At 45.3% G+C, this 283,375-nt stretch overlaps 7 protein-coding genes across 22 annotated transcripts; 5 read left to right on the top strand and 2 right to left on the bottom strand.

Moving 5' to 3' along the window:
• Positions 1 to 84,506: 84,506 nt before the first annotated feature.
• On the bottom strand, positions 84,507 to 106,561 carry TRIM29 (tripartite motif containing 29). Its single transcript, XM_062014199.1, has 9 exons — positions 106,185 to 106,561; positions 105,704 to 106,109; positions 98,256 to 98,351; positions 96,796 to 97,029; positions 96,279 to 96,477; positions 92,942 to 93,025; positions 89,489 to 89,579; positions 87,150 to 87,225; positions 84,507 to 84,569 (listed from the first exon to the last, which is right to left on the bottom strand). The coding sequence occupies exons 1-9, from the start codon at positions 106,559 to 106,561 to the stop codon at positions 84,507 to 84,509; spliced, it is 1,626 nt and encodes a 541-aa protein (XP_061870183.1).
• Positions 106,562 to 134,648: 28,087 nt separating this feature from the next.
• Positions 134,649 to 144,604, top strand: OAF (out at first homolog). Its single transcript, XM_062014153.1, has 4 exons — positions 134,649 to 134,885; positions 141,732 to 141,866; positions 142,512 to 142,692; positions 143,150 to 144,604. The coding sequence occupies exons 1-4, from the start codon at positions 134,649 to 134,651 to the stop codon at positions 143,422 to 143,424; spliced, it is 828 nt and encodes a 275-aa protein (XP_061870137.1). The 3' UTR covers positions 143,425 to 144,604.
• A 4,056-nt stretch (positions 144,605 to 148,660) lies between these two features.
• On the top strand, positions 148,661 to 187,952 carry POU2F3 (POU class 2 homeobox 3). The gene is given in 15 exon segments (XM_062014167.1): positions 148,661 to 148,731; positions 148,733 to 148,944; positions 153,259 to 153,312; positions 154,029 to 154,097; positions 164,569 to 164,603; positions 177,909 to 178,013; positions 179,063 to 179,165; positions 181,613 to 181,695; positions 181,827 to 182,009; positions 182,380 to 182,521; positions 183,366 to 183,502; positions 184,732 to 184,893; positions 186,326 to 186,392; positions 186,923 to 187,055; positions 187,913 to 187,952. Coding segments are annotated over 15 exon segments (1,596 nt in total).
• A 4,531-nt stretch (positions 187,953 to 192,483) lies between these two features.
• On the top strand, positions 192,484 to 195,892 carry LOC104551829 (TLC domain-containing protein 5). Of its 4 annotated transcripts, none has more exons than XM_062013941.1 (3): positions 192,484 to 192,636; positions 193,057 to 193,253; positions 193,756 to 195,892. In XM_062013941.1, exons 2-3 carry the CDS (start codon positions 193,058 to 193,060, stop codon positions 194,289 to 194,291), a joined length of 732 nt encoding a protein of 243 aa, XP_061869925.1. In that variant the 5' UTR covers positions 192,484 to 192,636; position 193,057; the 3' UTR covers positions 194,292 to 195,892. The 4 variants fall into 4 exon arrangements, with proteins under 4 accessions (XP_061869925.1, XP_061869922.1, XP_061869924.1 ...); XM_062013938.1 differs by having other exon boundaries at positions 193,054 to 193,253; XM_062013940.1 differs by lacking the exon at positions 192,484 to 192,636 and adding an exon at positions 192,648 to 192,891.
• On the top strand, positions 194,784 to 202,995 carry TLCD5 (TLC domain containing 5). Of its 3 annotated transcripts, none has more exons than XM_062013937.1 (3): positions 194,784 to 194,872; positions 199,416 to 199,615; positions 200,026 to 202,995. In XM_062013937.1, exons 2-3 carry the CDS (start codon positions 199,417 to 199,419, stop codon positions 200,562 to 200,564), a joined length of 738 nt encoding a protein of 245 aa, XP_061869921.1. In that variant the 5' UTR covers positions 194,784 to 194,872; position 199,416; the 3' UTR covers positions 200,565 to 202,995. The 3 variants fall into 3 exon arrangements, with proteins under 3 accessions (XP_061869921.1, XP_061869919.1, XP_061869918.1); XM_062013935.1 differs by lacking the exon at positions 194,784 to 194,872 and adding an exon at positions 196,822 to 197,316; XM_062013934.1 differs by lacking the exon at positions 194,784 to 194,872 and adding an exon at positions 198,698 to 198,772.
• Positions 202,996 to 204,500: 1,505 nt separating this feature from the next.
• Positions 204,501 to 209,792, bottom strand: LOC133627611 (nascent polypeptide-associated complex subunit alpha, muscle-specific form-like). Of its 7 annotated transcripts, XR_009820313.1 has the most exons (4): positions 208,732 to 209,110; positions 207,952 to 208,097; positions 206,261 to 206,484; positions 204,501 to 206,158 (listed from the first exon to the last, which is right to left on the bottom strand). XR_009820313.1 is itself a non-coding variant. In XM_062013928.1 (3 exons), exons 1-2 carry the CDS (start codon positions 209,477 to 209,479, stop codon positions 208,063 to 208,065), a joined length of 783 nt encoding a protein of 260 aa, XP_061869912.1. In that variant the 5' UTR covers positions 209,480 to 209,792; the 3' UTR covers positions 204,501 to 206,484; positions 207,952 to 208,062. The 7 variants fall into 7 exon arrangements, 6 of the variants coding, with proteins under 6 accessions (XP_061869912.1, XP_061869913.1, XP_061869915.1 ...); XM_062013928.1 differs by having other exon boundaries at positions 204,501 to 206,484; positions 208,732 to 209,792; XM_062013929.1 differs by lacking the exon at positions 206,261 to 206,484 and having other exon boundaries at positions 208,732 to 209,792.
• Positions 209,075 to 281,238, top strand: ARHGEF12 (Rho guanine nucleotide exchange factor 12). Of its 5 annotated transcripts, XM_062013922.1 has the most exons (42): positions 209,075 to 209,138; positions 210,039 to 210,268; positions 238,905 to 238,928; positions 239,627 to 239,715; positions 241,276 to 241,332; positions 248,235 to 248,333; positions 248,784 to 248,833; positions 249,575 to 249,632; positions 250,355 to 250,533; positions 251,125 to 251,202; positions 251,694 to 251,813; positions 252,383 to 252,517; positions 253,701 to 253,772; positions 254,567 to 254,659; positions 255,264 to 255,374; positions 255,730 to 255,828; positions 256,423 to 256,465; positions 256,867 to 256,972; positions 257,791 to 257,928; positions 258,426 to 258,458; positions 259,141 to 259,258; positions 260,357 to 260,462; positions 260,649 to 260,861; positions 261,248 to 261,377; positions 261,675 to 261,710; positions 262,332 to 262,486; positions 262,620 to 262,766; positions 263,233 to 263,318; positions 264,058 to 264,183; positions 264,995 to 265,109; positions 267,584 to 267,684; positions 267,932 to 268,009; positions 269,171 to 269,246; positions 269,641 to 269,808; positions 270,258 to 270,345; positions 271,307 to 271,396; positions 271,558 to 271,634; positions 272,015 to 272,242; positions 273,341 to 273,826; positions 275,464 to 275,777; positions 276,507 to 276,579; positions 277,183 to 281,238. In XM_062013922.1, exons 2-42 carry the CDS (start codon positions 210,237 to 210,239, stop codon positions 277,191 to 277,193), a joined length of 4,638 nt encoding a protein of 1,545 aa, XP_061869906.1. In that variant the 5' UTR covers positions 209,075 to 209,138; positions 210,039 to 210,236; the 3' UTR covers positions 277,194 to 281,238. The 5 variants fall into 5 exon arrangements, with proteins under 5 accessions (XP_061869906.1, XP_061869907.1, XP_061869905.1 ...); XM_062013923.1 differs by lacking the exon at positions 209,075 to 209,138 and having other exon boundaries at positions 209,183 to 210,268; positions 259,141 to 259,255; XM_062013921.1 differs by lacking the exon at positions 209,075 to 209,138 and having other exon boundaries at positions 209,183 to 210,268.
• Positions 281,239 to 283,375: the final 2,137 nt, after the last annotated feature.

Here is a 283,375-nt window from a genome sequence, read left to right as displayed (position 1 = left end):
GAGAATTAGCCACAAGCTGCAATGTGGCTTTTGTATGCAGTGGGAAATGAGGATTGCCTTTCTTCAAACCAAGGTTCTTATCTGCCCTCCATCTCCTAGACTATTCTGAAAGTATCTGCTTCTCCTTCCATCACCTGTCTCTCTTCCTTGCTCCTTTTGGTTTTCTGAGCATGGTCACCCAATTGCTCACTCCTGTGAGCAGCTGGGGCTTCTGGAAACAAATTGAAGTGTCTTCATTTTTAAGAGAAGTGATGCATTGCACCAGCCAGCTGCCCTTCCTCAGCTGCTCCCTTGTATTACATGCACATGCTCACACACACCCCCTGTGTGCACACACCTTGACAGATGGTGATGCTCTGAGGAACTGCTTCAATTTTTAGTCTTTTCTATAATCCATGCCTGGAGTGCCAAATACTTTAAAGCTGCTGCTGCTCTATAGATCACCCCAAAGTGTTAAAGTCCAGTGCAGTTAATAACACTGTGGAAATGCTATCAATCAGCAGAGAAACATCTAACAGCAAACTCCTTAGTGTCCAATGTACCTGCTCATGTCAGAGACAGATGGGGCTGCAGTGCTTTGTGGGGCATTTTTTTTCCTATTCCATTCTCCCTAAACCCTTTATCAGAGCTTTTCTTATCAAGGCAGCAAACTTGGTGTTTCCAGGCTTGGTAGCTGGCTTTTCAGTCCTTACCTGGGAGATGAGACCAACCTCCACCTCACTACACCCTCCTTTCAGGTAGTTGTAGAGAGCAAGAAGGTCTCTCCTCATCCTCCTCTTCTCCAGACTAAACACCTCCAGTTCCCTCAACTCCTCTCCATCAGACTTGTGCTCCAGACCCTTCTTCAGCTCTGGTGCCTTTCTCTGGACACACTCCAACCCCTCAATGTCTTTCCTGTAGCAAAGGGCCCAAAACTGACCACAGCACTTGAGGTTCAGCCTCAGTCCTACAGGGATATAATCACTGCCCTGGTCCTGCTGGCCCAATATGTATACATGCATACACATACATACAACATACTAGCACAGAAGGGATTTTAGATCTGTAGAAACTTCTAGGCAGTCTTATTCACAAGGGCTGTTGCCTCGCTCCTGTTTGCAGCTCTTTCCTGTACTGACATAATTTCTCAGCTGGGGAGCTGTATATTCTTTCATCTCTAACAGCCCTGTTTCAAGTATTGAATGCCATAATATACAATTGTCACAAACTGGAGAAATGATACAACACCTGGAAGGTAATATTGCCTCTCCCTGTGCAACCTTTCTTCAATGCATCACCTGTGTGAAAAGGCTCCTGCTGTGGTAGCCATTGTGGGGAATGGCATAGCTGATGGGGAAACTGTAGCCCTGCCAGGATGCCACTCTGCCAGGCACTGCACTCAGGCACTGTGATGGGATAGAAACTTGAGGACAATACCAAGCCAAAACAGAAAGGAATCTTATTCAGGCCAAAATGAGAAGAAAAGCTGCCTAGTCTTGGTTTTCCTTAGTGAGGATGGTACCTAGAGTTTCATTCCTTACCAGTTCCCTGCTGTACTGGGCTTTGTACAAACATGGATGCAAAGATCACCTGTTTGTGTTGCAGGGTGCAAATAATACCCTGCTCTTAGGTGTTGTAAATCTGTCAGAGTTGGCAGAGCAGCTGTTTCCTTGGGGAACACTGGGATAGTTACTTCATGAATACCACAATGGATTAAGGTTATTCCAGACTCAGACCAAAACCTTGTAACTGTGCTGGAGGATTGATACCAGGAGCTATCTATCTGCTAATAAACACATCAGATTTGGGTTTGGTGGTTTTCTTGCCTTTGTGAAGAGACCCCTATACCAATGCACACTTCTGTGCTATTTCTTTCCCTGTCTTACACCTTCCCCTGTATCTACCCTTCCAGTCAAAGATCACTGTGCCCTTTGCCTTCTCACATGCTGCTAGAAGATGTTTCTTTCCTCTCCCCAAACCTCTCCTGTCTGAAGCTATGTCAGGCCAGATGGAATGTGTGCAAGAAAACAAACAGCTTGGCTCTTACTGTGCTTGAGTAAACAAGTGTCAAGCAGATTGCAGTGGGAAGTGATATATTAACCAGGTGACCCACACAGTAGCAACCTGTCGTGCTCATCTCTGTGTACAATGCCTGCTACAGAAACCTGCACTTTCTGCTGAGGTAGGTGCAGAGGCCAGAAAGGTGCAGGACTGCTACAAGTTCTTTCACTGGAGAATGTAAAAACTACCCAAGGGAAAAAGCAAGCAGGTGGTAACATAAACCCTGACTTGCCATGTGAATGGGATCTTGCCCCATTGTCAGATCCTGATGCTCCTGTCCTTTTTTTCTCCACGCATATTGTTTTGCTTCCAACTCCCTTTGCAGCTACAGTACCCCACTTTGCTTGTTCTGTGACAGGTTATGGCATATTAACACTCTGCCTCACAGCAGATTATTTGGGATAGCTCTGTGTCCATTCTGAATTACTACAAACAGATTTTAATAGCCAAATCACTTCTCTCCTCTTGGCTGATGTAATGTTTGTAGTATGTATTGTTCATTCACCTTAAACAGCTGGGCATAAAAGACTTCCAGTCTTTTTAAGTACTTGCTATTGGAAGTCAACAGTACCCTGGTGATAAGAGCTGGATCCAGAGATCATGGTGTGCAGTATAAATAACTACACAGTTAAGCCACTTAATTAAGAACCGCCTGTGCCTGGTAGCAAGAAAGCTTTGTGCTGCATCGAAGTGTGTGCAGGGTGATCAAGAAATCTATATCAAACACCAAAAAAATCCCTCCATTTATTCAAGGGGATATAGTCTCTACACCAAATGCCATGGCTTTGACTTTTTGGAGGTCAGGGAGGAATATTACCTTGTCTTTCCCTGCCCCTCCCCTCCTATCTTTATCTTTTGCTCTACACCTATTTTCCCAAGTCAGGCACACCAAAAGCCACTGTTGGTTGACTAGTGAGTTCAGCTTTTAGCAAACAGACATACATTTGATTGCTCCTTTGTCTTTACAAAGGCAGCGGCAGGGAAGTGGCTGAGCAACTAATGTACTTGTCTGTGTCATTATGGAGTAACCATAAATAAAGCAGATAATAAAAGCAGTCTTTTTACTGTCTTTTCAAATAGTGACAGGACCTTCCTAGAAAATTACCTTTTTACCTTTTCCTCTATTTTTTTAGAGTACAAGTTAAAAGGGTTTGGTATTTCTCGACATCTAATAAACAACCACTTTCCCCTCATCTTCCATCCACCCAAGTAGAGGTAATGAATGCATTTTATCACTGTCTCTCAAGACAAAGAATCAAGGATCTAAAGCTTTAGCTTGTCACAGATGGAAGTAGCATTGGAATAGTGGCAGGCATGTTCTCCTCTTCCCACAGGCTCGGTGCTGTAGGGAAGATACACATGGTAATCCTAATCATCCATCCATGGAAGGAAGTTTGACTGAAATGGGTCCACACTATATTTTTCTTCATCATAAATGGGATGCAGTGAAAAGGGCTTTTGAGATTACCCTGCAACATAAAGGATGCTAAATACATGCATACTTGAAGGTAAAAAAGTGCTGTCTTGATAACCAATTAGACTACCAGAAATGTGCCTTAGAGAGGAAAAGTGGGCATAGCTTTTACACAATTGCCCTGATTTCCCCATACAGGAATTTGTTAATCCCTTTGTGCTGCTGCTTCCTATGTGCAAAACAGAAATACAGCCTCACCTGTGGTGTTCATAAAGACTACATCTCCATATGTATTCCTAACATCAACCATCTCTCAAAGTCAATAGGACTATATGTTGTTGAGGTTCTTTTATTGACACTGAATGAAGTGGCAAACCAGGCCTTAATTTGGTGAGGGGGAGGAATCTGCAGTGTACACTAAACCCCTTTTCCCTGCCTCCACCTCCCTTGGGAAATTCTTATCTGTGGAAACAGAAGAATAGGAGCTCTCCCAGCTAAGAAGGGTGAAGCAATTCTGCAGCAAAGGTTACTTTCTTTTGGTAAATGGAAATGTGTTTTTGAGCTGAAGAAAAATGATTTCTGGCAGCTCAGTTCGAGAAAAAAAATAAAGATGGAGATAAAGGAGTTGGGTGAAAAGTGAGCATTTGGTGTTACTGAAAGTCTAGAGAAACCACAATCAATGAATACAAAGTTCAACCTCATTTTTTCCTGAGGGCTCGTTGAATGAGGCTATCAGGGACTTCTCCTGTAGCTTACAGATACAGAGGTTCTGCCCTGCAATCAAGAAGTAGCAAATGTCTGTCTCCCCAACCACATAGACACATGCTGTGAGCTTTAGTGCTTTGCTAAGGTTTCCTGGCTGATACTCAGTATAGTATCAAAAGGACACAGAGCTCTAAATCACAGTGTCACTTTGCTGCCAGGTCCCACCCAGAAATGGTTGTGTTCTGTGGTGGAAGAGGTGATTCTTCAATCAGCAGCTTAAAGATATTTAAGGTTCTGTAATGCACTGCCTCCCAGGCCCATTTCTGCTACAGAGGTGGTGTTTCTAATTTGACTTCTCTACCCACCCACCCCTCAGCCTACTGGGATGGTAAGAAAGGTCATCAAATATGGAAAGGAGTGGGGTTTTTTAATAACAATTACTTTTTAACTTGGGAATAGGTTGGGGAGGAGAGACAGTAAGGGCCAGAGTTAGTAAGGACCAACATACAAAGTGCTGTGCTCACAATTTCACAAGGGAAATAGAGTCCCCTAGAAAGCCACACTGTCTCTGAAGTCACTGTTGGAGGAGAGAAGTGCTTTTATACTGAGTGATAGATAAAACTCCTGCTTAGACTGTTAGTGCTGTGGAGTAAGGTCTACCTTTCTTCTTAGTGCTTTGTACAAAGTATATCTGTGCATATATATTGTACAACAGCACAGAGTGTGGATGTAATGCTGCTGTCAGGTTGACAGCTATAGCTGCTTCACATTCTCGTATTCTCTGGATCTAGGTGGTTAAAACTAGCAAATTAGTGACAGGAAGCATTAGATGTGATTTATTGTTTCCATAAGAAGTTAGATAACCAAGCTGAGGCCTACAACATAGTTGCTGTACTGTAGGAGGAAAGAATCTTTTGTAGTGGTGGTATTCTCCCTCCTCAAACCACCTTGAATCTAATCTGTGCAGAAGGGTGCTGGGATCTTCCCCCTTTTTCACACCCTTCTTGTGCCCAAGCAATAGGAGGCGAGTTGACACTTCTACACACGACTGTCACGTTCAGAGGATGGAGTGACAGATTATAAATGTATCTTTAGGAAACTGGGTTGATCTTTCAAGGCAAGAGTATGTTTTCCACCTTGGAGCAAAATTGTTTCTATGTACAAGGGTATCATAAGAGACAGGCACAGCAAGGAGAGGAATGACCCCCTGCCCTGCAAGCTGGGGAGTTATCAGGACCTGTTTAGCTTTGTGTATCCTTCCAAGCACCAGTGTGAGAATAGAAAAGTGGTGTCAAAAGAAGCAGCTAGGCTCCTACACAGTGTTAGGTTCTCAAAGGCTGTGCAGAGATCTGCCACCTATCTCTGCTCCTTTCTCCAAGGGTATTCAGGACTACTGTGGTTTCATGTGTTCCACCTGTGCTGCAGGCTCCTTTGGACACCAGCCCCTCACTGTGCTACCACTGCCACCAGACATGCCCAAACCCCTCCTGACCCAGAGCAGCATAGCCAATAACAATGCTAATTCTTTTTTCCTCACAAAAGTAGCACATGGGCCTGGGATCTTGCAAGAGTTCGTGGTACAGCTGGAAACTAAGCCTACACCTCCTGCTTTCCCTTTGACATCTCCAGCTCTCGCTCTTTCTGGGAGTCAAGTGCACAGACTGACCTGGTGAGACATCAGTCACGGAGCATCGTGTCGTGCAGCTGGATTGGTGCAGGCACAGAACTAAGCCCATCAAGTCCCTCCTTGTGTTTGAAAGCAAATTTGACCTTGTTTCACGTGTCAGCTGTATTGCTGAAGGGGATGGTAGGAAAAGGATCAGTTTTCAAGTCCAGATTCTTCCACTGACACCACAGCTTTTCTTTAAATGGGATAGTTAAATGTGTCTTCCTAAGGGAACTCTCTGGGCCCCGGGGAGGGACAGAGCTGTGAGAGTTTAGTCCCCTGCCTGGCTTAGCAGCATTCTAGCTGCGTTGCAATGACATTTGTCAGGCCAGGGTTGCCCAGGGCATAGCTGAGACTCCAACACTCCTTTTCTGGTTAGTCTCCCAACACTGCCTAGGGCTGCAGCTCCTCCAAGACATTGGCCTGTGGCCTGGTAGGACAAAATTGCCTTGTCAAGCCAAATAAGTTCAGAGGCCCTCATGCTTGAATAACTCTCTAGAACGACCTTGGAAGCCACCATAGGAAAGGTGAGGAGGGGCAGAAAGTCATTCCTGCTTGACAAGGCAAGGTTTTTAGACTGCAAACACTTATTTCCCCTCTAAAATGTTCCTCAGCAAGTTCAACATATAGTGAAGAATGTACATGTTTGCTATTATCTGACTTCACATTGTCTTCTGTGCCTCTCCTTTGCAATTTTCTTTGCAGTGATGTGTTTGTATATTTTACTATTGCCTTGGTAGATTTAATTACACCAGTTTTCCTCTTCTTTCTGGTAGTGTCATAACTTGATAAAGCAGCATCTCTGTTGAAAGTGCTAAATGGAGAAGGAATAGACAGGATCTCCTTCAAGTACCTAAGTACCTTTTCTTTCAACTATAGTCTTTGTCATTGGATTATTCTTGTTAATACATCCTGCTGTGGGAATTGTGTGGAAGGGAGGGAATTCAGAGCTCGTTCCTCTGATGGTTGGTTGTGATTAGGAGGCAACAACAGGAGTGTGGGAAATTGCATGTAGCCTGGAAATTATAGCTTGTCGTTGCACTGCAGGGCAGGTCTCTGCTTCCACCATCAACTTTTGTGACCAGCCAAGGAGACTTCTAGTGCTGAGCAGTAATTTAACTGCACGTCTCTGAAATCTTCAGAGGGGACCAGCAAAAGAAATTTTGAAGCTGTATAATCTTGAGTATGCTCCATCTGTCATATCTGGCCTCTCACTGTTTTAATACCACTCCTGATTCCAGGCAAATGCTGATGAATTTATCTGTTGTCTAATTAGCCAATAACTCCAAATCTATCTTATTCTAAAAAGCAATAAACAAATTCCACCCACTTAGCCATTGCTAAGTTAGCATCTGTCAGGACACGGGATGCTAAGATCAGAAGGTAAGAGATTGAGCAAAGCCATGTTGCTGTCCAAAGGCTTTCTGATTCATAGAAATTAAGAAACTTTAACTAAAACTTGGAGAAATAGCAGAGAGCACCATCTAAGGAGAAAAGGAAAAAGAAAGGGAGAGGCACTTTCAAGCTGTCCTAAACAGGTAGAGCCTCAGGGTCTTTATGGTTTCCTCCCACTACTAAACAGAACTGTTTTGTGGGTTCATTTTTGCCTTCTGCTTGCAGTGCTTTGTGCTCCTGTTCCCCAGAGCATTTGTCAGATTCTCATTACCTGGAGTCTAAGATTGTGATGAGCACATCACATTACCTGTGTTATGCCTTGTCCTCTCGATTGAATTTTCTCTGATGCTCTCCTTTATTGGCAATAGACAATGAAGTTATGGTATGCTGTCAAACTGAGGTTGTTTACTTGCCTGATTAACCAGTGCTGTCCTCCACTCTCCAGCCTTCACTCCACCCTATATTGCACCAACAGCTTTCGCAATCACCAGTTGTAAAGGCAGACAAATTGGTGGCTAATCTTTTCAGGAATGTGTGTGATGTTAAGCCTAATTGACTGTATTTGCTGCCAGCTGAGAGCATGCCTGACTGACACACAGTAACACATTAAGCTATAGTGATGTAACTAAAACTTTCAGCTCCTTTTGGCCTACAAGGCACAACTTCTGATCTCCTGCATGCCCTTGCAAAAGGGCACTCAGACTTCTGGTTAAAGCAGAGGAAAGAAAGTTTCAATAGCTGTGCTCTGCTGTACAGTTTTTGGTCAGGTCATCTCTTGTTGCTTCATCTTCCAAGGCAAACTGCTGTTGGGGAGCTAGAAAGGTGCCTTCAGGTGCACAGCTAAGTGAGGCTGCAAAATGTCAACACAAGATTGTTATTGACTGTCACACTTTAGGAGTGTGTGGGAAGGAAAGTAGAGGTGTGTATTTTAGCTGCTCCTGCTTTGCTGTGGTTAGCTGAGCTGGAGGTGCTTCCTGATTGTACCTATACCCATAAACAAATATGGCATTTAACATAGAGCATATATCTCATCTAATAAACATCAGTAATTACTGCAGTTGAAAGCTGTGGAGTTAAACTCCCTTGGCTTATGGCTCTGGAGGTGTTGCATCGTCATGCTAAAGAACAGAGCTCAGGTTTTGGTAGCAGCCCAAGGATGTGGTTCTGGTTACACGACCATGAATTAAGTCTGGCTTCCTGAAGCAGAACCAGCGTGAGAGCACTGAGTATTCACCTCCTTTCTGGAAGTAAAATAGCACAGTGTCCACAGATTAAGTAGCTGCCTGAAGAACAGCTTTAGCTGTGAATAGGAAGTAAATGTATTTTCCTGGTTTCTCTGCTGAATATTAATGTGTCATCCCTGGAGCAGTGGGCTTTAGCACAGGTCTTTCTGCAGGAGTCCTATTTGAGTACACTGTAATACAGCTGACAGCCCAAGCACGGGTGAAGAAGCTTGTCAGAGGTTTTACATACAGTTTTGATGGAAACAGAGGCATGAAATGTTTTGGAAAACTTTTAGAATAGCTGCTTCCCAGCAGGTAAACCACTAAAGACTAAAGATGGTTGGGCACTAAAGGAAGGACAGGTCAGTGTTTTGAGGAAGTGAAAGGACAATTTGTTACTTATCCTTCCACATCTGCAAAATAGCCTGACTTTGTCCACAGAGCAGAAGCCATGCCCTTTGATCAAAGCAGGGGTATAATTTCCCTGCTGTCTGCGTTCAGCTCCTTTTGTTTAGCATGATCTGGAGGAATCACTGCAGTGCAACAGCCCAAGTTGCCCAAGCACATCGTCTCAGTGCCTCAAGACAGCACAGTCCTGAGGAAATGCTGTGCTCACTGTCTCTGTGCTGCAGATCTGCAGTCTCGTGGACATGATGGGGCACCCTCTGTGGGTGCTGATGCCTTTGGTTTATAAAGGCAATATATGGAAATGTAGCACAAAACTCCAGCCCTCAGTACTTCTTTAATCCTCTTCAGTAACACAGGAGTCATTCTTTATGCATCACATGATCAGATTTTACTGAGTTTATCTGTCACTTGCAGACCTTCATCACCCTTACCTAGGAGCAGGGGGAGATATCCCAGTGACTTGTATCACATACCATGTCCTGTTGTTCCCATTTGTTTGCTGAGCATGAGGGTGGAGAGGCATAAATATTAAAATATACCTATTATAGAGCCAGGCCTCCATTGATAAATGATGTATAAAATCAATTTACAACCTAGGAATAAAAAGCATCCATGAAGCAGCTGCTAGCTCCAGGTACCAGGAAATTATTCCTCCATAACTTGTTCTGACTGGAACTCATTACACACTCTGTCCATAGAATGATTTTGTTGTTAAAAACTCTGTCACTCAGAGCTTATTTATTTCCTCTCCTTGCAAAGACTTTTGGATTGCCTGCTGCCTGTAAAGCAAAGAGGTGCATCGCTGGGCTGTTCTGGGCTAGTGCAGCACTGCCAGTCTTGCATGCCTCGGTGCCTCAGCAGCATTTAGGCTGCAGGAGACATTGTTCTGGGATGAAGAAAATGGAGAACCGTTGACATCTTGAATCCTGAAGTGCTGGCAGCTGCATATTTAACTTGAGAGAGGTGGATAGTCCTGCTTTCTTCTGAAGGATTAGGCTGAAATTTAACCTCTTGCTCACCTGCTCTCATAAAAGGGAAGCTACCCACATGGCTCTGCTCTGCTCACAGAGGTGCAAAACAGAGGCACTGAAACCTGTTCAGGAACCAAGGAGTGAGTTGAAATTCTTCCCCCTTACGGGAACATGTGCATGGATGGATACAGATAGATGTGAGCTCATTCTGCCCTTGTTCTGGTCTGGTTGGATGCAAGCCAGCTCTGGTGTCTAGAAGCCATATAGCTACATTAGCTAATAAGACCTTTTGGAAGATGAGGTATGTACATTTGAGCATGGCACGTGTCTGCGTGGTTATACAGCTTGTAGCCTAGCTGGAGCTGAAAACCCTTTGCAGTCCATGCTCTGCAACATTCTGCCAAATCCTTCTGAGGTCTGAAAGATTTAAATAAAGGTAAAAAGAGGCAAGCCTCAGAAGGTGAGAGAAGCAGCTGTCTGAGGTCAAACCTGTGTCACAGAGAGGAATGGCTGATCTGGCATTTCAGCAAGAAGAAATCAGAAGATAAAAATAAAATGAATGTGAGTCAGCATAGTGTCCTCTGAGGGAGGTCTCCTCACACAGTCATGTTGTCTTTTTTGACAGATGTACAGATCTGGCTGATACAGGCAAGAGTGTTGGTAGCATCTCCTTACTTTCCTCTAAGGCATGTGATGTTTCGATTATGAAAAGCTTTCATGAGGTGGAATTAATAGGGTGCATGCTAGATGGATGAGAGCATGGCTCAGCAATGGAGCTCAAACTGCAGTTGATCAAGGAACAATATCAACAAAGAAGGTTGTTTCAAGCAGGTTCCCCAGGGAATTATTGTGTTCCACGGCTATTCAATACTTTTATTAATGACTTAGCTGATGATCCATGTCCTCTGCTGGGCTAGATTGCAGATGAAGCAAAGATTTGTGATGTTGCCAATAATGTAGTTATTGTTATAGTGTGAGGGAAACTGCCTGGTTAAATGGTCACAGTCCAACAAATTGCACTGTAGCAGCTAAAAGCATCCAGTGCAGCTAGGGTTTTGAGCTTGGTAGTTTGCCAGAGGCAGACCTTGCTGCCCTGATGGACAGTGTTTTAGCTACTCTGCAGCACTGCTTCTACCAAATAAAAGTTGCACAAAACTGGTGTCAAAGCCTCTCTACGTAACAAAGAATGTCATTACGCCTCTGGTTTGAAAGCATCTTGCTTGTAGCAAAATTAATCCCAATCTAAACCAGTGTAAGCAAGGAGAGAATCCAGCCCTCTGAGTAGACATCTTCAAAACACAGCCTCTGGAAGAAATAACACAGTCTGTGGCATTTTTTGGGGACATCATTGTGAACAGAATGTGCCTGGCTTAGCAGGACTTAATCTGGTGGTTTAATCTTTGGGCTAAATCTGTCCTGTTTCTCTGCTTTCTGGGGACTTCAGAGGGTTAGTAACACCAAGTGACATACAGTAAAATCCAGCCTCACTTGGGGGTGCAAAAAGTCCTTACAGCTGCTCTGTCACTGATTGCTTTCAAGAGGCACAAATACCTAGAAGACCCTCTATACTCCTTTTTTCTTTTTCTACTGGGACAGGGGTTCATAGTATTCACCTTGTTAAAAAGCCATTATGCTGTAAAACAATCTCTCTCTTAATAACTATATTAATTTTAAATGCCAGAGATATAGTCATAAAATTTCCTTGTAGGTTGTTAAAACCATAGAGCCCTTTATCTGGCATGCTGGCAGGCTTGGGTCTTCTCCCCAGCCCCTACCTCCACTGGTACTGGTGATAACTAGCATCATATTTTACAGCAAGCACCATGTTTGAAAAGGTCAACGGCTGACGTTATTCACAGAAGGGGGAAAGAGGAGGAGGGAGAGAGATCTCTCAGCCTCTTGTTGTGGAGTGTCCCTTCGATTCTGTTGAGGGGCTTGGGCACATCCTGGAAGGAAATGGGAGTGGGATTTTGATGTGATGCCAGCCACTCTGGAAAGGGTGATTTCAAAGTCAGCCTAGCCTCTTCCATTCAGAACGTCCTCTAGATTTCCAGCAGCTTCTCGTATATTTAGATTCACAAGGATCTCCAGGCTGAGTGGTGCTGACATGGTGGGCTGTGATGCCCAGGGAGATGCCCTCACCACCTGCAGTGTGTTGAGAACAGGCTTGGAGTGTAAAAGGTTTTTATTGGATGAGACCTGCAGCTGTCTCTTCTTGTGCCAAGGGAATAAATCATCAGAATGCTGCAGGCACCACATCCAGATGGGCAGCCCACGTGCATTCCAGTGTGTTGAATTGGGAGGCAGGGGAGGAGTCAGACCTGAAATCAGCCCAGGATACGGTATGATTACATCTAGGAACATCATGAGTGTTAATAACCACTGAGACATCCCTGGGCTGGACGTGTTATGGGACTAACAGCTAATGATATTTGTTTGATAGCTTGAATTTGCTAGGTTTGATTTTTTTCCAGACTGGTCTTATGCCAAAACAATGAGTGATCCAAAGATCAGTTCAATTTTCTGCTGATTTTTAAAAGCAAAAAGGACATTAGGGTCAAGTACTTTGGCCTTCTACATAGCCATGGCAGTAAACTGATATTGATAAACTCCATCTAGTCCATAATTTTCCCTTGAGTTAGAGACTTTGGGGCTTGTCTTGATTCTTTCTTTGTGCTTGAGATGGAGATGGGTAGTTTCAACTGAAGACACTGAGGGACACAATCCACTCCATCCCCTAGGCCAGCTGCTTCAATGGCTAATTACATTTTCTGCTGGAAAAAACCAGAACACTCTCCTTCCAGCATGGATTTCTTTAGCTTCAGCTTTAAACCACTAGTTTTTGCTGTGCCTGTGCTAGATTAAAGAGACCTTTACTGTCTCAAAGGTGGGTTAGAAAAAACAACAAACCCGTTTGCTCTGTCAACAGGCAAATAAAACCCAGCTTTGGTTTGAAGTTCAACATCTTTAAGTCTGATAGTGCTGTGCAGATGTCTGTGATGTGGACTTTCCCCCTGCTTCCTGGTGTTTATAAACTCCCTGTACCTTTTGTTTTTTTCTGGTGGGGGTGGGATGGGGAGTGGAATGATGGTGGTGGGTGCTAGTGATGTCATTCAGCAGCCAATATTTACACAGCTAACAAAAAGTGGATCAACATGGGAAAATGGGCCTTTTTCACCATCCTCTCTCCCTGAAATAGAAGAATCTGTGAGAAGTGATGCCTGAGTTGGAATTCCTGGGGTTTGTGAGCATCCTGTCAGTTGCTTATCCCCAGAAATTTAATTAGAGGGCTTCAAAGTAGAGTGACAACTGGAGTATAATAGATAGCACCTTTTTTTTTTGACCTGGCACAGCCTACAGGTATTCACAGCTTTGCTATGAATTGCTCACTCAAGTGCCTTTTGCTGATATCTTCTACATTTCACCTTCTATCTTCAATTCCTAACTGCCAATTATGTGCTTGCTGAAAGATCAAAAGAGGAGGGCAGAAGCCACCTAATCAAGGATATAAGGTTGTTGAGATTCCTTGAAAATTAACAGCTGCCTTTGTTTAGGTCAGCTTGTTTTATTAATAGAGGTGGTTTGGAAGATAGAGTGAGATGTGAATGAAAGTTTTGGACGACTGCTGTTCAGGAAAATTCAGACTTCAACCACTGAGTGTGCCTTCACATGGCATAGGGACATTCAGCTGAGAGTCAGCAGTGAGATGCTCTGACATCTATTGTTGATGTATGATCATCAGAGGCAGGAAAAAACACAGGCTGAAACAGAGTGTTGAGTCACAGAGTGCTTTGTGGTCAGCATTGTGTTCTGTTACAAGTGGTTGTTGTATCAACCCCAAAAACAGTGCCTATGCCTTAAGTGTTAGACACGATCTAGCAGCTCTCTGCCATATTTGCTCTGCTGCTTGTCTTCTGCTTGCTCCCTCAAAACTTAGCCTGGACTTTCAACTCACAAAGACAAAAACAACTGCAGACACTTTTATCAAGGAGAGCTTTCCCAGATTTTATCTGACTTTGTTCATATGTTCAGGCTCATGGCAGCTTCTAGTTGATGCTTACATGCCATATCCACTGTAAGTCTACAACAGCATTGTGTGTGTTAGTGGTAGGGAGTTAAGTTACAGATAGGTGTAGCTCCTGGGTTTTGTCCTCAAAAGACAGATCAAATAAAAAGAGAAGAATACTTGGAAAAGACCAGAAGTGTAGTCATCTACCAGATATCAGTTTACTGTTTAATATATGGACTTTTATTAAAGAAGTCAATCAAATTGTCAGACTCCATAGGTTTTCCAGAGGGTTTACTGCTTGACTGAGTGCCTGTGTTTGCATGGCAATTAAATTATTTCCCTCTCTCCATTTCTTCTCTCCTTCCCCACCTCATTTCAATAACTTTATACATGTACCTGAAAATTCAGATAGTGCCTATTAAAACTGATGAGTGGCCAGTTCTTCCTTGTCATGCCAGAACAGAGACGGCCTTGCAGTGGTGGGTCAGGCAAATGGGAAGAAGGGCTGTGTCACCGTGTGTGCTCTGCATGCCCTCCTGTGTCATCAGTGCCAGGCAGGCATTTCCCAGGGGTGTCTGGCCAGCCAGGCTGATGTGATGCAAAAGGTGGGTCTGAGTGGCAGGTTTAATCAACCTTGTGCCAACAGCATGTCCTCTGAGAGAGTCACAAGCCACCTAGACCTTCCAGGCAGCAGTTGGTGTCTGCCTGCCTCTCTTGTGTTACAAAATGGAGATCATAACTGCTTTTGTCTTATGCTCTGTGCTTCTTTGTGTGACAAAATACTGCACCAATGGCTGACTTCATTCTCCCACCTGCAGCACTGCTGGGCCTTGTCCTCTGCTACAGGGAATGGCAAACTGAGGAATGAGCTTTTCAGCATCAGTTCTTCTGTGTCTCCTCAACGGCTCTGGCATTCTAGATAGGGCAAGGAAGCTTTTCCACTACTGTTTTAGAGCTACAGACCCAGCTGTTTACTCTTCTCTTGGAGGCAGATAGAAGAATTAAAGGACAGGACGGGTAGACAGGAGTTTTTGTTGGTTTGCTCCTTTCTTTTTATACCAGTGCTGTCAATTTTATTGCTAGTCCACGACGTTGCCATCTCATGACTATTCATGAGCTAGGCATGCTATTGGTGTGCTTTGTCCCGGCCATACAACCAGCTCTGCACTTAGGAGAAGCCTTATGGAATGGATGAAGGTGTTTTGTCCTGGCACCACACCTGCCAGTCCTTGACATATCCCCTAGCATCATCTGTGGTAGAGATGGGCTTCCCAGATGAGTGTGCTTGCCCACTGTGCTTGCCCAACTAAACAAAATCATGAAGCAAATGGTATCAAGCATCCATTGCACAGAAGAACTTCTGGGCTGCATTCAGTTAGTAGCCTTAATGCCAGAGTCTATAAATTAGCCTGCATTTGAACCATCTAGCTCTCCTCTCCACGGATTGTATAGTCTCAATGGTTGTATCCTTCTGCCAGCCTCTTAAAATCTACAGGCTGGAACTTCACTGCAACAGAATTGGAATCATAACCATGGAAAAAAACTTACAAAGATTTTTCCCAAATGTTTCTCACCATTGTATACCTCAATCCAGCACAGGACTAAAGCAAAAGAACTCTGAATCTCCTTTCTGTTACCTTTCTCTACCTATACACCGATAATAAACAGCCATTTCAGTCACATATCGCTTATTCCAGCTGCCCTTCCTTACAGCCTTCTAAACACACTGTTCCCTTGTGATGCCCTTTCCTTGCAGTGCCTTGCCTCCCAGCAAATGGCTCCCTGGAAAAAGAAGCCTGGGTGAGCTGAGGCCTTTAAACGGGCTCATGGGGATGGGAGGGCATTGTCCAGCTCTTCTCTCTAGTGACTTTTGCAGGAGCAGTCTCTTTCTCCCAGCTAAGGGCAGTAGGGTTATTTCTGTGTGAATGGTCTCTTGTGAGGAGGCAAAAAAAATACCATGCTAAACTAAAAGTCAGATACAATATTTTTCAAACTGAGAGTTATTTAGACTTTGTGTGTCCTTTGCAAGACACACAAATCCTCAGTCTAAGGTTTAATGGCTCAAGGGCTGAGAGAAGAAGAGGTAAATAATTCTTAGGTTTGATAGAGATGGCTTTCTCCTTGTTTGTCAGATATGATAGATGTCACCCACTGGTTGCCTATTGTTATTCTGTTGTTGCTTGTCACAGTCACACCTTCCTTTGAATCCTATTCTTCTCTTTTTTCCTCTTCTTTCTCTCCTGGCACCCGGCTTGCGAGTAATTTATGTATGACAATATGAGACTAATTCTCTTATTATGTCAAAGGGAAATTGAATCTGGGGCTTTAGAGCTGCATCTGGGAGAAATCTTAAAATGAATCTGGAGTGCAGGAAAAGTCCATGTTCGATTCATTCGCTTGTCACACTGCCTGCCAGATTAAGTCATTACGAAGGGCAGAGAGGGAGAAATGAGAAAAAAACCCCACAGGAGTTAGGCTGAGAAATTAAAGGGAGAGGAGGAGGGGACAGAAGAATGAAGATCAAAACCAAAAGGAACAAACTGATGGCAAAAACAGTGAACTAACATGTTGGCAAGCCATTCGACTCAATATTCAACCGTGTGCTTAACATTAATTGAAGCAAAAATGTAGCTGAGTGAAAGGTTTAGACTGTTCCAAAATGCCCAACCAGTGTAGAGAACTTGTACTGTCCAACTCTGACAGTTATGGGGAGAGGTATAGCCCTGCAGAGCCATCCTTCTATCTGACAGAGCTGTCTATGGTTGATGCCTTGCCAAAGCAGCAAGCATGTCCAGACCACAGACGGGCTCAGTCACCCATGGAGGCTTCTGTTCCTTTTCATTGGCAATAGGTGACTCAGTTCTAGCCACTGAACCTGCTAGCTGAAGTGAGAAGGCACATGGCCCAAATCTTCATCTTTCACTGCTCTGATTTCTCATTGTTTGCTTCATGGATCATCGAGCTGGAGGCAAAGAAGGTGAACCAGCCTTAACTGGGCTCTTGAATGGTGCTGTGCCAGTTGGGTTTTGGTGTATGGGTGCAAATGGGAGCAGAAACACGGGGGTTGACAGGACTAAGCACAGAGCAGATTTAGGGGATCCTTGACATCCTTTACCAGGTCAGTTGCTTTGCATTCAGAAAACACATTTAAAGAGAAAACCCCATCAGTGCTGTTGTATTCCCAGCCCTCAGTCAGCTGGACTTTGATGTGCTTGAACTCTTGCTACAAAAATAGATCTTCACTTTGTATGTTAGACAATGTTAGACTTAATGCAGTTGTACTCTCTCCTTTGTGTTACTCTGGCATCATTTGCACAGAAGTGTGTGCATGCTTAATTACTATGAGTTTGTTTATGGCATTTTTTTGCACAACTTTGCCCCCAGCTACTGTGGAGAGTTCTGCTAATGCTGTGTGTACAAGGGCTGGCAGCTTCACCGCCCTCCCACACCTCTCCCATTCAGTGGCACCTATCACTTCAGTTCCCAATGCCAGCTTACTATTAATTGGCTTGTGTAATCTCTGAGATTGTTATTTATTAATAGATCGTTCTGAGTGTAGCAAAGTTCATTATTTAAAGCAGGAGAACACGAGAGATCCAGAGGAACAGATGGATGCATGGAACTATCAGAAGAAGGACTAGTTAAAATTCTAGGCATGTGCCAAGCCTTGACAAAAGATGGAAAACAGAATCAATCATCATTATCTGCAAGAAAAGCCATCGGTCTGTGTTAAAAATAAGCACTTCTGTGTATTAAGCCCACAATGAAGAGTTTTGACTGGTAGCTGCAGACCCTGAGGCTTGACAGATAACTGGGGAACACTGCTGGGTGCACAAAACAGCAGAGGAAAAGAGAAGGTGGTATATAAGCTTGGAAATATGAGAGTTGTTTTTGATGTCCACCCAGTTCTGCCTCACTGCAGACGACAGTATTCATTTATGGCTGATTAAAGTTGCCCCTTTAGTAGTGCTGTAGTGTCTTTTAAGACTAGTGGAAGGCTTTCAGTTACTGACTGCTTCATGACTTAGCTATAGAAAGAAGACTTTGTAAAGACCCTTATTTATCCTAATAAAGGAACTTCTTCCTTGGAATGATGTGATTTCCCACCAGAGTGCTCAGCTGACTTGGCAGGTGCATTCTCAGTGGAAACTGATAATTGCCTTTAAGTGCTGTGAAGGTGTCAACACCAAATACGGGGGAAGTGTCAAATAGAAGGGTATATTCAGGAGCTACAAGGGATTGTTGAGTCAGCCAGGCCTTAAAGATGGGTAAAATGAGTCATAGCAAGTCAAAATTACTGTCACATTGAGCTGATGAGAAAGATGAGACTAGGATTCAGTTATTTGAAATTCTAGACCATTCTCCAGACCTTAGTTCACATTCTGTTTTTCTCTGCTTAGGTTTGTTCTGGTACCTGCAAACACAAAAGCATGCTTCCAGAACAAATAAAATAATATTGCACATAATATCTCTGTTGAACCCCTGCATGTGAAAGCAAAGGTCAGATCCATTCTGAACTATTGCTAAAATGACTCTAATTGCGTCCAATTTCCTGTACATTAATTTATCTCCCATTAGCAGGCCCTGAAATATTGAACTGTAATAGCCAAGCCAGCAAGCACTGCTGCTCTGAGCTACCTCTCAGTAATTGGTTAATAGTAGAGCTGTTTGGTAATAGATAAACAGATCTTTTTATATTTTTTCCCCCTAACCTGAAGCTTTCATCATGGCTGTTTCTCCAGACAGAGTTATTTCTCTCTGCGTTCTGGCTGCACTTTTATCTTGAGCCTATGATGTGTTCCTAGGCTGATGCAACAAAAGGCACAGTATCTGCTTTCTCTCCTCCTTGCTTGGTGGTTGCCTTAACACCAAAGGCTGTGTTTGGGACTCTTACTGTGCCTTGTTGGCATGGGAGAGTCTATTGTGTGTTAGTTAAATAACCCACATATAGAGAAACCAGAACACAGACCCAACTGGTGGAGTTTCCAAAAAGAAAAGCTGAGATTTCCTGGCATGTGACCTGTCAGGCAGAAACAATTCTCCCTCCCCCAGTGAACACTTCTCCTTGGAGCCATTTGCAGGTTTTTAAACTGTCCCCATCTCCTAATGATCTTCTTTGCACTGAAGGGGCAACAGATCATCTAATCATGTACCACTGGCTTCTTTTCCATCTCTTACTGAGCACAGACAGATTGCTGTTAACCTACATGTCCCCTTCATACCTGGCTTCCTTTTCTATACCTGAAATGTCAGAGGGGAAATGAGTAATACTTTGTGTTCTTAACATCTGCATCTTTTAGAAGAAGGGAATGGGGAAGAAGCTTTGTGAGAATTTCTGTAAAGCTCCTTCCAGAGTTTCTGTAAGAATTAAGATGATGGATTCAAGACTGTCAGATCCATCAATGCTTTTGTGGGATGTTTTGCAGAGCGCAGCAAAAGAAAATGATAGCTGGACATGTGGGACACGGATCCTGAAACAACACGTTTGATGGTTTCCTTCTTAGTCCTTGCTTGGGGCAAAACTACCAGTGAGGTTTTTTCATGAGGTTTGCCTAGTACTGACTAGGCTTGTTCTTGCTTCGGATGGGGCAATAGGGAACTAACTACTGGATGTGCAGATATTCATACCACCCTAAATTTGCACTAGCTTCACCATCATTTAGATTATATTGCTGCCTGTACCGTGAGTCTTCCTCTGCCCACCCAGCCTTCCCCAGCCAGGCTGACACTGGCCATAAATAGCACTTGCTGACAAAGATAATAGATGAGAAAGCAGATATGTAGGTGTAGATGGGGTTTTGCACTTGCATTTGTTTCACAAGCTGTCTTCTTCTTCCCTATGTACCCCTACTCAGATGTACCTGCTCCTTGGGAAGTGACTGAGTATCGGCTGAGCAGGGAAGAGGAACAGAGGGTGCTACAGTTTCTTAAAACCCTAACGTTGGGGCTGTGGCTAAGCAAGAAAGAAAGCTCAGCTCTGTACCCTGGGAGAAGGCAGTTTTTCAGAGTTAGTTTCCATGGAGGTGGAATAAAGTGTTAGTGGAGTGAGCAGTGCATGAGCTGGAGATGAATTCTCCCTCATGATCAGTTTGTTTCACCTAAGTGGAATTGGGAGCACACCTTCCTTAAGGCTTTTATTGCCCTTCAGAAGAGCCATCTTAGTAAGGAGAAAGTAATACCTACAAATGCTGCCAATCCATCATAAAAGTAGTGGATCAACCCAAATTTTCATATGTTCTTGGCTCTCATAAACCATTTGTACCTTGGCCCTGAGAGACAGGACAGTTGCTTCTTTTTAGCCTCATCTCAAGGGGAATTTGAGCAGGAGTGGTGGGGTGATGGATGGTAAGTTTAGAAAACTAAGTCTGAGAGATCAATAGAAGAATATACAACCAATGCATCATGCAAGCTCTTCTTGTCTGTAAAGCACTAAATCAAAAATAATGAATGACAGGCTTTTCAACCTTGGCACCTTCACTCTTCCCTAGTGGAACAACATCCAGCAGCTGCCACGGGTTGTGCTGCTTTTGGGCTTATTTCCGTTGCTCTCCTAATAATTTTGGCATTGAAACATGACGCTCTGTTTTTAATATCCTTTCCTTCCTCTAGTGCTACCTACCTCCTTCCCCATGTAATTTTCATCTTGCAGACACTTTGCCCATCTTGCATTCCCTTTGCTCACAGTGTATGCAGGCAATCTATTGCAGGCTGGATTCCTCTGAACATTACACTGCTTTGTTTATTTTTTAATTTCTGAATGAGTTACCTCTCCTGGGAGCTGTGTTCCAGCCACATGAACAGTCAGGTATGTCAGGAGCTTTGAAATCCTCTCCAGTTGTGAGCTGACTACCCTGCCTGTCGGACCCAGGGCCTCTCTTGTGGAATGGGAATACAGCAGCAGGTGTGGAGAGGATGCTTAGGCAGCAGCAGCTCCAGTAGCCCAGGCTCTGCAGAGCTGCTGCCCTAAGGTCAGCAGATGACATCTGCTCTTTTCTCAGTAGTTAACATTTTTGAATCAGAGTAGGAATTCACAGGCAAGGTGCAGAGACTAACTGCTCTTTGCCATTATCCCCTCATGCCTTTGCAAGGTCATTTACTCCATGAAAAGTGCCTCATTTTATTTTGCTATATATTGGTAATAGATGTTCTCAATAGCAGCAAAAGTGACACACTGGAATTTTCCTGGATCAGATCTCTCTGATTGCTCCAGTGGGAATATTTACATCCTCTCTGTACAGCTCACTTGGCCCAGCTGCAAATGGTGAGTGTCTGCTTTTGTTCTTGTGCTCTTGACGTAAATCAGCTGTAAGTTCTGCCCAGTCTGTAGGCTTAAGCCACTGCAACAAGGCAACACAAGGATACAGTCTGAACATTAGCTAGCCAAGCAGCTCCTGAAGTTACTCTGAAAGGTGTTATAGATGAACCTGTTTTACCTGATGTAGAAAGGTGATCAGTTATATTGGGGCTGAAGTGACCAGGGGTGGAGAGCTGAGGGGCTTAAAGAGCTACAACTGCTTGGTAAACATCAGGTTATGTATCATGGAGAGCTGATCCAGGTTTATGTATAACAGCACTGAGAACCTTATGGGAAATTTCTATTGCATATCTGCAATTACATCATGACTGCCCTGGAAGCCACAAGGGAATTCTCATAGGCTGCTGAAGGACAGAATTGAATGGTATATTAGGACACATGTGCTCTGGAAAATATATTACAGGGTGGGGACAATGAGAAAGGAAAAACGTAATTCAAAGTAATGACAACAGCATACCCCTTGAGAGAATGCTGAAAACACACATCCAAAAATAAATGCCAGTGAGTGAGAATAATAGAGAGAATTGTGCCTTGATCTGGCTCTGAATGAGAGCTTCTAGAATGAAATAGGAGAAGCAGAAGATCTGTGTTATCTATCAAGTCAATTGATTGTTGTATCCAGAGCTTGGCTCAGTAATAAATGAGAATGCCACTCATCTAGTTTTCTGGTCTATTCAGAATATTTTTAGAACTCCTTTTGAAAAATATTCTGATTAATGTCTTGAATTTTCCTTTGCTCGCTGAGACTTAAAGCAACATTGGATTTAATTATACTGTACTGGTAGAGATGTAATGAAGGCAGATACAAATCCTTGTGACAGCTTAGAGTGGCACTGAGAGTATACATCCGTCTAGGAACTGAAATGACAAGTGCTGTATTAGTGCCTGAGCCTTTTACAAGCAAAAATGGGATTTAGCTGCCAGCATGGGCAAAGCAGAGGAGCTGAAATGGTGTGAGAGCCCTGGAAAGATGTGATTGCAGAAGTATCTCAGGCCTGATGGAGCTTGCCAGGAGTCACACGTAAAGCTAATGGTACCCAGACCTCAGATCCCCAAATCCTGTCTTAGGGCTTCAAACCCTCCTCCTCATGTTCTTCAGGCAGTCTAAGAGTGAGCTTCTCAGAGTGATAAAGTAAGCTTGTCAGTGCTCCCTGTGGATGTCTCTACAGGTACCTGGTGCCTTACGGTCTCCAGCGCGTGTTCTGGAGTGCCTCGCTGCCAGAAGATGATGGATGTTTGTAAAGCAGCCCCTGCTTGCTTGAATAATTTCCCACAAAAGAGGCCACGTGCCAGTCATTCATTACCAAGCCGTTGCTGGTGTAAACAAGGCTGTGGGAATTGGGCATGGATTTCCCTGGTTCTTACTGCTTATCAGCCGTGGGTTCTATTAAAAGTTACCAGTACGTCTCCTCTCTCACTTTCTCACATCTAAGCTCTGCAGCACAGTCTTGTCATGTGGTGGACATTTGTATCTGTTTTCCTGGCTTGTTTTTATGCTTGTAGTCTGAAGAGAAAAAACTAAGCAGAGCTTCCTCGTTTGGAGGAGAGCAAATAGGCAGACTGTAGTCTGATCACAATTACCTAGCAGAAGGCACAGAGCTATTGCTCAGCATTTCTCCCTGAGCTCTGTAATGTCAGTTCCTCCCTCCCAGTGGCACTTGCTGAGTCGTGCCGAAGGAAAAGGTCAGACCCTTTGGTGCCAGGAGATAGCTTCATCAACTCATCAACTTGCATGGTTGTAGCCAGGCCACTGGATAAAAGATTCTCCTCTGTAACTTCCACGTCTTCTCCTTTTGGTCTGTTACTATTAGAAACCTTTGAAACTTGCCACGTCCTTTTTTTTCCCCTGTGACTGCTGACCATTTAGAGAAAAAACAGTCTTGCTTGAGAGTTAGAATTTGGCAAGTTTGTGCTAACAAGACAAACTAGAAGCTCCTACTACTGATTCTGAGGTTCTCTCGCCACAAACTGTGAATAATAGATAGGGAGAAAAGCATTTTATGTTTCATGCTTGAATTTCTCTCACATCAATTAGTTTCCATCAGGCTTTTCTGCAGAAGAATTGAGTTTTGAAATGCTTTGGCTTAAAATTAACTGAAGTTCTGAGGAACTGAGGGCAGGAAGTTAAAAGGAAAACCGCTGATGCCTTCTACAGTGTAGTTAGTCGTGTAATTAATTTCTTGCATCTTTAGAAGTCCTTATTTTTTTTCTCTTTTGGTCAAAGTTAATCTCTAGTAATGACTCTCTGCAGCTTGATCTGAAAATCCATTGGCTTGTAAATTTTGTGGAAAGAACATAGAAGAGAAAAATTGTGATTATTGACCCCTCAGTTCTGTTGTCGCCTCTGGCTGCAGTCTTCCAAAGCTGCAGTGGGTATGTCCTTGACCGACTATTATCCTTGAGATATATAGAGATTATCTCACTTCTTTTGCAAAGGGTTTATTGGCACATCCCCTGCAGACATTAGCTGGGACTAAGCAGAGTCTAAGCCATGACTTGGCGCTCAGTTCTAGCTCTAGCCTCCATTTGTACTGAAATCTCAGGAATTAGTGGGTTTACAAAAGCAGGGGTGAGCCATCCTGTGACAAGAGCCTCTAGCATCTGCCAAGAAGCCCCTGCCACACCATACACCAGCAAGGATGTCAGGAGAATCAGCAGGAAAACACCTCTCTTTGGTTTCTTTGTTTCTTTTTGGTTTTGGTTTCTAACTTAAACCTTTAGCAAGGATACGAGATGGGCTGAGGAGTTTCCATACCAAAATGTTGTTCCATACTTTGCTACGTGCCTCTGTAGGCCTTCAATTCTCCAGGAGCTACTCATTGTGCAGAATCCAGAAGATCAGATGTTATGCTTGCGCCTTCTAAACTCACCAGGAGACACAGAGTCTTTTTCCAGACTTGCTGAGGCATTGTCAAGCAGTATGGGAAGAGGAGCACCTTGGACATTGCTCACTGAGCTCTTAGGCCATAAGGGATTAGTTTGTCAGGATGGCAAGTGTGGTGTTTGGGATGAACGTGGGAAGTTGGGTTCCCACAGCTGACTGACCACCATCAATTCATGAGACTCTCAGTTTCCCTCTCTCTAGAATGGCGACATAAATCTTTGGCAGCGTTTAAAAATCCCAGGATGAAATAGGGAAGCACAAATCAATGGTTGTGATGAAGGAGATGGAGCAATATAATTGATATTCTCATCTCTCAGGCAAAACGATTTACTGTTTTGTTTTTTGAAGAGCACTGAGATTTATAAACTTGTGAGGCCAAACTCTCTTCTGGTGTAATACATTGCTGTTTCAGTTTACATCAGCTGTGATTCTGGGCCATGGCTGGATTTCTGTAGCTTATTAATAGGCTTCTGTTGACTGTTACCGTTTGCATTAAGCAAGAATTTCCATCTACTAGTCTCCATATCTTGAAAGCCATTCTTCACCTGAGGCTGTGTTGATAAAACTGATTAGCAAAAGAAAGGCAGGCAGGAAGAAATGTGTTTGTGGTGAAAAGGGCAGTACATCAAGCTGAAATTCAGGAGAAATGCTGAGCTCACAGAACATATCAGGAGTTATTAACCTTTGCATGAAAACTGTACTGCACAATAGGAGGAAATTTGCCTAAGTTGAAGTTCAGCTTCTCTCTGATGGTGTTTAGCACATGCAGGAAATACTGCAGCAGCAGCACTGATAGTGTGATTTTTACTCTTGATGGTTTCATCCAACTATTTTGAAGCACCTTTGCCTTCAAGAATGTATCTGTGCAACAACACTTGGCTCTGGTCAAATCTTTACCAGGTGATGTGTTACAGGTGAATTTCTCTATACAGCAGAGACTGCAGCAGACATTTCCAGCACATAAATGGACACTGTGTGTTCCCTGTCATCTGTATGGAATATCTGGAGGCACTAAAAGAGCGTATCCTCTCTGCCTTCTCATCAGCATCAGTGCAGCAGGTGATCCTGCATCTCCTGGCACAATTCTGGAACTGCATATGCTAACTTGGTCAGATTAGGGTGTGTCTGCACCCACAAGGGATATAACCAGCTTTGATAACCTCATAACAAATCATTTCAGTGCTGCAGTTACTCATGCTCTTCCATCCATCAGTTCTGTCATGGAAATGCAATTGTGAAACCAGGACTAATCTGCTACTTTGAGATACACACAGTGGAAAGTTTGGATCCTTTTGAAATGAAATGTTTTGGCTTTGGGTGTGTTTAAATGATATGTTTTGCCTTTCCGAAAAGAAGGTTGGTTCCCTGCCTCTCTCTTCCCCTGAAGCTGCCTCATTTAGTTAAAACAAAAAATATGATTTGGGGAAGGAGCTTCCTGAATCCCCTGAAAATTAAATACAGCTTAAGAGGAAAAGGTTGACTGATGTATTGTTTGACATCTGGCTTGTAGGCAGCTACCTATATGTGGCACGTCTGGCTAAATAATTTTCTGACACTTTTCAGAATATACTGTCACCAAAGGTTACATGCTCAGTAAACTAAAGCATAATTACTCAGCATCACCATCTAGAGAGTATAATTAGAACTCAGCCTCTATGTTCTCACCAGTAAATGGTGTAACGTCGTAATTTTGATGGGTATCCTTTCTGGTTTTAGTGCTATTTGCTTTCTAAAACAGCCCCTATTTATAATGTATGCTCTACTGCCACATCTGCTTTGTCCATATGGAAAAGAACTTTGAATTTTTCCTCCCCTTCCATATGGAGCCAGAGGGTTGTTTTGAGTGGGTTGTTTATGTGGATGTGGGCAGGTTAGAACAGGGGTAAATAATACGAAACTCTTTTGCTAACAACTGCCCTAGAAATGAAATACTGTGGCCTGTTCCAGACCTGGCCTTCTCCCAGAGGGAGCTGTGATCTGTATCTGGGAAGCATTTGAATATTACCAATGACAATGCATGCTGTCAGCTTGTCCATTGTAATGCATATCACCCTGCTCAGTTTTATATGTTGCTACAAGAATTAATGATGTAATGATGAATGTTCCTTCACTCCAGTGAAATGCCTCTGTATTTGGCTGGAGTACAGTATAGGATTACTTTTTGTTACTGAGGTGAAGTCCTACAGACCAAGATTTCTCTTCAGACACCCCACTCCTGCCACTGTTGCAAGCTGCCTGGGATCTTTCTCTGAATAATGGAACGTTTTCATGTTTTAATCAGATGCATTTTGCAACTGGTTTTTATGATTTAGCAAGTCCATTAAAAATGACATTTATTCTGCTCTGACACTCGTAAGGAGTTCCACAGAGCATAAACGCTGGAAATTACTTGTAGGGGAAGAAGATATTAAAATTCACCAGCCCTTGCGTGCTTGTCTGAGAAATTCTGTTACCTTGTGTAGTGCCAGCTTGGAGCTGAGCCACTTAATATGTCTCTCTGTTTTCCTCTGTGCACTGGCTTGGGGCAGCTTCAGGCTGCTGCAGAGGCAAAACATATATATATATTTATCATGGTGTTGCCTCTCATATGCTTTACAGATCTGTGTCTTAAGGCTAAAGAGATGGGGGAGTTAACTGACTGGGGCACTTGACCATTCAGAGCAAAAGGGTTAGTCCATGCAATCAATCTTATTCGAGGAAGGTTGAGCAAAATGGTGTTTGTACCAACTAGTTCTTCTCATTATCTCCTGAATTTATTAGCTGATTTCATTACAGTTCTCTGTTAAACTCTTCCAAGACTTGCACAGTGTTTAAAACAAATCCCATTCATATTTCTGTCAAATCTAGAGCAGTTTCAGAATGCAAATGGAGATCAGTCCCTCTCCCCTTGTTCTCTGTCTACCACCATTTCCCAGAGAAATTACTGGGTTGCTGGAGTTCAGCTCCTTTCTGTTCCTCCAGGGATTCTCTAGAGGAAGGCTACCTGTCCTGCCATGTTTGGATATCAGCCTGGCACTAAAAATAACTATTACAGGAGCCCTGTCTCTGTGATACGAAGCTAACATCAGCATTCAGCTGTAATACACAGCCTGCAAATCAACAGCCTTTAGAAAGCAGGGTTTTTTCAGTCTTGCTGCAGCTCTTCTCCCTTGTTCTAGTCAGACAGTGCTATGAAGTTCTTCTTAGTGGGGGAGAACTTTCCACCACTGTCTGGAAATGTATAAAATGATCTGCCTTTTTCCCACAGCTGTCTCTTTGTTTTGTTTTGTGTTGCACTAGTTTGTTTTGTGCATTTAAAAAAGTGGTTTAGCATATAAATTGGGGATTATTTCAAGCTTTACCTCTCTGGGCATGGAAAACTACTCAGGAGTTACAGCTGTCACAGTGGGCTTTGCCAGAAAGGGGATAGAGTGGGTTTTAGATAGTTAAGCTTTCAATGATTCCTCTGAAGTCCATTCCATTGCATTTCAGCCCGAATGGACTTCCCTTTTTTCCCTGCAACCACCAGCCACATGCTGGGTCCTTGATGCTATTTCAGACTTTTTCATATAAGTTGAAACAGTAGCTGCTTTCACTTTGCTAAACTGAAAAACCTCCAATCAAGAAATACCCCATATGAGCAGGAGATACCTTGGGGGAAACCTGTGCAGAGCAAATTAGTTACCACTCAAACTACTACACTGGCTCTGATTACCTAGTAATTAGCCAGAGCAACCTGTTCTTACCCACCTGCAGGATATGGCACCTGCTGATCCCAGCTTTGAATGGATGTTCCATTTCCATTCAGTCCTGAATCAAGCATCAATTTCTTGCCCCACAATTGGCTAAGCATGCTAACTGCAGGAACTTTTTGCAGAAATGCTCTGTTCAGTCCAAACTTTCCAAAGCCTATCTTTAGCTCCCTGTCTTCCCTTTTCACTTGTACAGCTCTGGGATTAAAGTTTTTCATTGTAACATCTGAGATTAAGTATCAGGTCTCTCTGAATGTAAAAATCACTGGAAACCAAATTTCCCATGTTAGTTTCTCAGCTGCAGGACTAGAGAGTTGTTCTTGTCTTCTCCACTTGAATATTTAACTATATCCACCATTTAAAGGATCCTAACTGCTGATTGTATAAAGGTTTTGTGGGCTGTAAGAGTATTACTGGAAATGGCCAAGAAAGATTCTTGTGCAGAGGGAAGTGCTGGTCATACTTAGAGATCATACTGGAGTGATGGAAGTCTGGGAAAGGCTGGCATTAAGACATGAGCATGATTTCTTTAGCATTCAGTGTCCTTCTGGAACGAATCTCCTGTAGGTGCTAGATCTTTAGTGAGGATCTTGGTAGCACTGAGAAGTGATGGATCAGTGCGTAGACCACTGGCTTAGGGTACCAAGATACAGGCAAATACACAGCTGGGGGGAAACCTGACTGGAAACAGCAATCTTGGGCTTTGTAGAGGAGACAAGTGGTAAAAATTGACTCAAACCTATTGTGAGACGTCGAAAAGAGAACATTTTCCTTGATTAGGGACTATGGAGAGGCTGGAGGTTCAGATTGAAAGGGTGGGGAGAAGTCTAGAGCCTGCGTTTGAGATGCAGAGTCCAATGGCCTCGTACAGCTCTCGATGCTGTGACATGCCAGGAAACCATCTGGAGGAAAAACTGCCCTGAACAGATCAGAAGGCTGGATTTGAACCTACTGCCAAAATAAGTTCTCTAGGACTCCTCCCACTAAACCAAAGTGATTTGCATATTGCAGTTCTCCCCAGAACTATGAGCAGAAGAACTATTACTCATTATGTTATCCCTTGCCAGTGAGGAAACGCACACCATGCACTATCTACCCTGAGGGCAGTGTCACCTGCAACTTCACATTGCTATTACAGCTGCTGATGTGCTGCACTTCATAGCAGCAAACAGCAGGAGCTGCCTGTGATACCTGTAGCCTTCATTTGTAGTCATAGAAGCTTTAGATAAGCATCGAGCTAGATCCTTGGGCTGTGCAAATTGCCTTCATTTTGCCAGTGAAGTCAGTAGAGCTATTCTCTGTTAAAATACTTGAGAGAAATCTCACTTATCTGCTCCCTAGGGCTGTATTAGGTGAGCATCACACAATCTTTAATGTCTTTCTCCTCCCTCCACCACAGTTAAGACAAGAGAGTACTATTACCTCCAATTTTGCTGATAGGAAGCTAGAGGAGTGCCAAGCTAGGTTCGATGTCCGTGCTAAGTCTCATCAGACACTGTCTGCAGCCTGAGGCACACAGATCTCTTTGCAAATCTTGACTGGATGTGGACCAGGCCCTGATCCTCAAAGACATTTATGTGCCTAATTTCTACTAAGACATTTAAAATCTTAGTATTTTTTATAGAGGTGGTTGAAAGTCAGTACCAGAAATCTGATTGGGTTGTGTGTCCTGGAGGTCAGGAGCAGCAGGCTAAACACGACCTTCCCTCTCTCCTTTCTGTTACCTGAGATTTTTCTGAATCAACCAGCCTCTCTACAGCCTCAGCTTCCAGACCTGATGGTTATGGTGACTTCAGTTATTTAGAAAAGACCTTTGTTTCTGCTTGTTAGAAACTGAAAGCAAAAGCAGCTCAGACAGGACGGCAGCATTCCCGCTGCAAGGGCTTCTCTCCTGCTCAGCCTTAAAACTGGCGCCACAGCTAAGCTACAGAAACAAGCAGATTGAAAAGCAAAAGCTGTGTGGTGCTTGTTGTCTTGTAATGTGTTAACAAGCCCCAAATTTACACTGTCAGTAAGAAACCCCAAGGAAGTAATTCTAACCAGGGGAGCGTTTCCCATCCTGCCACTCTGGCTTTCACTTCTCATTATGGTAAACAAAGTAAACATGGAAAACACAGTGTTTGTGCAAATTGCTCTTAAGGAAAATATGGACTTATTTTGAGCCTCTTTTGAATTTGTGTTTTAGACTGTGATTGCACAACAAAAGGAAAATATTTTATTGAGATTATGGCTGAAAAGGAACTGCTGTTTGCTCACAAAATAAATGCTGTGGTTATCTTCTCATCTCCCAACAGTTTTGATTTGAATTAATCTCCTTGAGTGTTCAAATCCTTTGGGTTACCAAAGAGATGATATGCTAAGCTTCTAACACAAACTGTCTATGCTCTGCTCCAGAGCTGCCTCTCTTCTGGAGCTGCAGTTGGGGTACCCTGGGGCTGGAGTTGCCCATTGATGGTGACCCAGGATGAGCTGAGAAATGCATCTCATAAAGTAAAATAGTAATTTGTCATCTGCATGAATCTGGGTTTTCTGCCCTGTTTTTCTGTCACCTTTGTTCCTGTAGTAGCCTTTGTTGCTACTGCAGGAATAGTGTGTGTGTAGAGGCACTCTCTGATTTCTGCAGTCCTTTCATAGAAGCAATTGGAAAGGGAGAGAAACAGAAGGAAGTATAGAGGGACCATCTAGTTTGCACTGCCACGAATGAAACATTAGAAGAAATGCCTGCCAACTGAGAGAATTTGTTATCAGGGAGCTGTCAGTCCGTGGCTGAACAGTAAGAGGGAGAGGGAAGAAGAAACAATAAAGAAAAAATAAAACAAAAGAAGAAAATGAAGAGGCCAAGCACAAGTCACCTTATGAAACCTTTATTTTAAGTAATGTTTGCTAAATTACATGCTTTTTCTCTCCAGTTTGAAGAAAAAACATTGGTCCTTTTCCTTACCTTTGATTCACATTTCCAGTTAAGGAAGGAGAGAGATGCACCTGAAAGCATCAGTAGATATTTGGGATCCTAAAGGCATGGTAGTTGTTACTCCCCAGAGTCAAACACACCTGCCCCTGAGCTAATGCACCTGTGGAGTTCAGTGGCTGGAAAGGAAGACAAATATTCAGGTCATATCTTTAATAGAAAAGTCTATGAACAGAGATGACATTTCCTGTGTGTTCTCTGCATGTTCAGCTCTTCCTTGTATTAATGTAAATAGAAAAAGAGCTTGGATGTGGGAGAGACCTGACCTCACCACCTGCTCTTCCCTTTTTCAGCGCTTATTCCAGGCTCTGAGATTGCCTGGTTTGAATGTCAGGAGTACAATAATACCCTTTGGTATCATCACAGGTGCATGGGAAATAAAGGAGGGAAGGTATCAGAGTAAAATAAAAAATGTAAACTAAGTTTGCACACATTTTGGCTTGTCTGAGGTTATTAGGTCTAAACTCCAGTGCTGTCCTGCATATTATCTTCATGCAAATCTTAACCTACTTCCCACTGCTTTCACGCTTGCCTGCCTTAGGTAGGAAACGGCTTGGTGGGTTTGTGTGCTCATGGCTGCACTTTAATTGATTTTCTTTTACTTGTGCACTCCTGCCCTTTATGGGGCTTTGTAATTGCATTTTACAGGATGCCCTCTTGAAACTGTTTACTTAAAATCAGGCAAGAAAACCTGCTTTCTAATGGGTTTTTTCCCCTTTTCTTGCAGAACATTGGGATCCATGTGGGTCAGGTGGCTTTATTCAGATTGCTGGGCATAGAATATATCTTCAATCAAGAGTTTCATCTGTAAGGCACCAGGCACTCTGGGAATGGACAAGAGACACAAACTCCTCCATTGTTGCATTCTGAAACATCAGTGGAAGCAGTGAGGTCAGTTTCTGACTTGTTTCGTTTATCATTTAGACTTTAGGTCCAGAGATTTTTCTGATCAATCTCTGAGAGATGTAATAAAGCAGAAAGCATTCTGGAGAGGAGATGGATAGAAGTGATTCCTATTTCATGTTCTTACTGCAAGACTGGAAAGAATGAATGAAATCTTGAAACAAAATGTTGTGATTGCTTTTTCAAAGCTCTGCAAATCTTCAGTTGTGTGTAGGAGACCACAAGGAGGGTAGATCTGTTCTTTGATTTAATCTGATCAAATTTATTATGGGTCCTGATTTTCTAGCACAGTATGAAAAGTCTTTGATGACTCTGATACAAGTCTGTTACTATCTAATTGCTTTTTCATAAGGCTTTCACCTGATAATTTGGATATTGTTATAGCAACTGGAACCTGATAATTCTTCTATACAGAAATCTGCCTGGTTTTGTTAGTACTTGTGCTATGGGAACTGCTTAAGGCTTAGAGTGAGATCTGGTCCTCTTGAATGACTACTCTTGCGGGCACACCATAAGAGACACTCAGAAAACTTGGGCAAGAGAAGGGAGGTGAGGAAGAAAAACCTCAGGGTCTCTTACAAGGCCACACTAAAGCTGGAGCAGAGTCTGAGAGAGGCTCCTGCTTCCTGCTGGGATCCTAAAAATGGCAACTAGTGTTTCACACTGAGCACTACATGGGAAACTTGTTCAGTTTGGATTTTTTGTTTAAGGTCTCTTTATGTGTGAATCTGTCCTGAGCTTTCCACGACTTGGTAAGGAGAGAATTTCTCCTTGGGTTGCTGTCTAGCTAATGATGGCTCTCTGAAAGATGCATCCAGAGTCTTGCAGCTCATTAAAAGGGTCATTAACAAATTTGGTAATTAAACAGAAGACCAGTTGTTCAGCAAAGCCCTCCCATATCTCTGTACTGCAGCTAAGGTTCCATGAAGGTTTCTCCTGGGATACTTGAAAGTAGTAGTGGGTCCTACCTAAATGTACTTACTGATGGAGCATGTCCCAGCGAAGGTTGAGATGCTCATTACAGTGAGCACTTCTGCAAAAACAATCCTGGGAATGCTTTGTATTTATGTCTCAGGACACAAGGCAGGAAGCATAACGCAGAGCACAGAATGCTGGAGCTAAAAGGTTTGAGCACAGCTAATTATTCAACATACCACCCACCTTATGCTTGCCTAAGGCATAAAGGCTGTCTTGAAATAGTCTAACGTGTTTCATAGCCTTGTGGCCAGCAGTTTTTCTTCTCATTTGGCTTTTCACACAGGATCTTACTTAGACCTCTGGACTATTCTTCAGAATGCTGTAGCTTTGTCTATTGAGCAGCTGTGGGGAATTCCAATTTTCTGAAGACAGCCATGCCTTACATGATTTTCTTTTTTCCTTCTCTTTTGGACAATGCCTTTCTTGTCAAGGATGAAATCTACTTGGGGAACTACACTGGGAACCAATGAAGTAAAATAGCATAGAGCCTCCAGAAAAGGGGAGATGGAAATCTCCATCCAGATCCTAATAAAGACAACAAACTCACTTTCCCTCAGCTTCAGCACAGCAGCTGACAGGCACCGTGGGCGTCTGCAGTGGTGCGAGGAGGAGGAGAGACGGGCACTCAGGGAGCTCCTCTGGTGATACAGTTATTATATGCTCAGTTACCAATCACAGATTTCTCTGAATCCCATGGCTTCTCAGTAATTTCCACTTGCTCTTATAGTCTAACAGCCAGTGTCTCTTTATTCATGTCCTCGTGTCACTTCTCTCTGGGAAGCGGTTAATCACTTAGCAGTTTCTCTGGAAGATGGAGAAGGTTCATTCTCACTGTGGCCTTGTTGCATGCTTTGCTTCCCTGCTGAGCTGCCATCCAGAAAACTACCAGGATAAAATACAAATACACCAGGGAAGCTTTCTTACCCCCATGTAACATGAATCAGCATCTCTGAGGGCCTGGCTTAGGTACCTGTCAAGCAACTTCATCTTAAAAACGACATCATCAGAGGAAGGATGCTGCCAGGAGAGCTGATGTTAGAGGGTCACCTTTGTCAGTCAAGGACACAAGGCCAGGCAGAGACAGAGCAAATCCTTATGCAGGTGTCTACAAAGCCAATGATGAATAAGGATAATTGGTGGCCTCTCACTGCCCTCTGCTTATCTAGGAGGTGAAATTGTTAGAAGGGCATTAGGTGCGTTTTCCTTTGCTATGTCTGCCTCTTCTTGGTCCTGGCAGTGAAGTTCAAAGTATGGGGAAGGGATAGAGAAGCAAAGAGGTGGGTGACTCCCTTCAAGTGGAGGAGGCTGTTGTGTGGGAAAGGAAGGAGATGAAAGCAAGGGAACCCAAACCCAGGCAGGAAGGAAGGAATAGATCCATTGTTCAGCTGGAATCTGTCCATAGCACTGTGTTTAGATAAAACTGATGTGACAAGAACTGGTCTGGCCAGATTTAATAAGAGAAGCAATACATAGTGTGAAGCTAATATAATTTCAGCTATGAAAGAGACACCCAACCTATGTAGGCCTGAAGGATAAATGTGTAAAACTATTACAGCTGTCTACAGAGTCACACGTGCTGCTCGTGCTTTGACAGACACAATTATTTATTGTCTGTCTTACACCAGCAGCTGGAGGCTTCCACCTCGATCCGAGCCCTTGTGCCTGGGAGAAGTATTGTCATGAAAAATTTATTGTCTGCCCACCAAAGGGGGCTGGCAGTGGCTGAAGAGGCTGTTGGGGAGCTGAGACCTGGCTCAGTTCAGCTATCACCTGTAGCCCACAATGCTGCCAGCCACGAAGGAGGTTCAAGCTGCTCACAGCCTGGAATGGAGTGCCTGTCCACAGCATTTGGGCAGAGATGCTCCCTGGGGTTGCCTTCTGGCAGTCCGTGTCTGAATGTGGGGCACTGTTCACAGGGCTAGGTGGAGCACCCTGCACCCAAGTCTGCAGCTCAGCTCCGCTCTGCACACAGAAGAGATTCCCATAGGCTGTTGCCACAGTAAGGGTGGGCTGTGGGGGTGGGAGGATGTGTGCTAGAGAGCAAAAGGCTTCAACCAGCTGTTAGCCTGACATCTCAGGCTTAGGCAGTGAGTCAGACATGGGCGTCGATCAGAGACCTTGAGCTACAGCTGAGTGTCCTGCTCATGAGAAATGGCAACAGAAGACTCTTTCTCTGTGGTGTCAGTGTTTTGTGCAGGCCCTTGCATCTGTCAGAAATCAAATTGAAGCTGCCAAAACTCCTGTTTCTGTGCATGTAACTCTGACAGATTTCCCCAAGTGACTTTTAACTTCTACCCTCCTTCCATAGCGCCCTCCAGAATACTCAGCCTTAAAATGTCGGCTTCCCCTGCTACATAATAAAGATTTAGCAACATAAGGCTGGAGGGGAGGCCTCATGTTACTGAGACTTTAACTAATTATACTACAGAACATTAACTGGTATGCTGTAAAGTATTACCACAATTAATTACAACTAAACTGCAGTTGCCAAATAAATGAACAAAGTACATTTAGTGATGCCTTATCCCTGCTCTTTTATTGTTTGTCCTGCCCAGTGCTCTAATTACTCTCATAGTAACACACTGTGTCAGGAAAAAAAGGTGTGAAATAGTTAGTGCCATTCTTATTTCTAGGACACTAAACACTCCCAGCTGAACAAAGTCTCTCTCTGACCTCAGACACCCGTGCAGCTTCTCACCTCTAGAGGTAAGCCAGGAGTTAGTGACTGATGCCTTGGTCCTTTTGGGAAAGGAGTAAGGAGACTTGGCTGGTTCTTTGTTGCTTGATGTCACTAGGTGGGCACTGTAATTTTCTGCAAGGCAGATGCTCCTGTCAGTTGTGTTGTTTCCTTGCCAAGATGCATGTTACCTCTGGGAGCCCTTAGGGGTCCATTTACCATAGATAATTAATTAAATTAACGACCTTTTGTAGGTGTGGTGGAGCTTGATGTAACCAATGTGCTTTAAAACAAGACATTGGATTTCAACAGCCAGTGGTAAACAACATGCAGGTTAAAACTCTTGGCCAGATCTTTCACTGGTATTAATCAGAAAACGCTCAAATTGTGCCAATTTACCTTCTTCTTCCATGTTTGTCCTCTCTCTGCTAGTTGTAGTAAATCTGGTTTTTCATGCAAGCCAAAGACTAAAATCTTTAAGCGCTGCCCGTCAGTGTGATTGCACATTGATTGCTCATCATCTTTCATATAATAGAATTAGGTCTCATTAAAATAATCTTTTCCCCCTGAGCCAATCTTGTTCAGTCTCCTACTGTCTCCCCAATTTGCCTCTTGTTCTAATTAAAGAAATATAGTGTTTGCATCGATTCCCTCCATGGAAGACAGGGAGAAGAAAGATGGTGATGTAGAGCTTTATACTAGCATGTACTAATAAACTTTATACTAACATTGCAATAGTATAAAGCTTATTTTTCAGACAGGACAAAATTCACACACAAGCTGGAAAAGGTCCTGCTCATCTCCTTGCACAATACCCCCGGGGTCCTCCAGCTTCCTAGAAGGCAGAAAGCAGTTCTGGAGGGGCCAAGTGATATCTGAGGATCATCACTGGCCATCACCGGGAGACATCATGCAAATGAAAGGAGAAAGGACCTGATTTACATGTGAAATCGGGACAGGTTGTGTCTTTGTCTAGGGGGATAATGTCATCATATGATTCTGTAACTTTGTAACAAATATAAGTCAAGCAAGTTGCCGAGCTGGGTGCATGTTTGTGGTGGAGCATCCTTTATAACCTTCTTTATAGCTCTTTGAGTTACAGAGTTTGATTCCTCAAGTCAATGGGAAGGATCAGTTGTCCTGAACGTTTCTTGCCACTTTAAATAGGAGACTGGCACCAACTGTTTGAACACCTTCTTGTTTTAGCAATGATGGCCCTGTTGGGCTGTAATTATCCTTGGCCTTCCACACCACTCAACTCAGGTCACAGATCATAGCTTTGGAGCCAGACAACCTATTCAGCAGAAAGGTCAATCAGCTAGGAGAAGCTGTTTCCTTTTCTGTTGAGCTGAAGGTAAAAGGAAGTGTGTGAGCTGGTCTGCATCTCAATGAAGCACATGCTGAGAGCTGTTTCAGCAATTGCTGCTGTGCTACAGAAAACTGCCTTGTTCATTCTCAGAGTTGTGAGGTGCAGATGGGCAAATCCAGATAGAATAAAATAAGAACTTTGGGAAAGCTTCTAGTGACACAGTGGAAAACTTCGGGCAAACATTTTCTTTGGGTTTTTTGGGAGCTACACATGTACTGCATTAGGGAAGATTTTCTTTTACTTCACCTTTCCTCTGAGTGTCCAAAGTGGGGGAGGAAAGGGAAGTAAAGTTGCATTTTGCTTTTCACTGTAATTATCCATGAAGCAATAACACCCATCTCATGGCAGGGACTTGATTCTCTCCTTCTCTCGCCACTTCTATTTTGGTCTGCCCATACTTCAGGCTCGTAGCTTGAAGAACAGGATCATGGTATTATTCAGAGAACAGCAGCAACTGACTGAGACTTGGTAGTTTTTAAGCACTGACCAGCTCCCCTGGGGAGATGTGACTATCTGCATGTCCCAGCTGGCTAAGCTGAAAAGAGTCCTAAGTGGGACCAAGTCAGGTGTGGAGAAGTTTGGGCAATTTTTAGCATGTAATGTGGATGTCTGATGTGAAAAAGGTTCAACTGTGTACTAGGACTGACTCCAAATGATAGAAGAGCCAGGGTTTGAGCTCTGCAGTCTGTTTTCTAGATTGGGTTGTATCAGGGTGCTGCAGACCTTGGGCTTGGTTGGGGTTTTTTTAGTTTATTTTTTTTGGATGTTAACCTAGCAAAAATCATTGCTGGCATTTTAAAATTAATCAGGGAGAAATACACATCTTTCCAGGTCTTTTCCTTGTGTTCTGGTTTCATTTGTTTCCATAATCAGCTTCCTATTTTTCTCTTGTCTAGCATCTTTTCCACAGGGATTTCAAGTTCAGCTACTTGTGTCCCATTCTTGCTGTACTAATGGATTGCAGCAGTCCCAAGAGGTCCCTAAGACAAACAGGACCTGATTGCACAGGGAATTTGTGAGAAGTCCTAATAAAATATGGTCCTCAAGACTTTACTGTCTAAGCAGAAAAAGTTGAGGGCAAGATCTTATCTGTTCTATTGTTGTCACTCTCCAGGTGCATAATGGGATGGCACTTCCATTATTTATGTAAAGTGTGGCAACTGAGGATTGAATCAACTTCAGTATCCTGACTCAGTATATTTAATGTCCAACCATCAGTCAGCAGATTCAGCACTCTTTCTCAGATAGGTGTTCAGGTACACTACATCAATAAGGATGCCAAGACACCAGGAATTTGTCTCTCAGTGTACTACCAGTCTGCATCAAGCCCAGTATTATACTCAGATCTTCTTACAGTGTGCATCCCCTGATAAGCAACAGACAGAACTACTAAGGCTGCTTTTTCATGCCTGAATGTCTGCATGGTGCTTGCTGATTATACTAAAATCCCCATGATCATCTCTGCCCATCCTGCATATCAAAGGTCCAAAAATGCAGGACACACTGCTGACTCAAAATGAGAGCTAATGATGTGGGATCCATTTCTTTGGCATTAGTGACGTTTCTATATCACCTCACAGCTGGGTGACTCTGCCTTTGTGGTATAAATAATCTGCCACAATAAAAATGAAAGAAAGGCAGATTTGCCAGGGAAAGACTTAGGATGCAAACTGCATTGAAGTTTAATGGGCAGGAACAATCAAGGCAATGTAAGAAGGAGCTTTGTGTTTGATGAACAGGATGGAGACCCAGGACTCCTGGATTCTCTTCTCAGCTGTAGCAGGCATCGAGCTCCTGAGGCAATGTTGCGGTCTAAACATTTTGGGTTCTCACCTCCATCCAAACTTTCTGCATGATTTAATAAATAAGTTGATTGTGCTCTCTGTCTAAAGTAGAAACAATTGCAGAACTTCAGCATTGTGATTTATCAAAGCCAGTGAAGTGCCTTTCAAATGAAGCGTTAAAGTCAGAACATCATTTCTAGGCCTCCTCCAGATGCTCTGTCTCGACTCCTTTTAAAGTCCAGATGGCTTCTTGGTTTGAAATAAACACTCTACAACACTTGAAGAGACCATGGATACATAAGAGAGTTTTGTTTTAATAGTAGGGTAAAAGGCCTGAGGCAAAGCCAGTGGCCAGGGCATGTGGAGGTTAACCCTGTGGAGGAGAGCTGTGTCTAGAGAGGAGTAAATGCCCACCTTCAAGGCTCTTCCCTAAAATGAGTCAGTGAGCTGCAAACTCATTGGAGCACAGCTAAAGCAGGTATTTGATACTCCAAGGGCTGGGAGCCACAAGCTTGATGTTATTCGGGATAACTACTGTGTTCTCAGCATCTCTGTGAACTCACCAAGCCCAGATGTGCCACAGCTGAGAACCTGAACTGCCTTTGCCTTTGGACTTTTCCCCAGTAGCCTGAAAGATGTGCAGCAGTCAGACCTTCCTCTGCTAGTGTCTGGTCATATTAGCTAGGGAAAATACAGGACTGGAACTGGTTGAGGATGGGTTTGTTATTCTGTACGACTTCTTTCCTCACTTCTGTTACTCTGCTGCCATAAGGCTTGATGAAAGGACAGAAAATGCAGCTGGGCTCTGCCTGCCACAGGATTAATTTATTTTCATAAAGGAGTCAAATTTTCATCCACAAACCATCAATATTTCAGGGCAGTGGCAAAGCCCAGAGTGGGGGAGGAGAGCTCCCTCAGTCTCAAGGCTCTTTTCATAGTTAAAAGTTCAGTGCAGAAAATCTGATGCTTAATAAATTGGAGCCTTCTCTGCTTTAAATCGTTTTTACAGCAATTGCAGAAGAAAATATAATTATTACAAACTGGCCATTTGTTACTGAGAAATCTCATTAAATTGAGTTCATGCTGCAAAGTTTGGTGGGGGATGGGAGGGTAGAAGAGGCAAAGACCTGACAGAGAGAGGGGTGGGAGAGAAGTCTCTTAATTACAGATTGATTATTTTTTGTGATTGAATGTAGGATAACCAGCTCATCCTTTCTAGTGGGGCAGATGTGAGCTACAGGGACCTTTTTGTCTTCCTTGACCTGCCAGCATGGCGTGCTAATGGCCTGGGGATGCAGGGAATAGCCAGTACCACTGGAGAACTTGCAGATGCACATTTAGATGAAGTCATGGATCAGAGCTGCTTTTCTCCCCTGGCAGTCGGTCTGGACCAGCAATTTAATGCAATGTTGTCTCATCATCATATCTTTATTTCACACTGAGCTAATCTCATAGCTCTTCTACACCACAAGCAGTCTACTTTGCAGCTGAACAGGGGAGGTTGTTGGGTAGCTGTATCTAAGCTTTTAGTCAGCTGGCTCAGGTACTGCAGATACAGTATCCAGGCTTCCCTGAGAAGCTGGGAAAGCAATGGTCTTGTTTGCTTGCTGACACGTAACTTAAATCTCACCCACTCCCTAGCATCAGCCACACTCACAGCGATATGTGTGTATGGATTTGCCTTTGCAGATTAAACAAATACACAAGCTGGCAATACTCTGACATGGGGCTGGTTTAAGGTGGAGTCTCTCCAGCAGGAGAGCAACCACCATGGAAAGGAAGGCTTCACTATCATTTCAGAGAAAGATACCTGCAACCACAACGTGCAAAAATCACAGGGGGAAATGCTTGCTGCTAAGGAAGATGCGATTATTTCTTTTAACATTCTTTCAAAGGAGAAGAATATTGTGTGTTTTGACATCAAAATGGAGCAATTGTTTCTGTAAAATGATTTTTCTCTAGTTTTAGACTTTTTCTGGGATTTCTTATCTTAGATCTTTAAAGAAAAAAAATGCTGAAATATGACAAATTGATAGACCATAATGATCTAATAATATGTGGTGTGTTTCTGAGAAGGAACAAAAAGAGGAAGAATCTATCTTAGGATTTTAAGAAAAGGATTCTTGGACAAATAGTTTGTCTTTGATCAGCATTAAGAACTTAGCACTTACACAGTATCTTTTTCTCCATGAAGAACATAAAACTTTTTGCAATCCCAGCTGAAGAAGATGATTCAAGTAGTGGAATGTTAATGGTTAACCCAAATATTAAGGAAATAAGATTGCTTTTGTCCAAATACCAATACTGCTTAGGATCTTGGGCAACAAAACCCCAGTGAAAAGTTAACAGCAGCTGAAGTGCTCAGCCACCCCCAAGGGAGCCATTATCTTTTATTCATGGGTTAATAATGTATTTTACCTAAAAGAAAAAGAAAGAGAAAAGAAAGGAAAAGAAAAAAAAAAAAGAGATTTAGAAAGAAACACAAGTTATGACTTTTTTAGAGATATTTCTGTCAGCTGAAGCTGTTCCCTTAACTCACCCTAATTTTGCAGTTACTTCCTGCTGGTTTAAAACTGTTCCTCTCTGTGTCTGGTTACATTCCACAAGAAAATCCAAATGTCACCCAGCTTTGGGACTGAACTTTTTGCCCTATTTTACATCTGAAGTAACTGAAACAGAGGAGTGATTTGCCCAACACCACACAAAAAGGAGAATGTGAAATGAGGGAAAAACACCCCAACCAACCAAATCCAGAACTCCTGGATTCTGGTCAAAACCAGAACTAGTTGTGTATTTCAAGGATGTGCATTAGCCTAGGGACACCATTAGCCTAGGGACACTTGCAGTGGTGCTGGGAGTTGGTAGAGAAATGCTTCTGCCTGCTTGAAATGCTCTTGTTAGTCAAGAGGTGACAATGAGCAGTGAGGTTTGGATGGGTTGGTCTTTTGTAGGGTAGGGCTATCTTGTGCTTTTAAAAGCAGAGATTGGGATTTATCACTCTTACTTAGAGGGTGAATTAGGCCCTTCAGGCATAGGAAAGGTATCTTTTTCTGAGTCTTTGCAAACCCAGATTATAAACTTGTCTAACACTGTTACAGCACTTTTCTATGAATGATGGTTTTTTGATTTGTGGTGTGACGTGGGGAGATTCTACTGCTGACAAAAAGGGGTCACTTGTTTCTTCATCAGAGAACCAGGAATGGGACAGTGGTAAATCTGATGCATGGCTGTAGCTCTGTTCTTTCAGCAACATTACAACTCCATTTGTGGAGGCAGGGGAAAGCTGCTTTCCAAAGCAGTCAGGGCTGCAGTGAGCCAGGTCTTTCTCTGCACTGCCAAATCTTGCAAATCTCCTCTTGCCAAAATTAACAGCTTCCAATCTTGGCCTGGCCTCCTGCCAAGTGGGTAGCTTGCAGGATCCTGCCTGATTTCATGCAGGACTCAGCACAGGGCAATCTGCTGAATGAGAGGGGGATATGAATTACCTCTGAGCAACAAAGAGTGGGCTGGGTGGATAGCTCCTAAGTGTTAAAACTATTTCAGAGATCAGTTCAGGCCACGAAATGCCCAGGAGGAATCTTGGAGGCTCTTCATACCAATAAGGAAAAGAGAAGACTACAGTCCTCACTTCACTAAATGACCAAAAAAAAAAGCTTTAGTCTTCTAATTGCAAAATGAACAAACTAAAAATACCCCAAAATTGGAAGAGATGGTTCCAGAGCAGCAGCATTTTCACTATCCAACACACAACTGGACACAAAAGGACATCTGGATGGCAGAGTTCATACAGACTAATAGTGCCATGTACCAAAAAAGGGCATGTAAAAGGTCCCACTTGCTCCCCAATAAAATTGGCATGCACTTCATTTCATGCACCAGCACTGCTGCTGCTGCTGTTGTAGTAGGGGATGTGTGTCAAAGCAGTCATGTCTGTGTGCTCTGATCCACGTACTGCTGTCTGTTGTCTGATGTTCAGGTTTCATCTCAGCTGTGACAATCCTATCTGATCATTAATAATACAATAATGAAACAGTGACTGTAGAGACACTTGGATAATCATCTGAGCAAAGGCTCATTAGTGCTGCAGAACAATCACTGCCATGTAATAACAGATCCCAGGAAATTTCAATTAAAGCTGGAACTCTGTTGCAATTTCATTTTATTTCCAGCCAGACAGTGGATGGTGTAATTGCAATCAGCCAACGCAATGCAAGCTTCTCTACCTCAAACCTTCCCATGGGACAGGAGGTGGGTTCTCTGTTTGGATTAAGGGTTTTCCTACCTGAATTATGGGTTTTCCTACCTTTCGTTTCATTTCTACCTTTACAGAGCAAAGAACAGGAGAGGATGTGTTTCCCTGCTACAATATACGCTCTTTACTGCCATGCTGATCTGACTAAATTGAACTGCTGCACTTAAGGAAAGCTCTGCCAATACTCTGATGCTCTATAGAGATGCTAGATGTCAGAGAGTTGACAGGTATCTGTCATTGTATAGGACTAGAGTCAGGGAGCAGAGGCAAGTGGGAGACTTTTAGAGGGCACCAGGTTCACCTTGTGCTGAAGTCCAGAATTTGGCCCAAAATGTGTTTTAGCATCTTATGTTTCAGGAGAGCATAGGTTTTGTACTCTGTTGCTTGATTCTCTCCACGGTGTTGAACCATAGAGTGCAGAAAACAGTGGTTACTTGTGCTTACTCCATCAGAGAGCTGCTCTTTCTTTTGTCCTTGTATTGTTGTGACAGCACTTGGGTTCCACAGGGACGTCAGCCTGCCTGACTGCCCGTCAGCCCACGCACGCTTTTATACTGTGAGCAAGATAGCAATGTGTCCTCACTGATAAAAAGCAGAGGTCTCAAAACCTTTTGTCCATTCAGACCTATGGTATTTTGCATGGGTATTAGCTGGCAAAACTCCAACATGAGTAATTGCATCTTGCCATCTAATTAAAATGGTGTCTTTGCTTTCAAATGGATGTTGTATCCTCCTTCATTTCCTGCCCTAACCCCTTTTATCTTGTCCTTGTGTGCTGTTTTAACCAGCTGCTACACTTCACCCTGGAATATGTATAGGTGATGTGAGCTAGGCATGTATATATGTTTATATACTGACTGAAGAGTGGGTTTGGTGGTGAGGAACACAGGCAGCAGCTAGATGGGACTGAGACTGTGATTCACAGTTGATGGCACTGGTAGCCAGAGGAGATTCACAGCAAGCTTGGGGAAGAGGGGAAATCTCAGAAGTAATAAATATCTAGTTTTACTTGCAGAGGGTATAATTTTATGCAAACAAAATGTGGTCTCCTACTAGAGGTCTATTTAACAGTCACCTGTAGAGGCAGCTACTGTGAACTTTGGAACAGGAGGTTCTTTTGTTTTAATGGCTTATCAAAAACGTGGTTTTTAACTTGCATTTTCCTATAAGCAGAAAGATTTCCTAGTGGTGCAGAACAACAGGTCAATGTGCATGCAGCAGCCAGCAATATTTAACTTTGATCTTCTACACTTTGGCTTTTATCTGGAGATGCATAAAATTTAGTCTCTTGGCATCGCTGCTCCCCACTCTCCATAATCCATAGCAAAATTGTTTATGTCTTCTGTTGTTTCCTTCAGCATTTGCTAGTGTACTTCATTGAGATGAGCAACAGGCTAGATGGACCCACAGCCTGAGCCAAAACAATCCTTTTCATGTTCTTATGAGGCTGATGTAGAGGTCAGCTAAAGCACACTGAGGAAAAGGCATTTGTTCAGGTTTTCCCTGCACATCCATGTTACAGGTGGAGCTAAATTCCAAATCTCCTGGACCTCAAAAGGCTAAGTCAGCCTCAGGAAGCACTCAGAGCTGCTGTTTGTAGGGACTTGAGGGCTGTTACAGAGGAATGTTTCCATGAAGTTGAGCAGCACAGTCACTGAATTCTTGCCTTGTGCTCAAGAGGAAAATAGGATTTTTTGTTCTCCTTCCCCAACCTCTGTTTTTGCCAAGGTCCCTTGGGGAAAATTCTTTCTCAGCCACAACCCTTTCCATCAGCTGCACCCTCAGAACCCAGAGGGAAATTCCAACTTCAGATTTCTGCATGATTCATTTCTGAGGCTCTGGACTCTTCTCAGCTGTTTTCCCCCACATCTCTTACAACTTGTAGCTTTGCACCTTAAGTCTCGCAAATGTTGGTCCCAACTGGTCACAGAGCTTTCAGTGGATGCAGAACCCACAGATTCCTTGTTTCCATCCCCTCTGCCAAAGTGCCGAGAGACTCTGGCTTGATCCCACCCATTGCAGTCCGAAAAGCTGTAGAGGTGTGAGGCAGTAAGAGGAGACAGGAATGTGTGATAATTGAGAAGGAAACACACTTCAGGGAAGGGAGGGAACAGCCTGTGTTGGGTGGAAGGAAGAGCATTCCAGAAAGTGTGCTGGCAATGAGAAGTTTCTGGGATAACAGATTCATTGAGGCAGTGGGTGGGTGCCAGGGACATGTATTGGCTGAGGAGACCCAGAGTCTGCCCCAGATCACCTTGGCATAGCTGGAGAGGCAGGACTGCTTTCCCCACTCTATATGTTGTATCTCTCCACTCCCCGTGCCAGGTAAAGCGGTCGATGTTCAACCTGGCTGCTGAATTGTATCTCCCTTTGACAGGTTTCTCGTCTTGTATTTTGGCAGTGATTATAGGGCCTGTCATGTCAATAAAGTATTTGAATTTAGATGAGCATTTGTGCAGGTTTATCCATGTGTAAGAGCATCTGCATGTGAGATGCATTTATTTCAAGGGCAATGTGTGTTTATCAATAGCCAGGAGTTATGAACAGGTTGGTACACCTATGTCCTCATGCTAATCTTGTTCTGTTGATCCTCCTATTGTACAGCACCCACCACACTGGTGTGACAGAATGTTTCTTGTTCTGGTTTTTCAAATGTGACAGCAGTTCCTGTTAAGTTGCACAGGTTGCTTAGCAGCTCTGAAAATCAAGCCTTAAGCAAATGCTCCAGTGACCTTAAAAGCAAGACAGTTGCACAACTTCCTTTCAATGAGATTCTCCTGGCAATGTTCCTGTGGGCATATACTGAGGATGCTGCTGGAGCATCTAGGGCCCTGGATGTCCAAAAGTCCCTAAAAGCTTGATGACTGAGCTAGGAAGGCAGGGATGACTAAGCACTGAGATTAAGGGAAGTTGAGCCAGTCTTACTGCTGAGACTCTTGGATCAGTCTCTTTAGATTTGGCAAATGGAAGCCATACAGGATATGGCTTCCATGAAATAACTACAGGATATGGCTTCCAGTATAAAATAACTAAAGGAGAGAAGGCAAATTATCATCGTTTTATCTGGCCTGCCACTTCCTATCAAGGTCTGGAGAATAAGGATGGGAAGGTGTTTCTTGATCTGCCCCTTCATCTCCCTGTATTTCTGTCTGCAGATGACCCAGAATGGGATCTGCTTTGTTCAGAACCCAGCTTGAATGAGTTCAGAGAACTTGAAAGCGTGTATCCCACGTGAAAGTGGGTCCAATCCAGATTTGCTTCTAGAACACATGAACACATTGAGTTAACAGAATTTACACCAGGGATAGATCTATCTCAGCCATATGTCCCAGAGCTGACTTGCTTCACTCTCACCTTTTGAGACTGCTAATGAAGTGATATCCCCTGCAGAGAAAGTAGTGTGTTAAAATAGGATTGTTGCATCCCAAGAGATTGGGTGTTAGCAGCAGAACAGAAGGAGAGAGCAAGATAATGGAAATCCATGTGCGTCAGCACCTGATCGATACTATTAAAATTGAGAGGAGCTTTTCAGGGCCATGAAATTTGAAGTCCAGGACACATTCAATCAAGTTTTCAAAGTATCCAAGTTCAAGACTTGTGTTGCATTTTATAGCTTCTAAATTTTCCCTGACACCTCCAAATTGATTTTGATTAACAACTGCAGAAGCTGAGGTGGCTGGGGAATCTCTCCCCCTTCGGTTCCCAGAGCATCCCAGCTGTCTGAATCCCACGAGCCTGCTGGAGAGAGGAGGTGGGCAGACCTGACTGTAGGCTGGGGAGTAGAGTGAGGGGTAATGAAGGATAAGGAAGTTAAGCTTCTCAAACACTGGCACCATGCTTGTTAACTTCTAGATCATCTCATCCTAATTATTATAATTAGTGATTTGATGAGAATCTGTTGGCATAATGTTCCTCAAGAGAGGATTGCCCAAGCTGTAAAGCTGCTGAGAGATTCCAAAGCCATGTATCTGTAGGGCTGAGTGGTGGTCGTGGCAGTACTATGCAGAACAATGATCTCAAAGGTCTTTTCCAACCTAAACAATTGTGTGATTCTGTGATTACTGTCTGGAAAAATTGCAACATCTCATCATCTTGCCAGCCCAATCTGCATTAAAGTCTTGATGATGATGAGGGTGAAGGAGAGGCTTGTATCCTTAACCAGAGGTATCATTGCTGAACTCACTGCTGATGGGCAAGGCAGTTTCTGTGATTTTAGAGCTTTACTCTGGCTACAGTGAGCACTGTGACTCTTAGCTCCTGATGTAATTCAATCAAAAAGGAACCAACAGGGAGGTGGAGAAAAAAAAGACATAAATCCTTAAATTCCGTATAAAAATAGGTAAAAGCAACTGGCTTAAAGGATTTTAGTGAGCCTTATTTAAGAACTTTTCTTAAAGGAGAAGAGAAGGAATGTAGCACACAAACTCTTTTACCTTTCTCATCAAAGGGTCATAAATTTTAGTTCAGGTCCAGATCAGAGACGGATTCAAAAGGTCACCATCAGGGGGGAAATAATCTGATTAGGAGAGGTGAGAAGGAAGGGCAGCTATACAGTATCCCCAGCATCCTCTAATCACATTTCCCTTTGCTTGCCAGATATCAAACAGAAGGGAACATTTGAAATAATACATCCATTAAGATACCTTTGGTGCCTGTCAGATTTGCTTTAAGAGGATTGTGCCTATTACACAGTGGTAAGGGTTTTATATTCATAAAATTCCTTCTGAGCAAGCAAAATAAAAATAGGTAGGAAGAAAACATGCCTCTTTCATGCCCTGGAATGGGGCTGGGCAAGCAATTAAAATTCTGCCCTGTGCTAGCCTTCAGCAAAAGACACAGGTGCCAACAGGTTGGTGTCTACCTCTTTTAAATATTGTTTCTACCTAGTTTGGGCATATCCAGGGGGCAAGAGGCAGCAACCTGTAATGGATATAAAGAAATGTAAGGAATAGAAGAAAAGAATGGCAGTGTCAGGGATGTGTGTGAATGCAGTGTTGGGGTACTGGAGGCTAGTCATGCCCCTCAGGGTTGGCAGCCATCCAAAGTGGTGGTACCTGTTTGGCCAGGAGAGTAAGGGCTATGGCAGCTAATGTGAGGAAGGAACACTAGACGATGGAGAGACAAGAACTGCTTTCTAGGAGGACAAGTGCAGCACCTGATAGCAATAGCCTCTCTCCTACTTCTCAGCCTGTTCCGATGCACTCTTCTCATCCTCCCCTCACTGATCCCTGCATCTCTGGTGACTACCATGATTCCTGTTTGTAGTTTCAACTGTTCAGTCTTTGCCTTGGCTTCGATGTTGGGCTCTGACTTCAAGGCTTGCCCACTTGCACCCCTGTCCTGTACAACTGCCTCTCTCTGATGGCAGATGAGAAGAGTTGTCCATATCACAGGTTAAGCAGATGTTCTCCCTGACATTCTGAGATCCTTCAAAGAAAGATTCTACAAGTGCCATGTGTTTTTATTGTTACGAGCATAATCGTGCAAATCAAAGCCCTGAGCACGCACTGAAAAGATGAAAAACTCTGAGGATGAAAGCATTAAAAAGGGGGCTAAGCACTTCTACTGCAGATCAATGAAGATGCCTTTTCTGTGTGAATAACTCTTTCCCTGGGAGTCTCTGCCTCAGAGTTGCACCTCTGCTGCTTTGGACAGAGAGATAAACCACCTCTTCCTTTCTCTTGTTTTTATTACTTCAGTCTGAAACTGTCAGCAGATGAGTGTTAACAGCCTACACGGGCAGTTTTATTTAACATAACACCTTTTCCTCACCATTTCATCACCATTTTCCGTTCAATCTTTCAAAGTCATAATTATCTAATATTAATGTTCTCATCATTATAACATTCACTGGAAGACAGTGGGGTTTTTGTCCACAGAGACAAAGATCTCTGAAATTAATATGATACTTGTTCAGGATTAATTTCAGCCTTACAGTTGCCCTCAGCCAGAGGGAACCATCTGCTTCAAAATATTTGATACTAATTACCCAAAAAGCCATTATTCAGCTGTAGGATTGAGTGAAGTTGTCCTTCATATGTCATACACACCTACAGATAATTTCAGGCTTTCTTGTTTTTATGTGTCTTAAAAACATTAGGAGATAGTTTATATCCATTCAAGAAGGGAAGGAAGAAAATGACTGCCTCTGAAAACTGAAATGCACAGAAATGGCATCCATTTTTCTTGCAGTGAGGTATTTGGGGAAAATAGACACCAATCTTGTTCCCACTTTCCTTCAGAGCTGTGAGAGAAGGTGGTGGCCAGATTTGGAGATGGGTGACAATCTATTAAAGAAAAAAGGCTGTGACCTGTGAAGCTTTGTATGTGCAGGATGGCATAATTCATTCATAAGTGAAGAGCCTTATTTGTGGGGTTTTTTAAACTACCCTGTACTTCAAGAGCTATGGAAAAAGCTGGCTGCTGGGTCTGATATAAAGCTGACATAAAGAAAGAAGTATAGGAATTGGGAAGCAGGGTGTGAGGTTTCTCTACCCTTTACTTTCTGCTGATAAAGTCCATCCTCCTGAAAATCCTTCCTAAGAAAAAAAGAAGAAAATGACAAGAAGAGCAAAAGTTGACTCCTGGCTAAATTGAACTCCAAGGAGATGTTTCGTATCTCCCTGAGTCGCCGGCGTTTCCATCTGGTGCTCAGCCCACACACTCTCTGTGCTGACTGGGGGTGACGTATTGCTGGGAGATGTGAAGCACGACCACGACAGGTAGAGGATACAGGTCCATAAAGACCCAGTTCCACTGGTGTGCAGCAGAATGTAAAGCTGCCATTGCTGGGGAATAGCCAGCTTGGCTACACTGGACCTGCATCAATAGGGGTATGTCGCATCCTCTCTTCTTTTTGGGTTTGATTCGTTAGAAGCCAAACGCTTTCTATAAAATGTCACTGGATGCTCCATAAAAATATGGGTAATAAATGTCACCTCTTTTACATGAAATGGTGAATTATTTACTGGAAATGATGACTTGAAAGCTGGGTCTATTTAAAACCTCATGACATACTTAGCTCATCCATCCTAAGCATTTCAGACTTATCATTTGAAAAGACCAAGATTTATGCCAAATACTAGAATAGAGCCTGCTTACAGCTGTGGCCATGGACTGATGCAAACTAAAGCAGTACAGGGACCTTGGCAGCTCCTTGGCAGCTTACAACTTCTGTGCTAGAATTTGCAGGAAAGTGAATTTTGACCTCTGTGTCTAGAAATGGATGTCCAGGGAGTGCTTTGGAATGGGTTTTTTTCCCCTTTCATTGGCTTTCTGCTACTTTTATAAGAAATCTTTTTTGTAAGTGGCTTTGTTGAAATTGTTCTGCAAGTGAGTGTGTACATACCTGAGGTTAGGTGTGCTCACAGCCAGTTTTAGAACATGTTTTATAGAATTTGTTACTGTCAAAAATAATCTCTGCTCTGGAAGTTTTCCTCTACATTGCCAGTGTTTGACTCCCACCAAATGCAAGAAATCATCCTCTCCTTGTTCAACTCTCTTCTTTGTGTTGCTGAAAAAGAATTTTATTCCAGGAAAATATCTTTGATTTAAAAAAAAAAAGTCAGCTTCCATGTTCCTTCTTGCACATAATCTCTCTCCCCTCTCAACATCGAGGTCATGCAGTATCTTGCATTCGCTGAAGTCAGTGGAGTGATGTAGGATCAAAGCAAAGGGCACAGAGGTGAGTGGTTTTGTGTGGAGAGGTGCGTCTGGGAATGTTCAGATGCTCAGTTTTAGGACTCGATTGTGTAAGTGCTTAGAAACAAGCATCACTGGTTGTCCTATGAGCTTTAGTAGCACTGTTCATCATGCTGTCTTGGCTCATTTGCCAGAACAGACAGACCTGTGATTTTTGTAGCTGCTGGAAGGCTCCATACTCAGAATTTATTCTCTCCTGACAACCTTTGCTGTATTCCCTTCCAAATGTTGCTGTCAGGATCCTATGTTGGTCATGTGATTCAGCCAAATATCCATCTTCTTGCCATTCCCCAGCACAGCAGGGTCAATAATTAAAGTTCTTTATTCTTATCCCTGACATAGCCCAATAGTGGGAGTAATTGGAGGCTCCCACAGGCCACATGGAAGTCTGAAATGGCTCCTGATCCCATACATTTTCTTTTGTCATGAAGACAGGTGCAGAATGAGCCCAATTATCTCAAAGGTTCAAAAAAGGGAAGGAAAGAGATGATTTTTTTTCCTACTGAAAGGAATTTGCTACCAGCAGCATCTGTCCAATAAGTTTAGAGGAGAGAGAGGAAGAAAAGAGGTGAGAAATGTTAGACAGTTGGAAATTGCTTGCTAAGGACCAGCAGGAAAGAAGCTGAAACCGGCAATGTCAGAGTCCCTCATGCCTGAAATTCCCATCAGGATGACAAGGCTGCGTTTGATTTGCAGACAATTTTATTGGAGATAGGGTGGGGAAGCAGCAGAGAGGTCCTGCTGCCCCAGTGGGCTGAAGTGAGCCATGGGAGACTGGAGAGGTCACAGCTGCTGTTTTCCTTGGTGTTGGACTGGGTTGCAGGTTCAGTTCACTGGCTTTCTGATGTGAGGCTCACAGTGTTCATGCTACTTTAAAACCCAAAGTAAAATGCTGGGATGTAGCATTTTGTCATGCACAGCTCATCACACCCCAGATCTGCAAAGCATTCTGCAGACCCTATTATTTTGAGAGATCCCCTTTGCTCCCCTCCCATTACAGGGAAGAAGGGAAAGATTACTGACTATTGCAAGTTTCATCAAAAAGATCCCTTTCCAGTACTGGTTTTTGTGGTATTGCATGAGAGGGCTTAGGAGAGAGTGCCACACTGAGAGGAAAATCCAGCAGTGTCTAGACTTTCCCTCTGCTTAGACTACTGACAGATAAAGATTTGTCTTGCTCTTGGGATCTATGTATCTCCAAAGCAGGACTGTAAACGTCCCAGCCTGATATTTAGGGACGTTTTTGTACCTTAGTATATAATCTAAAGTGTAATATGACCATGGGAAATGATGTTCTTTCATCAGAAATGATCTTCTTAAGGGCATTTTTCTATCTCTCTTTTATTCCTCCTTACCTCCTATCTGCACTTCTTATTCATCTTCAGGGCTCCTCCTGAAAGTATAATGTGTCTTGTTCAGACTCCACCTTGAAATCAGCCAGGCTATGCGGGTTGTGTGTGTGTTGCCCTCCCTGCCTCCCTCCTCCTTTCAAAGCTTCATCACTCTGGTGAACAGAAATCTCGTTCTCCACCTAAAAGTATTTGTGGAAATCTCATATCTACTTATTCTCACTTACATATAGCTATGCCTGTTTTAAATTATTCTGCATTTTGATCATAGTTACCAACCGTGCGTGGTTTGTGAGCTTTTAAATGTATATATATACACACACACACTGCTTCAGCTTTGGACCTTTTAGGATGAATGCAACATACTTTTTTGGGATTTCATGGGCAGTGTTCTGAACCTGCATGCAATGAAGTGGGCAGGATTTGGAGCAAGGGAAAACTTATGTTCTCTTCTGTCCTATTGCTGTCCTGCTGCTAGCTACTCTATGGATCAGGCAGCAGCAATGCAGTTTTGTGGGTAAATTCAAAGAGCTGAGATAAGCCCAAGTCCCAAGGAGAAGCAAGAGGAAGACTTTCTTATGAAACTGTGTATAAACACAGGCAGACTAAGAGTGAGCAAGACCTTGCCTTACCTCACCTCTTCCTTTCTCCTCTTCTGGCATGCAAGAAATAGGATGCAGGCCAGGTTAGGACAAGCTAGAGATGAGAGCTTAGAGGCTCTTATAAAAGCTGGCCAGCTCCATCTTAAAAGGACAATAGCTGGATGAGGCTGTTCCAGGGAATAATTGTCTTAACCAAGAATTCCCTGCAGGGCACAGTCTCAGTTTAAAGCCATAGCTGTTTACATTCACTTACAAGCTTAAGGATGCAGACAGACAGTTTTAAGCACATTATTAACTCTCAGTTTTTAAGAAGGACAAAGTGGGCTTAGCCTATATAGTCCCAGAGGAGACACCCTCTCCCTCTGCCATTACAAAGGTGGCAAAACACCAATCTTGCAGCATAGGACGAGATGCTTCTAGGGTGTTGCTTCCCCCATGGCAGCAATGAGAACAAAGTCTCCTGGGTTGCTGGAGAGGGCTCTCATCCTGTAGCAAACCCTTCTTTGTCGAAACCTTTCAAAAAGACATTGGAATGCAAAAAAGAGAGTGCATTTTGATCAGAATAACATCATTAGAGAAAGATAATTTGTTGCAGCTCCATCAGTGTAGCTGTGCTGGAACAGCTCTCCCAGATCTCAGTTCCTGTGGGAGCGGCTGCTCACATCTCTCTGCTAGTTCAGTTCTTGTGTGCGTGTGTTGCAGTAACAGCCCTGAAAGAACAGTAACAGCATCTCTCTGAACAGCCTCATCACCACAGGAGAGAACTATAGGATGCTTTCATATCAGTCCTTAATTAATGAGCCCATGCAGTGAAGTAGCAAGTTAAAGTACCCTCCCTAGAATTTTGTCTGAGTCTGTCAAGTCCCATGGAACTCTTGCAATCCAGTCATTCGATGTGAATTCTTCTCTTTTGTTAGAAAGCTTTTCAAGACATAGTTGATGCAAAGTCATTAGCATAGAGATCTTCCTAGTCCCTGTGCTGTCATCAAAGCAGACTATTATTCTAATCCTAAGAAGCCACCAAACTGTGATTTGACATCCTGATGTGGTACAAGAGAAGTCCCTAAAGCTGCAGCTAGCCTTTGCTGCTGGAGTATGCCACCACGCATCATCCTCAGTCCATCATCATCCAAACTGGTGTTCTGTTAGAACAGTTGCAGCTCTTCTCTGCCCATGCTGCAGTTTATTTGCCATGGAGATGAGATCAGGGGAAATGGAGGGACATACCTCCCTGCCACCCCATGGAGGTGGGTGTTAAATGCTTGGACTGCACACTATAGTCAGAAATGAGAAAACACCCTGGGATTCCTTGTCTAGAGGTGTAGTCAAACCCTGCAGTTACAGTCTGGGACTCTGGGAAGCTGGGAATGGCAATGCAGTCTTTGTCCTGTTTTTATACTCTTCCCTGGACATTTACCAGTGACCATCACTAAGAGACCAGGAGCGGGATACCTGGATATTTGTCTTTTCGAGAAGAGCTGCTCTTATGTTGTTTGTTGATCACATTAGCACAACTAGTCAACTGTAACCTCTGGGCAGATAAAAACCTTGCTCAAGCAGCTGTCTGGGAAAAAAAGCAACCACTGAGGTGTAGCTAAACACTTTTCTTTCCTTCCCCTTAGTTATTTGAAGATTCTTGTCAACTGCAACAGTGAAGAAAGGGGAGAAGTTTAATTTTGCACTAAAATAATGTTCCATATCTGGGTCCCAGCATATCTTACCAGCATGGATGTTCCTCTGTTCTTCTCCTTCTCTTGAATGACTTTCAGAATTAAATTGAGAATTGGGTGATTCACAACATTTAGTGCCTATTTTGTGAGGAAATGAGCAGGACTCTTCTGCGTGGGTTGAATTCACACCTTTGTCTTTGCTGCTGTTTCCTTAGGTAGTGCAGTACACCAGACACTGCTAAATTGTCTCTTTTCTCAGCAGTATGTCTTTGCTGTGCCTGGCTCACCTGGCTTGCAGTCTTTGAGTGGCTGCTGTCAGTCATCCCAGCCCCTCACTGAGTGTAAGAATCCGCACTCACAGCCATGCATGCAGGCATCCCTCCCCCCCCACCCCCTGCTCAATGGACAGTTTGCTTGATGAACCCCAAAGTTGCTTTAGTTTTGCAATATCTACTTCCATTATTTCATGAGTGGCAAAGCTAAAACATGCACACTGGCATTTCACAGATGCTCGTGTTTCTATCAACAGCCCAAATCTGCTGGTCAGTCCCCCTTGGGTTTTGGCATGATTCCAGCACACTAAGGCTGAAGCCACACCTCCACAGAGATCTCCCCTCTCCCAGTAAATCTGTGAGGCTTTTTTTCTCCCTCTGCTAGAAATGACTGTGTACCCTGTATACCACATGGTACCAGACACATCTGCTCTTAATGCACTTAATTTAGATGTTCAGGGTAAGGGTAAGTCCCTTGTGAGTCCAGGGCATGGCTAAGCCACTTGGGAATGGTTGCTGGCAGCGTGGCGCCTTCCAGACAGCCATCATGTGCAAAGATGCCAGATGAACTTTTGGTGGCCACAGATGGGATCAGAGACAAGAAATGTCATCAGGCACAGACCTTTTCCTTCTTCCTCTCTGGATACTAAACTAAAAGTCCCGTTGTTCAAATCAGAGAGGTAACAGGCGGCCAGCCCTGGTCTCTGCTGAGGTAGTCTATTCTGAGCAAAGGAGGGACTGGTTCTGCTGAGATGACTTTTAGCTTTGCCCTTTTCACGTTGCATTTAGCTCAGCAGGGTTTTACATTTTTATCACTCTTAGAGTGGCTTGTCTCAGAGACCTTTGTCAAAACCTCCCTCCACGATCTCTAGGGAACTGTGCATCCACAGATCATGTACAATGGCAGGTAATTGCCAGAAGGAATGGAGAGAGGTGCTCGGAAACAAGGTGGAAAAAAGAAAAAGGAAAGTGGGATAGTGGGATTCTCCAGCCACACAGCTATTTAATGCTAGAGATTAATCTAAATCTGTTTCTTTCCATTATGCTTGAAGGACACAAAAGCACTTTGACTGCACAGACTATCCAGTTGGAGAACAGATCTGATTTTTGTAGTGCACGTCTTGAATGAGTGGGCTCAGGCTCTGGACAGTTAGGAACAGTCCTGCACATTTCAGCATTTCAAAATGGAGTGCAGGAAGGGATTTATGTTTCAGCATCTGAATTTTCCAAGCAAAATCAATTTGAAAAAACCTTCATGGGATGGATCCCCTCCTGTAGCCACCTCTAGTGAGGTACTGTTTGTTCTGCAGATGCCTTTTCGTAGGTCTCAGCCCATGTCTTGTTGTTAAAGCTAAAAAAAGGATCTAACAGATGGGTTCATGAATACATTTAGCTCAGACATGAGAAGGTTTTTATAAGCAGTGATATAACAGGAACAGATTAAAAAAACACCCCTGTTTTTAGGTGGAACTTGGTCACCTTTCAGAAGGGAGATGGTTTGCTTCAGTGTTGATACTTTATTTGAGCAGATGAAAAATTAGAATTTAAATCATCTCTCAAGGAAACATCAGAGACCATTATTCTAAAACTGCCAGACCAAGACATCTCATCATTGTCAATATTCTTCTATATCCCTTGGCCCAAATTAGCACAACTTCACAACATATTTTGCTTTTGAAAGAATGACATTCTGAAATGGAAAACAGCTCCATTCAAGTCCTCATTCATTTCATTATAAATGAATTTCTGGTGACAGTTTCATCCACTTTGCTTTCTGTGAATACTCTATGATTGCAACTTAGAAACATGTTTATTGGCAACACGATATTCAAAAATACTTTGAACTGATAAATCTTGGCCTGAAGCATGTCAGTTATGAGTGTCTGGGAAGTGTATTTGGAGCACCTTCGAGTCGTGTCTGTGGTTACATGACATATTTTAAATCCCTGATTGGATAAGCATCAATCATAGCATCAGATTTCCTGCATCAATGTTCATGATCATAAAACTCAGAATCTGTTTTTCAGTGATACCTCTGCTTAAAACACGGTGTCTAAGACACTTTTTCCCTGGCAATTCATGTACTAGGATTCTTAGAAAAAAAGAAAACCAAACAAGCAAACATGAAAAGCCTCTGGGCACTTGTTATCTTTAGAGCTTTTATCCCTTCTCTTTCATTGTGGGCATTTCTTTGTTACTTATACCTGTTGTGCTTAATCACAAGTGCTTTTTAGCAGCATTTGTTTTAGCATGTTTATAGACGATTCCTAGCATAATAGGAACCTAATCTGGATAACATTTTCTGGTGTTTGAATAACTAATGACAATTCTTAGTGAAATAATATTGCATCATTACTGTAACAGATGGGTCGGTGACTGCTTATCTGATATCCCAAGACAAGAGGCATTAGACTTATTAACTGGGTCTCCTCCTCTTAACTTGAAGAAGTCTTTATTATAATTATTCATTTGTTTCTGATACAAAAAAAATTATAGCAAGCTATCTGTTGACTAGAAGGCTGAGATTTTTAATTCAAGTATGGAATTAGGGATATTTTTCCCTCTGTCACTGTCACCATTCTCAGATTGATGGCTACTTTAGTCTGGGACCTGCAACAGCAAAAGCCAATTTTAAAGACAATTCTAAGAACAATTTTGAAGGACAGAAAGCGTATCATTCCCTCCAAGGCCAGCAATAAAAGTACATGAGGGCATTTCCTTCCATCAACAAGCTGCTACGGACAAGAACGAGTCCCTCTGAAATGAAAGTGAGTCTCGGGGCCAGCTTTTCTGAGCTTTGTACCAAATCTCTTGTGTTTAATATATATCCTAGGGTATGAGTCTATATGCCCTTTAATTATCCTAAAATGCTAAAGATGCCTATTCTTCTGTGAAAGCTCCCTCTTTTGAGGCAATCCTAAACTCTCTGCATCCGTCATAGCTCGTACTCATGAGTTTCACTGCCTAATTGCACTGCATGTGAAGAGAGTGTCTCCTTTTATCAGTTTTAAATGAATAGCCTTTTAATTTAATTGGATTCCTGTATTATGAAAAGTAAAACCAGGAGCCTCCAGCTGACCTGCTCTGTGCCATTTGTTACCTTGCATGCCTTTATCATGTCACCCTTTATTCATCTCCTCCCCAAACTAATCTAGTCTTAACATTTTTAATTTCTTCTAATACAGAAGCCTTTGCAATCTTCACATTATTTTCCATATGGGTCTTAGATCCTCAGACCTGTAGTAGAGCCTCAATGTCCTAAGCAAGCTGTTAACACTGAAAACTCTGGCAACCATCTCATAAAAACTATGTAGTGCCACACTGAGTTATTCCAGCTTTCTGGATCACGATGATGACATAGGTGATCTTCCTGCTAGTCTTACAATCCAGTGCATTAAATCTTATTAATAAGTGTCTCCTCAATTGAAGTCAATGATGTGTGGCATTACCTGACATAAATGGAGATTTGAGAGTGACCTGTGGCCACAGCTCAGCTAACAGTGAGCTATCAGGCTTAGAGGCTTATGCATTGGAAATAAAGGCCTGTGTACAACTTTGCTCCAGTGCTGTCAAAGGATAATATTAGCCAAGTGTGTTTCAATAGCATAGCCTAAAGGTCAAGCTTAATCTATCTCAAAACATTTCTACTTTTTGTGGATGCCTTGCTCTTACTGCCAAAGCAATAAATCTAATTGCCCTTTCTCTTTCCCTTCCACATCCACAAGTCCATAATGATACCAGCAAATGTAGAGATTTATGGCACTAATTTGCAACTGGGTCTTTTGGCAGGAACATTCTTGCCACACTACCTCAAAACATTGTTCAAAGTGCTCCCTGTTCTCTCATGCTGTTCCCAGCGGTGTTGTGCTAGAGGTCCTTCTAGTTGAGACTGAAATATACTGTCCTCGATGTGCATTTCAGGCTGGATGAACTCACTGTATGAAGTTATTCCAAATGTAACCATTGCCATTAAAGTCAATGGAGTTATTCCAGACTTCTAATGACAGAATTGGTATTCAAGCCTGGCTATTTTCCCAGAGAAATAGCCTTACAGGATCTAAGCTACTGGTTTACCAGAGCAATATCTACCTCCTACAGTAAATGGCTCCAGATGATAAAGAGGAAGTCACCAGTGGATAATTAGAAGAACTATTTTCTCATAAGGAAAGCTTTGTGCTGGCATACACCAATTAGAGCCTGGCCTGAGCACTGAAATGTAAGGGTTTGTATCCTTTTTAAAAAGTAGTAACAAAAGCTGATCCTGAGTTCTGCCCTTTGTCTTTAAGTCATCTTTCTTGAGGCTTAGTGCTAATTGCATAACATTGAATTGTCTTGTATTTTTATTTGCAATCCATTTCTTCCACGGATCAATACAGTAATTCAGATAAAAGATTAGGAATCAGATCCTGAGCTACAGAGAATTTATCATGATGCTATTGATTTCTGTGGCAACACTTGGCTTTAGCAAATGAAACTCTTGTCCATATTACGAAAAAATATACTAATACAAAATGAGCTACATGAAAAGGGTAGGGATTGCACAATGGATGTAAGTAACAGCTCATACATTTTGTGGGCCTTTCTGATCCAAGCAGGAACTGTTGCATTGTAGGAGCAATCAGCTTTTGGCATCCTCTGCAAACTCCTAATATAACAACAAAGCAGAGCTTTCAAGACCATTCATGGCTCTTAATCATCTAACTATGGGTATAACTGTAAATATATGTGTGTGAAAATGGTATATGTATGTCTCTATAGATTATATATGCATTGTTATTAGATCCCCAATGAAACACCGGGAGACTGCCCTTACTTCTTTGGTCACTAATTTCATGTAAGTTGATTGCATCAATCTTCTCCCTGTACATCCAGGCGAGGCCAGTTTGTAGCTATTTACGTGGTGAATGAAAGAAGAATAAGAACGTGGTTAACCGAGAAAGCCTGTGATTACTTTGCTTAGCGCTGTGCAGAGCCGTACTGTGCTTCTGTGCCTGTTCCACCCGTGACTCCACAGTTCTGGCATGTGCATGTATTCAGATCCTCTCCAGTTTGCACTCATGCATACCAATCTAGAGTGACTGAAAGACCTTGAATCGATGCTTGCACACGACACGTGCCTAATGTCTGCTCCAGTTTTGCAGGAATGCTCCTGAAATCGCATACAAGGAACCAAAAGGCACTAGAACTGTCACGTGTGTCCTCCCTACTGTCCGTGTGCGAGCATGCTCATGCTCCTGGGCTTTTGTAGACTAAATATGCAAATACAGTGCAGAAGCTTGATTTTATATTCACTCTAAACTTGGGCCCAACATGGAATCAGATCGCTGTACTGACTCAGATTACCAATAAAGCCTTGGGCATGTCAGGGCTTTGTTTCCCAGTGATGACACAATGTCCCATTATCTTAAAATGCGTAAGGAAAAGTCTTTTCCTTATCCATTTGTACTGTGCTTCAGTATAAGCCATAGCTTCAGCTGGAATTTACAGGTATTGAAGATGTGCACCAAGCCTTACATTTGCCTGGTCCTCTGAACGCTGAGGTCTCCAAGCTGCTCTCAGACACACATCCCAGCAGTGGAGCTGAAATCCTGTGAGCTCCCTTTGGCTTCTGATCCCCTGTTGAAACCACTATGAATTATTATGTTGTGATTTGAAAAGGAAATTGAAAATTCCCTCTTTACTGTCTTCTAAATGAACCTTATAATTTCTTCCCTGCCTACTAGTGACACTATTCAATTCTCTCCCTGTCAAAATGTACTGGTGACAAGCAGGAGTGCAGTCAGTGTCAGGAAGGATTTATTGTCTCTTGAGAATGACCAGACACCTGCTTGTCATCTTGTGTCATGCAGGGCTGGGTACAACCCATTTGCCAAACTGAAGAGCAGCCTGGCATGTCTTGCCATTGCCTTCCCACTTGCTCTGCAATATCCCTTGCTTAGGGCTTGCCATGGCTCAACCTGCTACTGATCTGCACAGCCTATTGAAAGAAGTCCTGGCTTCCTTTTTCCTGGAAAGGACTTTATTAAGCTGCAAGTTAGACTTGGAAAACTCAGTTCATTATAGTATTCTCTCTGTTGAATCACAGAATTAGGAAAGCATTTAGTAGTTATCTCTCTTTTTTCTCTGCTGTGGAATGGCTTCCTCTTTCATATCCATTCATACATCTCTGAGACAGTCTGATTAATCTTGTGAACAGAATGAGCATCAGATGAACATACCACCTGGATACCATCAATCTAAATTTGCAGCTTATGCTAATATAACACAGGACCCTGGGTTAGAAGCAATCATCTGACTCATCAGATATAGGCCCCTACAAAAATGCAATCCCATAGTAGATATGTCCACAAGCATCTTGAAAATCTCTTGGAAGCACTTCCCTGGGATTTGTACGTACCTGGAGAATACATTTAAAACAAGGCCAAAAGCTCCCAAGCTAAAGTAACCTTAGGGAAGAAAGGAAAACAGATCAAGGACAGAAAAATTTCCTAAGTCACTGGAAATAGCAGGGAGTTTGTTGGGCAATAAATGATCCTATGAATCTTGCATGAGGGGTTGAACATTGGGGATTTCTTGCCTTTATTGTCAGTCATTTGTAAGAGTGCAGCATGGGACTGGCTGGAAAGCAAGTGAGCTGTGGCATTGAGCTACCTGCAGGTACAGAAGGGAGTCCTGCAGCCCTGGCTGCCTTGTCCTTGACTTTCCTTCTCCTTTTTGTGTTGCTTCTCTGAGCCATGAGCACGGAGGAGAAGGGGTGATGGGAGCTGGGCAGGCTGGGAGCCGCAGCCCTCGCTGCACGGCCTGGCTCTGGCAGCCAGGGCACAGAGGGAAGGTGGCAGCCGCCTCTGTCTCTCCAGTCTCGAGGTTAACAGTGTGATTAAAATATTAAGAAAGCAAGTGTCATAGAAGTGAAATATTGTCCCCCTGCCAGCATAAATCCCTACACAGATCCTAGTGCTATCTGACAGGTTCCTCCGGAGATCACAGTCCCCATCTCTGCAGGGGAAGTCGCTCACCAGGACAGCAAATGGAGATAGTCAGACTCGATGGCTGCTCCCTCTGCCTGGCTGTGCCCTGCTGTGGTTCACTTGGCATCCACTGAGTGAATTCTGAGAGCAGACAGAGGTCCTCATCCATTTCCTTCGCTGGTGTCAAAGGTCTGTGGCTCTGAGTCATACCAGAGCCTGGAGAGGAGGCTCATCTGCCCCGCAGTCTGTCCCTTCTGCCATGAGCTCTCTGCTTCTGTGTGGCTCCAGAGAAAAGAGGTACCTAGAGGCGGCTATACAACATCTCTGTCTGTCTCCCTGTGACGCTGTCTGCCACCCTAAAGCTCTCCCTTTGCCAAAAAGCGTGGGCTGAAGGTGGAAGGGCTTTCTGAATCATGCTGGGTGGCCTCAGGACTCAGCTGTCCTTCTCCACTTGATTCTTACAGATCTGTGTGAAATCGGTCCTTCCGTAGTTATTCATGTGTCCTTTCTCTTTATCATAATCAGTTAAAGTGTTAAAGCAGGCTTGAAACCTGGAGTGGTCCCCAAAGAACATGCCTGGCTTTGATGAGGCAGGGATTTATTTCTTTTTAAAAAGGGAGGAAGATCTGAACACAGAGATTTTGGGCCCATTTATACCTTGGTACCATCAGAGCTGGCAGTGTTGTTCTAAAGGGATTGCTGTCATAAATTAGATAAAAGTCTTACTCGTAGAGAGGTTTTGTTTAAGAGCTTCAGCTCTAGTTCAATCCCTCTGCTGCTGAAAGATGGTAGAAAGTAGAAAGCCCCAGTTTAAACATGCCAGGAGATAATCAGTGAACATGGACTGAAATGAGGCAAGGAGCAAGGGTAGTTTATCTTGACAGGCTACAGGTAGAGCTTCACTGATTTCTTTGCAAGGGCTTTTTGCAGGAGAGCTTTGAAGGGGAACTAGGATTTGGCTTTGTGCATGTTTGCAGGTTGCTTCTCTGGACCATAAGAAAGGCTCCAAAATGCCAAAAAAATGTTATAACATGTATCTTAGGGCTTGGCAGCCCTATGTCTTTGGAAGACACATCAGTAACTCAGCAGCCAAGAAGCAGAGGGAGTACAAGACATGAGTAAACCAAAGCAGCAACTCATGTGAGCCTGGCTGGGGGACTAACTTCACACCAACAGTGAAAACAGGGTTTCTGCAGGATAGGTGGATCCTGCAGTGATCAACTCAGCCTCCTTGGAGTTGGCAGATTCAGTGCTTATCAACCTCTGCCAGTGTTTCACTATAACCAGCAGACAAAAAATTACAGGCAACATCTTTGTTCCAAACCCTCAGGCCAAGGATTTGGCCTCATGGCAGAGCTGAGTGGCGATGTGGCCGTAGGGGTATGGAGCCCAAGCAGGTGCTTGGATGAGCAGGATGGAGGTGGAGGTAACGCCAGGACAGCTAAGCTCATTTTTGTAGGAGGGCTGCTGACCTCTCCTGGTAGAAAATCAGGCTAAGAGATTATTTAAGCACTGTCGAGGTCCCATCCCCATGGTGAAGGTATTTGCTTAAGGGAGTGGGAAATGGGGCTAGGAGGAGGATGGAGGTGGGGGAAGGAGCAGGGATTGTGCTTGTTAAAGACATCACTTTGAGTAGCTGGTCAGAAGGAGAAATGCTGAGCTTAGTCTTGGTTCTATGTGCTGGCCACCAATGCTGCTGTGTTTAGCTGAACTCTCCTGCTGACCTTTCCCTCCTGTTTGGAGTAGTTTTTTTCTCTTCCTCTTTCTTAAAATGTCTGTGTTTCAGTTAATCAAAGCTTATTTTGCAAAGATACACAGAGAGAGGACGCAGCTGTACCTCCAGCCAGATGCTGCCATGCTGGAGAGAGCTCCAGGTAACTGAACTGAAAATGCACTTGGCTAGATAACACTCTGTCTCAAACAAGGTCCAGAAACTGGGGTAACACACCACATCACAGACAACAAAGACAAAAATCAGTGAGAAGGTGTTTCTTTGGTTCTGATGCAGAGTTTCAAGGAGGGAACACAGGATGTCAAATCCTAGGAAAGGGAGAGGGACACCCATAGCAGAGTAGGAGAGGAAAGGCTCAGCTGATGTCACTGCAGTCCCAAGTCACAGTGTAAGTTAAGCTCAAGAGTTTCTGCAGAAACTATAGGAATCGAGCAGCAATCCAAGAGCTGCAGTTCTTACCACTGCAATAGGCAAGTGTTACTCCTGATCCTGAGGTGGGCAAGAGCTGGTGTTTCAATAGGGTCTAATTGTAGCCAAATTCATTTCTGGGGCTTTGCTCCTCTGCCTCCCCCAGCTCCCAGCCACAATCTCAGTTTAACAAACTGTGTCTCAGTATGTAGCTATCTTTCCCTGTCTGAAAATGTCTAATTGGTTGTGAATAATACTGTATTAACTCTCCTGGCTGGATCAAAAGGCCTCTCCCACATCCCATCTCCGTGGAAGGTTTTGTTATCATGTTTATAAGCAGCAAACACAGAGGAGAAATTTGCATATAAATAACCTGCCAGCGCAGAAAGGCAGCAAGAGGCACCTGGTTACTCCAAAAAGAAGCGAGGTACAGGGGAGCTGCTGCTGTGGGCAGCTCTGCTGCACCCCAGATTCACCCCAGCAGCTACCCTGACCTCATAAACATGAGTATTTGTATACAGACCAAGAGTTTGGAGACAGCTGGTTGTGGCTCCCCCATGTCCCTCCCCGATGAAGGGCACGCTCATTCTCCTTCCCTGCCCTCACTATCAGAGCTACAGTAGCACCTCTTATCTGTAAGCTTGGGATGAACAGGAATTTAGTAACCTGTTGGAGAAGGGCTGTGCTGCTGCTGCAGTTGTGCCATCCTGGCAGAGACCTGACCCCATGATTGCAACCTCGGGGGCTGGGACTGGGAGGCTTTAGGAGAGAGAAAGGTATGAGTCAAGTACCTTGCCCACAGTGTGGGCACTCAGGAGGGTGACCTTGGCAGGCCAGGGAAAGGAGGATAAATTCAGAAGCAGGAAAATTCCCTTGGAGAGGGTTGACCAGATAATGGGGCAAGAAGCATCAGGGTTACCAGCTCAAAGCTGGTATTGGTGCTGGAACAGGCTGGTGAAGAATCAAAGGGGAGATAAAACACGATTGCAAGGCTTTCTTCATTTCACACACGCCCCTTCCTTGTAAGTAAGGATAATGAAACAGAAACAATTAATATAATGTCAGCCAGGGGCTGAAGAGCATGTTCTAGCAAGAATAAATAAAACCCAAGCTAATCTGGCTAAACGTTCAAACACGTTCCTGCCCAGATTTAACACGTGCACACACACATAAAAGTCTATGGCAAAAACAAAGGCATTAAAAGAGAATGTGAGGATATGTTGAAGTAGAGAGTGAGTTGCCTACAGATAGGAGAGAGGGCTGAAGCACAGCAGAAGCAGGGAGCATAGCACTGTGCCCCATCCAAAGAAAACTGGGTGAGTCAAGCAGGGAGCTGGCAAACCACACAAGAACTAGCTGTGCTCTAACCCTTCATCCTCTGAGAATAGTTCTGTTCAGGGAGGCCAGGCATGCATGAGATACTGTCATGCCCTGGAAGAGCATCTCAGCCCACGAGGGCCTCACACAGCCCCCAGAGCAGGGGCAGCTCTCACCTGCCTGAAGCCCTGTGCCCACTCTCAGAGCCTTACTGCACGTGGTCTCGAGGCCATTCCTTAATGCCAGGGAGAAGGGGAGAAAGTCACAGAGGACATGAGATCTAGAGGGAGTTAGTGTGTTAACTAACCTTCAAGGTTTGTTCTTGAACATTCCTTGCTGTTATCCAGATGGGACTCGTTCCAAGTAGATGTTTGTGTAACTCCTGAGGGGCTTCAGCAGCTCTACATCAGCATTTTAATCTTCATTCAATTTCTGTTTTCTTGTATGGCCTCTGGGGACCATCTCAGAGCTTTTAGAAGAAACAGTAACAGGAGATTTAAAAACAAAAAAAAAAGTAAAAAATGAAGACACAGACTGCAGGGACTGGTTGTGCAGCCCAGGAGAGGCTGAGCCCCAAAAGGGGAACTTGAACAGAAGTGTTCTCAGCAATGCAGCTGTGAGCAGGGTGGCTGATAGCTACTATCAGAGCAATGATAGTAGAACCTGCCTAGCAACCCAAAGTGCACACAGAGCTCTGTTTGAGACAAGTCCCCCCTGTCAGCTCCTGCAGTACTCAAGAAAGAAAACTCCATGCCTTCAAAAGCCAACCTCAGGTTTTCCCGAATTGGCAGCAAATGACTCATTCCACAGATACAGTCTCAGAATGGGAGTGCAGGACTCGAGTTCTCATCCAGGTATGGCTGTGGAAGCACTAGAAAATCACTTAATTAGAGTTGTGTGGGGAAGTGTTTTCAAGATGTCAGGTACTCTGCTTGTTCTGTGTTTGTTTCAAGCCTTTTCAAGTGTGAAGAAATGCAAGTGCTTGCCAGCTGGAAGCGAGGCCTCTGCTCTGTGCTCATCATTCACAGCCCGTGCAGAAGGGCTGTCCTGGGACAGCAGCGCTGGGATTCTGCTCTGCCCACCCCATCCAGCCAGGCAAGAGATTTGTTTTGCTCTCTCCCCCATCACAGTGATACTGTACAGATAATTAAACAGTCAAACATGACTGACAGGCAGCTTGGACAGCACTTAGCTGGGGTTTGACAGGGAAGCCGTAGCTTCAGGTTTGGTTTTCAAACTGCCTGAACAGCAGGTACTTAAGCCAGGGTCTCTCTCTAGTATTTGGCCTTAGCAGAGCCTGGCTTTCTTTGGTGATGCTCAAGAATTCTACTGTATTTCTATTTTACATAGTACATTAAAAAATGGATATAAAATGACAGAAAAACAAAACAAACCCAAAAATAAGCTCCCATCCTTGTTTTTGTTCTGTTACTGGATCCCCTTGGCTGTGTTGCTGTTACAGGGGCTGGCATTCTCTCGTGTGCATAAGCATATTGGTGACATTAATATTATTCTGTAGGATTAGCTGTGTTGTTCTGATGCTTGGGAAAACAAAAGCAAAACAACCCCTGTACTGGTCCAGGAGTAACTGAATAGAAAGGTTCTGATAAGTAAAAGACATGTCTGTGTTTTGGTTTATCTTGTTCTCTAGGGAGGAGCACGGGGCTGATAGAAGTAAAGAGACATTGCAGATGTCAAGGGCTGTGTAATACAGCGAGTCAACTCAATTCCCTTCCGTTTCTCCACCTTTGCTCCTGTTCCTGTGTGTCTGCCTTCATCTTACTGAATATACCTTTCAGCCTATCCCCAGTCCCCGCCCCAACGCCTCCATTCCACCAGGGAATTTCCTCATCAGCATTGTAAAATGCCTCATTAGGAAGGAAGCAGGCAGAGCAGACTTTGCTGAGACACCTAGGGGTGTGATATCAGCTTTTCTTTTGCCCTTCCTCAAATCAGATGTGCTAGTTTCATCAGTACTGTTTTGCTTGAATTGACCTAGTAAATTCAACTCTCAGATGTGGGGGATTTGTGTTAGTCATACCCTTTCCCTGCACATGGAAGTGAATGACCCTAGAGGCAATCTGCCTTCTTTCTCCAACACAGAAAACCTCACAAGACACCAAACTAATGGTGTGTATGAGTTTCCTCTTCCCTGTTTAATCTCACTCTTTGTAGATCTGTCAGATGCTGGGCTCATATTTTCATACACCCTGTTGCATGTAAAGGACTTGTTCAAATTGCCATCTACAGATGAATGTAAAAAGCTTGATCTGTTTGTCTGGTTGAAGGCAACGTTCCTCTTAGGAGTTTCCAAGCAAAACTTAGTCCACTGTTCTTCTTCTGTCTTTCCTCTTCACCAGACTGAAAGGGTGATTTCATCAGATTTCATTTCCTTGTTGGTTTTCTTTCATTTCTTAAAGCTTCACCTCCATGAATCATGTGTTTATCTTTGAAATCAAGAAGAAAAACTCTCAAGCTCCCCCCTTGCACTTCCATTAACAATTCTAAAAGCTGTGTAGCCTTAGAGAATAGCCTTTCTAAGGACATGAAAAAGAATTGCTGTTTTATTTATTATTTATAGATCTCATTATATTTTAACTCCAGGGGGTGGCAAATATAGGATAGACTCCTTCAAACGACTTGTGGGCCCTCCAGTGGTGCTCACCACATTTCTGCACCAAAGAAGGGAGCAAAAAAGCAGTCCAAGCAGCAATGTGAGGCAAGGACAGGTTGGCAAGGCAGCTTTTGTACAACAGGAGTCTCCATGGTGTGAGACAGTGCTGGTTTGGGCAGGATATCTGGGGATTTGCTGTAATGGGTGTCAGTGAGATGGGAGCACTGGGAGCTGGCACAGGACCACCCCAGCAGTATCCCTCCCCACTGGGTGAAGGATTGCAGGAAGCAAAAGTTTTCTGAAACCAAGCAGCTTTTTCCCTCTCACCTTGCTGCTGTGCATGCTGTCTCAGCTCCATTGAGCTCTCTTGGGAAGCAGTGTGCAAATGGGTCTCAGTTGGCAAATGGATGCTGGAGAGCCAGGGCTTGCCAGCGTGTAAGAGGCCAAAAAACAGCCTCCCAAAGCATAAGGACAGAGGAATCATCTGGTAATGCATTTGGATTTCCATTGCTCTGCTCATCCCGTGGGCTGTAGGCACTGATGTTTGCTGGTGAATGTCCCCAAGGGTCAGACTGGGAAAGAGGATGGACAAAAGGGAATGGGCAGAGAGAAACCCAGATAGACCTTAAGCCCGAGACCGCTGAATTAGTGAGACTCACACGCCTGTGAGTGCAATGTCTTCAGAGTAGCAGGTAGCAGAGGTGTATCCCTTAAAGCAGTTTCAGCCCTGCACAATTTACACCTCTCTCATGGCTCCTTGCAGTGTTTTTGCAATTCCCTTGCCCCACCTCATGGCCTAATTCTAATGCTCCCCACATGTGACATGAAGGGTCGTTTCCAAAGCTGACAGTTAAGTCCTGCACCTCAAATGAGTACTGATGAAGCTTAGTGTTGGCCTGTTCAATACACAGATGAGGAGCTGGTATAACTCCAGAATCTGAGTTACTAGCTCCAGAATCTCCACTGGCAGCAAAACAAGCTGTGACTTTAAAGCAACTGGAGGGGAAAGATGTTTCAAAGCCTCTGCAGCTTCCTCTCCCCACCTCTGCCCCCCAGCTACATGTGGCTGTGTGTCAAACCTGGGGAGGGGCATGACATGCTTCAGTGTGTTGTTCACATCTCTCTTCTTCAGCTGTCCTGCTGAGCAAGTAAGGACAGAGGGAGTCATTAAAAAAGCCATGGATTTAGGTTAGGACTGAAATCTTATTTGAAAGGATTTGTTCTCTATTTTGTTTGGGGGGTTTTTTTGTTCAATGTATTTTTATTAACAAGTCTGTTCAATCAGAACTGCAACTTGTTGCCTCCTGTGCCTGGAAGGGTCTTTTCTTCTCAATGTCATTTGTTAGCTGGATTCCTTCCTGATTGTGCTCCTGCTTTTTCTCAGCACACTCTGAATCCTCAGTGTTTCATCAGAAGCAGACACTTCCTATTGCTGGGGCACAGGGACACTTCAATAACCATTTTTGTCACAGACGCAGAACACTCCCTCCTCTTTCTTTTTTCCTTGCTTTCTTCTGGGCTCAACTTTTGAGTTTGCTGTGACTCCCTGACAATGTGAGACATGAAATTACAGTCCCGTCATCTGCTTCACAGCGATTGTTTGTGATCTTGTCTACGTGGGCAATTCTCAACACTGTCAGCAGGAGGATGCACTGGTAGTTTTTATTGCCCAGCCAGCAAGAACTGGGGGAGTACAGGCCTTCATCTCCAAGTACTGAGTCCAAAAATATCCCATTTGTGCCCTTTGAAATGTAGAGGGGAGGAGACTACTCTGGCATTGTTGGATACTCATCTTCATTTTAAAACTTCCTAAGAGAGAATGGGAGCTGACCTGGAAAATGGAGATCTTAGCAGGAGAGATGGACTGAAACTGAGCTGGTATTTGGAGATACAGGCTAAGAGGAGAAAGCCCAAACAAGATTACTACTGCTGCTCTTTACTGTGCAACAGGAAGGTTGTGAGGAGGAGAGCAGTATAAAATAATGTCTAGCACAGATGCCCATATTCTTCTTATCCTGTACCTAAATCCTTGCTAATTTGCTTTCCAACACCCAACCCATGAAGCTTGTACTCTTCCCTGCTTGCACGAGCTTTGTGATGAGCGTAGACAGGGGAGCTTTAAGAACTGGCAGTTTTCTGCTGGTTGTGATTCAGTGTCAAAACTTTGATTCAACTTTTTCCAAATCCTACTCATTAGCATAATTTGGGTGTATTTATTCTGTGTCTCAGCAATATATCTGATTATTTATGGGAGCTAAAGGCCGATTACAATTAACTTTGATGAATGTAAAGCTTTCTGGAAGAAGGAGAAAAATATCTGCTCCCTTTGCTATAATTTATAACGCAGGTTAGTTTAGTTTGTGGGTATAAATAAATAGAACTAGATCATAAAACATCCTGACTCAAGGCAATGAGAGAACCTTTGCATTATGCCATCAGGTGGTGTAAGCCAGAGAGCTTCAACAGAATTGGAAGACTTGCAGAGCTTTGATGCGATCCAGCGTTATTTAGCTTTGTTATGTTCTTTTCTGCTGATTAGAGCTTGACTAGATTTGAGATGGGGGTGCTAATTTATGTAAATTTATGTGCACTGATAATATTTATGTAGGTGCTGGTCTTAGACACCAAGAGGATGGGGAAAAAAATCTTATCATGGTCAGAGATGTCCATAGTGAGTAGAGGCTGAGGTCTCCAGAGTGGCTTTGCCTTGGGAAGCAGAGCTCCATCTGAGCTAAATAGGAAATCCAAAGTGAGAAATACTGTGCCTGAATGCAGTGCAGCCTTGAAATGCAGTCATACCCAGAAATTTGCTGTTACAAATCTGTAGCAAAGGGAAAAGGCAGCTCCTGAAAGCTCAATAAAGCACAACATCCAGCCCTGAGCACCACTCCCTCTCCTCCAACGGGACATGGTTGTGCTTGTCCGACCAGCAACAAGCCTGCACAGGCTTTCATGTTCAGCTGCCTTGTTCAACCCTGCCCCACCTACATCTGCCTTCTGAGCAGAGGGTTCCTTTATCTGTAGAGAGAATCTGGTCAGTTCTGCTGGTGCAGCATTGCTTCAAGAGTGGCCAGTTTGCAGCTGCACTAGCAAGCACTGAGGCCCAGGTAGTGGCATGGCTCATGATGGAAACTCATGCTGTATCCTGAGCAGCCCCCTGGTCTTTCTGCCTCGTGAGAAACAAGATAATCACATATTGTTTGGAGTGAAGGGGACTGTATGCTATTGTCTGGTTTCTGATACAGACCTCAGGATAAAAATCTTGCATGGAACATTTTATCAGCTGTAGTAAATGTTCTTTCTTTGTTAATTCTATTTGGAATCAATAATTAATGCTGCTACCTCCTTTACAATTCCCCTCTGTGGGAGAGGAGTGTGGAGGCAGGCCAGTATTTCATAGCTTTACTGTCAGAAGGGCTTTGTGTTCCTTGAAGACCCCCACAGCACCAAAGTATATAAGGGTTCTTATGCTATGAAACTCCTTTTCTTGTTTAGAGTCAGCAAGATCCCAATTTAAGTAGACTGGCAAAGTATATAATTCCTATCACAGAGAAAAGGCAACATTGAGCAAAGGTCATCCCATCCCATCCCATCCCATCCCATCCCATCCCATCCCATCCCATCCTTCTCTTGGGCAGAAAGTCAGCTTTAAGTTGGTAGCACAAGCTGCCAACAACCACCTCCCCCACTGCTTAGCAATTTCTGACCAAGCCTCCACAGTCTTTCTGCAGAGAGCACCAAATTACAGGTTTGGTACTGCACAGTCTAAGCCACATGCCAGTGGCAATTACAAGGTTCTCAGCCCACTCTGACCTCCTGCTGCTAACAAAGAACCACAGGCTTGCTGCTAACCTAAAGGTGGAAAGGCTTTGTGGTCTCTTGTCTGCTGCTTGAGCCAATGCACATCCCTGGGACATCTCTTACTTAAAAGTCAAAGTGATTTGGATTCTGCATTTTAGAAAACAAATAGGTCAAGAACAGGGAGACAGTATTTCTTTAGCTTCCAGCTAATGTCTTTAGCTGTTAGCTTCCCTCGAGTCAGTCCATGGCACATCAGGGTTCTTGGCTGCTTTTCTGACTAATGCATTAACCAACAGGAGATAAATCCTAAGCTTATAAGTTTATTCCTGTACCAGACGAAATGCTAGGATGGGATCTTTGTGTCAACAGCACAGCCCTATCTCAGCCACAGTAGTGGCTGTTGACCCTGCTGTGGGTAAAAAGAGACTCTCAAACAAGTTGGCAGGACATCAGAAAAAGGCTCAGTTAATGCCACACGTCTCAATATCCCCTTTCATGCAAGAACGGCAAACGGATTTTGCACAGGCTATTGAAGCAAGCTTGCTTCTGTCCCTCAGATGTAGATGTTATCATCCTTTCACATGGCAGGGAAACAGAATCAGTGAGTTAGAATGAAATTTTCCCAATTTGTGTCTTTTCAGACCATTTAATTTTCATGATATTTTCTCAAAGCTTCTTCCCTGGCTTCTCCTCCTCCCCTTTCCCTTTGCCTTCAAACAAAACTAAGTCATCTAACTGAAAAGAATATGGTTTTACTTTTGAATCTGAGAGGTTTAACAGCAATAAGCCTGACCCTAATACTGGCTTCCAGGAATGCAGATCTAGCAGCTCAACTTTATGGAGAGGAGAGCTCAGGTTTATTCTAAGGGCTTGTTCAGGGATTTTTCTCTCCTTTATTCATTATGCCTTTATCATTCTTTGGGGGAATTCTCCCAGTACTCTTTGCTGAGCACTGGTGTCAGTTGATGTGGTACTTGTGTCTCAATTGCTTCTGGGCTGGGAACTCACTGATTAATGATCACATCCCTGCTAACACACTTGAAACTACAACTGGCCAATACCCAGCTCACAAATCCAGCTGAGAAGCTGTCATGCCAAATGCCTCACTTCGGTTACTGAGCTGGATTCTTTCAGTGGCTGCATCTCAAAGACTGCTCCTCCTGAGCATGCCTTGGCTTCTCTGTGAGCCCATCATTTATATGAGCTGTGAAGCAATAGCCACATTTGCTCCAGTTTTGCTTGAAGGTTGCTTGCTTCATGTTACACAAACATAGGAGTCAGGTCATGTATGAACCAATCCTCTTCCCCTTGGCTTTATCTCACGTGTGAAGACAGAAGCTCACTGAAGTTCTCAGCACGTGGATAATCCAGGTCTCTGCACGACCTGCTGGAAACTTCTCCTGCCTTTACTGTCCTTGTTGTTTTGTTGCTGATGTTTCCATTTGCCTCTACAGATCTGACCAATGGTATTTTTTCTTTTGGTGCCCAGTAACTTCTCTCTGGGTTGTGTTGTGGTTGCTCAGTTCCTGACTGATCGTCTTCAAACAGATCCATGAAATCCATGAGGTGGTCAGTCATCACCCCACATCTGAGCCTCAAAAAGAGGCTCCATGGTATCAGTTGCATTAGCATTGCCATGGCCATCCTCAGCCTTTGCAAATAGGCTGCTCCTCACTTGAGTATTCTGTTGTCTTTGGTTTTGCCTCATCCTCCACCAAAGGCGTAAAAAGGGATTATACTGTAAACCTCCAGATAGTCACAGACCCAAAGCATGAAAACAATGGAGCTATCTGCCAGCGTAAGTGAATATGGGATTCAGAGTCTAATTAGATGGGGAGGCTGGGAGCAAATATGTAAATACCAAGATGACTGTTGTAAAAAATATTTTTAGATATTTGTACTGCAGGATTTCTTGATTTGCTGCTGGGACTCTGAGGTTTATCTCTGTGGTCTCTTAGGAAAGGGAAAAAAATTACATGCAAAGCAAACCAGTGGCTGTCTGGTTTTGTTTTTCAAATGTGCTGAACAGGAGGAGGGCAGGGTAAGCATCACTCAATTAAGAGAAATATGAGGGCAGTAGAAAATAAAAAGGTCTCAGAGATGATAATTCTGAACACTATGCACCTGGACATAAACTCAGTGTGGCTAGTTAATGTCTGAATGATGTAGAATACAAATAGATCCAATAAGAGTGATCCGCTCTCACCCCCACACCCTCCCTTCCCCCAGAAACCAGCAATGAGACACACTTGGGGTTTTTTAGTTAGAACTAGAAATGCCTGGCAAGAACAGTTTAATGAGTGCTGCTTAAAAAAATGGAGCAAGGAGTAATATACAAGAGGGGTATGTGTCCATTCTGTGCCCTGAGGACTTTGTCTGGGTCCTAGCACTGTATGTCCAGGTACATCCAGGACATCTTCAGAACACACTCTGCTTCGTAGCCCTGAGCTGAGGCCAAGCAGGTTGTTTGAATTGCTGCAGGAGACTGCTATGAGGTATGGTAACTGCAGCCCAGCTGGGGATTTGGCCATTGCATCAAGTTTACCTGGGACTTGGGGCTTTAAAAGCTACTGAAACAACAGCCCCAGGCAAGAACTTGTGTTTTGTGGCAGGTAACAGAGTTTGTAGCGTGCTGATTGGCAGAAATAAAGAAAACTGGTCTTACTGGTAATGCAATTACCATTTAAGATCACCCAAACAACCTGTGAAAAAGAAGTTGCCTAGAGGAGAGTCTGGCCTTTGAGTAAAAGCTGAAGGAAATTACTGTGGTACCTCAGGGGAGACTCTAAGGATGGGTCAGGATAGTTCTTAGTACAAATTAACCTGTGTAATTTCATGTCTGCCAAATGCCAGCCTATCTTCACTCTTAAATCCCTACATCTCCAAGATCCTTTCCTCCCATGATCTCTTTTCATCCTCCTTTCCTTAACTCTTAACCCATCTGCTTTAAATAGAAAGCATCGTTGCCTTCTGCTATGAAACACAGACTTACAGTTATCCTTAAAGAGGACACAGCCGCTTGCACAAAAGTGAGTTTCTACATGGCTTGAGCTTCAGCTCTGTCTTTTCAGCCCTCTCTGTCTTCTCAGTCTCTCAAAATCTGGTCATTGCTTCTCTCATCTAACCTTATATCACTGCTTTACAACTACTTGCAGCTCTCTGAGGGCTGCTCAGAGGAGGATTTTGTTTGTCATTTCGTCTAGAGGAAACCCATCTTCCACTAGGATCTCTGTAGAGTGCTGCAATAATTTAGGAGTGTTTCTGGAATTCTTTCATTTGAAACCACAAAGGTTCTGGTATTATCACACCAGACATTAACCTTGTGGAAGGATGTTGCCTTTAAGTGCACAGGTATCACTAGGAAACACTGGGAAGTTTGCTCACTCACATTTGGAGTTCAAGCAGAGTTTGGAACCTGTCCTGGACTAGTAACCAGTTTACCACGGTTTTATATGACCTTTCCTTGGTTATCTTGAGGTCTCTGTGCTCTTGGGGACAGGCAATTCGGCCTCTACTTGCTAGGAAAATTCACATGAGGTGAGTCAGGCAATTACTTCCTAGATGACTGGTAGTCTGGTTTCTAGTGAGCTCAATATGAACAGAGCCAGCCCACGCAAAGCCTTGGCTGGTTCTAAGCAAGGTCTGGCTGTGAGGCAGAGCCAACCCAAACCAAATGCAGCATTGACCTCTTAGACACATCCAGCTGGTGTCTGCTGCAATACTTTCTGCAAGTCCTGGCCCACAGCACTGTAAACACCAGGAGACTGATGCTGGGGCATTAGCCTTGACAGATAGATTTTTCTTTAACTCTACACAGAAGTTTGTGAGAACCAAGATGTGCACAGGATGAAACCGAGGCATGGAGTCAGGAAGGCAATCCCTGTGCCCAAGCTTCACTTTCAAACCACAGTCATCATTGCAGCTCTGTCACTTCCTATCTCCCACTCTTTAAGCAGGGACTTGAACAAGAGTGAACCATGACAGAACATCTTTTCCAATCTCCAGATCCCCTGGATTCTTACAGGGGAGTGGAGGAAATTCACAGACCCTCTTGTACTGCCTCAGTGGCTTTTACTTTCAACCATGTCAAAACTGTGGCAGCCTTTTGACCAGGCACTTGTTATTTCCATTTCACCTCTGCACTGTGTGTGCAATGAGTGGCAGTTTCTCTTCTTTGGTGTTACAGATTGCTTCCCGTGCTTTGGCTGAACCACAGGCTCAGCCCTGTGTTGTGTAACTCACTCTCCTCTGCAGCAGAGACAGAAAAAAACCCAGAGTCTTTTGTTATATAAACCACAGAGCCATGCCCTATTCCTCTGTCCTTCTGCTTCAGAATCAAATCTCTTGACCCTCAGCAGCCGTGACCTCAAGTCCATGAAGACCTGGCTCTCTCCTGCCCATTGCTCTTACGAGAACTGAGTGGCTGGGTCTCCCCTCTGAGGTCTGCCCGTCATCTGAACTGGTGCCTGTCAGAGAGCTGGAGGGGCAGGGATGAGGCTTCTCCTCCTCACCACGGCTGCAGCAGTGGTGGGAAAGACACTGGGTGGAGAGGGAGCCTTGAAGACATTTTGCCATTAAGTGGTGTAATTTAGCTTCTACTCAATGTTTTGATTTTGCCCAGCTGTGTCTGTGTGCATTTAGATTAATCCTGTTAGCTGGCAGGAGCAGGGCTGCCTGCTGTTTATCAAGAGTGCTTGTTTGATTTCTACTTGATATGCAGTTGTCTTGGAGAGGAACTTTGCAGCCTCACTCCTTGCTGTAGCTGGGCTCTTTTAGATAGACCAATTCTTGGAAAGAAGGGATGCTGAGGGCAGGCTCCTATCTCTCTTGAGACTGTCTGAAACAAGAGGGAAAAGGGCCATTGCCTTGGTTGCCCAGAGGGCCAAACCAATGCATGGCCATCATGTTTGGTCAGGGTAGAAGCTGGCTGGTTCCTGTGCCTCGATCTGTGCTGCTGGCTGGTGTTGCAAGTTCTCCACGTTGTGGTTTAGTTGCTTGCCATGAGCAGAAAGAGAAATTCTTCCTCACCACAAGTGACAGGAGCATCTCTGGAACTGAAGAGTCTGTACTCTACCCCTCCCTTCACCAGGGAAAGGATGGACTACTTGTTGAAATTAATTGCTCCTTGAACAAATTACCGCTCATTAGCCAAGCCACTGTGACTATGTGCACGCTCTTTGCCTGTCTTATCTGTGAAATGAAAAGAGATTACACTTAAAAAACCTCCTAATGATTAACATAACTGAGTTGACTGGCCATAACTCTATTGGCATATGATAAAAAGTGATGCCTTATATTCCTAACTGCCATACTAATAAAGCAGAGTAATAAAACACACACCTCTGAGCTCTTACATGGCTGGTTCAGTATGAAATGTGTTGGTGAGCTGGAGGAGTTTGATGCTATGATCAGAGAGATGGGTGCCCAGATTTGCAGGCCTAGGTCACAGAGATGAGCTCTGCATTTTGATTTGTACTCAGAGAGATTTGTGACCTTGTTCATATATTTCATTGGTCCAAGTCAGTCTTCCACCTTAGACCTTTTTAAAATTCTTCATCTTTCAGTGAAACTTGCTGCATTAGATGTGATGGAAGTGGAACATCTAGAGAGGTTCAAATGGGGATGAATAATTTCTCTGGATAATGAAAACACAAAGTTATTATGTTAGTTATGAAGGGCAAAAGTCCCTTATGCCTACTGAACATGAGAGTATGCTGGGATGAGATTTTTGTTCTTGGTTATTTCCCTCTGCTTCCTATACAGCTGTGCTTTTAGCAGAAATTAATAGATTTGGGAGTATTCAGCCATTACATCTCCTTGAAATTATTTTTCTTAAAAGTATCTCAAATTACATATGTTTCATGTGGAAAAAAATCCTTTTCTCATACTAATTTTTTTCCTCAGAAAATACATTATTCTGTTGAGATTCCTTCTCTGACAGTGTGTATTATTCCATCTTTTCATCATCTCCTAAGCATTGCACACAAAAGATTAATCTTATTAACCATATTCTGTGTGTCAATGTCTGCTCTGTTTTCCCGTGTTGAGTTTATATATGAATTCAAAAAGCATGTTGCAGATGTCCAGCTGCCCCCCACACCCAATACTGCCTTGCCAACCATCTCATTTTGATCAAGAGTTGACCTTTCAACCTGTATGATTCTTGTCCCAATAAATGTGCTACACTGGAGCAAAAAGGATGGAGGGAATCCCGACATGTATCAAGCCCTCTGCCTTCCTTGGCAAGGCCAAGGTTCCCAGTGATGCTTGCAGTCTCTCCAGCTAGGAGGTGGAGCTGTGCTGTAACCCTGCCTTCCCTGTGCTAATAACACCTTTAATCTGCCAAGTGGTTTTCCAATGTGCTAAGATGTCTGCACAACAGTTGTTCCCAGAGGAACGGTTTTATAAGGCTGGACTGTCAAACTCTTTGCTCACCACATAGTCCTGAGTTAAGGGACAAGTGGATTCCAAATGGGATTAGATATGTCAGAGGAAAATAATCCTCTCTTAGCTAGAGATTAGACCTCAAATTGCTGCCTTGCTACAAACCCCTTTTTTTAACCTGAAGAATGTCTCACCTTCTCTGTGCTGCTGTTCCCTGTGAGTGTAAAATGGAGGTTCACATTTGCCATTAATGTTGGGAAAAGAAGTGCACCAGAGATCCTGATGCTCAGCTGTTACATTAATAGGGAGCCACACCAGATATGTAGGTATTGGGATTTTAAAATATTAAAAGTGTTATTAATTAGAGACATAAGCTAAACACTGACTGGTGGGTTGTGAGGAAATACCTCTCCCTAAACACAGTTTATCTCACATCTGTCTACTGGCATCTGCCATCAAAGCATCTGGTACTGTCAGGTTACTAAACCAGATGGACTTGCTCTGCAATTTACTGTAACATTGTCTTTGTTCTTCCATTTCCTGACTGATTTCCCCCTAAAAGTTTCTATTTTCCATTTGCTGTGTGTTGGTGGGGATTGATTGCTACAGAGCAGAATCTATATCCCATCCATGTGGAAACCTACTACGTACAACAGGCTTGGTTAGCTCTGAGACTGGTTTTTTCTAATAGAATAATCATAAATTAATTATGATCATAAATTAATAATGCTGGCTGGTGTTTAGGCTTTGGTGATTGAGCCAAAATGGAGTATGATGAGAAGGAGGAGGAAGAACTACAGAAAATTAGTTTCTTTATCTTGGAAGCATGTGACAATACAGAAAGGTCAAGGTCACACATGAATATCACTGGTCTATGTCTGCCTGCATCAAATAGGTATCTCAGGTCCCTCTTGCCTGTTCCACTCACAGCCAGGCCACCAGCTCAAGCCCAGCCTTGTGTGTTTGCTAGCCCAGTCAGGTAGCCACTCGTAACGCCAGTTTCCTTGCTGATGATCACTGCTGCTGAGGTTTGGTAATTGGCTGGGACAAGCAGGTGGATGCCCTCAGCAACAATCCCTGGCCTCAGTGGAGACAAAACTTGACTGATCAGTGCCACAGCAAAACAGGAATGGAGAATTCATCATGTGTTGCTCTGGCTATTGTGTGAGGAGGCAAGTCAAAGCAGGGTCAGGCTGGGAGACCTGGGGCTCTGCTGTCCTGCCCACCAGCACCACATAGGTCCTGGTGTGTCTTTGACAGTCACAGCATCAGCATTAGCCACTCCAACATCAGGCAGCTAAGTCTCTTGCCAGGAAGAGCTGACTGGTGTATTTTAATTAGAGCAAATGACATCGGACTATGAGAACCCGACTTTTCCACAACGGCTTGGGGAAAATGGAAAGACTAGCATTTTCAATTTAAAGTTTAGTTAGATAATGCCTGTTGGTGCCAGTAGATTACAGAGTGGATATTAAATCCTCCAGGATTTGCAATGGGAAGGTACTCTCAGAATCTGTAAGTAGGCAGGAGAGCAGAGCAGAGCTGTGGAGCTGTCGTCCCCTGGAGGTACTGAGCGGGAAGGGAGAATGTGAAGTAAATCTTCTCTTTGAGGAGGCTCCACGTAAAGAGCACACATATGCAGGCTGTGGCCTTTAAAGGTTTCCCTGTTAAGAAGTTTTCTTGCTTCTGATAGCAGCCAAATGGCATGTGAAAAGGTAATGGGGTCTGTCAAACTGCTAGAGCAAGGAAAAGCAAGGCTGAGCTCCCGAGTGCTAATGCTCTTGCTGCGGGGTTTGAGACGGGTCTCTCTCAAGGATCCTACAGAAAGTCCTTCTGTCCATGTCGCTGTGAAACTAAGACAGCTGTGCTGAGACACCTGAGTTGCAGTGACCCAAAAGCAGTTCACAAGCAACTCTGATGCTGAGCTATTTAATACAATCAGTGGAAGCTGATGCTGCAGATGCAGAGGTTGATGAGCAGTTTCTGACAGCCACAGCACACTCCCTTCCTGATGGCTCAGGATGTGTTGGCCCATTTAGCCCACTCGAAATTCAGCAGGACCTGGAGGCACCTAAAACTCATCAGGTTCTTCCTAAGCTCGTCAAAGTTGGAATAACCAGATTTAATTACCAGCACAGGAAGATTGTACAGCACGGCAATCCAAGGCTGACTGGCTAACACTGCAGTAAAGCATCTGGTGTCAGAACTTATTAGAGACAACAAACAACTCTCCTTATTAGAGTCAACAAACTCAGAGGTAGAGTTTGACAGAATCTGGTTTAAGTCCCCCCTGACACACATCCAAGAGCACAGTATTCAATATCAGCAGTGCCAAGGTAGCTGCTCCCTTTGATCTGTGCCACTATCTCCTGATGAGGGGAGTGCAGGCCACACTTTCCCACCTTTTCAGGGAGAAAGTGTTGAAAACTCACGTTTACAAAATGCTGAGGATCCTGTCATAGCCAGGGAGAGAGCAGGCAAAACGTTCCTCTGTCATTACTCTAATATGCAGGAAGCTGTGTCTGACAGTGCGTGGCAGCTATTCCAGGACTACAGGTATGATTGATGGAAATGTGTGAGATTACTAGTTTAAGTGCACTAAAACGTGCAAATTTATTACCACAGCTACCCATGCATGCTTTATCTGGCTTAAACATTTGGGTTGTTTTCCCAGGTTAAGCGAAACATTAACCTGTAAGGAGTTGCTTCACGGTTCTTTCTATTTAGAAGAGTTATTTCAACAATTCTTTCCATTGAGCTGAGAGGGTTTTTTTTAAATCAAAGCAGAGGAAATAGCTGAGGTAAAAAGAACATATTGATGAACCAGTTTTGTATTTCTCATTGTTATCTTTGGGGGTAATGTCTGGGTCACTGTGCTGTGAGGCGTGGGCCTCACTTGTTCCAGACAGCAGTGGATTTTTGCCTGTCTGTCTGTGAGCTGTGCTGAGCAGGTCCAAGAGAGTTGAACAAGATGCAAAAGGTTTTTCTTGTCATACATTGAGGTAGCAGAATTACTGGTTGCACCATATCTGCAGATGCTAAGTATCTCCTGTCCATTTCCAGCCCCAGTCTGATGTGTGACAGATCCACTTATTGTACACGTAGTGATATCTCAAAGGCAAGTTCTAAGCTAGTCCCCACAATTATGAAATATTAAAGGCAGAATATGACCTTGACTGAGAGTCTGAAACTGTCCTCACTGTGCCCCATGGCTCCAGCATGCTTTGGAGGAAATGCTCTGTTAGCGCTGCACCATCTCAAGGTCTGTAGCCTGTAGAGCTGAAAGTCTAAAGATCAGCTTCTTGGCAATGAAAATGTGGAAACTATCCTAGTTTTGGACTGAGCATCCCTGTAGTGTTGTTAAGAATGCATCCCTGTATTTCATGCCTGCTAATTAGAAAATCCAAACGCTTTATTTCTGTGTTATCTTTGTGCAGGAGAGTGGCAAATTTATGTCATTAAAATATTGCAAAAATTGAAAGGTTCACAAGCAATTAGATTTTATTATTCTTGTTTATGCCCCTGAAGAATTGTTCATTTTGAAACTTTGTAGTTAATATGTACAAAGATAAAACAGTGGCCTGTCTTGCTCTGGTAACAGAAGTCAAGTGATTGAGTGAGCTGAATGAATGATCAGAGATCGCCTTTTGGAGCTACTTGCTTTGATTCTTAGCTGAATATTGCAACCAATTTACATCCAAGAAAAGGGTCTGTCCCTCTGTTATTTATGCTCCCTTTGGGCTAGCACAGATCATGCATCGTTCTAGTTCAGAAGCCCAGAATTAGGTACATGCTAGCAAAATGCAGCATAAGCTTGCTCCTATTTGCATGACAGTAATTTTCACTCTTTGTTAGTTATCAAAAGGCTGCGTTGTTCCAGTCAGATGGTCACACACCTCGCATCTCCTCGGAGTGGGCCTGTGGGCCAGTGTCAGCCCTTGGCCCACTGGCACCCTCGTGGGCACAATGCTTGCCTGTGTATGTGCCTGCCTGCCTGCACAGCTGATGTCTTGGGCACGCCACAGCCCTGCAGCTGAGAGGTTCATTACTCCATCCCACGCTGCTGCTGTGGCCACTCCTGCTCACTGCCTCTGACTGCTCAGGCGATGAGCTCCACTAATTTTTTCCTCAGTGTCACCGAGTCCAGGAGCACAGAGTGTGCTTGTAACTTGCTCTTCTCATGCTTAAGTGGTGGAACTGAGATGTCTGCCTCAATTTCAGGCCAGGAAGAAGATTTCTGTTTGATTGCTTTTTAATCACAGTAATAACAGTAATAGAGGCAGTGAGTGGAATTGATGGGAAAGAACTGAGCTCCATTCTCTGGTAACTCCCATGTGGGGTAAACAAGGAGGATTTACTGACTTCTCAAGTGAATTGGTAGTATCCTTGCTCTTCACCAAACTCTGGGGAAAAATAACTGGTATCCAGTACCTGGGAGAAAAAATTCTAGGGATTTCTAGAAATGCCCTTGCAGGGAAAGGCTTGTATAGCACTGTTTTTTTGCAGGGTAGACTTGAGGTGCTATACTAGAAGTGCATGAATCACTCTGGCTTTGACCTTCAAGGATGTGGGAATTTTCCCTGAGCTGATGTGGCCCTAACTCAAAATATCTAGAAAGCAGTGAAAACAAAGCCTCTAGAAACTGGGTGAACAGGTTCTCCAAACCCTTTGCTCACATAAAGAATATTATGAAGAGATTTAACCTCAGTGGGACTCTTACAAGCATAAAAACACCAGAGACCGACCTCATTTTGGTCAGACATGGAGCTTTCTCCTTTATTTCTGCAGTATGCGTTGCACACGTGAAGGGCCTCATTTACATCAGCGCAGTCGTGTCCTGTCTGAGGAGGTGGAATTCCTCTTGCTTTGCTGATCAAGACAAACACGATAAAAACAGTTCATGCACAATACACCTCGAAGCTGCACCGCTAGTTCCCCGGGACTGCAAGGGGCAGTGGGGCCGGAGCTGTGCCCCGTCCCGTGCTCCTCCAGGGGGGCAGAGGGCTGTGAGGGGACCAGCGGGCCTGGAAGGGGACGCCCAGTGTCCTCCCAGGCTAATGCAAATGGAGAGCAGTTCCCTTCCCTGGAGTTCTGCCAGAGAGTATCGGAGTGCAAAGTCGTGTATGCAAGGTCTGAGTGAGGCCCTTGAAGTAAGGAGAGGTCGGGGAGCAAACAGGCCATGGGGGGCTGCAGAGGTGGGGAAGGGCAGAGCTAACGGGGAGGAGACAGTGGGAGGAAGGGGATACTCGCTTCCTTGGGCCAGTCATTGATGTGCTAATGACACACCATTCTAATATCCAAATTTTGGAGCAAGAGGAGGGATTGTGCCCCCATTTTGGAGAATAAGAGGTGATGGAAGCTTTTACTGCAACATAAGGGACACAAGTGATTACTGGACGCCTGCTCGGGAGCAAAACAAACAGTGAGATTGGGGGGTGCTCACTTTATCCTTTCACACACATACTCAAACCCCTCAGTGTATTTCCTGTCAACTCTACCCCAGTTTCCCTTTCTTCACATTCATCTTTACCATGCTATCCCCTTCCCCTCTGCTCATTAAGGGAACTGCCATCTCAGGTATTCTGGAGCAACCAACTGTCAGCCTCAGGAGTTTTGTCTGAGGTGTCAGATTAAGAAGCAGTGAGCATCTTTGCACGGAGATTAGCAAGAAAGTAATTTTCAGGGAGCGATAGGTGTGACCTCTCTCAGCAAGGTGTTGCAAGCATTTAAGGGTAGGAAAGGTGGGGGGAAGTCATTCCAAAAACCGCTTGAATAGAGCAAACTATGAAAAGCAGCTGTCAGATCTTGGCTGTCTCTTCTGCAGCTGCTTGTCACTGTTTGAGGGCTCTGATCCTGCAGTGGGCCATGTTCTTCCATTGACTGGCCTGGGAAGATTTTTGCATAGCATGGACCTAATCTCTCAGGTTTTTTCCAAGGAGAAGAAAAATAATCTTCAGTGAGATCACAGAAAGGTTAACCAAGCCTGGCTGGTTTGCAGGCTGGGTGCTGACACGATTCATCAGTCCCAGGGACAAAGAAAAAATACTATCCTGAGCAAAAAGCTATGGTACTAATTTCCCGTTCCCCATTGCAGAAAAACAATACCTGAACCACAAGATATCAATCCATTTTGGTTCAGGGGGAATTAAAAAATCCACAAAACAAAAAAGCACCCAACACCTACGGCATCTAATCAATCTCATGTTAGTAAGATGGATTTTCTTTTTATTTCCTAGTTTGAAACAGTGACTGGAGGGTACTAGAACGGGACTGAAAGCCCCTCTGCCCTCCACCAGTAGCTGGCCTTGGGCTGTAGCGGTTCCGAATAGGTGCCGTTGGATGGCTTTTGGGAAGGCAGCAGGAGCTGAGCTGCTGAAGGGCCCTGGGAATGCATGCTGCCACTGGCATAGGCTGTGGGGAGCCTGCAGGGATCTCAGGGACACGGCAGCACTGGACCAGATTGCAGAGCTGTGTGGCCTCATCCCTGAAGCAGGGGTACAGAGGCATGGAAATAGCTTTAGCCTGTTACTGCTCCCAGTGGCTGAGGCCTCTCCATTGCAGGGGAAGACCTTTGGGCCCTTCCAGCTTGGGACCTTCACCAGGACTGAACAGCTATGGTCATAACCACACTCAGGACAAAGGGGCAACTGTTACAGCAGAGTCAGAGGGGCATGTGCTACCCAAGCATGCATGCTTCCCAGGAGAAGCAGAGTGGCTGGCTCTGCAGAGGTAAAGGGAAGGGCATTGACAGAGAAGGAATAAGGTGACAGCAGAGGATGGGGTTACATTGTTAAGGCCTGCAGAGCTGTCAAAGTGATTAAGTGATTTGGGAAAAAGTCCTCGTTTCTTCTAGTAAAGGCTATTCCCTTCTGCACCTTCCCTCTCCCTGGCAGAGATTAGAGCTGTAAGGTTAATATAGTAGCAGGTACATCCATGAAAATCCGCAGCTGAGTCTTCACTCCAAGTGCTGCCAGCTCTTCCCTAAATCTTCAGGAATCAAGGTGCCTCGTTGGAAGTGGCTCCATTGCCTTTGTTGACGTAAAAGGGGCGGTAATGTGACTGCAATGGAGAATTTGGGGCATGTGAGTTTGACCTACCTTCTTTTTCTGACCACCTATACTTCACCCTCCTAGGCAGCCCAACCATACATATCCTAATGTACTCCTATCCTGACACCTTCAGCTTTCCTTCTTGCAGAGCAACACTGCTTCGCTTCACTACTGGAGTTGCTGGAGTGATCAGATGCAAGTTGTGTTGCTTTTTGATTTACACGTGTGCTTTGCATAGGCTTCATTCCTGAGCCAGACGAGTCTGTGCATTATATAAAATCTCAGACTATGACTCATGGTTTGATGAGAGGTTTCTGGGAGAAGAGGAATGTCACCTTTATTTTTATGCCTCTGTCAGTGTCTTTTAGTTGCTCGCTAACCTGAGAACTCATGGGAGTTTTCACACTGAAACGCCACGCACAGTCAGGCGAGTGATCAACTAACACATGGTTAGTTATTTGTGCTCTCTGGCTCACAAGCCAAAACCCTTGTGCATGGAAATTCTCACCCAATTGTGTATTGTTTATTCACCTTCCATGGGTTGCAGGGCTCAGAACTAAATGCTTGTGTAAGCAGAAGCGTAAGCAGAGAGATGGGGCAGAGCCTAAAGGAGCTGCCATTTTCTTGCTTCTGTTTACTGCACTCCCTAGTTGTATCTCTTCTCATCAGAACCTGCTCCTGTGATTTTGTTCTTATCTTCACCACTGCAAATAAGCAACATGTGTCAAAGCTGTGGCGTGCAGCCTAGTGTTGCCCATTTACTGATTGTGAGAGCTGGTTGCACTGTTCAAGGCAATATCTGTAGCCTAGATGAGAATATTGCTTATACCAATGAAGCAGTGACTAAAGCAACGAGGAACAACTGTGGTTTTGTAATGCCTAAGCTGTCTTAGGTTTGATCCACTGCCCAGATCTCACTTGCAGAAGGTGGGAGAGACCTCACAGGAACACACTGGTAGGCTTTCGTGCAGCGCACGGCAGGAGGCTCGAAGCATGGGCAGAGCAAACCCAACCCATCTTGCCTCTCAGTGCCAACTCCCAATACCTCCTGCTCAGTGTTCCCTTCTGTTGAAATTCTTTTCGTTTTATGGCTTTCATTTTTTATATAATTAAGAGATGGAAGTGGGGAGGGCTTCATTTTACAGAACTCCCTGTCAGTTAAAAAGACATCCCTCCTTAGACAGGATAATCCTCTGCAAAAAATTGTATTTACAGAACTTTTAGAATGTGCATTACTTAAATACATAGTTAAGACTGTTTTAAAAGCTGGATTACTGGCCCAATAGACCATAAAAGCTCCTGCAGAGCTACTGCAGTCCAGTGTGTATTTCTATTTTGGGACTTTTTAATGCTTGTATTTATCAACTCAATTGTTAGGTTCAGGGCTATGTGGTGAATATGGGCTAATAAAAATGAAATAGTCACTACAACTATATGCATGAGAGAGAAAGGGGATTAAAGAAAGCATGGGCTGCGTTCATGGACCACAGAACAATGACTGCTGCACAGCAGGATGCTTACTGCTAAGATGACCCTACTCACATCCACCAGTGCTAACAGAGACTTTTCTTTGCTGGCCAGACATCACCAGGATAGGCTGGGATCTACAGTCACTGGGAAGAGTCCCCATCTGAGCACACACATGATGAAGTGGATGATCTTTTAGAAGGGCAGCGATCAAACCTGAGACAGAAGACAGTGCAAAACTTTCCTGTTCCCAGGAGGTGTGTTTTTGCTGTAGCACATTTGGAGACTCAAGGGTGGATTTCCTGAAAGCCACACAGCTTACACTCCTGGTGAGTGGGGCCTCGAAACTTTGGCAGGGTCATACAGCTGCAATCCTCAGGCAGACACTTTCTAATGGCTGTGTATTTCCTCTATTTTCTTCCTTCAGTGTGAGAATGCTCTCGATTCTTGACCTTCTCCTTCTTACAAGTCTTTTTTCAAGGGAACAGGGAATAGTCTTTCACAAATGGATAATCAGAATTCAAAAAATAGATTTCATCTGTGGAGATGGGGGCAAAAACTTGACAGTTGTGCAAGATCTTAATGCAGCACAGTGTGAATGGATATTAAGAAAAACAGGTGAACTTAGTGTTTCTGTGGTTATGTACTAACTATTTCTTAACTTTCTATGTTTAAGACTGTCAGACCTAAAATATCACTGTCCTCTGGCACTTGTAATGCACTGTTACCTGTTTTGTGCTACCGGTGAATGGGTGACTCTCAGATGTTCTAGTGACTTATGAGTGTGTGATATCCCTACAGGGGGGAAAAGTGCTACAGATAGCAGCCAGTGTGCTGTATTATTTGTATAGCATCTAGAAGCCCGTATCAAAGTTTAGATCAGGGCAGAATCTCTTAAAAATGTCATTTTGAAGTATTATTTCTACAGCTCAGAGCTGTGGAGGGGGGGTTTAATCTGCATCCCCTTGTGGATACAGTTAACCACAGGAAAAAAATGATAGAAGCTGTTGACTTGAAGCCTTTTACCCAAGCCTTAGTCTCTGAAGTCTCAAGTATCCCTAGAACTGGTGGTTCTCTTGCTGAAGCTGCTCACATGCTTTCACACCAAGGGTATATTTCTTACCAAAACAGACTGCTTAGTGGATTTCCATGTCTGTGGCGTCACCTTTGCAGACTGATGTCTCACTATTGAAGGATAAGCTGTGACAACATAAAACAGCCTGTTATAGATCAGTCCCTGCCACCATCCCCGTCTCCCCTGGCGAGCGTCAAGATGAGAAGCAGGACTGGAAGTGCCACATAATTAGTATTGCATTGCTTAACATTGAAATGCAGCCGTTTCTGGGGTGGGACACAACAGCCATCAGACAGATGCCTATTCCACCACCCAGTCAGTTAGGAAAAGGGAGTAAAGAAGATCTGCCTGATCAAAATGTCTGAGGAATGCAGAGAGCTGGAATGCAATCAGACCAATTAAATGTAGGCCAAGTCCTGGACTAAGCATTCTGACTCTTACAGAGAATACCATAGGCTAGTTAATTAGTGTAAAGAGCCATGGTCTGTGTTCCGTGTCATAAATGAATGACACTACCTCTGGCAGCCTGATAAGCCCTAACCCCCTTCTACCACACCTGCTCAGTTCTGATTCCAAAATAATAGCAGCCCTGCTGAATCACAACTCATTTCAGTGCCATGGCCTTTCCCCACCATCCCCCGTTCTCAAATCCGCTTGGCAGGTACTGATGCTCTTGGATTCCACCTCTGGTGCCCCTGAACTAGTGGTAGTGAAAAGAGGATTATGAAACGAGGGATCCTGGTTCAGGTGAAGGAGGACAGGTAGCTGCTGTGTACTGTTTTGTTTAAAGGTTGTGCTCAGTGGCTATTATTCTTTCAAGGTGATGAAGCTGGAGGGGGAGATGGCCACGAAGATAATTTCATAGTATGTCTCTCTTCCTGGTCCCTACGCCTCTCAAATCTTCTCTCATCTCTACCCAGTACAAACAAAACTTAAACCCCTTTCAGCTACTCACTAGATACAGCTTTTTAATACTTTTGAACACCGTTTAATAAACTCCCTTTGCCCTGGAAGTTGCTCATGGAAACGTGCATGGAAATGTATCTAAGAGACTGGCAGTCAGGGCAGGAGATGTGGGCCAGGTGTAGGATTGCTCCAGGCCTCCTCTGGCGAAGCAAGAACAGGATTAAATGTCTTACCACCTAAAAATAAGAAGCAGAAGGAAGGGGAAAAACTAAATGCCTAGTACCGGTCTTAGTGAAGAGGCTCCCGTCAGACTGTTTGCTGAAGTCACCAGGCGGATTCTGTCCCACCGAGGAGAACTGAAAAGGCAGCTTAGTACCATTTCCTACTGGAAAATAGAAGAGGTTGTGTTATTCCATGGTGTTGCATGCTGCAGTGGGGAAGGCTAAGCATTTCAAAACACATCTTGTAAAAATTCCTTCAACCGGCTCGGCAGAAGATGGGAACTAAAAGCTTTGCCCCTTTTCTTCTGGTAAGAAAAGGCAGATGAGAGCTCAGTCGTGGGGTTGTGCTGGACGCAGTGTGCAAGTGTGAATTGATCCCAGTGCTCCAGGCAGGCAGGGAAGAGCCTTTCTCTTGAGAGACCCAGAGTGCAGGTGTGACTAGAGAGCAGCACCTTCCTCACAGGTAAACTGCATCTCCAGAGACTGGAGTGACTGCCGAAGCTCCCTTGCCTCCAAGCAGCTGAAGCTGTATTCAAAGCCCATTGAAATTAAAGCAATGCTTCCCCTCCTGGCCTCCTTGGGGTCAGGCCCTGGCTGCCAGAATTAATCTGAGAGCAGAGACAATGAGAGGGAGAGAGCCCTGCCTGTGGCATGAAAAGCAGGAATGACTTAGGTGTGGCTGTGAGTCACCAGAGCTCCCCCAGGTAGAATGACCAGGGATGCTTGTAGGCTGCCCCTGGACGAAAGGCAGGGCAGGAGGCTCTGGGCATGAACGAAGCAAAGAAAGAAAATACAGGCAAGAAAAAGGAAGGTGGGGATCTGGGAAGAAAAGGCATGACTCGCTGCTGCTGGTTCTTGATACAATAGCTCAAAGCACCCCCCCACCGTTGTGCTGGATGCTGTACAGACAGCGAGCATCAGGAATGGCTCTGTCTGAGAACTTAGGAGCTAAGAAAAGGCATATGTGTGATGGAGAAGAGCAGTGTTGTGCTTCTGAGACTGGCTGAGGGTATTTGGAGTCCGCTCCTGGTTCAGCCTGTGTTTTAGCACCTGTGTTTTACATCTTCTTTCACTGTTTGAACATGGTGGACCAGGGATGCCTTTCCCTCCTATATACATTGCAGTTGGATTTGGATGTATGCAGATGGTGCTGCTAAGAGATGTTTGGGAGACAGTGATTGACAGGTGACAGGACAGCTGAGAGGGGAAGCAGGAAAGATTGGTTAGCCAGCTAGAAAGCTGTGGCACGGGGGGTTAGATCCTTTCAAACTGAAGTCGGAATTACCCGTACCAAGTGTTTCCTCAGTCGCTTGGAAGGAGGAAAATTCCCATGATCGTGGGTTGAAACTGGCTGTAAAACAAGAGCATCCAGTTCAGCAGTCGGCTCCTGATGAGCTGGCTCAAAGGCCTGTGCCTGGCATTGCTCTATGAAGCAGTCCCCACCAATTTGGAAGCAGCCCCAAACCAGAAGTCTGGGTGCGGGGAGTAGAGGAGAGCCTGGCATTTTTTCCCTGGATTCTAGGGAACAGTGAAGAGGCTTCTCATTTAGAGAACAAAGCTCTCTTACTGCCACAGAGCTGTCTGTAGCTGCATTAAATTGCCAACTCAGGTTTGTCTACACAACATGACTATTCTGCAAAGAGGCCTGCAGGCAGAGGCTCAGATTTAGAGCTCAAGAGACACAAGTAGAGGAACACTTCTTGCTCAAGCACACATTGTCTCAGTCACTGTGACGGGCATGTGCTCCAGGGTTTCACTAGGACATCACGCTGTGATGCAGACCAATGCTGTTATATCCCTTTTGTGAGACATTGCACTCCCGAAAGAGCAGAGAGGAGATTAATACTTTGAGCTGTTTTGCTGCCATCCTGTGGGCTGCTTCTCTATTTAAGCAGTGTTCCTACTTAGGCAGTTTTCTCTGCCTCTCTGTGTGCCTGAGTCCCTTCTACTCTTCATTCAGTGACTTCCAAAGGCACAAGACGGTCTTTCCAACCTTCTCCTGGCTTTGGCCAAACTATTTGCAGCATCAGGAGAAGAAGAGGACAGAAAGGGGTGTTGAGCAATTGAACAGACTGTTTCTCTATCTTTTAGGCAGACTTTGAAATCTTTTTATGTCTCCCCTCTGCCTCATTACGGCATCCCTACAGGCACATGCTCCATGATACTGTCTTTAATGACAAGAGCAAGGGAAGACTCCTAGAACTGAAGCAGGACTTAAAAAACCCATAGGTTCAGCTCAAATCCAAGCAGTTTGTCAGTATGGGCCACTGCAATTAGTGCAGAGCACTGCTTGGGTAGCATTCCTCAGTGCAGCAAACAAGACTTGCTGCTCTGACCTCAGGCAGAATTTGCAGCGATCCAACCTAGCGAGAAAAAGGGTGTGTTACAAAAGTACGACGAGATAGCCAAAGATTCTGTGCATGTTATGCAATGCAAAGGGTGGTCCTCTTTCTTGTTTCCCTCCCATTGTATGAAATTCCTTTGGAAAGATGCAATTGGAGGCAGTGCTGGACTTCTACATGACACATTGACAGAGCATCAAAAGCTCTAGAGAGTGAAATGATTATGGGTATATTGCATTATTCATGGAACAATCCTTTGCTAGCCAGCGTGCAAGCTAAGTGGGTCATGTCTCCTGTTTTGCCTGCTGATTCATTCAATTCCCAAAGTCCCCACCAGTGTGGTTTCAACAGCTGGTTCCTTTCTGTTATGCTGCAGCCCTCTCCCTGATGGACAGTCCAGGGCTGGTCAGTCCCCATGTCAGCAGAGACTGTGTGCAGTAATGTGCTTTGGACAAAGTAACTTTGTTGGTAGATGAGTAGCTTTGAAGGGCAACATGTCTGTGGTGCCAGAGGAATACAGATGTGTGGGTGGAACAAACGCTCCCTTGCTATTTGTATATTCAAAAGTCTATTGCAGGAAGCAGTGGGCCATGGAACTGCAGGGCTCAGTGCAGCCCTCACACAACTCTGCAGCTGACTGCACCCTGCAAGTGTCCTCACTGCTCCATTCAACGGCACTAAATAAGAAACCCTGTATCTAGCAGTCGCTGCTCATCCTTCCTCTCCTGTCTCCTAGCTCATCCTTCAGGAGACTGGGAGTTGGGAGTCAGGGAGCCCCTACTCCCAGGTCTCAGCAACAGAGGGGAGCAGAGGGAAGCCCAGAGCAGTGAGCAGCCACGCTATGGCACTGCTGCAGAATGGCTTTTCCCTTCCTTTTGCCATGTCAGGTTTCAGCCCTGTCCCAGACCCACACGAGAGCAGCGATGGCAGAGTGGCTTGGCCTACCGCGTTCCTCCCATCACATCCCCACCACGTTCTTCAAATGCATGGAGGGTCGTTTTCACCAGAACCCACAGCCTTGTGTTTTGGGTAGAGATGGATGCAGCCCATGCAACTGTAGAACTTTCAACCATCTCTCAAGGCTGAAACCAGTTTTGGGTGCAGGGCTGAGTCTATGGTCTCTCTCCAGCATCGGCAGCTCACCTCAGCAGAACACGTGTTCCCCTGACAGCACAAGGCCTGTAAAGTCCTGAAGCAGCCAAAGCAAAAAAGCAGCTATAACCATCCAGGCAGTGTTTGGAGACAGGCTCTGTGCAAACCAAACCCACCACTGGCAAAAAAGCCTCTGATGCAGAGGTTGTCCTCTAACTTGAGAGGCCTGAAGGAAACAGTCGTGCTAAGGCTTGTGGATGCTAAACTGAGAAGATCAGGACTGCCCTTGCTCCAAATGGCATCCTCACCCCCAGGGCACCAGGGAGGGCTGCCAGCAAGCTGCCAGGCGTGGGCTGAAGAGAGAAGGGTAAAGTTAAAATCCAGACAAAGGGCTCAGTGTTGGGATCTGGGTTATCCCCATGAAACCCTAAAGACGGAGCAGGCGCCCTTCAAACCCGCCTTCGGGGGAATGCTGCTGCTAATTGCTGGCACTTCCCTCTGCCCACCAGCTGGCTTTGCACAGCAGCAGCTGCAAACACCTCCCAAAGCCTTGCTCTCTAGGGTCCAGAGGAAATTTGGTTGCTTATTTTGTGCCATGCATTTGTTTCTACAAGCACTGCCTTGCCGAGGCTTAGAGCACACTCTGCTTCTCGCTCTGCAGGTTCTGACACTCATTTAGAAACATGCAGCTGCCATTTTATAACTGAATGTGTTGAAAACCTGTTCCCTCCAAAGACTCATCCTGTAGTGTTCACCTAACAATTGGTACATCAGCAAATAGCCAGGGCTCTTGTTGTCAGTGTCAGAGCTCAGAAGGGAACTCCAGAGTCCGGCTATTTTAGGACACATTCCTCACTTCCATCCCTTCCCTGTAGGTAAAAATATGTTTTCTGGTGAAAGTGAAGTCCTCAGAGCAAGCCCAAGGTAGTTTTCACACTTGGGAGCACGGTGGGATCAGCTTCTGGTGGAGAATAACACTGACTTCAGCCTAGTAACACACGCTGAAAATCCCCTATATTCACAGACTACACTCTTTGAAAGAGTTCACTTGCTCCATAGAGTTGAGAACCCTCACTGCGTTGTTTAAGATGAAAAGGCAAAACTACTCAAAACTCTGTAGGCTGGGGAGAAGATCCAACATAAATAAATGCAGAGGGACAGATCTTGTCCATGGGACAGCAGGAAGTATGAGGGAAGACAAATTTTGGGACGAGCCATTAATGAAGTCCCTTTCCTATGCTGTGTTTGGAGAAGCATGACCACCATTAGGGTGCCGTACCTTTGGGAGACAGGAACATGGAAAATCTCTTCAAGTTGTCAGGCTGGTTCCACTCATAGTTGTTCATCATGTACCGGTGGTCACCTGGAGAAGCAGAGCAGGACGTGAGTTGGAGGAAGCAGTTTAGTGGCCTTGAGAAGGATGGGAGGAGGGGGAAGGGGATAACAGATTGATATTGCTTCCCCATGTGCTTTTTTTCACTCCTCTATGGGTATCTATCAGGTCTGGCTTCTTTTTAACCTGTGCACAGTGTTATCATAAAGGACAGAATCATAGGATGGTAGGGTTGGAAGGGACCTCCAGAGATCATCTAGTCCAACCCCCCTGCAGAAGCAGGTTCACCTAGATCAGGTCACATTACTTCGAGTGCAAACAGCTCTAGCTTCCTGGGCTCTTGGACAAAGGTGTTTGGTTCCAGCTTCACACAAAGTGGATGAAACCTACCCTTTTGCTAGGTATTGCACAGCCTGGTTTCAGTGTTCTAACACAGACCCACAAGAAATGGTGCTCTATCAGTACAGTTGCTCATAAAAATACTTACTTTTAAGGCCCTAAGTGTTATATCAACCTATTTTTCTCTACAAGGAGGTAAATTTGGTTCCCAGATTTAAGTAGTTCCATTCCTTAAGTCACTGAACAAACTTTTGTGTTATTTCTCCAATTTATTTCTGTGTTATTTAAACTCCCTGGATGCTCTCTGATTATTTGTCTTTTTGCCACACTGCTAAATAGGTACCTGTTATGACAACTAAAAGAGAGTAAATTCTCTTTGGAGTCTGCTATTAAGAAGGTTTCATTCCATTAATATAATATTTCTTCCTGGGAAGGTTTTTACACTCGAAGATCAAGCCGGTTGCAAATGAATTTGTCACAATGACTCAGGGGGAGTCTGAGTTAATTAAATCCATTAAGTAATTGTGGAGTTATTTCCTTGCAGTCACTAGATGCAGAGTGCTGTCCTCTTTCAAGTGTAACTGTAGCCTGAAAAATGGAGAGCTCTGAAGTTTCTGAGAGTTGCCTTAAATAACATTTCCCAACTGAGTGGATACCACTGTTCTTCTCATTAGGCAGACTCCAAGCTGTGTCCATTAAATCCCTGGTAAAGTATCTGAAAGCGCCCAGGTTTCTCACAGGAGTTAATTGTTGTCCTGCTCAGAAACATTTTGGTGCTTGAATCCCATGGATTTTGTCCTTTGACATGATGCCATCCAGAGGATGGAACTTCTGCAAATCTCCAGGTGAAGGAAGAAGAAAGAAAAATGTACAGAAGGGATGTTTGGATCTTAACTGTCTGTTATCTACGTGTGTGCAGTTATAGCCAAATTTCTCAACACGGTGTTGAGAATGTGACTGGGTACCTTGCAGCGTCAGATGTTGGAAGACAAGTAATGTTCTGTTTCTGGTACTACTGCAAGGGCAGAGGGAGTTTAAAAATCTGTCTCTGGCTGTGCATCATGAGTACTTTGCATGTGATTCCTGATCCAAAATCGGTTCTCTGGACCAGAAGTATCTGGTCCATCCAGTTGATGTCTAATGGAGAAGGAGGATGCTAGATAAACGTTAATGAATGGTGTCAGTGGCTCCTTGGGGCCAGGGAACTACTACTTTTCTCAATAATATGGGAAGGCAACAGGTTGTCACTTGGTAAATATTACTGATTCTCATTACAGATCTAAATGTACTCTAGTCTCATGTCACCTTCATTCTTTATTGCTCCAGACTGTGAATGCCAGACAGGTTGATTCACAAAATCCAGGCTGTGAAAAATGTTACTGTGTTGATCAATAACTGAACCCACGTAGTTCTGACCTCTGGGCACCTTTTCAAGGGGCTGCTTTTTGTCTTTTTTGTTTGTTTGTTTTATTTTCTGTTGTTTCTCCCCCTCCTCCTTTATCATGTCATCTTGTAATGTGGGTCTGTCTTTTCTGGAATGAAGTTGGGAGTGATTTGCATGGCTGCTGCCCAGGAAAAAAGGTGGTGTATTCATGTGGAAGGAATGTCTAGTGAGTACTGTGAATTTGAATGAAATAACAGTGGTCTTGCAGATTTGCATCAGAATTTCTCAACTGCTATTGTTGTATGAACTGGACTTGAGATTATTCCTGCATCTATTTGAGTCACACATCCTCAACAGCAGGGTGCAATTTATCCTGATGTCACCTACCCAGCTTCTTGACCTTTTTTGTTCTAGTATCTAGAGTTCCACAATTAAGGATTATATCCTTATAGCAGCCTAGTGAGATAACTACTAATTCCAATCCCTACTGTTCTTAGTGCAAGAGGTCATTTCATGGGATTGAGTAACTTGCCCAAGGATACAAATGCTGTTTGTGAGAGAGCTGGGAAGTGAACCTCAATTGTGGAGTCCCATTCTAGTTCCCTGTCCTCTTAATCTTATGTGTAAGCTCGATGAAGACAAGTTCTTTCTGCAAAACTAATTGGGAGACACAGAAAGTAAGTGGATTCTAAACCATAAAGATTCCTTGCAGTGCTGTGGTGTTGACTATGATCTCTCTCTTCACATAAGATCATTCATCCCTAAACATCACTGAGGTGTGGGGACCATTTGGCACTGCATGGCCATTGAACACCCTGGCTCAGGGCAGGTGGGAAACAAAGCTCTCCCTACAGAACATACAGAGAAATACGATTAGAGTTACGCTGGTTCAAGTTGTAGCTTAACCTGGACATGAAAATGGAGACCTTTTTGCTTGGAAAATCCGTTCTTAAGTTTTTCAGTGAGAGGTGCTTGCAGGGTATTTCGCATTGGAGGAGGCAGGCAGTTGCTGGAAGGGGCTGCTGTAAAATGGCATGTCATGGCAGCACAGCACGTGTGCTAACCCAACTGTACAAACAGCCTAATGGCAGGCTTGCAAAACTGCCTTGCATGGGTGGCACCATTCACACTTCTGGCACAGAGTTGCCTTAGAAATCGTTGTGCTTGGTTGCAGGGGCTTGTTGGAGCCTGGTGCAAGGCAGCGTCCCTGCTGGACACTTCTCTTGCAGGAGGGAAGGGTCACTGCTCTCAAGTCCCATGCAGGGAAGCTGTAATGTGAAACACTCAGGGAAGTGGGGCTGGTTTGGACCCCTGGGTCCCCTACACCTGAAATCCCTGGCAGTTCAGCTGGCTCCATCCCCACATAGGTCTCGTAGGCTACCTCTGATATTCCAGGGTGAATTCCAGCTATGGGTAGTGTTTCTCCCACTTGCCCTAGGTCCTTGCTTACTTTTTTCCCTGTGAAAGCACACTCATCACGCTTCATCTCATCTGACTCTGCTCTAGGCTTTTCCTAGAGAAGCAGGGAGGGAGGGAAAGGGCAGATATCAGATACTGTACCGTTTTCCATGTGGTTCCTCTCTATGAAGTTGCGGCCCAGGTCTGCCTTGCAGATCTTCTCCACATGTCTCATGCAGACGTTTAGGAGGTCATCTCTGAGGAGCCCCATCGATGGGCTCATGCTCTCTCCTTCAAGCAGCACACTGTATGTTGGGAGAGATGGAGGGGGGACGTAATTCCGCATCAGAGCCCCAAACTCCTGTCAAAAAGAAGGGAGGAGAGGTTACTGGGGGACATAAGAGGCAGAGGCTCGATCCGAGGGAACTGGTTAGGCTCCTAATGGAAGGGAAGACGGAGGGGATGGACAAACATTCTGCCTGTGAGCTGCAGCCATCTACAAAAGAGCAGGTGTTGGCATGTGTAAGTCCATTCTTCACTACCAGAGCACAGACAGCTTCAGATGTCAGGATCAGTTCCTGCCATACACGTGCATTGAACTGGAGAAGATTAATGCATCTTACACCAACTTGGGATTTGTCTTCAGGACAAAAGGAAAGGAAAATGAGATCCCAGTTACCTGCAGAAAGAGCACTGAGTCACTGATCTGGTGGATCTGCTCCCTGTTTTCCTTGTCCTCCCGCAGAAGCTTTGCTCTCTCTTCCAGCTCATCAACAATTTCTTTCACATTCTCTGATGCAATCTTTTCCCTCTGATCGAGGGCAGCCTTCACTTCATCCCTCTGCCTCTCCAGGTCACGGATCAGCTCTTTGAAATGCTGGTCCACTGTGGCTTTCTCATTGGTGGTGTAGTTCTGCAGAGGGAAGGAGGCAGCAGGAGAAATGCAGGAGAAATATTAAGCTTCTCAGGGAGTCATTTGCTAATAGAGAGATACAGAGGGGATTACATTTAGGCATTGTCAGTATCTAGACTCTGACTTGGAGACTGTACATATGTAAGTGTTAGCACCAGAAAAGTTGTACCAAGAGAAGTAATACTTGTTCTTGCAATAATTGTGTGCATGCAATCTAAAGGGCATGCTGTCTTCCTGATTATAAGAACACATCTTTTCTTTCAATTCATGAACTGCACTTTTAGGTGATATTTAAAAACACTGTTTAACCTTCTAAATCATGGCTCTGGGTCCTTAAGAAATTGAGGACCAAATCCACACCATTTCAAAGGATGAAAGGTGCTGAAACACTTTTTACAAACCTGACCTCTAGGTCCCTCTGAAATACTCCTCAGAATGGCTGTGGATGTAACTATATTCAGAGCTAGATTTTCTAGGTCAGATTTCCAATAATAATAATAGTAGTAACAGTAATGATAATAATAACAAAGCAGATGAAAAGGAGAGCTGGCAAGCCAATGTGTGTGTACCACATAAAAGAGAGAAGAATGGCCTTGCCTATTAATCTTATGCAAATTTTCTGGGGTGTCTCCAAATAATGTTTTCTCTGCTCTATTCAGTTACAGTGTAAATGAAAAAAAAACCCCAAAACACCACTGCCATATTCTAACCCTTAGCATGGTGAAAGAATCATAAAGGAGCCTTATATCAGTATGGAAACGAGCTGTTCCACTATAAATAAGATGTTTGTTGATGTAACTGCATCTGTTCCTGTTGCTTTATCTCTGAGCAATCCAGAGCCCTTCTGGAGTTTATTTTTGTGTGATCTAGCAGGGAAAAAAGCATCAACCTTTGTTTCCACATCAGCCTGGCTACTGGTGATTGAAGAACTACAGGTGACCCAAAGCAGGGAAGGGCCCTGGATCATTTTATAACAAGGCTGTGCTGCCTCTTGGCAGGGTATGTTGCAAGATGACTTCAGTAGGAGTTGTTGTTTCCAAGATTTGGCATGACTGAGCTTTGGAGAGTAATGAGACAGAGACTGGGCAAGAGATGGAATGAGTGAGACCTGGATATGTCAGAGAAGTTGAGGAGAGGAGGAGAGCGATGTGGGAGAGTGGAAAGGAAGAAAGTGACAAGCAGAGGGGAAACGGAGAAGTGAACTTGAAACAATATCCCATACGCACCTTGATACGGTCCCTCTCCTTCTGCCACTTATCCATTTCATCTTCTACCTCGATGATCTTCAGCTGCAGTTGCTCTTTCTGCAGTGAAAGCTCAGCCTGTGGAAAGAGGAGAGTCTCATGAACTGGGGCTGAGGGTGGCCTACTTCAAAGCAGTCACTTATGCATTTGGCCCTGAACAATAATAGCTGGGAGGTACAGGTTCCTGGCACTGCTTGAAATGCAGATCATGTGCTGACACTGGACAAGATCCCAGAGCTTCTGGCTGGGTCAAGAGATTCAGCTCCCTCAGCAAAGACAGCAGCAGAGGCACCCACCTACTAGGCTACCGTCATGGTGCCGCTTTTAATCACATTGGAGTCATTAGCTGGAGGGGGAAGAGGCCTGTTTCAAAATTCAGCTGTGTATGCAGGGAAGGGCCCAGCCCAGGGTGTGCCTCTGCAGCAATAACAGTTTTCATGTAATTACAGAATGACGTTTGACGAGTGTTGCAACAAGAGCACGATGCCTCGGGCAGGAATTCTGTTTAGACAGGATTGTGGATTAATTTGCTGTGAATTGAGAGCTTTCATGTTATGATAAAGCTGGAGAATGCTTGGAAAAAAATAGAAAAAAAAACACACAAAAGGATGAGGTGTAGTCAACCACCATGCTTGGCTTGGATCAGCAACTTCACTGGGAGCCATTTGCATTTCGTTTTGCACTGGCTTCCCAGAGAAGCTCAGAGCAGGTGACTGATGTGAGGCAGCTCACAGAGCCCATGGAGAGCCGGGCAGCAACGCACTGGTGGAACACACCAGTTGTGTGCACATGGTGTCTCTGCATTAGATCAGGAGCTGGCTGTTTCGTGGTGCCCTGTGCCGTTAACTCTGGGCAACCCCTCCCTCAGTCATTCATATTCACCACGTCCCTGCCCAACAGATCATGACAAAGCCTTTGTTTACGCATTTCAAGATCTTTCTGTGTTTCATGTGTGTACAGTTTGGTCATAGCAGAACTGTAACTACAGGCAATCTGGCTGTGGGACACTTATTCCCAGAGCTGTTTAGGAACTACTCAGTTGGCAGAAGTTACTTGTATTCCACAGCTGAGCTTTGTCGCATTAGAAGAGTTCTGAAAACCTGCTGCTCCTGTGGAATCCTTTGGCAAATGGTTGTATTATCCAAAAGCACTTATATTTAGGCTGATAATTAGAGATGGGGAAGATGAATAGATGAATCCATTCCTACAGCAACTAACACAGTGAGGTCTCCCTACTGTTAAAACACGGGGTGTAGTTCCCGGTGCTTTGCTGCCCATCGAAGAACATAATACAATATGAAAACCTGTGTCTTCTCTTGTGATCATAGCTGCCTTGGAGGTGAGAGTTTAAAAGTTTTCAATTCTCCATTCAAGGAGTAGAAAATGGGATCATACAATGAAGAGCAGGCAACAAGCTGTCAACCAGCTCAAACCAAGGAAATGAGCCCATCAGGACTCTTGTCTTGGTGCCAGTCACCGTAGTGTCTGAACATCCTCTTGAGCACAGCTGCATCTGAGAGCCATTGACTCTAGCTGTTCCAATTTAGAAAGTCTCTATTTATAGAGGGAAAACAATTTGATAGTTGTTTTATTGCCTTATAAAACAGAAGAGGAACAAAAAAGGCAAATGTACTCAAAGATATCTCAGCTCCAGAAGAGCTGCATCCTCGTATTGCCATTGTAGTTGTCCTTGTTTGTTGAGTAAGTTTGTTGAGTACTGGCCCTCTAAATATTCTGCATACACCTGACAGCATTCAGCAATAAACTGAGTGCTGTCATGAGCTGAAGCAGGTATTCTGCAGGGGTTCAGAGCAGATATGGTGGAAGGGTTTTGTGGTACAGGATCAACAAGGACCCATATGGGTATCAAGATGAGAAAATGTGCTCTACTATGATCAAGAGAGTAAAGGCATGAGCTGGATCCTATAGTTTTCACATTTTCAAGAGACTGGCACTGAAGAATAGCTGCTTTTTCTCATTCTCATATGCACTGTGAGGTATCCTCTGCATCAAGACACAAAGGTGTGCAACTGTCTTTGGACAGCAGGGAAGCACAATGGGATAAAAGTAAAAAGCCTATTTCCTGAGCAACAGGAGGTCTCGTTTCCCCCTCATCCCTAAATATCAGGACACTCTTAGGACAAGAATGTGAGTAAAATCATGCAGAAAAGAGCTGGAGGGATTTTTTTAAGAAGGGAAAACCTTTCACAGCCACGTAGACACTCCAAATCACAAGGGATTCGAAAAGAGAGATAACAGGGGAAAAAAATGAAGTGATGGCTGGAAAGTGGTGATAATATTACACTTTATTGTACTTTTTAATTAAGATGAGTCTCAAAGGAATTTTGCAAACTATTACTTGCTCAAAAGTAATAGCTAACTCTTAACAGCTTGTTGCAGTTATGATATCCCTTCACCTAGAAAGGTAGTTTGGGTGCCTCTGGGATGGGATATAACAACTATTTAAGAGCAGACCCACACTACAATTTAGAAGGAGAGTTATGATTTGCAAATGGAAATTACAGAGATAGTTCCAATAGCCAGAATGCCAATATCACAGTCATTCAGTTTTGGCATGGGTTAAAGTGCCCATACTGAGGGCAAAAGGAAACACTAGTACAGATACCAGCAAGGGCAAGGGAGGGGTTTCATTGCATGATATCACAAACATTAAAACTAGTCTTATCATAGGAAAAAAAACAGTTAAAAAGAGGTCCAGGGAAGCTATAGAACAGTACAAGAACTGATGACATATGCACAAGGAGGCAGATTCAGTAGGTGTGCTGTGGAGGTGGACCACAATGTAAGGGATTCAGCAAAGGTGACTTCATGATGTTTCTAAGGCCCTGTTTCTTCTGAGGCTGACTGGAAGATTGCTTTATCTATCCACACATCTCCTGTGTGGTTACAGCTACTAGGGACAGTCAACTTCCTAGCTTCACTCTCTAAGAAGAAACTTCTCTCCTGATTCTCTTCATGTTTCTCAGATTTTCCAGGGTCAACAGTCCTTCATCCCACCCAGAATAAATCCACTGGGTGCAGAAATAGCGGTAACAGTGAGAGAGATCTAGAAAAAGCAGGTTTAGACCATTCAGTTTGACTATAGCAAGTTGAGAAATACTGGCACTGAGAGTCTTTGAGCTAAGAGAGGATCCCCTATTAGAATCTAAGTTAATTAGGTCAGTAAAGAGGCTTAAGTGAAAGTTCAGAGTGTACACCTAAACATCCGCAACTGAACCCAGCCCTTGTGCTGTAAAGGACCTAAAGATTTGAGACTATATGTCTTGCATCATGATGCAACTCATTTTTTGCAAGACAGCAATACAAGCATCATCATGCCTTAATGCTCTGGGAACCCAGTCCCTGAATGAGGGAACACCCCTGTGTCACCGGCCTGGGAGAGCCGTGCTAATTACCTGACAGCAACTACCAAATGCAATAATGAAGCTAGAAAAGAAGTGTTTCAACTAATTGTCCCAGTACAGGGCCTATATTGGGAATTACCTGGCTGAGAAATCAGCAAATTGTTTCAGACATGATTCCTGCTGGTTTTGCCATTACATTTTGCTGTCAAAGCTTTTGTTAAGCAGAGGGTGGCTATCAGTGGGTCTCTGCAAAAAAATGCCACTTGCCACTGTATGAGATGAAGGCAGAAAAGGCTGTCTGCTTTCCACAGCTGGAATAGAATTCCTCACTTGCAAACTGGTGGGTTTTCCCTGAGTTCTGCCCTCCCTGTAGAGGCATCAATGCAGAATGCAGACAAACAGGTAAATCTACTCTAACTCACAGTTTGCAGCAGGTCAGCGTCCCCAGCCTTCCAGCTAGGAAGAATGGCCTGCAGGTAACTGCACCATCTCTGTGGAAAGAGCATCTATTTTAAGCTGTGTCCACAGAGCAACCTCAGCTAGTGTAGATAAGGTCTCCCAGCCACATCATGCCCTAACCTTGCCTCAGTGAGAAGGGCCAAAAATCCTTTCCCTGGCGTGTTGATAACGCTCTTGTTTGCTCTCTGTTTAAACAGCAAAAGCAATACAGAGAGGGCTCAGATGGAAATCCCTCTGGATCCATCTCTGTGAACAGTTGGGCTTCAAAGCCCATTTCAGACTCTGTGAAGTCTCCCCTTTTAAAAGTCACTTTGTTGAAACAAGGAACACCCAGCTTCTGTTTCTGCACAGCAGTTCTCTGCTGCCTCTTTCAACCTGCTGCACAATGTGATCTTAAGGAAAGAAATCAAAGTGCATTTCACTAGAGCTGACCTGACATGCTGAGTACTAAGGCTGGTGCTGGATAGTAACACCAGGTTATTTACAGCTCTGTGACTGGCAGGCATATGTGAAGTTGTCTCGGTCTTAGAATGGGCCTGCAGAACAGGTTTTCAATTAGGGATGTCCTTTCGAAATGAAGGATGCTGTCTGAAAAGGGGGCTCTAGTTCTGCTGATAAATCAAGCTGGCCACAGGGTCTCACTTGAGTGTGCAAGCTGCTATTGACACTTCTCACTTTGCAGCTGTGTTGCTCCTACCCAGCCTCACAGACCTGTTCTTGGTTGTTTCTTGTACCAATTCTGGTGGGAGTGTTACTTTTCCTTTAAATCTGTAGCAGGAAACTAATGCAAAGTGGATCTGGGGAAGGCATTAAAGGTTTGCTGGGTAAAATATGCAAATACCACTGGGTGGAAACTCAGAAGAAATGTCTCCATCTTCCCTGCCAAGTTGTCTCTGTGTGACCCCCTGTGCCCTTCACTCTTGCCTGCTCAGCAGCACACTAGGAAAAGGGATCTGAGTGACTCTCACCTCAGGCTGCTGAGAAGTGGAAGATGCTGCTGTGTTCTCCCTCTGTCTCCCAGACAGAGAGGTATCAGGCTTAGCACTGCTTGTCTAACTGCTCTAACCAGTAGCTGTCTGTACTGGCTTGTTTGCATTCCTCTTCTCTTAAGCTCTACTGTCTCTGCATTGTGGAGCAAGCAGAGTTACCTAATTCTACAGAAGGATCTTACAGCACCTCTCTTCCCTCCAGGTCTATAGCAAAGAAATTCATGAAAGAGACTGTAACCTGCACCAATTCTGCAATATGAAATGGCAGATGTACCCAAGACATGCATATTACACCTTATTAAGTGACAGTTTTGTGCCACCACATTGCTGACCACCCAGATTGACAGTCAGCCTTAAGTGCATCACAGCAGAGAACCCCCACCTAATTCTGCTGGAATCCTTTCCAGGCTTGGAGTTGCAGTGTAGCCAGGGACTGGGAGATTCTTACAGATAAACCAACTGTTCCTTGACAACCAACACAATGTGAAAGGGTCTGTCTGGATACAGCTGCATTCTGGTCACCAATCCAATGGCCTGGTTAGTAAATTTGGAAGGAGTAAAGCTATCCTGGAGCTGCTTGAATGCCAAGCTGTGAAAAGAGATCAGGAATGGGGATGAACTGATGTGGTTTTTTTGCTTATTCTTTCCACAAAGGCCAGCAACACCAGCCACACTTTGCCACTCTTCCCATTTGTGGTTGCATGCCAGCTTGACTGATTGGCCAGATGTGAAAAGAATAGGTTGTGCACACAAGGGACTTGGAAATGTTCATTCCTCTTTGTGGTTCTTTCTAAGGCTCCACCTATGGTGAATAAATCAAGGCTAGGAATAAACATTTGTAAGCAACAGCTATTCTGTTAATTGTTTTTGTCTGAGTGAAGACTCACTCAAGTTACAACATGATCAAAACTCATTGTCAGGAGAAACTTGCACATGTGTGTGATTCATATTGATAAAGCCCTAAATCTTTTAGGCTTAGCAGCAGCAGAAACAGCACAAGACAGTACAGGAACTAAAGTATAGAGCTAACAAGAATGGTACAAGGGCTCTGAGAAAGAAATCAGATGCCTTTTAAATCTCAAGTAAAGTCTTCTCTGCCCAGCCATGATTGCCTCTTTAAAAGCAAAAGGTTCTAAGTCCATTCAGGCACAGAAAGAAGGCTCTGACTTAGCTTTAGTTCCTCTGGGAGCAACTGTTAACCTCTTTTCAGTAGAAATGGCTAAAAGGGATTGGACAACCTAGCAGATGCTAGACACAGTTTTATGAGCGTTGGGCATATGCTGTGTTCAGAGCTGACATCAAAACCACAAGAACAAGCAATTATGAAATGAAGAACAGACTAGCAAGCCCTGCAGGACTTTCTTTAAGAAAGATTGTCTGAGACATGGAGGAAACCTTGTGTAGTTTCAGCAAGGCTGCAAGTTGGAGGTGATGTTGTGAGAGAAGACCCCAGATTTGCACAGGAAAACAGAGATAAGCTCTAGATAAAACGCTCTTTACAAGAGAAATCTTCCTGGCACCTTAGAAAAAGTCAAACTGTTCTTCCAAGTTGAGTGACTCAAGAATTTCCAACAGTGAGTACTTGTATTTGCCTGTTCACTACATCAGAGTGCTGGCCTGGGCTGTGCCTCAGAGAGGGATTTAGCAGATCTTAGTGCCCTTTCAGTTCCTGTCATGGACTGACTGTGTGACTGCAGGCAAATTGTTTCACACTATTGTTTCATGTCTCTCCTTTCTGTAATCTCTCCTGTCCTGTCTGCTTGGATCAGAAGGTCTTTAGGCCAGGACAAGCTCTCACTATGGGGATGTACAGCACTGAAGGTGGTGAGACCCTGACCTTTACTAGAGCTAGTGCAATAATAATGGTACATTCACCCAGGATGCAAACAAGAGACTTGAAGCAAACAAAAGTGGAGGACTTTTCATTAGAGTCAGCACCGTTCCACATACCAGCTTCATTATCTTGGATGTCCATCCTCTGAACTTATTGTAGTAACACTTCACAGGAAATTATGATGTTTTGTGTTTGCACTAGGGTTTTTTCTTCATCTAAGCTTGAAAAGACTCTTCCCATAGGGGTGGCTCGACACTATCATATCCGTAACAGAAAACAGAAGAAAGATAAAAAGCCATAATCTCACGTTAAGCAGCTGAGATGGCAATTTCCAGTAGGAACCTAGCAGCCACTCATCTGCCTACCTGTACTCTGGAGCTCCTCAGCTTGAGCTATGCCCCACCTTTCTGGCTGTGGGTAACACCACACACGCCGTCAAAACACGACACAGGCTTTGTTGCAAATGTAGCATGGAGGGCTTTGGTTCAGCTTCTACTGAAAGTCAGTGGTGCAGCCAGGTTCTCCACGTGCCCCCCAGTCCAGGCTGCTACACCACCCCAGCGCTCTGCTTCTGCAACCAGCCGTTAGGAGAGCAACAATCCCATTGCAGCAGAACCCAGGCAATAGCAATTCTCCACTGAATGCTTCCCACCCCTGCATCCCAGAAATGGCAGAAGTGATTTGAGGAGAGAGAGAAGGCTGGAGAGAAAAGCTGTGGTGTGATATTGAGTGAGGCCCATTGGAAAGAGCGATGGGAATTTGCAATAAAAAGAGTGTAATTACCTCTTTTCCCGCTTTCTCGATCTCCACTGTCACTGTGCTGTGGTTCTTGTGCTCTTGGAACATGCAGAGGTAGCAGATGCACATCTGGTCTGTCTGGCAGAACAGCTCCATGGTCTTCCCGTGAACAGGGCATTTTCTTGCTTCGAAGTCCCTGATGGGGTCCAGGAGCTGGTGGTCCCGGAAGGCTGCTCCCTCCAGATGGGGCTTGAGGTGCAGCTCACAGAAGGAAGCCTGGCACACCAAGCAGGACTTCACAGCCTTTTGCTTGTTATCGATGCAGGAATCGCACAGAACATCCTCAAGCTTCACCCTGGGCCGGGACCCAGCTGCTCTGTCAGGCTTGTTGAAGGTGGATCTTCTCAGGTCCCCTGTCTCCACCATAGGGAGGGAAGTTTTCTTCAGGTCCCCCATCTGCCCCCCAGAGAACAACGATTTCCTCCCTTCCCCCTCACTCGGCAGGAAGCTCTTTTTTGAATCCAAGGAGAAGAGGGACTTTCTGAGATCACCTTTCTCTGCAAAGGAGAGAGGGGGTCTCCTCACATCTCCTATCTGCCCACTGGCATATTGCATTTTCTTTGAATCAGCCGAATCCATGCTGAAGTAGGTCGATCTCTTCTCATCGGACGACTCCACAAACTGAATGATGGGCCTCTTCCAGTCACTCCCAGAGAAGAGGGAGCTCTTGATTTGTCCTGTCTCCAAAGAAGCACTGCCAGTGCCCTTCATAGGTTCCTTCTCACCTCCACTAGGGCTTGTGGTCTTCTTCACTTCTTCTTCTTTTTTGGGGGCAGAGGGACTCTTCACATCCTCTGGCTTCCCAGTGGTACCATTTGTCCTTGCTGCACTCCCCGTTTCCATCGTCTAAACAGGGTGAATTGGCTTCACTCCTCAGTCTTTCCTCCAGTTCTTGTCTCTCAACTCTCTACAAAGTGGGTATGTCTGCCCAGTCGTCGTCTCAGCTGCTCCTGACAGGGGAATGCGGGAAAGTTACTGCCCAAATGACGCACCTGGAGCTCCTGCAAGGAGGAGGAGAACGCCTGGATTATGCTGGGGAGACGCAGGGAGAAAGAAAGAAGCAGACGTTACCAGGGATCAGAAGCTACAGCTGTGCAGTTAATTATACAAGGCAGTCCACACCCAGGAACATTCTTGTCTAACCAGGTTTGGGAGGAAGGGCTGTTTATATACATGGACTTTTTTTTTCTCGTTTAAAAAAACCCATTTTCATTAAGATGCAGCAACCAGTTCGACCGCTTGCTTCCAAAATACTTTTGCTCCGTGTTGCCAGGAGCTGAGGTTACCTCCTTGCAGAGATGGGCAGGGTCAGAGAGACCATGAGATGGGTTTGTTAACTGGGTCATACCCATGCACAGATATAATGATGGTTGTAATTAAAATGAACGCCTAGAATAAAGCATTCTTAAGCTGGGTTCCCCCGAGGGCTTACTGTATTCAGAAGAACAGGGAGGGGAAACATATGGATAATACTGGGTTTAAAAGACCCTATTATCTTGATTTTGATTGTGATGTTGGGTTTGTGCAAGGTCCCCTTCCATCTAGATCTGGAAATAGCTCAACCATGTATCAGGAAAACACAGCTGACCCAATGTAAAAATTGGCTAGTCCTGTGTTTCCCACAGGCCATGCAATCTCCACTAGTGTGACTGGTAGGATAGAACCCCCATTGCCTGTTTCATTGTGTTCTCACTGAGATAAGGCTTTAGGTGTATCTCTTTCCAGAAATGTCTGCTGAACTGGGAGACGTACCTGTAACACATCTGGAAGAGGAAATATTTTACAGCTGGATGGCCAAGGTCTCTCTCTCAAGAAAAAAGAACTGAGAAAGAGTTTTAAGAATAGATGTGTCTGCACTAGCTGTATTGCTGGGGAATGATCCATTTGTTGGAATTACAGAAGATTCCAGAAGAAAAGGGCTCTTTATAAGCAGTGGTGAATTCCATCAGCTTCAAAAGAAGGAAGTTGATCTTCCACTCATATCATATCAATTTGGCACAGATCATGCTCTGAATTTCAGTGAGACTGCTCTGAGATTAATGCCCAGGGTGTAAATTAACCATGCCTATGATTTGTGCCTAATTTAATTTCTGCAGCCTGCAATGGTGGTGTTGCTGGAGAAGGTGATTTTTAGCCTGTAATAATTTCTCATTAGAAATCTCTAACAAAACCCCAGTTGGAAGTGTCTTGAGTACTGGAGGAAAAATTCAGGTCTGCATTTTCCAGCTCTTTTTTTAGGTGTGGAGGAAATGAAGGTGCAACCTGAAACAGGAACAGCATTCCCTTTGGAGCTGATGTGAGAATGAGATAGCCAGGAAGCGCCTGTCTTACAGATGTTGTTTCTAAGGGCTTTGTCTGTGTGAAACAAGAGAAAAGGAAAGAGAAAATCTTTTCCTCTTCAACTGAAGTGCAGTTGGGACCTCTGGCTGATAAATGCAGCCCCTCTTCCTGCCTGTATGTCGTTATGTCTCTCTATCTATGAGAAACGATTCAGTGTACAGTGTTCCTTTGGGTGATAGTTGTTGGGAAAGGACACGCCTCTTGCAGTAATTTCTAATTCAGGTATTTTTACTAATGTGGCCACGGTTTTTCGTGAGTCAGAAGTCATTCTTTGGCATAGGAAAGGGCAATGCTAGTTTTTAAAAACCAAATTTCATAAAAGAAAGAGATTGACTGACATACATGTGTCTCTTCCTCCTGGCTTCCTGAGCTGAGGTGATCTTTCTAACACCAACACACTTACACATCTCCAAGTAATTCAAAATACTGGAGGGTGGAGGCACCTGTTTTCACGTGTACAGAGAACTATCAGCAGAGCTTTTCCAAGGCAGTGTTAATAATTTAATAACAAAAACCATCTATATGAAGAAGGCAGTCTTGGTTTCCCTTGGTTTCCTGCCACTTTGGTAAGGTTTTGGAGCAGGTAAGGCAGTCAAAAGATTAAGGACTGATTTTTTCTTAGCCTTGCTTTTGCCGATGCAAATTCAGAGTAAATGAATTTAATCCAGTTATTCTAGACAGAGTCAGGAGTAACTGGGCTCAGGAGGAGGTTTATTACTGATTCTTGTATGGCCACACTTTGCCAGTACTGCAACAAATGGAGGAGCTAAAGCATTAGGGTCAGGCACAACGTGACTTACTGGAGAGTGCCCATCTTGTATGTGCCTCTGCATGGACAGAATTGCTGCAGCTATCAGACTCAGATGGGCTCCTGTCAGCCTTTGACAGTCAGTATGTTCCATAAAGCTGCAGGTTCTGCTTTGGCTTTTTAATAGCTTGGGTGGCATCTGTCCTTGCTGCTTAGTTTTGGAGAATCCTCAACTTAAATGCCCTGTGTCAGACAGAAAAAGGGAGGCTGTGTGCATGTGCACACATACAGACTGATGGAGCCAAATGCAAACTGTATTTCTTGAAGGAGAATCTGGTTGCCAGTAGTCTGGGCTGAACCTCCCTCGAGTCTGCAGAAAGAAAGGATGCCTCTCACTTGTGTGTAAGGAACGTTCCCTGCTGCTGCCAATCACTTCTGTGTAATGCCACTTTCACTGGTCCCCTTTCAACCACAGCTCACTCTGCCTGGTGTTAGCACCTTGGGCACGTCCTGCTTGCAAATACCTGTGGAACCATGGCAGGCTCTGGTGTGACCAGCAAGAGCGAAAGGCATCACCTCTGCTGCCATGCAGCCTGGGGAGGCAGCTTTGCTGCTTAGCCAAGGACCAAGCCCACTCTTTTCCCCATCACCTCTCTGCTCTCATCACACCTCATCATGTTGTTTTCATGCCAAAAAGTTGTTTGCAGATGGGGCCCACCTCTTTTTTGTTATTTCTGGCCTCTCCTGGCAAATCTGCCGTTCACACCTCTCTGAAACCTGAGGTGTGTGTTGTCTTACCAGTGCCAACGCTGGCTAATCCTGCCTGGGAGTCACAGGAGGGCTACTGGAGTTAAAGGGTAGCCTGACAGACAGTTTATGCTTTGTTTCTAACCATATTAGAAGACTTGTGCACACACGTGTATTTGAGGCAATTCAGAAGCTGAAGTACAGAGTGGACATCTCTTTATTGCAGGCTTTATCTTTACACCTCCCAGAGGGTGGCTCCTGATTTCTATAGCATGAGTTCACACTTGTGTAAGCATCTTCTGTGATTTTTGTACCAGTTTCCTACGGAGGACAACTGCCTTCTATCTAGCGCTGCGTCAAGCCCATCACACAATCTGCCCATGTCTGTGCCTCTGACTCAGAGCACACACCCACGTTTGGCATCTGCAGTGCCTTTCATCTGAAGAACTCAGAGCCTTTTTCAAAGGTTCACAAATTAAACTTGACAACACCTTTGCAAAATAAGTCTGAGTTGCTAAGCCCATGTGGCAATTAGGGAAACTGAGGCACGTACTGTGGAACCGGCTGCGCTTTTTCATCAGAAATGAAACCTTTTCAATGAAATTGCTGCACAGACCTTTTTGCTCACTCATTCTCTTATTTTTCATTATTGTGATACCTCTAAATCCTTGAGGGTTTTTAATACTTTGTGTTTTGTTCTCGTTTCAGCTTCGTTTTTCGAACTGCATATGCAGCAGTAAGTTTGGGTGGTTCAGTGTTTGTACTGAAGGGTTTCCACTGTGCCATGTGCTGCTCAGGGATCTTCACAGGAAGGTACCTAAATAAAATGAATCTCCCTGGGATGGAAAAAGTGAAAGAAAGTGAGTCCATTTCAAACTAAATAGAACAGAAACAGTTAAGCCAACCCTGGGGCACTCCTTTAGACAGACTCCGGAGCAGAGTTTCAAACACCAATGACTGATGAAGTCATGGAGAGTCACAGAGAATTAGATCAACCAGCCCATGATTCACTGGCCCCGGTTCTCACAGCAGCCCCAACCAAACTAGGAGCGGTGAACCTGTCTGCTAATTGCCTACTCTGTGCTCTACCCACTAATCCACACTCCCTTTTCACATCCCACATATTTTCAGTCCTTTCTCATTTCTTACGCCTTTATATAAAATAAATCCACAGCCTGGAAAATGTTACACTGAAATGGATGCAGCTATTCCTGCTGCAAGAAAGCAGAGGAAATCAATCCATCAAGCATGAAGCCACCATTGAGCAATGAGCAGGCATTAACCAGCTCCCAGTGTAACATCAGAGCAGGCAGAACAAGTTCAGTGCTTCGTGTTGCTTTCACACGTATCGGATTCAGTCAGCGACGCATCCTGATAGAAGAGCCATCCTGGTACAGTGCCCATGGGGAAAATCCAGCAGTGCTGCAGGCGTGGTTAAAGCAGATCTGCAGGCACTCTCAGAGCTGTGATTTACATGAGATAGACTCGATTTATGTGGCATAAACTTCAGATATTTATGACAATTTAGGCTCCCCACCTGCACGTGATACTCAGCTGTGTGTCTTAGAGTAGGTGATGAAGGGAAGGAAAACTGAACCAGGGGGATGCAGCTGTTTGTGGGATGCATTTTCACGTTAGGGGGATGCTGAATTGAGAGCTCAGTGAGGATGATCAGGATTTGGCTTCAGATACGTGGACCTGGATTTTCAGGGTAGCGTGAGCATCTGAGTAGCTCCTCCAGGGTACCATGGCAGGGCAAACACAAGCTTCCCAGGGCTTTAGTCAGGCCTGCAGGCTATGAGCTGGACCATGGGGAATCTTAATTATTGGAACAAGTTACAGGCAGGATATAAATGCCCATTGTGTAACAACGATACTCTGTGAGCGTGCAGGAGGGTGATTCACTGCAGGAGTGAGAGGGTGTGTGACAGGACAAAGGCATTAACTGGAGGATATGTGCTGCCTGGGGGAGGACCCCTTTCTAGTGGTTATGCTGAGTCTTCAGCTTTGAAAAGGCTGAAGGGAGAAATGACTACTCAGCATTAAATTCATGTGGAAGACAGGAAAGGGAATATCAGCCAAAGAGGGAGATCTTTTCCAATTAAAAGACGGTGCTAGTGTAAGATCAAGTAGGGTAAATTTGTCATTAAAAAAAATATAGGCTAGAAATTAGAAGGTGATTTCTAGACATCACAGGAGCAAAGTTCAGGGATGGCCTTTGAAACAGTCAGGCACCAGGATCCCAATTGGATTCAGGATGAGCTTGCTACAGCCATCAACACATTGCATAACTGTATGGATGATACTGCATGCCTTCAATGTGCTTACAAGACTTGTTGCACCATGTTCACATTGGTTTTAATTAATTAATTAAGCCTGTGTTTCAAGGCTTCTGCTCATTGCCTGTAGAGGCCAGGAAGGAATTTCCCCCCCACACCTTTGATGATTAAATTGGTTTCTGTGTCATCAGTTTTCAGGTTTTGTTTTCTTTTCCACCTCCTTTTCATGCACTGGAGATCAGCACAACCTGGGATGGGGAAGCTGAGTGGAGCTGGTTGCACCACTCGGGTGTCTGCTCAGCACTAAAACACAATCTCCAAATTTGAGATCAGGAAGGAATATTCTTTAGTTGGATTGGCAAGGGCCACTGGAGCTTTTTTATCTTCTGCTGTAAGATGGCATATTGTCCTTTGCCTTCATGGGAGCATGCTCACTGGCAGTTTCCAGTTCAGCTTCAATAACCGTGCAGGTGTGATTTTGTAGATGCTTCCATGTAGGAATTTGAGAGATTGTGATTCTGTTCTCTCTTCTGCTTCAGACTTTTTATAGTCTTCTAAAGTGCTCTGGGATCTTTGGGAACAAAGCATGCTACAAGAGACAGACATGTAAAATTCACAGTTCATATAACCCATGTTTTTGAGGGCAACAGAAGAAGTAATAAAGCATTCTCTGCTTTGCAGCTGGCAGAACAGAATTTATTGGTATCTGGACATCTGCAACAGGTTGTTCTCCTTCCAGAAGAAGATTTGATCCTGGGGTATAGGTGCTAGCATGGCTCTATAGCCCCCAGGATCTCTTTGTGTGCTCTTCTGTGAGGGTCCTCTTTTTTCCCTGATGCTTGGAAATGATAACCTTTAGCATCATTTGCTATTGTTGCCAGCAGCAGGAATTACATTTTAGGTTTAGTTCTCTGTGGATTTGCATCTCAGCAAGAAATGCCTCGCATCAAACTCTGCAAAGCAGGAGAATACCATCTTCCATCTTATACCTCAGGGAAACTAAGGCCTGCTAAAGCTGAGAAACATTAGTTTTCCAGCAAGCCAAAGGCAGAGACTGGAAATCCTCAGAGACCGTTTTGTCCCTGCCTCATTGCTTAAAAAATAGTGTCCCCTCCAGAGTTTATATTACTGATCCATGAGATACAATCCCATTAGTTGAGCCACTGAGGAGGTTTCTTCTACAGTGTTGTCAGCAGATGGGAAAGGCTACTCGGGCATATCTGGGCTATGGCTGCTGTATCATCCTTTGCTCCCTGAGCACAGGGATGGTTTCTCTCCCTTTGAAGAGTTGTGCTCATTAAGCTTGTCATGTAGCTATATCTGGAGATGTATATTAGGAGAGAGGTGCTGTGGGATGGAGTCCAAGCTGGGAAAGGATTGAGGGTACCACTGGTAAGGGTTTTATTTGTGATGGATGAGGCTTGGCAAGTCTGTGTCACGTGCTCTGAGCAGGCTGGACGTCCAGAGGCTCTGTGCTAATGGAGCTCGAAGCAGCTCTGCATTTGGTTAAGGGTGAAATAAGGTGGTTATAAGGTTATACTTGCTCCTCCTTAGTCTCTTTCTGAAGGATTGCACTTCCCTGCAATCCTGTGGTTCGCAGTCCCCTCTCTCCAAGCATCTGTGCTGTCCTGGGTTGGCAGCTGGACCCAGCTTCGCTCCCTCTGCAGAGTCTCTGCCTCTGTGAGATCTAAGTCCCAGCTCCCCAGCGAGCTCTGAGAGTGGAAGTGAAGCTGATGGGACAGGGTGTGATGCAGTGCCAAGCCTGGAGGAAGCAAATGGAGAGAAAGAGGAGAAGCATGGATGGATAAAGAAGAGCAGAACAAGGTCAGGCAGGGAAAGAAGAAAAAGGACAGGCAGCTATTAATAGAGTCTCCCTAACACAGAAACTACTCTGAAATCCTCAATATTTGGCAACATCAAGCCAAACTTCCCTCCAGGCAGCGGTTGCTTCTGGCAAGGGCAGCACAGAGGACCGTGCATGGCAAAGCACTCCCTGCCCTGGCCTGTCCTGGAGACAGAAACTGTTGCTCTGTCCTTCCTGAGATGCCCAGGCCCACGTAGTCACCACGCAGCCCAGCACGGTGGGAGGGAGAGCAGGATGGGGCAACCTCTTCCCCGAGAGCGTGCTGCGTGCGGGGCTGGGAGGGGAGAGGTGCTGCATCCCCTTAAGCTGTGCTTGTTCACAAGTGCTGGTGAGGGGCTGGGGGTGATGCCAAGCTCAGGGATTTGTGGGATCAGCTCGAGCCCTGGACAGTGTCATCCTCGCTGTAACAGCAAACGCCATCTCCCCCAAATCTTTCTTCACCTCATGCAAGAGCCTCAGTGTCTCAAGTTGAAACTAAGCAGAAGGCTCAGCCTCCTGAGACAGCCCCCCCTCCAGGGAAGTTGCTCAGAGGGACCAGAAGCCATCACCCACCCAGGGCAGCAGGGCTGATCTGAGCAGTCCCACGAGAACCCTAGCAGGCAAAGTCCCAGCTGCCCGTGGCTTCTGGCCTCTGCTGAAAGCTCCACTAGAGGTTTTGCCTATGTGAAGGCTGCTGCTGTGTCATGCCAGGAGGCAGCAGAGCACTTGGGGAGCTGCAGCCTGACCTCGCTGGGCTTCCCTGCCTGCCAGGAAGGCTGTGGGGGAAGCAGTGGGTGGGCCCTGGTCTGTGTCATTGTTGGATTCCTGGAAATTAGGAGTGCAGGATGGGGAGGAGGGGGGGAAGCCTGAGGAATGAGGCCACCATACACAGCAAATGAGTGTGAGCTCAGCTCTGGTATCTGGTTGTTTAGAGGAATTCACATTCTGAAAAGCCCCTGGGAAGTTAAATGGGAAAACATGTTGAAACAAGGATGCTTATTCACTCAGTGACTGAGCAAGACAAATATCCAGCATGTGTGTGGGGGGGGGGTGTGTGTGTCTTGATTTACTCCCATCTTCCTTTCCTCTGCAAATACAGAAGAAATAAAATAGGACAGCTTGTGGGAAAAATGAGACAGAGGTGAAGGGGTAGAGAAAAAGAGGGAAGATGCTGGGAAAAGAAGGAAGGAGAAAAAAATCACAACAAACATAGATAACAGATTGAACTTGGGGCCTGAGCCTCCCTTACTCACTGTCATAAATACAGGATAGCTTGACAGAGCTGAGGCAGGGCGAGGGTCAGGACCAGACCTCGAGGAGGGTGATCCTCTACCACTCTTACTCATCAGGAGCAGCATGCCTTGCCTGGGCTTGCTTGCCCTTGGTCAGCATCATGCCTCTGCAGCTGAATCCCACCCTCTGATTTTATGGTGGTGGTGATTGCCTGGGAAGCAACTGTTTTATGCCATCTCCTTCCCCAGGTGAAAACAACAGGATCAGCAAGGCTGCTTTTCTCCAGGCAGCAGCACAGAGACTGTGTTTTTGTTGCTGGGATTCAGATGGAGTTGGGGCAGGGAGTCCTTGACACAGCTTGTCTTTTTGGGTCCCTTATCTGCTCCTGTCAGGTGCTGCCTGGTGTTTGGGGCTTGGGAAGGGAACGGGTGCATGTGAACACTGGCCCTGACTTGCACAAATGGGAGTGAAATTTGGCATTCCAGGAGAGCAGAGTCTGATGGAAAATGTTTGATGTTTGCCTTGGAAAGGATCTGGGGACAGGCTGATCAGGGTAGCTCTTACGTCACTGACACTGAGCTCACGGTCCTTCAGCACCTGTTTATACCTTCTCCCAAGCCCTGTTAAATGTCAGGAGCTCAGCCTTCACTTCTCATCCTGCTATCACAGCTCACTAGGCTAACTCCTGCCTCTCTCCAGATGCATCCTTGCTCTTCTGGACAGTCCAGAGGGTCACCAGAAGACAGTGGGCTTCTTGGTGGCACAGGCATGGCCACCCACTGCATCCTTGCCCACTATCTTGCCTGTCTATCCCACCCTGCCTCCCCAGGGCAGGGCTTTCTGTGTGGCTACTAAGTGCAGCTCTCCCCTAGACACAGTGGCAGCTCTGTCGCTGCGGTAGCAGCTGTCTGTGGTGAGTTAAGAGCCCATAATAAGGTGCAGACTGGACACTGGCACTGGCAGCAAGGGGCACAGCCTCAGGCCAGGGATCTGCCACACTGCCTGCGTGCCAGCCAGCACTCTCACTATGACTGCATGCTGGCTTTGCAGAACAGGGTGGCCAGTCACGTTGGAGAACTATGTTGCAGCTTTGGAAAGTGCCCAGCACCCAGAGGGCCCAAAAGCTCATGCATTCCTCCCCACTTCACTACCTCTGGTAGAGCCTGCTTCTCCAGCAGCAAGCTGCTGGCACTGAGGCAGGATTTGGCCTCCTCGTTGGTGGTACAGTTGTGAAAGAGGGTAAAATAGTGGGGGAGATTCCCAGGCAGCTCTGATCCGTGTGCTGGCACTGCAGCTCCGTGGGCTGCAGGAATGCCAGGCAGTGGAGAAGGGATGTGGCTTGTTGCACATGGGCAGGGAGCACCTGGAGCTTGGGCAACTCTGGAGCCGTCCCTGCTGCTCTGGTTGGCTCCATGCAAGCACTAGCTGCTGGCCTTTTTTACATTAATTGCATTGAAGTTTGAGGCTCCATCAAGTCCAAACGCAGCCTGACATAGCGTCATGGGGCTGGCTGGCACCCAGGAAGGAAAGCCAAGAGGGGTGGAGGAAGATGAGAAAGCTGCAGGTCCTGGGGAGCTGCAGCTCCCTTCTGGTGCAGGGAAGGGTGTCCTTGCCCTTGTCTCACACTCACTGCCCCGCTCCCTGTACCCAGGCAGCAGTGATCCTGCCCTCCAGCCTGGCTGGGACAGCTTTTTGGGGCAAGTTCCCCAAGCCAGGGGGACACATTGCCATGCAGAGCCACCTCTGCCACAACAGGAGAGGGAGGAGGGGGCAGCAGCTCTGCCTTTGTCTACGTCCTTGTATCTCTCCTGGAGATCCTGGCCCCATGGCAGCAGGAAAGGGAGAGAGGTGATGTGCATGTAGGACACGCACAAAGAACACCCACAGTCCTGCTGAGGAGAGGGCACACTGCTCACCACCCAGCTGAAGAGCAGCTGATTTGTAAAAGAGTGTTTCTGATGGATGGAAGTCTGTTGGTTTTGGCTCTAAGGATCCCATATCTCTAACCTGGCAGGCTTTGGTGCTCAGCTTTTCCTGACTCTTTGTTCACATCTTGCCCGTGCAGCAAGGGAACATGAATCAGTGAGTGGAGAGGGCCCTCCTAGGCTGCTTTTGGTGACTTCTTGATAGACCAGGGCTCTCTGAGCATCCCAGGAGTATGGAAGAGGACCTCAGGCTGGCTGCTGGAGCTGTACTGGCTGCCTAAATACCTCCCCCCTCCCCTGTGCCACATCTGCAAGACTCCCCCCCAGAGTCATAAAATCACAGAATCATTTCAGTTGGAAAAGACCTTTAAGTTCATCAAGTCCAACCACTAACCACTGCCAAGCCCATTGATAAAGATATGAAACAGAACAAGCCTCAACACTGAGCCCTGGGGAACACACTGGTGACTGACCACCATATTTTCTGGCTCCCCTTATCCTGCCCATCCCTGTGAGATGTGGGAAGATGAGATGTGGAAGTCCAGCTTGGGAGTACACAGCAGGGGCTTATTCCTCCTTTCTGACCTTCTACACCCACATGCCCACACCACAGAGCATTCCAATGATCTCCCACACCACCAGCCTGTGGGCTTGGAGATGCCCCATGTTGCTGAGCCTCACTTTCTCCCTCCATGCTAACATACTGTGTGATTTCACAGGATCCATTTAGGGTGGAATTTCCCTGGGCATGGGGCTTGTGTGCAAGCTGAGGGAGAGCTGTGGGAGAGAGGAGCTCCCTGCAGCCAGCACCCAGCTGAGCATGGGTGAGCATCTTTGGGGCAGCCCGTGGGTAGGATGCTGTGGGGCCAGGGCACTCCAGGCTTTGCCAGCCACTAGGTGTCCTCCGTGGCTCACACACGGGTGTCAGGAGCCCTGCAGGGGAAAGGGCCTCCAAAGAATGAGGCCACGCTGGGAAATCCCTGCAGGACAGGCCAGGACAGCCTCCCTGCACCTGCCTGTCCTGCCAGGGGTGGGGAGAGTCCCCGGGGCTCAGCCAGGGGGACTTAAGCCCAGTGTTCAGTGGATGCCTGGACCTGCCTTGGATTGCATCCCAGAGGGATGGTCTCTTGTGTCCCTGGAGCTGGTGGTGGTGGAAAGGAGGAGGAAGGGCTTTTCCAGATTCCTTCCTGGAGTAGAAAAACATGACCCTGGAAATCCCAGCTCTCTCAGTCCTGCTTCCCCCGTCCTTGAAAGACCTTGTCCTTAAGCAGCCTGAAATAAATGCCATTGTCTCTGTAGGGTGCCAACAGAGTATTTCTCAAACACCTTGGAGAATACAGCTAGCTGCTTCCCCATCAACATCTTTCCCCCTCATTTCGAACCTGCTGGTTCCTGCACTATCTTATCAGCACACTCATTATACCCTCAGAAACACAGTGTAAACATCTCCAGCCAACTGCTCTTGATGACAATTTCCTTGCCAAATAAGCCACTTGCCTGCTTGAGTGATAGTTACAAGAAAGGATTTTTGTAACTGCTGCTGTTTGAACAAGTGAGAAGTAAATACAGCCCCTTTCTGGGAGCACACATGTGCACCTGCTCTGCAGCGTTTCATCACAGGCAGGGGTAGGAAGGTGTCTGTGGGAACTGCTCATTAAAATACTGGCAGCTCATCACTACTGCTTTGTTCAGTTTCTAACCTGGAATTTGGCTGAGGGAAGAAGATAACGCTGGCAGAAGCTGGCAAGGGATCTTTTATAGTCCAGGCTGTCAGGAGACTGGCTTTATATCTTATTTCAAAAGGTGGCACCTCTGCTGGCACAGCATCCCCCATCACACACATCAGGGCACTGACACCGTCTGTGTTGGGAAGGGATTGCTTGTGCTGGAGATGACAAAACTGCAGTGCTGCTGCTGGGCACCAGTCAAAGAATGGAGCACTGCTGTGCTAAGCAGCAGGAAGACAATAGAGCAGTCACCAGCTTCAGCCCTTGCCTGGCTCTGCTTTCATTACCTACCTCGGCTGCTGTGGGATTTAGAGCAGTCCTCGGGCTGCTCTGCTTCACAACAGGTAATGCAGCTGGATGCAGACAGGCTGGAACCTGTTGGGGATTTCAAATACTTCCTATGCTCTTCTCCAGCATTTTAGCTCAAGCATAGCCTAAGAAAGCCCTTCCAGCTTTCCCTGATGTTTGCTCCTCCACTGAGTGACCCAGCCTGCCCCATCCGAGCCTGTACAATCTGCCTGGAGCTGAGCCCTTGGCTGTGCCGCTCTCCTATTCAAAGACAGAAAGAGGGAGGATGGGGAGAAGGGGGCAAAAACAGAAACTAAATTAGTCTCCCAGCTGGTAGCAGAGCTTCCATGCAGTGATTCCAGAAGTCTGTCCAATTCCTTCTCCCACTGCAAGGCTTTGTTGCAGACTCACAGCTTGGTTTACGAGCACTGTTCCTCTCCACGAAAACTGTGCTAAGTCGTCCCGCTGTCAGGGCTGGGATGACTTTCTCAGATGGGCACATTCCCATCCCACTCTGTCTGTGTCTCTTTTCTCTCATCTCATCTTCCTCAAAGATGTATTTTTTTCTTCCCTTCCCCTTGTAAATAACACCACATATGGCCACAGCCGGTGTGTTCAGCCAGCAGCGCTCCTCCTGACAGGAGCCAGCGCTAAACTGAGCAAACTATCATCGAGCAGCCTGGCCCAGAGCCCTCCTCAGCAGGCTGCAGTAGTGCTTTAAAGCTCAAGGAAGGCACAGAAACATCAGGAGGTAAAAGGGAAGGTTTTTAGAGAAGAGCTCACATGCAGATTGAGGAGAGGAGAGGAGAGGAGAGGAGAGGAGAGGAGAGGAGAGGAGAGGAGAGAAGAGAAGAGAAGAGAAGAGAAGAGAAGAGAAGAGAAGAGAAGAGAAGAGAAGAGAAGAGAAGAGAAGAGAAGAGAAGAGAAGAGAAGAGAAGAGAAGAGAAGAGAAGAGAAGAGGAGAGGATTGAGAGAGTCTCATTTAGCATGAAAAAAATCAATGTCACTAATAAGGACTGGTTGCTTTTGTAACTGACTGATTGTCTTTCCTAGAATAACTGAGCTTGTATACAGAGTCTGGGGAGAACAAATCTCTCTAGCTTGCTTTAGGATGGAGCTTGAGCTATTTTGAAAAAGGGAATGTGTGATATAGTTTCTCCTAATACTGCTCCAGTAGATCCTTTCCCATTCCTGGAGGAGGAGACGGAGCTGCTGAGGACTGCTGCAGACCAGCTCGTGCATATGCCTGTGCTGGGTGCCATGGCCCTTTTCCTTACTTTCTCTCCTCTTGCTCAGGCATGTTGCTGAGCAGGCCAAAAGGCAGCATTGCTTCAGAGGGAACCCCTCGTGCTCTCAGCAGTGACATGAGGAGAGGAGCCAGCTGGCAAGGGAAGGAGTCCCAGACAGGGAGAGGTGACAGTAAAAGGGGGAAAGCATGACGAGAGAGGGGGAGAAGAAGTTATGAAGAGAGAAAACATTTCTTGCTCTGATTTGTGGGAAATCTCTCTGCTGTCCCTTAGCAAATTTCTCCTGGTTTTGTAGCAGCTGCAGCCTCGAGCTACAGCCTGGAAGCAGGGGAAGATGAAAGAAAAGGAAGAGGTGGGAGAGGGCCCAAGTCTTGCTAAGCCAGCGGGATGCAAAACCCACAGTAGTGGCTGTGAGCGCTCTCTGGCTGCTCCCAGCCACTGCCCTGGCAGGAGTGCTGAGCCCAGCAGCAGGGCAAGCTTGAGAGAGGAGGAAGGGGCTGCAGAGCAGCAGCAAGCAGGGCAATGGGGATGGGAGGGAGGGAACGGGAGATGAGGGAATGGGAGTACAACTCTGTGGCCAGCAGTTCCCTGCAAGCCCTCTAGGCCCCCCAGGGTCCAGCAGCAGCCAGGGGCTGCAGAGGACTCCCTCCTTCAGGCTCGCCTGCTATGGACAAAAGCTTCCTCTCTTTATAGCAGTTTGACTCCAGCGCCTGCTTCGCTTCTTGGCTCTGGAGGAGCAGATGGGAAGATATTCTAGCTCAGTTGGAAGAGTCTGTTCTGAGTGTGGGGTTTTTTTCTTCTCTTTTTTTTTGTAAACCACAGTTAATGCCTGTAATACTAAGCTGGGCTGCTCATGATTCTCCAGATCTTGCACTGAGCAGGCCCACTCCTGCTCTGACTCGGGATAGGAGATGTTCAAAGTGCCCCTGCAGGGCAGAGGAGGGGGTTGGCAGCTGGTTGCTTCATCATCTCTTTGAAAGCTGTTTATTGACCTTGCAGATCTGCAGTCTCTCCTGTCCAACCCAGACTCTGGCCTGTGTCTGTCTCAGACCCCAAGTCTATTCCTTAGTGTCATTTTAAGGCTATTTTGTGGGGAAGAGCACACCTGCCTTCTCTCTGGATGCTCTATATGGACCCCTGTGCCAAATAAAGACCAGGTCAGTCCCACCCATCCTCAGAGGGGCTGTAAATCTTCGCCCCCAGCTCTCAGAGACAAAGCATTCCCTAAACACCATGCATGAACAGAAGCTTTTATGCCAGCCGACAAGCCTCACATGCCAGGATTAATCATTACACCAAATGTAATCCTGCCACTGAGACCTGAAACTGCATGGGCTGTGTGAAAACCTCAGTGACTTCAGTGGCAAGTTAAGCAGGAGCTGTCCTGCCCTTTGCTGTCCTTCCCTCAGGCAGTCCCTTGCAGCCTCATGAGGAAGGTGTTGGCTAGGTTAATGCTTGCATGGCAGCAAGGCAGCAGCCCTGCCACCCGTGTCAGGGATTGTGTGTCAAGAGGCTGCTCTCCCAGCTCCTCCTCCATCCCCTGCTGCTGTTCTGTAAGGGTCCAGGCACGGGAAGGCTGCCTGACATCTTCTGCTGTCTTGCTTCACAGCTGGTGGCTTTGGTGGTGGGGAGAGGCTTTGCTCAAAGGCAGGGAATAGGGCAGCTTCTATTTGGAGCTTATGTTTTGAATGGGGCCCCTCTTTCTGACCCCACCTCCTTTCCCCTTTTACGAGAAGCTGGCCTCTTTCAACTGACAGCAGAGCTTTCCTGCCAGGCTTGTTAGCTTTAGCTGGAACGATTTCCTTTGAACTCAGCTTGAATTAACATCTCCATGGCAATAGGATCAGGGCTTTGTCTCTTGCAACCTGCCCTTCACCCTCAACAAGAGGTTCTACCAGGAGGTGGGGAAGGAACAGCATGCCACCTTAGCCAACATCACCACCTCTTCTGGGGAAAAGCAGAAGGTTCTACAGTCTGCAGCTTCCCTTGGGGAGGATGGGGGAAGCTGCAGCAGATGCTGGCAGGTCCTGGCTCAGTTTAGATCAGTTTGCTGCATAAAGTGCCAGCAAGTGGATGTGTGTGTTGGGGGTAAAAGGAAAGCAGCTCTTGTTTGCCTTCACCATAAACAGTTACAAACAAACACAGTTTCCCTGGGACTGGGTTTGGCTGGTGCTGAGCCAGTGCAGAGGAAGGACAGAAGTGCTCCTGCTTTATCCAAAGTCAGCGTTTCCCTTCTACCCTGTGCTGACACCCCATCTCTCCCACGGCCACCCAGCTCCCCACCTCCATCTCTGCCCTGTCTGCTCCTTCATCTCCACAGCTTAGGAATGTGCTGCTGCCAAAGGAGGTTGGCTGAGCCCATATTCTCACCAGATTCTGCGACACACATGGCACTCCCTCCCCTAATACCTCCTTCCCCTGCAGTATGAAAAAGCCACATGCAAGTCAATTGCTCTTGGACACTCCTTATCCCTCCCTTAGCTCCCCCAGAAGGAAGATTCCCCTCTTCAGGCTCTTGTGAAACTTGACCTCTCCAGTTATGCAAACTATGCATCACCCCCAGCCCAGGCAACCCAGGCATCAGATAAAGGGATGTTTTATTCCCTCCCTGTCTCACTCCAACTCCCAGCTCTGGCCCACGTGGGTCTGTCCATTTGGCAGTAGTGGACTCTCACTAACAATATGGGGTTTTTTCCTCTCATGGAGTGAGAGGCTGGTGTTGCAGCCAAGTTTGTAGGTGGGAGCAAAAAAGATGCCTTTTCCCTTGAATGCCGGGTAAATTCCTTGGGAGCTGCCTCAGGGAAATCAAATCTCAGTCTCTTCTTTTTTGGGGGGGAGTTGTAAACACTTCAGCAATCACTTCCCTTTCTTCTGCTCCTCCTCTTTATTCAGTTCCCTGCTCCTAAATACACTGAAAAGGCCACGCTGTGCTTGCTCCCTGCTCCTGACATCCTGGGGTGGGATGCAGGTGTCTGCAGGGGTGTGATGTGTCCGGAGTGCTCTTGCTGGCTGTTAGACTGAAGTCAAGGTCGTTGCAGATGTGGTCCCCTGAGAGGCTGAGTAGAACAAAAGCCTCTCCAGCCTGACATGCTGGGGTCAGAGGAGGTTCAGCAGGGTGCATGGGGGAAGGAGTTCATGGGCAACACCGATGCCCAGAGCTCTTGGCTCAGCCTGTGTGAGGCAGTTGTGCTTGTCTGATTTCCTTTTCTACCTCCTTCTTCCCCCACAGTGGTTTTTTTTCTCCCTCCTCTAATGGAGTTGCTGCAGCTGGATCACAGCAGGCAGTTTTCCTTCTCAGTTAATGAGAAACTCCTGCACTTTGTCCCTTGAAACGGAGCCACGTTTGCCACGTGATTGTGGGGAAGGGCTCCAGCTAAGGTTACGGTGAGAAAGAGAGGAGAAGGGATAAGTGAGCTCCCCTCCTGCATGTGGCTGCTGTGCCAGGGGCTGAGCAGGGTGGTGGGAAGGCATCAGCTGAAAGCCAGTTACAGGGGGAATTAAAGCCTGTCTGGCCTCTCCCTGCTGACCCTGCACTGACCCAGCGTGCTGTCTGGATCTCTTCATACCAGGGAATGGGAATTCACCCCCCTGCCCTTCCCACCTCCCCCATCCCCATCCTCAGCTGCGATCAGCACACAAGAGGCTACATGCACGTACCAGCCTCCACGCTCCCGTAGCCATGAATCACAAGCCAGTGGGCTGGTTCCCCTGGGGAACTGGGGTCATCCCTCGTCTGCTGGTACACCTGGGCTGGCCTGTTCCCACAGGAGCAGCTTTTGGTCAGGACTAGGGAAACCTCCAGTGCTGGTGGGCTGGGAGCAGCTCCCTGGGGCAGCTGGCAGCAGGGTTACTGAGAAGGAAGGGGACATTTCTCCTCTATAATCCAGGCTTTGCTGCCAGTGGTGCCCCAAACCTCCTCTTCATCACCAGGAGCACGGCTTTCCCCATTAATCCAGCCTCCTGTTGCAAAAGCCTTTTCTGATGGTGCTTGCAGGGAGCAGGGCCCCTCTGTGCACTCACTCAGGGTACAGCCTGTGCCCAGGGAGCTTCTGCTCTCCTGCTGCTGCTCTGACCAGACTGTGCTTAGCGCCTCTTATCTCAAGGAAAAGGTGATTCTTCTCTGGCTAATAACAGACAAGACTGTCCTGATCCTTTTGTGGCTTCATCCCAGTCAGGGATTCTTGTTCTCTTGCAGTCCTGCCTCGAGAGCTGTGAAGGGAACAATGTGGTTTGTCCTGCAGCGCTGTGAGCCGCTCAATTAATTCTGGGCTGCAGACTTCCTTGCAGCAGTGCCCCACAAACAGCATGGGATCTTCTCTCAGGCCTGGCACTCTCAGTGCCTCGTGGGCTGCCCAGCCTGGAAATGGCTGGCAGGGGCAGCTGCAAGCAGGACCATCTTGTTTTGTCCTTAGCCAAGCTCTGAGCTCCATGCCACAGTGCTTTAGGCACACAAAGGAGGCTTCCCGGTCTTCCCAGTGGTAGCTCTTGTCTTACTCCAGCTCTGGTGCCCCCTTTCTGTTTCCTTTCATGCTTCCCTGCTTTCATGGAGCACTGTCTAATGGGCCCTGGTTTTACACCACAGCATGACTGAAAGGCACATCCCAAACTCCAGAGCAACAGCTTGAGCCAAACCTCTTTGGATTTCTGAGTATTTGAAAACCAGAGCCTGATTCTTTCACGAGGAAGGCTTGGGAGCCCTGAGATGTAAGAGCAGGTAGCTTCTCAAAAGATGCTGCTGCTTTCTCCCACATGCTAGAGGAAGGGGAGGCAGAAGAATCTTGCCTTTGATGCATTGGAGGGAAGAAAAAATCTTCCCAGCCTCTGAAGCTTTTGCATTCCTGCTTTCCCCAGCTCCTTAATGGGAGAGGGTGAATGGGGGGAGCAAAGCAACAGGAAACTCTCAGACAGCTGTGACATTTCACCAGAAGGCGAGAAGCTGTCTGAGCTCTGCAGCCCCACTTAGAGCCCGGTGGTTAAAGTGACACAGCAGCTCAGCAGGGCCGTGGGGAAGCAGCTTCCCAGCATGGGGGGCCTCTGGGAGCAGGGCTGGGGGAAGCCCCTTCTCTGAAATAACTGGAGGAGAGACAAAACCAGAAAAAGACGTCAGAAAGACTGACTAGGGATATAGAAACTGTTCCTCTGAAGTCCTGGTACTGTGCCCAGCTGGGGAGTTGCTGTGGAATTCAGCTTGGGAGCAGGAGGCAGTGTAAAGGGTTACCTAGAAGAGTTGAGTTTCCTTTGCTGGCTGTGTGCTTCTCATGCTTATCAGTTCCCCAGCAGCCCTGGAACTGAAGCCAGGCAAGGATGAGATTGTTTTGTTTTGGTTTTCTTTTTGCTCCATCCCCCAAACGCCACATCAGCAGCAAGCTGCAGCATGACCTCAATAAGGAACAGATTGTCCCTTGGCCTGTCTCCATCTTGCTGTCTGCTGAGACATCAGACTGGAGGACCTTGAGCTGGGGAAGATAGAGACAAGGGAGGGTGGACTGATTGCAGGAGCAGCCTCTGCATTGCCCAGACTTATACTCAGCCATCGTATCCTCCCTAGGCTCAGTGGCTCCAGGACGGAGCATGGCAGCCCTGTCCCTGGTCATGCTGGGCTGGCAGCAGGGTGGCTGCACGAAAAGCACAGGCTGTGCAGGTAGACATTGTCACCCAAAGGACATCCCCATCCTTTTAAAGATGGTAGATTCTGGCAGCCAAAGGAAAGCAAGAGGTATTGCTGTAACCAAGGCTCTCGGGAGTTCATGCTGGAGTTGGTGTGTTTCTCACTGTTAGTCACCAGACCTGCTTTCCAATTTCCAGCTCATTTGTTAATTCCAAGTGTCATATCTTGATGGACTCAATGATCTTAGAGGTCTTTCCCAACCTAAACGATTCTATCCCATTCCCTCCAGCTTGGGCTAAATCAGGCTGGAATTCTGGTGATGATGCATGTCTGGCCACCTCCTCGATTGCAGGTGATGAGCTCTGGGAGGTTTTGCTGGAGGCACCTTAAACCAGAGGTGTGGAACAAACAGCTCTGGGAAGGGGTGGCCACTCTGCACTCTTCCCCCCACCATAGCTGGGATGAGGAGACTCTAATATAATGTAATGAAATAAAATAACATCTTGGAATACTATTTCCAGTGAGCTTTAAGACCACATAAAAGAAGGTGACACAGAATGCAGTGCATCTATCCACAGGTGAAGTGAACAGCCATTTTGGTTAACTTGGGGCTTTTTCTGAAGCAGTTTGCTTCAGTGGGCTCACCACTCCAACATTGTGCTTTATTATTCTGGGAAAGCATTGGAAAAATTTCCAATCTGCAAGAAAAATATTTGCATTTCCCTCCAGGCTGATTTCTAACCCGAATTGTTCAGGTTGGGGGTTTGGGGGAGGGATTGCTGCTTTTCAGTAAGCTTCCACAAAATAGGTATTTTCCTTTGCTCTGGAAGAAAATGAAACTGAGGCCACTGCACGTGCTCAAATGCCAAATTACTTTCAAGCACGAGAAGTTTTTGAAATCCTTAGTATGAAACATATGGCACTTTGCTGTGAATTAAGATTGGAAGGGAAAAGCTGGATTGTAAATCCAAAGTGAGGACATTTTATGATTTGGAAGGAAAAGACAGAGCTTTGTTTTGGCTAAAGGAAGACAGAATTTTGAGCAGATCAGACTATTTTCTGAAATGGAGGGTTTTTTTCAAAGGCAAGCACCAGCCTTGTTAATTATTTGCATTGTGGTCATATTAGGTCAATTATTAAATCACTGAAATGAAACCCAGAAGATCCCTAGGCGTTTATTTTATGTGAAAGTAGATGGAAATGGAAACTATGATCAAGATTTTTCCAGTTTAAGAGGAAAATATTAACCACTGTTTCTCTCTGCAAACACGGAAGATTGAGGACAGGTCTGGTTTAACATGAGAGGCAAAGGGGGAAGGAGGGCTTCCTTGCTCATAAAGTGGAAAAAAACCCCAAATACTTCATTTTCTTTGTGCTGCTTCACTGTACACAGGGAGGTTTGGAAATGAGCCTCCCTGGGGAAGGCATTTCAGACAGGACTGTGCTGTCTGACTGCTCTGCTCCAGAGCACGGGCCTCGTTACTGCTGGGGCACCCAGCATCGCTGCATGGCACAGCACAGCTAAAATGGGCCAAACCTTTTGCTTGGAGCTTGAATCAGTTCCCACAACTGTTTTGAGAGCCTGCCCTCACCATGGGGCTGCCCCTCCCAGCCGTCGGGTCGGATGAATCGGATGAGCGCGTTCAGCCGTGCAGGGGATTACACTCGTTCCCACCAACTCCTGCTTAACTCAGATCCCCTGGAGCTCCTGGGACCTCGAGCTCTGGGCTTCCCCTGAGCAGCACTGCCATTTAGCATCACCCTGGGCAAATGTGCCCACTTTGCTTCCTTGCTGTTCACGTAACGTGGGGCAGAAGCGGCTGTGACTCCACGTTGTACTCGAAGAGGAGCAGCTCTCCTGACCCCTTTGTGCAGCTGGCAGTTGCTCTGAAGCACAGCACCTAATTAACCTTGCTTTATTCTTTGTAGCTGCAGGTGTTCTTATCGCTCCTAAACTCACCCTGGTCTCCCTCTTCAGCTCTTCTCATCTTCCGTGGGCCACGGTTCTTTTCAGTGTCCGTTTTGGAAATCACTTCAATTAGTTTTATATCATTCTGTTATATTTCTATCACTTGATTTAGGTTCCAGATTCCTTCCATTACATCTTATATATTACTTTGACTTTATTGATGGTGTTTCTGGTGCATTTGCATTGCTTTCTTTAGATGGACATCACTTTGGCTGGATTTACAGTGCATTTCTTCAGTTAGATTTGTATCACTTTAATTAGATTTATATCCCTTTAGAATTTGAGGGCTTCACTTAGATTTATATCATGCCTTTCACTAGGCTTGTCTCACATAGGAGATTCACATTCTCTTTGTTCTAAAGGCTATTGCTTAACTCAACACTGATGTTGCTTTATCTAGACTTTGGTCAGCTTCCTAATCAGATATATGAAGCAAGAACTCACCATCTGTGGTTTTTTCCCCCTCTTCCAGTTTCCACCAGGATCATTCCAGCATAAACTCTGCTGATTTAAATTAACCTCTTCCCAGTCAGCACCAGTGGGAATGCAGTGGAGATCATCTCACTAACTCCTTAGAATCCCCTGTGGGAGTCCAGTTAGTGACATACCACTTTCTTTCTTTCCTGCATGCTATCACACCATCACAGGCAAGCTGAGCACACTCTCACAGCATGGCAAGGTCCCAGGACTGATCTCTCCCAGGATGCAAGACTCCAGGATCAGTGTCAATTTGGGTGATGTCAGCCCCAAACTGAGTTTTCCCTGTCCAAGCAAGTGCCCTAAGCATGAAGAAACTGAGTATTTGAGGGAGCAGTAGCATTTCCTTCTCTCCTTTTCCAAGGAAAGTACTCCAATATCTTAAGGGGAGCTCAGAGCTGGCAATCTCAGGCATGGTAACATCTCCCTCCTCAGCATCTCCTCCTCACTGGTGTCCCCAAGGCCAAAATGTGTGAAGGGACCAAACACCTATGCCCTGTCTGTGGTGAGGCCATGCTCCACACTCCTTTTCAGCTAAGGTGTTGCAGGACATGGAATTCCAGTGGGAAAGCTTTTCCCTCACCACCCCAGCCAAGACCACAGCAGGAGGAAAGCAGCAGTGCACAGAGGACCTGGCTTTGTGTTTCCTGCCCAGCTCTGATCACATCAGCGTAAGAAATCAGCTACAAGGCATCTAAATCCACATGCTTCAGGGTGAAAGCCAACTTCTGATTGAAATGGGTCAGTAGCTGTCCCTGAGGGCTGTTATTTCAGATGTTCACAGCAGGATATTGGGTTGCTTTCCCAGAAACATGTGATTCAGGGCTCTGTTGGAGGGCAGGATGGTGGAACAAGTGGACCTCTGCTTCCAGACAAAAGCAACCTCTTGAATCTCCCAAAACACAACATGACACTGGAGCTGACTGTGGCTATTCCAGGCTTATGAGACATGCAGCAGTGCAGAGAGTCATCTGCAGGGATCCTCCCCATCCCTGGGGATGGCAGGAAGGTTTTCCTGCAGGGCAGCTTTTATCAGGCAGTTCCAGAGACTCCTGCAGTGGGTTTGAAGGGGATCCCTGTATTTGTGCAGCGTTTGGGAGCCCATGGCAAACAGGCCAAGAGCTGTGTTCAGGAAAGGAAAAGGTTTTTCACCTAGCCATGCCTTTGTCCTGCTCTGTCTTTGCCTCTCTCTGACCTCCCCCTCTTTGTGTTTATTCCCTCTGTGAACAGGACAAGCCCTATGAGGCATGAAGCAGTGAGGGTGGCGAGGAATGTGTTACAGAAAGCCTGCTGTTTGATAGTTGAATCCAGATGTTAAAGGGAAGGAGCAGAGTTGTGTGAATGGCACAGAAAAAAAAGGCTAGAGCAGGAGAAAGTGAGAGGCATCAAGCCTGCAGTGCTTAGTCGTGAGCCTTCTTCATAAAAGCAGCTATTAGTCAGATGAGGGGCTGTAGGACAGTGTTGGCCACAGGAGATATTTCTTGAGCATTTCTTAGTTGCTCCCAAATCTACACCATCAACATGAACTCTGATGTCTCTCCTTCAGACAGACCAGGCTTTTCCTTGTGAGTTTTCCAGCTCTCATGGCCTTTCTAAGGAAAGGCAGCCGAGATCTTGACTACAGTTAGTGGACGGTCCCCACCAGCTCCCATGGTTCAGGATTCTCCCTTAGGGCTCCTACAATCCTCCCTCATCTGTATGATGAAGTGTGGCTCCAGTGTGAATTCATTGTTTTGGGGGCATTTCCCTATTCCACCCTAGCTGAGAAGCAGGGCACGTGGACCATGGCAGGAGCAGGCTCTCCCCATGAATTTACCCAGGAGAAAAGGGACAGAACCCCTCCAGCTGCCCTCCTCCCTCCTTCCTCTGCCTTTCTCATCCTCCCTGCAGCTGCATCCAGCTCTGCATAAATGAGCATGGTATGTCAATTAATGTCCATCTAATCAGGACATCAGCATCTCTGAAAGAGAGTCTGCATCGGATGTAGAGGCTGAGCACTCAGTTAACCTCCCAGTGCTCTGCCACTGGGGCCTGTTCATTTAATTACACCCAGGCTGCTGTACTCCTCAGCCTTTTAATTGCCCAGCACAGAGGATAGGGTGGTAAGCAGGTCAGAGACAGAAGATGTTAGGCATTGTTTTAAGACAGTAAAGCTGTTTTTAAACACCATTCAGAAGCTTGGTTTATGTAATTGCTGAGAAAAGGAGGGCAATCAGGAGGGGCAGCAGGGAACACTCAAAAGAAATGCTGAATAGTTTTTAATTAATGAAAAATGACTTGAAGCCTGATTCCTTTCTGTAACAGTAAGATCTCTGCTGAGCACCACAACACAAATCCTCTCCCAGAGGTTCAGATCAAGCCATAGGTCCTCTGTTATATTCCTGATAATAGCTGGGATTTAGTCAACAGGTTGGGAGACTGGGAGAGTACAAAAAACAATCCCATTAACTCTCCCAGAGCTCTGTTAGTTCTGCAGTGCTGTGGACAGTGGTAAAAAGCTGGGGTTTATGTGTTCAGATGCTCAAAATAGGTGCCCTGATTGAATCCTTCAGAAAGCACTGATGATTCTTTCATGTAGCTTTAAAAGTAGAGTTTGGCATGAAAATGAAAATGAAGGATAGAAGATTAAAGAGATGAAGGCAGAACATTTGGGTCTGATCCCTGACCTCAGATACACCAATTTTAGTTGAGATTAACACCAGTGTAAATAAGATGAGAAACTCAGGGACTTGGATAGGCAGCACAAGCTTGCTCATGGTTGATTTTCATTTTGAAGACTTAGACCTCTCAGGCTGTTCTGCTGACTGTGTTTTCAGAGCACAACAGTCTGATGTTCCTCCTCCTTGCCTTCACATCCCTGCCCTGAACTCTGTCTGTGGAACTGGTTCACCAAAGTGCTGGAAGAGGTCTGCCTGGCTCTCAGGACATGCACACATTGCTCTCCTCAGTCCAGCAGGGAAATAAACCTGATGAGGCCAGGGCAGGGGACAGAAAGCATTGGTTTAGATTGGAGCTGAGGCAGAACTGTTTCCCTGAGAGGGGTGTCAGCCCCTGTGCCAGGCTGCCCAGGGAGCTGGGGGAGTGCCCAGCCCTGGAGGGATCCCAAAGCCGTGGAGCTGAGGTGCTGAGGGCCATGGGGTAGTGGTGGGCTTGGCAGAGTGAGGTGAGGGGAGGGCTTGGACTCAATGATCTTGAAGGAACACCTAGAGCTTCTTGGAAACCACTGTGACTGTTGATTCAACAGTCTGAGGGGAATGTGATAAAGCTTGTTTCTGCAACAGTGGAGTTGTGTGGGACCAAGATGGGCTGAGATCTGGAGGAGGTGTGGTGCTGCACCTGCATGGAAGCCCCCTGCAGCCCTCCTGTCACCAACACAGGGGATGAGACGGGTGTCCCTTGCCCCCTACAAAGACAAGGGATGCAGAGGAGTTGCTGGCAGCACAGCAGCTCTCAGAGAGCTGCTCTCCCCCACTGCCCAGCCTCACACACACAGCCCAGCTCCCCACTGAGTTACCACGATTGTTTCTTAGAATAAGCAGTTTGTTCACAACAAACATCCTCACTCTTTGATGTATTGGTGGTACTGCTGTTGTGGCTTTTTAAGTACCTTAGTTTCAAGCTCATAATAAGAAAACTGGCCACAGAGAGCCTTCCTGTAAGTTGATGAGAAAGTAGTAGTAATTATTGCTCTCTCCTCCATGGGAGGGTAAACTTGAGATGCTAATGGCCTCTAGAGTATTGACTGATTACTCACACTGGGGCGAAACAACAAGGGGAAAGGGCTTTCCTTCTCTTTGGTCTTAAATGCTCCCCTGCCAGAGAATTGGGCAGGAAGCATCCTAGACTGCATAAGACATAGTTGCAGCAGTCTGATTTTTGGACCAAGAGGGGAAAGGATTTGGGGTGAGGTGGGGGATGGAGAGGGCAGATGTTTTCCTGGAACAGATGAAGGAAAGGCAACAGCAAGTGGGTGTAAGTGGTGAAGACAGGGTGGCTGCAGACATTTTTGCATGCAGGGAAGGCAGGGCTCTTGCAAGCAGTTAACCCACAGAGCATCGTGTGGGATGCTGTAGGACTTCTCACCCTCTCTGTTTTTCCCTTGCCTGCCAAAGCTCTGAGCTTTTACAACAAGGGCTGTGTCTTTGAGTCCAGGTCGTTGTGCACATTGATCCCTTCCCGGTTTTCCAAGGTGCCAATGAGACACTGAGCTTCTGTAAATGAAGTTTTGAGGTGAGGAAGAGGGAATGAAGACTTGGAGCTTGGTTCAATATTAGTGGTTTTCCCCAGGGGTGACAAAAGATGTATCTAAGGCACCAGGGCAAATGCCATGTCGGGTTGTAATCCCCTGCTCCCACGCACTGCCCTGCTGGAGCTTCACAACAAAGCACAGTGGAGAGTGTTTTCTTTTAACAGCATATTTTTCCCTTAACCTTGTTCTCAGACATGGCTGAGGTATTTTAATGGAAGTTTCCTCCCAGTAAAAAGGCTGCAGCACGCACACATACCAGAAACTCTTGGCCCAGACCATTACCATTCAGTAAAACTAAATGCAACTCAGCAACTGATCCTGCCACGGGAACATCAGACTGTAAAGCATGTTCCAGCTCTCCTGGAGCCTAAAAAAGAGATTATATGTGTGAAAAGCTGTCCCATATTAGCAAACAGCAGAGGTAGAAGAGGCTAACTGACACCAGTAAAGAATTGGTTTGGTTGTTCAGACCTCTCCCAAGGTCTTTGAGCTGTACTTACTTTTCTCTGGCCAGTAATTCTCTACCCACCAGTGAGCTGCTGAAGTGTCTCCTGCTGGGATGCTGACCAGCAGCTCTGTGGCCCTTTTGCTTCCATTCCATCAGCTTGCAGTCTCTCTCAGATTTCAGCAAAGTTCTCTCCTGTGCTCCCTGGTTATGTTTCTGTTTTCTGCTAGTAGAAAGCCACTTGCTTGTTAATTCTGTTGCCCAGCAGTGGTTTAGATCCCCTCCACACCCTCCAGTATTTCTTGTCTGTGTGCCCATTCATTTGGGGACCAGGATCCAATCTGCCCTTAGATTGAAGGTTCAGTTGAGCCCCGCTACAGCGTTCCTGGCATGGTCCTGCAAACGTGTAGAGCTGTGGGGAGTGCAGCCTTATCTCCCCTAATCCTTTATCCTCCAGAACAGACATGGACCGTGCTGTGCTCTGGTGCTTGGGGCTCAGCTGTGAGCTGATGGACCTGATGGCCCTTGTGCAACAGGGAAGTGGATTCTAGATTTGGGCTGAGCGAACACGGCCCTTTGGACTGGAAGGCTTCTGAGGGTTATTTGTGCCCACTGACCTCATGGCACTCATCCTTCCAGCCCCTGCCGGGGTCCTCCTGCCTTTTTGCATAATCTCCTCTGAATAAACCCACTGTGAGCAGGGGGCCTTTGCAGCTTTTGTCAGGAGGAACTGCCTTCCTCTACCTTGTGGGCCCTCCCTCTCTTTTTGTATCTGAGCTGAGCCATTTCTTTTCTCCCCTGTTTGCGCCTCTTCACTTTTTCTTCTCCTCTACTTATACTTTTAGCACTATTATCCTGAAAAGTGTTTCAAGGAGACAATTTGTTTGAGGGAGGATGTGAAAACTTAGGGTTAAAGCTTGTGTGAAGTCCCACAAAAAGCACTATTAGGACAAGAGTGATCTCTTTGCCTGAACGTGTGGATTTAAACGGTTGTCTCTATTTCTGTGCTTCTCCCTGCAAGGCTCTTTCTCTCTGGCCCCGGTCCTGCTGCCACGGTGACCTTTGTGTTTGCAGAGAGACCTTTTGAAATCAAAGGGGCCCTTCATGAGCATCTGCCCATCTGGAAGTGATTGCAGAGCTGGGTGGGTGAAGGGAAGTTTGGGAGCCTTTTGACTGTGAGCTGCAGAGTCTGAAGCGACTCTGGTCCACATGCCTGTGCAAGCAAACCCGGAGTGGCCCGCATGGCATCCTCGGGGGCAGGGACACGGACACGGGCTGGGACACGGACACGGGCAGGGACACAGCCAGGGCTCCTCACGTTTGGCCGCCGTGCTGTGCGGGCAGGAGCGATGGGCTGTGCTGCTCAGCCCTCCCGTCCCATCTGCAGTTCGGAGAGAGTTGCGTGCGCCACGGAAAACAAATAAACGAACGAATGAATGAATGAATGAATGAATGAACCCGAAGGCCGCGGTGAGCGAGTGCCGGGGAGCCCGCGGCCGGCGGGACAGAGGCGGGCAGGGGCGAGCGGGGCCGCTGCTGCGGACGGAGCCGATGCCGGGGCGTCTCGGCAGCCGCGGGCCCTTTAACGGCGGGCGGCGGCCGCCTGCGCGGGCAGGGCCGGGGCTGGGGGCGGGAGGCGGCGGGCGGGGGGGAGCCCGCCGAGGGCTTGAACGAAAAGGGCGAGCGGGCAGCGCGGCGGGGCCGGGGGCGCGGCGGGCCGCCTTCCCCACGCCGCTGCGCTCCGCTCCGCCCCGCGCCGGCCCTGCCCAGCCCAGCCCTGGCCGCGGCCCGGCGGGCGCGGGGGGATGCGCGGCCCGCGGGCGCGGCTGCCGGCGCTGCCCGCGCTGCTCTGGCTGGCGCTGGCCCCGCTGCCCGGCGCGCCGGGCCCCGCGGCGCGGGCCGAGCTGCGGGTGCGGGTGCGGCTGCCCGGCGGGCAGGTGACCGAGGAGAGCCTGCAGGCCGACAGCCGCGCCGACTGCGTCAGCCTGGAGCTGCGAACGGCCGACGGAGCGCTGGTCACCCTCACCGCCGACTTCAGACAGGTACGGGCGTCCCCGGGAGCCCGCATCGCCCCGCGGGACGGGCATCCCCGGAGCCGGCGGGGGAAGGGTCCGCGCCCGGCTCCCCGCGGCCCGGCCCCGCTGCCCCCGCGCCGAGCGAAGCGGGACGGGACCCGCAGCGTCCGTGGCTGAGCCGGAGGAGGGGGAGGTCGCGGCGCGGGAGCCGCCTGCAGCGTGCGGGACGGTGGGCTGCGTGGAGCGGGGCTGGGGCGTGCTGGGGGTTATCGCTACGCGAGTTCCGTCTGGACCTGGGAACGACTCGGGGTCTGGAGTAACGCCGTGGCTGAGAGTCAGGGAGGAACAGAGGGGCTTTTTTTGCACGTGTAGGGGAAAGTCCAGCCATCCTCAAGCCCCGTTGGGGGCTTTGTTTGAGCAGTTCTCGCAGGTATAGCCGCAAGCCATTTCGGCAGGCTGCTGGCCCCGGGGTGTTACACCTGTAACCTGGGCTGCCTCCGTGGCACGGTAGAGAGCCTCGCGGCATGGGTAGCAAAGCTTTCCTCTTACCCGCCGACCTCAGCATCTCTTTTTCTCTGCCCTGAGTTGCAACCAGCCCAGTTTTGCGTGGCAGGGTGAGGAGCAACGGGGCCAGGGCAGGAGGGTCTCTGTATGGTGGGGAGAGCTCCGGTCCCAGACTCCAGGTGGGAGGTATTCATGCTGGGCTATAGCTCCAGGATATCTCTCCCTGTGATGCTTGTGGGGTACAGCTAGTTCCTAGGTGAGAGAACACATGCCGGTTTGTGGTGTGGGAGGTGTTTGACAGACGGGATCTGTGAGACTGACAACAGCCCCTCCTGGAAGCGGGTCTTCCCAGCCCAGTGTGCAGAGGTGGCCTCTGCAGGGAGCCAATACTTGCTCAGCTGAAGCCCAAGATCTCCTGCTTCTCAGTGGGAGGTGGTAGCTTCTGAGCCAGCATGGCCTTCTTCAGAGCATGCCAAACCTGCCTGGGGGACAGGGAAATTTGTCACACGGGCCAGAGCTGTTGCTGCTGTGTGCATGGCCCAGGGGCCCGGGTGGCACGGCAGGGTTAACTTGTCCCAGCCCTCCATTCACACTGTTTGCTCAGGTGGACTTTGGTTTGCAGCAGGAGGAAGCTCAAACCCATAAGATAGAAAGGAGTTGTGTCCCAGCCTGTTGTGAACCTTAGAGGCACTTGCCAGGGATTGTTCTGGTGCCTCTTCCCCTTTCAGTTACAGTGTTTGGTGCCAGTGACTTTGCAAGCTTCTCCTCTTCCATCTGGAGCATGCAGCTCGTTGAGGTGCTGGCTGATGCCAACCACCTTTGGAGGCGATAGTATGCTCTGTGTACTTGAGCTTGCAGACAGGGAAGTGGTTCTCTGACTGCTGCTTAAAATAAAGAAGAAGTTGCAGGAGGACATGGCACACCAGGGAAGTGAAGGGAGGGGGAAAGGGCTCTTAAACCTACAGGCTGCAAACTTGTATACCACAGTGTATTCCTGGCCAAAGGAAAACCAAGCTCATCACAGATCCTCTAGGTGTAGGCTCTTTGGGAGCCTGAGATGTGGTCTAGGGACTTGTGCTCTGAGCTGTTGATCATTTCAGCATCTTTCATTTGCTTCAGCTCTTCCTGAGGCAAGCTTGCTCTCGAGATCTCATTTACAACCCCAAGAGAGTGTATGTTAGCTATTCTCCTGTTCTCATCCTGTTCTCTATAGTTGAGTTGCTTCAGGGGACAGGTTCTCTGAGGGTTTCTTGACCTCAGTATGTGAAGCCCTTAGCTCCATGTGTCCCCTCAGCTCCTGCCAGAAGTGCGCAGGAGCTTGCAAGGCTTTGCCAGCATTGGACTTGCAGAAATCTGTTCCTGTTGGGTACTATCTGTCTCTCTGTTTCATGGCTTTGCAGGAAAATGATTGAAAAAAGCCAGGAAAAACAGAAAGGATCAAGGAAATGAATTTGCAGAGCAATGAGTAACGATGTGAGCAGGCAGCTGCCTGGCCAGGCTTCCCCTCCTGACCTGTTCTGGCTGCATGCAGCCATTTCCCTCTGCTGCTCATATCTCTAACTTTACACAGCTTCTCCTCTCCAGAGAGAAGGTCTTTAAGCTCTTGGTAAAAGCAGCTGAGGTTGTTGATCTGGCTTTCCCAAGCTAGACTGTGTGGTTATACCGTGGCCAAGATGCTGGGGTTTTGCACAAACGATTTTCCCACTTCTCTGGCTTCAGCTGCAGGGGGTTTAGTCCAAAGGCTGGTATCTATTATTATTGACAAGGAGTGGCTGGTAGACTAGGGGCTGGAGAAGGAAGGAGTTATGAGATCACCATTCGTTCTCCCGTTCTGATGCTGGTGGATACTGGTTGAGTCTTCCAGAGAGATGAGATTTTCATTTCTCTCCCCACACCCCAGAGCTGACCTGAAGCGTGAAAGCACACCAGGTTTTTTTCCCCTTCTCTAGCGTAGGACAAACTGGTCAGTGGGAGTCCAAACTGTGTTCTGGGCAGCTCAGTAATGAAGACCATTTCTTTTCCTGCAGTTTGAAAGAAAGTTATGCAAATACTTCTTTTCCTGTGTAGTAGAGTCAGGCATAAAATGTGTTGCAAAAAGAAATAGGGGGGGAACAGCAGCCCTAAGGCTTGTGGCCAATTTGAATTGTCTGATCTTGCCAGTTGTTAAACCGTGGCCTGAGAACAAAGTGGGTGGTTTTATTCCAAGGTCAGCACAAAGATACAGGAGAGTTTCTTTTTCCTTTTGATTGCTGGAAAACTTGTGTTGTAGGCACAAGGCAGAAAGCATGGGTTGTGTTATTTTAACGCTTGCACTGCCAGTCCTTTCAGTTCCCTTGTTCATAAAGCTGATGTTGTGTCATATTCTGGGGTGGTGTTTTGAGGATTTCCTTGTGCCTGGGGTGCATCATGTTAGGTGCTGAATGACCAGGTGACATGCTTAACTTGATGCTTTTTCCAGGCATCTCAGAGCACCGTGAGGATTTTTGGCAGCTCTGTGCTAAAGCTTTAATAGGAGAGGGGTTAAAGCACCATAATCTCCATCCAGTCAGGGAAACTCAGCTGGCTGGACCCCCAGTGTGGACACAATAACACTTTCTCTGTGTGGTAGAAGCACAAGGACTTTCTGCCCAGCTGTAGCTGTTCCCCTGGGGCTGTGCAGGCAGGGCCCTGACCCCAGCAAGGGCTGCTGGCAGGGTGAGGAGTCAGGCCAGTGTTAGCCAATGCCCTGAGCAGCGTGTCCCCTTTGCGTGTGCCCCCCACTCAGAGCAGGCAGGAGACAAAAACGGGTCCCACAGCAGCACTGATGTCCTTGGGGGAGAGAAATTTGGCAGGAAAGCTGAATGGGTTGCAGGGAGGAAGGCACTGAAATAATTTATTTCCCTGGGAACTGGTTTGCTCCACTCAACATGAAGTCGAGACGCCGGGCTCAGATCTAGACCACACAGGCTTGTGAAGTCTCTGCTGGCTAAACCATGGGGGCTGGCTTGTTCTCACAGCCCCCATGCCAGTCCCTGGAGCAGCTGGCTGAGGAGGGAAGCAGTGCAGTGGCTTCCCCGCTCCTCCTTGCAGGCTGATCTTCAGTGGAAGTCCCTCTGGTAGGTGCAGGCAACCTGGGCTGTTGGCAGCTCCTTGTGCTGTTAGGCAGGAGGAGCTGCTCTCCCCTCTGTGAAGGCCAAGGCTGCAGCTCTCACGGTCAGTGTTGCTGCAGAATGAGCTGTTCTCTGTTACACTGGCTGCCCAAAGCTAAACAATGGCTGTGACTGTCCCCAGCTCAGGGCTGAGGGCTCCCAGCGTCCCGGGATGAGCTCACCCGGACAGTCCCGCGCTGCAGAGGCCGTGGGTGTTGTGCTGGGGCTTGTTCCCTGCTGGGAAATGCAGCAGAAACCCAGAACTGAGGGTGCTGTTGGTTGCCTTGGCTGGATACCCACCTTGGCACCGATTCACTCTGCTGCTGCTGGGAAAGGGCTGAGGTGGCTGAGGAGCAAAAGGCTCGCTCTGGGTAGGAAAAAACTTGGTGGCTCTTTCCATACAAGAAGCATGAGATATTTGTGATGTGACAGGCTTGACTTCTTGTTCTGCCTGAAGTTGGGCAGGGCAGGGAGAGCTGGGAAGCTAGGGAAAGCCAAGCAAGGCTTTGAGCAAGAGAGGTAAAGCAGGGCTGGGGAAAAGGATACTAACTTCTCATCTAGGAAAGAGTGGTCACTGCAGGGTATGTGTCTCCCAGCAAAGGGGCCAATTATAGCATGGTTTTAGCCTTGCTCTGAAATCCACAGCAAGGGCTGCTTTGCCAGGTAGAGGTGGGATTTCTCTCTTCAGAAACAAAGGCTGACTTAGAAGATCTGGCTTTGCTGTTTCATGTACCCAACCAGGCACTGAGCCTCTCTGCTTCAGCTGGAAGGGGCTGTGGCAGGCAGGTGGGGAGCAAAGGGCTGGCTGGGTGTGTGCCTGAGGGCAGGAGCAGGGAGAGGTGAGGGAGATCAGCCATGCCTTTCTGAGAGGGGAGAGTCTGGGGCTGGAGGAAAGGATGGGTCATGCCATGGGACACCACTCCATTGATCTTTATTGTCTTCTCCCTTGCTCTTCCCTCCTGTCCCTTTGCAAGACCACCTTTCTCCATCTTCCTCTTTCATCCCCTGCCAATGAGTTCTTCAATGATGAGTTTTGCAGAGATCTTTACCAGGGGTTACATGGACTCCTTGACCTATAAGTCAGTGAGTGCACAGAGACAGGCAGGTAGAGCAGCTGAGCAGCAGCCCAGGGTCACTTGCCTGCTGGTGTGATGGGAGCAAGGCTGGAGCTGAAGGTGGTACAGTGAAGTGCTTTGAGAGTGGCTGATGCCTCTTGAGCCTGCTCCTGGTGCCTGCTTGGGGTTGGAAGGGGAAGTAGGTGCTTGTCATGCTGCCTGATTCATTTGCTCCACTGCTGCATTGTTGTGACTCAAAATTGGTCCTTCCTCTCCTATGTCTTTGGAACTGAGAAACACATGAAACCTTTGTCTGAATCCATCAGTCAAGAAGGTCACTGAGTGCAGGAGCCCTGTGTGTGGAAATGGTGCCTTAGGACCTGAGCCCCTTTGGGAGGGAGCTTATCTCTGGAGTCTGGAGGCAGAGGGAGGGACCTGCAGCTGTGGGGGACAGGTCAAGAGCTCTGGACCATGTTCTAGGAGCAGTGAGAGCTGTGAATCTCTCACACATATCAGCCCTGAGGAGGAAAGAGTTGGGTGTCTGAAGGCTAATTCTTAAATAGGCAGATCAGAAGGATTAAGCAGTTGCTCAGCATGTTCTCATTTTACAGAATTGCCTCCATCCTGGGTAACACTGCACTGTTTTCAATCTCCTGCCTGTAGAGGTTTTTGGCTCGAGTGCAAGCTGTGGCTATCCCTGTTTGCTTTTTCCTGACTGAATGCTGATTGTTAAGAGTGAATTCAAATGAAATCTGCAGCTGAGGAAATTCACTCAGGTCAGCTACTAGTTTGTCTGTTCATCTCTGGTCCCTGCACAGTATGGGAGCTCTCAGCAGAAGAGCTCAGCTGGAAGGCAGCTGGACTAAATGTGGATGGGAACATGGGTTGTTCTGGTGGTGCCAATGTCTCAGTGGGAATTCTCCCCATTAAACCTGACCAAAAAAAACAGCAATTCTGTAGTCATTTCACAGGTGATTTTGGTATCTCTTTCTCCCCAAACCCCCTTTGTGTCCCACTGTGTGGCGAGTTTTGAGTCAATAAATGCACCCAGTAAAATCATTTCTCCAGTCCCTGGAAGGGAAATGTCTCCCAGATTGTAGCTGTTCTTTCAGCTGTCCAGATGTGCACTGAATTGCACGCCCTATTCTCTCCTGGCCATGGTAGAGCACAAATGATGGGCTGTGTGAGCTAGTCTGCAAGGACACTCAGTGCAGAGGAGGTTTGGAGGCAGCTGAGCTTATGAGCCATGCAACAGGAGGAGAGGGATGAGCTTAGCAGCTTGGTACAGCTTCTACTTGCTGGTCCCTAGCCACCAATATCTGCCCAGTTTCTGCAGTACCAAGGAGGAGGCACCCTTGCAGGCCTTGTAGGAGCATGGCCTGACACCAAGCTGGGCCAGTGGGCTACCACAGTGTGCAAGTGCCCCAAAGGGAGATGAGTTGGTATCTGCATAGAAGTCAGTGGTGGTTCATGCCAGAATGGGACATAGGGACGCTTTGCCATTGAACAAGATGTTCCATGAGTCCACCTGGAGGTAACTGTGTTCTGGTTTCCAGACTGGTTTTGGAGATGGGCTCCAACCCATGTCAGAAGCTCTGTGTACAAAATGCCCAAATTATTGGCCCAGGCAGAAGGAGGGTCAGCAGCAGCTGATTGGAATGGGTTCCTTCTGGCTTTAACAGTTGGACTTGTGTTTTGGTTCCACATGCCATCGAGTTCAGAGATGAATCATTTGTTCTCTGAGATACCAGTTGCTCAGAACCAAGCAAGGGAAGGCAGCAGAGGAAACTTGGGACAGCTCACCCTAAGTAATGCATGGAGATAATGGCTATGTGGTAAAACAAAACGAGGGCTCCTGGAGGCTTGCCTCCCTCTTGGTCAAGGGCAGAAACCCCCAGCTGTTGTCTAAGGAAGCCAAGGATGTGGGATGTCACCTGACAGCAATTTGTCCTTGCCACAGTGGGATTGCAAAAGCCCTTATTTCTTTACAGACACCAGTTATTGTGCTGCAGGCATTTGGGTGGGACTGAACCTGGGGCTAAACCCCTGCTCTCAGGTAGCAGAAGCACGAGACCTTCGACTCTGTTCTTTTGGCTGAAGCATTTCTTTTGACCCTGACTTCTCAGTTCACCCAAGTGATGCTAAAGACCTGTGACTCTCACTCTGTTTATTTATCTCTTTGTCAGGAGGTGAAGATTTTCCGTGCCTTAATCCTGGGGGAGCTGGAGAGAGGCCAGAGCCAGTTCCAAGCTCTCTGCTTCGTCACGCGGCTTCACCGCAACGAGATCATCCCCAGCGAGTCGATGGCAAAGCTGCGGCAGGTGAGAGGCTCTGGGCAGTGGGCTTCAGTGCCCACTCCCTGCCCCAGCCCCCCAGGCTTCCAGAGCTGCCTCCCACACACCCTGCCCAGGCAGCTGCCCTGTACCTCAGCTGTTAGACCTCCCCCTTTGCTTGAGGGACTCAAGCTCCCAAGTAACAAGTGGCAGGGCAAGAGGAAACGGCCTCAAGTTGCCCCAGGGAAGGTTGAGATTGGAGTTGAGGAAAAACTGTTTTCCTTAGAGGGTTGTCAGGCCCTGTCCCAGGCTGCCCAGGGAGCTGGAGGAGTGCCCAGCCCTGGAGATATTGCAAAGTTGTGGAGCTGAGGTGCTGGGGGCCGTGGGGTACTGGTGGGCTTTGCAGGGTGAGGGGAGGGCTGGGACTCAATGGACTTAAGGGGCTTTTCCAACCAAAGCAATGTTCTGATCACAACAAAGCACTGAAAAACAGCCACGGGCAAATCAGTGCCAAACTGTCATCAGTTTCAGCACCAGCAAGCAGTTTAGGTGCTTTCTATCCAGATAGGATGCAGGTGCATTTACAGAGGGACATGCATTTGCACATCTTGCATTGGCATGAAGTGATGGCATGTTATAAGGAACAACTTGTTGCAACTAAGACTGAAGTTGTCATTATTTCATCCTGTGCAGAAAAACCCCAGGACAGTGCGTCAGGCTGAGGAGATGCGGGGCCTGGAGCACCTCAGCATGGATGTAGCTGTCAACTTCAGCAAGGGGGCCCAGCTGAGCTCTCACATCCACAATGTCTGTGCAGAGGCCAAAGAAGCCATTTACACCCGAGAAGAAGATGTCAAGTTCTGGCTGGAGAAAGGTACGTTTCCTTTGGTTTCACTGGAGCTGCTCCTGTCAGGAGGTTGGCATTCTGCTCTGATGTTACCTGCCAGCTCTCTGGTGCTAAGCACAGATCACTTTGGCTTCTCATTCACTGTCTTTAATGCATCTGTACCACTTGTGTGGCGTGTGGCAGGGATGTGTTTGTCAGCCTTGCTTTGGCGGTGCTCCCCATGTGAAGTGGGTGTTTTCAAGGTAACCTTTCACCTGGCCCATCAACCCAAAAGACACGTGTGATGGACTTTTTGGCCCACTGTCCCCAGGGCCCTTTCTGCTCCCATAGTTCCTACTCAGTCTGGTGTCCAAACAGCCCCTGGAAACACACGTTTCACTTAAACCTCCTTGACTGGCCCGGAGCCTCCCCAGACAGCAGCACTGCTGTGGTGGCTCTCTGCGCCAGCAGTGCCCCGAGCAGCATCTCTCTGCTTTCTCCTCAGGTGTGGATGGCTCCATGTTCGAGGTCCTGCCCCAGACATCTGACCTGCCTGACCTGCAGCGCTGCAGGCTGTGTGCAGACCGCTGGAAGCCCTGCATCTGCAGCTACTCGCTGAGCATCGAGTGGTACCCCTGCATGCTCAAGTACTGCCGCAGCCGCGACGCCGGCGGCAAGCTTTCCTCTTACAAGTGTGGCATCCGCAGCTGCCAGAAGGGCTACACCTTCGATTACTATGTGCCACAGAAGCAGCTCTGTCTCTGGGATGAGGAGACCTAGCAGAGCCAGGACAGATCTCTTCAAAGGGGGCAGCTCAATAGCTCCCTGCCACCATTTCTGATGCGAAGGGCCTCCTGGAGCTGCTTGCTCCAAAGAAGGATTGTGGTTCCCAGCGGTGCCTTGTGCCAGGAGAGCTCTGCGTGTGTGCCTTTCCTTCTGGCTCCCCATGACTCCTTCCCTGCCTGACACTGCCTCACACTGTGATAAGCAGGCTCAATCGCTGCTTGTTGGTACTCTCCTGCCAGCTGATTGGAGACCTGGCTTCCTGGAAGCAGTAGGAGACACAGATTTCTGGGGTGAAGTACTGGGCTGGGTGTATTTTGCCTTGCTCTGGAGCTAGCAGATGTGAAAGAGGGCAGCTCTGATCAGTTACCAGCCTCCAGCATCCTGATGGGTGGGCAGGGCAGGGAGAGAAAGGGTCACGATAGCGTGAGTTGTCAGACATCTCTGCCCCTTCACTGACCTCACCTCTTGGTGACAGCATTTCCCAAGTGGAAAACAGATGATTTCTAGGACCACATACCCTGAGCAAGGAAGGTACAAAACCTACCCAAAGCAGGAGCCTGCCTGTAGCTTATTCTAGTGTCTAGCTGTTTTATCCTTCCTGTGGCAAGAAGATGCAATGGGGGGTTTATCCCAGCAATGACTTCTGCCCCTAAAGGGCTGTTGATTGGGGCTCCAATTCATCCCTGTTTAGAGTAGTGAAGACCCAGCTTTTTGTGTTGGTCCTGTGACTCTCCCACTGAGAAAGAAACATCCTAAAGTGGTTGCAAGGGGGGAGGATGATCCCAGGTGGGTTCACACTGTCATTGTGAAGATAACACTTTACATCAACGTCTGGTTTTGTGTACTACTCTGCCAGCTATGCAGAAGCAGCCCTTGGATAATTGTACTGCTTTGCTGTGCCTTGTGAAACATGTAAAACAGGGACAACACTCAAGCTGATTTTGGCCCTGGTATATACTTGGACAAAAAGCACTTGCAGGAGTGCTGCCTGGTTCCTGTGTCCTCGTCCACTGAAGTCAGAGCAAGGAGGGAGGGGAAAGAGGCTGTTTGGGGTCGTTGTGAACCCCTGTACCTCTGGTGAAAAGCCTTCACAATGTGCCTTTTTGCCTAAAATACAGGAATTTTTGACACAAAAAATGATTTGGTCACAATTATTTTTGTATTGATCATTAAGGGGGGGGAAGGGAAGGGTATTTTGATATTGCAACATGAAGTAAAACACACTTGAAATGATTCTTTTTTAAAAAACAAATTATTTATCATTTGTAAGGTAAAATAAACTGATTTTTTTAAAAGCATCCCTGGCCTAAAAGGTTGTTCTGTGCATCCTAATCTGTGTGTGATCCAGTTGTTCCTGGTTAAGAATTGTTCCCTCAGGGGCAAGTCCCAGGCCTGCACCTAGGAGGACACTGAAGACCCATGGATGGGAGTGAACATTCTGTTTTAACACAGCACTTGTGTTTGAGGTGCAGGACCACGCTGAGGCTGTCCACATTGGATGGAGAAAAAGAGCTGGAGATGGCTTTGACCCATCTCAAGCTCTGGGGAGGTGGAATAGGAGCAGGTATGAGGCAGGATGAGCCTGCCCTTTGCTGGTGGGGTCTCTTGAGGGGGGTTCTGCAGAGGTGACAGGAGGATTGGCTGGGTCCAGCAGCCAGAGTGAAGCATCTCACTGCAGCTACAGCCGAGGGGAGATGAGGGCAGCAGTTTGGAGCCAGCTCAGAGCTTCCCAGCTCTGTGGCTGCTGGAGGGAGAGCTGTGGAGTGCTGATTCCCCCTAGTGTGGTGAATGCAGATATGAGGCAAAGAGTTTCTGCAGCCTCAGCCGTTCTCTACCTGAGCAGCCAAAGTGACTTTTACCCCCTGGTCCCCAGAGCTGTGACTTCTGGGGAAGCTGAAATGGCTGGTTTTTCCCTGTCAGGGTAGTGTTGCTGCAGCAGGACACTGTGGGGCTGGGGCCCTGCTTGCTGAGTTAAAGCAGCTGTGGGGCGAGGGAGCTGTCAGAGCAGGGAGGATGGTGGGGTGGCTGTGTGCCCTTCTGCTCCCAGCCTGTTTCCACCACTGCCTCCTGCACAGGGCTGCAGGGAGGGAGTCTCAGGGTTGCCTGGATCACAGGGACATCTCAGCCCTTCCCCAGTCCCCTGGGCAGCACTCGACTGAGCAGCTATTCCCAGCCCACCCTGGGGAAGCAGTGTGGTGCACAACCCTCCCAAACCATCACCAAGGAGGAGCCTGTTTGCATTGATCACTGGTGGGGGAGAAGGGAAACGGATTTTAGCATTGCAACATGAGGCAAAACGCTTGAAATGATGGGGACACGGACCCACGGTCAGCAGCACGGGTCAGGCTGCGGGGGCTGAGTCGCCCGAGGATGAGGGGCGGCTGCGCGGGGACGGAGCCCCTGCCCGGGGCTGGGATTGGTCCTGGCCGGGGCTGGGGACCCTGCAGATCCTCCGGCCTCCACAGGTGGGCGCTGTCGGAGCGCGGCTCTGCTGGCCGAGGCGTCCCGGGCAGGCGATGCGCAGCGCCGGGGCTGCGGCTGCTGCAGGGATGGATGCACGTCGTGCAGCTCCTGGCTGCGCATCTCTGTCCCAGCAGGATCTCGCTGCTAGAAGAGAACAGCACTGCAGCACGTTTGCCTTTCCAAAGACAAGTCCTTCTTCTTGATGCACTTCAATAACACCCTGGAAAGCAGCTGTTGCAGGTGGAAATAGGAGAGCTTCCTGGCACAGAGAGAAGATGCAGTTGGCCAGAGGCACTGGTGTAGGTCCTTGCTGCTAGAAAAATGCAGAGGGAGGTCTGCAGCATCTTTCTGCAGTTCTCACTTCCAAGGCCTGTCCAAAGGCCATACTCCACAAATCAAGTGCTGTCTGCAGAGCTTATCTTCCTCCGAGGTGGGAATAAACATTGGTGGCAGGAGTGGAGGAACACATGCATAAAGTGAGGATGAAAGTGATGGGCTATGGGAAAGAGAAAGCAGCATATCTGCTGGCACCTAGGAGTGATGGGCTATGGGAAAGAGAAAGCAGCATATCTGCTGGCACCTAGGAGTGATGGGCTATGGGAAAGAGAAAGCAGCATATCTGCTGGCACCTAGGAGTGATCACCTCTGGACAGAGTCAGAGCAAAGCTGCTTTTGCCCAAAGTGCTCTGAATACCACAGCAGAAGGTGTGATGATGTTGTGAGTCCTCCCCTGCTTTTTTTCCTGTCTCTGTGTAGCAGAGATGTTTCAGGTAGCCTAAGGAGGAGCATGCATTCTCTCTTGCCTTCGTGGCACATCACGGATGCCAAGGGTACCCGGGTGAAGGGCTTTGCTCCCGCAGCTGTTTGGGCAGAAAAGCGCTGAGATATTTTCTTTTCCCGCTGCTTCAGTGACCACAACCTATTCAGAAAAGCAGATCCCAGCAGCAGCACATGAACCCGCTTGGATTTGGCGCTTGGCAGGGCCAGGAGAGGGCACTGCGGTGCTGCCGGGCCCGGCGCAGCATCCCCGGCCCGGCGCAGCATCCCCGGCCCGGCGCAGCATCCCCGGCCCGGCGCAGCATCCCCGGCCCGGCGCTGCTGCGGCTGCAGATGCCGCCGGAGAGCCGCTGCCTCCCCGCGACCCGCCACAGGCTGCTGGGCTCTGGAGCCAGGGAAAAGCAGAGAGAAAATCAGGATTACTGTACCAAATGTACGCTGAGCCTTCCCGGGGCACCAGAGGCCCTTCGAGCTGGCTGGGAGCCACGAGCACATCCACGTTTGATGCAGTGAAGATGCCAGATAGCATCAGGCTTCCAGATGGGGAAAACCCAGGCGTGGGGGTCATGCTGAAAACACTGGAAAACAGAGCAGCACCTGCCTGGGAATCAGGGCCTGGATGGCTGGGGCTCTACCACAGCCTCGGGATGGGTGGCAGGAGTCCAGCCCCTCCAGCAACCTGAAACAAGCTGCTTGCATAAACCACCCCCTGTCACCTTTCTGCTTCCTGGAGCAGCACTAAACACAGCCCATCGAGATGTCCCCTCACACCTTGTTCTGCCAAAGTGCCCCACCTGGAACTTCCCCTCCCTCCTGCTTTCCCCCTTCCTGCCACCTCCCCACTCTCTTCCTGTTTTTCCATGTCAGAGTTTCGTGTGACACATGTGCCCTGTCCCCACAGCACGTTGCCCTCTCCTGAGGACATCCCCTCTGAGCTCAGGGGCCGAGGGCAGGCGCTTCAGCTCCAGCCCCATCCCGTCGGACTGGGCTGGAGGTGAGGCTTGGGAGCCTGCCTGCCCGCCCACCCATCTCTTCAGATAAAACCTGTCTTTCCAGGGAGGCAGAGCAGTATGTGGGAAAGCTGAGAGCCCTGGAACGTGAATTAGCCAGGGTGAGATGAATGTGTGATAGCTTGTACCTGGCAGCCTCCAATGGAGTGAGTTAACACTTTCAGGAGGGGGTTGAGCAGCGCTGGAGCTGGGTTTCACAAGGGCATCCCTCTAGCCCAAGCTGGGCTGGGGTCATCCAGGGCAGGCACAGGGAACAACTGCAGTGCTCGGGTCCATCAGGGTGACTGCTGGTCCCTGGCACAGCACAGAGCGTAGGCTGAGGACTGGCCTCTGGCACCTTTCTACCAAAGAAGCCAACATCAGGGGATTTTTTTCACCTGGCTTCCTTGGAAGTGAGTTACGTACTGCAGCTTTAAACAACATGGAGGAGGAGGAAGAGGCTGTCTGCCACTTCTTTCCTTCTCTTGGGGGAATGATGTACTTAGAGCTCAAGTCAGGAAAGGAGTGTGCCGATCCTAGCCCTGCCCTGTGTCTTCAGCCAAGTGAGGTTTTCTGCTCCTAACTTTCCTTTTTGTGCTGGTTGTCTCACATGGCATCACTCAAGTTCAGCCCAGACCTCTCATGGCTCGCTCAGAACAGACCCCAGGGTTTATCAGTGTCCACAAGCAAAGTGAAGGAGCAACTGTTCCCACAGCTCAGATGCCTTCCCTTCAGGCAGCTGCTGCCCAGCCTGGCTTGATGCCTTGGCCTCCCTTACCCCTGCAGAGCCCAAAGCCCATCCAAGGGGGACACAACTCAGGGGCTGACAGCAGAGCCCCTGCAAAGCACCGGGCAGGTGCTGCTGGATGCATCCACGCAGCCGAGGGTGGGCAAACCACCTTCCTTCCTCCCTCCCTCCTTCCCACCCCACCCCACGCCCAGGCAGCGCTGCAGGGACTCATCCATTCCCGACTTACTAATATGCAAATGGAGGCTTTTGCATGGGCCGGGCGCCAGGCTGCTGGGTGTCAGGGCACCCGAGGGAGCCGGAGGTGGGGCGAGGCGTGGCGGAGCCGCATGCTCCCCTGGCCCTGCATGGCAACAGGCAATGGAGCTCTAGGTCCCTTCGGCAGCGGACCCACGCCTGGTTTGAGAGGCAGCGGGTGGCAGAGGAGGGAGGGCAAACTGGCAGCCCCTGGCAACCTGGGGCTGACGGCAGGAGGCTGGGCACACCGTGGATTTCCCTCCAGCAGCAGGATGGTGAACCTGGAGTCTGTGCACGCAGGTAAAGAGCACTTGAGGAAGGCTCGGGCTGGAGCTCACCACGTAGCTGAGGCCGTGGACTCGGGCAGCAAACGGGATTGCTCTGATCCCTGTGACCTTTCCTCTCTCCTTTCCCTCCTCTTTTCCTCCTCTGCTATCACAGTGCCTGCTCAAGTGCCCACATTCCCACCTGGGGATGGATGCTGCCCTGATCCCATTTAGGGGGCTGCCAAGCCATGCCCACAACGTGGGCGCATCGCTCGTGCTGCCAGCCCCAGCGTGGGTCGGGAAGCAGAGCGCAGAAGTCTCTTGGGTACCTGGAAAATGAACATTTAGCGTCTGACCTGAGCTGTTGGGATAAAGCTGAGAGGAGTGAGAGGGGATAAATGCAGAGAGGGAAGCGGCAAGGCTGGAGGTGGAGCGTGTGCTGGGAGAGCGAGAGCACGATGCGACATCGGTTGGAAGGAGAAAAGTTAATGCCAAAGAGGGAAAAAGGAGGGAGAAACGAATGAGGAGTGAGCTGTAGGAGGCTGGCTTGAGTGAGGAATGAATGAACAGGAATACTCAGAGGAAGGCTCCTTCCTGGGGGTCTGACACAGAAGTAGAGCGTAGGTGGTCTCACATCTTCTCTGAGTAGACCTTCCCTCAGCAATTAGCTGGGGAACAAGAGCAGTTGCTGCCAGTTCCCTTGGAGCTGTGCTGAGCTCTAGCTCACCTGATAGAATAAGTTTAGCTTCTGCCCTGGGCTCAAGCCCCCATGCTTGAGGAGGAGGAGGAGGACTGCAGCCCCGGGCATGCCGGAGCCAAGGGTGACCTGGGCCAGGAGCGATGGCAGCAGTGACAGCCAGGTCCTGACAGCCCCTCCTGCAGCAGGGGAAGGCAGCATGGTGATGAGTGATGGGGGTATGGCAGCTGTGTGACCTGTGCCCGGTGCTTTGTGCAGCAGGAGATGCTGAATGCTCTCTCCAGGTTTGGAGGGGACAGGAAGGATATGTCCATCAGTCTGCCCCAGGCTTTTACCCTTTGTATATCTGTGGGCACGCTGCAGCAAAGCTCTGGTGGGGGGAAAATAGAGGGCTCTGTAGCCCCTCAGTGTCAGCCTGCAGAGATGCCCAAAGCCTCTGCTCCCCTGCGGGCTCTCCGTGGCTCTGGGATGCTGGCAGCCCCTCAGTGGCCAGCCAGCACCCTGCTGCTCAGACTTGCAGCCCATGGCAGCCCTGGGGAGGGCAGCTGGGCAGCCCCTGGCGCTGCGTGGCCGCGAGGAGAGGCTGCGGGAGCCTCGTGGTCTTGGCTCAAGGTGTGAGCGCGACTGGTCTGAGCACCTGCCATGGGGGTGTGGTGTCTCTCGGGCTGCAGCCCCCGCAGCCTCCTATCCACCCATCTGTTTTGCTTGTGGGCGACACTTTCTTCATGAGAAGATTCCCAAAATTGATACTGTGCCCTCTGTCAAAGCATCAGTCCCAGGGTGGATTTGGCCAGGCCCTAGCTGTGTGGACTTCCATCCCCCCCCACATCGTCCCACCCGTCCATCTGTCAGAGGGCTTAAGCAGCGTTTATTTGCAGGGAGGGCACAGTCAGGTGCCAGAGATCAATGCTGATGGGAAGGTGGGTTTTTTCCACCCTTGTGCCAGAGCAGTTCAGCATGGTCAGCCTCAGGGTCCCCATGCAGAGGTGTGCTGTGGTTCTCCCTCAGCAGGGGAGATGGTGGTAGGCTGCTGTGCTCTGCACTGATGCCACTGCTTCTTCCCCAGGCATTTGGATATTAAACCTTCCTAGAGCCTCCAGAGGGGCTCCAGAGGTAAAGTGCAGACAATTCCATAGGCTCCAGGTAAAGGTCTCAGCCAAGCCGAGTTCCCACCACCACCAGCTTTTGTTTTGCCTTTTAAAGCCATCAGGCTGGTTCGTCTCAGCGCCCATGTCTGAAGAGCTACGAGGAGTAAGGGCTTGGGAAAGCTCAGTTTGCTGACACCACTCTGTTTCAGCAAAAATAGAGATGCAGATATATCCCCAGAGAAGTGTCTGCACTGGTAGAGTTTCTTTGGTCTGTGTGAACACACCAGATTACCCCTTCTCCAGGTATGTTTGCTAGCTGAGGTAGAGCAGCACATTTTTAATATGGCCCAGGCCACAGTGGCGGCTCCTAATGGGTCTGTGGTTGAGAGTGAAGCAGTCCCAGGTTGCATTACTTTTCCCAGAGACTTGTTTTTTTCACTAGCTTGCTTATTCCCTGTATATTGCCACTCTGGTAAGGCTGGATGGAAGGAGCCTGCATTTGGCTGCACTCAAAGTCTCTCAGTCTTGGGATATTTTTCAGACATGGGGTGGGTCAAATTCAGGTGCATCACTGTACTGGTTTATACTGGGAGACTATTGTGTGTCAGGTAAAAAAGTGTTGTCTTGATTTTGTTTAGAATCATGTTGGAAAGTAATTCCTCTCTATATCTGCTCCTTGTTCTCGTGGATCCCTTGGAGGACAGCTGGTGCTGCACTGTTGTCCATAGGTATACAGAAGCTGACCAGCCCCCATCACTCAGATCAGGAGGCTTTGATCAAAAGGGTTTTCTTTTGCTTCCTGTGGGTTTTGTTTGTTTGCTTTGTGTGTTTCACTTTCTCCCAAGATATTTAAACTGTGATAACTTGTGTGCATTTATGATGGGAATTTGAATCTCTGTGAAAATAACATCCTTCTGCTCCATGTATGAAAGAATCCCAGGGCAGTACCTCGGCTCCAGGAGGAGAGAGGTTAGCTGATGAATAGCCTGTGATATGTAATCAACTTGCAGCTGCAGTTCCTCCTCACTTCACTGCCCACCCCAGGCTATACATGGCAGCTGCAGCTCCTCCTCTCCTCTCTGCCCACCCCAGGTTATACATGGCAGCTGGGGTTCCTCCTCTCCTCACTGCTCACCCTAGGTTATGCATGGCAGCTGGGGTCTCTCCTCTCCTCTCCTCTCCTCTCCTCTCCTCTCCTCTCCTCTCCTCTCCTCTCCTCTCCTCTCCTCTCCTCTCCTCTCCTCTCCTCTCCTCTCCTCTCCTCTCCTCTCCTCTCCTCTCCTCTCCTCTCCTCTCCCACATGGCAGCTGGGGTTCCTCCTCACTCACCCCCCAGGTTATGCATGGCAGAGGGGTTGGGGGCTCGCTCCTGGCAGATAGCTTCTCATGGGTTGCTTTAGACTCTGCTCTTCTCCAGCTCTGTCTCTTGCTCTGTGGTCTTGGGCATGAGACAATTTTCCTTCACTGATACACCACTCATCGCTTTGTGCTCACAATAAAACCCACATCACCTTTCTTTTGCAGCAAGCTTGCAGGCTTTCTCACTAGAGCAAGCACCAAACCTCTGCAGAGTTTACAGTTTTTCTTACTCTATTTTATGAGAACTGGCCTTCTTTTTTTTCTTAAGATACATCTTGGCAGCAAACAAAACTTTGTGCTTTGTAGATTGCCTAAGTTAGGGTCCCTTGGCAGTGTTACAAGACAAGAAGATGTTTATAGCTGATGATAATTGCTCTTCCTGCAGTAGAAATGCTTAGAAGCCCCACTAAACCTTCATGTCTTAATTGCAGTGGGTTTATTTGAAGGGGGAAAAAAAATCCCACAACTCTTCTCTCTCTCCTTTCCCCCTCCCTGCCTTAATGTAATTTAAAGAAAGGAAGTTTTTTGAAGTACATGAAGGTTTTTGCACTCTGGTATAAAATCTTGTCCTTTTCTTCTTCCTTTATTCATTGCTGAAGAAAAAGCTTCAAGCTTTAACCTAAACAAAGCTATTCAGTTTTGGCCAGAAAAAGCAGCTGATTTGCCCTTTGCACACTGGAAGTTTGAATATGGGAAAAGAAAACCTGAGCAAACCAACCCAAAGGGCTGCTGGCTTTAGTGTGACAGGGGAAATGGGTATAAAAACCTATTGGGCTCTGCTCACCCTTTTGGCCATTTGGAAATACTATCAGGCACGTATGGGAAAGAGGAAAAGGTTTGCATGATGCTTTTAAGAAGGCTTCCACCTGCCTTTTCTACCACAGCAAACACTGGCCCAGCTTCCACACTGTTGTTATTAGCAGATGCAAATGGGATGACTGCTGTGGCCAGCACTGGCTGCAGGAAGCACATGCAAATCACTTGGTTCTTCTTAAAAAAACCCATTTTTATCTTTTCTTCCCCCTCTCCCCTCAACTAGCCTGGAAAGAGTTAAAGTTTTCATGCAAAGGGGCAAAGAGCTAAGAGGGTGTCCATCTGAATTTGAATAGCTAATCTTCCTGCTTTCACCAGTGTGTATTTTGCCTCTTTTAAGGGGGAAGATGAGCAATCCCTGTAAGGCTGACTGTTCCCACCTTTTCTTGCAGCTGTACCCGAAGGAGAACGTGGCCCCGGGTGTGGTGGCAGCCATCACTTCAAGGGTAAATGACAAACTTATTGGCTTTGGTAGGGATGGGGGGAAGCAGGAGCTTGATGGCCAAGCACACTGCTGGGTTGGGGACAATGCTTTGGAGCAAGGCAGCTTCAGTGTTGTTTTCGAGGGGTGTGTGGGGGAGAGCTGGGTCAATAGTTTGTAAACAGGGATGAGACAAGGTAAGTTTGCAAGAGAGAGGAGGAGAGAATTTGCTTCTCTCAGAGCATCTTAGTCTGTGCCTGCCTTTCTGAGGCTGGTCCTCCCTTCGTGTGCTTTGTGCAGCACCAAGCACTGGCCTGGCTGAGCCATCTCCAGGGACAAGGGAAAAGCTGGGAGGGACCCTCTGCCTCTACAGGGACAGTATCAGCCCCAGAGCTACACGAGCCGGTGTGGGACAACACCATAAAGCTCAGGGCAGAGGCCACTGAGGACTCCCTGTGGCTTTATCCTCTGTGGGGACAGGGATGATGCAAAAGGTGAGGCCACAGCAGCCAACTGGGGAGGGGGGAAAGGAATGAGGGGGATGCAAAGAGCAACAGGAGGGAAAGTGCATCCTCGGAGCTGATGAATATTCTAGTGCCTGTATGTTGAGGAATCAGAAATTTGAAAGTCTGATGGTTTATTATAATTACACATTCATTTGTGCTGTTTGGTGGAAGCCACATGTGCCTGTTGCCTGGGACTGTGACCTGTTATTAAAATCAGTTGTGCCTCCTTTTCCAGAGATCAAGATGAGCGGTGATGCGGCAGATTCCACAGACACTCGGCATGAACCCGACCAGGTGGAGCCAGGTAAGGAGGGTCTGGGGTGTGTGGGGCAGGTGAGGGAGGGGAAAACAAAGGGGCACACGGGTGCTGGAAGTTTCTGTTTGTGCTTTGCTGGACTCCTGTTGCTGCTACATCAAACTCTTCCCACCAGCCTGGGAGATATGGAGAATGTGCTCTGGGATAGGGTTGTGAGTGTGTCTTGCTCAGCCTGCAAGAGCCTTCTGTACAGCAGTGGATGCCCATGTGTCTCAGCAGTGTCCTCTGCATGGAAACACACATCTTGCCAAAGGAATTATACAACTGAAACAGTCCTGGTCTGCTCAGTTTAGCACAAACAGCTCTTTGTTTTACACAGGGTTCACGTCAGGATCATTTCCTTAGACAAATTTCCCATGGGCTAAGCCTTTTTTGGCCACATATATGTAGAAAACCAGGAGGGACTTGGGAAATAATCAAATCCAACTAGGTAGTTCCAGCAGAAATTACCACCCTTCATCCCAAAGCATGATTTGGTTTCTCATTTCCACTGCTCCCACTCGGTGGCTGCTCAGACTCTCCTGTTACCTTGCTAGAAGCCTCAGCTTTCCTTGAATACAGAAAGCTGGACAACAGAGTGATCCTCTGAAGCTGGTCTTAGCACTGGTTTCTGCCAACTTCTGCACTGCCACAAGGTGGGATATACCCCAGAAAAATCAGGTTTGTGTTTTCTGGCATCCCTTCTGGCTGGCACTGCCTGCAGTGGCCTTTCAAGTGTGAGACGTGAGCCTGGAACTCCACAAAGGCTCATGGTCACGTTCCCTTTTAGGCAAAGAAACATATTTTTTACTGCCCAGTAGGTATTAGAAACTGTGAAGCTCATCTATGGACTTGGAAATAAATGCCTTTTAAAACCAAAACTGCCCCAGACAGCACAGAGGGATCATTGTTCTTTAAATAATGAGGAGCTCTAAGCTTGGAGTGGAGGGAATGTGTAACAGTACATTAAAACTTTACATGGAATGATTTTACTGTTTCTGTTACATTTCTGTCACTGAGATAACTTGGAGGGGTGGGAAAAAAGATGCCTTTGTAAAGCCAGAGAAGCCTAGGCATGTTTTAATGGCTCTAAAGCTCCCCTTTTGTTCACAATGAGGGCTAGAAATCACCTGTGGTCTTAGCTATTAAGATGAGCTGTTTGACATAAGCTAAGGTGGAGATAAAATCTGGATTTATTCATGGCCATGAACTCTGTTTGACTTTGGTCAGCTCAGCTTCAGCCCAGGACTTTCAGATGACCCCAAGTTGGTTTCTTGAGATAAATGTTTCCAAGCCGACCAGCACCAAAAGCATCTCAGACTTCCCCAGCCCTTTCAAAAGTAGCTGTCAAATTGGGAAACCTGGGTGTCCTGAACTGTTCTTGGCACAGAGAGTTGATGGATAGCATAGATGTAGATCAGGGAAGGCTGTATTCAGAGCTGGTGTTGGCTGTTACCAAGTGTAGTGGGAGACTGTTGCAGTCAATAGCGTTAAAGAGGCGAGAAGCTGCTGCCACAGTTGATTGGAGAATATAGGGTTTTCAGCTTCAGGTTCCCAGACAGCCATTAGTGTTAGCTGTAGCACCTCTTTCTAGTGGTAATTGGGATGAGAAAGCAGAGAAGTGCAGCCAATTTGTTTGAAAATAACAAAAATGTTTGCAGGAGCATTAGCTGTGCTCCAGGAGCCCTCAAATCAGGCAGGGAAATCTGACCTTCATTTGCAAGAGAGGGGCAATTCCCCACCCCCACCCCGACTGATGGAAGGAACCTGTTTGAGTTATTCTTTTTTTGGCATGGCATAGAGTCTGGCACTGCACTGAGCAGCTACAACCTCTTCTGTGGCATCTCTTGAAGAGGTGGTCAGGGCAGGATGGCAGCTCTTACTCTGCTTCAGCTGCTGTAACCAGCCCCACTTCCAGTCACAGCCAAGCCCACAGAGGGTCTACCTTCGTGCTTTACCTAAAACCTCTAAGCATCTTTGTTGGGTTGGTATTTTTTCCCCCTTCTTTCCAACCATTCTGTTTATAAACAACAAAGCTCTTTGTACTGAACTTCCCTGGAAGTTTTTATTTTCACTTGCACACATTGTTAGAGGAGTATTTACTGCAACACCGAGCAGTTTAGTGTTTTGTTTACCAGCTTCAGGTGGGAAAATCTGTTTTCCAATGACTCATTAACTGAATCCCCATTTCCTAATGAACTGGACCAATCCCCAGAGCTCCCCAGGAATCTTGTTACTCCCCCAAAAGAGAGGGCAGTTACCAAATTAACAAGAGCATAGCTTATGAAGAATGGCAATTCTCCTAGGTGCAGCTTTACAAAGACCTTTCATCCCCAAAAAGATGTAGCTTGGCTCCAAGAAGAATGAAAAGAAAAAAAACAACAAACCAAACAAAAAAATACTGGAGGGAGCTGGGTGCCAAAAACAAACCCTTGATCTAAAACTGATGCCTAAAGACCTGATGGGAAGTGTCAGTAGGAGAAACATAATCTCACCCTTTCATATCTCTGCCAGTTCTAGGCTTAGGGGTGGGGGTGGGGAGGGAAGGTGATTTGGGGCATTGTTTCACTTTGGAAGTGTTTCACATAACCCTGGACCTTTTTCTGTAGGAGAAAATTGTCCAAATTGATAATTTTTGTGGAGGGTGGCAATGCTGAGCTGTTTGGGGTTTTTTTTCCTCTTTCATCCACATCAATTGAATGGAAAATCCTTTCAGATCTGCTTAACAAGATCCTCTCCAAACCCCCATGTGGATTTTAGCCCCATGTGGGAGGGTTTTAGCCCCCTCCATGTCTATGTTTGTAGTGAAATGTTACTGGTTTACAAAAAGCCACTGTTTTAAAACATAAATGTAAGTGGTATCACCTGCTCTCCCCAGTCCAGGGAATCTTAAACCCTCCTTTAATGCTTTTTTATCACAGTCCATGTGTGAGGGGGCTTAGGTGTGAGTTGGGCTGCCTTCCTCCATCACCCAGGAGCTGGGCTGCTCAGCCTGAGCCTCAGCTCACCTCTGCAGTCTGAGGGTCTTCTTTTGCCTCCCCTGTGAAGGCTTGTGTGGTTTAAACTCTGGCAGGCTGTGGCTGGGCTCTCAGGCAGTCCTGCTGCCTCCATGGGGGGTAATGACAAGGGTGAGTTTTATGCTTGGCTGTAAGCTCTTTTCATCTTTTTAAACTGATGAAAGCCATGCCAGCAAGTTCTGGGCTGATTTTTTTTCTGGGAACTGTGGGGGCTTGGCACTGCAGAGTGTCGCCCCTGGTCTTCCAGCCGAGGGGCAGAGATCTCCCCCTTCTTGTGGTTTATCTAAGCCCTCTGTATCTGATGCAACAAAACGCTGAGGTGGGACTTGCCTCTGTCTGTCTGTTTGTTTGTGTCAGACACTTGTTCCCCCCGTTTATCTGTTTGATCAAAACAGGTTACACCAAGCAAAGCTACTTCCCTTTGATTTCATCTGTTGAGGCTATGGGGGGAAAGCCAAAGCTTTAACAAAAGGGCGATAGGGAAGCTCTTCAAACACAACCATGGGGAACTGAATAGCTGCAGGCGCTGCGAACACCTTCCCTCCCCACCCTGCAACACGGGGAACTGGCCTGCCAGGAGCCCAGGGAGGGTGTGATGGGCATCCCAGCGCTTGGGGAGAGGAGCTGGGGTGTGTATGTGTGGGTGCAATACAGGACAGCCCTGCAGCATCCTCGTCCTGCTGGGGAGCAGCTGCTGTCTCCCATGGACAGGAGCAGGCAGCCGAGCCGGCAGCTTCGCCCAGCGCTCTTGGCTCTGGGAGCTGCAAAAGCAGCAGGCAGGTAGAGGAGTGTGGTTTCATGGAGAGGGCACATGGAGCCAGAAAGCTGGGTTCTTGCTCTGCTGCTGACTGGTGGCAGTGGTAGCAGGGTTATCTAACCCTGACAGTTTGGCTACTTGGGTGCATTAGGAAGCAGTAAAGCAGATATCTTCTCTCTGAGGGTAAGAAAGGTCCCTTAAACCCCAGGAGAATGAAAGTGGTAAGAAGCCATGATTCATCTGCCCCTGTGGTGGTGCAAAGTGTCCCTTGGGAAGAGATGCTCCAGTGACTGCCATTTTTCTCCCCCTGTACCCTCACCTTCATCCAGCTCATGGCTGCAGAAGGAATGCAACACCTTCCTCTGCTGCTGCCACAAACCCCCTGCAACTGGACACTGAAACTCCCACCCGACCCAAAGCTCTTCCCAGCACCCCAGCTGCTATCTCAGTGCATTGTGCCTTAAATCCACGTCAGGGCAGATGGAAAAACAGAGCCAGTGTCTCAGTCTGCCTCTCTGCCACACACTCCCTATACAAACTTAAGTCAGTCTATCTCTGTTCCTCAGCTCCAAAGGGATGATCTCCATCTCTTCTCCTACCTTTTGTAAGCTCTTTGGTGCAGGAGCTGCTCTCCCTGGGGATGTGTCCAGAGTGGAGACCTGACCTACTGCTTATTGTATTCCAATTGCAGCTCTTGGGGTAGGGTCTCTTTTAAAAGGCGATGGGTTATGCTGGAATAGGGTATGGAGACTCTGACCTCTGTGTCATCTCGTGCAGAAGGAGATGTGTGCACAAGCAAGGGCTGCCAGATCGAGCCATGCAATGACTTCTGCGAGAGCCAAGGGCTGCACAGGCTGAGCTTTATTTCTTTTGCCTTTTGTTTTCACCTCTTCAGGTAGGGCTGGAAACACATTGCCAGGCCAAAGTCTTTTGAGGAAACTTGGCCTTCCCCTGCCCCACGCTGAGCCTAGTCCTTGGCTACGCCTTTGCTCTCCAAGGCTACCTCTCCCTCCTGAAACTTTCCTCAAAGCCTCCAGGATTTCTCTCGTCTCTTCCCCCTGCAGCCACGCACAGCCCCAGGACAAGTCCCGAATAAATGAAAGCAGCAGCAGTCAGGCTGGCAGCAGCTGGTTGCTATGGCAATTGGGCCTGCTCAGGATTTGCATAAGGCTGATGATTTTCATAGCACAGCCACATTTAAGGCAAGCAGGAGAAATTTCCATATTCCCAGCTCCGAGTCAGTTGGGGCGTGGGGGAGGCCAGGAGGGGGAGATTTGAAATTCAAATGAAGGTGATTAGGGTTTGAGGTTGGGTTATTTTATTTTTTTTTCTTAAACATCCCATTATGGAAGAGGATAAAAAAGGATGGGGAGGGGAAAGGGGAACAAAAAGCTGGTTTGACTTGAATTAGAGGGGCAAAGGAAGAGCTGGTCTGATCTGCCTCTTGCCTCTGGTCTAAGAGAAGAGACTTGCCCTCACCCAGCACCTGCAGGTGAAATCTTTTCCGTGGGAACAACTGGTGCCCTCAGGTTTCCTTCTGGAAACTGCCCGAGTCTCCCACACTTACTGTCCTCTCTCTCCTCTGGCTCCCTGCCCCCCATGAAGAGCATGTTGCTCTCAGAGCTGCAGTGGGACTAGAAGATGGGTTTTCTTTGAGGCATTGCTGACAAAGGAAAGGTGATTTTATAACCCTGGGGTTTCCACCCAAGTGAAACACTTGAGTCTTTAGTGAAAGCTTCCCCTGGAGTCTGTAGCTGAGTCAGCACAGGTTCACTTTTCTTGCTAACCAGCTTTAACTTTCCCATGGAGATGCTCTGATGCCCTGGTTTGGTTTGGTTGTGTCTTCAGTGCAAACGGTTAACAGGAAAAATGCAGCTCTAGCTGGCTCAAAACCTCCCCATGCTGTTCATGCTCTGCTCTATTTAAAAATCACTTCTTCAGGTAAGCCTTGGGAACAGCAACCATCCCAGCAGGGCATGCAAAGACCCAGGGAACTGACTAGCATCTGCTCAGCCTCAGTTTCTGTTCCCCACTGTCTCTGGACACAGCTGGAGGGAATCAGGGGTAACTCTTAAAATGGAGAGAAAGTGCTTTGAGCATGCTCCTGTCACACAGGGCTTCTGCTGCTTCTGGAGAAGCTGCTGGTCTGACTGCTGAGACGAGTATTATAGTATTGGCTTGAGTCTCCAAAGGGAATTGAAAACCTGAGGAGTGTATTTGATCTTCTTTTTCTTGGTAGAAGCCCATCCTCCCCAGGGCTGGTGAGCACTTTGCTTCATTTACAGCATGTGGGTCAAGCATTGTTTGTAGTTACAATCATTACTGTCACTCTTTGCCCATTCTTGGGTAAATTTTTAACTTCACACAGTTGTTTGAGGTGGGAGATTTGATTCTTGTCCCAGATAATGTGAACAAGTTCATTTCTCAGCTTCTAGAAAACATACATTGGAAAGCACTCTGCACCTGGCTTGGCAATCTCTAATGGCATTGTGCTTTATCAGCTAGAGTGCTAAAATCTTCAGGATAGGTGAGATTAATCTTAATTTTGGCTATTCAATACTCTGAGCCTGAAGCCTGACCTACTCACCCCAAGCTCCTTGTACAGTCAATGATGAAAAGAGGGATCTCCAGAAGATGATTCATCTCTCTGCCTGTCTCAGGGGGTGAGGTGAATTGCCCTCTGGAAGTGCCTGCTTCCTCTCCATGGCTCTAAAGGGAGCCTAGAGCAATTGGCTCAGAAGTAGACACCTAAAAGTTAGACATCTAAGCTCAGGCAGCTGAATCCCCTGCCTGGTGTCTGCCTGGCACTGTTCCTCCATCGCTGGTTCAGCTGTTCTGAATTTCCCTCCCAAATGCAGAGAACTGATTCCCTGTGGGAATTCCCCAACACCTGTTGAAGATTGAGATCACCTTTTAATTCCCTGTCCCTTCTGCGTGGCTGAGATCAAACCATGAGGTGAATGAAGTGTGCAGTTGGGTGGGAAAGGGGATAAGATTAGCCTTCTGGTTGCAGCCCTGTTGTTGCCGTCGAGTGAAAAGCCACAGGCGGCTGTCACTCCCATAGGTGACATCTACATGTTGCTGCATGTGTTTGCCTCACAAAGATGAAGACACACTGCAATCTTGACTTTTCTCCTATTATGGAGGTTTTATCCTCTGGTGCTGGGCTGGCTTGGCAGCTTCCAGTGGGAATGGTTTTGGTTCTGATGGAGCGCTTGTCTTTGGTTTGTAGGGAATGGCACGTCCCGGGTGGGGGGAACAGCAGCGGGTGGGGGGAAGCTGCCCAGAACTGTTCTGCTGCTCCCATCCCCAGAGAAACCTCCCCAGGCAAACTCGCACCAGATCTGATGCCAGTGCTATGCAAAACAGCTGCCAGGTGAACCAGGGAGAGCAGCACGGTCCTTGTCTGCCGTGCTGCGGGGAGCCAGCCGAGCTTATCGCTGCTGCCTTCCCCCTGTCCCAATACCCAGAAAGAGAGGAGAGAGGGCTTGTTTGGTGGGGAAGCTCCTGGGAATTGGAGTGAAGGGGTTCAAAGCAGTCTTTCCTCCTGGCTTCCTCAGTTTGATGTAGTTTAGGGAGGGGAGGACTGCATCTAGCAGACACTGGAGACTCTGGATCCCATTGTGTCTGGTTGCTGTAGCAAGACACAAGTTGTTGGCTGGTGTGAAGCTCCATTAAAATTAGAGGGGTTCTGGCAGTTTACAGCAGCTGAGATTCTGCTGCCACTTACACTTTTCTTTCTTTTTATCTCCTGGAGCTAGAAAAGATTAAATCTTAAGTGCAGATCCTCGTTGTTTGAACAGCCTTTAAGGAGTGAGGTGACTGCTGCAGTGTGAGTCCTGGTGTTGACAGAAGCTGAGTCTCTCTTTTAAATAGTTGTAGGAAGGTTACTGATTTGACTGCAAGGAGAGAGTTGTTATCCCTATCACACCCAAACCTTGGCTTACAACTAGAAGGATTTTAATTTTACTCCAACACAAGCTTCCACTGAAATAGCAAAAGATGAGGTTTGTTTGCAAGTAAATTTGTGCACAAACACTCACTGCTCTTGCTGAAACAGTTGAAGAGATTTGTGTATCCAACTCCCATTTACATAACCACTGGGAGTAGAAATCACCTCACCCAGTTTTAAATATCTCACTCTTGGACATCTAAGTCTGAACTAGTTGCCCCCTGGGTTCCTTTGTAGTCAATAAATAGTCATCTCCAGAGGGCCATTCATCTCAGCTCCAGATAGGCGTCTCAGATAGGTCAGATGAATGGCCTCTGGAGGTGCCTACTTCTCCTCCATGTCTACCAAGACAGCCTAGGGCAGTTATCTCAGACTTTGACGCCCAAGCTATGGCTGAGTTAGTCTCTGTGCATATTTGCAGGAGACTCCACTGTCGCAAAACACCTGCCTCAGATGCTCCTGAATATCCCTGTTGATTTGCAGGGGGACATGCAAGGGAACAGGTGATGAGATTTGGAGGAGAGGAAGGGAAAAATAAAGGTAGAAATCTGTCAGCTGCATGTGCTTGTGAAGGGAGGAAAAGTAAGAGATGGGAAACTTGGAAGAGGAGAAAATGATAAGCTGGAGAATTTGAGCCTGGTGTTAGGGGTATGGAGTGAAACTCCCTTCCAGCTGTACATCTCTAGTTCCAAGTTTTGAGGTGTATGATGGTGGCTCAGAGCCATCAGCACTTGGGACCTAGGGATTTCCCTCAAGGTCTCTGCATCTTGCCTCATCAACATGCTGCATTTGAACGTGAGCAAAACTCTGGTGTCCAAGAAACCAGAAGATTACCTTTTCCTTCCTGTTCTATTTTAGCAACTGGGAACTTTATTTCCTCCCTCTCTCCTGCTTGCCTTTCTTCCCTTTAGCTACTGCCTTTAGATTGCATCAACCTCCCGTGGGTTTCAAAGGTAGAAACTGCAGGCCTTGAAGATCCTCACAGAGCCTCTCAGGTGTGTGGATGCTGATTGTGATCATCTATTAACACTATCAGCATTCCCATCGGTCCATGTGCAGTTGTTGGCTCTTGGGGCATAGAGCTGGAACGCAATGAATGAACAAACTCCTCAGGCAGAAGCAGCTGGAGAGAGGTGGTCAGGGAGCAGATGGCTGCAGCAAGAGGCCTGGGAGCGTGGAAGCACGTGGCAAGCTGGAGGTTGTGGTAGTAGAGAAGGGAATGACATGGAAGGAGATGAAGGGCTGAGATTGGGAAGAGAAGAAGCTTTGAGAAGCAGGTCAGGAGGAAGCCAAGGACAGGCTGAAGCACAGCAGAAATGCAAACAGGCTGGGGAGAATGTGCACAGCTGGATCTAGGTTGAGTTGCAGATGGTGAGAAGATAGAGGAGATTTCAGGGGGAGGGCAGTAGTTGCTTCTGCTGTGAAATAGTGCTCTGCTGTTGTTTAATAGCAAAGACCTACAGCTCAGACTAACAAGGGCAGCCAACAGTTAACGTGTTGCAGATTAAATCTCCAGAACTGTTTCTAGATAGCAGAGACCAGGGTGAAACTGTTATCCTTGGTTCTAAAATATTTTGCCAGCAATGAATAATTGCACCAAGCACACTCCCCAGGAGGATCTCAAAGAGCCATGCTGGTTCTCCTGGGAATACCATGGGTATGGTGCAAGCTGAAAAGCTGCACGCTGGATTGGGATAGAGGCTTGCTCAGATGAGGAAAGCAAGTGGGTAGGAGCTGGATTTGCACTGCTGCCTGCACAGCCTCTCAATCACTTTCAAACTTTTTGCAAGGGAGACATGCAGTCCTGGAAAACACGATGTGTTGGAGCTTGATCAGATCACAGGGCACGGGCTCTGCTCTCTGGGGAATGTTACACTGGAAAAAACAGGAGGAGGTGGCCCTGGGGGCTTGTGCCAGTGGGATGTGAATAATTTCAGGCTATTTATTACAAACTCTGTTGAACTGGAAGAGAATGACTTAGGGAATGGATTGCAAAGGGAAGAGGTTTCTTGGGGTTGCCTTTGCAACTAAAGAGGCTTCGTGGAATCCCTTAAAGCGTTCATATCTGCGGAGCACACAACCTTTCCTCTGTGATGTTCTTGATGAATTTGGCAGGTGTGATGGGGGGGGGGGGGGGAATGTTTATCATCAAAGGGGAATGAGTGAGGGCCTGTGCAGTACCTTCAGGCTGAAACCTGTCTGATTTTTTTCCCCCATGCCTGCCAATCTCTTTTGGAATCAAGGAGACGCCTCTTGAGCACAACCCCACGGCACCCTCTGTTCCTTTAGATATCCCGTAATTACTCAGTGCCACATGGGTTCCTGAGGATCACTGGTTAACAGCCTTGGCCATCTGTTTGCTATCCTCTGCCATGGTTAGCTCTTGCTTTATGTACAGTGCCCTGGTCCTGGATTTCCCTGGAGTTTTGTAACATCCTGCAGCTTGGCTCTGCTGGAATCTCCCTTGCAGTCAGTGAGCTTCCCCCACCCTTGCTGCTTGGCCAGGCATTTCCCAGGCAGAAGCACTTCTCTTTATACTTCAGCAAAGGCTCATGCCACCAAATGTTGCAAAAGCTGCTTTAGTACTGCCATTGCTGTGTTGGTGTTGACTCCACCTTCCTCTTCTTGCTCTTACCGTAAACTGAGCTGGGCTAGCAGCCTGTCTTTGGTTGTGTGTGCTCTAAGTTCTGTGAAGTTTGCATCAGTGCTGACTGTCATTAATACTGAGATGTTTTTCTGTTTGTTTCATTGTAGGAAATGAACAGAATGGGCTGGACTTCAACAGGCAGGTAAGACACTCCCTGGGTTACCAGGTATTCTCCTGCTTTCTTGAATGACTGTTTTTTAATTGCTCATCTTGCTGAGTCCCAGGCAGCTACTGCTGAGAGATAAAAACTGTTAGGTCAGAAGCTACCATTAAACAGACCACAGAACTTCCTCCCAGTTCCCCTTGTGGGACAGAACGAGAGATTAAACTTCTGGTTTCCAGGCCTTTCTATTTCATAGAAGTTCAGTTAATTATAGTGTTTCTCTAAATCACCATTTGCATGAGGCTTTTTCTGGCTTTTAATTTTTTCTGCTGTCACTTAGAAACAAAAGGGACCTCAGTTACAGTGGCAGATGTGCAAAGCCTGTCTCAAAGCCCCATGCACTCCACTGCTTGTGACATTAGCACTGCAAGCACTGTGGTATGCAAGCCTAAGAGCACCAGGCTGACATCCAGGAGTATCAGCAAGGACTGAAGATGACGTGATCTGAGGTCTTGGAGGACGTAGGTCGAGATCAGGGCTGCCTACATGGGCAGATTCCTCTCTGCAGGACAGTGGGGAAAGGGACAGCACATAAAAGCAAAGGCTTCTTGCAGGGCAAGCAAGCCCTGATTGCAAAGGAACATGTGAGACAGTGTTGTCTTTGCTGTGTTTGCCATTAGCCTCCTGCTTCTTGCAGTTGAAAGCAACCACTGTCTCGATGAGTGCCCAGGGATTTTCACACTCGGCTCTAAGAAATCCCCAAATGTCACGTCCAAATGGCAAGGGGACGAAGGTGACAGCCCTTCAGAGCATATAGATCTTGAATCTGTGCAGACACACAGGGAAATGCTCTCTCAGTCCAGAGCTGAGGGCTCCTGTGGCCACCCATGGAGCTGGATCTCATAAAGACAAAGACGTCAGGAGAGCTAACCCACTGACGTGCTGCAGGGGATGGCTGGGGAGCAGCAGCAGGGAGAGCACACAGGGCTGGAACTCCTGGACTGTCACTAGCATGTGAAGCAGATGTTGGCCCTCTGAACAGCCCAGCACCCTTCCCTGCTTCCAGCCATGTGTTCCCCGAGTCCAAGGGTTGCAGTCCTCTGCAAAGGCCTCCTGCCTGCAGCAGGTGTGCAGCTGAAGCTTCTCCCAGTGGCTTTCTGTCCCTCAAGCTTGTCTTGGTGACTCTTGCCTGACAGATGTCAGCAAGCTGCTGTTTGTTTGTTTGGCTTGGCTGCTCTGGGTTTGGGTGGGTCGGAGCTTCCTATCAAAGGTGTCTTGACACGTTCAGCCATCTTCCAGGCTTTTGGAATACCCAGCTGAAAACAAAAAGTCTTGTGTCTCCAGCTCTGTGGATTGCAGAGCCCAGAGCACAGGCTTTCCACATGCCAAGAAAAGAATCCAATCTGCTTATAACTAGTGATAAAAGAAAATTCCCTGGAGATAGAAATAAGCTATGAAAGTACAAGGCTGTTACGTGTTGCAAACTTCTCCTATGGCAACACCACAGAGAGGTTAGAACTGAAGCTGGACTGAGGTTGATCAAGGAAATGTTATTGACTGTGGTGAAGCAGTGCTGATTCCCACCCACTGATTATTTGACCCACTAGCTTTAAGGTCCCAGTCTTCTGCATGCCACTGACCAAGTGGATGCTGGCAAAGCTGTGGGGGCAGGATTTGAGTCAGAATCCTCTTGATAGAAAAGTCCTTCTCCCAAAAAGAGGTTGTGTTTTCATGTTGGTCTCCTGCAGCATCCCACCTTTCACCAAAGGGCCACCACAGAATCCCTTTCACTTGTGCCAGTTTGTGTAACTGAGTAGCCAACCTGACTGGGGACTTATCAAAGCTGTGAAAGTCTGTGCACAGGCTCATTTAAATGTGCTGGGGTTTCATTGGTTTGGTTTTCTTTTTAATCTGGTGTGATTCCCCAGAAGGCAGGGATGTTTTATCAGGGCTGGGAGGGGTAACAGTCCATGTGAGTGGACACAGACGTGTTCCAATGGCTCTTTGTCTCCCTCTCAAGGCCATGTGCAACCTTGAGCCATTGCTGTTCCCATTGGAAGGGAGCGTGAGCCCAGAGGCATGTGGGCTGTACACTCACGTTTCAGGTTGACCTCAGCTATTGGTGAATTCATCTTTGATTCAGCAAATAGATTTCCAACGGCAAGAAAAGGGGAGAAGGGAGATATGGAAATATCAAAGTGTTTTCATGTAACATCAGGTGCTGAGCTCTTTCATTAAGGGTGGAGGTTGGTGGGGTTTTAATTTCAGTTTGGGGTTTGAGGTTGGTTTTGGGTGGCTTTTCTTTTTTCCTTGTTGTTACCTTGCAATTCAAGTTTCTAAGCTGAAGCCAGAGAAGTATGGTTTGAAACCCAGCTCCAAAGTGAAGGCAAGAGCTGCTGAGCTCTCTTTGACTTTATTTGGAGTGCTGGGCGCTAATCACTTTGAAGATCATAAATCTCACATCATTTAAGCCTCTCCCCCAGTCTTTGTAGATGGCCTACATTTCAGGTCTGTTTCCCTCCCATGTTATGCTCCAGGCAGGAAGAGAAGGGTGGAGTGACCTGGTTAGACCCCTTACTTGCCTACCAAATCCCTGCTGTGGCTGCTCTCACCCTGAAAGTGGGGAGGAGGGAAACTCTTGCGGGGTTTGAGGTTTTTCTCGCAGTTTGTGGGTCAGCCCTGTGCTTTATGAGAAAGCTGCTTTCTGATCCCTCAACCTATTTGGCAAACGTTTCTTTCCCCCCCCTCCCTCCCCTCTTCAAACTCTCCTCCCACCTGGATGCAACAGTAATTTGTATGTGAATGAGAGGGAAAAGGGTGTGTGTGGAAAAAGCAGCATCTTCTGCCTTGCCTATCTGGTTTGGCTTTTTATTTAGTGAGTCTAATGCTGGTTGTTTCCTGTTTATATCAAGGGAAATGCAAAGAGATAGTAATAAACTTTCACCTTCAGTGCTGGCAGCCTGCATAGGGACATCTGCTTCCTGATGGTTTGGGATGGTGTCTAGAGCGTGTCAAGGACAGAAGTAACTCTGCAAATACAGAGTCTTGCCATGAAAGGGCATTGCCTGGGACCAGGAAAAGGTCTGACTGAAAGAGTTGAAATCTGAGCTTTTCCTCAGTGTTAACATGATGAACTTCAGGTGATGTCACTATGGTCTTACCAGCTCTGATTTGGTTTATTTCCCCATTGGTGTAGACAGCGTGCAGCCTTGAAGGAAATATTGCATTGTTTGTGTTTCTTCAGAGAGATGGCTCTGAAGGGAGCTGTTCCAGAGAGCCAGGTAATTCATCCTCTGTCTGGAGTTAATCCCTGAGATAATATTGCCTTCTGGAGTACACACACGGAACTAGGGCTGAGGGTTTTGGGAGATGACTGGGCTTGTGTGTGTGGTATGAGTGTTGCAGCATAGCACATAGTGCTGTGCATCAACCCACAGTTGGAGGTCTTCTCTAAGCTCCTTCATCCTGAGCTGCACACCAGTGCTGGGGGAGAAGTCTCTCTTGAAATAATGCTCAAGTGTTATGTGTTATCAGGTGAGGAAAGGCTGAGCAGGATCTGCATGTGCTCTGTATCCAAATATGTCATCACTCCAGCAAAAAGCTAACCCTTGTACACAGGCTGTCATTTGTTTAATGATGATGACAGGTTTAATATTTGTATCTCTGTAAAGGTGATCCTGGTGTGAGACTTCACAGTATTTAAGACAGACAAGCAGGAACTACTGTGCTTGAGCAGTCCAGGACTTGGCACACCTTGAATTTGCCTGTTGTTTTTTTACTCCTATGACTTTGCTTTACACCTATCAGGGGATATAATAAGGATTTACATCTCTTTCCAAAAAGCTTCCTATAAACAAGTTCTTGGGATGGATTCACCTGGGAAAAGGTGGTAGCTTGGATATGTATTGCTGGGGCAGGAGAGATCTTCAGAACACAAAGGGAAGCATCCAGAACAAAATAAGATGTGCAACTGAAGGGACCTCCTGTTTCACACACACATCAGCCCAATGCTTAACATTTGCACATCAGGTCACACATGTTGCCTTTTTGACTGCTGCACATGGCTGTTAAGGGACACGTTTCAAAATCCCTCTCTTCCAGTGCTCAGTAAGCATCAGATAGTTGAGCTGCTTAAGATTCCAAGTCAGGATCTGGGTAGACTTTCTTTGGCCACAGGAGTGTGTCTGCAGGTAGATGACAAAGGAAGGGTGAAGGACTGGGTCTGGTGAAAATTTCCTCCCTTTCAAAACCAAGGGAAGGATCCTGTGTGTTAACGGCCTGTCCCCTGAAAGTGGTGCCAAAGGGGTTCCCCTTCTTCAGGACCTCCTTATCTAACTCATCTCTCTGCCCTGTGCATATCTGAGAGGCAGAACTTGAATTTTTGAGGTTCATGTGGGGTTTTCTCTAGGTCTTTTGAGGTAATAGAGTGAGTTTTCTTGGATCTTGACAGATGATGTGCTAGAGGCTCGTGACATGCAAAACTGAAGTGAGCAAACTGCATCTGGGATCTAAAATCACTGGTGGCTCTTTTTGAGTGCCATTAATAAGGTTCTAAGCTTGCTTGGTACCTTCCACCCACATGTCTGAAGGTACTTTGCAAATCAGTTTAGCATCCCAGTGCCTCTGGAAGGTAGGGAGGTGTTTTACCCTGTCTCACAGATGAGGCAGACACAGACTGCCTACCTGTTCTTTCCCAAAGATGCTGAGCACCGTGTCTGCAGTTGAAATCAGTGATGCTTTATAGGACAGTTGCCCGTGGACATTGAGGTGTATTGTAAGCCAGGGACCTGCTCCCCAGCAGAGCTGGGATATGGACTCTGATTCTCTGATTCATAGTCTTGTGCTCAACCACAGACAAGTTCTTCCTCCCCTCCATCCTTTTGAAGGTGGAAAGAAGGGCCTAACTTGCTAGGTAGTTTGTTATTAATATCTGGGATGCAAAACTCCCTGCAGATTTAATTTTGCTCAATCAGGGCTTCCCTCCCCCCAGGGATGTCTCTCATAGTTTTTCATTCCACTTTGTGTTCCCACCTCCCCCTAATCTCATGTGTTCTCTCTATGTCATTTCTGTTCCTGCTTGGCTTTTCCCTGTGGGTAGTTCAGGTTTCTGTCTGCCCTCCAGATTTCCATCCCAGTCCTGTTTTGCCCTCCTCTCAAGGGTAGGTTCACATCCTGCTTCCTTCTCCCCTCTGGGGATCAATTCAGATTTCACTCTCTCTTTTGCTCCACATTGCCCCAGGGTATCAGCCTAAGTCTTGCATCTGCTTTTCATCTCTTGAGCCTTCACTGGAAATCAGCTGGGCTGGCCATATCTACCTTGACTGACACTGGATCTAAGCTGAACACTACCTTGGCCTTTCCCTTTTGAAGTTTCCTTGCTCTGTCCTAGGGATAGACCGATTGCATAAATTTGTGTGTGTGCACTGGTTCTTCATTGAAATGCAGCCCTTTGGGAAAGCATCAGAGAAAGCCCTGGCTTGAGGGAAAGTCCTCTCTTTCTATATATGGCACTGTTTTGCTTAGGACAGGTATGTAGAGGAACCCCTTCTTCAAGCTAGTTCTGTTCTGATGCCTTGCAGAGGCCCTCAGATGGGATTTCTGAGAATGAACTGTCAAACAGGCCAGTAAGTCTCTGGGGAAGCTTGTGAGGGAAAGGGGAATGGAAATGGGAGGAAGGATTTGGCCTTTTAATTTTGTTTTTCTCAAGAGATGGACTGAAACCAGTGAATGAATTTAATGTCAGACAGCAACAGTTGACAGCAACCCAGCATAGCTTCAGAGTTGGCTGGATTGTATCTGCTCCTTAAGATCCAGCTGTGGTCCATTCCCAGCTCCTGCTTTCCAAGAGCAACCAATGTTTATAAGGTCTTTTCTATGCTTGTTGCTTTGGTCCACTGGCAATATACTGTTTCAAAGCTGTCTTAGAGATGAGGAAGAGCCAGGTCTTCTCTTTGTGCAAATCCCCTGCTCCAACTGGGTTCCTATCATCCTTTGGGAAACATTTCCTAGGCTCACAGAGGACTAGCCCAAGTTGCTTGGACTTGTCTGAAGGGACACAACTGTTTCCACAATAGAAACTGAGCTCAAGGCATGGTTGTCACCGTCAAACCACTATTGAGGTTGCCCAGCACCTTTTTAGGCGGTGAGTTGCACGAACTACCGTGCATGGGTATGACTCTTCTGCCTCCTGGAGAGTGGCTCATCGGTAATGAGGAGAGGACTCTGAATTCTTGAAGGCCTTTCATCTGGTGAGCTCCAAGAATTCAATCAAAAGCCTGCACCACCCAGCAAGGGTGGGGCCCTACACCCATTTTGCAGAAGGGCAAGTCATAGCATAAAAGGGTGAAGGTGATGGGGTTGCAAGGAAGGCCTCTAATTTTGGAAGCCTGACATCAGAGTGCACTTTCTCTCTTCCCAGAGGTGCTGATCTGCTAGCACTCCATGTGAAATCAGTGGGCTGAGCCTGGGCTGCTCAGCCCCTTAGGAGTCAGACATTGGGTTTATGCAAGCAAGGAATCCTCTTTCCCTGCTCCCCCAAGATATAAAAGGTGCCAGAGCCACTGGGTTGGGAACAGAGAACTGGATCTAAGCTCCTTCTTCCCCTCAGTCACTAGTCTTCATTCCCTCCACCCAAACTGGAAAACTTTGTGATACTTTTCAGTGAAGTTGATGTTTTTCTCTCTCCCTTTCTTTTCTAACTGCTATTACTCGTGTGTAGTTAATGCAATCCCTCTAGCTGCTGCTCTTCTGTCCCAGTTCCCTGGGGCACAGCAACTGGTGCCAAAGCTGCTGTGAACCAATCAGAGAAACCTATGAAGCTGGGATGAAGCCAGCCCCAGTCAAGGGAGCCATCTGATTCCGAGTTAATTCCTTTCACACATGGGATGTGGTGGAAGGTGCTTTGCTCCTGAGGGCTCCCTGGGACACGACTGGCCGGGTGGATGCTGCTCTGCCCTCCCCATGGATGGCTGATCTGGGACATTGGTACTGTACAGCAGGGAGGCAGTGCCCAGGTATTCATAAGGGTTTATGACTGCTTGGCAGCCAGAAGGCACAAAGAATCCAGAGCACGTGCAGTTTCCTCCCCCTGGATGAGAAATCCATGGCAAAGGGGAAATTTTCACGCAGGGGATGTGGAGAAGAAGGATCTGGTTCTGGCCCTAGAAAAGTCCAAGAAGGCAACTTTGCTTCTGACTTCAATAGGAACATGGTTAGTCTCCAGGGAACCTGTGTGAGCATGCAAGAGGGCAGGGGAGAAGCCATGAAGCCTGGTGCGTGTGAAATCGGATTGATAAGGAAAGGGGCAGGGGTGCAGCCCAGGGTGGGAGCAGAGAAGATAAGCACAAAGGTGTAGGCAGAGGTGGAGCTCTGGAGAGTTTTGGAAGTTGGGCAAGTGAAATTGGGAGAGATGCAGGGAACAGTGCTGCAACACATGAGAAGGTTTGGGCAGAGCAGTAGGACCTCTGGGCTGAGGCTGGCTGGGAAGGAAGGAGCAGGGAGAGTCCTGGCATGGAGACATGGGAGAAATCACAGCTTTCATGGTGCCAAGATTGTTTTCCATTCTTTGTTTGGAGGTTCTCACCATTCTGACCAAGAAAATGGGATCTTTCCCTCCCTCTTTTTAAAATACTTCCAGTTTGGCTTGTCTGCAGGCCTTGGCAGAGAAGGTACCACATGCTTGATTGCCGATAGCAAGAGCGAAGATGCTCCAAGTAGCTGCTTCTCAGGATGTCTTTGCCAGTCCTGTGCTCTCTGAACACAGACCACCTTCCAAATGCACCATCTGGCTTCTGTGTTCCCAAGGTTGTGGTGGGAGCTGTGGTCTGTAATGTGGAGAGCAACCCTTCGCCAGGACATGCCTGCCTGAGTGGGCAATGGAAGTATGGCATGATGGCAGGTGCTCTTCCCACCTTGGCGTTTGGTTACCCAGCCCTTTGCCCACCACCTGCTTTCCAAGCCTGCTGTGCTACATGGCATCACTTTGGGGTTTATTGCTCAGCACAGAGGGGCAACTCCTTTCTCTTTCCTATTGTCTGCTTAAAAGAAGCTTTGAAAATGCTGCATCAGAAAGCCTGTGGATGCAAAGCTGAGTGTGACTCTGTTTGTTTTCTCTTATGAGGCATCTAGCTCGGTTACCCTTAAAGTTTTCACTTCCACCCCCACTTTTACTACAGCTAGGGCACGACTATTAGCATCCCAAGCTGAAGCTCAGAGGATAAAGCATATCAGATCAGGCCTCAATTAAAAACCTCCAAGGCCTCATGTAGCTGTGGTGCAGGTGTGTTGAGGTTAGGGACTCCATTTTAATTTTTCAGGGTATGTTAGGCACTCAGTGTGGGATTAACTCCCCCTTTTGACAGTTTCTGTTCAATCCTACCCTTCAGTGTGAAAGGATATCAGATGTTATAGGGTGACTATTGTTGCATTGACATAAGGGCTTTCTGCTTTCTACATGGGTGTCTGTTAAGCCTTGCTGAACGTGCAGGACGGTACATGTGGAAATAGTAATTGCCAGCCCATTATTATTATTGCTATAATTTATTATTAGTGTGTTTTTTTATTTGATGGTGCCCACGTGTGCAGGTAATTCACAGAGAAGCAGACTCACACCATTGGAAGGTGGGAAGGCTTTACCTGCAAGAGCCTTGCATCCAGTTTTGATACCTGTCTCTATCATAAAACTTCCTCCCTTGGCCTCAGGCAAATCCCTCTGGGGCAGCTTCAGACAGCTCTGTTGTACTGAGCTGGGCTTTGGGAGCGATTCAGCCCTGCAAGGACCACACTGTTGGCAATTGGTTCAGAGCCTCTGAAGTCTGTGTGCACTTGACCCCCTTCTATCCAGTGAGATGGGCTACTCTGCGATGAGGGAAGGGACGAACAGGAGTTAAGTCAAACTCTTAAACAGCAGTGAGTTGCTGACTATGAGATAAGCTAGATATGAGGGCAGATAAGTATCTGTTTCAAAGAGGTTACTGTCTAAATAGAAACTTCAACAACAAATGGGATTGTCTTCCATCTTACAATAAAGACCACAGCTCCTGCCTAATAACTAGCACTGGAGGAGGCTGACATGGCTTTAACGGCCTCACTCTGGCAGGATAAGGAACCTCTTATCTAGAGCTGGGGAAAGCATCCAAGGCTCTGGGTGCTGAATCAGTTGGTGGGTCCCACCTCTGTGAAGGGGATGACGGAGCAGTGCTTACATTACATCAGATGTGCTCATCAAAAGGAGGTGGCTTGGGGCTGCGTTCACGGTGTCTAATAGACAACAAAGACCAGCTCGTGTTACTGGTGAGCAGGGACCTTAAGGTGGGTTTGTAGGAGGAGGGCTGCAGCCAGAGTGCTGCCCAACCAGCGGGATCTGACCATCAGTGGCTTGCAGCAGGCGAGTCAGTTGGTGTGTCAGAAGGGTATGGCCGTGAAGTCGGAGCTGCTCAGGTGAATCTTTCCAGCTTCCTCATGTGAGCCTGGCTTTTACAGCTTTGCAATATGTCTGCAGGATGTTTTCGTGAGCCGAACGTTTGCCAAAAGTTCACAGATCAGTTACAAAACAGATGTACTCTCTTTTTTTTTAACTCCCCTTCTTCCTACTGGTAAGGAAGAGTTTGTGCAGTAATTGCAGGCAGGTTGGGAGATGTTTTCTTCATAATTCTTCTTATGAAATGTTTATGAAACACCTTCCACAAATCGGTTACGCAAGCAAGCTGAGGAGCTTTGATCATTTTCCATCATCCTCTATATGTTTCTTAGTTTGTTTTGCTTTTTGTTTTTGTTTTTAGGCCAGGGATAGGTAAGAAGCAACCCATCCTTGGCCAAGCCCAGCAGCCGTGCTAGCCAACTAAGGAAAGGACTCTCTTTCCATCCAGTCACCCTTCCTGTGTTTTTCACTCTGATTGCTTGAGGGCAGCTAACCCTATTTTAAGGCTGCAAAAACATCCACTTGAGATTTGCAAGTGTGATCCCTTTCCTATCCTGGAGAAACCCCAGGTAGCTCCACACAACAGCGGTGCTGCCGCCTGCCGTTACCTCCTCGGGAGGAGCTCGGAGCTGCTCCCAGCCCTGCCTGGAGACTCCCCTTCAGCACAAGGGGAAGAGGCTGCCTGTAAATTCACAGCAACCCAGGCTCTGCACCTCTTCCTAGCTGTCAGTGAGCAGGATGTGTTTGCAGTGCATCACTCAGTGCCACTGTTTTAGAAATTCATTTGATCCCTCAGTGCTATTTCCCCAAATCAAATTCAATGGGGAAGAGCTTTGGTTTGCTCCCTGTCATTTCTTGTTCTCCATTCCCCATCTGTGCTGGTTGTCATGTAAAACCAAGGTCCTGAGGAACCACGGTGGGATGTGGTCCTGGCTTTAACTCAATCCCTGTTGCTCACTTGCAACGCTACAGCAGGATTCTCATCACATCACCTCCATGAGGCGATTCTGAGAGAATTTTGGTTCCTCAAAGTAAGCTTTTTCAGCTTTGTAGCAAACAACTGCAACTGTGAGTCAGGTGGAGTTGGGAAAGGAGAAGGCAACTCCTCCTCTTGGTTTATTAATTTGAAATTTACATGATTTTAGGGAGTCTCATGGTACTGAGTGGCCTCGCCCACAATGTGTGTGGGTTTTTGGGGTTTGGGGTTTTGGTTTGTTTAATGTTCAGTTGGCAACGCTGCTGGTTTAGCCAGGGAAAAAAAAATGAAAGTGCAGGATTTGCATAAACCATCCCAAAAGTTTTGGATATACCCCGAACTCTAATGAACAATTAGCCAGCTGCAGGCCTGATGTGGAGAGGAAAAGGAGGGAGAGGTAAATTTGAGCCTAAACCCAATGAAAATAGGTGCAGGGGAGAAGGATTTGTCAAGAATACCCAGGTTCCCGCCCAGTGTGCAGGAGAGAGCCAGAGAATTCCAGGGACCGGGGGAAGGAGCAGTGGGAGATGTTGTTGTTTTTAAATCGGGAACCGGTCCTTTGCCAAACCCACCTCCCGTTCTCACATTGTGCGATGCCGGGATGCAGCTACACACCCTTCTCACCCTGGAACGCTTCCAAATCGTTCTGCTTGGCAGCTGTAAAAATTGATTCCAGTTTGGAAATGGCTCGTGCTTCTTCAACGCTCCGCTCCTATCGGGATCATAGCTCAGGCGGGACCGGGCGCCTCGCTCTCTAAGACGCGGCCGGCTCTTCGCTTTGGGACTGTTGAGACTCGGCTGAGTGTGTGGTGTGGGGCAGACACACATGAATTGCAAGCAGGGGTCATTTTTCCATCTCTATTTTTTTTGTTTGGCTGGGTTTTTTTGGCTTGGATGACTTCTCTTTAATGCAGCCACAGAGAGGAGAAGGTGCACAAACCCTTTGGCTTGCAATGACTGGATAGCTCAGGTAGAGCGGATTCTCCTGAGCCCTTTGTCTGCCATTTAGTAACTCAGACACTATCGGCATTGGTAGGGATTGAGAAGATCTTTCCACCTGATTCTATTTTGTTTCGCCAGGCGAAGAGGGATGATCATGCCAACCTGAAGGTAGGAAGGAACTGGAATTCATTGCATGTCTAGTTCTTGTTGCAAGGACCTCATATCATTGCAAAACTAGTTTTGGCAGTGTCCAGAGCGATAGTTGGAATGAAAGATGTTGTAATTGTCTTCCCTCTGTGTAGTACCTTCCAAAATACAGAGGCTAATGTTACAGGACAGCTCCTTGCACTGCAGCTGTGAGCCTCTTGTGAGCTCTTGCTCCTGCTCCAGTGGAGATTTGTGTATTTGTTTGCTTCAATCAACTGGAAATAAACCCTTTACCAACCAAAAACATTCGCTTGGATCATTGTCTTTAAAAGCTGAATTTCTTGTCCCCCTCTGCTGGTAGGAGGTTGTATGACCTAAAGTCCACAGCAGCCCTGCAAAACCCGGGCAAACACCACCCTGCTTATCTTCTGGGTGATATTGGGCTTGGGAGTAACTTGATGGAAGATGATGAAGGTCAGCCCTAGTAATGAGAGTGAGCCTGCAATTCTGAGCCCGTGAACAGGATTTTCAAGACTCATCCTTTTTGGTGTCCTCTTGGTTTTTCCAGTTTGTGGAAACTGGAGCATCTTTTTCCACTGGAAAGGCTTAGGGGAGGAATGGGACTCGATGTGAGCCTTGTTCTAGGCACTCCCATGCTTAGGAAAATATTGAGCCTAAGTCTGGGAATTTTCTACTTGGGTTTGTTGTTTTGTTTGGTTTGTTGGGGTTTTTTTTTAGCTAAAACATGTTGTTAGAACTCTAGATGACTTTCTGCCTCCTGTGCATGGCATCTGTATATAGAAGCTCCTCAGCCAGCTTTCAGGAATTAAACTAAAAGCTTCTAAAACCTCCCCAACCAAGTTCCTCTCTCTCCCATCCCAGCCAGCCTTACCAAAGGATTTCAGCTTTTTACAAAGTGATTTATCAGCTTTTCCCCTTTGCTTTGGGCTGTGATCTGATATTGTTTGGCTTTTTTATTGTTGTGGGGTTTTTTAATGTAGCAGCAATGTTAGGAATTAACATGGACTCCACAGAATAAACCATGAACAGTGATTCAGTCTTGGTCCCTGGGAAATCCCTCTCTTAAGAATTTGGGCTCAGGAATCATGATTTTCTTGCAGATGGGAAAATTTTTGAGCATTAAAGGAGGCCAAAATGGTCTCTGGACAGAGAGCTGACACCTGTGAAGTTTTCCAGATCTTTTTTGCACAGCTTATTGTAGCTAAAGAAGCAGATTTTCTCTTGCCAGACCAGTACAATTTCTTGCTGTTTTCTGGTAGAAGTTGAGCAAATACATTTGGTGCCTGGGGTGCTGCATTTTCAAGTCTGGAAGTTTACAGTGCTTTTTGAGGTCTTTTCCTTCATGACCTTTCCTTTCTCATCCCTTTGCACTGTCCTCTGCTACCTACACAACAAAACGAGAGGCTCTCTGTAGCCAACCCCACCACTGGGTTGTGAGGAGTGATGTGTAAAGGAGAATTGCTTCATGTCTTCCTGATAACTCCACAAAATGCCTCATTATTTTTTTTTCTGAGGAAAGCATCTGCATGCTTTAAACCTTGCTAAGTCACTGGAACTTGGTTACTTCCTAAAGGGTTTTCATTGAGCAAACTAGAAGCCTTCTCTGGGCTTTGCAGAGCAGAGAAATTATGTCCACATTATAAACTGGCAAGCAGAAGTGGGGAAGGACCATGACTTTCTGCAAAGCCAGAGATGGAAGCAGTGAATCCTAACCTCTAATTTTGTCTGGAATGAGCCTCTTTGTGATCCTTTCCAGCCTCTCAGACTCCTGCTTTCCCCAACCTCCTGCATCCCCTGGCCTCTGCTCCCTAATTCTACAATTACTTTTGCTCTCTTTCAGATTAAAACTGAAGACCTCAGCGACTCCTTGCAATCTACAATCCCCCCTAGGTCAGGTCACCTTGTGCAGGGATCATCGATGATGCCAGGAAGCCAAATTGCAGGGGTAAGTCTGAAATGGCACCAGTTAGAGAGCCTCCAGAGAAGAGGCAGGTTTTGAGACACTTGCCAAATTACATCTGCCTTTTGTCAGTAGCAAAAGGAGACCTGAGGGTATGATGGACACCCAATTGGAAAAGGTAGACTGTGCTGGCAAGAGTCAGCTTCCTCCTCAGCCTGTCTTCTCTGCAGATAGTTTTACATGAGTTCAAAGGCAGAGTGGACACATACTTGGAAGATATTTTCTTTGAGGGTTTGCTAAATAGGCAAACCACACCATGCTCAGAAATGCCTCGAATCCAAGATAATTGGAGGTTGAGACAACACCAAGGGAAGCGTTAGATATACTTGTCCTGGGCTTCCTCTTAATCAACATCTGGTTGATGCCATCATTGGAGAGGACTCTAGCCTAGACTGACTCTTTATCTGAACCAGTATAACTACCCTTGAACAGGTTGCCTCAAATTGATTTACACCAGAGAAGAAATTAATTCCTTGAGGGATTTTTTATTTCCCCCCCAAGGTAAAACATTGGAGTCTAGGAGTTACCTCTTGTTCAGTTCCAGCTGGAGTTAGATGCCAGAAGGCCCTGCAACTTCTCAGCACTTTCCCTCATTCTCTTGTGGGATATTCAGACCCTTTACATGATCCAAGGACTGTTCAATTTCCCCAAAGCTTCAAACCAGTTCTGAAAGCCAAGGGGTTCCACTGTTCCTTCTAACAGCCAGCTTTTGATTGCCAGTGCCTCAAAAACGGCATTTGCAAGCAACATATTGTTCTATTTTTTTTCCAGCTCAGAGCAGGCAGTTCTCTGTATGGGTGCCTGTGTGTGCACACAATTCTTTTTACACAGCTGAAAGCTTCAGATCCCTGAGTACCTCTGGGTCTGTGGCTCCAGTGCATGGATTACACACATCCAGCGTGTTGGCAGTTGAATGGAAAATGTGAAAGAGGCCAAGGATGGTATAAAAGAGCAGAGAAGCTTCATAGGGAGGTGATGTTGTGTGAAGAGCAGGCATTTCTGAGTTTTATTGTCCCCTTTGATTTTTCCTGTAGGATATGAGCTCTCTTCACACCCTGCAGCAGCTTGTGTTGCTTCCTGGTCATATGCAGTCGGTTCCCCAGTTTCTTCTGTCTCAGTCTCAGACTGGGCAACAAGGTAAGCGCAAAAAAACCCTTGTCAGAAGAAGACACGTACCCACATCTCTTCTCAGGACTGTTGCTTTTAATCTGGTCTGTTCCCTTGCTATGTTACCAATGCATTTCACCCTGCCGTGCCAGTTTCCATCCCCAGCATGGTCCCGTTGGTTCCCGAAGGGTCCAGCTCAGAGGATGCTCTGGCACCTGTGGCTTGTGTGCACCACTAGTGCCACCGTGGGGCCAGGCTCAGGGATGGCCACGAAAGGCAAGGGCAGCCCTCGAGTGTCTTCCAGCTCAGCACCAAACCTGCTCCTTGGGCAGCAGCCACAGCTTCACTGCGAGCCCTCTTCCAGAAAGCCGTGAGCGACATGTAAAGAAGCTCCTTGGTGTATATTTACCAATAATCTAGAATTTGGTTTGTTTGCAATGGCAGGGTCAGGATAATCTGTTGCTTACTGCCTGCTTCTTTATTGATGTGTGATAGGAATCACATTCTACTGCAAACCAGAACTTGCTTTCTTTTATAAAGTGAGAATTTCTTCTGTTAAGTGCCTTCCCTTGGCAGATACAACCCCTTCAACAGATGGCCACTTGTTTGGCCGTGACCCCGTTGGGTCCCAAATTTGATGTTCTGGCCAGCAGCCAGCTTTTTGTGCAAGAGCATTTGAACAGGTGATTGCCAAGGTTTGATGTTCCTTTGCCAGGTGCATGAACAACTACCAGGGAGTGAAAGTAAAAGCACAGATTGGCTTTAGGGAATTAGCTGTTTGGTTCAGATACAGGTGGAGCATCCTTCCTACCAAAGAGATGCATGAGGTATCCCTGAAGCTGCCCCTCAGGCTGTCATGGGAACACCCTCAATATTTCCTGTTGGGTACACAATGTCATGGGCAAAGTGACTTGGCTGTGGGCTTAACCTTTCTCAGAGGACTTGTGTTTTGGTTTGATTTTCTTGTTTTAACGCCAGAGAAGTTCCCAGATCTGATTCTTTGTGTCCTGACGGGATTCAGCGTGCAGCCCATCCAACACCTAGTGCTGGCACGCTTGGGGGTGAGAGCTCTGTGCCTTAGATGCCGAAACAAGCAGCCAGGTAGATGCTGGGAATACCATCAGCCAAAAGATTGCTGCTGAAGTCTCCATCTTACGCAAACACAGCTCGGTCCCGGCTGTCAAACCGGCGATTCCTGAATCCAGCCCATCCTTTTCCTTTGAGCCAGAGCTCAGCTTTCGCAAAGGGGTTCAGTCATGATTTTGAAGACTCCAAATGACAGAGCAGCCGCTGTGTCCCTAGGCAAGCCATTCCAGTGATTAATTACCTTCACTGTGCACCTCATCACCAGCCTGCATTTGAAATTCAGAGTTGTTCCAGCGTTAGAGAGGGCTTATTGGAACACCGATCTAAATAAATGAGTGGGGTGCTGCACATTCGTATCTAAATCAAAGCAGGAAAGACATAAAGAGAGAGAGAGGAGGGAGGAGGGAGGGATTCACTCTGCAGATGGCATTTTTTCCTTTTTTTTTAAGCAGGAATCCATAAATTTCTATTGTTTTCTCTATAACTGTCAGTTACAATCAATAGAATACATTGATTGTCTCAAGAAAGGTTATAAATCCCCACTAAATTCTGTAGGCTTCACCCACAACAGGCCTGAAGAACCTAACAAAATTTCTAGGGAGCAACCTTGCCTCAGTCACTGCTTGATCCTTTAGGACATTCCCTGGAAGAGATGTAAGCTTCTACTGTGGCAGTTTGTCAACTAAACAATTATGCAGTCTCAATAAATACCTTTTTTGCTAGCTTTATACATTTCCCTTCTTCTTTCTTTCCATCATTTCACATCAGTTTGTATATTCCAAAAGAAATTCAGTTTATTTGAGATACAGTAGGGTACAAGGGGTCAGATGGCTTCAAAACAGCATTTTTAAATGAAATGTCTAGCAGAAAGCAGAGTGGGCAGGCTCAGAGATTAACTGTAGGATCAGGATTGTTTTAACAAGATCAAGTGGGTGAAAGTTGTAGTCAGAAAAGCTTCTGTTGGAAATGTACTTTTTTTTAAACAGCTACAATGATTGAGCTCCCAGAGAGATCTCCACTAAGGATGTAGTATATTCTCTGCTGCTTGGCATTTCAAATCAAAGTTGGATGTCTATGTAAACTGTCTGTGCCTTACTTCAGCCTTAGGTTAGTGAGTGATGTGCAGGGATCAGTGGGTGAGGTATTTTACCTGTATCATTGTTGTAATCATCTCTTTCAGGCTAAAAAGTGATGAAAAGAACCTTTCTTATAATCCAACTGAGAGCCATCCACACTTGCAGTGGTTGAAATGCTAATGCTTTGAACAAGAACTAACTAATGTTTTGCATTCAGAGTTCCATGGGCCTGTCCTGTGAAGAGTGATGTTCAGCTGCCTCGGTGCTGATGAAGTAGCTGGTCTGACCAGAGTGCATCTCTTTTTATCTCCTCAGCTTTGCAGCCAAACCTCCTCTCTTTCCCTCAGCAACAAAGCAGCCTTCTCCTCTCCCAACCAGGACCCAGCCTGGCATCACAGGTAACTCACCTCAACATAAAGTCCCACTCTGGGAAGAATCCATTGACAAAAAGTGCTGCTTCATTAAGGGCAGATGGCAAATCTTTTCTCTCCTTGTGACCCCACACATCCCTCTTGTGCTGTTCTCAAAGGCCGTGGGCCGTTCTGGACTCCCCGGCTCATCAGTTGAACCCCACCTAGACGTACCCCAGCATTTGCAAGTGGCAAAGCACCTAACTCCATCAGGAGCATCTGAGGAACCCAGTGACCTGGAGGAGCTGGAAAAGTTTGCTAAGACTTTCAAACAGAGGCGAATCAAGTTAGGGTTCACACAGGTGAGCAGCCTCGTCAGGGGGAAAGGTGGCTTCGCTTTTGGTGTGGACATGTGGGACTGGGGAGGTTTGTGGCAGAGGCATGGATGAAGGAAGGGTTGGATTAGGTAGAGTTTGACTTTCTTTGGAACATCCCCTTCCAAACACATGGAGAGACAAACCCTGCCTAATGCTTCATTACCATGACCTCGTTATCTGCACCTTCTCCAATATACAAAGGTCTCAGGGGTGTGGGGTGGATTCCCATGAGAAGAGAAATCACTTTATCTGGAAGGCAGGTCATGGAAACAAGGCTGAATCTCTTCTGAAAGCAACTTGAGAGGTGGTCTGGGTTCTTCTGAGCTCATATTCTGATCAGGATCTTTTTTGGCAGGGTGATGTTGGACTTGCCATGGGGAAGCTCTATGGCAATGATTTCAGCCAGACTACCATTTCCCGCTTCGAGGCTCTCAACTTGAGCTTTAAGAACATGTGCAAGCTCAAACCGCTGCTGGAGAAGTGGCTGAGTGATGCAGGTAGGTGACATTCCATGCAGAAATCCCCCCAGTCTTGACCAGGATGAGAGAATCCATCCAGGAACCTCCTTGTAAAGGCCAGGAAAATCAGAAGTAACACCTCCCAGCAACATGGGTGGGCTGCTGACAGATTGCTCTCCTAGATATCAAACTGTATCTGCCCTTTCTCTCTGGCAGCACAGGATTCACATCCCAATTTGGTGGCAGGGGAAGTCCCTTCCTGCATGCCTCCTGCCCTGTGGCATGGCCTGAGGCAAATCACTGGTCTATTCAGTCCCTCCCTGGGTAAATGCAAAGAATAGAAAGAGATTCCTGAAGCAGAGATCAGCCTCTGAGCAATAATTAAAAAAGGAAGATATCACTGCAAGGGGAATCCCCAGGATTGGGCTGATATCCTCTTGCTGGCTGCAAAACAGTGTAGGAATGGCATCAGTCACCCAGCCCTTCAGGAGTTGCATGTTGGACCAATTTATCACTTCAAGAGGTGTCTCAGCTCCATGAGGCCAGATCCCAGTGCTGTAAGTCAACATCTTTACTGTGTGAAATCAAATCACTGGAAAATGCATGGTGCACATCAGAGCAGGGTGTAAATCAAGCTAGGAAAAGGAGGAAAAAAAGTATGTTGATTAAAAATGTAGCACTCCTATTTCTTTCCTGGTGTAGACAAAGATTTTTGATGAATTTGGGACTGTTGGAGCAATTTTAATCATCATCAGAGGAAAGATCCATCATGTAGAAACATTTTACTTACTTCAGGAGGTGCAGTAGTTCCCAGAATGGATCTAGGAATGAAAATACCTCACCATCTTCTTGAATATCTCTTTTCACCTCCCTCTTTCCCCAGAATCTGCTCCTTTGGATTCTTCCATGAGCACTCCCAATTCCTATCCCTCGGTGAACGAGATGTTTGGACGGAAAAGAAAGAAGCGAACGAGCATTGAGACCAACATCCGCTCCACACTGGAGAAAAGATTTCAAGATGTGAGGGGAAAAATCTTTCAATGTGTTGTGAGCTCTCTCTGAGTCTCACATTTGCCACTGAATCCTCAAAAAAGAGAGAAATTTCGGGGTTTTTTTGAGAGCAGGTTCTAAAGTGCTTGCAGGGGTTAACAGGAAAAGTGCCACAACCAAAGAAGTCAGAGCCAATTCTTTCCTTGGTAAATGTTGTTTTAAAGGAATCACAATTTCAATATCACACCTCTCCATTATGGTCCACTGACGAGTGCCTGTGCCAAAGCTGATACCCTGCACCCAGCTCTTCTCCTTGAGTTCTAGGCATGTGTCACGGGAACTGTGTGGCCACGGCGCAGCACGGAACTGGATGTCTCATTAAGCAGCTCTTGTAAGACCTCAGAACTAGTCACTCCAGATAATGCTGCTGAATCATGTCAGAAGGGGAGCTGTTTATTTTTTTAAGCATCAAGATTTGCAGGAAAAAAATCAGTAGGACTAAACTGTGCATTGAAAGACTTTCACTAAAACTGTTTCTGACCGGCCTCTATGTTTCCTTAGTTTCTCCTTCATACTTGATCATATCAAAATGTCTCCCTGTTAATGAGAACAAAAGACAGGCATTGTCAGATCATCGTGAGCACCCCATTTTTAACTAGTATGAGCTATTCTTTGTAATAGGAAGACTGTCTTGACATCTCCATGCCAGGTATCTTTGACCCTGAAGTCTCCAACTCAGATGAAAACCCATAGAGCTAAATGCTGTCAAATGCACCAGCAATGAGTCAGAAGAAAGGAGAGGTATTCTTATTTCCCTTTATAAATGGAGCAGTGGGGAGGAAAGAGAAGAAATGGCCCTTTTCCTGAGGTGGTACAGGTAGGCACTTAGGAGCCTGTGTGCCTTGTGTAGAGAGAAGACCACCACCAGTCTTTAGCTTTCCCCCAAGCAATGATTTAGGGTTCTGTTAAGATCAAAGAGCGTGGTGCTTTATGCAAAACAGGGCCAGGTACTGTGACTCACTCTCCACTGATTCCATGAGACTTGTTGTTGAATCAGAGGCACTTTCTGGTTCACAGAACATAATCTCTCACCCAAACATTTACCCTTTGTCTTAGAAGTAAATTTTCTCCCCTTCCGAGTTTACAGACAACCCCACCCTTGTGCTCTGCCCTTCCAGCAGCAGAAGCCTACACTGATGCTGAAGTTACATGTCTTTGGGTTGTTTGGGTTTTTTTAACCTCCTGCCATTTCTCAGCAGAACCCCAAGCCCAGTTCAGAGGAGATATCCTTGATAGCAGAGCAGCTCTCTATGGAAAAGGAGGTGGTTCGGGTCTGGTTCTGCAATCGGCGCCAGAAGGAAAAACGGATCAGCTGCCCAATGCCGTCCCCCATCAAATCACCTATCTACAACTCCAGACTGGTGAGACACTTTGCATTAAGGAATTCTATGTGCCATTCCAGACAAGAAGAAAAAAGGCAGTGGGGATGCAGCAGGGTTTGCTGGCAAAGGAAACAGGAGAGGACGTTTCCTTGTATACACGAGTCCCTGTGCTGCTGGCAAACCCACTGCACAGTCCGTTAGGGGACTTAGAGCTACAGAGGTGTCAGAGGGGCAGCTGGGCTGGCCACGGGTTGGACACTTGCACAGTGGAATCTATTCTATTAATGAAAGCAACAGGAAGAAAGTTTCCTAGAGGTATAGGTCAGTCTAACTGTAGGAAAGTTTATCCAAATAGGGGTGGTATCCCAAAACTGTTCACCCTGATATTGATAAATAAAAGCTTTCCAGAGTTAATGGAGAAGGAATCGGTATTCCATGGAATAAGAATTACATTCATTCATATGAATGTAGCTGTTAACCTGATGGTAACTCATTATACACCAGTTGGTTGTTTCACATCTGTGAAGGGATGTAGAACATGCTTCATTGGTGCTAATTGTCCTTCTCTCATGTTGTACATTCACGTTTTGGCAAGTGTATTTTCATAGCCAGGAATGATGAGGAAAAGAGAAACTGTTGTGAGAGCTGGTGAAAGTGTGTCCCTGTAATCTACTGTCAATGGCTACTGTGGATAACAAGCTACTTTTGCATTTCTGCTAGTTAATACCTGCTTAGTTGTTTCTCCATATAAAAGTGGCAGGAACCTGCCTACAGTGATGTTAGTGCTTAAGCACTTGTGAGTGGGAGGGAGTATTAATAAGCAATGTTTTATCTTGAAATCTCCTGGGTTTGGGAATTATCCATCAGAAGGCAGGAAAACATCACAAGAAGTCTGGTCACTTGTTGCACAACACAACAGTTACAAGCAGCAAATGCTTCTTGCAAGCCATGCATTTCTAAAGCAGTAGCTTTGGTGAATAATTTTCATGTGAATGCCTTGTACAAAGGATGCCTTAAGCTCATCAGTCATTCTGTTGCCTGTAGTTAAAGTATCACAGCTGAACAACAAATGCCCCAGGCTGGCTTTGATTGCAGCCACCAAATTAGCAATTGTCACCTGAGAATTCTCACCCATGAGAACTTCTTAAAGCAAAGGGGATTATTTTTGACCAAGACCTGAGCAAGTCTCAGTTTCACACTGAGAACATTTAGTCTGAAATATCTAATGGGCAATGATCCATCAATATAGACCTGTGTAGAGAGGCACATGTAATACACATTCTGCTTTTTTTTCCATGGCTCTGGATATGGCAATGATGCTTCTACACCAGACTATAAATAGAAATACCTGTGGGAGCCCCAGATGTAGATAAGATATCTGACTGGGAGCAGACTTCTAAAGGGAATATGAAAGGAGTGCAATTTGTGATCTGTACCCTCAACTGATAACTGTTTGCTTTTGCTTCTCCAGGTCTCTACCTCAGGGTCCTTGGGGCCCCTCTCTGTCAATCCAGTGCACAGCACCATGCCTGGGACTGGTAAGCCTTGAGAAACCTGCCTCACATTTCCTTCCCTCCTTCCTTGGCTCTTGCTCTCTGATTACTTGGTTTTCATGTCACATTTGCAGACAACTCAACAAGACCCTTGGGTCTGGTGAGGGAAAGTGTTCCCACATAACTAGTGTACAGGGAATAAGAACAGCTGGGTCTTTCTCTTGGCTGGGACAAAGACAGGGAAATCTTCCTGGGCATCATAACCAGGATAACCTCAGGCATGTCTCCCTGGGGTGCTCAGCTGTGGGAGCCAGGCACACTTAGAAGCCAAACAACAGCAGTGCTTTGGGGTAGGTTACTGCACTTCTTCTGCTGAATGTTGTCAGATCTCCTTCAAGAAGTGCAATTCCCAGTAATAGAAACCAAGTGCTACAGCAAGAGCAGCCTTGGAGACCCCAACCTTCTCTGTGGCTGGGGCACAGGTTCTGCTGCAGGGCAGATGGTGAATAACAGCAGGGAATAATAGCTTGGGGAAAAGGAGAGCCTAGTCTTATTGTGCTTTCTCTGCTACACAGTAACATCATCGTGTTCCCCAGGGAACTCCAGCAGGCCCTCATCCCCTGGCAGTGCACTCCATGCCAGCAGCCCAGGCACAGCCCAGAGCAACTCCAAAGCTGCAATGAACTCGTCTGGCTTCAACTCTTCAGGGTAAGGCAGTGGTGCTCTGGGAGAACAGCAGTGGGACCTTAGAGAGAGAAAAAAGGCTTCTTAGGTTATGGCTGTTTTTTCTGCTTGAAGACAAACCATAACTCAGGTTTTGCCTGAAAAACTGTGCTGAGTGGAAAAAAGGAAAAGGAAAAAGAAAAAACCCACAACCAAGAAACTGAGGAGACACTTTGGCCACAAGAACTGTCCTAAACTAACTCCTTGTGTGGAGGAAACACAGGAAGGTTTGTTTTGCTGTTCCTGCTCAGATAACCTTCCCCCACAGCCAGTTTTCTCTCCTGCAGTGCCACCCAGAGAGCTCTGCTGCAGAGTAACAATTCCACAGCAGCAGATGAAACAAGCAAAAGGATTTTTCTCTACCTTGCCTTTAGATGCTACAAAAGCATTAAGCCACATATAGGGGCTCAGAGCCTTTCTGGTTATTTCACTGAACGTGGCTCTGCTGTGATTTGTGCTGCTCAGATCTCTCTGCACCCGTGGTTTCTGCCACATTGCATCAGAGATGCTGTGTTAGTAGTAAGGCAACAGAGAGCAGAGGATGTTAACCATAGTTGCTGGGCTTTCTGAGTCACTGATCATCCTGTGCTGTGAGTCAGACCTCTTCTTACCTGGAAAGAAATCCAGCAGCAAGGTAGTACCTGAAATCACAAGCACGGTGGAAGGTGTTGCTTAGAAAGTCAGGGGGGTTGCTACGTGCCTCCTGTTGGAGCAAAGACTCATTTGCTGGTTGCCAAGTCCAAGCAAGGTTACAAACCAAATAGTGACATTTTTATTGTTATGTCAAGGGGAAACTGTTAACAATACAGCAATGGTAGCTCTTATTCCTGTGTTGCAAACAGATCTTGGTACCGATGGAATCAACCTACCTACCTCCACTGAGATGACTCCTCCATCACGTGTAAAAGGAGCTCTGACTTCTAGCTATGGACCAACTTCTCCAGGAACAATGCCTGGGGCAACATCTGGTGTTCCAGTGCCTTCAAATGCTGCCTAATGAAGGTCTTGTTTAAGGGAACCCATAGCAGCAGAACTCTCCAGGGACTCAAACTGCAGCTGACCTTCCCCAAGGATTCTCAATGCCAACAGTGACACTGTAACACTCCTCCAGGCGTTCACTCCAAGAACCAGCCCTTGCTTAGCACTATCAGCATGAAGCACTGCCCTCTGCTTGCAAATCTCTGCATTGGCACTGGATTGCCTGGCAATCTCTGATCTAGAAGGATTTCTGTGTCAGGACCCTCTTTCCTCTCACTCATTTCAGAGCTTCCCATAAGAAGGGTCTGTCTGCTGTTACTGTCACGCACACATACCGTAACCCCGCAAACTGAGCCGAGGTTCCCCAGTTCATTTCACCAGAGACCTGTCTCTCTAGATGTGAGTCTTGGTATTCAATAGACTTCCAAGGTCAATGACACTGTGCTTGATTCAGTACTAAACTTGCTTTGCTTTGAGCTGTTCTGCTCTGTTTCTAAAGGTGCTCTTTCTCTTTTCTTTCTCTCTTTTTTTTTGCCTTTTCCTCTTTTTTTTTAATTACATATTTTAGAGCTTTCTTATTTTTCCCTTTTAAAGAAATTGATGTCTTTTGCAAAATTTGTGTCCAGGTCTTGTTATTGTTCACAGCTGGCCTCACTGCCTCTCTGGAGGATGTCACTGTTGGAAAACTTTGGGTGAACTTCTCACTCCATTGAATACAAAACCAGTTTGTGTTGATTTGATGGGACAAGGATTAGCCTTGACCTTCCCTTCTTTCTTTCATTCATCCTTTGGGTTTTATCTGATACCAAACAAAACCAGCCTCTCTGGAGTAGAGGTGTGCAGGTGTTCTGGTCTTGCCTGACTATAAGTAATGTAGCTTGCCTGTTCTCTGCAGCATGCTCTTCTGTTCCTGGGAGGACAAGTTGTATTGCTCAGGTGTGAATCTCGAGGTTTGTGTGTGCAAGTGTTTCTTAATTTCATGAGATGCCAAAGTCTAGGAAGCTTTCACAGCCTATCACAAGGGAAATTGTTGTTACCTTGCAACTCCCCACTTGAAAAGAGGAAGATATTTAATTTTGTTCAAGTAGGCTTGAGTCATACAAATTCCTGGTCAGGTTGTCTATGGGTACAAGTAATTAATTCAGTGGAACTAGAGTAAATGAGTGTCTGGTTCACAGATTGTAAATAGACATTTTTAAGTAGTGGTCTTTTATTCTGATGGCCTTTTTTTTATTTTTAGTTAAATGTGACCTTTTTTTGTAAGTAAAAAATATCCTTTGTCACTTCTGGGGGGGGGGGGGAGGGAATAATCCATTGTTTCTCATCCTACTCATCCAGTCCTGTGTGATGAATTATTGCTTTAGGGAGTCTGCAGACCTTAAAAGTTTATCAACTAACTTCACACAAAGTACTGAGCCCGACATGCATATTGTATATAGAGCCACTGCTTTTGTTTCTTTGAGACGGGTTTGTAATCAAAGCAGACAGTGATAATGAGAAGGGATTGGAAAAGACAAGGTAACATTTCTTGAAAAATGAAAATTAAGAGATCTATTTCTTTTTAAAAATACCAAAAGACTTTTTCCCCCAAATATTCTAACAACAAAAAAAGGAAGAAACTGTATTTGTGTTTCCTGGGTTCCCCACCACCACTCATTTTCCTTTAACTGAAACACTTTCATCCTATCTGTTTTTCAATGGAAACATTAAAATTAAATGAAACTTCTTTTTTCCAACAAAATCTGTTGTGATTTAAAAACACTTTCTGTTGGGAAAGCAAGAAATGGAGATGGGGAAGTATTAACCTGTGAGAACTGTCTCCTACAGCTAGAGTGACGGGGATGAAACATGGTGGGTTTTTTCTATGGTGTGCCTTAATTACAGGATTCTTGAGGAAAAAATTCTCCTCCAGCCACAGGACTCATACACTAAACATGTATTTTAAAACTACTATGTTATAACTGCATTTAAACTCAGCTACTTGTTCTCTGGGTCAGATGGATCACGCCAACGTGCCCTCTCTGTATGAACTTACTCCTCCATGGGATTGCTTGTAACAGTGGGCTCTCAAAATGAGATAAGGCAAGCTCTGCAGACACAGCAGAGCTCGTCTCCAGAGCTGGTTTTAAGATCATCAAGTCCAAGCCCTACCCTCACGCTGCCAAACCCACCCAATGCCCCATAGCCCTCAGTACCTCAGCTCCACGGCTTTGCAATAGCCCCAGGGATGGGGACTTCCCCACCTCCTTGGGCAGCCAATTCCAGCATCAGTGAAGAAGTTTTTCCTAACCTCCAAACTAGTCTCCACACTCTTGTCCTGTTACTTGGGAGAAAAGACCAACCTTGCTACAACATCCTTTCAGGTAGAAGATCTCTAGTCAGCCTCTTCCTCCTTAATGCACTCAGGTATATACAACCAGGGACTGGTAACTCCTATTGGCCTGCGAAATCTTTGTTACTGGGTAAAGAACTGGGCTTGATTCTATGTTTCAGGATTTTCCAGATTCATTTCACATAAGCAGTTGAGTTAAACTGGCTGGGAGGGTGGTGGGTTGAGACTAAGAGATCTGTACTAAAATTGAGGAGGGTAGGAGAGACAAGAATGAACAAATCAGTAGAAGTGTTTAACTAAAGCATGCCAGTGTTTTGTTGGAAGGACACCTTTCCAGAGTTGTGTTTCACTCTTTGACATGAAAGTTTCAATTGTCATAGTTGCAAAAAAAATCCATTCTGAAAACAAATCATTCCTGTTGACTCAAGGGCAGATAAAGTTGAGGGAGGAGGATTTTCCTCTCCTAGTTCTGTCTGGGATGATGTAAACCCTCAGTGTACTGAGCTCAATCATACTGGCCACAGCTGAACCTTTCCAGGTGTACTGCTATGGGCTGCTGCCCTTTGAGAAGGAATACTTCAAGTCCTAAAAGAGAGGTGTGACTAGCAAATCCCTAAGCCATCCCTCCAGGAGGGCTGCCCAACATGATGAGAGGAGAAGGAGGGATTAAACAATCAATGTCTTTTCCTGCCAGCCTGTGAAGTGATTTGCACATGACTGTTCACTCAGTGTGCTGTATCCCTGTGAACAAAGTCAGCGGGATTTGGATTTGGACCAAACAACAGCCCTGACCAGGGATGAAAAAGAGTGGTGGTTGGCTGTGGCTCTGCAATTACAGAGACACTTTAAGAAGCTTCCAGCTTTCTAAGCAATCATTTAAAATCCTTATTCAAAGCCAGTTCCATATGAAAAAAATGTTCAAGTAGCATGGAGGGATCACTAGCAGCTTGTTTGTGTAAAGAAAAAACCCCAACCTAGCAGCAGGGGAAAGGTCTTTATTCCTCTAACTTCTAGGAATACTTCCAGTCTCCCAGGAGCATCTAAGGGACTGAAAATAAACAGAGCAGGAAATACCGCTTTCCAAGACTAAGAGTCACCCTCACAGCCCTAGATAAACAACACAGGGTGCAATTGCTCACAAGATGTGCTTCACAGTGGCTATAAGAACTTACATAATCTTCTGAATCACCTGATCTGCAGCCAAAGAAGTCTCAGCAAACTCCATGGTCTCTGTCCCTACCCTTCCAAGCACAGAGCTGTTTGGCTGTAGGAGAAGTTTGGATTGGTTGAGACACCTATTCTCCTCTGGAGAGTTTTTAAAGCAAATTGAATAAACATAAATTATATGGTACTAACACCAAGCTTGCTGTCAGGGCTTGGAGGAAACACAGCCCTGGTTACTCACTCCTGCCTCTGCCCAGCCCTGGTACTCGGCCCCAGCTCAGCTCCTCACTTACTCATCCTGTTCTGCATGTTCTGTGTCACATCTCCCTGTGCATCCTGCACCACTCCCCAGCTTCAAACCCAAGCAGCCCAAAATTCACTAGCTCTTGTTTCATCCCTCATTGCAGTCAGCATAGGAAAACACAAAGATGGGTACCACAAGCCCACCCACCTGGCCTCTGTTTACTAAACTGGTACAAAACTGGAAAGAGGATTTCGGGACACTTTTTTACAAAACACACCCAAACCAAGAGGACAAAAGCAGCTGCCCGATCCCGCTTTATTCTTCAGCAGAGAAAAAAACCCATTCGGCCAAATTAAAGGCTGGGGACCCTATGGGACCCTTACAGCTGGGAGGGATGTGTCTGGACGGAGGTACGAGCCCGGCTGCCACGCTCCAAACGCCCGTCCTCATTTCTCCCCTTCCCCGCACGGTCCCGCAGCACGGCTCTCTCCCCGCCCCGGGGCTGCCAGGCTGCTCGGAGCCCTTTCCGCCTCCGGGGTAGGTAAACGGAGCAGAGCAAACCGGGATGGGGAGCGGGGGCGGGCAGGAGCTGCTGCCGGCGGCTGGGATCGGTCCCGGGTCGGGGGAAGCATCCTCCGGGGGCGGGAGAGACCCTCCTCAGCAGGAACTGCCCCAGCCGAGAAAGGGGAGGGAAGGGAAGGAAAGGGGAGGGGAAGATAAAAGCCTCTCGGTGCAGGCCAGCACCGCCTCCCTCCCCGGGCAAGCGCGGAGTCCGGCGGCAGGTTCCCAGGCGAGCGGAGCCACACAGGGCAGGGCCCGACGGGGCGGATCCCAGCGGCCGAGCCGGGGTAAGGAGCGGGGAGGGAGCCGGGCAGCTCCGGAGCAGACGCCGTGCGGGGAAGGGGTCCCGACCTCCGGCGGCCCCCGAGGGCGAGCGAGGCCGGGGAGCGAGGCCGGGGAGCGCCGCGGCGCTTTTGGGCGGCGGGGGCTGGGATCTTGTTTTCCCCAAGTGCTCGGGGGGCTTGTGAATGAGGAGGGGCTTGCAGGGAGCTGGCGCTAAAGAGGGCCTGAGGAGAGCGCCACACCCACGGGAAGGGTGTAAGGTGTGTTTTTCGTGGGTTGTTCGGTTTGTTTTGCTTGTGTTTTTTTTACCCCTTTCCTCTGGGATTTCTGTGAACGGACAGGGTTGGATGCTGAGGCAGATCCGGCTGAACACGCTTGCTGAGGAGGCTGCTGTGCTCATAACATCCTCACTCTCTATTCAGCAGGATGGTTTCTATCATTCTCGAGGTGACCTGCAGCCTTGTTGCCTGGCTGTTTCTGTACATCTGCTTCTGCTACTGGAACAAGCACCGTTCCCACGAGTGGAGCTGTCGCTTGGTCACCCTACTGCATGGGGTGATTGTCACCTGCCTCTCTGGTTACGTTGCTCTCGTGGATGGCCCCTGGCCTCTGACCCATGCAGGTGTGTTTGGAGTCTTACCCTGACACATGCCCTTGTCGTGTGGTGTGGGGATCTCTGGTTCTCTTACAGGTGGAGTGGGGAGCTGGTTGCTTTTGCTGTCTCTTTGCTTATGTGTATGTTTCTGGGGTGTGTCTGGGGCAGGATTTTGTTTAACTCCCGTGGTTCTTCTCCACCTTCACCACTTCATGCTGTTAACAGGATAGACTAAGTGCTGTTCGCATCTTTCAGGCTGTGATAACTCCTGGCTTTTATTTGCTGTTTTCTGTCACTAAATATCAAATGATTATGCTAATGGGAGCCAGACTTTCCATCCCTGCTTTCTGAAAGAGCGGAGAGAAAAAGAGAAACAGAAGTGTGTCAGGATGGGATGGCCTGCCTGGGCCCATAGGATACGGCTGGCAATTAAGGAGGAAAGATACAAACTCACAACCTGTATTTTGCATCGTGTTGTAGAAGAATGTCTTAATTAAGACCCTAAGCTTACAAACATCTTTCATTTCAGGTTCACCAAACACATCTCTTCAGATCCATGTGCTGTCCCTGACCTTGGGTTACTTTATCTTTGACCTGGGCTGGTGCCTGTATTTCCAGACAGAGGGGTACCTGATGCTGTTCCATCACACGCTGAGCATCTGCGGCATGATCATGGTGCTGGGGCTCGGGAAGTCCGCTACCGAAGTCAACGCTGTGGCGTTTGTCAGCGAGATCACCAACCCGCTGCTGCAGACCCGCTGGTTTCTGCGGGAAATGGGCCGTTACCACACTTTCCTGGGAGAGGTGGTGGATTTCTTCTTTGTGCTCCTCTTCCTGGTGCTGCGAATCGGGGGAGGAGCTTTCATCATGTATGCGATGGTGATGTCTCCTGATCCCAGCTGGCTCCTCAAGGCTGGAGGCCTGGCCATGTACATTGTGTCTTTGGGGTTCATGGTTGAAATCTTCCGCTTTGTCAAGAGGAAAATGTTGAAAAAATACCATTCCTGGACAAACTTGAGTGTGAATGCACCTGCAAAAACTAACGGGCGCTTAACACCCCATTGATTGGTTGTGGATGACAATCCCTCGGGCTAGGGTCCTGGCTGCTGATGCCTATTCCTGTGAAAACACCTCCTAAAAGCGATGTGCAATTGACTTTCTGGCACTGGCAGTGGTCTGTTATCCCTGGAGGAGACAAATCAGCGCTAGGAACATGGGAAAGCTGACAGAAGAGGGGTTTGAGTGGAAGTCTCAGGAATCTAACACGTCTGCTGAACTCTGCTTCCCTGACTTTTCCAGCAATTACACAGTCTTAAGGAGGGTGGCAATGCCAGACCCATTCAGTCTTCAACCAATAATTGCACAGTCTGTATGTTCTATAATCATTGTGGAGGTAGGATTATTGTACAGTATGAAGCCAGAAAATCAAATCTGAAAAAAAAAACCAGCCCCAACACATCCTCCTGCCCATGGGACCAGGCAGGGGTGTGGCTTAGCAAAGATTTACTGATCCTCACTCTCCTTTGATCCTGGAGTTGGATAACACATTTGATAAGTACTTGGATGAAAGCCTCTGAACAGGATTCAAGTGCTTGCAGGAGCATAGTGGAGTTGTCCTTTGAGTGTGTGAAGTGATGGTACTTGAGGTGAGGCAATGTTTTACCTCATTGTTTTTAATGATACATTTCTCTTTTTTAATACTGGCATTCAAGCAGATACTGATCTTAGAGCAGTATGACATCACTGGGATAGACTCAGGCCCTTGCAAACTGGACTCATAGATTTGTGCCAATAAACTCTGTGAACAGGTGTGCATCTAGCTTTGGATTGCTTCAAAAAACAACAAAAAGCCAACCCACAAACAAACAGGCATTTTGTGGGTGAGAGATGATAGAGAAGAGCCCTCTCTGGATGCTCTTTCTGTTCTGGGGTTGGCTCATTTACAAGCCACTTAAGCTGAATGAGACTAATAAGTGACAATGTTTTCAGGGGTAACAGTAATGTTTAGGAAGATCTCAGTGTAACATCTGCTCCGTACCAGCAGGTCTTGGAGTACAGACTAGTTCTCTTGTTTTCTTTACCTCTGGAGAGTTGTGTTCTGACATTTCCCTTGGGGTTTTAAAATGTGAATTTCCCCTTGTTTAAGGCTGCAGTTTGGATTTATTCTCCCATAAAAGCCTTGCTTACAGCTGAGAAACAAACGGCCTTGTGTTGCCCTGGGCTTAGTGAGGCTGGTTGCCTTTCCTTCCTGCTTTGAAAGGCCTTGCTTTGAGGAGCTTCTTCATGGAGCTGAAGAGCCTCTGAAACACTGTGTGGCTCTTGCTCAAGTGAGGTGTCAGCCTGGCTGCAGAGGTGGAAGGGAGCAGTGGGGATACAGCTGCTGTGAGGATGCAGCCTCACTAGCTCCTCTGTGCCTCTTATCTCACTAACTTTGGCACTGTGTAAGGCAGATATCTGCCTTGGCTGGAGGTTAGATTAAGGTGTCTGGAGAGATAAAAAAATTACATAACCTCATTTTTGACATGCCCTCTGCATGCATTGCAGCTGTGAATCCAGGCAAGTTAGCAGCTAACCTGCTGGGTAAACCAGGAGCCTTGTTCTCCTGGTAGCTTACTCCTGTGAGTGATGAGACTCCTAATAAAGTTATGTTCTCTTTTTAAAATAAATGATTGCTGTAATGTTCTTTTGTTTCAAATCTTAATGAGGTAACTGAAGTTAATGCTGAGGAAAACAGGCTTGAAGGTAGCCTAAGCATGCTAAGGCTAGTAGCCACTGACAAAGCTCTGGCTCGTGCCCTTGATGCAGTTCAGGAAGGAGTGAGCTAGTGGAGAAATAACCACAGGGTGAGCCACATGCTCTGGAGCTCAGGCTTGAGGTGTGAAGGACAGATGAGGGTCAGCCAAAGCTCAGATTTGTGACTAATAGTCAGTACTGCAGAGATCTTAAGAATGGCCCGTTAGACTGAGGTGTTTGCCCTTGATGGACACAGAGTCACAGGCTGACTGTTAAATTCTGGTCATAGCCCACATCCCAAATTACCTCTTGGGGAGGGGGACCAGATTGAGACAGATCCACTCTGCCAGGCACTGGGCTCTCCAACTTCCAGAGCTCCTGGAGCAGGCCCAGCACCTCCCGTGAGCTCTGTCCCACAGCCACGTGCTGCCCGTGGCAGGCTCAGTTGGTGGACTCAGCTGAGAGCGATACAGAGTGTGTTGGACTGTTAGGGAATCAGGAAAGCTCAGATGCCCAGAATTCTTGGCCAGTTGAGACAGTCCTAAGGAGAGCTTTCAGGTAGCAAAGGCATTCTTTCCTAGAACTTTTTGTTAGGGAGTAATCTCCAGATGTTCTCAGTTGGTGGGCCCAGCTGAGAATGATACAGAGTGTGTTGGAGAGATAGGGAAGCAGGAAAGCATAGCTCCCCCGAATTCCTGGCTCCTTCAGAGGGCCCTGAGGACACGGAGCTTTGTAGCAACACACAGGTGTGTTTAGGACAGGGCTGTGTGCTCAGTTCTGTGCCTGGATGATAAGTCCTGCGAAATATTTTACCTCAAAGCTGGTGCTATACTGACAGTTTGGCAAGTTCTGTGGAAGAGTTGGTTTGCGTCAGGTGCAGCCTGGGTGTGAGTGACGCCAGCCCAGGTCTGCCTGCAGCTGTGGGGTCATTCCTCTTATCTCTGGGACACGTGAGATGACTGAAGCAGGTCATGGGTGTGTGGGACTGATTGCCCGTGGGCAAACGTGATGTTCCTCTGTGCGTGCACCCACGAGGAAAATGACTTGCCTCTTCCTTCTGTGAGCAACCTGCTGGGCATTGCACCGAGCTCCTTGCGACAGAGCCCTGCGAGGGTTTGAGCTGCGGCACTCGGAGCCAGCTCCGAAGGTTCAGCGGCCTCCGGGCTGCGATTCGGAGGGATGTTGCGCCCAGGCAGCGGGGAGAGGCGGCAGCAGGGCCCTCTCCCGCACCGTCCCCGCCCGCAGCCTTGCCGTCCCTCCTCCCCGCCAGCAGGTGCCCCTCGGCCGCCGCTTCCTCTTCCCGGGCGGCGGGGGGCGGAGGCGGCGCGGGCCGGGCCCAGCAGCCGCGGCGCTGCAGGTGGGTGCGCGGGGCCGAGGGGGCTGCGGGGGCCGGGGCGGCCGCGCAGGGCAGGGCTCGGCCCGTCGCCTTCCCCCGACGATGGCTGCGGGAGCCGCCGGGGCGGAGCGGGCGCGGAGGCGAGCGGGGCTCGTGGGTCGCCGCAGGCCCCGGGGCGGGCGAGCAGAGAGCGGCCGCATCCCTGCTCGGGCACGTTGTTCAGGCTCCCCGGGCTCCTCCATCTTCTTCTTTGTACGACCCGGGAGATAACGGTGCTGTGCAGGAGGAGCCAGTCTAGTTGTTAAGCGCTTTCAGAGGCAGCAGGGCTAGATTTTCAGGTGCATGACATTATTGTCTAGCCCGCTTCTATTCGTGACCCCCTTGCTGTGGGTGGTACAAACGATTGGAATCACTGATCCAAGGTCGTTGCCCTTTCCAGCATGCGGGGGTGGGTGTAATTTGCAGGTGCAGTATGTGTTGTAATGACTGACGTTGAGCTGTGATGTGTAATTGGAAGGTAGTCCCCATCTTTCCAGGGAATGGAGAAACATCTTTTTCATGAGTAGGTGTGGAAAACACCTCAAAATGTTTAAATGGTCGTTCCCTTTCCTTCTACCAGACTTTCCCAGTTGGTGAATTGCTTTGTCCTTTCAGAATTCTTGTTGCCTTATCTGCCCTGATTCCAAATGAATACAGACCTCAAGTACTAGCCATGTCAATGGGAAGACATGCTCAGAGCAGTTAATCACATCCTTATTTGATTTCCCTGTGTTCTCATTATACCATAATGATTTTGTTTACCCAAGCTTCCTCAGTCATTCCTCGTAATAGTTGCAACAGGCCAAACAGGAAGGTTAGGCACTGGGATGCTGACTCCTTGTCAAGTGTAGTCCCGTTGGTATTCCTCAGCCCTGGGTGTGAATCAGCTGTGCTGGTCAGCAGGTACCAGCAAGACCAGTGGCACTTGTGCACAACTGGAAACTCTTGCATCCCAGAGCGTGACTCAGCTGCTTTTGACGCGCTTCCCTGAGTGGTCAAGGAAAAATGAGACACAGCTTACATGTCATGGGAAGTTATTATAGATATGAACAAGATGTAGATACTGGAGTGTTATGTATTTGGAGGATGTTTAGCAACAAGAGCAGTGTCTTCCCCAGACATTTGTGCACTGTAATCTTTTCTGGGAGGCATGGCTTTTAGTTGTTTGAGAGATTCTGCATTGCTCATTGAGTGGGGGAAGCTGTATAAAAGGAATACCACTGAAAAAGAAATCTTTGTGGTCATAGGTTTTAATCCCTTTGCATCAAAAAGATTTGGAGGTCTTGGTGCCAGAAAAGATGAAGTTAGATCTGTGGTTAGAGTTAAATGGTTTTCACTTTGTCTCATTCCTCTCTAACAGCAGAGGAGGGAGCATCCAATGCCTTGCCCAGAGGAGGTGTGGTGCAGGGCATGAGGCACTCCTGGAGTACAGACAGAGGTAGGAAGGAGGCTGGCTGTGTTAATGCTTGGCTACTCCCAAATAAGTGGGCTGCACTGTTTGTTAGGTGGTGCTTTGTTCTAACCTGAGCTTTGTCCTCTTATGCTCAGGAAGAAGCTTGAACTGTATGTTGTTCCACTGGAAGTTTTCCTGGGGAGGATAAGGGGATTTTACAGTGTTTTGGGTTTGGTTTTTTTCTTTCCCCAAATTGTCCTGAAAAGGTGATAGTGCTAGAAGGCTAAAATTCAGTAGCAGGAGGAGATGGCAATGCCTTTGTGTTTCTCTTGACTTAGTTGCAGCTGGTGTCACTGCCCTGGAAAAGATTGATTAGCAGTGGACCTAGCAAGAGACTGTGTGTGCTGGGATTTCTTGGTTTTTGGGGTTTTTTTTTTGTTTCAGGAGAGAAGGAACCAAACTAGCAAACAGCAGGATCAGTAGGTCAGGCGAGGCAACACAAGCAGATTGGTCTAATGCAGATATATGGGCAGAGAACTAAAATGAATGGGCAGGTGCAGCTCTGGATCAGAGCCTTCTTGTGGATTGGGTGCTGGGACGGTTACAGCTGAAATGCTGTACTGGGTTATGCCAACACCACCAAAGGCTAGACCTTCTCATCCACTTTCTCTTTCTGTTCCTGTGACAGGATGCTGTTCCCCCTGCCTCTGCGGGTAGCCTGCAGCCTGCTTGCCTGGCTGTCTCTCTATGCTTGGTTCTGCCATCATTACAAGCACCGGAATTATGAGTGGAGCTGCAGGCTGGTCACGCTGACCCATGGCATCCTTGCTACCTGTCTCTCTGCTTACATTGGCTTTATTGATGGTCCCTGGCCTTTGAGTCACCCAGGTAAGCAATGAAAATTGTGGTTCCAAGTCCCTCAGTGGGTGATGGCAGAAACGGAGTTCTCCTACCACCTTAATATCCAACCCACTGGAGGAATGATTATTGTGATGATATCTGAGCTGCTTGATGATGGAAAGTACTAGAGAAACGGAGAGACTGGTACTGTATTTTGCTAGTGTAATGGCCCTCCCCAGCTGCAACCTGTCAGAGCGTGCCATCATGTTGTGTGGCCATTACGTGTGTGCAGCTGTTGGACTAACAGCTATAGTATTGTGACTTGTCTGACTTCTCCAGCAGAGCTGTGATCAGTACAAGCTAACGCCAGCCTGCGAGCGCTGCAGGCCAATGCCCCTTCTTTGTGTTGCTTGTTCCCTCCATGCTTTAAAGCTCCATCTGTTGCCTTTATGTTTCAGGATCACCAAACACAACTCTTCAGGTACACGTGCTGTGCCTTAGCTTGGGCTACTTCCTCTTCGACCTTTGTTGGTGTGTGTACTTCCAGACGGAGGGTGCCCTGATGCTGGCCCACCATCTGGTGAGCATCTTGGGCATTGCAGCATCGTTGGCACTCGGCGAGTCAGCTGCGGAGGTCAATGCCGTCATCTTTGGTAGTGAGATCACGAACCCGCTGCTGCAGGCCCGCTGGTTCCTGAAGGAGATGGGGTGTTACCACAGCTTCACAGGCGACGTGGTGGATTTCTTCTTCGTGGTCCTCTTCACTGGGGTGCGGATTGGAGTGGGGGCCTGGCTCATGTACTGTGAGCTTGCTTCTCCTAAACCCAGGTGGTACATTAAGCTGGGTGGTGTCATTATGTACGCTGTCTCCTGGGTTTTCATGGTCAGCATCTGTCGCTTTGCTAGGAGGAAGAGCATGAAGAAGTACCACGCTTGGAGGAGTCAGAGGAGTGATGGGTTATACTTGAAAACTAATGGACATCTGAAAAACCACTGACTGGACAGTGAGTAAAGACTTCCTCGACTTCACAATCTGGCAAGAAGGGGATTGTGCCTGAAATGCCACTGTCGGGAGAGGAGCCAACACACGTTAGCAATTCTGGAGCCAAATTTATCCCTGGCATAACTATTGAAATCCATGGAGCTCTGCCATAGATTCTTTGAATCCTCAGTGTTTGGCCTGGCAGAGGCTGGATTGGTGTGTATGTAAACATAAGCTAAATGATAGGAGTGAAAGAAGGGCTAATTTTACAGACTAAACATAACTAGTCCAGCAGTGCAGTTGTAAATAGTAATGTTAGTAGGTAACTCCTTCAGCACTGGTAGAATCTTGGGGGAGAGGAGAAAATAACACTAGATCTTCATGTTCTGTGTCCTGTGCAGTCTAGACAACTAGAGTGAATCTTCATACTGTTAGAAGGAAGCATGTTCTAGTTGTTTCATCAGAGTTAGGATTCCTGGCTCTCCCACCAACTCGTTGTGTGACCTTGGGCAAGTCACTTAACTGTAACTCTGTGCCTAATTTCCCCCTCTGTGAACTGGGGGTGATGGAGCTGATCCATCTGTTACGCACTTTCAGGTCTTTACTAGAGAGGTGCTACATCAAATACAAAATGGTGGTTGTTACTGGCACTTCATTCACTATCCCCTTTTCCTTTGGGAGAAACGATTTTGGTGGTTGAGCTAGAGTGTGACTCTAGAAAGAACAGTATTTTAAGTAGGTCATTCCTACCCTTTCTAATTCCTTTTAATAACTTATTTAATAAAATAACTTATTTTTCAGTAGTGTCCAGAAGTTCTAATCAGCACTGGCACCTTGCAGGACTAGGTGCTCTGTGAATACACCCAAAGACAGCCCCTATGTGAAATGCTTTTCTGACATTTTCCCTCTTCTTCATCCCTGGCTGTTAAAACTCCACCTACCCGCTCCAAATACTGCTTTTAGCTCCTTGAGTACCAACACTCTGTTATGAGAAACCCCATCAGGACTTGCCAGTAAGTGGTTTCTCGCTGATGGATCAAGTCTTGATTTGTCTGCAGGATGCCATAATTCCCTCTGCTGTGCTTATTGGCCCAAACGCAGGCAGAGTGTGGAGCCAGCCCAAGACTAAACGGTTGCAGCCAAAGACCTGAAGAGCCCAAAGCACTTCAGATTAGCAAAGCCAACTGATGGGTGAACTGGTCCTGAAGAGGAAACATGACTCATTTTTAGCATAGCAGTGACACAACTACTGAGCCTTGAAGGAGACAAGAAGGGCTAGCTGGAGCTTGCTGTTTCTTTCCCAGCTCTGCTGCTGCTTTTGGGCATGACAAGGAGCCTTTTTGCCTCAGCTTACCTGCTTAAAAAAGTGGGTACAGTATTACCTACCTCGTGGGGTGTTTTAATTTAACAGTAGCCACATTTGACGAGTGCTTGGTGGCCTGTGTCAAGCTGTGCTGTATAAAGGCAAAATGCAGTTGCTGTGAGTGAAGCACTTCTTGCTATGACCCATCATCAGTACTTTGTCATCTGATCACAGCACTTCCCAGCATCTGGCTTGCCTCACAAAAGCAGGAGTCCAAAGTGTTTTGCAGTGCTGCTTATGATTGGCAGTCAAAAGGAGTAAGCTAGACACAGGTGTAAAGATAAGCCATGCTGCTTCTTGTTCAAGTGGACTCCCAAGTTGAAGAAAGAATATCTGATAGGTTTTCCCTAGTAAGGATTGCAGTAAATCTGGAGCCAAAAGAATTTCAGCAGCCAGCCTGACCAGGGAATAAGGGATTAAAGCATCAAGTCCTGAAGAAATGTAGGTGAATACAGCCTGTTCAATTCTCAGTGCAGCTATTGACTTTTCCCACCAAGAAGAGCATCCTGAGCAGTGCTGATGACATAGTGCTCTGACCTCTTCTGAGGTTTGGTGTGCATGGTTAAAGCCTTCCTGTGAGGGCTGCACAGCCCATACCTGCCTAAGTGAGTAAGGATGTCAGTTAGTGACTGCAGTATCTGTGACACACCTGCGTGAAGATGTTTTGAAGGATACTGCACTTCCTTGAACAGGGGAGAACCTTGAAGTAAAGCACTGTGATCAATATATTGAGGCTTTAGAAGTTAAACAAGGGCACCAGAAAACAAAGGAGTGATTAGGGATGGCTTTTTGAAGTAGAGCTAGCAACCATGTCTCAGAGCGAGGCCTCATAGTCTGTGTATGGGCTCCACCATAGAGGCACAGACCTGGAAGAAGTGTGACTTTCAAGCTATGGAGCACATGGTGGGACCTGTCCTAAGGCTAGTCCATCACGACTAGTGCAAATTGTAAAAGGAAACTGCAGAACTAGTGTGAAATAATGACTTGTGTTTGAATTACTGTGTAATAGCAACTAATGTTCCACCAGTGAATGGTGTAGATGCTTTGTATTATGTTTTATAAAATAAAGATTATTTAATTACATGAGGGATTTGTTCTCTCTCTTTGGATGCAGTTCTTAAGTTGTATTGTGTCTTGCTGATGACTCAGCGTTGCCAGTGTAAGTGAACAGAGTGATGGTGGGTGCTTTTTAGGGACTGAGCCAATAATTTGTTGAGCTTTCACCGTTATTGCTTCTTAGATATGTTAAGAGGCAGAGAAGCCACTTTTCTTTGCAAGGTTGTCTTGAGTATTTAGTAGTTTGGTGTTTGATAGGAAGAGAATGTGTTTAAGCATTATTTAATGTTGCCTTGTGTGGAGGCACTTGTAGCAGTAGAAGGGAGCCAAAGCCAGCCCCCTGCAAAGGTGCAGATTTAATCTGGGGTCTAAGTGGTGTGTGCTAGCCTGTCTCTCTGCATGCCTGCTGTTGCTGTTAGTGCTTACGTGCTGGAGAGCTGACTTCATTCAGAGCCAGAGAGAAGCTGCAGGGCTGTGCAGCTGCTGGGAGCTGTGTCTATCATGTTCTGTTCACGCCCCAAAGCTCACTGGGCAGGACTGGCTATGCCACATGATCTGCTGTGGGAGATGCCAGCTGCCAGAAGGATGCTGTGCAGGACTTGGGTCTGTTTGCACAGGGCTTCTTTTGCCTTTGATGCAATAGCTTAGCCTTGGGAAACACACAGATTGGTCAAGTGATTTAGGAAGTTGTGCACTCCATTTAAAAGGTCTCCTTTAAAGAATGCTCCTAAAGTAAGTGGAGAGGAAAAAAATTGTTTCAGTGATGCTTTGAGCAATTGCAGTAACAGACATGGGCACCAACAAGAATTTCTGCAAACCAGGCACTGTACAGAGCCAGGAGAGATGAAAGGCGCTGCCCTGCCCAGCTTGTACCGGCAGCTCTGTGTAGCCAAGCCACAGTCAGGAAAGACTTAGAGTTTTGTGTCGGTAAGGAATAGCTACTCTGCCTTGCTTATGGTCACAGTATTTTGCCAGAGATCCAGCATGCCAAAAGTCTGTTTTCTATAAATAGTTAAGCCAATTTAGTTGTTTGGATGTAACCCTTAAATCTGCCTCAAAATCCTCCAGTGCTGGGGAGCAGCTGTGTGGTGTCGAGCTCTCTAGAGCTGCTGGCCTGTTTTCTAGCAGTCTGGCTGCATGATGAAAGGGTCTCAGGGACTGCAATAATTTATGCTGGGAGTTTATTTAACCTCTGAGGTAGTCCCGAAGCAGAGAAGAGAGTACAACAGCGTTCTGAAGCTTTGCGTTAGAGCTCTGAGTGTCTTCCAAGTTTTACATCTTGACAGACTTGCCAGAATTTAGCCTTAAGTTAATGGGCAAATGTGCTTGGATTGTGAAGAGTGAAATCTGCTTCCCTACCTCCAATTAATTTCCTATTTTATCATCCCATTATTTCTTTTAAAGCCATTCCTTCCTTGCTGCCTGCCTTTTACTTCTACTGCCAGCCCTGCAGTAGAGCTTTATGAAATTAACCTCCTCTTTCAGTCCTCTGCCCTCTTTCAAGCTGAACTCCTTATTTGTATTTGAAGAAATTGCAATTTTAGAATATTCAAGGCTTTATTCTCTTGCAGCAGTAGTCCAAGCACTCATATATAAAGGCATAGCATTTTAAGTCTCTGGAGCCTGCTATTAGACTAATACCAATGCTGTCAGCAAGTCTGTTTCCTGGACAAAAAAGATGAGAAAGTTTTAAGCTTGTATAGCTTGGCTGGAAGTAAAACAACACGTCTGCTGCCATTTCCAAAGAAATCACATTTCAGAGATGGAGACAGACTCAGTCAGCATTATCTTTGTTTTGCAGAAGTACGTTCTGGGCAGCGAGAGACTCTTTTTTGGTTATACCAATATACCAGCACTTTTTTTCTTTCCGAGTCAGCTTCAATATGTGCTCTAGCAAAGCAGTTTAAGAGAAGATGTTAGCTGTTGGTGGCTTTGCCCCATTTCCCTTAAGTTACAGGGAGAGTTTGGCAGCTGGTAAGTTGGCAACCGAAGGGATCTTTAGAAAATTACTTTAAGAAGGAACCGAACAGATCAAGATGTATGGAAAAGCTTTTGCAAAGAATGAACGATTTACTGGTAGTTACTTTTGTATAGGAAATAGAAAGTTCTGGTTTCTGTAGCTTCTCAAATGTTACAGATTTTCAGTAATGCTTGTATTATGTTCTTATTTGAATTGTGTGTCATGTCAGAAAGTTAAGGTGTGTTTAGTGTAAGTGATCATCCTCAAATGCTATGAGAAATAATGTAATTTGACATATTTTTAGGTTTTACCCTGATAACAAATACTTTTTTTAAATCCTCCTTCCAATCAGAGGACATTGTTTCTAGCAGAGACCAAGAAGGAAGCTCAAGACCATGTACAGCAGCTTCATCTGTCCTTACAAAGGTTGCTGCTTTAATTATGCTGATATGGAAAGAAAGCTTAGTGCTATAAAAATGCTTACTGTGATGTGGATTATCTGGGTTTAGGAACTGTAATAAGCTGTGACAGTCGAAGCTCTGATAGATTAGGCTAGCTGTGCCTCCACAAAGTCAGCAAAGTATTGCATTTGTGTCCAAGTGGTGACCTAAAAGCACAGACCAGGCCTGTATGCATTTCCAGTGAACTGGATGTGGAACAAGCTGCCTGGCTGTAGGTAGCAAACCATGCTCCTATTTTAAGGTACGAGATGGTTAAAGGCTTTGAAATGGCCTAACAACGTGGAGCACAGCACAAATCTATGAGGGTTTGTTGGGTTGTTTTCAGATTAGAATTTCAGATTAGTCCATCAGTGGCCGTGGGATTGCTCCTGTTGATTTCTGAAGCAGGTTGTAGCCAGATCACAGTGAAGCAGAGCATCCCAAAGCTCCGCGCTTTGAGCAGCCATCAGTGCGGAGCTGCTGTGGGGCGGGCGGGCCGAGAGGTGCCGTGCGGGTCGGTCCCAGCAGATGGCAACAGCTCCCCGGTGAGCCGCGGCTGCTCTGCCGAGAGCTGAACGGGGCTCTGCCGAGGAGCCGCGGGGACACCGTTTGCAGTCAGCCAGCCTCTTCCGGAGGGGACTGGAAAGCTGCGGGACCTGGGGCTGTTCAGCCTGGAGAAGAAAAGGCTGAGGGGGCACTTGATGGACAGGTGTCAAGAGGATGAAGCCAGTCGTTTTTCCGTGGTGGCCCATGTCAGGACAAGGCACAAGCTGGAACACAGGAAGTTCCTCTGGAACATGAGGAGAAACTTGTTTGGTGTTGAGGTGAGGGAGCCCTGGCCCAGGCTGCCCAGGGAGAGTGTGGAGGCTCCTTCTCAGGTTTCCAAACCCACCTGGACACATTCCAGTGCCCCTTGATCGAGAGGAACCTGCTTTAGGAGGGGTTTGGACTGGATGAGCTCTGCAGAGCCCTTCCAACCCCACCATTCAGGCATTCTGTGACATTGGTGCTTTGCCCTGAAGACACAGGCTGGTGAGGTCACTGTGCACTTTCTGCTTCTAGAATCTACGTCTCTTTGAGGGTAGTATAAATAAATTCAGGCTGAGGACTTTATAGCTACCAAAAGAAAAAAAATCTATTTTAATTGGTACTGCACAATGTAATTGCTTATTGACTTCCCCATACCCCACCCTGGATTTCACCCTGTAAAACTGCCCAGGCAGGAGAAGAATCATAAATAGGCATCTATGTTAACCTAAGTATACAATCAGCTCCCACCAAAAAAAGAGCATTTGCAGGAAAGAGAAGCAGTTATGGCTTCAGAGTCTACTTTTGAATTGGTTTATTAGTGCTTCTTCTTTTTAATTGTTGCATTAAACATTGAAATGTGAAAGCAGCCCATTATGAGCAGGAGTTAATCTACTGAACCATGTAGCATAAGGGGTTTATGCTTCCTTTTTGTCATTGAGGTAGTTTTGTGTGATGTTTCTTCTGACAATTGTGAGTACATTTTTGGCAAACGTTCATCCCACTCACGTCATGAATTTTACATCCATTTACTGCAGGAGGGGATGTTTCCTTTCCATTCCTGTATTTTATTTTTATTTTTAGAATTTCCTCCAGCTAATTGTTATTGTCATTATATTGTCATGCACAATAAAACAGAAGTAATAAAAAAGCATCAAGGCCAAATATGCAAATAATGTTGGGCCTGCCATGAAACAGAAGGTCTCCCAGGAGCCTTCCTCTCTCAAAGCACAGTACTTGATGTTCCCTGAGTTAAAAGCAGGGAGGGATTTATAGCAGAGAAGATGCAATAAAGAGATATAGAATAAATATAGAGGTATTCAGTCATTCCATTACCCCTGACCAGTGTATTGCATACAGCTTCAGAACGAGAGGCACTCGTGGCTACATGCCTTTCTCTCTTTTTTTTTTCCCAAGCCTCTATCTTCCTCAAAAGGAAACCAAAACAGGAAGTATAAATGTCCCCCATATATATTTCAAGCATCATGTAGAAAATGATTTCATCCCACGCTTCCCCTCTTTGCGCTGAACTTCATCTAAACAAAAAATTCTTCAGACTCTCAAAGTCTCCTGACTTCCTGATTCATGCTCACTTGGCTCCAAGGAGGAAAAAGCTGTATGTTTTAGTGCAGCGGAGTCCTAGCTTCAGGCAAGGTATGGTCTTGTATGATTAATGAGGTACCTGGTCCTGAGTTTCCAGAAACTTGTTTTTCAGACTCTTTCCAACTCCATTGTCCTGACTTTGAAGAAGTATATCAAGGTAAGCTTAATTAGAGGGAGGAAGGATGGTGTCCTATATGATTTGGATTAAGGTTATTTTGTCTGACTGGCATTTAATAGGAAAGACTGATGTTCGACAAGTCCCTCTGTGTTGCAAGGCCAAGTATTGATGCCCACCCTCGCTGGCAGCAGAGCCATCCTGCTTTCCACTCCTCTTCTGTGGTGCTCATGAGCTTTAATTCCTGGCAACATGAGGTGCAGTACCATGGAAGGTTCCTGAACTTCTAGTAAATAGATTTTATTTCTAGGTGTTTGAGAAGTTAGAATCTTACTTACCCCCTTGTGTTGGGAAGAGATTTTAGGATTAGGTAATGTATCTAGAACCCGGGCTTCTGATCTGTTACAGCTTCATACTGTTCATCCATTGTCAGAAACAGGCTCTGCTGTTCAAAAGCATGTGGAGTTGAGACAGGTGCTTCTCCCTAAAGTGATGTGGCATAAATGACAGGGAGTTAGAGCACTGTACCAGCAAGGATGTGTTTCTGTTGAGAGCTGTGGTGGAGGAGAGGGAAATCCACACATGTTGAAATGTGGATGTCATTGACATTACCAGTGTAGCAACAGACAGTCTGTTGCTTGCCTTTTCCTACGGGAGGGAAGTTTTTATCCATTAAGAGGAGAGGAGCAGGAACAAGCCCTTGGCTGCTGTTTCTCTAAGGCCAATGTATGTGCAGAGTGGGATCAATTCTTGTTCTGAACTGAGATTTTTGTTCACCTGTGAGAAAAAATCCTAATAGTGGAAATGCAGGGAACACAAGATTCAATACAGAGTTAAGAAATAAAGGTCTGAGAGGAAACAGCACAGATGGTGACTCCTTGGGGCTCCAACGGCTCCTGACACCTTCCTATTTTGATTTGATGTTGATTTTCTTTCTGTTAGAAGTTTCTTCGGTGTCCTATTTTCTACACTGCCTGCCACGCAAATGGAGGCACGGACGCTCCCTGCTCGCAACAGCCCCCAAGAGAGGGAAAGCTCCCCGGCTGTGATAGGGCAGGCCACGGGACGAGTAACTGTTATTAAGCTGTGGTGCGAAGAGAAGGAAACACCCTGCTCACCTGGCGAAGGCTGAGGCTGTGGCGGCCGGGGCCAGAGAGCGCGGAGGAGCCCGGCCTGGCGCCCGCGTTCCTCCGCCCTCAGCCGGGGCAGGCCGGGGCGGGCACGGCGGCTCGCTGGGAGCCCTGAGGAGAGGCGGGGGGGATGCGGAGCTGACGTGTGCTCGCCGGAGACCAGCCCCAGGCGATCCCCGGAGAAGGGGCTGCATGGGGCGGTGAAGGGAAACCTCTTCCCGGTCCCCTCCTGAAGGGGGAAGGAAGCAGACCCGCGGCCCCAGAGGAAGAGGAGTGGCGGCCCGCAGGGCGGGAAGGAGGAGGGGCGGCCTGCTGCCGGCGGAGGGGTCGGGCGGGCGGAGCGCCGGCGGAAGGATACGGCAGGAGGGGCGGGGAGGTTGTGAGGCGGCTGTGAGGTACGAGCCCCCCGAAAGCGCGGGGGGAGTGCGGGGAGGCGGCGCGGGGGAGGGGCGAGCGCGGAGCCTGCCCGGCCCGGCTCGGCGCAGCACGGCACGGGCTCCTCCGGGACGAGCCGCTCCCGCCTCGCAGCAGCGCAGTTGGGCCGGAACCGGGCCGAGAGCGGCGGCAGGAGCGGGACTTTGCCCCAGACAGGGCCGGTACTGAGGCGCGCGCAGGCCGAAAGCCGCCGGCTCCGCAGCCGAGCGGACCGAGCCCACCCGGGGCCTCGCCGGCAGGCCGGGCCGCCGCGCCCCGCTCTAGCTCGGGCCGAAGCGGGACAGGCGGAGCGGCGGGGCATGGACTTCTGGGCCTAAAGGCGGCGGCGGCGGCAGCGGGGCGGCCGCCTTTCCCGACCCCCCCGCGGGCGAGCCGGCGGGCGGGGGGTCGGGGCAGGCCGGCAGCGGGACATGGGCCCCTGCGCGGCGGCCCTCAGGACACCGGCAGCTGGCGGGGCGCGCCGCCCGCCCCCCGCGGGCCTGAGGCCGTAAACAGCGGCGGGGAGCGGGGACCCCGCGCCCGGCGGACACCCCCTCCTGCCGAGAGCTAGCCGGGCCGGGGGCGTGCGGCCCCGTGAGCAGCGGCCCCGCTCCGACGCGTCCCGGCTGTTGCTGGCCTGCCGCCTGCTCGTGCACCGGGGGTTCCCCTCCACGCCGGAGCTCCGGACCGGTGAGGATTGGTTGCTTCGGAAGATTTTCGGCCCGCGCTACTTTTCCCCTCTTCCCTAGGGCTTAAGGGAGCATCGAGGGGAACAGCTTGGTTTTGGGTTTTTTTTTCTCCTGTTTTGTTTTGTTTTTGTTTTGTTGGAGTTTTTCTTGAACAGTCTCCCACACCCCACTTCCGTGGTCTGGATATTCTAGGTGACTGCAAGACGAGTTTTGAAGTTGTTCTGGACTTTTTTTTCCTTCCCCCTGCCCTTGAACTGAATTTGTGCATGCCTCTTCTGGAGCAAGGCTGGATCCTGAACCTCAGTGCATGTGGGGTCAAAGCCTCAATAATATTCCTGCAGTAATAGTAAAATGTAAATTGGATAATACGACTTCTTGCCAAAGGCTCCAATGAGTGGCACACAGTCCACAATCACGGACAGGTCAGTATACAATGAGATTTCTTTTTTTCTTTGTTTTTTTTCTGAGGTCCAGGCTTTTCTCAGAGCTTGTGTACTTGGCATTCTGACTTCAGTGACAGCATGACAGATGAGATCAGAAATGCGGGATTAAATCCGAGTTTCTGGGAATCTGTACATACTTGGGGTGGTTGACTGTCAAGGCAACTGCATTAACTTTGAAACTGGAGTATTTCAAGTCTAACTGCTTTCAAGCCTGCCAGGCTGACTTTGTAAGAAGCAGGGATTGTAATACAGCTTCCAGGATGGGCTGGTGCTGGGAGGAAGACCAAAAGGAACTGTTTGTGCAAGAAGTTAAAGCAGAAAAAGTTACACGAGTTTAGGATACAGCTGGAGTGTGAACTCAAAAACTGCGTGGAGGATGCTCTTGCTTCTTGTTAGGTCAGGCATTGTAGCCTTCCAGAGAGAGGTCACTTCAGGTGAGAGCAGGAAGGATAGTTGATGAGCAGGAATGTCTGCTGGTATCTACACTACCTTAGCAGTAATCTGTTCCTTGCTTCAGATACCTGCTCAGGCCTCTGGGCTTCTCTGCAGGTGCTGCCATGTGCCTTTCATTAGCAGTCTCTAGCTTGTACAGGGATGCTTCAGAAGCAGAGGAAAAAATGTGGATTTTTTTGTGAGAAAAAGCATCAAGTAGGAAACCTCTTGAGACAGAAGCATGGAATAAGTGTCATCGTTTTTTTGATGGGAGCAAAAGATACCTTTTTACGCTTGAAAGGTGAAAAAACATGATCTATTTTATAATATTCCTCTTTGTGCTGCGTATTTGGTGGTTAAGGTGTGAATGTGTGTGATAAAGACCTCTCTGCTTGCGCCTTTCATGAGCAACACCTGCTAGCAGTTCTAGCACAAGTGAGAAGCCAGGGCTGGGACAGAGGGACAATGATGCTTTTGGGTGCATGAGATCACCTTTTAGACTTCGAGTGGTGTTTCAGTGCCTTTTTGGGAGTTTTGTCATGTATTTAAGAGTGTATATTTTATGGCAGGTTGCAAGATACGAAAAAGAGCAGCATGGTTTTTCTAGCAAGAAGCAGTTGAGAGATGCATGGGAAGGAACAGCATGAGGACAGGGAATTTGATTTGTGTGTTAGTAAAGCAAAATACTTTCCATTATTGAATTGGAAGAACCAAATTGGAAATGTAGCACAGACAAAAAATGTCTCATTTCCTTTTGCTTTCAGTCATGTCAAGAGGCTGTTTGTGTTTGGTGTTCTGTTAAGGTTTTGGTTCAAAAGACTTTTAATGTCTGGCGGGAGGATTGTGTGATGGTTGGGAATGCAAGAAACCAGGGCCTGGCCTTGCCACTACTCTTTACCTCTGGTCTGAGGGAACCTTAGCTCTGGGGGTGCAAAGGGAGTTCAGTTGTCATGGCCCATTTATTCCCCAGCTGAACCTTTCATCAGAGCAGTTCATGTGCTGGTGCCTTTTGTCATTGTGTGGACATGTGCTTACCTAGTGTCTGGAGCAAGGCTGCTCCTTGTTATCTACAGTATTGTGCAGGGTCTGGTGGGAGATGTTTTACAGTCACTATTGTCCTAGCAGTATATTGGTGGAAAGCTTGTTTTCCCATTAGGCCCAAGAAACCACTGTATTGCCTCCTTAAATCTGTCTCCTAAGCTTGGAATGTAAAGCAGGTGCAATATAAATAAACTCGATGCTTCTAGTGTCATTAGATCTACATTGCATAAATCATGTGGCATGTTCAATTCTCTCTGTATTTATCAGTGACCTTCCTTGGTGGGATTGAGTTGGGAACTGCTTTAAAAGAGAAGAACCCAGCTTGCACCTGTGCCAAATGATATTATGAATATAATAAGGTAGCATGGGCCTGCATTTTTCTCCATATTAACTTTACATACTTTCATTTTACATACTTATAGCTGCTTAAATCCCTGTTACATATAGGGAATAGTTCCTTTTGTATCCCTTCAGTGGGAGATGGTAATCATGCCATGTGTTTTGATAGCTGTTTGACATTTCCCTTTCCCAGGTTGCACTTGTCCCATCCTTTCCATATTTTATGTCTTTTATGTTTGTCTTGGCAATGGCATGTATGGCATTAAAGTATATATTAGAAGGAATGTATGAGTGGACATTTCTAGTGCTGTTCTGTAGCCAGTATGATAAATGATGTTTTAATTAAGCCTCCACCTTTTTTTTCCTCAGTGTTCTTTTTCCCAAGGAAATATTACGGATTTTGGTGTCTGAGACTGTGCTAAAATACAGTCACGCCAGTTCATATCTCATGTGTCTGGGATAATTGTCTCTGTGGACCAAACCTTAATTCATTTAATTTTAGTAATGGTTATGCTTCATCCCTGAGTTGGATTCTCTTACCCAGCTGGCTCCAGAATTCTTGATTCTTAAGGGAGTTGAGTTGCTGGGGGAATAGGGGGAATACCAGCTATTAAACAAAAAGGCAGATGCTAAGGTTTCTAAGAGTGTAAATGACTTCTCAGCAAGTCTACTGAAGAAACATCTGACACATGCCATTTGCAGTCAGCTACTCAGCATTTGGAGAAACTCTTTCCAGGGTGCTAGTAAAAAAAATTATCAGGTAATGTAGCACTTGAGATTTAAAAAATATATGAGCAAAAAGTGATCCAGGATAGCCATAGTGCCTTGTGTGGCTTCTGATGGTATGAGAGTCAGGTCTTTAAGCAGTGTTATTTACTTCCCCTTCTTTTCTTTCAAGATGTTCTTCTACTTTGTCAGCTGCTTCTTTTCATAATCCTGTTGCCCAGTGGACCATATCAAACAAATTCATCTTCAGCCTTATTGCTTTGCCACTTTATGTTTGTAAACATTTACGCCCTCTTAATTTAATCCTCTCTTAGCTATGCTGTGTTTGTTTAGAGGCCTACTTAGGTGGCATTTATCTTAAGAAGTGTTTTAAGGTAGACATCTCTATCTGAGCTGTTCATCTAGATTGTCTTTATAGTTAGTGGAAGGAAACAGGCACATCTAGGGGACCATTTCTTACCCTGAAGTAGGTATCTGAAGTCTGACAGGTGAATGACCAAAAGCTCTCGACTTAGGTGAGATTTACCATCCCTTTTAGCCTGTCAGTTTCTATTTTTCCTCTTCCTCAAATTTGCCGGGTGCTGTTTTGGGCTGTCAGTGTGAGGATTTTAGAAGGGGGAGATTTGACTACAGAGGCCATCTGAGGCCAGCTTTGGGACCTCCCTCTGGGCAGTGGGTGGCTGGGCAGGGGATGTTAGAGGCGGTGTTTTCCTGTTACTTCTGTCAGAGCACATGCGAACGCGCACGCGTTGGTTCGCTGCTTCAGAGCTCCTCTGGCCCCGGCTGGCGCTGGGCGTTGTTCTGTTCTGCTGTTCGAGGCAGGCGACACATGGCTGAGCGAGATAAGGCTTTTATTCTTTGCAAGGACATACTGGGGCCAGGATGAAGTCCGGCCATTTTCAGGCTCTGGTTGGCCACTAAAGGATGATCAGAGCTCTGCTGTATCCTGTTATGACACTAAAGAAACATTTGTATGCAATTAATTGGGTTTTTTTTTTTTGGTCTCATAGTTAACTGTGTTTTTCTTCCTGTAACCATTCCAAACACGCTGCAGAGTTGAGCAATTGCACAGCTACAGAACTTGCTTTATGCTTCTTTCTGTTTATTGAAGTGCAGACTGGAGGCTCTTGCTGCTCTCGCAGTATCTCATTGAGGAACTGATGGCTCTTCCTATGCAGTTGCTTGCAAATGAGTTTTATTTATAACAGTGCTGTAGTTTCTGTTGCTATGATTGGAAAATAGGAGAGGTAGAATTTACACATAATTACCCTTGAGCAGTTTTAATTGCCTGTTTGCTCCTGACTTGGTACTAAAATAGACTCTAACTGTTTCTTATCTGCATAGATGCACTTTCTCTGTCTTTGGCCATTTGTAAATCCCTGTAGTAACTAGGACTTCTTTAACTGTAAGGTGGAAAAAAGGGATTTGTTTTTTTCCAACAGAGTAAGAATTTCATAGAAAGTCACACCTCACTAATATTGAGTAGCTAGATGTTCTTATCATACATTTATTTAATTAGTACAGTTTGAAATATCTAATATTTGTGGAAAGTGGACTGCAGCACATCTGTTTCTATGGACTAAAGTGTAAGTCATCAAGGCAAGTCTTCTGGTGTTTTTCATCATTGTGCCTTCATTATGTTTGCAAATTAGTAGTTGACATTGTTTGTGCATAAACTCTTTTTTTGTTGTTTTATTCAAGCTGTCAGAAGAGAGTACTGTTTGATGTTTACTATTGGCTAGGAAGCAAATGCTACCAGTTCATTCTGCCTAGATTGTTAGGGATTTTGCTGCAGACAGAAGTGGAGGTGAGCTTGATTTTCTAGTTTTGAGTAGAGCTGTGGGCGTCATGATTATTTGGGTGGAGGCAGGAATGATATTTCATCTGTTAGCCCAATTGTATAATTCTCCCAGTGCATGTAACTCCTGTTATGGCATTTATTAGTGTTTCAAATGTATAGATTAGGAACAGTGCTGGGATATAGGCTACTGCAGTCTTAGACTTTGAAAAATCTTCTCCATATCCTCAGGAATCAGGGTGTAATACATTTGGCAGCAAAAAAAGGCCCAAAAAACAACCAACAACAGCTAGTTATTGAAAGCCTAGAGGGTGTGAAGGGTTGCATGAAAAGTCTGGGGAAATGGCCTGCCTGTACTCTGAGCTTTTCAAGTACCATTCACTGTCAAAGGGATATCCATAGTAGCCAAGGAAAATGTGAAACAAACCCTGCTGCAAGATGGAGGGATCTATTTCACTTTTCCAGCCTGATAGAGTCTATTCTACAGAGAGCTGTTAGACTGACTTATCATGGTAGGGTTTGAGTGCTGACACACCAATGACAGTCACGTATGGGTTGTCCTCCTCCATGTTGCCCCCCTCCACTTTCTTCCTGGGGACAATTGTTTGCACATTGGTGTGCTTTAAGGTTGCTGTTCTGGGTGTTTAATGCCAACTGCTATCCTATTTAGAGATGCTTGTGGAGAACCATGCATCTTACCCTGGGGAGCAGAAGTTGCTGAGGTCACTAGTGAGCTTTGTAGGTGTTCATTTGGGATCATCTCAGACTAATCTTGCTCAAATTGACTTCTGTATTGAGGAGCATGACCCATATAGGAGAAGAGTTGCTTGGTCCTTGAGGGTGGCAGCATTGACCACAGTCTTCCTATTGGAAATCAAAGTAGTCTTCTTTTTACTGTCAAAACTATTCTGCATTGTATTATATAAGTACTGATACAGGCATTGAAGATAATTTGTCTGTCCATCTAAAAGGTAGGCATTCATATATTTGCCTGGGGAAGGAGATGCAGACACTGGTACTAGTTATTTACTTATTTTATGACTTAATCCCAAGATCTTTTGATTGTTTCAAGAAGTGGGGTCTCCTAGTAAATATATGCCTTAAGCATTTGGTGTGAATCCTGTTCAGTGAGTAGTTTCAGTGCCTGCTTCTGTTTCCCTGCTTTCCCAAGAAGCTTTTGAATATAATCAACAGGATTTTTGACATTAACTGTTCCTTTTTTTCCTCCCATTTTTTCCAGTGTTCTTGGTAGTGTCTTTGGCCTTTCATAATTCCTATCATTGCCTCCCACACTGGCCAGCTCAGTGCTATAGCTTGTCGTTAAGCAAAGTATCTTGAAGAGGAGCAGTTTTTGCCTTGGTCTGGAGACTGAATCCTCTTAAACCTCAAGGCAGTCCTTCTAGGACACCAAGGAAGTGTATTGGTTGTGCTGCTTGAAAATTAAACTTAGGCTCTTGCTTTCAAGGCATTATCCTCCATGTTTCTCATTGAATATCTCTTCCTTCCCTCTGAAAATGAACAGTAGGAGACTTATTTCGATTTGTATTATCCTTGAGTTTCTAAACTGGGTAATCTGAGATGCTAATAAAGATAAATCTTGTGGCATCTCTAAGACTCTTCAAATATTCTTGCCTAAGCACTCTCCCTTCTTTTACTGTAGTCCTGATATTTTTATCTGCTTTGAGATACCTAGATTTTTCTTGTGTAGGAGATGTCAAATAGCACTAACAGAAATAGATTTGAATGCATGTCTTCTGATAGGTGATGTTATGTTGTTCTGTGGCCCTATTTTGAATAATTATTCAGTTTAAAGAATAGAAGTGTTAGTTCATGTCTCAGCTTGATTAAGCTAAGTGTCAAGAGCCTGGTTGTAGATAATGTCTTAACATCAGAAGAGAAGGCTCAAAATAAGGTCAGGGAAAGCAGTGGCAAAGCATTTAGTAAAATGAAAAGGAATGTAAAATGTGCAGTGTTTGATTAAGAGTGTACAAGGGATAAAATACAAGGCAGGATACATATAAAAAAGGAACAGCACACTTAGAAAAAGACAGGAAGAAACATTTACTCTTTTTTTTGTTAAAGAACTCCAGCATTTAAAAATACATTAAATATGACAGGAAAAAACAGTGTCCTTATGTTTAAAATGTAAGCATAAGTATAAATAGTAAAAGCAAAACAAACAATGTTCAGACTGTGACATTCACAAATTGTCTACTAAACATCACTTAGTCTTTGTTATTACTCTGCATCCTTTCCTTGTCTATGTTCAGTATTGTGTCTGTTTGACTTCTAAGACCAATGGACCGGAACCCTTTCTTGCATAGTTGCACCATTTAGCAAAGTCTGATGGTAAATAAGAAATGTTGCTGTTTACATTTGCTGGCAAGCACTTAAATATTATCTACCTGACTATTTTAAGCTTTGTTTTGACAACACTAAAACTTCTGGGCTCTGTGATGTCAGTTGGTAAAGTACTTCATTAAATTGTGCTGGTGCTAGGAAAGCAAATGAGTGATGTCCTTCCTGAGGCTGAATACCTGAGATGGAAAGGCTCTGGAGGCATGGCGCGTTAGTTCCTGCACTTGACATAATTTAGTTGTAATCATTGTCATATTAGTTACTTGGATACTGTCAAGTGTCCTGCTGAAGACAGACTGTGTCCCTTGTACGTCCAGTACACATACTAACAGGATGTGTATTGGAAGTGACACTTGATTCTCAGTTCATTTAAAAGTTGAGAAAAATGAAACCTTTTGTGATCAGGGAATAGGGATGTGTAAAAGATGGACTGAACTGTGTGAATTGAGTAAAAGAACCTCTTTTGGTAGTTATAAACAAGCTGCAGTGTTGATGCTAGAAGCCGAAGGGAGAATTCCCAGGTAACAGGAGTTCTTAGTTTCTCTCAGCACAAGAAATGTGTATGCAAGGGCAAGGCTTGAGCAGGTTTCCATCTGCTCCTGAGCTCTTGAAATATACATCAGAAGTCTTCAGAGCTATTGGTGGAAATCTTAATTTTGTCTAAATGCTGTTCCTCCTTGAAACTGTGAGCAGCAGAGCAACTATTCTTGTTTATGTGAGAAGCTGATCTTCAGTATATTTGTAGGTTGTGAATCCTGGTTTTCAGTATCACAGACGATTATTTTACCAAGAGCTTGAGTGACTTCCCAAGATGAACCCGTAACCTATGAAGAGTTGGATACTCTTTTATGGAGTCCCAAGTGAGCTTGTAGTGCTGTAAAGGGGTTGGAAAGCTTGGGGGGACCTGAATTGACCTGAGCAAGTATTTCCTAGTCTGGAGGAAAAGACCCGTCTATTTAATAAAGCACTAGACTGATCCCAGACAGGTATAGGATTTTGAGTCCACCACTCCCATAAACATACAAGCTTCAACCTGCAGGCTTACCTAAAGTATCTGATGGCTGCTTGAAAGTCTTTTTACCCTGTTATGATAGTGGCTGTTAGTGTAGCTTATTGGCAGCACATCAGACAAGGCGTCTCCTCTCAGTACTCCTGTGGCACAGAGGCACGATTGCACACCTCTGTTGTGCCCAGATGCAAAAGAATATTCTGGTGAGTAGGGACTGAGATCAGAGCTACTAGAAAAGTGTTGGAAAAAGGAGAAAATAAGGGAATTAAAGGAGGGAAGTTGTAATGAGCGAGGAGAAAAAGGAAATAGGAAAAAGCTGCAATGTAAGACATGAGATCAAGTCAATAGGAAATGAGTGAGGAGGAGATAAATGGGAGAGGTGGTGGCAACTGCCAGATAGGAGAGAGGTTTCCTGTCTGCCAGTGCCTTCTGAAGGCACATCTCAAAGTTGCTGTGCCTTCTAAAATTTTGCTCTGATTTGAGTGACAGCAGGTCTCATGTGACAGTGTTTGAGTCATGATGATAATTGCTGTTCTTTTATGAAACGGCTTTCAAAGTTTGGTGCTTGCTGGTAAGGAAGTGATGCTGCTTTCTGACCTGTGTCAATAGGATATTTTTCTCTGTCTTCTGAAAAATTATGATTATATCATGTCTCGTGTTAGGTAATGACTTCAGCCAAAAGTAAGCTCTTCTCAGACTGTTTCTGGTTTTGAAAGAGTGATTTTCACTGCTGCTGCAGACTGCTGTATAGCCATTTAACCTGACTTAGGTAGGCAGCATAATAGCAACTTTGAGAAAAATATTCAGGGACAACTGAGAGAAGGAGATTAATTCATATGATGTGAACTCCATAAATATAAAGGGCAGGGATATAATGGTTTATCAGAAATACTCTGTGTCAGGGACAAAATTTCTTAACTTGGAGATCTCATGGTGGTGAAGTGCAGCTCTCAAGTTGGCAATTTGTTCTTGCTGTCTGTTGAGAGACACAAAATGATAGGTTGTGGTTTGCCCTGTCTAGTCCCTGCGGTTTCCGTAGCGGAAGTGGTTCATGTGGGTGCAGATTTGATCTCGGCAAACCAACAAGCTCAATCATTTTGGCTGCTGAAGGTGATGTGGGGATACTGCGGAGAGAGCCGTTTGCAATTGTTGTGGGATTTTCTTTGTTGTAGGCATGCGTCAGTCTGTAGCACACTGGTAAAACGAATACCCTTGTCGCAGGCTTCCTCCCTAACCTTGAGTTATAATAGAACCTTCATTAGCTAAAGAGATTATCTTGTAGTAGCTCAGGAATGGGTACTTGATCTAAAAGACCTTTGCTCTGTATCTGATTGTTTCTTCAGTGGCAGGTGCCTTGGTGTACAAGTTTGGTAATACCTAGTGTCATGTTGCCAAGCACTGCAACCCTTTGAGTAGTCTTGAAAACACCAAATTTTGCAGCCAGATATATCAGGTCCATGAAGTTACATAAGATGTTCAGCCCATGCACGTTATGGAAATTGTTGTACGAATAAAACCCTGTAATACTTAAGGAAAAAGGCAAAAAAAGTGCAGAGTTTTCTGTTCTTCCAGTGTGGAAAGACGTAGGAATGTTGGTGATAGCTTCTAAATGCTAGAGTGTTGTTTACTTTGGATGTTCACCAGTGCAACTTCAGCTGTATGTATGCATAGAAAACCTTGACCTCCTCTCCCTTTTCCTTTTATTAGACTTATTATCAGGTTTTGCAGTCGTCAGTGAGACATTAACTGTTTTTTGGTGTCTGCACCTGTTCACCCATGCCTTTGACTACCCTGCTGTAGGTGGGGTATTTGGCTGTGCTCTGGCCCTAGTAACCCAGACATGCAGTCCCTGGTTTAGGCCAGAAAAACACTTCTTTCCTGGTAGTATGAAACGTGCTTTTATGGTTGTGAGCTACAGTAATGCTGCCTGGCGGGTGCCAGGCGAAGGGGAAAAGTCTGTCTGTGCTGATTGCAGCTTGTTTTGACAGTCAGCACCAGCCTTACTGGAGGAGGCTTCTCTCAGCAGTGCTCCTGGGTCACATGTGGAGCAGAAGCAGATAATTAAGCTTGGCTAGAAGGGGGAGAGGAAATAGCCCTGCAATAGGTTTGAGTTTTGGGCAGCCTGCAGATCTAAATGCTCTTGCTGGAATTCAGCCAGATGAAGAGAACCTGCCTCTTCTGCCCCCCTCCTCTTTTAAAAAATTGATCTTATCGTCATGGTTCTGCTGTTAGTGGGAGGCAGCTTCACAGAGCCTGCCTGCTTACTGCAATGACAGGAACTTCACAGTAGCTTGGAGTGTGCTTAAAATCTTGCTCCATCTGTTCTTTTTCATATAAGGAGAAAATGGCTCTTTCAAATCTGTAATATACTTCTTGGAATACTGATGGGTTTGGATCAGTTGTTGGATCAGCAAATGGCTTCAGAAGCTTGCTGAAGTTTACTGCACCAAAATAAATTAGGTTCTCTGCTTTTATTGGGAAGTAGGAATATGTTTTCCCAAAAATAAGGGTTCCTTTAAAGTGTATGTAGGAATTTAGATTTCTTCCTCTTTCTTTTAAGTGTCTTTTAGATCAAAACTGCAATTGGCCCCCAAAGGGTATTTGAAAAGCTAGGTAAAGGCAAAAAAACCAAACTGAAGACCATACAAATAACAAGATGGGGTTTATGTTTTGTTTGTTTCTTTAAAAAAAAAAAAAGTAATTGGACAGACACAAAGGGACTCAGATACTTCAAACAGGGGACCTTGTTTATTTAATTCCCTATGTGAAATCTCTTCATCTTCTTCTCAAAGTTGCATTTGGATCAGTTTGCTGTGGTAGTAAATTTGAAATACAATGATTAGCTGTATGGCAATGAGAAGCCTGCTTGAATACCTGGAACCCAAAAATAGAAAGCTTGTTTCCTGTGGGATTTTAGGAAATACTTTCTCATTTGTGCTAGAACTAGTAGCATTCCCAAAGGTGATTGTGTGCTCAGAGAATGCTCCAGTGCTGCATCCTCCCTTTGTCTATGTTACCTCTCCAGCTGTGTGCACACTGGATATAGATGTCAGGCTACATGAATCTGGCACCGGAATAACAGATCTGTGGGGCAGGCCTTTGTCAGTGACAAATGCTTTGGCTGTCACTGTGGCCCCAGGATCTGTTTCTCAATGGCAGTCAACCTAATTCAGTTGCATGGTAATGCGCAGGAAGAAATGCTCAGTAGCAAATGAGTTTTGTTGTGTAAGATTGCGAGCTGCCTATAACTGTCCCCCTCCTCTCCCTTTTGCATCATGTGGAGGTGTTTGCTTTAGATTAAAGTGCTTCTGTTGGCATCCTGGTGGTTTTCATGCTGCAGTGGGTTTGATTGTATATATTCCACTTCAGAACCCTGGGCAGAAAAATTGCTTTACTGCAGGCTGTTCAAAAGTGCAAAGAAAACTGTATTTCCCTTACTGATTTAATGCACTGAGTACTGATGTTTTGCTGGTGACTAGTGCTTATTCTTTATGTTTACAAGTTTATTGTGTATATGGTAACTTGAATAATCTCAGTTACTTAAACTCAGCTGTTGGTTATGATGATAACACAACATTTGGTTTAGTCCTATGAGGATGGTTGACAACTGCTGATGGGTAGTGAATGTGTTCAGTTCATATAGTATAGCAGAAATTGGAGAAGGAGGGTCTGTGTGTTGGCATTTGGAGCATGCTTTGATACAACAATTGAGGGAGTTGTGGTTTCTTGCAAGCATGGATCTAGCTGATAAGAGCAAGTATATAAAAGCTGTATACATGCTCTGCTTAAATGGAAATTATAACACTAATTTTGTATGTTTGATGATCAAATGTTACCTGAAAAGCAACTGCAGTCACTGTGTTAATAGTTGCCTGGTTTTAGCACTATTAGCTCTCCAGAGAATAAGGCAGGAAGTGTCTTGTGGGGCTGCAGCAGTGCTCAGCTCATGAGCAAATATTACAAAATTCAGATTAATTGACTACTGGGCCTCACTGAGATGCTGCCCAGCCTCACTGAGGAAATGCACTGTCATAATTACAGTGGTCTGACTAGCAACAAGAATACCTTTGCTTTGGAATTTTAAAGTTGGAGGCAGATGCACTGTTCTAGTTTCGATGGTGAAGCTTTCTGGCAAGATTTAAAACTGTTGGGTTTTTTTCTCTCTCTGCCCATCTCCTGACCCCTGGCATGGCTTTGGCTGTGAGCTTTAGGCATGATGACTGCTGTGAAGGGGGAGATGGAGAGCTCTGGAAAAGATTGTTGATTATGCATTGGCTTGAGGGCAAAGGAGAAATTGTCAATAGGACAGACTCTGAAATAAAATTAATTCTAAGGGCAGATAAGCCAAATACCCGTTTGAGTTACTGACAATGTCTGGAAGCACTTCAAACTCTTAAATTTCAGTGCTTGTATGTTCCTTCTTGCACTGAAGCTATGGGAGAGTGAAAGCACATTTTAGTGCATTGAAGAAATGAATTTCTGCATTTTCAGAGGCTGGGACTATGAATGCAGGTATTGCTACTTTTCTGTCTTTTCCTTTTTGGCTTTCTTCTCTTTTCCTGCTTTTAAAGTTAGGGAGTGTAAGGTTACAGATGCGGAATGCAGTAATGAGGAAGCTGATGTTGACTTGCTTATGGGATCAACATTGTGATGCACTTTCATATCTCTTAATTTTTTGACATGTATTGTACTGTGAAGCTGGGGTGGGATGACATCTACAGCTACAGTTGAAAATGACCTGTAAAATCCTTTGGAAAGCATAAGTCAAGTTTCCCCCTGCTCCACCTTTGTTCTCTCTGGTGAGCAGTTTATTAGAGCTTTTTTTGTGCCTGGAAGTATTTACTGCTGAAAATTTCCAGCTCTAGAGTGTATCATAACAAGGTATTGGGTGTTAAAACCATGTTATTGGTCTCGTGCTTTTATCTCTGAGTTATGACACAGTTTTAGCAACTATGTTTAGCAGTTTGCTATGAATGAAACAGATTTTGTCTTAGAAAATGGAGTATCCCTGTTCTCATTTTTCTCTCTTTTCAAATTGTCAACTACACAATAATTACTTGTCTCTCTCTAGTTTAGTATGTTGTTTTGGCATTGATTCAAGTTTGAATTTAGTGGTTAGCATAAATATTGTAATTTGCAGCTGTTTTGAGAGACTGCCTTTTATTTTTTTCTTAGCAGGCTTACTGGAATTGGTTGAACTTAATTGAATGACAGGATAAGCAAAAATTTGTTTGGATATGCTGTTCTGAAATGTTTAATGCTTTCTAAAATTGTTCATGGTAAAAGATCAAGGAAGGAAACAGTATGACCTTTTAAATGAAGCTCCATATATCCCATTTTCCTATGCCAGAAGCCATCCCAGACAATGAGAGACTGAAAGAGTTAGGATTCCCTTTCATAAAGAGAAGGGTTGTCTTGACTGTGCCGTAGATTTAGCAGACTATACAGCTGTCTTGTAACAAGTTTCCAGATGTGTACCGGAACTTTCTTGAGTTTTCATTACTGTTGCTTGCATTAAAAATTGTGCTTAAAGTTTTAATGATTTCAGTGTTTTCTTTTTTTGAAAGTGATTTTATTTGGGGCTAATGTTGCCATGCGTTAAACAGACAGATGTGGTTCAGCCTTGTGATGATTGACTCTGTAAAGTAGGTTGCCAATCTAATCCTAACTTGTGCTGATAATGTGCTTTTTAGTCAGCTGGCTGGAGCCCGGAAGGTGGGGTTTTTTGTTCAGAGCTGACCGAGAGGATTCATATGGTGAATCATTTAGTGAGGTGCATAATAAATTAGGTTGTATCTGAAACAATGAGAGCTATTTTGTTTTTTTATCTGTTGTACATGCCAAGTATCTGTGACTTGGTTTCTGTATCTCACAGAGTTCTCCTACTAATCTTTTTAAAAAGGGATTGTGTTACTGATTTAAGATAGAACAGCTGAGTACTGGTCAAATAATCTGGACAGTGTTTCTACTTCGGCAATTGTTGATCTGCTTTTTTACTGCAAAAATAATTTCCTGTTTCTGTACCTCAGTTTCCTATTTTTCAAACTAAGTTCCAGTAATTTAAGGCACGTTTCTAAGGAGCTGAAATAAAGCGTTTGTATATGTGAAACAGCGGTTTTGTAAAATTATTAATTTGTCTGATGTAAGCTCTCCTTGTCTACTCTGACTTGCAGAAATTCCTAAGAGGAAGCTTCTGTATCTGTAACTTCTGCTGCCTGTTATGTAATGCAACATACTTCAGATACTCAAAAGAAATATTAACTCATTTGCTCATCAGATTGTCTTCTGTTTCCGATAAAGCGTGCCCAAACTAGCCAAAGAGAAGGTTTCTTATTTATATGCTGCTTGTGGGTTGCTGGTTATTTCAGACCAATAACAATTTATGAAAGAACATGATGTATGCTGTGAAGGCAGTGAGGGTGAAGTTAACCACTCTGCCTGTGTGAAGTCTTGCGTGGTTCTGCGCATGGCAGAAAGGAATTGTCTGTAGGTGATGGAACAAATGTGTAGTTAACAGCTGCAGGTCAGGCAACGATTGTATGCTGCTGTCGCTGCTGGCAGAAACTGTATTTTAGGATTCATATCATTTCTGTAAAGGCAGAATGTCAAAGACCAAGATGTGTCTAAGTAAAAATAAAATGTATGGGACTTGAAAATAAGGCAGCGTTAGGCATAGAGGAAGGAAAGAAGGTACAGTTTTTCTTTCTCTTGGTGACAAGAAAGAAGTACCATTGTGAATGAAGTATGAGAGTTCTGACCTTTTTCTTTCTGTGGAAAAAAAACCCAAACGAAACAAACATTCACCATACTTTACTGAAGTCCAGTGCCTCTGACATCTTTGTGACTTCTCAATAGGTATCTGCAATCTAAAAAGTAGCACGCTATTTGTGTACCTGAAAACGCTTATTTGTCTCTCAGATGTGGCTAAAAGATGCAGGTCATCTAGTGTCTAGGTTTGGTTGTAGAAACTCAGCCAGCAATGGTGGTAATTTAATTCAGAGCTCTTTTTGCTGCTCCATGTTTTTTTTAACGGGGGTGTGGACTCCATTCCTTGGGGACCACTTTGCTTCCGCTGTATGGAGCTCTGGGAAGCTGTTCTTTTCCCATGCCTGGCTCCTTATTGGGGTAAAGGTCTGTGAATTCTGCATAAATATTTACCATATCCCAGCCTAACCATCTGAGAGCTGCTAGTGCTGTTATAGAACAAGGGGAAGAGCTTTGCTTATGTTGTTTGCAGGGTGTGTGGCTTGTATATGAGCAAGCAGTAAAGCATTCTGTAATCGGTAGTGTAATCGAGACAGTGGGGATCAAAATTGTGGTTTCTTGGCAAAGAATGATGGAACAAAAAGATTTGAAAATACTGGAAAGGGAAACCTGAAATATATAGACTTGTGACTAATCTTGTGTTATGTTTAAATCCACTTTTTCTAAAAGGACAAAGAAATGTGGCTAAATGAAGAGGAGATATCTACTTTTACCATCTTTCCTGTGTTCATAGGAGAGATTTCTTTTTTAATGATGTGAAAAGTGGCATCTCTTTGCCATATTTTGTTTCCTTGTCCTCCTTTGCTGCTGTTGTCCAGGACAGTAAAAATCTCACTAGATTTAAAATAGTAATACCACATTTACAGTCCTAGCCATATCTTTGCTAGCTCAGGTTTCTTTTAAAAACCTAGTTGCACCAGGCTCTGTCTCCCTTATTTTGGTCAAAGATTATTCCACCACCCCCCTCTGAATTGTTTTGTTATGTCCTGTGACTGAGAGAGTACCAAGGGAAGGAAATCTGGGAAATAAGAGTAGGAAGTAAGATATAAGCTTCCATTCCTGAATCTTTCTTGTTTTTACACTGTTTCCTGGCAGCTGCAGTGGTTTGTACTTGAAAGGAATGCATTGTGTTACTTTTTCACAAAAGTTGAAGGTAAAATAAAAATAAAAATTAGAAGTATATTATGCAAAAAACTGCAGCCAACAGTTAAGTGTGTTGTTAAGATAGTCGTGACTGGTCTGTGTATTTCTGCAGAGATCATACTGGAAAATGACCCTGTTAAAAATGGATTACTCCTATGCCCTTCCTCAGGGTAAGAAAGAAGACTTTGTCTCAAGTTGCAATGCATGCCACCTTTGTGATCTTTTGAGTGTGGACATAACAGGCTTCAAAAGGTGGTTGGTGCATTAGAGAGCAATGTTCTTGCAGAAATTCAGTATTTCAGGAAGGAAGCAATCCACAGGACTGGCCCTGTTTACTTAGACCAGTCCCTTCTATATTGTTTTTGCAGTGTAAAAGAAACGTTATAGCATGGAATGAACAAGTTCACCGTTCGACTCTCAAGAGTTCATTCTCATAGTAGTTCTCATAAAGTGCTGCTGCTGTGTGCTGTGTTTAAATCCTTTTTCTACTTGATACTTTTCCTGATAGACTGAAATTTCATTTGGATTCTTCAAAGTGTTTTTCACTTCCTTATGATGAAGACAGCAGTATGTATTTCTGAAGATTTCAAGATTGTTTCATCGTACAAACACATTTCTTCTCCCAAGTGTTGATACCAGTAAGAGAGTTTTTGTGTTCAAGGAGATTGAAATATGTCCTTTCTTGGTAAAGGCATAACACAGCCTTGTAGCATGTTACTGTTTTATTTCTCCATTTGTTCACTGACCTGAATGGTTTCAAATTAAATATTTTTTACATGCAGATTTTAAAAAGGAAGCATGATGCTCAGAGGAATTTGAGTTTTACAAGGATGTAACAAGCAATACTCTACAGTATTGTACATACTTGTTCTTACAATTGTAAAGCAACTTAGAAATCTTAAACCTGTGGCATTTCCCTGCAGTAGAGCAATGTGCAGTTTTATTGAAAGGTAGATTGAAGCACACAGCTAGGGAATGTGAATTTCTGTGGAGGGGAAGGGAGCAGATCTGGTTCTGAGGATCTGTTCCAGGCTCTGCCTATTGTAGTGTGGTGTTTGGAGTGCTGCAGTTGATAGGAGAATACCCCATGCAATGAAGGAAATGGGAAACAACAGGGTTTAGAGCAAAATGCGGTTTAGTTAAATAGGGCACGTTGACTGTCTCACATTGTTTCATTTCTGTTTTACTTAATGATGAGGAGCATTAAGGAGGTGAATTAGGAAATATTCAATTTAAAAATGTAATCCAGGTTTAAAAATATCTCTGTTTTGACACCCTCTTTATGCCTTAGCAGGGGCTGTTTGGTGCACGTGATTCTCACTCAGGCATGAGTAAAATGGATATGAAGCTCTGCTCTGGGATTTGCAATGACTTTTCCCTTGCTTCCTTAACTCTTCGTGACTTCATGTTTGCTTGATATATCAAGCTGTTGGTTTTTTTCTTTCTCTTGCCCCAGCCCCTGTGCCTTGGGCTGCTAGACATTGGGTAACTGAGCAGCTGGCTGCCTCCTGAGTTTTTTGTTTTCCTCCAGTTACCATTTTCTTTTTGAGAGCTGCCATTTGCTTTTCTGATTTGTGAAAAATTCCTAGAAAATGAGAAGCTGGGCAAAAGTTTCAAAATATGAACCAATGAAATACAGGATACGACTCTTTAGTAAATGATACTGCTTGCCACTGGAAAAGATAGAAGCATGGAAAATACAAGCTTTGGCGGGGAAATTACTGCATGCTTAGAACCACGGAGCACATAGATGTAGGGGTAGGAGTTGATTTCTTTGGCTTCCTGTCTACTGTGTAATTGTAGCCTTGATGCAGTTGTGGCTTGGAGGTTATATTTGGTAGCAGCACACATTAGACTGGGCAGCACAGAAGTTGTGGTAAGAGTAGCCTGAAAAATTTGGTCATGAGAACTGAGGAAACTGAACTGAGTTTCTTTTTAATAGGCTTCATGATTTGGGAAAAAAATGGGATTTAATTAGGAATGGTAATTCAAATCAAATCACCAGAATTATTTTGAACAAGTTAGATGGTTTTGTGGCAAAGGCTAAAACAGAGATCTTGCTTTCACTCTCATCCTCCTGTATGTGGCAGCCTGGATGCTTGTTAATGGAGAGCCAGGCATCACAGTGCCTGGGGCATGGTTAGAGCCCTGGGAAGATTTACATTAATCAAACACAAACAGACAGTGTAGCGTGAAGAAATTTCTACCCCGCTAGCAATGCTCACAAACTTAATTAGGTTATTGGGGCAGAAAAAGAAAACAGCCACTTCACCCTCCAATCCTTCTTCCCCAGGGCTTGATCAGTCACATAAGCTGCAAGAGCAGTAAGCTCATTGCCCCCCTCTTTTGACCTCTCAGTTTCTTTCCCTGGATGATAGAAAGAGAGATGCTTTCATTCTCGCCCTCTTTCCTGCCCTCTTCTCTTCTAAAACAATACAGGGGCTCTGTTTTCCTGAGACTGTGTGCTTTTCAGGTGCCGCGGTTGTCGGGTGTTTTCAAAATGCCTGAAACCAAAACACATGATGTGGCACAGTGTGACCCTGTAAAAGCCTGAAAGTAGATTGAAGGAAAAATCTCACTGCCTTACGCCAAGCTTTTGTTCCCGTGCCTCATGTGATGGACTTGCTTTGATCAGTGATTCAATGACATGCGTGCACATATGTGTATATAGATGTACATAAACATCCACATACCTAAGTATGTACAGAGCATGTACATCTATGTATTGTATACAGAGAAATACATATATTAAGCATGTATTGTTCTGTCCTCTAGGACAGCTGGCAATGCTAAATTTTAACATCCAAGCTCGTTTCTGCTGTCTTGTTGTATGCAATCTCTGTGGGCTGTACAGGGATGCTGTTCACTGCCTGTCCATTAGCTGTGCAGCGTTGGGCCACAGCTGAGGGTGGTTGGGAGGAGGTGGGAGAGAAGAGGTGGAGTTTCTTCCCTTCCCTCAAGTGGTCAGTGAAACGATCAGGCAAATGCCTCTCAAGGATATCGGATAAGCATAAAAACCCCGAAAGCTCCCAAGAGGGGAAGCTCATGCTCCTTCAAGACGTCTTGGTCTCAGGGTACTCCCCCTGGAAATGGGCCTTTGGGATCTCCCTGTTCAGCTGACTTTGTCGTGTGAAACAGGTAATGTCTGAGAGTCTTTGTTCCTATTTTCTGATGTTTGAATATACTGAAAGATGAGAAAATAGCTTCCTTCAATGCAGAGGAGAGAGAAAGGATTTTTTCTTTAGTATCTATTGGAAAAGGATGGGAGAGGAGGCTTTTCAAGGGTTTTACCCCCTCTTATTTTAATAGCTGCTATGTGAATTGTAGTTACTCTTTTGTATTTTCAGTGTGAAAATAGCCAACTAAATATGCTTGCTGTGAAAATTTATGCCTTGATGTCAGCTCAAGAACAAAGGTTTTGACAGCTAGGAAAGATGTCTCAGACGTAGGTGCTGGCAGCACCGTCTTCTTTCCATTTCCCAGTGCTGTATTACATATCAGCATGTTAGCAGAACCCTCTCAACCAGCTTTTGCAGTCTAAGTGAATGTGATTATGTTTTAAAATAAGCTCATATTTTATGCATCTCAAATATTAACTATTATTTAATAGCTATATATTAACTATTGACATTCAAGAAACCATCTTTGAATGTTTTGGATGGGTTTTTTTCCTGAATACTGTTTTCACTGATCTCTTCCTTTATCAAAATTTTATTGTAAAGTGTTCTAAAAATTGAGCAAATTGCTTAAGCAAATCAGTAGAGGATACAGTGAAGGTCTAGACAGTACTGTTGGTGCAGAACTGAGACAGTATTAATACAGTGACAGCCATCAAAGCATTTACAATAGTGTCTACTAATGTATGGGTATGAGGATTTGATGTAGAAGAGCTGTGAGATGCTTGTCACTGCTAGGAGGATGTGAATTTTACATATCTACAAACACATGTATGTACAAAGATTGATGGGGTTATTTTGGTAGGTTTTTTTGTTATAGAGTGGGTATGCTACAAGGTGATTACTTCCATTTGTGGACAGATGCTCATTTTCTGTAGGTGCACTGTAGGTGGCTCTGACATGGAGGTAACTGTCTAATATACTGAGCAGCAGCCTGCAAGTTCTTGCAAGCGCTGCTCTTGCTGAAGTCAGTGAGAGTTGGCACTCGTCATAGTTGTGCCTGTATGAGGAGGAGGTACCAAGAACTGGTGTAAGCGAAGTTGGTGGGTAAACAAAACTGGTGCTGATATTTCTGATAGCTTGGTTATCTCTATATTGCTGCCATTTGTCTTGAGGAATTTTGCTGCCATCTCTTCTTAGCAGCTGGTAGGTCTCCTGAGTAAATGTGTTTTCTTTTCTTGTATTTTTATTTGTTTTAAGGGACCCTAGAGGAAAATACTAATACAAACATATTCAAAGGCCTATTAATAGCAATGTATTTGACTCTCATGCTGTTCTCAGGATCTTGAGCCATTTTACAAGTTCCATGGCTTTGCTGTTTTTTTTTTCCTGTCTTCTGTCTTATAGTAGAAGAAAGAGAGCTTGGTGTTGACTTGAAATCCTAATCTGTGTTCTGCTCTGGTCCTTTACAGTTTGTCTTTCTGTATTTGTCCTGTAATTTAGATGCAGGGAAAGATGAAATGTGAAGGAGCAAAGCATGCCACAAATGCCTGTATTAATTTTTCATTTCTCATGCAGTATCTGCTATGTGCATCTTATGTCTTGTGTTTCATCTGAGAGACCTGCGTTTAGAAGAGAAATTATAGGTTTACATATCCCAAAAACCTCTTTATTTTTCATAGTCCATGTAAATAACTAAGATGACTTTAGCTTCAGTACATATCATTGCTAATGTAGTTTGGTTTAGATCAAATATTTTATCTTTTTGTATGTTCTGAGAAATAAAGGTGTCTGAGAAACTTTCCATTAATATTTTTAATCTCTGAGTTAGTGCTAGGATACAATCCCTCTTTGGGGTGCATCTGCTAAGTTGAAATGTTCGATTAGTTGCATATTTTTAATTTAGTCTCATAGTTTAGATTTATGTTGCCCTTGGTGTTTGCATCTACATGAGTAAAACTTAACCATCAGAATTGGCTATAGTCAAAGCTGTGAAGAAGTAAGAGCTACTAATATGCCATACAGGTTAAGCAACAATGTGGTAATGATTTCTTGGTCCTCTCTGTGCTACAGCTTTCATTTGTAAACTTGTGTATTCAGTTTTTCCCTGGTATAAATTAGGCCACTGGGAGCACTTTGCCTTTGGGTAGTTTAAGACATATTAGCTGTAAATTAGTTTATTGCAGCTGGCAAATACTGAGAAGCTTTGCAAAGGTCGTAAGGGTGCCTGTTGTCTGCACATCCCATGCAGAATGGGTGTAGTTTGACCAAAGCTTCATGACTGGGTGGGAGAAGGAAAGGCAGGGCTGAAAACACATTCTGTTTGAGTGTCTGCTTAGCTTTGAACTGATTCTTAGTTCTGATGAGCAGACAAGTCTTGGGTTTGAAGTGTCAGCATTCCATTTCTAGACCAGTAGATGTGCATAAACCTTTAAAACAAGCTAACAAGAGAATTGAAGGAAAATTTAAATCAAGACAAGGTGCCTTACTTGGAGCTAAGTATTTTAGTCATGCTGACACTGTTTTTCACAGGAGTAACTTAATGAACTTTTGCATTGTACAGTAGAGCAGACAAACTGGTAATACCTTTTGAATATATAAAGCCATCAGTCAAGGCATTGCTGAGCTATGTACATCTGCTAGTGTTTTCAAATTGTATTAACATCTATATCAAGGTAAATCTCCAGTGAAATGTTAAGTCATAGATCAATTGGTAACTTTGCCTTGTTGTCCTTTTGAAAGACACATTGGTGGCATAGTAAATATCCCTTAATGTGGATGCTTTCTTACTGGTATCTAGCACCCGAGCTACATTTATTAGTTACAAGTTATAGAGGTGTGGTGTTCCTGTGCCAGGCAACTGTACTCACTCACCAGAAATGTGAACTCTGGGCCAAATATTCAAATGTGGCTCTGAACCTTGTACATATATTTGCCAAATGTAAAGCTGGATAATTGGAGTTAGTGTTACAGTATTTTGAAAGCTCCATTTTCAGTTTTTACGTGCACTGTGGGGTTTTTTTCTCCTCCCTTTCTAATTGCTATCTTTTGCTGTTTTTAAGAACTGTTTCCACACTGCTCTTGTTGCTGGTTCATAACAACCACAAGCTAGGTATGGCAGTAATAAGGAAATAGGCTGTGTGCCTAATGAAATACAAAAACTGCTTGACATGCTGGGCAACACGAGTGATCTGCGAGGCCCTTATGTGTGTGGTGGGTGAAAGCAGATCGCATGGCAGTCGATGGCTTTAGGATTCTATGGTTGGTTTAGGAAAATAAAATTGCCTGGTGTGGTGCTCTTGTTCCTCTCTCTCTGACTTTGATTTTTGTGCATCTAACTAGAAAGCTTTTCCAGACGCGGTGTAGGAGGAGTGGTGGCAGGGAGGCGGGGAGTAGAGCTGCTTCCACTGAGCCAGTTCTCTATTGCAATTATTGGCAAGCAAAGCAAACATTTCATTTCCCCGTAATTAGCTCCAGTTTAGGGAGGCAGGTTAATTTTGACTGCCACGCCCTGTCTGCACAAGAAACCTTGTTGCTTTATTTGATTCTTTCATAGAGTAGCAGTCTGTGGGCAAAGGGATTTAAAATGATTTTCAGAAATGAAAACTGGAGAAAAGAATTGGAGCACACACGTTTTGCACTTTTTGTTTTTCTCTCAAAGAGCTGAAGCTCAGGTTACCAAGATGATACGAAAATGTGGAGAAAAGGACTTTTTGGAGCTCCTCTAGGATGGCCAAACCATGCATATTTCAGCTGCTTTTCCTTGCTTTAGGACAGCCTGAGCTCTCTATGCGTGGGAATATTTGTCTATAGCCTACTTAAATAAATGAGGAAACTGGATCATAACTTCAGAAGTCACAAGACTTGACCTTTCTCCTGTACCTGGACTATTCTGTTAAGTGAGTTATGCAATAAAAACTTGTAGCAAATGAACAAACTGTGGATGTTTCTTCTCTCTGTAAAGTAAATTCTTGTAATGGTGACACTTTCTGAAGAAGGTTTTTGAACAGATACTAGTTGTTTTTCTGTATTTCTGGTGTGGTGTTATTTCTTTTCACTTCAAAGATGTAACTTTTTTCCTTTCCAGAGGCAGAAACTGATGGATTTAGTAACTTATCACCAGTCACCTTGGGAAACTAGTAGGAAATCACCTACTAGTGATTTGGCAACCCGTGTTCATCATCAATTTCTGAAGAGTTTATTCCTGATCTGAACTGCATTCTGTGGACAAGCCACATCCCAATGGCTTGAATCTGGCTTTTAGGCTGAAGAGTTAAGGAAACATGAGCAACTTGGTTTATTTATGTTCTCCTCCACTTACCCCTTCCCCAGTTTTAGTTTGTCTGATTCTTCTCCATTGTAGAGATAGTAAACAATAGGTGTCCTTGTCTTGAAAGGCTGTAACTTCAGGCCCTGTAGATGGAAAGCTGATGCTTCTGAGCCTTGGAAGTCAGTCAGGAGTGGAAGAACAGTACTGGCGGATGAAAATGTCTCTGTCTCCTCCCCTTTGTAGAGTTTCTGTGGGGACTGAAAGTTCTTGCAGGGTCCTGGCTTCAGCAGCAGAGCAGCACAAAGGCCACATTGAGAATAGCTGCTGGGGAAGCCCTCCTTCCTTGCTTGCCCTGTAAATGCAGTTCTTTCTCCATGAAAAGCCCTGACATCAGCTCTTGGAAAAATCCAAATGCTTGTGTCATGGAAAATAGCTGAGGCACTTGCTTGGGCTGGGACTGAATGACTGAACTGTAGATGAAACTTCTCTTGAGATGCTTTTCTACGCTTTCCAAACGTTACTGTTCCTAGAGAAATAAGAACCCTTCCCATCTGAAAGTTGTGCAGCACAAGGGTGCTAAGGAGAGAACTGTAGTTGCTAGAGCATCATTCAAAGCACTTTGCTTGCCATTTTTCTTTCTAATTTCTTTTTTATTTAATCAGTTTAAAAGACACTGTTGCATGCTCCTTGTAGAACTGGTCATATCTGTCTGCGAAGGAACATTTCCTAGAAAGAGCAATGTTCATTTGGATGGACAATACTACCTCTGTCATTAGGAAATTCCATGTACCTCCTTGCATGGAGGCAAAATCTCCATGTTCTTGTCATGTTTTATGAGGAAGACTTATTTTCTGTTTTTCTTTCATCCTTTTATACTGATGTGGTGTTTTTTTTCCTCTTGCTCCTCTTTCATGCTGCTGCCTTCTCCTCACCCCTCTTGATGAAGCCTTCACCCAGAGTAAATCTGGGTGACTACAAGAATGAAAGAGAGAGATATATTGGTAGTGATACAGGTGTATGTTTTTAAAGCTCAAAGGAAACATCGCTGTGATGGAAAGGGGTTCTCACTAGAACCACTGGAATGCTTTCCCTGTAGAAATGCCTTCCTCTTGGAGTTCTGACCTTCTCTTCTTAAAGACCGTCAGAATCCTGCCAGCTTTCTAGGCTTGTGGATAAGTGTATTTTTTTTTCCTTGTTTTTTAGCAAATTGATCTTAAACTAATTTGTGTTATTGCTTAACTCAGCACTGTTGCTTGCCATAGTTCTGGTCCCTTGCATTGATCTTTGTACTGATCGATCAACAAGTAGGCTGGTGAGCTCTATTAGCTACTTTAAATTTTCTAATCTAGAAAGAAAATTCCTTGATGTATTCTAGTTATGGTGGGCCAGAAAAACAATATACCATTAACTGAGTTGGGGGTATTCAGTGATGCTTTATTAGGGCAAATCCAACACTGAAGTTGCTGGGAACGTTTAGAAGGTGAAGAGTCAACACAGAAGATATTAGCTATATGGGCCTTCCAGTCATTCCACTAAGCTTCTATGTTCCTTCTCAGAAAGCAGTGACAAGGCCTGTTCACAAAGCTGTCAGTAATCTAAAGCTAATAATGCCATGAACTATTCTTCCATGAGTCATTGCGTCAGCTGTGGTTGCTGCCTCGGACTCCTACAAAAATAACATGGAAGCTTTTATTGCCTAGCTTGGGTTTGCCTCCTTGTGCACTTGCTACAAGCTTGTAAGAGCTGCCTATAGGTTCTGACAGCTCCTAGGAATCCACACCGTTTGGGTCTTCTCTTCAGCCTGGCTGTTCTCTGGAGTGTCTGTGCATTACAGTCTGTTGTCATCAGAATGCAGTGGGTGTTTTTTGGGTTTTTTTCTTAGGAAGAAAACTGTGGTTTCCTGGGCTTAAGTACTTTGATATGGGGAAAAGATGACACTGCATAAAACTGCTCTTTAAGTGAGTTAATGCTAAGGTAAATAGACTTGATGTGTTGAATCAGTGTTGTCCACAGAATAGCTGATGTGGTTACAGCTGTAGGTTGTGAGCATTACAGTGAAATGGCAGACCTGTGTCTGCGTTTTTTCTTGGTTGCTAATAGTTGCCCACTTGCTGCATCTGTGTTTCTCTCTATCCGCCTGTCATCTGCTATCTCATCAGTTCCTTTTACTCACCCACTGTCCTATACATGGCTACTCCTTTTTGTTGTGACAGGAGACTGCCTTTAGCTCTATATTAAGGTCATGTTGGTACTGTTTTTGTTCAGGTCCTATCAGTGCTCTCCCTTGGGGCTCTTAAGCCCTGCAAGATACTGCTCTGGTGGGTATCTACATCTGCAAACGGGGAAAACAAACAGACTTTCCATTTTTTGTTTCTGCCCAGGAGTTACATGTTTTGTTCCAATGAAGCTTAAGAGGTACTGAAGGAGTTATACGCACAAGTTGCATTAGAAATAGTCATGAAATTGGTTAGTGATGCTTAATTGTCACCTGAGAACAGACTTCAGTTCTTCCAGCAATAGGGTCCTTAACTCAGCCTTTCAGAAGTGCAGCTGCCATTTACACATCTCGCTTTTTCACCAAAATCCTTAGAGGTGGTGCTTGTTAGAGGCTTCTCATCAACTAGTTACTTGGTGAAAACCTCCTGAGCTAGGATGATGTCATGTTAAACAGTTTGGTATTTTTACTTGCGGGGGAGTTGCAGATCTAACTTTGAGTTAACCTTTGGTTTTCATCTTCTCTTGCTAAATGTGTGAAAAAGACAAATGAGGAAACCTGGAATATTTCTCATCTCTCCTGAGTTTGGGGTAATGAGGTGTTTTTGCTGCTTTTCTTTCATATTTAGAATTCTGTAAGTATTCTGCAACAAGCAGAGTTGTTTAAATGAAACTAGTAAAGCAGTGAAGAAGCTTCTATTGCAACTGTTCAACTCTTAATTAAAGATTACTTCTGTCAAGCAAGCAGTTTCTGGCTGTTCTCTTTTGTATGGATTTCACAATATTTCTTACTCATCTCGGCAGAAGTTGTAGTAATTTATACTTGCACCGTGCAAACACACAAGCTTAATTTCAGGCATGTGAGTAGTCCTGCTGAAGTAAATGGAACTAAAGTTAGGCACATGAATAAATATTTCCAAGGTTGGGGCCCTTGTCTGAATCTAAATATTTTTGTCTTTGATCAGTTTTTGAGATAGCAGATACTTGAATTCTGGTAATATTTTAGTATTGGAGGGAAAAAGAGCCCAACATGGTTATCTGAATGTTGTGCTATTTATGGTCAGATATATTTTCAACCTCCCAGGCTAGAATGGAATGCTTTGTACTGTTGGAAGCTAGGAATCCTTCCTTGCTCTGGTGTGTTTTGACACATTAGATCTTAAAACTTATCTTTTTCTGTCTTGGCTTAGAGGTAGTTGTTAGGCACTGGTCCAGTACTAAGTGGTGCATGCATGTGTGCACTAACTCAGAGAAGTACAGATTTTAATCCACAGTATTACTAGTTGAAGGTCTGTTTTTCTCACTTGACTTTACAGTAAATAAATGTTCTTAATTTCTCATCAATAACAAGACATATTTATAGTCATTTGATGCATTTAAATCACATTTAAATTATTTGACCAGTATTTTAAAAGCAAAATGTGATGACTTTTCATTGTTTCTGGTATTCTGGAGAGTGGAACAACTTGTTTGAGAATGTGCTGATGTTCATCAGTTATCAGACAAAATGTCTACAGGGTTTTATTGTGTATCCTGAACTTGCCTGCAAGGTTTGGAATGAAGTCTCCAGCTGTTAACCACACCCTGCTGTGCCCTCAGCTTACACGGTGTTTACAATAGTAGGTGAAATACATGTTATATGTTATATCTAGTGGTGGATGCTATAACACAGTGAGGGGATTTTCAGTACCACTTTCAAACTTAGTAGTATTTCCAAGTGAAGATAAGTTGCAAATAGTTGTTGGATAAACTTGGAGGAGCTCTGCCATGTTCTTCAGTTATACTCCAGTTATCTGTTTACACTCTGCTTTCTGCTGTGCTATACAAGTGACAGTATTTGTAACTGAGGAACATCTTCAGCAAATCAAGAAGTGGTAGGAACTATTCAAGTAGGAAACTGGGAAAAGAGGAGAAACCTCTGTACAGAGTGCTCCCCACAGTCTGTCTAGCAGGGACAGTAAATCACAGTTGTCTTAGCTCAGATAACTCCATCTCCAGTTTCTGTGAATTCATAACGCTGTGACCTGGAGCGATTTCAGGTCACAGGTTTTCTGGGGAGGCTGAGGAAGTGCACCTCTAGCTTAGCTGAACAAAGACCAATCCCTTCCTACTCTATTGGTTTTATGGAATACCTCTGAAGTAAAGCAAGTACAGGAGAGGACCCGGAGCTCCTTCAGTCTCTCCACCTCTAGTGAATGTGCTGCATAGGCCTGAGAAGCCTTCCTGTGCTGGTGACCTGCTGCCTGCCCTGCTTCCCCACCACGTCCCTCCCTCTCTCCCTGCTTTGGAGAAGAAACGCAGGAAGCTGGCAGGTGGCCAAGGGGCTCCAGAGCTTCCGGGAGCTGCGCCCGGCGTGCTCCACAGCAGCAGGCCCATGGATGCAGCGGAGATGGAGCCCAAGGGGAGCGAGTAATATGCTCCTGCAACCCAGGGCCTGGGCATCTCTTCCTGTGGTTCTGTGTCAGCACAGTGGGAATTCCTCAGAGCTAGCTGTCTCCTTGTGAGTCCTGACTGTACTGAAGTGCCCAGAGTGCCGTGCCTACGGCTGTGAGTGCAAGCCTTAGGCTAGGAAGCTGTGGGATTTGGGCTCTCACTCACAGGGGTTTCTATGCTCACCATTCATGTCAAAGCATGGAAAAAAAATCCTGATGGTTTCAGTGCTATTTTATGTACAAATGCTTCAGAGTGAACCAAGTGAAGTGGTACAGCAGTAAACTAACTTCATTTTCTTCAGGAACGGTTTCTTTTGCTGCAGAAGCATAAAGCTGGAGTTCCAGGTTCCTGATAAGAAATTCTATATAAACATTTTCACTTGAATGCCTTATTAAAATATTTGTTAGTGTTAGGATTTATTATGCAGCTCAGAAATTCAAAAGCATTAGATAAAAGATACAATACAATTCATTTTTAAAGCATCTTTTCCTGCCTTTGAGAGAGAATAGATTTGTCTTTCCCTGAATTCCATTTTCTCCTTTTCTGCTTTTCAGTGAAACACTTGACTACTACGATACCTTTTTACCATACAGTGTTCATTAGATATTAAGTTCTCAGTCCATAAGCAGTACAAAAAATCAAGCTACTTTAATTTCTAGTGTATGCAGCTAGTTGTTATGAGAGAAAGATGATCCATGAGCTCCACGAAGGAAGGAAGGACCTACTAGATGTTGGGTTTGAGAGCACAGATTCTGCTTCTTTCTTAGTTCTCTTTGAAACCTTAAGCATACTGTTAATAATTCTTTACCTTGTTGAATCAACTGTAAATGGACTAATATTTGGCTGAAGTAGAAGAAAAAAAGGCATTACAAAAGTGTAAAATAGTTGTTAGTATTTAAGCATGAGTGTTGTTTTCTATCATAATGTTGAGAAACAAAGTTCATTAAACTGATGTTCTTTCTTCTTTTCAGGTTTCCTCTCAAAAAACCTACAAGGTGAGTTACTGAAGTTTTGACTCTATCTATATTGCAAATTATGATACAGCATTTTTGGAGGAGGAATGCTTTTAAAAGTTAAAAACAAAAGTACAAACACAGTACCCATTACAGGTGTGAGGAAATGAATACCTACATTAGAGTAGAGTCCCAAAACCATGGTTGATGGTATACTTAAAGTGCATGGCATAGCGTTACCATTTGCATTTCTCTTACGTATTCTGGCGGGTTATCTTACCCTGACATTTGAGATGATTAGAGAAAGTGACACTGGGGGGGGGGGTGGGGGTGGTACTCTAAATCTTTAATTTTTGTAGACAAAGATATTTATGATTTTCTGGGAGAGAAGGTAAACATTTCAGAAGCTTTTTTCAGTTTTCTGTAACAAATTAATTTTGCTTTTAAAACACTGTATGCTGTTGAATGATAAAGAGAACACACATGCTGTTACTAATGTCAAAAGTTAGTGAGACTGTTTCTGGAACCTTGGATACAGTCTCAGAGATACCAAGGGAGATCATTTTTCCACATGAATTCAGTCTGGGATTAATTTGTTTAGGTGAGCTTAATGTATACATTTCAATCTAAATTCCCTCTTAGCAAACAGAACTTAGCTAAGGTTATTTCCCAAAGCCTTGTCAGTTAGGCAATACTTCTGTGGCACAGTAGTCAGGATCCTCTGCTTTGGTTTGATGCAGACACGGCAGCATTCTGAGCAGAGAGTCTCCAGCTGACAAGAAACAGAAGGTTGAACGCTGCAGTAGTACACACGACTTTGATCCGACAGGTAAAGTCTTAAAACTTCACAGGTGGAAACCTAGCCTGCCATTTGAAAAGTTCTGGGGCTTGGAATAAAAATGGTTTTAATGTGTCAACAACTGTGCTGTTCAGAGTTGGGTTGTTGTGTGATTGCAAAGCCTTTTTTTAGGCATTTGATGTGAATATGGACTTGCTTTTAAACATGCTCATCTACAAAGCAGCTGTTAACGGTGCGAGAATAAACCTAGATTAGTGGTATCAGTGAATAATTATAACTACTTCCTCTTTCAGAAAAGTCAGTCTGAAATTTCAGTAGGCAAATACTCTTAATTGATTGTGAGCAGTTCTTTTTGCTGTTTTAGTTCAAGTGTGAAATTGGAGATGTTACAGGCTCGACTAGGGCTGGTATTCCTTCTTGGGGTAGTTATTTTTGAGCCTTAGTGGATTTTGATCCATCTCTGTCACTTGTAAAGTGAATTTGTACTTTCCAGCATGATATATTTTAAGGTAAATGTATATTTTTAAAGGATATGCCATCCTAATTTTTTAACATTCTAAAAGGTTAAATTAGGGTCAATTTGGTAAGCCTGTCTAGTGCTGAAGTTAGGATGGATGCAGGGATTCTTCATCCTCTCTCTGAAACACTAACCCAATAAAATGCATGACAGGCTCTTGTCTGAGCCTCCTGGCCCCATGCAATGTGCGTTTTTTGTGTCTCTGCATTCTGTTGTTCAGTACAGTCTTTTTTCCTGGAGCTTGTAGAAGACGACAGGAGTGTTGAATGTAAAGGTGATAGGACTTGTGGAATGTGTTTTTTGCGTAAAACCTTTGAGGCTGAAGTTTAAAACCAGACCTGTTGGTTAATGGCACTAGCTGCATGGCCCCCTCCTAGAGTGCACAAAATAAATGAAAATGGTCTTTTAATGTTGGATTACTTTAAAAAAAATCCTATAAGGGAGAAACCCCGAATTAGTGCTTGTCTTCTTTTCCTTTGTCCTTGGCAGTAGGTAATTTAACATTATTTCAGGTTGGGGTAGGTCAGGGGATGTCTCAGGCTCTAAGCCTGTTTTGTGGAAGGAATTTGTTTTCTTTGGAAGCAAACTTCAGGAATCTTCTAATCTGAATTTGATGTCATTCCAATTTTGAGAGCTGTTACCTGGCACCACTGTTGGGATGCTTGTGATCTGGTCTGGTAGATTAACTCTGTACTGTGGCCTTTATAAGGATGAATTGAGAATGCTGAACTACTATGCATATGTCAATTACCTGCTCTGGAGATAAACATTACCAGAGTTTCTATGCTTGGACTGTTTTAAATCCAGAATATTTTCTGTAGTTTATTGCAGAGAACTTCTTTTATTGTGTCTTAGATTCTGTAATAGATTCTTTGTTGTGTTACCCGTGTCTTCATGCTTGTATTATTCACTCCTTATTCCAAGTGTTTCACCTGTGTTTTGTTCACATCTTATTTGTGTTTTGCACGATTTAACCTAATAAATCAGTCTGTGTTTTTCATGAAGTTTTTTTTCTCATGTTTGGTCTCCATATTTTCTATATCTCTCTCTCCTTTTCTCCTGCTCTCGTGCAGATAGCTCCTCCAAGAAGACAAAGTCTAGCTCGGAGGAGAGTAGATCCGAGACGTATGGTAAGCTAAAGCAGCTGCTGCATCCTTGCACCTTTGCAGTCTGCTCCATGCTTTCTGTCTGTGCACCCAAGGCTTTTATCCTCTACATGATCCGCATGGTTGGCTCTGCAGCAGGGAATGGGAAACTGGGTTTAAATGTTGCTAGCAGCTTGTAGTTTTTGTAGTGGCTGGAAACTAACCTGTTCCTGGCAAGCACAGGCTGTCACCTGGATTCTCCTGGTATCTGTTGATAGTTGGGAAAACTTCCTGGGCTGCCCTTCTTGTGCCACCAAGTATTTTTGGCATTGTATGAAGACACAACTTATGCTGGACTCCAGGAGAGCTTTTGTGGTTGTAGCAGAGTCTGTGTCTTCGCTCTAACTGTAGAGATTAATGTGGATGAACCAGCAATTCATCTTTCGCGTTATTTGTAGAGGATCTTGTGTCAGTTCCTTCTCATGTTTCACTGAAAAGGGAAAATATATCTGTAAGTAATTAAAAAAAAAGTGAAAGGAATTTCACTCTTCCTTGCTCTGAAGAAGCAGTAACTTCTTTGGCAGTCCTAGATTGCAGTGTATCACTATTGTGTTGTGGGTTTGCAGACTGGAACAAATTGGCCTATAACAGTTTGGGATAGTAGTAGCCTCACACATCATTATGTTGTCAATATACCATGGTGGGTGCTGTTGTAAAGCACGTCTACCAAACGTAGCCTGTTTGCTCATCATCTTTATCTAGCTTATGTCAGCCTTCAGGCTGTGACACTTTCTCCATCCTACCCTTATGTCAATGACTTGTTGAATTCCCAGTCTTTAAAGATATTTGCAGAAATGAGAAGGTTATGTGTTCTCACATGTTAATAGGTGTTTTTTAGATCCTACCAGCTTCTTAAGGTGGTTGTACCTAGGCTGAATCTGCCCAGTAATGCTTTTTTTTTGCCTTTTTTTTTTTCTTCTTAATATTTAAAACAGTCTGTGATACTTTCTGATTTTTCTCTGTTAAGAAAATTGCTTGCTGCAAAACCTACTGTGGGCTTTTGGACACATGGAGCATCAGTATCAGCGTTATCATTCCAGTAGGATAAAACTGCCAGGTGTTAATGGCTGTGATCCAGCTTCTTAAACCACCTGTGTAATACAGAATGATGCTGTCATAGCTCTGATTGTAAGGCACTGTAAAAAAGGGAAAAAACTTTCATTTCCCCACCCTCACCCCCCTCCCCCCACAAAAGAAAACCCAACCCTAAAGAGTTCCTCCTAAACTAACATAGGCACGCTAGCAAAAGCCCTTTAGTTGGTGAAGTTTAAGGAGATGTGATGTATTTCTTCTGTGAAAGAGATCTCTTTTAATTCCCTGAAAATTTGAGTCACATACTTTACAAGAAAAACCACCAAAAATTGACAGTCATATTCTATTGCTCAGGATGTGAGACCTGTTCCTCAGAAAGCATAAACAGCTTCTGAGAGTGCCCTGATTTGCTTCAGTAGAGCTGGAAACCTCTTAGGGAGACCTAGCTTGCTGCAGCTTGTATGGCTTCCATGCTCAGAGAGAACAAACAGGGACATGGCCTGGTTGAGAAGCATGTCTTTTGGGATGATGCATCTGATGAGCCTGTGTTGCAGCCTTGAGCAGTTGTTCTCCTTGCCAGTTAGTGACAGCACAGTCAGGTTGACTGGATCCCGACGTCTGGAACCTGCATTCATTTTTGCCTCATGCTGCTTACCCATAATATACTGGAGGTGCTGTCAAACTGTTGTAGGTTAATTACAGGAAACATTTGGTATGTTTGATGGAATGTGTCTGTGTTTATACTTCTCTCTCAGTCTGTACAGTGTCCTGGTTTTTCATGTGTGGCAGAAAGAAACATGACTTCCTAATGTAAGCCTTTGCTTCCCCCAAAGCTTCCTGCAGATGCTCTGTCCATGTGCAGTATCTATGGGAGCAGTTTCCACTCATCCTTCCTTTCCAGTGGCCTTTGCTGTGTTGGACATTGCCCTGCCTTTTGTCTTTAGCCTTTACTTTTCCCAGGTTCTGTGGTATGTGTAGAGAAGTCTGCTGTTTGCTTTGGATGGAACCAAACTATTTAAAAACCTACAAGTAGAAATACTGTACTGATATTTTTCTTGCTGGTGACTGGATGTTTGCTGGCTCTTTCCTTGACTAGCCATTGGAAAGTGAATATAACAGCAAAGTCTTGAGTGACAGCAGGAAATGGGGGTGTGGCTTTTGTGTAGGTGTTTGTTCTTACCTCTTGAAATTTTTAATTAAGGAGCAAGAGACCAGAATTTCTTGAAGTAGGGAGGGGAGGGAGGCAGAGTGGTTAGACAAGGAAATTATTCTAATATACAGAAGTTAATTTCTAGTGACATGAAACTTAATGCAATATTTTCTTCTGTAAATCCAACTTTCTCATGTCTGTAGTCAACAAAATTTAGATGATCAGGAGATGGAGAATAGTTTCAGATGTGCTGTAATTTACTAATTAGGGCCCTAATGCCCCACAACACTTGATACTTGGTTCTCAAAGTAGAATTCTTGTCTCTTAAATAAACTTGAAGTTAGCTTCCAGGATGGTACGTGAGGTATCAGTTACTCTTCCCTTTTCTCCACAACTTGGTTGCTCTCCAAAGATAGCTTCCTTTCTATTTAGGAGTGATCAGTTTCTGGCCCAAAGATGAGACTAGACTGTATACACACTCCTTCACATATTCTCTCCAACTTTTGAAACTCCAGGTTTTACCCTGTTGAATTATTTTTTGGAATTGAATTCACTCTTCCTGGTTTTTTTCTTGCAGTTATTGTCAGCCTTGTGTCTTTATGTTGTAGCTACCATTTTTCCAGGCTCTTAAAAGGACTCTTGGGAGCACCTCATCACTACCCTTATAATAGCCAGAAATGGTTGGGAGTGCAAGGGGCACTTGACCACAGGGGTTGAATGTGTTGTTGCCATGGCAGCAGATAGTCCTATTTATCATGGTTAAAGTAAATGGTTCTTTTTTTCCAGAAAGATTACCAAGCCTTGTTTTATGAACAGTATTCAGTGCTGTTGTTATTGACAGTTTTAGCAAGACACTCTAGGCTGCACTAATTTCAAATGGTAGTTTTTGCACTGACTTTACGTGACTTCTGTTACCAGGTTAGTGGAAGAATCTGAAGAATGCTGCTAATGTGGCATTTGGTATGAAGATCAGGGTAATAACTAGAACTAAATGAAATTTCAGGATTTCATCCTATGAGAAATTTTAACTCTAAAAGCTGATAGTTTCATTTGTCTTGTGGAGCAGAGTTTCTGAAAATATTTTATAGAAATAAAGCTCCCCAAATGAAGCGAAACATTTGGACATTCTCAAAACCCCAAGGAGTTTGTTTTTGTTTATTGAATGATTCATTTCAAATCACTATATTAAATTGCATTTTCCCATTGTGGCCTCATGCCTCCAGGGAGGTTATAGTTCACAAGTCTCCTCCCATGCCATGTCCCACACAGTTTGATCAGAGGAAAAGCTACATTGTCTTATGGAAGATGGAATTAAGGTCTCCATTCCAGTGACTCAGGTTTTTAGGATGAACTCCTGCTCTATTTGTTGTGCACTGGTAAGGAAATGAAACTTCCTATTTTATAACTTCCAAGTATTTAAGAGCTGTAGAGAGAAGAAGGTAAGTGATCTCTTTACTGGAGAAGCTCTCAGACAATCAAAATGTAGTTGGCAAGGCTGTTTGAGACAGTCATTTTTACTATGGTGTGTCAGTGACCTTGAGACGTTCAGACTTCACCTTTCCCTGTTACTCAAAAAGCACACTTGAGAGGGGGGCTGGAGAGCTGCAGCCACCGCGTCACAGAGGGAGTAGTGCCACCTACTGAAGAGTTGATCGTCTTAGCTTTCCTTGCAACCCTTTTTTTTCTGAGACTGGTAATGTCTAACAGCTTTCCTTTTTAGTCTTAAACCTCTTCCACTACAGCACACGGTTAGCTGCTTTACTGTACTCTTGGCTTGAGGCTATTACCATTGAGTTTGGGGAATTATAACATACATAAGGACAAAAAAGGATTATTTTTTTTCTCTAAGCAGAGTGTTATGAATCCACTCAAGATATATGACCATGTGGTCTCACTCTGTGCACTTTAAGTGCAGTTACAATGATGTCTCATTTCATGACATTGAGACACTGCCATGTGAAAGCAGAAGTGGGAATAAGATTATTACTAATTTGACTTTGAGTACTGTCAATGATGAGTTCTGTTGACCTTGTAATCTTTACTAAGCTTCAACTAGAAAAAGTGAAATATCCTGGTAAGATGTTTCAAAGTGAATGACTCGTGATTTCCATCCAAGGAACGCTAAGAATCGGAACGCAGTAGCAAAAAAGATGATTGAAAACCTGACTGCCCCTTGCTAACATGGACTCTTTTGTGTTGCCCCAAACTCATAGACTTTAATTAAAGTGAGTGAAGTTGGTTTAATTACTAATTTAATGTAGAAGTTCCTGTGTGTACTTGTGATATCCAGGCATGACAGTAACAGCTATTGAAAACTTTATGTTGCGTGTCATTGGGCTCTCAGTGGTTTGTGGCTTTCCTTTCAGTCCATTCCAGAGTGTCTAATGAAGTGTTCAAGGTACAAGATGTGGGTTATGAAAACATTGCTGCTCTGGTCTTAAAATTCCACCAGTAAGCAGATTTTAAATTGAATGTATTTTACTTCAAGAACCAAAGAGAGCAAACGACAAGTTTGAGGGGTTTCTATCCTAATTTTTCCTCACAGCAGAATAAAGAGAGGACTCGAAGGTTGCTCTTTTTAGTCTACATGGTTCAGACAGGGAGTGCTATCAAAGCTGATCTAGTTCTGCAGGCAATAGTGTTATATTCAGAAAACTGCTGGAGAACTTCATTAAAATCACTCTAAAGCTACTGTGTATCTCTGTCAAGCATGGTGTCTCTCAGCTGGCCTACCTAGACCTCATTCTAGCCTTTCATATTGTGCTAGGAGAAGGGTTAAGTGTAAATACAGGGGGAAAAAGCAATTATGGACTAATTTGAATTCAAATTGTCCTAATTTCACTTGTCTCTGCATTCTAAAATGAAAAGGTGGTATTGGGTAAAATTAAGACTTGTGGTGTGAAACAGTTTAACTTGATGACTCTTGGAACTTAACTTATACTCTGTGAGGTCAGTGTATGTTACATTTCCTACTGCATTGCCCCTGCAATCAGATTCATTCAAGGGGGAAGCGTATCAGTAGACCCAAGGGTTCTGGAAAAGAAAGAAATTCAGTGGAAGGGCAGTGAGTACGTGGGGCTATACTGTGCCTTTAAACAAGGACAGTTCTTATGAGTCAAAAGACTAGTTAGTGTCTTACTCATAAAACCTGTACATCTGGCAGCAGGGTTTAAAACGAGCTGTTTTTATGAAATAGCATATGTTCCCTTTCCCACACCCCACCCTGGGGCATCATTCTTGTGAAGTGAGACTTGAAGAAGCTTGGTCATACAGGAGAATGGGAGGTACAAAAGGGAGAGGCATGTTCTTTCACTTAACTGTATAAAGAGGGTGTGAAAGGTGGTGGCTTTTTTTTCCCTCTGTCTGCTTTCACTTTGCATCCATTCCGTCAGTTTACTGCAGATCACTAGGTAAAGCATAATTTACTTCTACTTCATCATCAGAAAGGGAGTTACTGGGATATGACACTACTGCAGAAGTGCTGCAATGAAACCTTTTCCAGTACTCCCACACCTATTTTCATATATGCCACATGAGGAGAACAGGGCTGACTGGGCAGACAGTATTTTCACTTGAGGCTTCTCATTTCCATTAGGAGTTGATCCAGACAAGTGAAAGGAGCTGTAGTGGTGTGAGAGTTACAGACATGGGTACGACGCCACACTCTGTTACAATTCATTCCTTAAAAATGAGTCCAGAAGACAAGTCTCTCTTGCTGGGAGAGCATCTTCATGATTCCCGTTGCTCCTTCCATACAAAAAAAAGGTGCTGCAATTCTGGTATGGAGGACTCCAGTTCTTTCTCAAGATGCTAGTGTAAGAATTTTGCCTGGTGTGGCTTTAGAAATGAAGAAGTAAATCAAACTGTTAGAAATAAGGATGGTGTTCAGTAGCGAGCAGTTTCTGCTGTGTATGTAAAAGAATACCCAGGAAGCATTTTGCAGAGTTCCTAAAGTTGATTTTCAAGAAAAGGGCTCTAATTGTGGTAGCTCTTTGCAGTGTTTATAATGTGTTTATAACATGAGCAATCCTAACACAGAGAAACAAAACTAGTTGCTTTTGACATCACACAGCAAGGTAATGGAGGAGCAGATTCAAACTTGCTTGTGCTTCTTCACTGCTGCTGTCCAGGTTCTGTGCAGTATACCTGTGTGGAACAGAAGATATCCTGAGATGACAGTTTTGCTGAGAACTGGAGCAACTTTCCCTGCTCAATAAATCTATGTTAGTACAACCTGCTGATGTTAGTCTGAGAGATTTGTGACTCGAGTAGCTTGAAAAAGTTGGAGTGTTTTTGATGGTGTACTGCAACATGACAGCCCTCTGCTGTACGTCAAAGAACTATTAATACAGACAAAGGGAAATTGTGCTCATCGGTTCATGTATGTAGCTGTTCTTCTTTAAAAGCTGCTTTTACCTCAAGTTCTGTCTGATGTGCCAGAGCTGTCTGCATCTCTGCTGTTGTATATCTCTGTTTTGTGTAACTGAGGCAATAAGCTTGACCTGTCTTGACGTTCCTATCTGTTTCTGGACTGATGCCCTGTTTCTGTCTCCCATATATTTTCCCCTCTGTTGTATTGTACCAGTTTCTTTCAGTACTCTGTGATTATCTAGGAGGATAAGGTTTTGGACTGATGCCTAGCTTGTGTCTCTTTGTATTCCTCTCCTTCTCTTTCTCCTGCCCTTTCCCCACCTTTCTTATGCAGGTCTTGTTCAACGATGTGTTGTTATCCAACGGGATGAAAACGGATTTGGGCTGACAGTCAGTGGAGACAATCCAGTCTTCGTGCAGTCTGTCAAAGAAGGTAAGCAGACTTGCTGAATGTGCTAGCCAGCAAGCAGCCTCGAGTGTTTTCATGAGAATCAAAGAAACGTGTGTGCGTGAGCCGGAGGAGAAAACTCCAAGTGCCTTCCACATGGATGCAGTGACTGTAGCTTCAGTATCGACACAGAGCACTGTTGGGATGCAGCGAATCGCCTCCCAGCTGTCTGCTGTATTTGGAAGCTGACCTCTTGTGTCTGAGAGGAAGTGATGCTTTGAAATGTGGTGGGATTGTGGTTTGATGTATCCGCTGCAGAATGAGAACAGATCAACTCTAGTGTAGCTAACTCTGATATTTTAGTCTGATAGAGACAGAGGAAGCTTGGGTGAGGGCAGGAAGTAGCTTTGCATGGAACTACAGAAGTGCTGAAAACAATTTTTGCTTTCAATAGTTCTTCTGAAATTGGATCTAAATGTTTTCTTACCTCTCTAGATGGAGCAGCCATGCGGGCTGGAGTGCAAACAGGTGATAGGATTATCAAGGTAAGGACATTCAAATCATCAGAGAAATGGATTATTTGTATTAAATGAGCTCTTTCCCTGAAAGAGCGTCAGTGATATGTCTGCTGTGATGTTTTTGTGGGATAGTTTTGATGATGTTTTTGTGTGATGCTTTGCCCGTGAGATAGAGGAATGGCCATGTTTCCATGTTCTGGGGATACTAGAACTGAAAGCCACTGAGAGCCCACTGCTGAATGTTAGTTTTTGTTGTGGAGATCACTCTCATTTCAAAACTATGGGTGAGTTCAGCATTGTACAAGGTTCAAGTATCACACATAGGATAAAAACAGAAGTGGCAGGGGAGAGAAGGAACAGACAATTGTTAACAATTGCCTGTAAATAAATATTGGTTTGGATTATTGTTTTTCCCCTAGCTGCCCTGAGATCTATGGTCTCATTTAGTCCCAAACAACTAAGGAATCAAGTTAGTAACTAAAAGACTGTCTAAACTATTGCTGCACAATGGTAGTGGTGCAGCAGCAGCTGCTGACGCAGATAGTGCTGGGATTTCAACTAGACATTTAAATTAACACTGAGCTCTGGTTACCAAGAGAAACTGTTAGGATAAATTGTTTATCTGATGTCTTGGAAGACATAGCAATGGAGATGGGGGGGAAAAAAAACCTGTTTGTCATTCTAGTGCTTATTGTGTGGTGTGTGGATACCTTTGGTTGGAAATCACTAGCTAAGCACCGATAACTTTCTCTTCCTCCCTACCCTCAGGTGAATGGCACTCTTGTAACACACTCAAACCATTTGGAGGTGGTAAAGCTGATCAAGTGTAAGTAAAGGCAGGTTACTATTTTTTGTCACTATGCTCCTTTAAAGCATGAAAGGCATAATTTTAAAGGACCAATGACCAATTTAGCTATCAAGTAACAAGGAGAAGGTCTGGCCATGCCACATGCTGAGAGATGAAGGGTGTTTATGGAACAGTGAAGTGAAATTGGGCTAATTTTAGTATCTTGAACTTCAGTTGATAAATGCTTCTGCAGTTTATCCTTAGCTTGGTGTTCAAAGTCAACATCAAACCTTGCCTATGCATCTTCCTGTCTTTTGATTCCACCTTAAATACTGTAGCTGATAGACATTCTTAAAGTAGATGACTGTATGATGCTTGGGGAGTACGGGTGTTTCTAAAGGAAGTGTGTTCTTTGTTGATATGATTGTACAAGAATTGGTAGTGGTTCTTACACTCTTGTACAGTTTATTTTGTGGCATATGTATACTGTGAATGCAACCTGGTAAGTGTAACTTGCTAGACTAGAGATTTGCTTGCTTGCCTTTATTAAGGATGATTAGCAGGGAAGTTTTTTGATTGGAATTTAAAGAGATGTTTCTCTAACAGAGGTGACAGTGCTCTGGGGTTCTCTGGTTTGAAGAACAAATGGGCCAAGAGTGGTCTGAGTCCTGTCTCTAGTGCAAAATGGCAACCAGAGAAACAGGAACCATAGAAATCTGCAAGTGTATCTCAAACATGAATTGTTCTTGTTCTCCCTGCAGCGGGTTCCTATGTAGCTCTCACTGTCCAGGGGCGCCCACCGGGTTCACCCCAGATTCCATTAGCTGATTCTGAAGTGGATCTGGCAGCGTTTGGTCATATGCCTCCCATCATGACATCTCCCTACTTGCCTGGCACATCAGGAAATGCAGAAAGGATTACTAGCCCAGTGCTTGTGGGGGTAAGATTTAAAGCTCTTTCTGAGGAACCAGCGTAGCAGTGGGAAAAACGTAGTCATGTATTTTTTTTCCTTGAATTGTTTTGCGCTTCTTGCACAAATCACAACTGGGAATTGGAACGTTTCTCCTGCCACCCAGTGGACATGTCATCTCATGGGGAAAAACATCTTGCAAGTAAAAATATCCAGCCCTCTCTGAGATAGTACAAGCACAGCTGAGGGGTTGTTCACGGGTGGTCTGTGAGATGCACTGCAGTTCTCATGGTGTGAATTTAGACTTTGTCTGGTCCAAGCCAGTCATGCTGTGACTTCTATGAAAAGATGGATGACATGTGGCAAAGAAGAGTAGAGAAAACATATAAGCAAACACTTCTGGTCTGTCTACCTTTTGGGTGTTGTTTTATAATATTGATAACTGTGTTCAAAAGTAGGAAGGAATGCTTAGGACAGGATTTAGAAATTGGAATTGCATCTTGTCGGGCTTTTCAGAGCCAATGTTCAGGAAGTAGATTAAATGTGAGCATATCTACTTTTCTTATCTTTCTTCACAGCTCCATCAAAAACTGCAGCTCTTAATTTCTCTGTGTTTTCTAGGAGGAGAATAATATTGTCCACAACCAGAAGGTGGAGATTCTGAGAAAGATGCTACAGAAGGAGCAGGAGCGGCTGCAGGTACTGGAGTTGCATGAGTTTGAGAGGGGTGGAAGAAAGTTTTATGCAAAGATAGGTTGTTGAATCACTACTTAGTAGCAGCCTCAACATTCCCCTGCATAGCTTGTATTTAGCTTTTCTATATACTGGCCTAACATGAGAAATCTAGTCAGTCTTACTGATCAGCTTGTGAGGTTTTAATCCTTGATGCAGTAAGAAGAAATGTGTAGGAGGCTTCTTAAGTGGAAATGTACATACCTATCAATCTGATCTAATCCTTGGGCAAGGAAGCATCTTTCACTCCTACTGAGAGATCTCAGTAAATCTCTACAAAGCAGTTATTTGACACAGGAGAGAGGGGAGAGCTGTTTGAAGTAGACATTCTGTAGCATCTGCTTGGTAGGTGTACAGATGTGCTCTTTATTATTTAAAAGAGTGAAGATTAGTAGTAGGTTATAGTCCCAGGCTTTGATATTGAGGAGGTACTGAGTGAAAGTACAATTATTTTCCAGTCTCTGCAAGAAGAGTACAGCCGATCACCCACAACACGACTGCTCAAAGAGATACAGGAAGCCAAGAAGCACATTCCTCAGCTGCAAGAGCAGCTGTCCAAAGCTACAGGCTGTACTCAGGTAAAGTGCAAGGCTTCTCCATGTAATGTTCTGGATTAATATTCTTAGGGGATGACGGTATTCTGGGCAAGCAGGAGTTCCTTGACATGCTGTACAGGCAAATTGCACCCTCTAGAGTTAAAATTTGTCCTTATGCTGTTGAGCAATACAATGTAATGTCAACATATGAAGTAGACTTTACAATGGACTTTCAAATGATCTGTGAAAAACTGCTTTTAAAACAGTAAGTGCAAACTATGATGTGTTTATTAGTCTTACGCCAATAAACTTAAAACTGTGGAGTCCCTCTTAGAGTGGAGAGTGAGTAGCTAAAGTGAGTGGAGGCATAAAACAGCTTTGCTTTTTGTTTTTTCAAAAGTATATAGTATTACTTTTCCTCTTTTCCTTCTTCCACTGTTATTATGCCGTGAAAACTCGATGTGATTTTTCTGTTGTCTTCTCTTAGAAGGTCATTGCAGCCTTTTCCAGGTACATGAGGGAAGTTTTATAAATAATGTAAACTAACTGGGTGTTTGAGATGTCCTGCTTGCTCTGTTCTGTCTCCCAACTCACTTTTTTTCTTGGTTTAGGATGGAGTCTTGTCCTCCAGGTCTGTGACAGAATCGCTGCAGATGAGCGAAGTGGAGGCAGAGAGCGGGGATTGCGTGAGCAAACTGGACTACAGTGGTGATAGTCCCTCCCGCCCAAACAGTGACATTGCTGATGTGAGTTTTGAACAGCTCTGTGACTTTGCTTCTGTACCTTTTGGATCTGGTTTTCTTGTGCAGATTCTTTGTGTTGTCCAGTGGATCATACATATGTACTCTGTCTTGGTAACACTGTATTACTGCAGCAGGCTTCTTGATGCACACCAAAAATGCCTCCCTGAGGAAGCATACTCAACTGGACTTCCAGTAGGGACTGGGAAAGACATAGTGTGGATTTGGGGTTTTTATCCAGGATTAGATTTTCCTGGCACAATCCCTATAACCATACAAAGAAAGATGGGTGCCAGCATCTCTCTCAGAACTTGGAGATGCCCATTAAAGTATCTTTTAAGAGCGTGATGATGTTCCAGTTGCAGTAGCTGTGACTCAGATCCCGTCAGTGGGCAAGTTGCTGTGAAAGTGGGAAGAGCCATACTTGTACCAAAAAAGCTTCAATTATTGTCAACAGTAAAGGCTTTTAGGCTGTTCACTCCTTAGTTATCAATCTATGTGCTTGTATGCTCTCCCTATTGGGGTGCCTTAGCTCTTAATCCTTAATGAAGACACTATCTGATTAGTGCAGAGGAATTGAGACTCTGTACTTGGATTTTGTCCAGAGTTTATTGTTTAACTTAAGGATGTGGGACCTAAATTTGTCTTAGCATTGGAAGTGAAAGGGAAGTGAGTCAGATATGCCTCCCAAATGTGAACATATATAACTTTGTTTTGAAACATTCCTTCTCCAACTCCAAATCTGACTAGATATCACTCATTTTTATATGTAGTAAATATAGTAAATGTGGAAAAAAATCTGTAGCTGTCTTCCTAATAAACTGGCTCCTTCTGGGCACTGCTGAGACTACACCAGGCATACTGAGCACATGGCTGGGAGCCCCCTTTTCAGAGAAGGTGCAGAGAAAAAAAGGCCTAGTCAGAGAGGGGGAGAGAGCAAAGAGAAAGCTGAATACAGCTGCACCAGTAGATTTTTACAGCTCTGTTGGTATTCACTGTCACCAGCCTTCTTACCAAAACTACATGTAGTTCACTCATTTTAGTTTGATTGCTCGTAACTCAGCTGTTTAACAGTTCACTCTGTGAGAAAGGAGAAGTTTTAGCTCTCGTGGGTGAAAAACCTAGTGTGCAGTTCTAGTTTCCCTGGGTTTGCTGCTATTCACCAGTGGTGAACTTCCTTCTTTCCCAGAGTCCTCGCAGTGCCTTGAAGGAGCGGATTTATCCAGATGAGAGCCCAGAAAAGACTGAAGTTCAAGATACTGTGAGTACAAAACATAAAGCATCATAATAGCATCTCCTGTAATGGGCCCATTAAAATCTTGCTGTTTTTCCCAGCTTTCTAGATGGAGCAAGCATAAACTTTGCTTTAGAAAATAAAATGCAATTAACACTGTGCAGGGGAAGTTAATTAGCTGAGTAAATGTTTATGGAGCTTAAAAGCAAGCCCATTTAGGGGCAAGAAATATATAAGCAGCAGTAAAACAGCTGGACCTAAAATAGGTAGAATGTTTGTACATATTTTATTCCTTGAGTCCAGCAGTAAATGAAACAGTCTTTTCTTCAGGCCATTTGGTCATTATGAGGCTGAGGTTGTCAGGGGTGGCCTCAGCATTTGGTAAAAGTAGAACACAGAAGAAAGTGCAGAGCTATCTCAACATATTGTCTTCCTTTGGATGACTTCTGAAGTATTTTTCCCTTCATCTACTTGACTTTTGAAAGTCCTGTTTCTCCATTTGTGCTAAGATGGCATTTGCCATATGCTGCATGCTTCGTGTGCTCGTGTCTGTAGGTGATGCAGTTGATCTTGAGTCATCTAATTGAATGTTTCTGAATGCTTGTAACTTGGGAGAAGTATTCATAAGGGGATCTTGCAGCTGCAAACTTGGACAGGACTGAGTAAAGACATGAGTTTCCATTGCATTTTGAATAAGGAGAATAAAAGTGATGGTAGTATCTCTAACTTGGTGAAGTTTACTGTGCCAAGACAGTAATGGCACTGTACATTTCATCCTTCCTTTCCCTGCCCTTCTCTTCCCTGCTTCTGACTCACTGCAGGATTCCCAGTCCAGTGTTGGAAGTCCTTTATCCCGAGTGGGACCTCAGATCATTGGAGCAGAAGATGATGACTTTGACACTGAACAGGAGCAGGTGGGAATGACTTAGCCTCAGCCACCCCTTTTCCCCCTTGACCAAAATTATGTTTCTCTGTGCCCAAACTACAAGTGCTCCATGACTTGTTTTATTGAGCACTTCTCGTGTGCTGAATAAAGAGTCAGAGGATGTGATTCCTCGTGTGGCTGATCTTGCCAAATAAAAACATTTATGGAGCTTATGACAATATGTTATCTTTGATTGTTTAAATTGCTCTTTCTTTCTATTCATAACATCAAGTTTTCTAGAAATTAATTTGCTTTATTTAATTCTCTTTTACTTAGTTTCTACTGAGTTCTGTATTACTGTCACAGCAGTATAGCTGCCATGGCTTTTGACATACTTACTCCGAGTTGGTTTAGCTGTCCTTTGCTCTGAATTTTATTACATTGTACTTGGTGTTTGAGAGAGCATTTAAAATAAATGTTCTTATGGTAAGCTCTTCCTAGGACGTTAGAGTGGCACTGCAAAGACTCTGGAATTGATCAGTTTTTATTTTAGTTAAACAAATGAGGAGCTAAGCTGTTGGAACAAAGCTACTTGTTTTTTTCTCTCAGTAGCTTTCTTGAATAATTCAAATAGTTTCCATGCATCTCTGCAGATTAATGGACAATGCAGCTGTTTCCAAAATATTGAGCTCCTGAAGTCTCGCCCAGCTCACCTGGCTGTTCTGCTGCATCATGTAGTGTCCCAGTTTGACCCTGCAGCATTGGTAAGATGTTCTCAAATTGGTTCCCTGGCCCAAACTGGTAGCCCTAACCATAAGGATCTCCTTGTTCTTCTGTAGCATTGCCAATGACATGACTGGATGGGTAGGGAGAGAAGTGCAGATCCTTTGCACACGTGAGAGTGTTTGAGATAAATGAAGAGAAGCTCAAAGAGAACTCTCCCTTGCATGTAGCTGTTTGCAGGGTTATCTCAGCAGTCTAGATGACTAAAAGTAGCTTGGAAGAGTTTCAGTCTAGCAATGCTGAGTTTCTTGAAACATTTGAAGAAAATTTGGAGTTTGGGATGTTAGAAGAGTTCTCATGATATCTCTTAATTTCTTCCCCTCCTGTTTCCCACAGTTGTGCTACCTGTACACAGACTTGTACAAGCAGACCAACTCCAAAGAGACTCGGCGTGTCTTCCTTGAGTTTCACCAGTTCTTCTTAGACCGAGCTGCAGTAGGTTCCAGTCATTTCTCTCTTAATTTCAGTCGTATCTAGTATGTTGACTTTTACCTTTCTCCACTCTTGAGATGGAAAAGAATAAGGAGTTATTCAACTCCTCCAAAGTGAAGAGATTTTTTGTTGAAATGTTACCAGTGCACATGGCAGAATGGAGCACAGCCTCAGATGCCTGGTAACGCCAAAATCACCTGCCATGCGTTGCCTGACAGGGGGGATAATGGTACAACATGTAAGCAAGCTCTAGCTGTTACACACTGTCTTTTAGTTACTAATGACTGTTTATATTGATGTGGCTGTTGTAAGGATGGGAAAATTTTATATGTCTGTGGAAAGCTTGAGAAACTTTTATACTGCCCTGAATTGGAGTACCAGATAGTATAGCAGAAACTAGTGCTACATATTTAGATGAAATAATCCTTGTGTAATATAATATATGTTCAGACAGGGAGTCTCCCTCTTAATCCCATCAGGTGTTCAGGTTGTATGATTTTGCCTTTTGAGGGGATTTTCTTGTGTGTCTTGTGCTGTGTGTTTTCTTGAGGTGGTGTTTGTTGTGTACATTCTCCTAGCCTTTCTTTTCTTTTGCAGAACCTAAAAGTTCCAGTTCCAGATGAAATCTCCTTAGAACTAGGTAGGATGCTCTGATCTTGAGTGTCTGTTTCTGCAGTTTCTACTGTCTGAAGCAGTCTAAGCAAGTTGCTGAAAATTGCTTGGGGTTTCTTCAGGCATACAGTGTCACATGTCACAGGAAAAGTCAAATATTACTTAAATTTCTTGTGGAGGGCATAATGTGGGGTCTGATACTTGTGTAACTAGAGAGAAGCATTGACCACATTGGCATGCACGTTTTTTCACATGATAGTGGATGTGACCAAAGCTGCTTACACTTAATGCACTGAACTTGGTATTATTAACAAGTGAAAGGCAAAAGGATGCTCTCAGATGGATTGAAATGTTCATGAGAATGGCTTTATTCTAAGGTGGAGAGAACTGTTCTCAAAAGAATGATCTATTTTCTTTTCTGACTTACAGACAGGAGAAGGCCAGAACTCCTTCCTGAAGAGCTTCATCGCCAGTTTATACAAACTATGCAAGATAAAGTCTGTCCAGAAGTTCAGAGGAATCTGGAAGATTTCAGGTAACAACAATTGCCTGTGTAGTTGTTGTTTTAATTCATACCTGCCCTCAGCCAACAAGTTCAAATTTGAAGAACATAGTAATTCATCTTGGTCTGAATGGGAATATCCAACTGGAGAGGACCTCTAGGATCACCCTGTGACCAGTCCTTGAATGTTTTTTGATACTAGGTTGCAAGTAATCAATTGCAAGATCAATTTTAGAGCTTGGACTCTTCATTCCTTGAAGCTATTTGAGGCAATTTCAGAATATTGTTACTTAGGTGATGTTATATAAATCCTTCTTACTAATTGTGTTTATAATCAGCTTATCTTCTTTTTTCTTTTCCTCTCCTTTTTTCCTTCCTTCTCCCCTTTGGGCACAGAATAATCCACTTTAGAAAGCTGTCATGGACATATAGCAGAATTTGTTAATTAATATGCCCTTTCATGTGAAGTCAAAAGAACTGTGCCAACATGAGACAACGTACCAAGAGAAGTGTTCAATGATGGACTTCTTCAAACCTAAAAATGTCTCATTTCAAGTATATGCTTCAAATATACAACCTGGGATGCAGCAGAAAGCATAACTACTTTTTTCTTGACCCTTGCAATGGCTGCCTCTCTTGATAAATATCATACAGTTGTATTCCTCCCAAGGCTGTCTGAGCTGTGTCTCACCGTGAGTGCAAACGTTACGAAGAAACGTCATTACTTCTCCATTTTCATACAGGAACCAATAATGAAACCTGCTTGACATCCTGAATGTCAAAAAGTTGCTTTTCCTTGTTGTGGGAGAGTATTCAACTTCAAGTGGTGCTTCCCTCTTCTCTCTTCTTAGGCAGAAACGTAGTATGGGATTGACCCTGGCAGAGGGAGAGCTCAGCAAGCTGGATGCAGAGAGAGTTCGTGACCGGAACGCGGTGGAAAAGGAAAGAGCATGTGCAGAACAGATTATTGCTAAAATTGAGGAAGTCTTGTGAGTAACAGCAAGTATAATTATGGGGGGAAAAAGTGGTACTACCCTGAACCAGGCAACAGCAGAGCAAGAAATTAGGAACTAGAAACAGTTTGACATGACTACATTTGCATTGCTTCCCCTGTTTGCTGTCAGTGTATGTTTGAGTAGTGGTAGCCAGAAGTAAGCTAATACAACTGAAGGCCATCTATCTTTTCAAGGATGCTGCTGTTAAACAGCAGATGGGATGCTTCCACTGTCAGCTTGTGTATTGGTAGAGCAGAGTCTTTTTTTTTTGGGTTGTAGAAACCTATAGCATCAGAACACTTTTTTCTTGTGAGTTAAATCCAGATTTCCGAGCTGAACCTTCGTTTTTGTTGACTTCTCCCTGCCTCCACTGCCCCCAACAACTTTCTAACATCTTAAAGTTCACTTTGAATGCAACTGTTGATGCTTTGGGTGGATGTGACTGGGTGTCAGTTTTTGAGCTTTGTTTTAAAATTCTTTCTTGTTTTCAGGATGACATCTCAGCCTTTGGAAGAAGACAAGAGGTAATGAAAGTTGTGTGGGCTCAGTCTGTGAAATGCAAACCCTGCTGCTGTCTCGGTTCTGCTGAGCAGATCAGGACAGCTCTTTGCTGTGTTTTAGCCATGAACTCATGTTCTAACCCCCCTGGCACAATTAATTTGAATTCACAGCATCAACCTTGTGCTCTCAACCTCTTCTCATTCTGAAGTTTGGTCGGTTTGTTTCAAATCTGAAAAAGTTACTGGTGCTGAGAGTTCATGTTTCTTTTGGTTTAGTTTTGTAGCTCTTTCAGTCTGGTCTAATGTATTTTCTGTCAGTGCTTTGCCTTGTTCAGTTTATGCATATGCAGCCATCTGGGTAGCTTTTACTGTATTCTTTAAAGCAATCATAGCTTTTACTGTTACTTAGTTTTACCATAATTCAAAACCATAATGTGTATAAATATGTATTTACCATATAATTTTAGGACCTATGTAGTTCTCAAAACTTTAATTTTACCTCCTAGGCTGGTATGGCTTTTACACACTCTAGCTTTTGTTTACAAGAGGACAGATTCTGATATTGGCGCTTTCCCATTGTCTGCGATTGTTTCTTATAAAGAATATGCTGAGTATTTTGAATCTAAAAATGGTTAATTTCTCAATAGAAGCTTTGCATTTCTTCTTATCCTCCATCTGTTTTTTTTCTTTTGTGCATCCTTGGCAGTTCCACAATGCAGTATGTGATTCTCACTTACATGAAACACCTGGGAGTCAAGGTTAAAGAACCTCGCAACCTGGAGCAGAAGCGCGGCCGTATTGGTTTCTTGCCAAAGATCAAGGTAGTAGTGTTGTGGCTAGAGTGCATTAGTTTAAAGCTGTCCAGCATGGGTGCTTGATTAGATTTCACAATCCATTTTTGCATGGCACACTAGAAGTTGGTATGATTTCACAGCTTTCGTTGCTGCATCAAGAAGATCTGGGATTACTGAGCTGCATAGACAACAGCTGAAATTGGCTTCTGCATATGTTTTCAGACACATGAATTAGAGATGATTTCTCTTCTTTCTTCCTTTATCTGTATGCCTGAATTCTAAGTGCTTGTTTTTCACAGTTCTAGCCTTATTATAACTTTGTCTGAGGAATGTTTCATCTAATACAGCCTTGAATGACTTGGGGATCTCATTAAGACTAATCAGGCTGTTGACCTGTATACTTCAGTTTTCTTCTTGAGAAACTTGCCCAAAACCTTGCTTTGTGATGCAGGAAAGCTACTCTTCCTGCCACCCACACTTTTCCAGTTATATAATGAGTTTTGCCACCGAAACTCCATCTCTGGGGGTGGATTCAGTCATCTCCCACAGAATGGGGGTGTATCTGGTCACAGGAGCTAATTATTTTCACCCGCATTCCAGCTTCCTTTGAAATGTTGACTGCTAAGAGCAGCTCTGCCCTGACAATGCAAAAAGGTTAGGTCAAGTGTTCACAACCTTTCTGAAGTGGTAAGATAGGCTGTATTCCTCTGTCCCATAATAGAGTCTATATGCTTGTGGAGGTTTGGATTCACAAGATGATGTGTTTTAGATAAACGAGGTGCCACTAGTTGCTGTAAATTGGTCTCTTACTCTAGGGAGGAGAGTGGTTCCTGGCTCCTGCTAAGTTAAAACCAGGGTGTGCAAGTGTTTGCTTATAATAGATGTATCTCTTAAGATGCTGTGGCTCCCTGCTGCTAACTCTGTTATGCACCACGTGTAGGCTGTCTGTAGGCTGTCTTTGCCTCTGATGCTGCAGGATGTTGACCTCTCAATAGCTTGTTAGAACTACAATTCTCTTGTACCAAAGTCCTGCTGTTTTAAAGAATTGGTCAGCACGTCAGGAGATTACAGTTTGAAGAAATGAATGACCTGTTTGCTTTATTTTTCTTTATCGCATACTAACTGCAGCAAAGTATCAAGAAAGAGAAAGAAGGAGAGGAAAAAGGAAAGAGAAGAGGCTTTCCTAATATTCTGGGCCCACCAAGGAGACCGAGTCGCCATGACAGCGGTGCAAGTAAGTTAGACAAAGCAATACATCCTCCCTGATTATTAGTCTGAAAGCGGTGAAGTCTTTTAAAAGTCCATGCAATGAAGACTCAGTAAACTTACAAACCTAATTTTGTCCTGAACTGCTTCCTATCTTCATCACTTGAAAGCAAATGAAAGCTCTTTCAGCAATATAACAACTCTGTCTGTTTAGTTGGCAGAGCCATGGAAATGCAGAAGCCTCGCCATCCAAAGCACTTGCCTACTGCATCTTCTGTTAGCCCGGAGCCGCCAGATTCTAGCAAGATACGCCAGAGCGGGTCCTCCAGTGATGGAACAGATGCCCCATACCCACCTGCCAACCCAATGTCTCCATTGGCAGTGGGTCCCTTTTCCTCTCCAGAGGGAAGCAAGGACACTGAAACAGGTAAGATAGTGACAAAGAAGAATGATTAAAGATTGTTTGTCTGCAACAAACTTGACAAATGAGGAAATGTTTTTATGTCCTTAGACATGATCTTCCTCACCTTAGTCATCTTTTCTGATGTAGCCTCTGGTTCAAATTAGACAATCTTACAGCCAGAAATTGTTTGTTGGGTGGGTTCTATCACTGTGGCTTTGGATCATCTAACAGTGAAAAAAACCAGTCTCAGGTGCCTGCTTTTGTAAGCACAAGTCAGTGTCATCTTGAAGTGTTTGTCAGTGGGATTTTTCTTACCAGCCTAGCAATTCAGTTCCTCCAAGCTGAAATGAGGCTGTGATGTACTGTAATTTGATATGGTTCTTGACAGTTGGTACTTATTCTCTGTTCAGGTTTGAAGCAGACTGGGGAAGCTCCACCTGCAACTGACTGTATGGAAGGCACACCCCGCACACCTAATAATACCTTTGAATTCCCATCTCCTTTGGAAAACTTGCAGGAGGAGGAGGGAGAATCAGAGAGGTAACTATGATGCCCTAGTTGCTTGAGCCTTGGAAGAGAGTTCATGTGACAGTGGCTCTTGAAGCTTAGTCTGTACTGTTAGCGACATCATTTGTATTCAACATTATCGGTATAAGTAAGGAATGTTGGTCTCTGTCTGCTGCTGTGATAGTACTATGAAACTGGGAGGGTGAGGCTGACACATGGACAAAATGTTCTGAGTAGAAGGTTAGGCCTTTACTCAGAGATTATACTGAATGTCTGATTGGGGTGAAATTCTCACATGAGCTTCCCTGATAATTTCTTTCGCTCTTGCAGAGTGGTTGACATGGGAACACCAAAGTCTTTTCGCAAGTGAGTATGGATACAAGTGTTTGAACTTGACTGAAGTTGTTTCGATTTGAATAGGTTATGAAGTAGAATGCAGTAGTGTTCATTGTTCTGAGCCAGTGCAGTTGTCTGCATGATCTTTCCTTGTCTCAGATAACGCATATACGAAATGAGACGTTGGCATCCATATGTAGGACAGGTGGTGGTGTGAATCATATAGAGAGAAGCCCTTTGATCTGTGAGTGAAGTGCAGTGATTGTTGCATCTGCTGATTTGAATTGATGGGTTAGAGAGTTGAGAAAATCTACATTTTCTTTTTAAATCTGTGTATTGCTGGTAGCTCTGTGTCTGCAGATAGATAAGAAAGAAATTGTAACCTACCCCTTCACCGACTTGCTATTTGACTTCAAGTCAAACCTTCATTTATCTGTATCATTAAAAGGAAGGTTATGGAAATACTGTAAGAACAGATATTTGTTCTGTAAGGAGCAAAATGAGAAAATGTGCCTGTAGGTTCTGACATCTCCAGCTGTTAGAGAGAGTACATTCATATTGCTTTTCAACTGATGCATATACTTAGATTTTATATTCTTCCTTCCATCTGTGCCTGTAATGGGAAGTATCTGACATATTTTTTCATGTTAGGGTGGACAGTGTTGGCTTCTCAGATGTACAAAGTGAAGATGAGCTGTATGATTTTGACATGGACACAGACCCTCCCAACTGGCAGCAGCTTGTGAGCCGGGAAGTGTTGATGGGGCTGAAACCCTATGAAATCAAGCGCCAAGAAGTAATTAATGGTGAGAAGGATGTTTTTCCTAGCTCACTAAGCACAAAGTTGAAACCTATCTTCTAGAGCTCTGAAGTTCTTAAAATTGTTGCCATATCTCTTTAAGTAGGTAGTTAGAGTCCTGCTTTCCTTTCTTGCTTCAGAGTTGTTTTACACCGAGAGAGCTCACGTCCGCACGCTGAAGGTTCTGCATAACGTCTTCTACCAGCGTGTCACCAGGGAGGGGATCCTGAACTCCAGCGACAAGCGGAAAATCTTCTCAAATCTGGAGGACATCCTTGGGCTTCATGGTAAGAGCAGCTGAAGTGCCCTTCAGCTTTGTGGTCTCAGCTGGAATTCTGGAGACAAATGTCTGCAAAGTTTAAGCAAGTGACCGTGAAACAAGAGGCAACCTCACGCGACACTTCAGATGAGAGAGAAGACTACAGCTGTTCCTCCTTTTGCACGCAGCTTTTCGGTTTTGATTTACAAAGACAGTTCGATAAAGACATGTGTCCAGTGTTTCAGATACTTGCTTTTTCTTATCAGTGTGTACAGGCTCTCTTGGGTTGATTTATGCTTTGATAAAAGGAGCAATGCTTTGCTGAATGGTCTTCATGGGTTGCCATTCAGAATGTTACAACTCTTGTTGAAGAGAATATGAAAACAAATTGCAAATACAGTATTTTTCTGGAATAGCTTTTGTATTAAAATAAGTGCTGGAAATTAAGCAAATTATTTGATCAGTATTAACAGAATTAACCTTTTTTTTTTAAGTTGTGTTGAATGATCAGATGAAAGCTGTCCGGAAGAGGAACGAGACTTCTGTTATTGGTCAAATTGGGGAAGACTTGCTGTCCTGGGTAAAATCTCTTTTTGCTTTCTTGTACTTAATATTTCATACAATGACAAACAGAGTTAGAGGTTAGTGAAGGTAATTCCCAGCTAATGGGAACTGAAGGTCTTAGAGTTGTCCTTTCTATGGAGCCCACACAGAGACAGAGAATGAGGTCGGGAGGAAAGGAGGAAGAACTCGTATGATTTTCATTTGGCTAGAGATAAGAGTAATTTAAGGAAGAAAAAAATAGTTTCCTTATGATGTGTGGGTAGAGTAGAAAGGTAGTTTTGGAAATGTACAAGTGAGAGTAGGATTTTGAAAAATGTAATAGCACAATTTATTTCAGTAACACTGAACTAAGCTTGATGTTGCCTGTGGTGCAGTTAAAAGATAGTTAAAAATATGGATTTCAATCCTAGAACTTACATAGATGAACCTTTTCACACTTATAGCACTGTTGCAGGTTTCCTTTCTGAGCTGCAAATAGCAGGAGCTGGAGTGACGTAGATTCTTTTAAAAACTAAATTCCCTCTTGGGAATCTCCCAGTATGTTGTTTGCTTTCAAGTCTAGGTAAATTAGTGTTGAAGGTTGATCTTATTCTGGGGAGACAAGGCCTTAAAAACAAAGTTAAAATGATTTCTCTTAGTTTGCTAGCAATTCCCTTCATCGCTGGTTCTGCTCTGTGGCTATGTGTCTGTTGAAAGTGGCACGTGCTGTGAACTTGAGCCTATCTAAATTTGGCTTTCTTGACTTTCTGGCACAGTTTAGTGGACCAGCAGAGGAGAAGCTGAAACAGGCAACCGCCACATTCTGCAGTAACCAGCCCTTTGCTCTAGAGGTCATCAAGTCACGCCAGAAGAAGGACTCTCGCTTCCAGACTTTTGTGCAGGTGAATTTTATGCCAAGGTTTGAGTTGCATGAGGGTGTGGCTGGTGATCAGCATAGCATAATGAATTATTGTAGATAAAGTTGTTATAGTTAATGACATCGTGTCTAACATTGTCTTCAATCACTGGATCATTTCCAATACTGTATTTATCACTGCTAATCATTTCTGGAGTGAGAAGCCTTTAATTCTGGGGAACACAGAATGTCCTGATAGAAAATGCTGGAAAGCAAGACTGTCCCAGGCAGGAGATGGCATCTTACCCAAGGTGGCTATTTCCCAAGGATGAGTACTACTGTGGGGAAAACTGCTTATAGTAGTGTAATTTTGCTGCATGCCAGAGGCAGAAGACAGATGATACACACTTATTCTGCTTGCCAGGAAGAGGGCTTGAATACATGTGGCATTTGAAGGGGAGAACATTATCTCCATTACCACAGGCTGGGAAGAGCTCTGGTAATACAGGGATTGAGGTGATATTGCAGAATGTACTGTAGTTATACTATAGTGTAAAAGCCTAAACTGATGTCTTCCCTGTATGGCAGTGACTGAGATGGATTGGAGGTGCTGCCAGGCCTCTGTGAAGTAATGAGGGGAGGAAGGTGCTGCTGTTGTGATGAGCCTTTCCTACATGCAATTGCAAATGGAGAGGGGATGTGTTGTCTGAATGATAGATCTTGGCATTTCTTGTCTTGTGTTTAATTACTGGAAAGAGAAGTAATAGACATTTATGTGGTGAATAGATGTTGCACATTCAGGTAATTATAGTCTTAATAAAAATGACAAATGTAGTTATTGTGCTGTTTAAATTTAGGATGCTGAGAGTAACCCACTGTGTCGCCGGCTGCAGCTGAAGGATATCATTCCCACAGAGATGCAGAGGTTGACAAAGTACCCCCTTCTGCTGGATAACATCGCTAAGTACACAGGTAAAGCCTTTTCACCAGGCTTGGTGCGTGCAGCTCAGCAGGTTTTCTAGCCAAATAGGATTTCAAAGCGTATGTTGAAGAGCAGTTCAACTTTATGGGTCGCTGTCTGTTTTCATCATGGTCTCACTGCTGCCTTCCACGTGGGAGGGCAGGTACAGAATGGAAATCAATGACAAAAAAATACCCAGGCTTTGTGTCTCAATTAAATTAGTTTTCCTTCTGAGGATAAAAAAAAAGGAGGTTCAATGTGAACTAAGTGAATGACAGTCTGCATTGGGTTGCAGGGTTATGTAGAGTGCAGTATAATCATCTAAATATAGTTAAGAGGGGGGAATGCTAAAGTTTGGAAGATAAAGCAGACCCCTCTGCTTAGGAATGTTACTGGCAAAACAACTAGCCTGTTTCCTGGTTTTACACTGTTACCCTTAGTAACAGTTTTTAATGATTATGACAACCAAAGAGAAGTGAAGAAAATATTTTCTGTGCACTCATAGATCTGATTGTATAAGAGTATGTGATAATGTGAATAGCTGGGATTATATTCAGAAGAAAAAGAAACAGAGGAAAAAGGGTGGATTGTGTAACTCTTCCTTGTTACATGCTCTTAGCAACCAAATCTTTAGGAACTTACTGAGAGGCAAGTTGCATTTGTGCTATTGTTTTGAATAGTCAGTAGCATGCCTGTTCTTCCTGTAATTTGCTAGATATATTTAACTCATTTCTGCAGTCTTGAAGAAGGAAATAACTGGAAAGAACTCGATCCTGAAGGATGATCCTCTATTTGTTTCAATAAATTGGTTTTCAATAAGTAGTATGCTATGATAAATTTATTTTATTTGTGAATAAAACATAAAGACAAGTAAATCAAACTAGGAAAGCACATTTAAAGTGAATTCCAATTTCCAGGTAGAGGCATTTAAGAGAGAAATAGAATAAGACTTTCAATAACAGCAATCCTTAATTGTCCATTACTAACACAAAAATGTGAAGAGTGAAGAATCTAATGAAAACCTATCAAGTTATTCTGTTCCCTGAACAGGCTTGGATAGACATAGGGCATACTTCTGATAGAGGAAGAAAAAAAGGGAAAGAACTGTAGAATGTAAGCAAAAATCACGTGGTCTCAGGGCTTATGGCAAATGAACAAAACCCAGATCATACAGAACAGATGGATTTTTTAAAATTTAAGGTCAAGACTTTCTTGTAAGAGGCCAAGGGTGTTTGTGTTGGTTTGCAGTTTGTTGGTTTTTGGTGTGTTTTTTTAATCAATACTCAATATTGGTCAGAATTCTCAATATCTGGGAAAAATGCACATTCAGAGTACAGTCTGACCTCCACCCCTGAGGTCTGACATAGAACAAGCTTTGTAACATCTTGGATGTTATGAATATAATGTCAACTCAGAATCTGGAGCAGATTGAACTTGGAAAGAAATACTTTGCTGCACAACAGACATCAACATAATCTTGCTCTAGCCTTCCTTCCTCATCTGTTGAGTCTCTAAATCACTACAGAATGTTTTCATGTTCTTTGCAGAACACAAAGATATTTCCAGCATAACAGGCAAAAATATGATTAATAATACCACAAAATGCCTTTTCAGCTTTACCAGCAGATACTTGCTGCAGTGTAATTTCATTACTCATAAAAGATATACTGCATTTACAAGTTCTCTCTGATCATAATTAGGAAAGCATGTGATACACCATTATCCTTGCTGTACTTGTTTATTTGCCTGTTAGCTAAACTCTTAATGTGGCCTGTGGCAGTGGGAATTGATGGGGTTCACCTGTGTATATCTGTGTACCATCAAATGACATTGACTGCAAAGATAACTCTTGTTTTCTTTTGCTGTAATGGAAGACTGGTTTTTATAATCAGACTGCATGAGTGTAGCCAGAGGTACTTTTTTTTCCCTAAGCTGTTAAAATAAATACAGGCTCTCTGGATGGAAGGAAAATATTATGTAATGTATTTTTGGAGGCATTTGCATTATGTTTCTTTGTCTGTTTATCTCCCCTCCAAAATAAAGAAATAAAAAGGTTGGAGAGAAATACAGAAGCCAATAGTCAGTTGCTGTGACTTTGGCTGACTGTGTGTGGTCATAAATATCTACCCCAAGACCCTCCTCATACCGTGGTGGAGTCTCAGTAAACATTTCAGATTTCTCAGAATACTTCTCAGATTGATATGTGTGCAGTGAATAGCTGTCACAAGCCCCTCAAAAGGGAGAGTAACAAGTGCTGTGCCATGTGTGGTGATCATCAGAGGCCAATATCTTGTGCAGAGTAAAATGGCTGGTCTCCTGTTACAAATCTAGTTTTGTCATTTCACCTTTGAAATGCAGTGCTTATTGTTGACAGCCTGTTGTGGGAGTTCCAAGTTGACTTCCTCACATTTGAGGTGGGCAAACTGCAGTAGTTTTCTGACTTTTTCAATCTGTATTGGAAAGCATTATTACATTTCTCTTGCAGAACTGCCTGAAGAGAAAGAGAAAGTGAAGAAAGCAGCAGATCATTGTCGTCAGGTCCTTAACCACGTGAACCAGGCTGTCAAAGAATCTGAGAACAAGCAGGTAGGAGGTGAACAGAGTGAGCGTCAAGGGTTGGGGAGAAGAGAGCTGAAGGGCAACAAGCTGTTTAAGACACCAAGTTTCTGTAGTAGTGACTTCATATTGAGCTTAAAGATGTTTTTGCAGCACAAGTATTTCTGTGAGAGGAGGAATCTGGAGTATTTGGGAATGTGTAGAAGTATTCATGCTTGCCTGCACTCTGACACCAGGGAGGTTTGCTGTAGTGACCATGCTCGTTGCATTTCTGCAGCATTTGGAAGACTATCAGCGTCGTCTCGACCTGTCCTACTTGAAGCAGTCTGAGGATCCCATGATGGACGAGTTCAGGGTGAGTGCTGACATTAGCGCAGTCTCTGCATAAGTCGTGGTTGCAACCCTCTTGTTCAGCTTGTGGCTCTTTCTGATACAATCTTCTGATGTACAGTCAAAATGATCCTCAGACATAACCATTTTGGTGCAATAATTAAAACAATCTCAGAAATGTGAGATTTGCTGCCTTTCTGAAGATCTCTGTGGATGTAACAACTTGTTGCTGCATTTGCTGTTGGCTGCTGTCAAATGGAATGGGCAACACCCCGGCCTTGGAGCAGGACTAACTTGTGATGGAATTTTCCTGTTGCAGGTGGACAGTGTGCACCAACAGACACTTGGAACTTGAAACAATTTTCTTTCTTTCTTACATCTCCCTGAAAGATAGTTTCTGCATGAGGGCTCCTCCCTCTCTTCTCCTGTTTTGCCTGTTTCTTGTATAGATTCTCTGTTGTTTATTTATCACTCTCCTATCTTCCACAAAGTGTGTATCCAAAAATTTTCTCATATGAAGACTTTTCTATGGAACTGTGTCATGTATCCTTCCCCAAATAAACTGCAAGCATTTAGTCAGGAAATGAAGAACTAACTGGCAGTTATGAAATCTTGCTGTCATTGATTGTAGACTCTGAGACTTGGAAGGAATGACTTGTGAAAATTGTCACTTCTACTTGCCTGCAGATCTAAATGTCACAAGCACTGAAATGACTGTAGAATTCATTAACATTATAAAGTCCATCAGATCATTGGAATGATTTGTATATCAGTATATCATTTGTGGGCATACTTGACTTGCAAATCAAGTGTTGAAGCATTAACCAGTTGTAGTACTAGAACTGCAAACTTTATATAGCCTGTTGGAAGAACTCCTAGAAATCAGATGACATCCTAATGCCTTAGTAACTTGACTTAATATGGAAATTCTCTATTCTATGACCCCCCAGCATCTGCCAAAAGAGCAGTGAAAGAGGAAGAGTGATAACAAACATCTCTCACCAGATTTTGGTTTACAAGCAAATTCCCTACTCCTGCTCCATGCTTCTTTTTCTAGGCTGGATTTAGATGCTCGTGTCCAAACTGGGGTGCCTGTCCTAGCCTTTGCTCTCACATTCCCATGCTATACAATTACTGCCACAGAAATCTCATAGTGCTACTTTTTTTTTCTTTCCTCTGGTGACAGAACTTGGATCTAACAAAGAGAAAAATGCTTCATGAAGGACCACTGACTTGGAAGGTTAATCGTGACAAAACTATTGGTGAGTGATATAGTTGGGTTTGTGTGTTTTTGCTGAGAAGGACAGAAAGAGAAAGCATTTCTGCAGCTTCCACTTAGGATTCTTACTGCCACCTATAATATTGCTTGTGTGTTTCTTGGAGCTGATTAAATTATTCTTGTCAATTCTGAAATGTGCTGGAGTATCATTAAGGCCGTGCAGGGACACAGCAGTCAGTCATGAGATGATCCAATTCCATCTGTGGCTTTCTGCTGTACTTTTGATGAACAAGATTTGCAAGCTTTGCCTAGAATGGCGTATCACTGATTACTGCCTCTGCATGAGTAATCAAAAATGCAGCCTTTTACTTCTGCAGGGGTGTGATACAAAAGTATGAATCTTTACCTCATTATGGCTTCTTTTGCACTCTGTGCAGATCTCTACACTCTGCTTCTGGAGGACATTCTGGTGCTGTTGCAGAAACAAGATGATAAACTGGTACTGAAGTGCCATAGTAAAATCTTGGCCTCGACAGCTGACAGTAAACACACTTTCAGCCCTATCATCAAATTGAACACCGTTCTGGTTCGTCAGGTGGCAACAGGTCAGTGTAACCCATTGAAAAAGCAAAAGAGGAAGCCAAAAATGAAGATTAGATCAGTTGAGGATAGATGATTCTGTCTAGAGTTCCAGTGTAGAACATGCAAAAATGCGTAGGCTGAACTCTCAGTTGTCCAGCATCTTGCTTTGTATGTATGAGCTGTTTAACTTGTTTGCATCAGTAATAGGCATGGCTTGAGTTTTAACTAGATTTCTAAATTAAAGTATTCTGATTCTATTACATGGAAGGTACTCTGGAAATTATTAGGAGGAAATAAATATTTCAAAGTGGTTTGGGCAGTAATGGCTCTTTTCTTTGAGGACTAATAGACAAATTTCCTTACTAAGGAAAGATCGATGTTTGTGTGTTACAGCATCAGAGAGTTATCTCATGAACTCTTTTATGTGGGACAAGGCATCTAATGAAATTCTTCCCTCCTTGTGTTGCTTCAGATAACAAAGCTTTCTTCGTCATCTCCATGTCAGAAAATGGTGCTCACATTTATGAGCTGGTGGCACAGACTGTTTCAGAAAAGAATGTGTAAGTAACTGGTTTAGCTTCATCTGCTTTGTACTTGCAAGATCTTTTTCATCTGCTTGCTTGTACTGATTGTGCAGGTGTCCATGAATTACTTCAGTTCCTTCTCTAAGCTTAGTTTAAAACATAGCTACATCGGCCTGTCTAGGAAGTGTCTAAGGATGGTCTCTCCCAGCTTACAGAAAGTAGGGGGAGGGGTATATACACATGCTAGTGAGACTGTATGTGTATCTGTGTGCATCCCCCCGTGTGTTAAAATAACTGTCCCATACATACACTCAATGCTTTTGTTGTTACTTCCCGACTCACTCCAAACCCTGTTCTGACCTCAAAAATGCTTCATCCTTGCATCTATAGTCTCATGTGACTGACTGCCAGATAAGTACCTGAAGTACTTAATCCTGCATCTTCTTGCAGAAGTAGGTAGCTGTGCAGACTGAGACTAGCATCGTAAGCACCCCAGTGCATGAATTTGATTCCCTACCGAAATGCTTTTATCCTTCTTTGGAAGAAATCCTCTTCTTCTAAAGTATAAGCAGAGTGTAGACTTACTTGTTTAATACATTGCAACTGTTCTAGTGTGTTACATATGAAACTCTCTTCATCGATATGTGAAATGTCATTTAATGCTTCCATATATATTTACACATATTAAAAAACTGCCTCACCTGACAATTCCTGCTAAAGTTTAGTCATTCATTTGCTTCTACTGAAGAGTATCCTGGTGAGGTGAGCATTATGCTGTGGTGCTTCACTTCACTTGTGGCTGCAAGGAATTGAATGTATTGACTGAGGAACTGAATGTAACAGAAATTAGAAAAAGGGGGAAAAAAAAGAAAAAGAAAGGTACTTTTGTTGATAAGAAAAGCAGTAATAACACCAGCTTGATTGAAGAGGTGATAAATAGAAAAGTATTCATTATGTTTCACATCTTGCATGTTTTTATTTGATGTTTCTACTGCAGATGGCAGGACCTTATAGCTCAGATGGCAGGGACTGTAAAAATGGGGAGTAGCAGAAGAGTGATTCCATTACCACAGTCAGGACCGGGCGAGTAAGTAAAAGTAGCTGGAGGAGGACGGGCTGGGTTTTGGTGGGGTTTTTTTCCTACTATCCCTTTTTCTGCCCAAAGATTGCCAGCCAAAGCACAGATTCTCATGCAGCAATTCAGATACATGTGACAAAAAGCATATGTTCATTCTTTCCTCCCTGCAGAGAAGAGCGTGAAGAAGAAGAGCAGCAGAAGCTCAAAGAGCAGCATGACATTCCTGCCAGTAGTCTACAAAGTCCAGGTAAAACAGTGGGCCAGGTAAATGGTATCAGTAGATTTGCTACATGGAGTGCAAATGTGCCAAGACATACTCAGCGTTGCTTGGAGATCATTTGATAGCTTTGACATTTTTCTGGAAAGGAATGATTTCTTTACAAGTCATGTAGAGAAGTGATATTGAACCTCTTGGAAATGTACCTCTTGCTATTTCCATCTGGTTTATAAATTGCACAGAATGATTCTTTTTTTCCCCTGGAAAAAAAATGGCTTCTTCTTAAGTCTAAGCTCAAGAGCTGTATTTTTAGTGTTTTCAGAGATTTGCACGTGAAGCAGGAGTTTCTGCAGTTCAGCTTCATGTTTGATGTAGTTGTTTAACCTGAATTCATATTTTCTGTTTACTAGATAAAGATTTGGGCCTTGAATCTCCCTTAATACTGAATACTCAGTCTTCTTCACCCATCATGTCTGAAAAGTCCAAGGTAGAAAGTCTTCTTGTGTCAGAAAGACAGTTTGATAAAGTGCAGCAGGCAGAGCTGACGCTTAAAGATTCTTCTGCGTGCTACGGACACACAGCCACCAGTTTACCTTCAGTATCAGAAGGACAGTGGGCCCTGGATGCATTAAGGAACTGTAAGTATCTGTGGGCAGTGTCAGGTGGGATGTGATCTCGAGATGGAAATTGTGAGGTCAACCTTTTAAATCAGTGAGCTAAAATAAAATCTAAAGCCCATTTCTGTTAAATATCAGTTCTGTCTGTGCTGTAGCTCACAGCATAGCAAAACAAATGGAGCTGACAGCGAGGACTTGTAAGTTCTGTGTTCACATACTACTGGCCTTTTCTTTGGCTTTGAGCACCTGACTGTTTCTCAGTGGTTTTTCTATGTATAAAATGATTCAAAGTCCTTTTCTAATTCAGAATGCTGTACAACTGTTCCTGGTGCTTGTTTTCAGAGACTGGCAATAAGCTAATCTTGGTCTGCGGGGTGTGTGGAGACAGCATTAGTGACCTAGCAGCTCATGAGTGTTCAGATTTAAAAGAGCAGCCCTGTGACAGCAGCAGTGGGTCACTCACATTTGGATAAGAGCCTTCCACTTGGATGAGTGACTGTTGTATGAAGTCACAGCTCTTTTGGGGTGTTACGTGAGCGTTACATGATGAGGATGAACAGTCATCTTAAGCTCTTCACTGCATCACATTTCTGCTTTGAACAATGTGTCCTTATTATGAGATGTTTGGTTGGGATAATTTGAGAACTAAAGGAATGTGGGTTGAAGTTCAAACAGGCATAAATTTACATGAAATTTTAGGGAAAATGTGTCTTCAGATTGATCTGTCACTTGCAAGTTGAGTGGAATGTTCTCAGTGTGCTTGCTTCTCAGGTGGGAATCCCCTGCTACAGCCAGAGCTTTTAGCTCATTTAGGGGCATGGGTAAAAGCTGGGCACTGGCTTGCACTCCAGCTCACTTGCTGGATAATGTCAGTAAACGGCTTCCTTAAGCAAGATGGAACTTGTACTGACATGTTTGCTCTCGCTTGTAATTGAACACATGGAGTAATGCTTCAGACCTTATATATTGCTTTTTGTCCCTGTTCTTCCTCCCAAGGCAAAGGGAGGGATGGCTGCTATAAGACAGACCTTCTTGAAAGGGTGGCCTTTGTGTCTAGTTTAATCACTGTTAGGGAGGTTGTGGTGTGGGAAGCCTTGTGAACGTTATCTCTCCTTGCAGTGGGCTTGCTGAAGCAACTGTTGGTCCAGCAGCTTGGCTTCTCTGAGAAGGGCAGCCTGGAAGACCGGCAGCGCTTTCCCAGGTTTAGAACCGTCTCTCAAGAAGCCCAAACGGAGAGTGGAAGTGATCCTGGACTACAGCACTCCGACAACAACAAATGTCAGCAGCCTGCAACAGAGGAAACGCCGCTGAGAAGCGGAGCTGACGAGTCCACAGGTAGTTCTGGCCTCCGGACTTCAGCTGAGTCGCCAGGCTCAGGGGATGCCACGCAGCTGGCGGGCAGAGACCCCAGGTCCAGCGGTAACTTAGCGATGGAGCGCCTGAGCGTGACCCTGGAGGGCTCGGCTGCAGAGCTGGAAGGGCTGGCTCCTGATGAGAGCGGGGAGCATTTTTTTGATGCTCGAGAAGCTCACAGTGATGAGAATCCATCTGAAAGTGAACTAATGGAAAGGAAGGAGGAAGAGGATGTGCAAATACGGATCTCAGGTGAGCATATGCCTTTCATTCATTGAATGGCACTCCATCCAGATTCAGTATCAGAGACTTCTTCTCTGGCTTTCTATGGTACAGGATATATTAAGTTAACTCCAAGACCTTGACAATCATTTTAGCTCTGAAAAGGACTGTGCAGACATGTATCTAACGAAGTACCTGTTTTATGAAAGGAGAAGCTGAAATATTGTGGAGTTAATACACTGTGACACACTGTAATTACAGAAGCAGTGGGCACAATGCAGGCTTTTGATTGGGGTTGCCACTGGGCCACTTTATCTCTCAACTGACTTTCGAGACCTGTAAGGAAAATCTTTTCCCTGAAGGCAAAGCACTTCCTCAGTCTGTACACACACAGCCCCCGTGACTCATGCTGTTTTGTAGATGCAATGTTGGCTTCTAATCAAGCTTCAGAAAATAAACTTAAGGAGTTTAGCTTTGCACTGTAATTGTCTCCTGCAACCTTACCACAGTCTGAAGCTCTTAAAAGCGTATTATTTTTTGTTATTTCTGCTGTTGTTACTACCTATGCTGTATTTGCCAGTTACATCTCAAAGTGCATCAGTTCCAGCCTTCAAGAAGGTTATAGAGCTGTTAACTCAGCAGAAGACAAGCCCAAGACAGCAGCTGTGGGCACTTTCATGGGACTTTGCCTGCCTTGTGTTGAGAAAGCCCTTTGATTCTGATCAGCCAACGTGGTGACATAGCACTAAACTTAGCACACAGGTTGAGGTTTATCTCATGCTCGTTGTAGTAGAAGTTAGCTACTAGTAGGTAGATTCTGTATGACTATTAGTCTTGAAGTCTCTTACCCATAAATATACTTATTTAAAAATCAAAGTCTATCAATGTGAAGAAGCCAGTTTGTGACTGTCTGAATGCAGCTTTCCAACTGCAGATGGAAAATAATTTTCCTTTCCCTGAATTACTGAGACAGTTTAAATTATTAAAACCGAGCCAACAACTGGAAGCATCCAATTTATTTGTCACCTGTTATGCTGTTTACTTTCTTAACTGTGCAGGGACATCAAAATGAGATTGACATGGTTTCAGTCAATTCTGACTCCATATGCTCTGTTTGCTGTAGTGCCATAGAGAAATTATGTCATGTAATCCTATTGCTGGGTGCAGGTTGGGAAAGCATTTCTATCTCTAATTGCATTATCTTTTAACACATCATCAGCAAGCTAAATTGTAAAGCTAACCCATCTAAAAGCATCCTCAGCACTGTAGCTAGTAAGTGGGGGTTAGCAATCTGGCAGGCTGGGTTTTTTTGTCAGGTACCATTAGTATAAGTGCAGAGTTTTCAGACGTTACAATAGAAACACACATTTTTGGGAAGTCAGGGTAGTAGGTGATCTGATAGTAGGTCATCATGTATTTCTCAAACTTCAGTCCAAAACCCAGCCATGATCTCTGAAGCCCAGTTCAGACCCAAGCTCGTGTGGTCTGATGGAAGCACTACTCTGTGTAGTGTTCACAAATGATTTCTCATGGCCATTTTAAATTGCCTCAGGGGATGGGCCTGTCGCCACTTACCTTTCTGAAAGTCTGCTTAAACAGTCCACAGTTCAGTAGTTCTTGGTGGTTATTGAGCTGGAGGTGTTAGTAAAAGGCTGTTCTCTTAACAGGAAATTATTTGATCCTTGATGGGTATGGAACAGTGCAGGAGAGCTCCACGGATGAGGAGATTTCGTCTCTGGTCCTTCAGTGCACTGCGGGTGGCCGCGCCTCTTTGGACTCTGCACAGCAGCAGCCACTTTCCCCACGGGACACCCAGTCGGATGGAGGGAGCTCCCCGTTTGCTGAGGAGATGATGGCCTCCCGCTGGGGGGGAGTGGAAGAGTCCTGCTCCTTTGTAGCAAGCCCTCACTTCTCTCTAGAGTCACGCGTGCAGATGATGCAGTACATTCAGAAGATAGAGGATGACCTTGAGAAGTTAAAGGTACAGTATGTTTGCATGTGCAGTATTGAAGTTTTCATATTCCTCAGGTTTTGTTAGAGAAAAGAGCTAGAAAAGAACTTTTAGCAGGAAAAAGGCAGCCATGCCTTTCTTAATCTTTTGAGTCTTGCCTCTGTAAGCTTTTGAGGCAGAAACTCGCTGTTTTGTTTGCATTAAGTTGTGGGTTATGGGGTGGCAAGTGGTTCTGCTAGAGCTAACTGGGATGTGTATTACTTGGATTCAAGTTTGGAGAGATTCCTGAGGGACAGGACAAGACAAGAGACTTTTGAAGGGATTAATGGCCTGAGGAATATGGATTTCTGACATAGAAAGACTTATCAAATCTATTGCATGCTGCTGCTAATGTCAAATGAAGATGTTAAGCTGCAGTAGACCAGTAACAACGTTTTCAGCCTCATTATATTTTTTGTATGTGCTGGAGTTTCTCTATGATACAGCCATTGCTGTAGGTTTATAGCATCTTCATATGAGACATATCAACGTGTTAAGTCAGTAGCCAGCCTTCAATTTAACTGAAATCTGAAAAGAAAGTGAAACACTGCATCCAAATGGAAGGCTTGATAAAGATGCTGATAAAAGAGCTGAGATCCATTGTGAGTCACTGTGCAATATGGTTGATTCCAGCTCTCTCACCTGTAGTGAAGCCCTCTTTATTCACTTGGCAAGTAGAGAGAGAGCCACTTGAGTTTTGGGGTTGTTTTTGTTTTTTAGGAGGTTGAGGAAGACTACACCATTCTCCGACGCCAAGGGCTGGCTGGCTCAGCCTCCACAGGAGAGCACTCAGGTATGCCTCCAGACTGGCCATAATTGGTAGCATAAACCATGTTAGCTTCAGACATTAAGCAAAGAGCACAAAGTCAATTATTAATGTTTCTCAGCCCCACACAAAAGGTTTCACTTAGTTCAGCAGCTCTCCCAGGGCTGAGACCGTGCTGATTGCAGAAAAGGTCAGCTGAATCCATTGAGACTCCCATGAGCAGAGGAGCTTGTTGCTTCCTCTGAAAAGCTTGTTTGCAAGCTGTCTCACCCCTACCTGCCAAAGACCTACAGCTCAAGATGTACAACTTCTCTTTCAGAGATGACTGGATTGATGTAAAGTCCTAAAGGGAGACTTTTGAACGTGTGGAGTGATTCCAATCTGTCTTTTCTCTGGGGTGTCTCTGCTGCTGTGTAAAGTGGTTGCCACGGGTCCCTTTAAATCGACCTTAGGCATCCGGGCCGTGTAATTGCTGGAATTACTAACAGAGGTCCTAAGGTTAAATGGCTGTGCTGGTGTGACATGCTTTCTCTGCCAGTACTAGTGTTCAGAAATGTGAAGCATTCATCTCTCATTGCACCCCTCCTCTCTCTCACCACCACCCTCTTTCTCTTTTATTCCCTCCTCCAGACAAAAGCTAGTCGTGCTTTCAGGAGCGGCTGAAGACTGGATGAAGAGCATCAGGACACAGCACCCACTGTCTTCTTTGTGGACTCTGAGACGGGAGGGTTTGGACCATCCAAACGTGAACTATACTCTAGCAAAGCAGGCATGGGGTGCTTTTGCTGTGGGGCAGCTGCACTATCTTGTCAGTGAGGGAGTCTCTTTTATTCTGCTCCTCTCCTTGCTACCAGTAATTCATTTTTTCAGAACAGAAAAACCAAACCAAATGTACAGAGCTTTGGGTGTAGGATATAAAAATGTATTTAGACATTTAAAAAGAAAAATCAATGTATTTATTTGACTTCATTCCTTGTATCAAAAGCACATTTTAATTTTTTAATCTGCCTTTTTTTGTTCTAGTTTAATTGGGTAGTGACAGTTCTAGCCCTCTGCATATAGCACACCCTGCCTACCACTGCTCCTGAACCAAAGGTCAGGGCTGAGGGGAGAGGATGTGCCTATGTGCAAGTGTATCTTCAGTGGACTGGACTCTGCACTCCCTGCTTGCAATCGAACTGCCATGTGAAGAGCTACTTAGGAAGGTGTTGGGATGGCTTGTGGCTGGAACTATCTGTATTCAACAATTGCATGGGAACTGCTCATGTACACCACACGTGTCACAAGAATTTTCCATGCACTGAAGAGCCAGGCACTTGAGATGGGCAAATTTTCTTGTTCCCCTCTCCCATTAGAGGTTTCCTTTGTTGATGTGCAAGATCAGACTGGGAGAGCAGAAAGATAGGTTTAATTTTTTCTTGACTTTGTTGGCTTTGATCATTGTCTCCTTTGTAAAGTGATAAAAATACTTGGACCTGCAGCACTTTTGTAACTCTTCTCTGGATCAAAAAGAAAAAAAAAAAATGCAAACCCAGAAGTGTTTCAAAGATGTGGGGCAGATCTGTCCCTGATTCACTACTGAATGGATAAGGGCTGCCATTGGAGTTAGCCACAGGTACTGCTGATTATAGGGCCAGTAAGTTTTAGTACCTGAAAGTATGTCTTGCTGAGGGTTTGGGACGGGGTTTGGGCTTTTTTTGGGGGTGGAGTGGATTGGTATTGGGGGTTTTCTTTTGGTTTTAAAAAAACCTGCTTTGTGCCAATGTGTTCTTACAGGAGCAGAGGTGTGTGAAACGAAGGCTAAACCAACTCTCTAGTACTTCCTTAGGCCTCTCCTAATGGGTGTTGCTGTCGGAATTTCTTCCAGTCTGGGAACAAGATGGTAAAAATCAGACTACCAGCAGAGCTAACACTGGACAGCCTAGGCAGGCTGTGCCTCTGCTCTGAGGTTGGGCTTAGGGCAGGCAGTTTCTGCTTGGCATAGGCTGGTTCAAGCTGTGCCTGTGAACAGGGCTGCTAATGGAAAGCGTGTCAGGCAGTCTCTCTCTTGCACCCTCTTCCCAGGTTTTAAACTATTTAAGGAACCCAAACTGAACAGCATGCCAAACCTGTGAATAGCTTTAGCACCTCAGAACTCTGTAGCATTCTTTGCATCACTGCATGCATCGTGAAGCGCTGAGAACCTGTCTTTGGTCAGCATAAAGGTCATATGTGCTGCTGCTTAAAAACAAATGTGTTCTCTTTGGCTGCTGCCAAGAAATCAGATCTTGCCTTCATCTACTCACATAGGAAAAAAAACAGTTCTTGTTCTTCTCATTAGAAATATGCAAGTGATAGGTTCCTGTAAAAACTGACAGAGGTTGAGCAGAGGTGGTCTTGGTCCTGGTGTGAAAGCTGGAGCCGTGAGCCCTTACGGAGCAGGGGGGAGTTTCTCTTGTTTTAAGAGCCAGTTGCACAAAGTATCATTTTTCACCAGTGGATCATTGCACTGCCAACAGAAGCCAAAGTGCTCTCTTCCAGGCTGGCAGGAGCTTCCTCTTTGGAACACACCAAGGCCTGTCCTCTTGCACCTGTGTGAGAATACTGTCAGTATTAGCTGAGCACTTCTGTTCTTACAGGGGCGGGATATCCACGTCTCACCCTCAGCCATACGGTTCCTTTGATTATAAACATCTCGACTTCTCTGATAAGCCCCCAAACTAGAAAGCTGTCTCATGCTGATGTGGCACCTTTTACCTGATTCAGCCAGAAAGAGAACTGTGCTGTAGCCATGCTTGGTGTTTAAAGGCCTTTCTCTGCCTCAACTCCCCTTCATCAGTTGGCGTGATACTTGCCTGGATCCACACACTCCAGAAACAGGAGCAGTTACAATGACTTGAGCTATCCAAAAGCTTTCCAGCAGGCTGCTAATTGCAAATCACCACTGAACTCTGTTAGAGTGTAGTCTGGCTTTTCATGAGTGTGCTGGAAGACCAGCAGGGACAGGATCTGTGCAGGCCTGGTTGCTTAAAACTCTTTCCTTGTGACTGAAGACAAAGTCCTTGTTTCTCTGGCTTTCTCCAGGTTGCATGATGTTAAGGCTCACGGTGAGCAGCATACTGCACAAGAAGCATATAGCTGTTGGGATAGGCAAAGGGAGCAACCTGCCAGTGCTGCCTCTGGTTTTGTCACCTTTGCATAAGCATTTTGCAGTATCATCCAGAGCAGCAGATCACAGAGGGCTTTAAGGGAGGAGAGAAGACCAACCCATTTGAACCCAGTTTTGTGGACAATATAAATGGCACATCATGCTCTGTCCTTTTTGGTTTTTGTTTCAGCTGGTTTTCCTCTGCTACAAATAGGACATTACTCCTCTAGAAGAATAATGGTGAGGTCCATTATCTTCTGAGAGCAGTAACCTGAAATGATGGGTGATTCCTTTTATCCTCTCTAGCACATCTACTGTATGGCACACCTCAGGCCGTGTCTCACTGTGTAGAAGGAGCTGGAACTCAAATGCACTATTCAGGATTCTCACTTTAGTTTCCATCCCCCCCTTTTAAGCCATAAGATTACTCTTGTAAAATTCCTATTTCCACTGTAAGGAAGCATTTTAATTTGCCCCTGGTTGGTAGTTAATTGATTGCACATTCCCTCACTCAAAGTGGACAGCAGAGCAGGACAATGTTCTCTGGTTTATTTGTCCCAGCCTCTTCTCTCCAGTGCTGTGGTTGGAGTTTTTTTTCCCCAAATAAAAGCTGAGCAAGGGTTTCTTACCTTAGAAACAAAGATGTGTAGCAACCATTCTTGCATATCCTGCTGGGAAGTGGTTTCTCTATTAAAAGATACAGTTCATGGACAAGCAAACAAGTCAGGCAGGTACTTTCTGGAATGGGGAATTTCCTTCTCCTGTAGAAGAGCAAATACTAGGCTGGTGTTTGATTACTCTGTTTTCCTGAACATACCTTGTCTGTAGGGAGGAGAGATTTCTTCAACATCCTTTAGTTGGGGTCAGAAAGAAGGATGAGGAATGTAAACCTCAAGAGCTACGAAGCCTAGGTGGTTTTGGTCAGCTTTCAGACAGCACTATGCCTATTTCTAGTGTTTCCATAAAACCTGTGATTTACAGCCACTGTCCCTGTTGTTAGAAGATGGGTCTGGTGCTTCAGCAGGTGACCCTGGGTTATAATCTCAGCACTTGATGGTATCTGGTATTGTTTGCTCCCTCTGTTCCCCAAAGAAGTCACTTAATTCCCTCCCCTTCCCCCAAAGGTGCCAACTGACAAGCAGATGTACTGCAAAAGGGATACTGCAGCCAAAACACTGCTGTTTTACTTTAAGTCTTGTGGAGCTCTCTTCATACTAGAGTATTTTTATTTTCTTTGTACAACATACAATCATGTACTCTTAACAGAGATTTACTTTAAAGAGAAGAAAGAAAAATCTGGAAGTATTCTTTAAAAAAATACACAAAAATCTTTATTAATAATCCTGTATTTTTACTGATCATGTTTGAATGTCTAAAAAGACTTTATTGTTCTAATTATCCAGATGTATGTTTGTAAAATAGCTCTTTTATGACTTAGCTGATAAGGTTGTATGTTTCTGGAATTAAATATTGGTCACTTAAAAAAAAAATCTGTTTTCAGGATCTGGGAAATAGAAAATTAAAGCGTTTCAAATATCATTAAATAAGCTTAAAGGAAATCACTCTTGTCTGCTGGATTTTTTGGGAACTGTTTTGTTTTAATTGCCTGGAATGTTTGGCAGGACAGACTGTCTTGATTGGTACAGGAAGCTTACATTTGGTACAAATGACCTTTCAGAAGCTGTTGTTGCAAATGTGGGACCCCCAGTTCTCCCGTTTAACACAATTCTTACTGATCGGTCGCTCTTCCTTGAGGAGAGAGAGAGCCTCCTGCCAGAAAGCTGGAAATGCTCTCCCATGGGCACTGCCTGTACCCAGCACACTGGCAAAGGGAGCAAAAGCTTTGCTTTAATTGTCTGGTTGAGTTAAAAAGATCCTGTAGTTCCAAACGCTGTTTCCCCTCCTGCTGTGCTGTCTGCTGCTAGTTTCAGAGGAGGAGGTTTGGGCCACTTGAGCGACCTTGGTCCTCGCTGATGAGTTCACTCTAACCATCCATATCTCATCCCCATCCTAACCTTGGGAACAAGCAGTGCAGGAAATGGATGTTTCTGAACTTCTGGCAGCATGTCTCATTTTGTATGTCTTCTCCAAAGCTCTGTGTGCAAGATGATCCTTGAAAAAAGGGAAAGAAAACCAAATCTACTGAGTCGCCCGAGTCTTAAAACTTCTGTTATGGAAGGCATGGTGTTCAGAATTTCACAGGTGTTTAAGGACCTTGACCAAATTTCTGCTGATCAATGTGAGATAGTGAATATCTAGTCTTATTCAACTGTATCTCCTGAAAGAACTGAATTCCAGATCAGTAAGTAATCAATGCTTCTGCACCCATCACCTTCTGGACTTGGACTTCTTTGCTTCTCTGTGTTGGTGTACACAGCAGGCTGTAATCTAACAGAGGTACTTGTGTATGGTATATAATAGAATGAGGATCATGCTAAACCATAGCAAAAGAAAGCACATGGAATAAAAGAGCAGCAGAAGAGCTTGTTTGGGAGCTGCCTCTTAAAAGATGATGGTGTTTGCTTCTTTGCCAAATGCAATCTTTATTGTACAGGGAAGAATGTCCCTATGTTGAGCAGTAAGGAGGAACTAGCACAAAACGTCAAGTCCAAGAAAACAAACAAATCTGCCACTTGATCTAAGCTGAGGATGACACTTCAGGATGTTCTGTGTGGTAAGTGATATCCTGCTTGTGTTTAGCACAGCCTGTAGTGCACCCATGGCCACCCTGTTTGTTTCTGCAATTGGTAGATGCGGTTTAGAGGTGGAATTCCAGAGTCCATTGGGCTTCAACAATAGTTTGCCTGTGTTTTGTAGAGGGAATCCTCTTCCTTGCATGTCTCTTGGATTTAAACTTTACACCTTGGACTAAGTTTGGTTTCTTCCATCAAGTTCTTTTTGAGACTGGTTTCTCTGGAGTGTTCTCAAAGACCGCGTGTGTGAAGTGATGTGTGCAGCAGAACAAGACACTTGTTTTCCTCTCTAGACTGCTCTGCTTCACCAAGTTAAGAGTTTCTGGAAGATGAATCTTTCCCCTTGTGCCCAGTAGCCTGCTCTTCACAAGATATGGGGTAGAGTGCCTTTGGGGACAGTCACCTAGCAGAGACTTGATTGGATTGCACTGCTTTGCCTGTCAGTGCCTGGGACCACTTGAGGCTTTTCAGTTCCATTCTTTTGCTGGATCAAATTTGGAAGAGAATTGAAACTGGAACTTGCCACTGAGGGAACTTGCAAATTTTTTAATAGGAAACATCTGTGTTGAGAGTTTTGTGCCAGGGCCTCTGTTTTGTTGTATTATCTGCAGAGGGTGCTTTACCTGAATGCCTGTCATTTAGTGATAGTCCTGACTGCAGCTTTTGACTTCTCTGGGAAGTGATGCAGTCACATTTCTGACAGACAAGCTGATAACAATAAATGAATAAAAAACAAGCACCAAACCAGAAAACAAACCAAATCAGGTACATTTCTGAAAGCTGAGAGTCCTTTTTAATTTTTTCCCCTCCTGTAGTGTGTATGTGAAGCTCCTTGAGAGATTGCTTTATTATAATTGGTAATCTGAGCTCTATTATGCTTTCCTAATGATGCTGTTCGTGTTTTGCCTATTTAAACGTTACTTTATATATTCCCTTTACTGCGCTGCTGTAAATAAATGACTCAAAATAAACAACTCAGACAAATCTGAGCTCTGTGTCTTCT

The sequence above is a fragment of the Colius striatus genome, chromosome 23 (assembly GCF_028858725.1).
Source record: "Colius striatus isolate bColStr4 chromosome 23, bColStr4.1.hap1, whole genome shotgun sequence".
NCBI classification, from domain to species: Eukaryota; Metazoa; Chordata; class Aves; order Coliiformes; family Coliidae; genus Colius; species Colius striatus.
Note: the sequence above shows the minus strand (reverse complement) of the source record. Positions and strands in the feature narration are given on the sequence as shown.

What these genes read in the sequence shown, in the direction of transcription:
- TRIM29 (XM_062014199.1), bottom strand. Translation starts at nt 106,561, where the DNA reads ATGGAAACGGGGAGTGCAGCAAGGACAAATGGTACCACTGGGAAGCCA. An exon ending in CTCAGAAAGTCCCTCTTCTC is followed by an intron (nt 106,110 to 106,184) that starts CTTGGATTCAAA and finishes GGGGCAGATGGG; the next exon opens with GGACCTGAAGAAAACTTCCC. An exon ending in ACTCAGTGCTCTTTCTGCAG is followed by an intron (nt 96,478 to 96,795) that starts GTAACTGGGATC and finishes TCTTTTTGACAG; the next exon opens with GAGTTTGGGGCTCTGATGCG.
- OAF (XM_062014153.1), top strand. Translation starts at nt 134,649, where the DNA reads ATGCGCGGCCCGCGGGCGCGGCTGCCGGCGCTGCCCGCGCTGCTCTGG. An exon ending in CGATGGCAAAGCTGCGGCAG is followed by an intron (nt 141,867 to 142,511) that starts GTGAGAGGCTCT and finishes CATCCTGTGCAG; the next exon opens with AAAAACCCCAGGACAGTGCG. An exon ending in CAAGTTCTGGCTGGAGAAAG is followed by an intron (nt 142,693 to 143,149) that starts GTACGTTTCCTT and finishes CTTTCTCCTCAG; the next exon opens with GTGTGGATGGCTCCATGTTC.
- LOC104551829 (XM_062013941.1), top strand. Translation starts at nt 193,058, where the DNA reads ATGGTTTCTATCATTCTCGAGGTGACCTGCAGCCTTGTTGCCTGGCTG. An exon ending in CTGGCCTCTGACCCATGCAG is followed by an intron (nt 193,254 to 193,755) that starts GTGTGTTTGGAG and finishes CTTTCATTTCAG; the next exon opens with GTTCACCAAACACATCTCTT.
- TLCD5 (XM_062013937.1), top strand. Translation starts at nt 199,417, where the DNA reads ATGCTGTTCCCCCTGCCTCTGCGGGTAGCCTGCAGCCTGCTTGCCTGG. An exon ending in CTGGCCTTTGAGTCACCCAG is followed by an intron (nt 199,616 to 200,025) that starts GTAAGCAATGAA and finishes TTTATGTTTCAG; the next exon opens with GATCACCAAACACAACTCTT.
- LOC133627611 (XM_062013928.1), bottom strand. Translation starts at nt 209,479, where the DNA reads ATGCCCCGCCGCTCCGCCTGTCCCGCTTCGGCCCGAGCTAGAGCGGGG. An exon ending in ACAGCCTCAGCCTTCGCCAG is followed by an intron (nt 208,098 to 208,731) that starts GTGAGCAGGGTG and finishes ACATCACTTTAG; the next exon opens with GGAGAAGCACCTGTCTCAAC.
- ARHGEF12 (XM_062013922.1), top strand. Translation starts at nt 210,237, where the DNA reads ATGAGTGGCACACAGTCCACAATCACGGACAG. An exon ending in AGTTTGACCCTGCAGCATTG is followed by an intron (nt 255,375 to 255,729) that starts GTAAGATGTTCT and finishes TGTTTCCCACAG; the next exon opens with TTGTGCTACCTGTACACAGA. An exon ending in GCTTCCAGACTTTTGTGCAG is followed by an intron (nt 264,184 to 264,994) that starts GTGAATTTTATG and finishes GTTTAAATTTAG; the next exon opens with GATGCTGAGAGTAACCCACT.